Below are 284,099 nucleotides of genomic sequence, written 5' to 3'. Positions count from 1 at the left end.
GCCCTTCCTTGCCATGGTGGCCTTCACTTTCTGGAGAAAGCACAGGAGCTGCTCCGCCGCCCTTGGGCCCACGGAGAGCACCCCTTCCCAGGCTCGGGTCTCAGGGTAGCAGATGAGCCCCTTTCCTAACTGCAGTGCCTAGACGCTCAGTCACATCAGGACTGTGGTGAGGGCCCTCAGGGAGGATGGGCCCCCTGGGCCTGGACACCACCCAGGGGCCACCGCAAGGCCAGCTGTCCAGATGGACATGGGGAGGAAGTCAGGCCCTGCCATGGCCTCTGCTCCTGTGACTTCTGAGAACCTTCGGGTGCCCAGCTCTCTGCTAGTCTCCCATCCCCGCCCTGGAACATAGCTCCACTCTAGAGGCCAACACAGGGGGCTGCCTCCCCCTTCTGTGGCCTTTCAGCCCACACAAAGCAACCATCTCTTAGAGAAGGTGTCCCTAGAGACACATCGCAGGTGTGCACTGGGCGAGTGGCCCCGTCCTGGCTGGTCGAGCAAGGCTGGTAGTTTCCTGTGGTCCCTGGAAGTTATCAATGGCATTCCCCAGGGCTCTTGTCATGGGTTCCTTTTGGAGGATTCACATGATCCTCCTGCTGTTCCCGTGTTTGTTGATTGAACAGCCACTGGTGGGCCTCACCTGCTGAAGAGGGTCCTCAGGGACATTGGGAAGCTGGGCCAGTGGACATGGTGTCCAGGACGCAGGCCTCTGTACCGTGTGTGCCTGTCCTGAGGGGAGCTGAGCATGGATGGAGGGGGTCGTTTCCTACGCAGCTCGGCACCTCATGAAATCAAGGAGCAATCATTATGCTCCTAAGGCTGCTAAGATTGCCATGAAGGAGCACCTCCTTGACACTGGGAGTGACAGCAAGCAAGTCCTCTGAGGGGCTGGGAGTTGAGAAGGGGCGGCTGGCACGGTGGGGAGGTGGGAATGGTGTCCCCCTCCTCCAGGGGGGCTGCCAAGTATCCTTCAGAGGTCTGCGGGCACCGGGTCCCTACGTCACAGCTGCTTTCTGCTGCACTTTGCCGCCTCAGAGGCTGGCTCCGAGTCTCACCCCGCACCCCACACATGTGCTCTGCCTTCACGCAGGCTGGCCACCAGGTCCTGCTCTGTTAGTCAGCTTTTCACTGCTGTAACTGAAGACCTGGCAGGAACACTTTTAGAGGAGGAAAGGTTCATTGGAAGTCTTGTGGTTTGAGTCCACAGACAGCAGGCTCCGTTCCTCAGGCCCAAGGTGAGGCAGGACATCCTGGCAGAGGACTGAGGCAGAGGGAAGCAGCTCACATGATGATCAGGAAGCAGGGAGAGAGACGCCACTCACCAGATACAAACATGTACCCCAAAGGGGTACAGATCCTCCCCCGTGGCCTGCAGGAGGAAGCAGCCCAGCCAACACTCTGCCCCCAGAACGGTGAGATTGTGGGTTTCCACTGTCTGCGGTCTTGTTAGTGTGGCCCTAGGAAACTCATACCGTACGTACTGGAATGACTGTGTGGAAGAGCCCAGGCACTGAGCAGGAGCTCAGTATTGTCTGCTGAATGAACCTGGAGATCCAGGAAACGCAGCCGGGGCCCCAGCCCATCCCTGTGGCTGAGGTCGCCTGGGCAACTCGATGCAGATTTTCAATGTGGGAAGGAAGCCGTGAGACCTGTCTTCCTTGGGAGAAGGCTGCAGGATGCTGGATTTATCTAAATAAGCGAATGTCAAAGCTAACTTGAACCCCAGCGATTGCTTTCAAACCCAGAGATTGATGTGGAGGCAGGCATCCTGTCTCAGGATGATGCGTTGTCACTGAACGTCAAGCAGGTGCCTGGGTCTCCCAGGACCCAGGGTCACTGATGCGTCACTCTGCTCTGGTCTACAGCCACGCTCTTCCCTGGACCCACAAGCGGCCTCCTCTTCTCCCTTTGGGACTGTTGCTGTGGCCTTGGCCCACCCCTGGCCCCACCTTCTCGAATCCCTTCCTCCAAGAAGGCCACCTCCTCCCTGCTGCCTTCCCGGGTCCCCTAGAGCAGGCTCGGCAGGCTCTGGCATGTGCTTGTTTGCTGCAGCCTCGAGCAGACAGCCTCTATAGTCCCGCCTTCCCCTGCACCTGGAGGGTCAGTGCCCAATTCTGTGTCCTGGGCCTGTTGTTAAGGCCGGTGGAGAGGCACTGGGTGCAGCCCACGCTGACTCGCACTGGGAACAGGCCCACGTGGTGTGGACGCTGAGTGCAGGTGTGGCTGGTGTGTCGGGCTGGCCTCTGGCCTCCTGGTGGGCCGTGGGTCTCCTGCCTCTGTTGCCCACTGCCCATGCTGGGAGCCAACGCCTCTCTTCAGCCCCCATGGCCTGGACCACGCAGGGCTGGAACTCTCCGCTGCCATGGCTGCCAGGTCTGTGCTGTATTTTTTATTCCTTTTGATATTCTCTCATACACAGTTTTCACAAATTTATAAGATCTTCCTTGATACCGTGTTTAATGGCCTCGTAACTCCTTGCCTTTGGAGGCACAAGGATCAATTCCAGCTTTTTCTTTTTCCTTTTGGATGCCTGGTTTGTTTCAGTGGGTTTGACCTTTGAAAAACCTGCTGCATGTTGGCGGTACATTCTGCATGACCGTATTTAGCCTTGCCTCCTCAGAAGACAGTCACAGAAGTAAAATTACCAGGTTGAGGTGGTGGGTGGCTCTGAGGCTCTGGTCCTCAGGGCACAGTTGCCTTTGGAAGTGCAGGGCCAGACCCTTCCCAGGCTGCGAGGTGGCGCCTGACCTGGACCCCACTGCATTGCCCAGCTTTACCCTCCGCACCATGGCCTGGAGCTGAGATGGCTGTGGGCAGCTGCCACCTTTGCCCACTGGCTCAGCTCTTAGCTCTTTGTCTGGTGGGGTCATGGGATCTAGCAGAGGTCAAGCAGCAGGCCAGGTTCCTCATGGTGCAAATCAGAGTTTTATCTCTTCTTCAGAATGGCTGCTGTCCAGCCTGTGGGCTCTGGGGCTGGTCAGGCCTTTGTTCTCTGGATGGATAAACAAAGCAGGAGGCTTCCTGCTTGCAGGAGCTGGGCTCCCACCCTGGGCCACAACCCTCAGCCTGTCCACTTCCCGGGGCTTTGCATCTGGCCTCGTACGCGAGGGTCTGGAGGGCCGCAGTCCAGCCCCTCCAAGCCGGGGGCTTCCCAGGAGGGGCCTGGTCTCTGTGCTGGGTGAACAGGCATCTGGCTTGGTGTGTGCATGTGTGCAAATGTGATAGTGTAAGTGTGAGTGTGAGCCTGACAGCACAAGTGTGAACACAAGTGTACAAATACCAGCGTTTGAACACAAATGTGACTCTGTTCATGTGTGTGGAAATGCATGTGATGTGACTGTGTGAGTGTGGGCATGAGTGTACGAGTGTGAATTGAGTATGAGTGCATGAATGTGAAAATGGAGGTGAATGAGAGTGTGTGAGTGCAAAGGTCATGTGAGTGTGTTTCAGAGTGAGAGTGTGTAGGTGAGTGTGACAGCGTGTGGCTGTGAGTGGTGTGGGTTGTGCACTCATGGTGCTCCAAGGATGTCCTGGCTCTTTCTTGAACTTTTAACTGAGACTTCTCCCCTGTGCACCAGGACAGAGCCGGCTGGGGTTTGAGGCTCCTTGGTTCCTGGTGGCCCATGGGTGTCCAGGTTCTCATGCCACAGGAGTCTTTCCTGCAGCTCTGAAAGTAGACACCGAGAGCAGGAGAGGACCTGGTGCCCTGCTGGGGTGGGGCATGGAGGGCATGGAGGAGGGGAGGATGGAGAGCGAGGGCCTGGCTAGAAGAGGGCAGCCCAGGCCAGGGGGTTGACCTGGCTGGAGCCCTGCCCCTCCTGGGCTGGGCTGGCCACCCCTCAGAAACCCCTGTCCCATGGCAAGGACATCCTGGGACGCAGCTGGGGAGTGATGCTGGCGGCGTCAGAGGGAAGGCATGTTGGGGACGCTCTGCATCCCCCCTGGATGTCATAGGAAGGCTTGGGTTGAATGGGGACACATCTCCCTGGGTATTTCTACGGGGGAAGGCTCCTGGCTGCCACTGGGCCCGTCCACCTGTGAGGGGAGAGGATGAGTCCTGAGGGTGAGGCGTGGGTGGGGAGCCGGGGGCTGCCTTCCTGCCTGGGCGACCGGGAGCGGAGTCTTCCCGCAGGGCTCTGATGACAGGTTCTGCAGGGGATTTCCTGTCTGCCAGCAGGTCAGCCTAAATATAGAGCCTAGTCAGGCCCCCTCAGGAGCACCTGTCTCTGCACTGACTTGGCCAGAAGTCACCTTGCATCTTAATGACCCTTATTTTTTCAGGAAGGTGGTCTTATTGGTTAACTGAGTGTCACTGAAATTTTTCTGAAAAAATATATTTAAAAATATGATAGCATGTTTAGTTTTTCAACAAATTTAATTCTTTTTCAAAGTTGTATATTATTGTAGATAAATTTGAAAGTGTCTTATTGAATCATCACTTTTCTGTAGATCATACTGTCTTAACTAACCAGGTGCATTCAGAGGAGGTTTTCTGAATGGGGTTTGTACTATTCTTGCTCCAGGAGACGGCAGGGACTAGGAGAGAGGGGCATGCTGCTGCTGAGTCTTTCAGATCAAACCACACACTGTGTCCTCCAAGCCACGGGACAAGGCTGGGAGCAGAGATGGGTCCACCTGATACATCTGGACATACCTTGATACAGCCCTCAATAATACTACTTTATTAAAAATAAAAAATGCAGGGACAAATGCTGAACGGGGTGGGACAGCACGTAAGCAGGTGTGACTGGACTACCCTGGGCAGAGTGGGATGCAGGTGGGTTGTACAGGACTTGTACTTACAGGGTACTTGGGAGTCACCTCCCAGAGGCAGAGAGACAGAGACAGGAAGAGGCAGAGACAGAAATAGTCCCCAAGGTCACTCCCTCAGTGCCCCCATTTGCCTGTAGTTACCACACAGTGGTACATTTAAATTATTAATCCATCAAATGGATTAATCCACTGATGAGGTTGGAGCCCTCATGATCCAGTTGTTTCTTAAAAGCCTGTCCCTGAGCTCCCAAGCCATGCTGCACCAACCATGGTTCAACACAGGAGCTTTGGGGACACCTTCCAGACCCCCCGTGCTGTAACCAAGGGTCTGGCTGAAAATCATGACCACTGCCCAGGACTCTGCCTGTGTCCTCCAGCCACAGCTCCCTCAGGGCCTTTCCAGAGGCAGGGTCCAGGTCACCCCTTGCTTCCCAGGTAGCTCACCCTGGAGCCTGTGTTGGCTTCCCAGGGCTGGCATGCAAGTCCCCATGGGCCAGGTGGCTTATGACAGAAGCTCGTTCTCCCCGTTCTGGAGACTGAAAGTCCCCAGGTGTGGACGGGGCAGGTTCCTTCTGGGCCCGGGGAGGAGCTGTCCTTGGCTCTCCTGCTTCTTGCAGTCCCTCCAGACCCTGCGTCCACCCTCGCACAGCCTGTCCTCTGCTGGCCTGAGGGTCAGACCTCCCTCTCCTTGCCCTGTGAGGACATGAGTCGGAGTCAGGGCCCACCCCAAACCCAGGGCCACCTCTTCTGGAGATCCCTAATTTGGTTATATCTGCAAAGACCCAATTTTCAAGTCAAGTGAACTTCAAGGTCTGCATTAGTTCAAGGACATACTTTTGGGGCCCAGGCTTCGTTTGACACTACCCTTCATTCCCACGTTCTCCACATTCAGAGATGTGGGGTCACAGCATGTTCTGGGCTGGCCGTGAGCTTGGTTGACCGCTGATGCCCACTGTGGGCAGGGTGGTTGGCTGGCCCTGTCCTCCCAGGCTTAGGTGGTTCTTGCAGGTGGCCAGCTGAGGCTGGATCTAGGGCTGGATCTGGCTTTGGGTTGAGGGTGCGTTGGCCTCTGCTTGGAGTCCTGGCTCCCTTCCCTCCGTGCCCTGCTGACGGGGGCTGTGGTGCAGCCTATTTGCTGGAGTTCTCTCTGTGACTAGCTTCTTTCCCACCAGCTTTAGGAAGAGAAAACATAAACAACTGTTCGGGACATTTTTTCTCTTTCTAAATGTGACATTAAAAAAAAAAATGAAAAGAAAGTTAAACTAAACCTGAGTTGGGAGGAGAGTGGTGACAGTGCTTCCTCTGTCTCTGGGGTTGGGAATGATGGATGACTGCACTGGGGCTGAGGGAGGCCGAGCTGCTGGCGTCTGCAGAGTTCCATCCCCATCAGCAAGCGTGGGCCGGCCCCTCCCTCTAGGCCCTGGGTCCTTGGGAACCGGGGCCCCTCCCCCTAGGCCCTGGGTCCTTGGGAACCGGCTTGAGTGCAGTTTAAGCAGATGCTGTCTCCAGGGACTGCTCTGCTGCTGGCTCTGCACACACAGGGAGCCGAGGTGAAGGCTACCCTCCCGGTCGCCCTTGTTAAGTGCGCACAGAGTGGGCTCCTTATCCAGCCTGGGCAGCCATTTTCCAGGAGTGTTTCCCCTCTGAAACGTCTCCAGGTGGCTGTGACGCTGGGCCCAGCATTCGTGTTTGGCCATTGTGGGTCAATCGGTGATCACAGGCTCCACAATGAGATGGGGCTGACCAGGGGGTCCAGGAGAATGTGGTTTGTCCTCTGGGTGGTGTTCCTTGCAGGACTTTCTGTTCTGCCCCAACTCTGGGCCCTCTGGCTACAGGAGTGGAGTCCGGGGGAAGAGAAGTTGGACACAACGGGAGGCACGTGCCCTACGGGGGGCAAACCTCTGCCCATGGCCAGCCGGCAGCGTCCGTACCCCACAGCTAGCAGGGTGCACGAGGGACGGGTTGACTGGGGACTTTCTGCCCACTGCTTCTCTAGCAGGGAGGAGGGGGCAGGCGTCGTGATGGGCCCAGAAGCCACATGATGCGGGTCCAGGCTGGGGAGGGCAGTAGGGCGCCGTGGGGAGTATCTCTGTGGCCCCACGTGTACCTTTGGGTGCTGTCAAAACTGCACAGTGACCATAGCTCCCCCATGCCTTTTTGTTTTATTTTTTGAAAAGGCTTTTATTTCCTTCACAGGATATTTTATGATTGTCAGCGCAGAAGTTTTCCATTTTTGCTTTTTATGTAATAGCAGATTCACATGCAGTAATAAGACATAATGTAGAGAGGTCCAACTGCCTCCTACACAATGGCCACATCTTGTAAAACTTGTAAATCTTGTAAAATGCCACAACCAGGACACTGATATGACACAGCTGAGACACAGCAGCATGACCACCCCATGAGATCACTCATGAATACTTTTATACCCACACCTACATCCCCTCTCTCCTCACTCGGCTTTGTGCCTGGCAACCACTAATCTGTCCCTCACTGCATAATTTCATCGTATAAATAAAGTCACTTGCAAGGAATACAAGTGTGTAACTTTCTGGGACAGGCTCCTTTTCCTGAGCGCACTTCTCCGGAGATTATCCCAGGTCACTTCTGTTGGAGTGGCTGTCCTCCTCATTGCTGAGTAGTATTCCATGGCCTAGAGGCACCTGATTCCGGCACCATCTGCCTGGTGAAGGACCTCTGAGCGGCTTCTAGTTTTTGTCTGTTATGAACAAAGATGGTATAAATATCCACGTATGGGCTTCTGTCTGAAGACAAGTCTGCACTTCTCTGGGACAATGGCCAGGGGTTTGATTCCTGGGTTGTTTATTTTTTATTTTTCTTGGATGTTTAGTTTTTATGGAAATTGCCAAAATATTTGTCAGAGTAGCTGTTCTGTTCTGCATTCCAGCCAGCATTTGGTTTGCCATCAATTATAATTTTTGCCTTTCTAGTAGGTGTGCAGCGATATCTAACCAGGGTGTTCATTTGCATTCCCTGGTGGCTAAGGATGTTGAGCATCTTGTCATGGGTATTGTTGCCATCTGTCATATTCTCTTATGTTAATGTCTTTGGCTTGTTTTCTAATTCGTTTGCTTATTGTTGAATTTGACAGTTCTTTATATATTCTAGGTATCAGTACTTTGTCAGATACACGGCTTACAGATATGCTTTCCTGGTCTGTACTCACCTTTTCATCCTGTGAGCAGGGTCTTTTTTAGAGATGCAGTTTTAATTTGATAAGTACATCTTACCTATTTTCCCTCTTTTGGAGCATGGTTTGGTGTCAAGTTTAAGAACTCTGCCTAGATATTGAATATTTCCTCCCCTATTGTATGTCCTAAGTTTTGCAGCTTGCATTTAAGTCTTTAATCTCTCTCTCTCTCTCTCTCCCTCCCTCTCTCTTGCCTGTGGGTGCCCAGTTACTCCAGCATTTGTTGAAAATGCTCTTTCCTTCACGAAACTGTCTTTGCTTGTTTATCAAAAAATCAGTTGGGCATATTGTACACAACTATCTCTAAGCTCTTTTCTCTTATCTCTGGTCTATGCGTCTGACCCTCTGCCAATACCAGACAGTCTTGATTGCTGCAGCTAAGTAAGTCTTGAAATCAGACAAATTGCTTCATTCCCTTTTTTTTTTCAAAATTGCTTTTTAGATATTGTAGTCCCTTTGTCTTTCCACTTAAATTTTAGAGTAATCTTGTCAATGTTTATAAAAATATTTGATAGGATTACACTAAAACTGCATATCAATTTGGGAATTGAATTTGAGTCTTTTGATCCATGAACATGGTATATTATTATATTTATTTAGCTTTTTTTGATTTTTTTGATAAGCAGTGTATAGTTTTAGTGTGTGAGTTCTCTATGTGTTTTGTTAAATTGACAATCAATTATTTCAATTATTTGAGTAGTTGTAAGTGGCATTGTATTGTTAATTTTTGTGTCCACATGTTCACTGCTAGTATACAGAAACAAATTGAATTTTGAATGTTTGTCTTATAAACTGAAATCTTGCTAAACTCACTTATCAGTTCTAAAGGATTTCTTTGTAGATTCCTTAGGATTTTATATTTAAACAATCATGTCATCTGCAAATAGGGATAGTTAATAATTTTTTAAAATTCTAATTTGTTATGTATGACAGAATAATGCATTACAATTCATATTACACATAGAGAGTACAAACCTTCACATCTCTGGTTGTACACGTTAATAAATGTTTTTCCAGTTCAATTTGTAGGGCTTTTGGTTCATTTCCTGCATTATTGCACTAGTGAGCTTTCCAGCACTGTGCTGGGTAAGGGAGCAGACGTCCTTGTCTGTCTTGACCTGTGTGGGGGAAGGCCTTCACACTGCCATCGTTTGGTACAATGTTTACTGTAGGTTTTTGTAAGTGCTCTTTATCAAGATAGTCCCCTTTATTCCTACTTATCCAAGAGTGTCTTAAAATCATCAGTGGGTTTTTATTTGTTAGGTTCTTTTCCAGCATTGCTTGATATGGTTGTGGGAATTTTCTTCTTTAGCCTATTAACATGATCGATTTATTTCCAAATATTGAACCAGCCTTGCATCCTTGGAATAAATCCCATTTGGTCATGGTGAATACTTGTTTTTTAGACAAGTGATTTCTTCTGAAAATGCTTTTTGGGGACCTTGGAACCACTATTCACGAGGAGCACTGGTTGTAGGTTTCCTTTGTGTTATAGTTTTCATGTAGATCCTTAGCATCAGGGATAGTGCCAGCTTCGTGAAATGAAGTTTAAGATCTTTCTATTTCTCATTATAGTGAGAGATTTTCTATTGAAGCATAGACGTTTTCCCTGTCATTTTTCAGTTTTTGAACTTATTATCCCTTTATTTGAACTGCCATTTTTGTTAACCTTCTCCGCCAGGGTAAGGGGAGGGTGCTTCCTCATCAGTGCCTGGTGGAGCAGACATTGTGTCCCCACCTGGCACTGAGGAGTGAGGGCCGCCTACTGTGTCGTGGGCACAACCTTGTTTCTGCTTTGTGGTTGTGGTCATCCTGACTCTCCATCCTCCTGCGACCCCACCCAGGAGGGGGAGGGACACCTCCTCACTACCGCTGCTGGAGGAAGTCGGACCTCCACCTGATCGGGATTTTGTAGGGGAGGGCGATACCTTGCTTCCAGCTGTAGGACTGGAGGTTCTGGCTCCGACACCACCTGCAAGGAGTTGTTCTGCACCTTGTTACAGCATCACAGGCTCAGTCTAGGCTCTCCACCTGGCCTTTGCTGGTGTGGTGAGGGCAGGGCCACAAAGTCCATTCTCTGGTGTTTTGTTGCAGTAGAGTGGTCATTGCCTAAGTCTTTCTGCATTATTTTTTATCATAATGGATACAACCCAGGAACAGCAAAACAGAAGAGAGAAGTAGGACAGTGGTATGGTTCAGATGTGGTGTCCCCCAAAAGCTCACGTGTGAGTGCAAGAAGGTTTGGAGGAGAAATGACTGGCCACAGCATTAACCTAATCAGCGAATCGGTCCCTGATGGGATTAACTGGGGGGGGGTAACTGGAGGCAGGCGGGGTGTGCCTGGAGGAAGGGGTGTGACTTTGGGGTATATATTTGTATCTGGCAGGTGGAGACCCCTCTCTCTGCCCCTGATCACCCTGTGAGCTGCTTCTCTCTGCCATCCTCCTGTGCCCTGAGGTCCTGCCTCACCTTGAGCCCCAAGGAATGGAGCCAGCCACTCATGGACTGAGACCTGTGAAACTGTGAGCCCCTGAGTAGAACTTCCCTCCCCTACAGTTGTTCTGGTCGGGTCTTTTGGTCACAGAAGCAGAAAAGCTGACTAAAACAGGCAGCACGGGTTAGAGGGCAGATCTTCCTGTCCTTCCTGGACTCTGCCCCCAGCACCTTGATGTATCCACCAACATGGACGTCTCTGGATCAGGCTCTCTGTGATCACCATCATAGGGAGGTGACATTAGGGGGGCCTCATTGATCAGATCACATGACACTGGCTGTGGAATCTGGTCTCCAGCCCCTCTCCTCCCCTACAGGCTGAGGGTGGGGCAAAGTTCCGACCCTGTGGTCATGTCTTGGTCTCTCTGGCACCCAGTGTCCTTTGTCCTAAATCTGTCAAAGTCCCCAGAGAGTCATCTCCACAGCATGAATTCAAGTCTTGTTAGAAGGACTTGGAGGCTTGTAAAAAGTTCACTCTTGTCCGTCTTTTTAACCAGGGTTCACGTCAGTCTCTTCATCTAGTGAAGTTTCTCTGGTATGTCTTCTAGGTCACTGGGATTTTATTCCGTGCATCCCAATTCCCTGTTAATTCCATATAGTAAGTTTTTTTTTATTCCAGATGCTATAATTTTAGCCTAGAAATTTTAATTTTTTAAATTCTACTGCAGGACTGGGGATGGAACCCAGGGCCTTGCACATGCCAGGCAAGCTGTCTACCACGGAGCCACGCCCCCAGCCCATTTTTAAACTTTCTTCTAAATTGCGCAGGCTGGCCTCAAATTTGCCACCCTCCTGCCTCAACTCCCGCATAGTTCTTTACTTTTTTTCTCTTTGGCGTCTTTCCTAATTATGTGCCCAGTTCAGCCCCTGACAGCATGGGCAGTGGGTTTATGGCCAGCAGCTGGCTCTTTCTGACCTGTCACTTCTTGGTCCACTTCTCATGGCTGCCTTTCCCCTGGGTAAGGGCCACGTTTTTCTGCTTTTTCACATGTTCAGCCACTCTTTCACTGAAATCTCTGAAACTGGAATATCCTATTGTTGAGGATGAATTTTGATGTTCCCTTTAAGGAGTGTTGGACTCTCTCACAAGCCATTAAGGCACTTGTCAATCACTGATGTTCTTTCAAGTCTTCTCAAAAGCTTTGCTAGGGTGGGTCAGCCCTACCACTGAGGCTTGGCTTCTCTGGGGACCCTGCTGAACTCACCAGGTGTCTGAAGAGGGCTCTCCACTTACTGTTTTGGAGCTTAAGTGGCTGACCGCCCTGTGGGGGTTCTCAGCCTTGTCCATCTTTAGTGTGTCTGCTTCTCTTTCCCAGCCTGTGCACATGAAGTCTGATATTCTGCAGCAAATTGTGGTCCGTAAGTGAAAGCTGCTGTTTTACATATTTGTCCAGTTTTACAACTGTGCAATGGAAAGGCAATTTTTCATAAGTGTCTCCATCATTCTGGAAGGGGAAGTCTAAATCCACTGTTCCTAGTGCCTGATCCTCAGCCTGGCTGAATTTTATTCCTTCATATCTACAAATAATAAGATAAAGCATAAGATCCATAAGCCTTTTAAAAATTAAATTTTAAGAATATGAAAAAAATCCTATAAAATTAGAGATTTGGGGGATCCTGCAAGCACAATTTGTTGTTTTACTAAACCTATTGGTGTACTTGGAAGCCTATTTTGTGGCTTCATAATGAAAGACAATAATTCTTAACACCACTAGGGAAGGTTTGCTACTCCTGCTGAGGCAAAGTGGCTGAAATAATTCTCATAAAGCAATTTGGTGACAAACCAAAATGCATTCTTTATTAGCAAATGCTGTTGGAAGGTGCATAGAAAACATGGGTGGAGATTTGAACAAACAAGAATAGGAACAAATTGCACATTTTGAGGGAGTTGTCCTCTGCAGATGCATAAAAATACGACTGATTCCTAAAGATCTTTGCTTGTGGAATTTGCTATAATCTGTTTTAATTTAGAAATAGTTGAAATGAAAACCACTTTCTTGAGTTAACAAGATAAAGGTTTGGGTGAAAGTGTGTCTTCAATAAGTAGCTTTTCAACAAAACAAAACAAACCAGCGTTTAAGGAAAAGCAGTCCAAGGATAGCCCCAGGTGGCGAGCCAGTGTGGGCTAGAGATGACGAGCCTGGTCTCTGGGCAGCTGCAGAGATGAGCAGTCTGTGTGTTGTCCACCCTCGGCATCAGGTTAAGGTGGCACAGCAGGAGGGGAGACCAGAGGAAGGTGAATCTCCATAGAAAATCAGTTGTTACGGTTTAGATGTGAGGTGTCCCCCCAAAACTCACACGTGAAATAAGCAAGTTCAGAGGTGAAACATCTGGTTACGAAAGCCCAGACCTCAGCAGTGCATCAGTCCCCCGATAGGGATGAGCTGGGTGGGGCTGTGGGCAGGTGGGTAGGGTGTGGCTGGAGGAGGGGGCACTGGGGGTTATATTTTCTCCGTGGGGAGGGGAATGCTTGCGTGCTCATGCCTTCTCTCCCCTCTCTCCCTCCCTCTCTTTTTCCTTCCTGGTGCCCTTCCTGAGCTGCTTTCCTTCATCACACTCTTCCACCCTTTTGTCCTGCCTCACTCAGGCCCAGGGCAATGGAGCTGGCCGTCTATGGACTGAGGCTGCTGAAACCGTGAGCTCCAAATAAGCTTGTCCTCCTCAAAAATTGTTCTTATCAGGTCTTTGGGTCATAAGAACAAAAAGCCTGGCTAAAACATCAATTAAGTGATTAATATTATAAAAGTACAAATTTTAAAATACTGTAGAAGCTTCCTGATACTTTGCTATGGAACCGAATGTCATTATGAAAATATTCTGTGCTTAAAAGGTTTATCCAACTTGAACATAATTTTTCTTCTACAAAAGACTGTGTCTTAAAGTTGCAGTCTTTCCTAGGATGACAAGAAGTTCTTAGAATATGCTACCTGGGATGTATTTCTGAAAAAATCAATACATTTAATCTGAACCTTCAAAGTAAAGATGCTATTTAGCCAACAAGTGAAAAAGTACTTTTTGGGAAGAAACTGAGCTATAGAGAAAGCATTAAAAACCCCAAAGTTGATGTTTGGAAATGTTATTTGATTTAGTTCCTGACATCCATATACACTGCTCCCATATCTATGGCTGTTTGGAAGCAGAGTTTTCTAACATAATCCAGTTTTCCAAATGAAGAATCCATTTATAAGAATAGAAAATGGTGCACTTGGCATTTAGCTGGTGAGGAGAACGGGTTGATGCCCGGGAGGGCGAGCTCCATGCGTCCCTCCCCTGAAGGGAGGTGTTTCTGTGGGAGGTTGCTGGGACTCGGAAGCGGGGAGGGCCTGGCTTTGGGTTCTCCTGGACCAGGGAGAATGCATGCTGCCCCTCTGCTTAATGGCTGCCGAGCCCCAAGTGCGGTTCTAGCTAATGGTGCTTGAGGTTTACCGAGTGTGTGTTGAGCAGGGCCGACAAGGTCCTTCCCTGCAGCGAGCTGGCAGAGCAGTTAGGAGTTCATGCAGTCTGGTGGATGATGGCCCCGTAGAGAGGTTGGCTGGGCTGCTGGGCCAGCAAAGAGGTGGCTTCTACTCCAGCAGTGACCCTGGAGCCGAGAGGAAGGGGTTTGGGCCAGAGCAGGAGTGTGGGGGCCACAGTAGATGGCAGGTGCCTTGGGGACTGTGGCTGCAGGCCAGGATGGCTGGGGTGGGGTGGATGGGGAGGCACCTGGCACACAGAGCCCAAGGAGGCTGGCTTATTGCAAGGTGGGATTCCCTCAGGGCTGAGGCCGGGCTTGACAGAGGGAGCCAACCTGCGTCTGGTCTGAAGGCTTGCTGTGGAGGGTGGGGGCTGGGAGCCCAGGCCTGGTCAAATCTTCTTGTCCCCACTGTGAGTCACTGTAGTTCAAATCGACTCCTCTCTGTTCTCTGGGCCTGCCTCTTGTGACCGCAGGAGGCTCTGAACCTGGTCCACTCCCATAAGCTGATACATGGCTGTCCCTCAACCAGAGCCCGAGGGCCTGCGGCCTGCACTCCGGGTCCCCTGCCTCCATCTGTCCCAGTTTGGCCTGGGAACTGAGCAGGACCTCCCACGGGGATCAGCTGAGAGTGGGCCCTGGCTCCTCCGTGTGAGCCGCATGGTGTGAGCTGAGTGTGTGTGTGTGTGTGTGTGTGTGCGCGCGTGGGTAGCAGGGAGCCTGACCTGACAGCTGGGACACAGGGCTGGGTGTCCGCATGTGCCAGGTGAGGGCATGGGTGTCCTTAGCAGACACATCCATGGCCGTACCCAGTCCAGGCTGTGAATCCGGAAGCTTCCACAGCCGTGACCGGGACGCCCTTCCGGTCCTGGTGTGTGGTTGCTTCAGACCCTCTTGAGTGCCGCGAGCCCCTGTGCCTTCCCGAGGCCCCTGGCCTGGCTGTCCTCAGAGCAGCCGCCTGCGGGGTGGAGGCCTGTGTATGTGCCTGGGCAGCGACTCACTGCACAGTTCCTCCCCCTCCCCCTGCTGCAGCTTGGGCGCACCTGCGGCCCCAGGTGGGCTCCTCACAGCAGGGAAGCTTAGGTGGGCCTGTAGCGGGAGACCCCGTCTCAGAATAATAGTGCCCAAAAGACAGGAGCCTGGCGACAGGTGTCTGAGGGCCCTCTTGGGCATCTTGGAGGGGAGGGAAGGATGGGGTCAGGTGACAAGGCCGAGGCCAGCGGGCCTGTCGCTCAGGCACAGGATGGGCCTGTCGCTGGCGCCCAGAGGCGCGCAGTGAGGGGAAGCCAGCTTTCCTCCAGGGACCCAGGCCAGGCCCCTGCTCTCCAGGACCTGCTCCCCTGCTCCTGGCCGCCCGTGCAGGGTCCACAGATGGACCTCAGGCCCGCCCTGCCTCTGTGGGCTGCCGCTCCCCAGAAGCCCCTGTCGTGGTCATTGCTGGGTCCCTTGGGGATTTGTCATGGCCTTTCCCATCGTTAGGGGCTGCTTCCCTGGAGGGTCACTCAACCTTTCTCTAATATGAGGCAGAAAAACCCCAAGTGCTTTGAAGATGAATATTCTAATGTTTTCCTGTAAAAGTCGTGAAGGAAAAAACTTTTTGAAGTATTTAAAAGCCCCTCTCAGCTGGAGGCTAATTTCTAACTGAAGCCTTCTCAGCAAAGGCCTGGCCTGGGTGGTTCTACTCTACTCATAGGAGACAAAGGTAGGTGCAGAGGACAGGGACCCGGGTTCCTGAGAGGCATTATTATTTTGACTAAATGATTAATGTTATGAACTTTTAAAACCGACCTATGGGTCCCACCTTTTTCTGGAGTCAGCAGCTTAAAGAAAATCAACACATCGACAGAAACTTGAGAAGATTTTCACATTCCAATGGAGACTGTGACGTGTGGCTTCAGTTCCCTTCCTGTGTCCACTCTGGGATTTGGGGACAGCCATATTTAGGAGGGTGGTTCTGGTTGACTGAAGCCTCCACCCCTATATTTGCTCTAATTAATATTAATGAAGGCTGGTGGTTAATATGGACTTGGAATACAGAGGAGCGGGTGTTATTGAGACTGAGCATCTAATCAACTGTGAAATCAATGGCGTGGGTGGTAATTACAACCAGACAGCACATCGTGGACCGGGGCGGGTGGGCTCAGAGCCATCTCTGGGTGCTGCCGCTTCTCGCTCTTTCTTGCTGCTCCTCCCTCCGGGCTTGACGGACAGCCTGGTGATGAGCGGGCACTGGGTCTTCTTCCCTGGGAGCCCTTGTCCCGTCTCGAGTCAACGTCTTCCTTGGCTCAGATCTTCACTGTGGGGCCGCAGGGACACAGCAGCCGTGGTGGCAGGCTGTGTGGCCCCTGGCTCCCTTCTCGTCCCGGCCTCCTGCAGGTGCATTTTGACTCCTTCTTCAGAGGACCATCATTCCTCTCTCCACAGGGCAAGGCCCAGGAGTAAAACTGCAAGCCTCCTGGCCGTGGGCTCACCCTGAGCAACTGACACAGGCTTCCTCTGCGTTGGTAGAACTGACTCAGGTTTCATTAACCAATCCACGAATTAACCAATCTAACTCTGGAAAGCAGGCCAGTGTCCCGCAGGCCACTCCTGTCCTCCTTGCTGATGGCTCACCGACACCTTATTAACGCCTTTTATCACTCTGACAATGCCATTGGGGCGCCTCTGCTCTGTGCCCCTTTGATCCTTGGAATGAAGCTTTGATCCCGATTTTCACGAGTCCTTGGACCTTCACTGCTGAAAGGTGGACACCTTCAAAGGTCCTGATTTCAGGCAGGTTCCAGAGGTGTGCTTGAAGGAGGCCGGCTCTGAGGGAGCCCTTCTGGGGAGCAGGTGACCTGCGTGCTCGCCCGGCCTTTCTCCCTGCAGGGGCTTGGCCGCAGGTCGGCCTCACACTGGGTCCTACCACTCGGCTCAGCTGCCCCCTGGCCCTGGGGAGAGAGCAAGCTGCAAGACTGCTCTCCCTCGGCCCCTGCTGGACCGGCCCTGGGCTTCCTGCTCCTGTGCCCTTGGCTGTGAACACGGGGGCGCCAACACTCTCCGTGTGACAGTGCACTAGGATGACTCAGGAAACTCAGCAAACTGAGCTACCATGATGGCGTCACTGAGAGGGCACAGATGAAGAGGCCCGCAGGTGGGGTCTGGGGGGTTCTGGGGAATCGGGGTGCACCACCCTCCGGAACACTCACAAGTTCACAAGTCAGACAGCTCCCAGCCTCGCTGCCCAGGGACTTGGGGGATTTCCAGACACAAGCAGCAGCCAGGAATTCAGTCTGCACTCCCCGACTTTGAGCCGGAGGACTGGTGCCTGACTTGAAATCCGATCTCTGTCCTGTCCATGATGCGGTGGTGAAGGCCAGCTCCAGCAGGCTCCTGCACGGTTGCCTTGGTAACCGTTAGAGGAACAGGGAGCTGTCCAGGGTCCCGCCAGGCGGGGACACAGCAGACAGATGTCCCTTCGCAGCAGGAGCGAGGTGTGAAGAGGGCCAGGCCCGGCACTGCTCCTCCGGCCAGTGTCTGAAGGACTCGTGCTTCTCCTTCCTCAGAGGGCCTCTTCAGCTGTGCCCTGCGAGTGACGCCATCGTCATAGCTCCGATGGCTGGGCTCTCTGAGTCTTCCTAGTGAGGTGTTGACGTGGGAGGGTGTTGGCGGCCCTCGTGTTTACAGCCAAGAGCACACTTCCCTGGCCTTCCCAGGTTGTCCGCTACCCTATCTCCTAAGGTCCACACTCCACTCGGGAGCACACCTGTGCTTCCTGGGAGCTCCCAGTCCCCACTCGGCCGTCCCCCTCCCACCTTCACCTTGGAGGCACAGGCCTGCGTTTGCCCCGCCTCGCGGTGTAACTGCCCACGTCTGGGAGCAGGGGAGCCGTGCGCAGTGAGCACTGCTGGTCTACACTGGGGCTCTTGTGGCTGAGGGAGGGTCACAAGCCGGCCTGTGCCAGGTGTACTCAGGCTCATGGGCTCCCCGTCTCCCTCGTTATCCTACCCCAAGCCCTCCCCAGGTGTCTCAGAAGGGATTCCTCTCACTCCCTTCAGCCCCATCTCTCCCTGCTGGCCGCAGTGGGACAGATGCGTCCTTCTCTGTCACCTCCAGGCATCTTGCCTGCTCCTGTGGGGTCTCACTGCCAACTGAGAGATACTCCTTTACTCGACATTTCACTTTGCTTCACTTCTGCCTGAAGACCCAAACACAGCAGAGTCCAAGGGCACAGGGCCTCGCGGCATCTCCTGCGGGGTGCAGCAGGCCTGGGGGAGGATAAGCTTTCTCTGCTCAATACTACCCACCCACTGAGTTCAAATTCAGCCTCGCTGGAGCCAAACCTGGCCCACCCTAAGCAGAGCCCAGAGAGGCTGCTGGTCAGCGTGGGCAGTTCTCCTGCAGCCACAGGCTCTTACCTGCAGCGTGAAGGGTTTGTCTTTGTCTTGTCCTCAGCTGAAGGTGGGACAGGAGTAGAGCGGTCAGCCTCTGCAGACCGAGTTGTACCTGCTGGAGGCTGAGTGTTGGAGGAGGCCCATTGCCGTCTTGCTCTTCTCTCTTTTGGAACCTTCTTCTGGACACTGCTGGGAAGTGACCTGCTCTCGTGCTCTGCCCGGGAGTGTGGGAGCCGAGGCCTAGATCTGGGGTGGCCTGTGCTTTTCTCAAATAGTGTATAGTGACAGTGTCCTCTACTCCTGGGAGGAGTTTCTCCGTGCTGAGGGGCTCTGGGGCAGTCCAAGGGCTGCCGATGGCCAGGGCGGCCTTCTGTGGTGTCTGCTGGATTTCATGATGGCTCTGGTGGGAACACTGCTGTTGGGAGGGGACATTCTCTCTCTCTGTCTTCAAAGTCTTGCCAGCAGCTAGAAACGCAGGTCTCCCCTGTGAGAGTTCCTCTCCTGGAAAACTGCAGAACAGCTAGGCTCCCCAGTGGAAATCGTCCTCCTGCGGCTCAGTTGCCCACTCAAGGGCAGACATTTGGTGAAGCTGCAAGCTGGTCCCCCGCTGGGTGTGGGCTGTGGTCCGTTTTCAACGTGACCTCTGGTAAAGCGTCCCGCCCTCCCTGTCCCTCATGCCCTGCTTTGGCTTCTGTTTCTGTGATGGAGACTCACTGGCTTTGCCCTGGAGAGCCCACGCTCCCTGTGGACTAGCCCTGGGAAAGGTGGGGCCCGCCGAGGCAGTTGATAGGTGAGCGCTGTCTGGAGAGGTTGTGCAAACCTCCAGCCACCTGTGCCACATCTCGAGAAGACACTGAGGTGGCCCCAGGCGTCGCCAGGCTGACGTCCAGCTGCCCTGCGGAGGCCCATTGTCTAAATGAGTGCAGAGCCTCTGAGCCGACCCAAAGTCGCTCGTTTGTTAGTCTGGAGCTAGGCTGTGGCCGGACTGTCTGCCAGGCACTGTGCTTGGCACTGGGATCCAGAAACCAGAGAGCAGGGCCAGTGAGTCGGCTGCCGGCCCTGCAGGCGGTGTGTTGCCGAGAGAGGGAGAGATGGAGAGAGGGAGAGAGGGAGAGACAGAGAGCAAGTCAGGACAAAGTACGAGGATGAGGAGGAAGGTGAGGGAGCACCAGCCAGAAACATGCATTTCTAAGCAGCTCAGTTTTGCGAGAGCCAGGAGGGGTGGAGTGACTCGGAAACCCTGTCCATCACTGCCCGTGGGGACCTGTTTTTCGGGTGGCGCCCCTGCTCTGGTGTTGGTAATGATGCCTCTAACTTTTTCAAACAGCCTTTAGAGTCATGTGGCAAATTGATGATGTGGAGACACGAGATTGTTCCTGTTCAGGGTCAAGCCTGGCAAAGTGCGTGAGCCGCTGTCTGGGAACTGGCTCAGAGCACGTGGGATCAACGTCTACATACTTTGGGCATCAGTCCTTGAGAAAGCAAGCCTCAGGCCCAGCCGCATCTGGTGGCTATTCTCTTGAAGGCTCAGAGCAGGCGGCCTCTACACAATCAGTAAGGACAATAGTACATGAAGAGACAGACACGGTCCTGCCAGTGTCACCTGCAGTCCCATCCCGCTCTTGCCCTCCCCGGGCTCCGCTCCTCCAGGAGAGTGCTCCCTAGCAGAGCAGCTGCTACAGCTTCCCAGGAACATGGAGCCATTCGGAGGAGATGCTGCAGTTCTGGAGGCCCTGCGTGGAGCCCGGGCAAGCTCCGCAGGCGGTTCACGCAGGAGCACAGGGCTTGGTCCCGGGTGCTGCAGGAGGCTCCCAAAAGACACGTCTGCCTGGAACCTCAGACTGTGGCCTTATTTGAGTTGAAGGGTCATTAAGGTGAGGATCTCAAGTGAGATCACTCTGGATGGTGGGGTGGGGCTAAATCCAAAGGAGAACTGGTAAGACGACAGGTGCAAACTCCCAGAGGGAGAGCAATGCAGGCAGCGGCTGGAGGGGTAGCCACAAGCCAGGGACTGCCAGGACTGCCCACAGCCACCCACAGCAGGGCAAGGCAGGCCAGGACTCTTCCTGGGCCCCCAGAGGCGTGTGGTCCAGCACGTGGCCCTTGGACCTGGCGTCCAGACCTGTTGCAGGAGGCCCGTGTTTGTGGAGATGCGTCCAGCAGCCCGAGCAGCCCACACGCTACCAGCGAAGGAGGGGTCAGGGTTGTGCTTCTCCCCGGGGCCTTCCTTTTCCTTCTGCTAAGGCTGCAGCAGGGGCTGTGCTTCGCGATCCCCTCCCCTTCTCTTGTTTCTAGAAAGAGCTAAAGCCCAATGTCAGAGTCAAGCTGCTTCCAGAAGTGAGGAGGGAGAGAGGTGTGGAGCCTGGCCTGTGGGGAGGCGGGGCCCCGGCCAGCTGTGGAGGAGGTACCGTGGCCCAGAGAGGAAGAGGGAGGTGCTCATGTCAGGGGCCCAGCAGCCTGGGCTCCGGGCCCTCCTAGTTGCAGGTTTTCTGAGTTGGGGCCAATCCAGTGGATCTGGGTGAGGTCTGGGAAGTGCCACCAGCCACCTTCCCAAATTGAGGCTTAACAGTCTGCTTAGAACAGACTTATTTTGACCAGAAATTGGTATTACATTGATTCCAGTTGACCATGTGTCTAAAGGCCAAATATTAAGTAAAACCCAGAGAAAAGGGTCCTTTGGCCAATCCATGTGTCTGCTGACTGTTTGCCTGAGAACGTCAGGGCCAGCGCACTCACAGGGTCTACCAGCTTTACCTGAGAGGGGCAAATGCCCAAGGACAGAGTTGAGCTTAGACTGCTCTCGGGGCACTTATTCATTCAACAGGACCTACTGAGCACTGTGCAGGGCTGCTGCAAGGTCTGGAATGTGCCCGTGAAAGACAGTGGCCCCCACCCAGCCACCTGGCGCTCACCAGCCACCTGACATGCACACGCAACATGCAAGACTAGTGAAAGAGGGCGGGTCCTTGGAGTGGAGCTGAGGACCCGGGAGGAAGCGGGGCTCCCCAGAAGCACAGACCACAGGCTGGCCCTGGGCTTGTGGGGGCAGGCAGGGGTGGCCTCAGGAGGCCCGTTGTGCTGTGTCCTGGCCCTTTAGGGTGCCAGGGTGCTGGGTCTGGGCCGTCTCCCAGGCCAGGATGGACCACGCTTACCAGGCACAGATCCAGCAAGGCTGGCGTAATTCCCCCTGTAATTTGAACAGAGCCTTCCCGGCCCAAGGCAACCTGAACATACTGCGCAAATTTATGCATTTATGCAAATTGTAGCAGCATTTCTGGCAGTGGAGACCTCTGCTGCTTCCCTTTCTCTGGAGAGTCTTTTTTCCCTGCAGCCCAAGGAGATTTACAGACCTGCAGCCCCGCCCAGCTTGCTTCTCTGTCGGCCTCTTGGGCGCAGCTGGCCAGGACTCCCGAGGAGCAGGTTGCCTACAGCAGCAGATCCCTGCCTAGTGAGAGCCCAGCGGAAACCTGCCAACCTCTCTTTTGTTCCAAGGCCCTGCCAGGCTCTCAACAATGTGTGGCCATGCCTCGTCCTCTGTGTAGTCCTTCTCGGCACAAACTGCTGAAACAATGAGCGAGCAAGTTTTCGCCCAGCAAACAAAGCGGCTCCCCTGTGAGGCGTCTGTTTGATTAATAAGATCCATTCTTGGTCCTTGTATGAGGCTTCTCTGCAATGCTGTTGTCAAGCTGCTCATGAATCCCCTTGACACCCTGGAGACAGGCAGATGGGGCAGAGTTCTGGATTTCTATTTGCAGGTGGGCTTCTGTGCCCAGGGCCTGGCCTGTGCTCCTGCTGCGGCGACCTATAGCATCATGACAACTGCTGGGCCTCTTGGGCTGCTGGCTGTGGGCTCTGGGGCTGGGTCTGAACTGAGGGAGACCCTGCCCTGGTGGGGTGTCCTTCAGGGCAGAGAGATGCTTTCTGCCTGAGGTGCTTCCTCTCAGGTTTGAGAAAGAGCACACTCACCACTTGTCACTGCCACCCAGAGTTTGCTGTCTCCTCCCTCCTTGGACCCTGGTCGGTCCACATCTGAATCCAGCTCCTCCAGGATTTGTTCCATGTGCCTCTCCACAAGCCCCCAGGTGGTGAGGGCACACACCTCTGCCTCCTCTGGCAGCTCGGCGTGGTCATCCCCTCCTCTGTTTGCATTGAGCCATGAGCCCTGTGCTAGTCATTAATGTGCTAATGGAGACGGGAAATAGAAATTTCAAGGGTTTGATGAAATTAAGACTTTCCCATTAGCTGGCAAGGTGCGGAAGGGGTAGAAACACATCAGCCCCCGTGTTTGAAGAATAGGAAGCACAAAAGCCTGTGGTCTGTGCTAAGGGGACTTTGGGACAGAGTATAATTTAAAATCAGCCAGTTTATGTGATGTCTGTGCTGAAACATGCCCCTGCCAGGCTGATGGAGTCGGGGCTCTGAGCTGACTAATCTCTTGTCCTGATTAGAATATTCAAACTCACTCCTTGGAAGCAGGTCAACACACTGCTGTGACCGAGAACCCAAGCTGGATCAGCTAAGTGGATGCTTGGGGTCTTTCCAGACGATCCATATCAGCAGAGCTCCGAGTGATCAGAATGAAAGGCCCCTGTTTGGGCAGGGGCTGGGCAGAGCATCTCCCATCCCTGGAGGAGGCTGGCAGGGCTACAGGAGACAAATGTGCCACTCATTCTGAATCCTCCTCCTGGACTACAGAGTTTACAAGCTGTACAAGCCGTCCGGCATGGCCTGAGTCCAGCTCATTACCTGTGTAATTTATCTCAGGCGCTGCAGAGATGTCCAAGCCACAGGTGCACACGGCTTCTCTGACTTCTGCTGGAGATTTAAGTGAACAGACAGGCTCTGTCACAGAGAGGTCTAATCCAGAGATGAGATAATTAGCAAAGAAGAGAGGAGCCCAAATTAGGAAATGGCCCAGAGTAGGAACATTCATTTAGCCAACAGGCACCAGTGTCAACCTAAATAACAATCAGAGAGTCTCCAAAGAGAGTCGTTTTCTTGGGGACTGCAGTGTTTGCTTGGGAATGCGCATGCCACTGTACCCGAGGAGTCATGCCGGGGGGTCAAGGCTGTGGGGCTGTGGGCATTCTCAGAGGCGAAGTCAGGAGGGCTGTATCAGTTGCTCCAGGTATTTAGGGACAGAGGCCTCTGGCCACAGTGGTTCGTCACTGGCTGAGCAGGCAGCTGCTGGCAGACATTGCTGCAGAAGAGCGTCTGTGCGAAGCTGTGGGGGCATCTCAAGCCCCAGGTCCTGTGGTCTTCCTGGTGCTGTCATCAGGCAGTCGTGCATGACGACGCTTCCTTCATAGCCTCCTGGTCCTTGGAGGTGACAGAGTGACTCTGTTGTCATCTACGGCTCTCACACGGGAGTAGCCGTGTCCCATGTGCTTGACGTGCCACAGAGGCCAAGGATGAGCAGGGCGCTGGGGAAGCTGCCCGGTCTTGGGCAGAGGCGGGGCCTGCAGAGGGCCTGGTCAACACAGCTGTGGCATTACTGCGCACGGAGGAAGCCAGGTGCCAAGGTGGTGTGGGGCCAGCCCTCCTGAGCAGTCCTCCACACCCCTGGCCTCCCTGCCCGACTCATTAGCCAGGAAGCCTGAGAAACGCGGGAAGCCCACCTCTTCCTCTAGAGCCACACCGTGCTGGGCTCAGTCTCTGGCGCTGGAAGCCATCGTGCAGCAGAGACTGTTCCTCTAGACCCTGGCCCCGTGCTGTTGTGCAGATTGTGACTGAAGGGGTCGATGCAGCTTGGGACTTGCCTAAGCCTGCTCTGAATCCTGGCTCGGCCTCCTCCACATCACGCCTGTGGGCCCGGGGTGAGTCTCTGGCATCAGTGTTCCATGCACAGCATGGTTCATACACGACAGGGCTGGGGCCCCACGATCCCAGTGGTTGGTGTGATGCTGGTGGTTAGTTTTCTACTGAGCTAGTCACAAAGCACCCCAGCTTACCATCTCAGTTCCTCACCTCCTGGACACCAGCACCCTGAAGGTCAAGCCTCTAATACTGCATCCTGGGGACAAACCACCTCTGAACCAGAGCTCCCAGGTGACTGCCCCTGCCAACAAGAGGTGCAGAGCAGCCAGCAGGGAGCGCTGAGCACAGGGGCGCTCCGCCTCCTGGAAGAACCGGAGCTTACTGCTGTATTCCTCTGAGATTCGCAGGTGGTTTTTACACAGCAAACCCTGGCCGGTGAACCTGGTAACTAAATACTTGGCAGAGTAAGAGCTGAGCTGTGTAAGGGGCAGTGTGTTGGGCTTGTTAATTCTGAACATCACCAGTGCTGACCTGCAAGTGGGCCTGAGTGTGTCTGGGTTTTCTTAGGTGCCCTAGGGCAGGGGAAACCTACCAAATCCCAGCTGCCTGATGCTCTGGGAGTGAGATGCAGGGCCTGCCCTGCCCCTCGATGGCACCCGAGGCAACAGAGGGCCTGGACCCGGGGTTCAGCACTGGTGGCCATATCCCACTACCTGGAGGACCCTGGTCACCAAGACGCAGATTATTGCCATCTGGTCTCCCTGGGGTGTTCCCAAGGATGGAGGGGCAATATCTTCCCAGGGCCTCATTCTTTCCTTGATTCATTCACTCATTCAACAAAACTCACTGAGCCCCTTTCTGCACCCAAAGAAGTGACTGGGGACTTGTGAAGAAGACACAGGTGTCTTTGGCCTCAGGCTTTGGAGACCTCCTGGGGCAGATGTGCCATGTCCACCACCAGGCAGAAGTTTCCAGGCACTAGAGGAGACAAGGAGACACAGCAGAAGATCAGGTGAAGCCCGTCAGCAGTGGCCCTGGACAGGCTCCGTGCATGTGGTACCGTGGGAACTGGGTCCTTGGCTGGGAATGCTTGGGACAGCTGTGCATGCAGCCAGCACTTACCATGAGCGGAAGTCAAGGCTCAAGTTCACCCTGCCTCTGTGTACTTTTACCAATGCAACTGGTGGGTCCAGCAGCTCCCCAAATGGACATGCCCAAGTCCTAGCCGCCAGGACCTGTGAGTCCCTCATTTGCTCAAAGGGTCTCACATTTAGAATCTGAGGATGAGATCATCTGGTGACGGGTGTCCTTATAAGAGGACAGGAGGACCCAGGTGAAGGCGGAGGCAGAGAACATACACTTGCAAGCCAAGGGGCAGCAAGGGTTGCCAGCAGCTGCCAGAAGCTAACAGAATTGGGGACTGTCACTCCAAGTCCCCATAAGGCACCAACCTGATGTTTGACTCATGGACAACCTGATGTTTGACTCTGTGGCCATTTGCTATGGCAGCCCAGGAAGCACACCTGCAGGTAAGCAGACACAGGAGCACCTTGCGACCTGCCTTGGATCTCGCCTTCCCTGAAAGCTGTGCAGGGTCGAGGACCAGCCATCTGGATTCATCAGGACCTGGCCGGCCACCCGCCTGAGCCCTCTGGCACTGACACACACAGGAGCCTCTGAGGACGCAGGGTCTGTGTTGGCGCTTGCAGTCCTCGGAGGTTGTCTGCGCATGCTGCAGATTACTCATTCTTGCCAGCCTCTTCTTGCAAACCATTGTTAAATTTGACAATTGAAAGCAATCAGGGAATGAGCATTTCCTGGCAAGGTCATTGTTCAAGACGAAAGAAGAACGTGGAGGTTCCTGCCTAGGTGGGAGTCGTGGGTGATCGTCCTAACTGGAACAGCACAACCCAGGCCCGCGATCGATCCAGAAATGTCAACAACCAAACCCGCAGCAAAAGCTCTGGGTTGCTCCCTGCCACACAGCAAAATTGAACAAACGCTATTACTCATGGGGTTTCATGAACCAGGCGTGGCAACATGCCAGTGGCATCTATTTGCCTTTTGTAAAAGACACAGCCATCAAAGGCATGAGTCAGAGTCACTGACATATTCTTCCTGCTCCCTGTGGAGGAGCACAGCAGGAAGGGCTGCTCTGTGACAGCTTGGGCGGGGCCTGGCTGCTCCTTTCCAGGAGCCAAGATGTGGGCTTCTGCCCTGAGCCAGTCACCTGCCTGGGACCTCCTGCAGCCTGGTGTGGGGTTGCCTCAAGTATTGTGTTCCTTCCTCTTTGCTGTTTGAAAAGCCCACCTGCCTGCTGCATTCAACACTTCTGAGGGTATGGTGGGCGTCTGCCAGATGTCCTGTGAAGTGCGGAAGTCAGATGCAGTCTGAGGGGCGTCTGGAGTCCTGAGTCCACAGGGCGGGCAATCTGCACCCAGGAGCCCTACTTCCCCGGCCTCTGGACCCCAGAAAGTACGGCTGCTCAGACTGGTGCAGGCTCCCTGTGTGCTCCTGGCTGCAGAAGGAGCAGCCACGGTCCTTCCCACCCACCCTGGACAAAGACGGCTTCCCAAGAGAACCTACCAGCTCCTGGCAAGGCAGGGTCAATTTTATTTTTGTTTTCATTTAGGATACATTCCACCCTCCTCCTTTGCCCAAGGTAGACATGGTGTCTGGGTCACAGCCTCCTCATGCCATTCCGGAAACTTCTAGAGTCTCAGTACCTATCTTAGGTCAGTCAGGAGGATGAGTCCACACTGGCATTGGAACAGCATGTCCTCCTCCATCACCAGCCTCTGTGTCTGGGTGGAAGGCACTTGCTTTCTGGAAGGCTGCTGCGCACCCCGCCGGCCTGTGTCTCTGCCTCCTGTCCCCCGTCCCCTGAGGCCTCAGCCCACTCTGCAGCTTCCTGGTGGCACTCCCCCTGGCTCTCCTTTCCTGGGCAGGATGGGGGAGCTTTCCTTCCTGAAGCAGCCTCCCTATCTGATGCTCCTCTGGTGGCTGCTGCTCCCTTCTCTGAGAGTGGACAGCTGCTGCTCCCGGGCAGGGTCCTCCTCTGGGGACCAGAGTGTCCCCGTGTTAAGAGTCACCTTCCCTCAGATCTCGCCTCAAGTGAAGGGAGGTCATGGGGGCTGAAAGCCTCCTCAGAGTCTTCAACTGCAAATGTGCTTTGGAGGTCGCAGCGGAGTAAGACCTTTAGCCGTAGTTCCTCAACAGTCCCCCTTGGGGTGTGCCTGTGGGCAGTGCACAGACGTGTACAGAGCAGGGTCACCATCAGAGGCACAGGCGTGAATTTGAGTGATTCCTTTCCAAGGCTGTGAGGGGGCCAGGATGCACCCATGTCAGTGGGGGAGCTGTGTCCTGTTGGTACAAAGTCAGTTCAATGCCAAGTGTCTCCTGGGGAGCCCCTGTTGTCAAAGCCTGCCCTGGCTGTCCAGCCCCCTCCCCCATGGTCCAGTCTTAGGACCACAGCCGCTCCAGGCCCTGGGCGGGAGAAGGACAGTCACTGAACCCCCTGTCTAGACCTTCCATTGTGTAGGGAGCTTCCCTTCAACTCTGGCAGAGCCAAGCAGAAGGCTCTTTACCAGGAAGAGGGTAAAAAAAAAAGGCTCTTTTTCAGGAAGAGGGTGTGATCCAGGCTCTCATGTCCTGTCATGTCCTGCTTGGAATGGGCTTAGGCCCCTGCTCTTGCGAGGAACCATAAAGACCCCCGTCTTTCCATTTCTAGGGAGGTTTACACTCATTTCCAGGAAGGAACTGCTGACTTTTCTCTCTCTCTCTGCCCAAGAAAATTTTTTGAAAGAAAAACAAAGACCAGTGAGTTTTGACCTCTGGGGGCATGCAACTTCTGATTTGGGTCCCCAAACATAAAACCTTGAGATGCTGGAACCAGAACCTCAAGTATTAGAGTGAAGCTATAGAGTAGGAGTGGGGGAAGAGAGGGCCCATTTCTACAGCCTCTTATAGGGATCAAACACAGAATATTCACCACACACCAATGAATAGACTGACCAGTCTACCAACCAAGCAAGCTCTCTACCAAAGAAGCAACCTACAAATCCACCAACCAACCTACCAACTCTCCAACAAACAACTATTAACAGCCAACCAACCAACTCATCATCCAACCAACCAACCTACCAGCCAACCAACCCACCCACCCACCTACCAACCAACCAACCAACTGACCGACCAATCAACCAACGTACCAACAAAAATTCCAGCCACTTCCCAGAGCTAGCCATCATTGCTTCACAGGAAGTGTGGAGTGCAGTTTTCTTGTTCTGATGGTGTCGATTGACTAAACAAACTAGCAAGTTCCCAGAATCCTGTAGACCTCTCTGCCTCTGTCCTTCCTAGGGATGGCATTTCGTGGAAGCACTTCCATGACTCTGAGTCCCAAGTCCTGGCACTGAGTTTGACACTCCATCTTGGTGTGCTGTGGGACTTCGCTTCTGACATTCATGGTACTTAATGCAGTTTGTAAAAGTCAATTTAAGTTGAAAATGGGGTTTTATCCTCAGAGACAAATTTCAGTGAGAATCCATGTCTAATTCCCTGGCAATTGCAAGCTGTTGTCTTCTGACCTGGAATGAGGTCCACTTTCTCTGTGCTGTCCCCAGGCCTTGGCAAAGAGGTCTTTGCAAATGGGAGGTGACCCTCCTTTCCCTATTATCTCAACATTCCTTAATTTGCAGAGTTTCTGACTCCCTCGGGCCGCAACTAAACAATTTGGGTAAGTATCTCATTACTGCTCTCCTCCTCTGGGCTGGATGAGTTGGATGGTTTGTTGTTCCTCGTACCGGCCTCCAAAGCTTAATATTCTGCTGCACCGACATCTCACTGGCGGATTATCACCCCCCTCGAATCTTGTAATTCACCGAAACTCAAAATTCTTTCCTTCTGTATTCACATAACTTCTGCAAGGATCTCAGAAGAAATTGGAAATGGGCAGATGAGCTGTTCTCCCCTAATGAAATGTGTTACTTCTGTGACGATTTCTGTTTCATGGCATTCAATTTCTTGTCAGATGTGATAAACAACGGAACGAATGGGTTTTCTATTAGCCTTTCATCACTCAATGGACTATTTGACTCTCTCATAGCCTTGCTTATGGTCTCCTGATGCTTCATTTAGCTGAAATGGAACCACAGGAGAGCCTTGCTGTGACTGATCTGAACCGCGCGGTGCCATCGCAGAGACACGCTCACTCTAAATTACTTGTTGGGCTCTGTCAGGTACAGTTTCCTCGCTCGCTGGGTGCTTTAGTTAATTGCTATTTTAACTTTGTTTGTCTGGTTTCCAAGTTTATCCCATGCTTAGAATTTTCCCTCTGAACCTGGTTATTGTCTAGCTCTTCTCACAGACGCCATCTCTCCATCTCCCGGATCCTGAGCTGCTGTCTTGTTTTGTTTCGCCATTTGCTTCAGATTTATTCAATGTCTCTGCACTATGTATTTTTTGTAGTGCCTTTAAATCAAATTATTTGACCTATGGATGATATTTACATATTAAATTACTCACATTGACTCACAAATATCTGAAATATTTTCATATCTAGAAATAACCTTAGCAGGATTTTTTCAGGTCTTCTTTGTGAGTTTTCTTTTGATTTCTCTGGAAGTCTGTGACGGCTCCCTGGAGAGCTGAGTAAATTTGGCCCTCACCCTCGGGATGGGAGAATCTATGGAGGAACGCCTTGGGTCCACTCTGATCCAATTGCAGAGAATAGTTAAAAAGACAATTCAAAAATAACGACGTTCTTGTCGTTTTCGTCATCTTCTCTGGGACGCGTCTCTGGCGTCAGGAACTTTTAGGTATAATGTTTTCGACACTTTGATATTGCCTTTCTCTCCTGGAAATTGGTGTTGACATTTTTCTATAAAGACATTGAACTTTTAAGGTCTTTATATGAAACTCAATTGAACTCTTCAGAAAACTCATTCATTTTCTTTTGGTTTATAGGATGAAGCACAGAGGTGAGCTTATCAATCTCTCCGTGGAGAGTAGAAATTTGAGAGATTTAAGGAAAGTCAGGATTTGAAGATCTTTAATGTATTCCTTTGCCGGACCTCAGTAAAGAAGTGACTTGTTATTTCCTGGCTTATCCATTTGAAATAAATACACCAGTGCAGGGGCTAATGAGGGGCTTCAGGTGTGTAACAGTGCTCTGGGGACACGCTGTACCAAGGTTACTTTTTCAGGGATGTTTGGGAGGATTCACATCAACACAGAGTGTAAAATAAAGATCTCATAGGCATGTTAAAAGTAATTATAAGGTTTTGTTCTGAAAATGTGGTTCCTGGGGCTTTTAGGCAAAGCTTTTTCTCTAATCCTCTGTCTTAGTAGAAAATGTGTTAGAAAAGGTGGTCTCCTAAGTTCAACTCTTAGGGTGAGAGCTTGTCCAGCTCCCCAGACTTTCCCCAGGGATCAGGGTGAGGGTCAGACTTGGAGGCCAGGCAGAAGGACGGCCCCCGCACTTGGTAGTGTCCACCTCCCGTTGCTCACGTTCGTCCTGGAGAAGCTGCCCCTCACCCTACAGTCCTCCATGTTGGTTAAAGTGTTTCTCCCCAACAGGTACCTTGGTTCCTGTGAGCACAGCCTGATCTAGAAGTAAGGTCTCTGCAGATGGGATTTCCACATCAGTTAGGACCAGGCCATAGTGGACACTAATATGGCTGGGGCCCTTAGAAGAAAAGACCCACACAGGCAGGAGGACAGACACACAGGGGAGCACTGCTGAAGCCAGCAGAGGCTGGGGAGGCTGCAAAGCTGCGTGGCCAGGAAGCGCCCTGGTGGCACTGCAGAGGGACTGCGTGGCTAGGAAGGGCCCTGGTGGCACTGCAGAGGGACTGCGTGGCCAGGAAGGGCCCTGGTGGCACTGCAGAGGGACTGCGTGGCCAGGAAGAGCCCTGGTGGCACTGCAGAGGGACTGCGTGGCCAGGAAGAGTCCTGGTGGCACTGCAGAGGGACTGCGTGGCCAGGAAGGGCCCTGGTGGCACTGCAGAGGGACTGCGTGGCCAGGAAGAGTCCTGGTGGCACTGCAGAGGGACTGCGTGGCCAGGAAGGGCCCTGGAGGCACTGCAGAGGGACTGCGTGGCCAGGAAGAGCCCTGGTGGCACTGCAGAGGGACTGCGTGGCCAGGAAGAGCCCTGGTGGCACTGCAGAGGGACTGCGTGGCCAGGAAGAGCCCTGGTGGCACTGCAGAGGGACTGCGTGGCCAGGAAGGGCCCTGGTGGCACTGCAGAGGGACTGCGTGGCCAGGAAGAGCCCTGGTGGCACTGCAGAGGGACTGCGTGGCCAGGAAGAGCCCTGGTGGCACTGCAGAGGGACTGCGTGGCCAGGAAGGGCCCTGGTGGCACTGCAGAGGGACTGCGTGGCCAGGAAGGGCCCTGGTGGCACTGCAGAGGGACTGCGTGGCCAGGAAGGGCCCTGGTGGCACTGCAGAGGGACTGCGTGGCCAGGAAGGGCCCTGGTGGCACTGCAGAGGGACTGCGTGGCCAGGAAGAGTCCTGGTGGCACTGCAGAGGGACTGCGTGGCCAGGAAGAGCCCTGGTGGCACTGCAGAGGGGCTGAGTGGCCAGGAAGGGCCCTGGTGGCACTGCAGAGGGACAGGGCTCTGTGGACACTTGACTTCCAGGGTTTAGTCTCCAGAACTGTGAGAGAATAGTCATTGTTAAGCCACCGGGTTTGTGATATTTGTGATAGCAGCTGCGAGAATCTCCATCATACTTCCTTGCGTGTTTAAAGCCAGTAGAGCGGCTGGGAGTGGGTGCTCCTCTGAGAGACGCACCTGAATCAGGTTCATCCCTTGAGCTTAAAGGATGGGAAGCTATTGTCTTTCTTGTGCACGTGACCAAATTGCAGCTGCTGCCCTGGAGGGCTGTGCATAGACAAAGAGAATTCTCTCCATGGCAGATGCATAGAGCAAGTGGAACCTGATGGGGCCGGGAGCTGGCTGCTGGCTTCGAATCTGGGTGTCTGTGTCATTGGCCCAGCTGGCTCACAGCCCCTGCGTGGAGTGAAGACAGGTGTGAGTGGAGGCGATGGGGAGGATGCTAGTTTTTGGCCAGAACAGGGAAGGTCTGGGGCGCCCATGAGGGGCACGTGCAGGAGGACTGGCAGGCAGGGGGCAGAGTGTGTGTGGGGCCCATGAAGCCACACTGGACTTGCTCTGTGCTGTGCAGCTGCCCTTGCCCTGTCCATGGCCCTCTGCTCTGTTGGAGGTAGAGTCCAGCTCCCTGACTCTTGAGCCAGGCTGGCCTGTGACTTGCTGTGGCACAAGAGCTGTTGTGTGACCTCTGAGCCATGGCCTCACGAAGCTTCCAGGCTCTGTTCCTACTGTCTTAGGAAGTTGCCTGGAGACTGCCGTGAAGAGGCCTGAGGTAGCCCACACGGAGCAGGGACAAGCTGTCCAACAGGCAGCCCCCAGCCCCAGCCCGTGAGTGAAGCTCTGAGCTGCGCCATGGTGCACAGGGCAGCAGTCCCCAGGGCGAGGCTAGCCCACAGTTATTCCGTTTTGCAAAGCAGCAGTTTGCCATGAGCCACTCTGTTGACGACAAGGAGGTAGAACGACTCTACATCTTGCTTATGCAAGTGGACAACCACTCTCTGCCCAGCACAGCCATGAGGCACAAACTGACAAATAATGTAATCATGCTAAAGAAAATTAGCCACCTGTGAAGCTACCAAATTAAATCAGGAGCACCGGGACATGCGGACATGTCAGTCCTCCCAGAAACACCAGACACATGGACTTACCAATGACACCAGATGTGATCCCCCGCCCCGTGTCAGACTCATGAAAAGCGGGTGCCTCAAACTGGCGCAGCAGCATGCTGACCTGTCGCCTGGCCTGCGGTCATGAGCTCTGCCCGCAAAATTGCCACAGCGAAGGACTTCGGCTCTCTGTTCCCCGGCTTCGGCTCAGTGTGGTTTTTCTTGTCCCACTTCAAGCGGACACTTCAAGCTGACATTCTGAAATGGCCTGCCCCGTCCCTGACTCTGGGCCTCGGGCTCCTTAGCCCTTACCTGGCCCAGGAGGGAATTCTCACATTTGCTCTCGGGGTACCTCTTGACACCTTGGGCTGCCTTGCCCCCACGGCCTTTCTGTGACCTACAAACGTCTTGTGGAAGTGTGGCGAGCGGCTTGAGAGTTGCAGATGTTAGTGATGAAGGTTGGGGTGGAAGGGAGCCGTGGTGGCCATGGTCAGCACACCAAGTGAACCATGCGTACTTCGAGAGTTACAGCCCACGAGCATCTCTATGATGCCATGGCTACCTCATGCCAAGCCACTGAGGTCACCACCCTGGATGTGGGTGTCTGCATGATGGCCCCAGGGCAAACACGGGTCAGGGGAGTCCAGCTCCAGTCGCTGACCCACAGGATCAGAGCAAGGAGACTTTTTTAGGTCATTACAGCTTGGAGGGGCCACAGTGCAGCTGGAGTATTTAATGGCTGGTTTAGAATCACTGACACCTGCGCAGGCCCTCAACTGCTGTACATTCTCCTGTCCCCTGGAAGATTCCTGTGGTCTAGTTGATAACAACAGAAAAGACTGAGTGGCCGGAAGCAGCAGTAGGTACCTGACCGAGTGCCAGCCGACATCAAGGAAGGTGGTGTTAGAACACAGGTTTTGTTATGATCAGGAATGGTGAAGGCCGGAGTGGGAGGCCACAGCCTTGACAAGGTGGCTGCTCACTTGGTCCCCAGAGGAGGGGCACACCACACTGTGGTCCCCACGCGGAGGAGCAGGGCCAAGTGTGCTTCCATGGGGACGAGGGGGAGAGGCAGGTGAGCAGGCTTGTGTTGAGGCATCTCAGCGGGCTCTGGGCCTCGGGCTGCCCTAGCTGTTGCACCTGGTGCTGGGTCCGCAGAGCCAGGAGCCCTGAGTGAGACGGCCCCACTGAGGAGGTGAAGGAGGGCCTGGACCCTGAGGAGGTGATGGAGGGCGTGGCCTCTGGACTGGCCCTGGCTGGTCGCCCTCTCCAGGATGCATCTGGCTCTGGGGTGGCCTCCTTCCCAGGCCAGCAAGGCCCCAGAGGCCAGGGCATCAGATAAGAGGGCACTCTTAGTATGCAGAGGTCCCGGAACCTGCTGGCTCTAGGGCTCCGCAGACAGATTGCAGGATTGCCGGAGCCTGGACAGACACCAGGACGGGAGGGAGGAGGAGGAGTGGTCTCAGGCGGAGCCCTGAGGACAGCAGCTGCAGGGAGGAGCAGGAGCTGGCAGGGACTGCAAAGGAGCCGCCAGAGATGGAGGGAGGAGGCCAGAGAGAGTGGTGCCCTGGAGCCAAAGGGGAAGGAGTTTGAAGGTGGCCCAAGGAGGACTGTGTTCAGGGTCCTGCACTCGTCAGGGGGAGGAGCAAGAAGTGGCCGCTGGATCAGCTCCAGGGGCAGGGCCAGGGCCGATCCCCAGGGGTGTTCAAGAGGGAACCACCGACCTGGCCACAGTCCACTGCCCTCCCCTCCCACCTCTGTATTGTCACTCTCCCCGCCCCATTTGCCCTCGTGAGCATGCGGCACTGTCTGACGTGCCGCTTCCGGTGCCTGTTTCAAGGCTGTTGGTTCCCTCACTGCACAGGGGCCCCTTGGGGCTGTGAACCCTGCCTCTGGGGTGGCAGGGCAGCCTGAGGGGCAGGACACGGGGTGGACGGCCTGCCGGCTTCCTAGCTGCAGAGGAGTAAGGGAGGCCGGCGAAGGCCCTGCCAGGCGCCCCACCCTGAGCCACCAGGGCTGGAGCCAGAACTGCTCGGGTCCTCAGCTGCTGCTTCCTGTGGCCACTTTGTACCTGGGCTCAGGTTAAGGTCAGGTTTTCTTATGTGCATGGCACAGAGCAGGCATTTAATATTCATTCAACGACTCAATAAATAAAAACAAACCTACAAACACAGTATTCCAAGAGCTTGTGTCTGGTGTCGTTGCTAACCTGGAGCTGACATTCTCCCATTTACTCAAACATCCTATAAGGAAAGCATTTAGCACAGTTCTATCCCCCAGAACAGCGAGCTCCTGAAGGGAAAGCTCTCAGAGAAAACCTTGCAAGAGAGTGAAAATGGATTTTTTTTTTTTTTTTTTTTTGCTATTGTTTGCAGTTTAATTATGCGGCTCTCCTTTGGTGAGAAATGCAGGCCCAGCGCTCCGGCATTTCAGCTCAGGAACTGACTTCCTTAATAAGGCTTGTAAAGTGCAAGAAGCAAAATAAGAATCAGCAAGTGGTGTGGCATCAAATTAAGAAGCTTCTGCAGAGTGAAGGTGACAATCAAGAGCTTGAAGACAGCCTTCAGAAGGGAGAAGATCTTTGCCACCTGCTCCTGCGATAAGGCGTGGACCAGAATAGACAGAGCACTCAAAAACCTGAATGCTAAAAGACAAGCCAGGCAACAAATGGACAAAGGACTTAACAGCTACTTCTTAAAAGAAGAAATACAGATAGTCAACAAATATATGAAAGATTGTTTAACATCTCTAGCAATTAAAGAAATGCAAATTAAAAATATACTGAGTTTCATCTCCAGTCAGAATGGCAATTACCAAGAAAACAAGTAACAATAAATGTTGGCAAGGATGTGGGGAAAAAGGTTCACTCCTCTATTGCTGGTAGGACTGCAAATTGGTGCAATCACTCTGGAAACCAGTATGGAGATGGCTCAAAAACTAGGAATGGAACCACCATGTGACCCAGCTATCCTACTCCTCATCATATATCCAAAGGTTTTAGATCAACCTATGACAGGGACACAGCCACCTCAGTGTTTAGAGCACCACCATTCACAATAGCTAAGCTATGGAGCCAACCTACAGGCCCCTCAATAGATGAATGGATACAGAAAATGTGGTACCTATACACAACGAAGGATTACTCAGCCGTCAAGAAGGATGACCTGAGGCATTTGTCAGCAAACGGAAGGGGCTGAAAACCACCGTGAGAAACGGAATAAGCCAGACCCAGAAAGTCAAGAAGCCAAAAAGAATAGCAGAGAGATCAGCGGAGAACAGAGAAAGGGAGATGAAGGGGAGGGATGGGGAAAGACAGTGGAACAGACCCTCCCCAAGTTTCCTTTGTGCCTCTGTGAACACCCCACAGGGATCTCACAGTCACGTCGTCCACCAGACACCGATTAAAAAACACCCACAAGGAAATAGCAGAAAGATCAGTAGTGAAAGAAAATGGGGAGGGGGGAAGGAAAGGGAAGGACTAGGGGCTGAAGCAGAACAAGTTATGTCCGTGCTTCTATCATCACATCAAATGGTCCTAATGTCAGGTATCACTAAAAAGAACCAATAAAGAGAAATGATGTAAAGGTTAATAAGATCAATAATGCTTTTTCATGCATTTAAGATGTATACAATAAAATATTAAATATCTGTGATGTTTAGGACCCTTCACTTCATATTTCATTAATTTTTGAAAGTATTGCAATCAATTTATTTCAAAAAGTCAATATTTACCAAATACATAAATCACTTTCTTTGGCAGTATTTACATTTATGAAATATTTTAAGGTGATATGTGTAAGGAATTGCATAATTTTTCAAATTCCTTTTAAGTACCTTGGCTAACAAAATTTGGAAACTCCTGCTCTGATAAATTTGGTATTATTCAACTAAAAAAATGCTTCTGCCTGGGGCAGGTTAGGATTTGCAAATGTGTTCTCTAATGATTTTGGAAGAGATGTCCGATGCCGGCTGGATGATCAGCCTCCCGTCTTCAGCAGGAGGGAGGCCCCAACAGCGCAGCCCGGAATCCACCGCCCGAGGCTGCTGGAAGGAGAATTACGGACGGCCTCTCCTGGGAGACCGAGGCCTCCGCTTCTGGAGGCCTGGGAGAGACTATCGGCCTCGACCTGCCAAGTCAGGGTGCTCTGTGACCCTCAGCTGGCAGGGCCTTCCCGGAGCCCAGAGGCTCTGGGGAGTGGCAGGCTGGCCCTCTCTGGGAGAGCTGCCCGGCAGGTTGCAGCTGCCAACACACAGTGTCAGGCAGGTGGGGAGTCGATGGGGTCACAAGCAGCTTCCCAGTCTCAGGTGGACCCCAGGGATGTGTCTGCAGTGTGTCCACCTCACGGGGGCCAGGAGGGGAGCTTGCCTCTCACCACACAGGGTACCTGGGAGCGTTGAGGCTCCATGGTCCTTGAACCACCAACACAGGACTTTAAGACACGGGAGAGACCACGGAGAGAACTTGGGGGCCCACGCCGGCCCTGACATCGCTGTGTGGACTGGGTACATCGTCCTTGTGCTTGGAGCAGATTCCATAGCACCTGCTTCCCTGCCTGAGGAAGTGGGGAGACTCAGGGCCTGTCTGTTCGCAGTGCTGCTTGGTGGGCAGGGGCATCTTGACTTTGTAGCCCTATAGCCGGATCCTTGACTAGCTTTCTGGGTGTGAGACGGAGCAACGTGGTGGTCGCTTGCACAGACGCCTCACGGGTCCATGGAAGAGTGAGAGCAACCAGCTTTCCCTGTGGGAAGTTCTCAGGGGGACCTTGCGCTGGACTCCTCTGCAGGGCTGCTCAACTCCATGCCTGGCCTTCTCCAGACCAAATGGATCCGAACCTCGGGTTGACACCCCACATCCAGAGTGGGCAGAGCCCCCCCCCCCCAGGCAATTCTCAAGTGCAGCCAAGGGAGAGCCACTGGCTGGCTGAAGGGTAGTGACGGTGCCTGTCTCTCCACTCCCCGTGGGTGTAGGTACTGGTGCTGGGTGCTGATGCTAGGGCATGGTCAGTCTGACACTCTCAGGCCTCCTTCATATGGGAGAGCCCAGAACTTCATCTAGGAGAGCCATGCATGGCTGGCTGGGCTGGGCCCTGACAGAGGCTTTCTCAGACAGGTGACATGGATCTGCCCACCCTGGGGACAGCAGTACTGTTCTGACCCCCTCTGGAGAGCAGGAGGGCATCTTCACATGTGCAAGCACCCTCCAATCACTTTAAAAATCCTACTATGGAGTATGGAGATTCTTCAGAAAACTTGGAATGAAACTACCATTTGACCCAGTTACCCCACTCCTTATTATATACCCAAAGGACTTAAAATCAGCATATTATAGTCATGCAGCCACATCAATGTTTATAGCAGCACAATTCACAAAAACAACTATGGAACCAACCTAGGTGCCCCTCAATAGATGAATGGATAAAGAAAATGTGGTGCATATGTACAATGGAATGTTACTCAGCCATAAAGAAGAATGACCTTTTGGCATTTGTTGGTGAATGGGTGGAATTGGAGATTTTAATGGTAAGTAAAATAAGCCAAAGGCTGAAGTTCTCTCTGATATGTGGATACTAACTTAAAAGAAGGAGGGGAGGGAAGAATAGAAGTTCATGGGATTACACAAAGGGGAAGGAAGGGAAGGGAGTGTGGATGGAAATAGGAAAGACAGTAGAATGAACTGGACATAACTTTCCTATGTTCATAGGTGAATTCACAACCAGTGAAACTCCACAGCATGTACAACCACAAGAATGGGAAGCTATACTCATGTATGTAGGATACGTCCAAATACACTTTACTGTCACGTATAACTAAAAATAACAAAAAAATCCTCCTCTGGGTCGGCACAGACTTATCTATTAGTGTAAATGCTAAACCCAAAGGTCACATTGCTGTCAAGCGGCAGAGCAGGCGACACTGCAGGCTTCAGCCACCTCTTAGGGATCTGAGAAAGTGAACTCCGTCCAGAGCCAGGCTGCTGGGGTGGTTCCCAGGCTGACTTGCTGAGACTCGGCTTCTTACAGAAACAATCGGAGAGAGCTAACAGCTCGGGCTTCTTTCTACCTGGGCGTCTGGGCGGGTGCTTCCGAGAAGGCCTCTAAGTGGAGGAGGTCTGCCGTCTGCAGCATCCTAGGACCCTCTCCAGATGCTTCCAGGCAGGGACAGACTTGGTTCAGAGAGAGCTGGGATGTCTCCTTTGATTTGGGCTTTGAAGAATTGTTGTTCCAAAGAGTGAAAAGAACAGAAACCACACAATCAAAAGCCCCAGGAAAGCAAAGACAGTAGCCACAGAAGACCTCCCTGAAATGCAAACAGGAGGGGGCTCCCTGGGGAGCTAATTAAGGCTTCCTGCTGGCACCCAGGTGGGGGCCTGCAACCTCCCTTCTAGCTGCATGTCTTCCCTTCTCGACTAATTGCTGTTCAAGCTAAGTGTTGTCAGATAAATGGTTTCTGATTCATATAACCAAGTGCCTCCCAGGTGCCCAGAGGCCGCTCACCTTGGGCTGAGAGCTGGGTTCTGTTCAGTTTTCCCGTATCTGCTCAGGCAATTTAGCAACTGCTGGTGGGGAGATGCTAAATTAATTAAAAAGGTGATGGTAATGCAGAACAGGGCTGAACATCGAAATCGGCTTTTAATTGAAAAATGAAATGCATCTTCCTGACATCAGAGGTTCGATTTGGAATGCTGATGTTTCGTTAGCATTGTGCTGGTGTTTAAGACTAACAGAACACGCTGCCTTGGCGTGGGTGTGGGACCAAAGACAACCGGAGGCTTCCAGCGGGCGGGTCTGTGTCTCCACAGTGAGGCCAGGAGGCAGCAGCTCCCCTGTGGGGAGCACCCTCCTTCACGGGTGGGTGTCAGAGCTTGTGGGAGGGAGGGGCAAAGGCCCCAGGCGCAGGTGACCTGGGCGGCAGGAAGAAGGCCGAGGTGAGTGGTGTCTGAGCCTGAGTCAGAAGGGGCTTCAGAGGCCTTCCACTCTCCCCTTTCCAAGTGCGACAACCAAGGGTCAGAAACAAGACTGGCCAGGCTCAGGGATCTGCAGCCAGGTCTCCCGCCCAGCGCGTCCCCATCGAGTCCTCTCCTCTTCTGGGACCTCATCTTCCTGGTCTCTGGGCGGGACCAGCTCTCAGGGGTGGTCAGGCCGTCGATATCTGTGAACCGACGGGCTGATGGATGCTGGTGCCTGGTGCAGGAGGAAGCCTCTCCCCAGGTGCTCAGGTTGAGGGAGACGCAGGGCCCCTGTCCTTCCCTTCATCTCCCAGCCCTTCCTGGGGCTGGCTGAACACCGGCATAGAGCAGCAGGAGACCTGGGACACCAGGACTGGCCGTGGCAGGGCACTCAGAGGGACAGGAGCAGGGGTCAGAGACCCCCTGAAAAGTTTTAGGTCCAGAACCTCCTCATGCTGAGGATGGAAACCAAGTGCCCTGGCTCCGAGGGAGGTACACTGACCTGCGCTCAGCCCGCACCACCTGGATCTGTGCCTCTCTGGCTCTGCCCCTGTAAATCACAACTGCTTCTGCAGGACCAGGTGGAGAGACCACCTCGCTGCTTCTCCCCAGTTTGATCAAAGGGCAAACATTTGATATTTTCTTTTTGCATCATTTGCTTATCTCTTCTACAGATGAGCAGCAGAGTCCAGCCAGCCAGGAATTGAGGCTTCCTGGCTTGCTGCTGGCCGCAGGTGGGGATGTGCTCAGGGCCCAGAGTGGAGAGGGTACCTCGTTAACTGGACAGCTGCTCCAGCCCCAGATTCATGAACCAACGTGGAAGATTCTGGGTTGTGGCTGCTCTGTCTGCTGCTGACTTGGGGAATGGAACTGTCACATCCAGTTGGGCTCAGTGTCTGGGATTTCCTTGCTAGGTATTGATGGAGCCATGCCCACTGCTGCCTCTGGGATCTGCCATCCAGCGCTTCCCCAGACCCAGCCCTCTCCTCTTCTGGGACCCCATCTCTCTCTGCAAGGCTACATGTGGAAGCAACATGTTCACACCTAGTCCTAATCACCCTGTCCTGCCCAGATAATTTGCAAATGAAAATCCCCTTGTCTCCTCAGCTCTGCTAGCCAGTGACAACACAGACAAGCGGTCTAATTGCATTAGGGACAATTTTGCTGCCACTGGTTTTTGGTTAATGGGGTAAGTTATAATTTTACACTCTAAAATATCAGCATCCATCCAAACTGAGTATATTAAAAGCAATTAGTGTAGATTATGGATTTGAAATGAGGAAGGAAATGCATTAATATGTCTAATTACTATGTTAATTAGACACTGGTGCCATAATATTTCATACCTAAATGCTAATGTTGATGGAGTTGTATTATTATTATTATTATTATTATTTGGAGTGCAAAATGAATCCCTGCTATTCTGCTGAACAGGAAATTGCAGCCCAGTCCTAGTGGGTCTAAGTGTGTGCCCTGCCCTGCAAGGATTGAATGACCCAGAACTCGCCTGAGCAGCTGAATGAGGTAAAAAGGAAATTAGGGGACAGGTGAGCAGCCCTTCATGGTCAAGCCTGCCCTGTCTGTGAATGACCACTGCAGTAACGGGAAGGAGGGTGTGAGCTTAGGGAATCAAGGAATTTACCAGACTCAGACCTTTTGATGCCCGTTGCATTGAGGGTCTGCAACTGCTTGTTAATGCTTGCAGTTTTCCAAGGCTAAGTCCATCAATGGGCAGCAGAGACCCCAGGGTCACAGAGAGGAAGTGCTGATGCTGCTGTCGGAAGCTGAGTCTCAGTTGCTGCCCCTGCCACACTGACCCAGGTAGAGCGCCCCAGGTTTTCCAAGAACTTTCCTGATTTTAAAGTGGACAGTGCTGTGGGCTGGGAACCCATCCTGGCTTTAAAAGGGAACGTTCTATGCCCCCGGACCCCCTCAGCCCCAGGCAAGCCATTCCCAGGGACCCCCTTGGCCTGGGGCAAGCTCCCTGTACCACCATAGTGAGGGAGACCCTGCCAGTCCTGGTGCCAACTGTGGGACTCAGGCTTTCTGTGTAAGGGGCTCTGTGCTCTGCAGCCTCAAGAGCATGGGCTGAAGGAATCCCCCGTCTTACTTCAGTTCTGAGAAAAGGTGGTGTGCACCATCTGTTTAAACTGCCTCCAGGGGGGACATGACCTTCGAGGAGGACTGGAAGTGGGGCTAGGGAAACTCCAGAGGTCCTGGGCAGCATCTGGTCCTCGGAAGTGGGGCCCCCATGGTGACCTTTGCTGGCCTGCATTCCACTTCCCCCGGGCCGAGCTTTCCTGCAGAGGGGAAGGAAGAGACCTACCAGAGTCACCAGACATTTCATTCCCCGTAGAGTTGCATTCCGAGCAAGTGACAAAGCAGGTCACGTGGCTGGAGAGCTCACCAGGAGGAAGGGTCCTGTCGGTCGGCCTGCGGTCCCAGGTCCTTGTGCCTCCTGAGCTTGGCCTCGGCCCTTTGTTGATTCTGAGAGCTTCTGCTCCATCCTTCCAGGGAGCTTGGTACTGATCGGCGGTGGCAGCAAACAGCCAGCCCTGATGGACAGGAAGCTGCCGCCCAGCTTTGCAGAGAGCCAGGGTGGGCTGGTGTCCTTCACCCCTCTAGATGGCACCGTTGGGATCCCCGTGCCTTCCTTCCCCAACCTGGCAAGGCCGTGAGTTTAAAACTGTCACCATTCAGTGATTGACCACACTCCGAGTTTCGTTTCTGGCCAATCTCAGCCCCGTGGAGAGCGGAGATAAGAGGCTCTCTCAGCACGGTCACTGAAGGTTTCGGGTCTCAGTTGGTGGCTTCCGGTGGGAGCTGAGGGATTTGAGCTGACGTTGCTTCCAGCTGGCCAGAGCCCCCCAGCAGCCCGCTCCCCTCCCACTGCGATTTCCCTCCCTGCCTTTCTGCAGGCCTCAGGAGCACAGGACAAACCTGACTCACCAGGATTCTGATTTCAGGCACTGTGCTGCTCCTTCCCTCCCCACAATAGGAAGGATTTTATCTCTCCCTGCAGCTCAGCCAGATAACAGGTTAGAGTGCTCTCACTTCCCTGAGGTCTGTACCTGCCGCCTGTTTTCAGGTAACAAATAATGTTTAAAAAAAGAAGAAAAGAAAAAAAGCAAAAACTCATTCAGGTTGAATATAAGCAAAAAGACAGAGTGTTGGGGAACAGTATGGCCGAGAGGACAATAAAAACTGCCACACGAGGCTCAGGGCAGCCCTGGGGTAAGGCAGCAGCACTTCTGGTCAGTGAGTCTCGTCTGAGAGAGAGCCGCATCTGTCATGACCAGTGCTACCATGCAGATGGCCCCTTTGCTGTGACAACATGGGTCCTCACTGTACCATGGGAGCACAGGAACTTACCTCATTTTAAGGCATCTGTGGAATCCTGAGGGAGAGGGAGAGGACTTCTCAGATGGCTTAGAGGGTGACCTGGACAGGTCCCAGAGGGGTGTGTTGGATGATGGCACCATTGGGAAACCTGGGGATTGAAGTTTCAGCACAATATTGGGCAAAGGTCAGTCTGTGATTCTGAAGCGGTGCATTTGAGGGGCCTGGTCATTTTGTGGGAGACTTTCAGGGAGGTGGGCCATCTTCCTAAGGAGACTTTGTTTTGGGGGATCTTGTAGGCTCCAGGCGCTCTGCTAAGGCCAGTGTCCATTACTGAAGCTTCTCGCAGCTTCCTGATTGCACAGTGATCCTAGCAGCCATCAGAAGGAGCCTGCCCTTGCTGTTAATTGCACTGGGAACTGATCTCCCCTTGTCCTTGAGACTGTTAGTCATTCTTTGAATATCAGCTTCCCAGACGATGTGCATCTGGGCTCAGCTAAGTGACACCCAGAGCTGCACAGAGCGGTCCTGATGTGTACTCTCGGAGCCCCGCAGGCTTGGAGCAGGGCCACCGCTTTCCCTGGGGAGAGCAAGATGGGCTGTCTGGAGGCTGGGGTGAGGTCAGTCAGGTGCCCCCTGTGGACACAGGAAGAGGGGCAGGGGTGGGGTGGGGGACAGACTCAAGTCCAGCCTGCCACATGGAGGACCTGGTGAGGTGGACATGCAGCAGCGTGGGTTCTGCAGCCTTGGCCAGCTCTGGGGGCCTCATCCTGTCCCTCACTGTCCCTTTCCTGATGTGGACGTGGCCTGTCTGAGTCATGCCCTGTGAGGTGCACTGTGGGGTGCTGGCCACCAGGCTCCGTTCCCAGCACAGGCCTCTTCCTAAGTAGACAGTCACCTGGGAACTCTTGCTGGGCAAATCCAGGTTCCTCTGCATTGAACGTCATGGGGCGGCCCGAACAAACTTACCAGAAGTGTGACTAGCAAGCCAGGGGTGGGGACAAAGGCAGCATCAGAAAGAACAGCTCAAATAATAACCAAAGTAGCCAGGAAAGAGGGAAAACAGAAGAAGGAGTAGTTGGGGAGATAGGAAATGACCGGCGAGTGGCGGCCCTGCCTCCAGTCACACCAATAGCCGTCTTCAGGACCAGGCCCCAAACCCCTCCTCCTTCAAGACAATTCAAAGGCAGAGATGATCAGATCGATGCAGAAACAAGACCCAGCAATGCTGTTCCAGAAACCACACCAAGCACGAAGACTCGGGGTGAGACAGAGGGGGGGACAAGGGAGAGACCTGCAGGGCCACACTCCTGCCAGAGTGGACCTCAGCATGGGAACGTGGGGGGAGAGGGATGTCACATGAGAGAGCTCAGTCATCAATCCGGTATGTGATCGCAGCAGATGTGAGGCAAAAACTGAGTGGAGTGCTCAGAGAAGTGGACCAGGCTGCTCTCGGGGACAGCGGCTCCGCTCTGGGTGTAGTCAGGGGATGAGCTGAGTCAGCAAGGGCACAAGGACGAGCACAGCTCTGCCCACTCTGTGACACGCAGAACTCCCACTGTGGGCAGGAGCAGGTGCTGCGTCTCCTGGTGCCCGTGGAGCCCTGGCCAAGACCAGGGCGTGCTGGCCACAGACCCGGGGCAGGGTTTTTACGGAGGAGGCTGCTGATGCTTCCTGTCACTTGTAGAATCGGGGCCTTGGAGCAGTGCAGTGTCTGGCCTCTTGTCACACATGTGGACTCCTGCCGTCTGGAGGGACACCCAGGGCGCAGAGCCACGGGACGCTGCTTCCCCAGTCAGCTCAGAGTCCACACACGTCTGTACCCGAAGGGTGCCTGGAAAACGTCCCCAGGTCTGGACATGAAGGGCCGGTGTTCAAGGGAAGCTAGAAGGCACAGGGGAGGCTGTTTTCCACTGAATGAAAATGGAAACACCAAACTTGGGGGGTGAAGCCAAAGCAATGTTCACAGCATTAAATATTTATACTGAAAATTAAGGAAGGTTTCAAATCCAGAAACCTGAGAAAGAAACTTGAAAACTAGGAAAAAAGAGCTGATCAATTCCCAAACCACCAGAAGCAGAAAAAATAATAAAGATAAGAAAGAGCAGAGATCAATAAAATCAAAAACAGCAAAGTAGTGAGAGCACAATGAAGGCAGAAGCTCTCTCTGGAAAGAGCGATACACCTGATACACCTCGAGCCAGACTGGCCCAAGGAAAGGGCAGAGGTCAGAGACGCCAGCATCGGAGGAAGATGGTCCATGACACTCCCCAGACACGAGAGGAATCCAGGGGACACCAGAGCATCTGACGCTGAGGTGGCGGGACGTCTGCGCATGACCTTGGACTCACTGGCTACCCATGGGCTCTAGGCTCCCGCTTGATCACCTTTACAGGGAAGGAGTGCCCTGCGTCCTCGGAGGGAGGGGTGAGGCGTCTGTCTTTCTTTCGTTGGTGAGATGACCTGCTGCCAGGTCTGACGCTGCCCACGGGGCCTGGACCCGAGGCAGGGTATTTTCTGAGGCTGCTGATGCTTCCTGTCACTCACAGAATCGGGGCCTTGGAGCAGTGCAGTGGCTGGCCTCTGTCCCACATCTGGACTCCCACAGTCAGGAAGGACATCCAGGGTGCTTCCCAGTCATTCCAGAGACCACACCCGCTAGGTTCAAGCAGTGGAGCCTGAGGACCTGGGTTCAAGTCCAGCCTCCACCACATGGGAGCCTGGGCTGCTGCTGTGCCCACTTCATAGGTGGCACCCCCGTCCCCAGTGTGACGGCTTCAGGAGGCATGGCCTTAGCTGGGGTCCTGTGAGCGGGGTCCCTTGGTGGGGTCAGCATTCCGTGACAAGGGGATGCTGCTCCCTTTGCCGTCTTGGCCAGGGAGGGACCTGGAGGAGCGCTCCCACCAGCACAGCCTTGCTGGTGCTATGCCTCAGACTCCCGGTCCCGGTCACCAGGATTGGGTGAGGTGAGACTTCAGGGAGACCACCTGTGTGCAGTACGCTACAGCAGCCGGCACGAGGACGTGCCACGGAAGGCTGAAACAAGGTCAGCAAGAGGCGTGGGCAGGGTTAGAGAGGCCAGCGGGTGGTGGGCCACCCTCATGGTGTCACCGAAGGAGCCTTTGCCTCCCTCGACCCCAGGTGTACGTTGAGGGTGTGGGTCCCTGAGGCTGGCCGGAGCTGTAGCCAGGAGAGAGGCCCCTTGGTGGTGGATGTGATGCCCAGCAAAGCCCTCACCTGGGCTGCAGCAGAGCCTGCCCTTCCTCCTGCATCCTCTGCCTCCTGCCAATGCCCCCCAGGCCAGTGCCACCAGGAGTCAGAGGAAAGGGTGGAGGGGACCCCACTGGGGCAGGACCTGCTTGGGACACGGGCCAGCAGGTGGAGTGGGGAGAGCTGCCTGTTCTTTGGCCCAAGCACTGGGCTCTTTCCTGGCTGTCTCTGTGCCCACGTCACTCTGTTTCAAAGTCACTTCCTCACAGAGCACCCTGGCCACATGATCTGCAGGGTCTCCCCCATTCCTGCCATTCTCCACTCAGGCCGTAGGTCAGCTCCCGGGAGGCTCAGCCCGGCACGTGGCTCAGGTGGGATAGTTGGCTGGTGGACTCCATTCTGCATGTGCCACTTAGACTATGAAGGGACGCTGCGCCCTCTCTCCTGTCTCTGTGACCCACAGGCTCAGGTAGGGCAGCTGGTCCTCACTGAACTCACCAAGATGAGAAACACCTTCACCTCGTGAAGCCACGAGACCCAGGTTTACCAGTGGAGCTGGCTCTCTCCTGTCCAGCGCAGGCGGGCAGGTTGACCTGGCCCAGGAAACAGCAAGGGGACGGTGCTGGAGTTGGGGGACCAGGGTGGAGGCACAGGCTGGGACTTTTGTGGTGAGTGGGGGCTCACTGTCCTCAGAAGTCACACTCAGGCCATTCTCCCAGGGGAGGGTGGTCCAGTCGCTTTGGGCTGACTGCGGCTGTTGGCACCACCCGGGCGGGGTCTGTTGCAGGACACCATGGGGTGAGGGTGGGCACAGGGGAACCAGGTGGGTCCAGGGTGGGTTTTGGGGTGGAGATGATCCTACTTGGTAACCGTTCAAGATCGAGTGTAAAGAAAAAGAGGCGTCAAGGACTCCCCTGACTCCCTGGTGGCTCACCAGCCGGAGAGCTGCAGGTGGTCGCGGTGGCAGCCAGAGGCTTGAAGGAACCCGAGGCTCCGCTTGGGCGCCTTGAGTGGAGGAGCCCTGGGTTCCCGAGGGGGGTGGCTTCTCTTCCTGGAGCACACAGAAGGGGCCACTGCCTGTTTCGGGAGCGTGGAAACACCGTGGCCTGGATCCAGCTCAGGTCTGGGGATGTGTTGGGTCCACAGAGTCCGAAAATGACAGCAGATGGCCGTTCACATTGGGATCGGGCGCACCGTCCTAAGGCCTCCTGGAGGGCCCTGGGAGCAGAGAGGAGCCTCCCTCCCGTGGGCCGCAGGGCACCCCTCCCCCAGCGCTCTGCAGCTGTGGTCCTTGTTTAGAGCACTGCACCTGTTTTGCATAATTGTCTGATGCACACGTAATTAGTTTTATGTCAAGTCAGGTTTCCACACAGCGCCTCAGGAGCCAGAATTTCCATTTCCAGGGCCTGGTGGCGCGTGCCGGAACGTGTTGCGGTGGCCCCAGGGGGCTGAGGCTGGTGTTCTGCCTCCATCACTTCCCCACGTGAACAGCAGCTGAGGGCAGAGGCTGCAGTCCAGTCTTGGCTGACCTGCCAGAAGCCCCGGGCAGTGAAGTGTGCGTGACTGTGGTCCCCTAGCCCAGGATTCTGGCTGGGGACATGGCATGCCTTTGCATGCAAGGCCAGCTTTGGCAGTGGGGAGAGGGTAGTAGATACCCTTCTCTGGGCCACAGGCCAGGAGCTGTGTCACTCAAGGGTGGATCAGCACGCAGCCTGGACATGGCACAGGCCGGTCTGGGTGAGCCGCGGGCTCAGGAAGTGCCTTGGGGCGGTGGCCTAGGCGCTGTCCCTGCCCCCTGTGAACTTCAGCAATGGCCTCCTCTAATCCACAGGAAGGTGGTTTATCCCGTGTGCACCCGTCAGGGCTCTGCTGGCTGTTCCGGGAACCCGCTGGAGATCTCCGGAGTTCTCACGGCGAGCAGCTCCCTCCTCTCTGGCTCTGCCGGTGAGCTCCAGGCTCTTTGGCTTTGGGGACTGCTGCTGTGTCTCCTTAACTCAGGAGACTGCTGGGCTCTGCCTGCAGGGCAGCTCAGGGAATGCTTAGTTTTCAATAAAACACCTGCGAGGCCTTCCCTGAACAGCTTTCCATCTACAACCCCAAGTGACACCCTCCGGGGTGGCCTTCTCTACGTCAGACCTGCTGAGTGTCCCAAAGTACTGGCTTTGTATTTCCACTGCTGTGACGTGCAGGGGCACCTTGAGACCAGCCTCGCTCGCTGGCATCTCCAGGGCCTGGTTCAGCTCCTCTGCCATCTCGTTGTCTGGAATGTGATGGCCTGTCCTCGTCCCTGGGGTGTGGCTTCTGAGTCAAGCTGCAGCTCCGGGCACAGCCCTTGCCTCCCGCTCCGTGTTGCCTGGATTCTATTCCTGCAGCTCCAATTTCTTTGGCCATTGTGATGTCCTGTGCTGTCCTGTCGGCTGGCCCTGAGCTTATGGCCAAGAGAGACCCTCAAGCCTTTCCAAATGTGTGACTATAAATCTTCAGTAAACACGACAATTTATTGCTTCAGTATTGGCTTTTGAAAGACAAGTTTGGGTAAATGTGTGGAAAAATTGCGTCAGGAAAGAGCCAAACGACACATGCAGGAGCCGGTTCTCCAGGGGGAGGTCCTGACGTCCAGGTCCTACTTCCTGGGAGTGAGACCACATCACCGAGAGCTCGCCAGAGGAGGGCGGGCTTGAATACGCTGGGCATTTGGTACCTGGAGACTTTCATATTTCACAGAAGTCCTGAATTTGGCAGATTTCAGGATTTCCAGCGAGAGTATTTTTAACATTGGTTCTGATTCATTAAACCACTCTTTGGAGTGCATTTATTTAACCAATAACACTTATGGTATTGAAGTTTATGGAGTAACAAATGGCGTGAGCTATTGACTTGGGGATGACATGAAGATGAGCCATTGATAGCTGATTAGGATAACAGCTGTCCTGCGAGTGCTGTAGCCTAACGCAAAGAGTGCTGTGTCCTACAGCAGGATGAGACGGCTACTGCAAAACACCACGATTTAGAAAAATAAAGGTTATTCGTGAGCATGAAATTATTTCAAGTTAATTTTGCACTCTGCTCTTGAAGCTGATTAGTATAAAATGTAATGAAATGTAATTTTTGCTAACAGCTTAAGCCAGGAGTGTAGCACAGAAACCTGCAATTAGCCCTGATTGATACTGAACCTTTTATGTGTCAAAGAAAATCTGAGTGCGCGCGAGGCTGGGTGCCTGGCTCTGGGAAGTGGCTCATACCAGGCTGTTCTATTTTTGTGACTGTCTTTTGGGGCCATGGGGACATGGAGAGTCTCTGCCAGTCTTCTGGTCTCCTGGAGTGGGCCTAATGCCCACTCAGCTCCTGTCTACCTCCCTGCATCTTGAGCTAGGGCTGGTACAGTCCCATTGAGGAGCTAGCTACCTCATCATGTGGCCGTCAGGAAGGTGTGTCCCTCCCCAGGGTCCTTGCAGGGGGCTGTGTCCACATATCAGATGCAGTGTGTGGCTCACAAAGGAGCTTCTGACCCAGTCCCTACCCCGGGCGTGGCTTAAGAGAGGTGCTATGTGTGTGTGTGGGGGGTGGCTCACATGATCATGGAGGCTGGTAAGTCCTGAGGTCTGCCGGTGGCTGGCAGGCTGGAGACCAGGAGAGCTGGTGAGCAGCACTGGTGTGCCAAGTCCAGCAGGCAGCAAGAGGATGCTCCCTCAGTCAGCCTTTTGCGCTATTCAGATCTTCAACTGATTGGATGAGACCTACCCACACGGTGGAGGGTCGTTTTCTTGACTCAGTCGGCTGAGTCAAATGTCAGTCTCACCAGAGGCACCCTCAGAGGCTTGCCCAGGCCAAGGTCTGCCCAAATACCTGGGCAGCCATGGCCTAGTCAGCTGACAGGTCAGACTGACACCCCAGTGTGTGGTCTTCCCGCAGGTGAGCTGTCAGTCTTTTGGACCTCCAGACCACTCTGTTTGACTGGGAAATGGTGTGACTGTTGATGGAGATGCAGAGACTGGAGAGGTTTGGGGTAATAAATAGCATAGTTTACTTTGGGGTGTGACCGTGAGCATTTTAAGATTAACCGGGTATGAGTCTCTCCTCTCCCCAGAGGCGCCCATCTGACGGGGGCTCCCCCCAGTGCCCCAGCTAATTGCATTTTTAATGCTGGGTTCTGTACCTGTCAGAGTTACATAAAGCCAATAAGCTCAGGTTAGTGTCTAATGACATTTATGCCACTTCTGAAGACGAAAACAGTTCATTAGCTGTGCTTTGTTTTCAACGGAGGAAGCAGCAGGTGTGGCCTGAAGCCCCGCCCACAGGCCTGGCTGGCCAGCGGGAGGGGTGTGTCCGCAGGCCTGTGTTCTCTACCTGGCGTCCCTGCACCCACTCTCGTCCCTGAGTCCTCGTCCTCGTGCCCCTTAGGGCTGCCTGTGCCTCCTGCCTTCACTCCTCCTCCTGGAACAGTCTCCCTCTGCTTGAAGCCTGTTCCAGGCACCGTCTCGGACTGGGCCTCCAGGAGCTGAGAGTCACAGAGGTGCTCAGGGTCTTGCCGTTGAGATGAACAGCAGCGTGGACCGAGTTTGGCTGACGGGAGGCAAGGGGTGGGGCATGTAGCCTGTGGGGTCAGCTGCTGTGTCCCCACCAATGCTACCTGGAATGAGGGCCCCTTTCAGGGCTCCACCTCATCACAATGAGGCCATTCTGGCCTGTAAGGTCCAGTAGCTCTGTGGCTTCCCATAGAAACCCCTCAGTGGCATCGTGAAACAGTGGGGGAGTCTGTTTCAGGGGCTTCTGAGGGAGAGTCCAGGCCCCGATGTCACCTGGAGCAGGTGAGGGACTGTGCAGTTGCTGACAAGCGTGGGGTGTGCGTGGCTCTGACCTGTTCAGCTGCACCTTGGGTCTTCACTGCATGTTTCCCCAGGTTCATGCTCTCTAGAACCTCGGGTGCGCCTTATTTGGATATCGATGTGCGGAGCTGAGGTGAGATCTGCGGGTTAGGTGGGTCTAAGCCAATGGCCACGTCCTCATAAGGAAGTCATGGGAGGATAGGGACCCACGGGAAAGGCCGTGTGTTGATGGAGGGAGAGTGGCCTGGCCCGGCTGGGAGCCAAGGGACACCAAGGACTGCCGGCAGCCAGCGGGAGCTGGGAGAGGGCGGCCACCTGCTCTTCCCTAAGACCTCCAGGAGCCCGATGGCAGCTGGTGTTGGGCTTCTGGCCTCCAGGACCACGGAGAGTACCTTTCTGTAGCTGAAGCCCCAGGTGTATGCTAATGTGTTCCAGCAGCCCAGGAAACTAACCCACTGTGGCCACACAAGGGGAGCCTGCTCCCCTGGGCCTGCCGCCTCTCCCTGTCCCAGCCCCCTGCTTGCTCCCTCGAGTCCCCCATGGATGGGCATGGGAGGCCTCCTCAGGGCCTTAGGGACAACCTAGGGAGTCGGCTTGTCAGCCTGCAGCCCGGGAGGATTGATGGTAACCTACAGCCTCCAGATCTTTAGCCAGCAAGTGTTGGTGTTTGTGAGCCTTTGAATTGTTAATTAACTGGTTGGCACATAGCATGCTCTCTAACGCTTTCAATTACCACTGTAATTATTCAGATATAAATTTTAGAAATGTCAAGTGACGGGTTTCTTGGCAGAAGTTGCTTGAAAACCCTAAAACTGTCACACTTCATTCTCTGTACCCAAAATGCCGAGCTGCTCTGACCAGCATGGACGAGCGCCTGGTGGTCTGCAGAGGGCGAGGGCCGCGGCACCAGCGTCCGTGACAGATTTTGTTGGCAGGCTGTAACTTGGATCACGCTCACATCAAACCCCCTCGGACGCATCGTGGACAGGATGCAGAATTCCTGTGGATTCCAAAACATGTCTCCGTGTTCTCTGGGGGTGTGTTTTGGGGGATTGTAAGAAAGATATCTTTCCTGTCTGAGATAGGGGCACCCGTGTATTTGTCAGCCTCTGGGAGGCATGTTCCCAGGCTGGGCAGGGCTGGGGGCGAAGGCTGGGCTGTCTCTCCTGTCTCCGGCCCTTGCCAGCAGCAGGGGGGACTTCCTGGGTGGCCCATCAGTGCAGGAGATCGGGATGGAGACTGAACTCCACACGCCCCTCACCACCTGAGGACCAGCCGGTCAGAGCGGCACAGACCTTCCTCTCGAGGGTTCAACAGCGCTGCTCTTCAGAGGCCACAGACAGTGTCACAAGCACTGCACGTTCCCTCCCAGGGGACCTGAGCCAGGGGCAGCTGTGCCCAGTCCTGTGCCTGGCTGAGAGCCGAGGGGTGGCTCAGTGGGAGGTCTGCAAGTGCCAGCCCGGCTCCGAGGACTGGCTCGGCTCCTCCTGCTGAGCACTGGCTCACTAGTGTTCTCCTTTAAGACTTGACCAAACAGGGCTTGGGGGCTTCCTGAAGATGATCCAAGTTTGCCTTCAACCCTGGAAAGGTTGCCTGTGGGGAAGGGGTGGCAGCCCATGTGGCCCCATCCGGGGACCGGCCTTCAGGTAGCCGATGAGGTCAGGGTGAAGCTTGGTGACCTGTTCCTCTGCTCATGCACGAAGGGCCTTGGCCTGGCCTCGCCCAGGTCTCCCCCTGCAGAGGAGTCAGGAGTGAATGTCATTCTCCAAGATCCAAACCGCAAGCCCAAAGGCAGGGTCCCCTGCACCAACAGTTTTACAAGATTGAGCGTTGAAAAGTAGCTTTCTGATCACGCGTCACGTGTGGAGGCCTTTTTAGGTTGTGCAGGACAAGCTGTGCTTATTGGGTGACTCAGAATTGGATGGCCGTTTCTCCAGCCTCGGGAAGGGCCACACCAATATCCCAGCCATTGGGATACACAAAGCCATTCGCCTCCATGTCAAATGGCCCCAGGCGGGGGCTGGCTCTGGGCCTGTGCTTTCCTGGGGGCGTCCGGAACGGCAAGAAGGAGGGAGGAGAGGGGCTGGCTGTCCATGAAGAGGGGTCCCCCCAGAGACCATCCTGTGGGCAAGGACCGTGCAGCCCCAGTGCCTGGCCTGGGGTGTCCAGCAAACCTCAGGTGGACAAGCGGCAAGTGGACGGCACCAACACTGGCCCCCAGGGAGGAGAGCTGGGCACTCTACTCAGGTGTCTTCTCTGTTTCCACCTTTGTTTCTCTGTGAATTCTGTCATTCTTTAGCCTCCTCAATACAACACAAGTTGAGCACTATCTCATATCTCCTCTCTGTTGTCCAACGGCTTGTTCTGGGGTGTTCCAGGGCTGGGGAGTCTGCACATGCCCCTGGAGCCTGACTTGGATCCACTCGTGCAGTCAGGATGCATTCATCGAAGGCCTGCTTAGTTCAAGGGCCTGTGCTCTTTGTTAGTGGGTGGAGGTCAGAGGGCGGGCAAGGAGGGCACACAGATCAGATGGTGGCTCAGTGGGGAGTGGCCGAGGATGCAGCATACACTATGGTGGTCCACAGCTTACAAACAGCTGCCATGGAACTGGGACGTGCATGGAAACGTTCCCCAGCCAGAGGCAAAGGTCAGTGTGACTGAGCGCGAAAGCACTGACTGGAAGGAAGGGCAAGGTGGCGGCAATGTCCCTTGGCCCAGGGTGCCGCACCTGCAGCCCCCACAGAAACACACAAGGCAGCCAAGCTCCTGCAGGGACGGCTACAGGGGCCACTTGGCAGCAGTGCCTGGACCCAATGCCTAAGGTCATGTGACCCCCTGACCCCCCACCCCCAGTTCCCTTCCTATAGCGCTCCTGCCGTCCAAACAGGTGAGCGTCCGGAAGGCTGAGCTGTGGGTAGGCAATCCCGGGACGCCCGACCTGAATGCTTGAGGGACTCAGAGGGAAACTGGCTCGAGAGGCAAGAAGGCACGCACGGCCTTCCATAGCTTTGGAGGCCACGTCCGCCGGGCAGCCTGAGCGGCAGGTTCAGGAGGCGTGGAAAGAGCAGGCCCCTCTGATGGGTTAACACGGTTTAATCTTTGATTTTAAAGTTCAGTTCTGGGGCAGATTCTGAGCAGCTTGCTCTCTGGAGAGCTGCCCCAGAAGGCCTTCTCTGGCCTCGCTCCTCGAGAGTGCTTGCTGCTGGGGTGGCCTACGCAGCCTCTGCAGGTCACTATGTTGCTGGACTGTCCTTGCTGCCGTGGTCAAGTGCTCCAGGTGCCGTGGACAAGCGTGCAGACCCTGAGGACATCACGACCCACAGCAACTTTCCACTTGCCGTTGCTCTTGACTGTACCCACTATGGGGCTTGCACCAGCCTTTGACAAATGACTCTTTTGGGGGCCAAACTAAAACCTATCTCAGACTCTCAGGGAACTGCAAGGAGGTCAGAGTGCAGACTGGAGGCTCCGTGGGCACCCTCTTGCCTGGAACCTTGACTATGATGGACTGGTAAGTAGAGGTAATGCCCTCAGTTTGTCACCCGCACTTTCTAAAGCTGCACAGGTCCTTAAGATGCAGGGTCACGTGACTGCTCCCTGTAAGAGGAGTGCGTGTCCCCTGTGGCACATGGTCACTGAGGAGAGGAGAAGCAGCTGTCTGCCTCCTTGCCTAGGTGCACCAGTGGTTCTTCTGCAGGCCAGCTGCTGTGTGAGCTCTCCTTGCCCATCTGGACAGAGGTGGACGTGGCACAGGGAGGTGGAGATGGCAGTGCCAAGAGAGCTTGGTCTCCAGAGTCAGTGATCACTCTGCCCGGTCTCCTCCGTGGGTGAGTGGACGGGGAGGCTCCCTTATGCTGAGGTCTTCTTGTCCAGGAGTGAGAGCTGTTCCCCTGAACTTCTACACAGAGGAAGCCTGGCCAGGGCCTGCCTCACCCTGAGTGGAGCAGGAGTCAGGGCTGGAGATGGGCCACAGGGAGGCCTGCAGCCCCGCCCCACGAGCTCCTTGCTCAGCGCTGCATCCTGTCTCTGGGTCTGGCTGAACTTGGGGCACTGGCTCTCGCTCCCCTGGCCCTTCTGTCTCTATGCCATTGTCTGTGGGCAGGGAGGGTCGCCACTTCATGAAGCAGGAGTTCCAGGCACGATGAGGGGACTGAGTGGGATCAGACAGTCTCTGGAGCGTGGAGTGCTTTCCTGGAGCCTTGTGTTGGCCACCCTGTCCTAAAACTTGGGGGCCACGGGCATCTCCAGTGGTGCACTAGGGTGTTGTCCTCGCTTGCCCCGTCCAAGGTCAGGCTCCCCTTCCGGGCAGCCCCTGGGTGTGGACAGTTGGTCAAAGAGGGTGGTGGCTTCCCCAGACTCAGGGGCTCTTTCTCCCAACCAGGCTCTGCCATTCAGTGTTGCCACCGCTGATCCGAGCTGGTGCTGCCAGCAGTCACGTCCTTTGGTCTCTCCCAGGCCCTTTTAGCCACCGACGGTGCAGGTTTGGAAATGGGCCGAGACGGTGTGTTGGCTCTGCAGCACCTCCAGAAAAGGCAGTCCTGGGTGGTGTCCCCAGGGGGAGCCAGGCAGGAGATGCAGGTGGACAGGGACAAACCGACCCCACCGCAGCCCCTGCCCCTTCCTCTCTCTGCCCACTGCACAAACTTCTCCAGGAGGCCATTCTCCTCCGCCTTCACCTGGTCAGGCTTGCTCTGTGGTCTCTGCCCCACGCACCACCGTCCCTGTGCTCTCCAAGGTGCTGACGCACCCGCGGCACCTCCTCAGCAGCGGGCTTCTCTATGCTGATGCTCTGAGGCTGAGCTCAGTAAATCCTGCACTGGAGCAGAAGGACAGGCCTCCCAGGGAGGGGCACAATATCGGACCCTCACTAGAACGGGGACTCGGGGGCCTCAGACTGGCCTGTGGCTCTGCGCACTGCTGGCCACCTCTGCTCCTCCTCAGCCCCTCCCCACCCCCAGCAGCAAAGCCTCAGGACTTTGCATCTCAAAACAAACAAACAAACAACAACAACAAAAAACCCCTGTAACCCCGGGAAGTCCTGGGCTCTCAGGCAGACAAGGTCCCGCAGAGGTGAACACGAGGAGCCCCTTGCCCTCCTGTTAGCAGGGTCTTAGGATGTGGGGAGGCAGACCTGGGAGGAGGCTGGACAGGAAGTCACTGGGGAGGACCAGCCCAGAGGGAGGCAGGGCGTGCAGGGCTCAGCCAGCCCCAGCCATCCACACTGTGCGCCCTGGGGCCTGGTGGCTGAGGAAGCTCTTATGGGTTTTGGAAAACCCTCCATTGCCCTGTGTGGGAGCTGAGGGGCTAGACGGAAAGCTCTAGATGATTTCTAGGTTCCACAGAGAAATTGTTCTCTGCCTGGAACCGCCTGCCCTGTGCCCTCTCTACCCCTCCTGGTTGTCACCCTGCCCTGCTTGGAAGCCTGGCAAGGCCCCATCTCAAAGCCCTGCTGGTTCTCCTCTGTAGAGGGGTCCCCATGACACTCAGACCCCTGATGTGGCTTGTTCTACAGGAACCTGTCCTCCTCCTGTCCCTAGTGGACCCAGGTGGGCCAAACATCTGTGCTGTAGGAGAGCCCAGCCCTGTTCACAGCCTTGCTTTCCAAGGTGGCACTTCCCCGTGGGTGGGAAATAGTAATGCCTGTCTCGGCTTTTCAGAGAGGGAGGGAGGGAGGGAGGGAGAGAGCACGTTGTCATAACTTTTATTGCAGCATATGGTTATAATTGTTTTATTTAAATATTAGCTATTGTTGCTCATCTCTTACTGTGCCTAGCTCATAAGTTAATCTTGGTCCTAGGCACCCATGTAGAGGAAAGGTCACCACAGCGCACAGAGGGACAGGAACTATCTGTGCTTCAGGCAGGTCGTCTCGGGACATGTGCCCGGTGGAAAAAGGTGTCTACTGCGGTTGTGGTTGGAGAGGGGATGGTTGGCATCTGAACAGTTCTACAGAGGTCCCAGCTGCTGGAACATGCTCTGTTCTCTGGGGGACCTGAAGATTTTGTGTAAATAATTCTTTTTCTTGTTAATCCCTAGATGTTAGATGAGTAGAGATATGAAGCACAATACAAATAAAGCCAGAAGCATCTTTCTTAATTAAATTTGAAGTGCTAGTAATTATCCATATTATTAAAGCACATCTAATCTACCTCATGTGGCTGACGGGATCAGCTCTGGAGGTTGGCACTCCCTCCTTCACAGTGGCTTAAACTGCAGAAGACATTCAGCCCAGATGACAACAGCGAGGTCTCCTGGGTTCCACTGCCTGGCCTGTCGGTGTCCAGGGACACCGTGGGGGGGCGCTTTGCCCAGGAGTGCCGCCTCGCCTGGCTGCAGCGGCCCTGAGAGTCACGGGAGCTGTGAGCTGTGCTTCTGGTGGGACGGGGTGGGCTCTGCCTCTTGGGGTCTACATGGCACGAGTGTGTGCTGCCTCTTGTGTGCTGTCACCTCTGCCCTTGGCCCAGGTGCAGCCACCATCAGCCTACAAAGCAGGTGGCCTGGAGGTGCATTGTTTGGAGGTCTGGGGACTGGTGATCTGGGGACAGAATATGATTGAAAGGCATGGCCAGTGGAAGTCTGGGGCTCAGGAAGCCTGTGGACACCTACTCCTGGTCTACCCTTCACAAAGAGGCAGGTACCAATCCTGGGAAGCCTTAGACCCTGGGAGGCCAAGGCCCAGGGTAATCAAGCGATGGGTGTGTGGAAGGCAAGCCGGAGACAGATTGCTCTGACGACTCAGGACCGTGGGAAATAAAGATCCCAGAAGGCAGACAATTACTTACAAGAACTTTTAAAGTGAATCTTGAAACCTCAATTCCATGGTTCTCTGGATCATCTAAAATCTTTTCTGAAATCTTTTTGCTAGTTAATTGTATAAGTTTTAAATTCTACAATATTTTATGTACAAATGCCAGGAATATTTCAGGATTAAATTAAACTATTTATATATTACTATACTTCTAGTTTTTAGGAATTTTCTGAAGCTAAGCAAGATTTGGATGTGAAAACTTGGTATCTGACAAAATAAAAGGAAACCCGAGTTTGATGCAGCTTTGAGGAGCACACAGAGGGAGATGCCTCCCTTTAAGCCTGGCAGATGCATAGCGATGTGCCATAGCATTTGTGGCTTGTCCAGATAATGAACAAACGTCACCTTGCAGTTTAGGTCCAAGACCTCCAGGACCGTGCATGCTGGGAGCACAGCTGCGGCCAGGAGGAGGACGTCTGTGACCCCTGCCTCTGTGTCCGTGGGCCTCCTGGGGAACCAGGTGCTCCTGGGGCAGCGGGAGCCCTACACGCTCTGCACCGTGGACTGTTCTTGGCCAGCTCTTGCCCCTTCCTGCAAACACGCAGGTGTCTGGCTCTGGACTCAGTGCCTGTGGAGCACGTGGTGGGGAGCAGGCAGAGGGCGGTGGGCACCTTCTCATCTCTGGTCTAGCTTCATTCCAGGCTGGGGAGCAGCTGTAGGAGGAGGAAGGGGGCTCAGAGAGCAGGGGGTCAGTGGCACCCGAGATGCCCGCAGCGGGGCCTGGACTTGCTGTGGAGGAGCGGCTGTGGCTCCCAGAGACACCCGTGGAGGGGGAATGTGTCCAGGGTGTCCTCGGGTGCTACTGGAGGATGATGGATGGGCACTGGTGTCCCCTGCCTCCCAGAGGGTGCCTGTTCATGAAAGACAGGGGATGACGATGCCACTTGAGGACAGGAGGAGGGTCACCTGGTGACACTCTGAAGGGCTGAGCTGCTGTCCCATTGCTGCTGGGGTTGAATTCATTGCTTCAAGAAAGTTCGCTGGAGGCTGAACGTAGTGTGACCTCACTTGAAAACAGGGCTGACAAACCTAGTTGAGAAGAGGTCATTTTGGAATAGGGTGGGCTCAGATCTGTCACTGATGTCCTATGAGGAAAGGAGAAGACACCCCGCAAGCACGCTCAGGTGACAACGGAGGGAGCAGTTGCGGTGATGGGGCCACAAACCCAGGAACACCGGAGCCACCAGAAGCTCGCTGAGGCAGGAGGGCCCCCCTCGAGCTCTGGAGAGACAGAGGCCGGCTCACAACTTGACTTTGGATGGAAAGAACGGATTCTCCTTCAAGCACCCCAGTTTGGGGCACCTGGTTACAGCAGCCACAGGAGCGAACCCAGCCGCCACAGAGGTGCTGACGGAGCTCCTGAGATCCCACAGCAGGTGCTCGGTGGAGGGCACAAGGTCCCAGCAGGGACGCAGGTGGACTTTCAGCGTCTTGAGGTGGTGCTGGACCTGGCCGAGGCCTTTGACTCGTACGTCTTGTACATCCAGTCTGTACAGTCCGGTTGGTGGTGGTTGTGTCTTTCTCCTTTTCTTTTGTGTTCTTTCTATTTTTCTCAAAGATTTACGGTTTTTAGAACAGTTTTAGGTTCAGAGTAAAACCAAGAGGAAGGTAGAGAGATGTCCCATCACTCCTGCCCGTGCATGGGCACCTCCCCCACTGCCGAGCCCGCACTGGAGGGCACATTGGTTACAAAGGACGAACCTGCACGGGCACATCATCACCACCAGCTCACAGGTTCCACTGGGGTTCACTTTTGATGGTGTATGTTCCATGGGTTTTGAAAACGTTTAATGGCAGTATCCACCATTGAAATACCACACGGGAGTTTTGCCGTCCTAAAAATTCTCCGTGCTCTGCCGATTCGTCCCCCTCGGCTCCTCAACTCCTGGAAACCAAGATCTGTTTGTGGTCTTCGTAGTCGCCTTTCCCAGGACTTCCCAGTTAGAATCCTACGGCACCTGGCCTTTCCTGACCGGGTCTTGAATCGGGCCATCTGCATTTAAGATCCCTCCGTGTCTCTTCATGGCTGCTCGGCACATTTCTTTTCATCATGGAGTCACACTTCCACTGTCTGGATGTCCCTCAGCTTCTCTCTGCGTTCACCTACTGAGGGACAGTTGGTTGCTTCCAGGTTTTGACAGTTATGAATAAACTGCTATAGACCTCATGTGTAGGCTTCTGTGCGGACCTGAGCTGTCAACTCCTCGGGATAAATACCCAGAGTGCAATTGCTGGCTGCAGGAGAAGCGTGTGTTTACTTTTCTAAGAAGCTGCCAGGCTCTTGCAAAGCACCCCGGTCACTCTGCATTCCCACCAGTGACCACTGAGTTCTCATTGCTCATGTCCCGACTGTGCTTGCTGTTGACAGGATCCTGGACTTTGGCCACTGTCACAGGTGTGTAGTGCTGCCCATTGCTTTAGTTTGCAGGCTCTCCTGCCTTTTTCAAACTAGTGGGATTTTCCCTTCTTCTAAATATCCTCTAAGTCTCTGGGACTTTCTTCTGCTGCTTCTACTCACCCAGCTGCTGTCCACTTGGCAAATGATGCTGCAGGACAAGTCTGGTGCCCGGGTGGCCTTTTGGCCTACCCACCCCTCATCATGGCAGGGACCCTCAGAGAGCTAAGCCTCTTGCCTTTCCATCTGGGAAATGTGAGGATTCAGAATAAGATTCCGTATCGGCATCCTCTAGAGGCATGGCTGCTTCCTGGGGGTCTCTGCATGAGGAGTTGTCTTCTCCCTCCTGCTCCCTCCGCTTTCTGCCTCCCTGTGTGTCTGCAGCTGCAGCGGCATGACCAGGCAGCCCATGCACCTCCTGCCCTACCACTCCAGGGAGCCTGCTGGGGCCATAGTCTTAGAAGCATCTCCTTAAGTGCTCTAGAAGAAAGGTCAAATGGAAAGTAAAAAAAACAAAAAACAAGCAAGCTAAATTGCAACTCGTTTGTTCTCAGCTTGGAACGCCGACATCTGTGCTGGGCAATTAGGCTTAATGGGATTGCCCCTCACAGAGGGCAAATGGTCGACCGTGGATACTGGAGGTGCTTGGGTGAAGGGCACGGCAATACTTCTCCTCTTAGAAACACCTTGTTATCCCAAAACGTTAAAAAATCAGCCCTTGGGGGTGACCTCCTCCATAGGCTGTGGCCATCCTTCTGCAGTCACTGCAGTGCAGAGCCCATAGGTTGGAGGCACCTGTAGTGAGGGTGATGATGGGGAGCAGGACCCTGTGGTCTGCCCCACCTAAACACCACTTAGACCCAAGGCCTCAAAGCTCCTGGAATAGCTGGGGAGGGGTGGATCAGCAGCTTGCATCAGAGGCAGGGAGAGCCTGGTGAAAGGGGAAGAGGACCGCATCTCCTTGCCCTTTGAGGTTCAGTGTCATCCATGCGAGTCTCAGAAGGTGCTACCTCTGAATCTCATGAATGGAGTCTTCAAGCACAGACGGCCCTCGAGCTTGCAGAGAGTGACGGCAGAGACATCCTGGGGAGGTCTGCCTTTGGCGTCTCTCTGCGCCCAAGTTCCCACTCTGGAAATAGAAAGCTCAGCCAGGGTCTCCTCCTGTCCTGCCCACCCCTCCAACACACCCCACCCCTCTGTTTCTTCGGCGTTTCCTGGGATGGAGCACACCTGAGGCCAATGCTCTGTCGTGCCGCCCAGGCTGCCGATCAGGAGTATGCTCTCTGGAAGGAAGCTAGTCTCCCAGGCAAGCTCCCGGGACACTGTAGACCCACGTCTGCTAACTTGGCCAAGTGGGCTAGAGCTTTGGCTTGGAGCAAGGAGTGGGTGGGGGCTACAGTACCCCAGACTGCAGTGTGGACCCTGTGGGCACATGCAAGCCCTGGCCCTGGTACTTTCTGCTTTCTTAATTACAGTGACCAGGTGCAAAGAGCTGGGCTTGGAACAGGGGCCAGGTGGGAATGCTGCTTCTGTCCTGGCCCAGCTGCGGGTGGAGGTTCCCTTCTGGGTGTTGGGTCTTCGAGGGCCATGCCTCCTTCATGAGGTGAGCATGCACTAGTGGATGCACCTTTCAGAAGCTGAAGATGGGGAGCTCTCACGCTCGTCTGCAGTGATGGCACATACTGCCAGCAGTTCATGTCCAGCCCCTGCACGAGCCCTGAGTGGGTGTATTTCCCCAGAGAAGCTGGGGGGAGTGGTCCCTGGCCTGTGGCTCCTGCCCCTGGAGCTCCCTGCTCAGATTGGGGGCCCTTGGAGCCTGCTGCTCGCTCTTCCAATACCCTTATCTCCGCTCCATGAGTTCAGTTTTGGACAGGGATGAATTTGTCTGGCTCAGGCCTCTGTAGTTAACTACTCTGACAGTAGTTAATGAAGAGACATTTCAAGGCATCTTCTGAACTTGTGAGTTTTGAGACAAGAACAATAGCTTCATGAAATCCCTTCCTCAAACACATTTCTGAGCTGCCATTTACTTTACTTAATCAACAGGAGCCAATAAGCATGGCCTGGTCAGGTGCTATGTCACTGCAGCTTGTCTTGGCCCCTTTCCCCTGGTGAGTGAGCCCCAGCTCCACAAGCCCACACTCCTTCCAACAGCAGGAAATCCACCACTGTGCCGGTAGGGAAAACCCACTGGCTCTGGCTGGAATCCCAAGGTAGGAAGCCCAGCTCTGTACCTGTGGTCCCCGGGCCGTGAGGGCTCTTCAGCACAGGTTGAGCTTCTGTGATGTCAAGGTTCAGAGTGAGCCAAGAGAGTGTGGCTCAGTAACACACACGTGGAAGATGGCTGTTCTGCTGGGCCTGCGTCCATCACCACTTGGTGTCCCTGAAGGCGAGCTCCACCCTGACATGTGCCCCACTATTGGGGAGCTTTAGGGTCCTGGCATTGGCTCAGGGCACCTCCCTGAATGCAGCTTCCCGAGAGCCGGGGAAGGCTTTGCCTAGTATCCCAACGGTTCAGGCTGTTTCGTGTGGCCTTGTGTCAGGCGACCTCACTTCTCACGTCTGCGTCTCAGTTTCCCATGGACATGGTGGTGCAGCTACCTGCAGCCTGGGTGATGGATCCTGCATTCTGGTGGCAACGGTGCCGTCCTCACAGTGGGAAAGTGGGAAAGTGCTGCAGTCTGGCTGGGCACACAGCCTTGTAGGTTCAAAACAGGAACTCCTTTATTCTCCACACTCCCGCGAACTCCAGGCATGAGGCCTTTTCCCGGGACATACCACACACCAACCGGAAATCCCTCCTTTGGAAATCCCTCCTCCCACACTTCCCCAACCAATGGGAACTCTCCAGGAATCCCCACAAGAACTCCAAAGTGGCAGGCTGCTGAGGGCCATTACCAAGTAGGAATGATGCATCGAAATTTCCTTGCCAAGCGTACCCCATGCTGCTTAGAGGACATTCGATGGGACATTGCATGCATGCTTTAATAAGGTGACCTTGCTCAAGGACCAAGGCGGATCCGGGTTTAGAGCTGATCAGGTTTGAGGAAGTAACCGGCTCCTTGAGTTTAAGGTGTTGCCAGTTTAAGATAATGGGTTTTAGAGAAGTTGGAGGTTGAAGATTATTGCTGCTGCGATTAGGGTGTTCCTGCTGCTTGTTCCTGTTGAGTTCTCGTGAGATTAAAAATGGGATTTGGAGATAGCCTCGTGGAGTAGGTGAATTGGGCCGGCAGACGGCAGAACGCGATTGCCCCTGGACCTGTGTGGAGGCGGTGTGAGAGCGGGAATAAAGAATTGCTGTTTGAACCTACAAAGCTGTGTGGTGGCTCGTGATTCTGGTGCCAAGCCGAGACCTTGGCAGCAGGCTGAGACGGACAGCAGGGGTCTAATATGCAACTGAAGACACAGCTTAGCATAACCATTATCATCTCAATGGCTTGCTGGGGTCACCTCTCAACCACTCCGTTCTGGCAAAAATGCCATGCGCCATGCCCACTGGGCTAAGGCTCCCAGCAGGAAAGGTCCTGGGTTGGAGGACCTCTGGGTTTCCCTCTGTTGGCTGATGTTACTGTTAATTCTGAGAGTCCAGCAGGCTGCTTTGGAAATGAAAACACCTCCCCCTGATTTCCAGGCCCCCTGGATCCCGTGACACTTCCCCTTCGGTGGCCTCGAAGACACCCATGCCCTGGCCCTGAGGACTGAGCACACCTGACACGGGGTTTTAGTCAGCTTTGCCACCACCTCGTGCAGGGACCAAAAAACTGGACAAGAGCAATTTTAAAGGAGGAAAAGGTTTTGTTGGCTCATAGTTTTGGAGGTCTCAGGTGGGGGGGGGACCCCGTGACTCTAGGCCTGAGGTGAGGCAGCAGGAGGGTCAGGACTGAGCCCGAAGGCACCTGGGCTGGAGGGTGATGAGCTCGGGCACAATGGACTCCAGAGGTGGGAAGATGGCCATGGACGCTCCCCCAGAGCCTCAGAAGGAGCCGGCCCTGCCGACGCCTGGGCTTGGAGTTCGGCCTCCACCAGGGAGAGGACAAGTTCTTCAGCCACTGAGCCTGTGGTGCCCTGTCACAGCTGCTGTAGGGGACTGAAGCAGTGATCCCAACAGCTCTGGGCAGTCTGAGTGACGCGTGGCTGGGTGGAAGGGGGCCAGTGAGGTTTTGTGTGAAGTCAGTTTCAGAACGAGTGCTGATAAGTGGCTGCGGTCCCTTCTCCCCACTGTGGCCCCCAGCTCCTCAGCTGAACGCCCACAGGCACAGGCCATCGGCCAAGAGCCGTGGTGACCGACAACCTCAGTGTGGAGGAAAACAGGGTCCGGGGAAACTTCAGGGCTGCGCTCATGAGCCTCCAGGATGTGTTTAAAGTAACTTTGTAAGAAAACAGGAAAAAACTGTCAGTGTTTTCAAAGATACCCGGAAAGGCAGAGAGCCGTGGAGCCCGCAGATGCTGCGAGGTGGGAAGGGCCGCTCTCCTGGCTCTCAGACTTGCCTGTGCGTGAAAGGCTGTCCTGTGGTTCAGGTTCCTTCTGGATCTCGTGTCTCAGCATGTCCTTTATTCACTTCCCACTTGTGGCCTTCATGACAATGAGCTGGTGCCAAACACATCTTCGGAGCGGAGTGGGGCGAGGTCCTGGCCAAGCGGTGGGCAGCGCCTGACCCCTCTATCCCTTCCCTGCCTGGTCTTGGCTCTCCCTTCTGCAAAGGGCAGGGTCCAGTCAGACCACCCCAGGGTGGGCCACTCTGAATTCTGGTACTTCCTGTGCCATTTGAGCCCAAATTTAACAGGACACACATCGTCCTGTTAGCTAGAGATTTCCAAAGGAGAGTCTTAGAGGTACGCTGTCCTTCCAGGTCTTCTCTCCTGAGAAAAATAACAACAACAAATAAGATTCCAAACATGTTAATAAGCTACCCAAAGACCACCATTCATCATTCTGATTGAAACCTTTTAAACTGCATAATTGTGCTCTGTTTTTCTTGGTTCCCGTAATGAAGTCACTTTGGGGGCAGCAGTGATTAACTGCAGGCCTGATAGAGTATGATCCATTTGTCTTGTGTCTGCTTTTTTGGTTTTGCATTTATCTTAGCTCTCGATGTGGAGTGAATTGGATAGGGTGTCGGTGCTGCCAGTAGAATGACAATTACTGCCTCCTTAATTTCATCTGAAATTAGCAAGGAATGATGAAGCTCCTGTTTTCTCTTTAAATGTGTTGATTTCCCCGCTCACAACTTATGCGACAGCTCACTGTAGTGTGGGTCCTTATTGATCTGTGCTTCAAAATGAAATCTACCACCCTATAAATACTGTATTTAAAAAAAAGTCCTAATGTATGACTTCTTCAAAGATTTATGAGGTTTTGCAACTAGATTTTGTATAAGGAAAGTACAGACCCTAAATTTGATGCTTGTAATAAGATCAGAGGGACTGATTCATTGGATTTTTGGTGCTTTGTAGAGAGTCAATAAATACCGTTCTCTGACCCTTTGAGACTTGGGGGCGTGAGTTCTCTATCAAACTCAAACACACATTGCAGGGCAAGAATTCTTGTTGAAATGTTTCAATAAAATGCATAATTCAGCAACCTTAAATGGAAGTCCTCGGGATAATTCACCCTTTCTGATGTGAGCCATATGTCTCCCTCCTTGGAATTCCCAGCCTGAGAATATCATCTCCATCTCCGCAGGTCAAGGAGTGCTTTTGAGTCCCTTAATGGTAAGTCATAAAGGGAAAGGGGTAAAAATAATTGCTTGTGGCTTTGAGGGGACGTCTCTGAAATCATGCTGATCTAAATGGAATAAATAGAGTGTGAGATGGAGAATGACCTGCTCTAGTGAGCGGAGCTGGACCTGGCTCCCAGGTGAGAGCCTCCCGTGTGGGGAATAGACGGCAGAGCCAGACGGCAAGAGAGGCCAGGGAGAGGCCGCCCGCGGGTGGCCATAAAAAGGGCTCTCTTTGTTCGTTGACAGAAAACCAACACGACGAGACCTCAGAGCCTCCCGGTCACCCTGGGGTGGCTTCCGTTAGAGTGCAGATGGAGGGCGGGCTGGGGCTGCTCTGCTCTGCGTGTTCAGCCGGAGCTGACCCCACACACCACATGCTCCGTGGTCCCACGCCAGCCACAGCGGCACTCAGAGGAGCTCTGGTTTCACCTAGAATTTGGCACCGTGCTAGAGCTGATTTGCCTACTCTGGTGATGGAACGGGCTGGCCCCTGAACCTGGATGCCACGTTCTCCTCAAAGCTTGATCCAGTGAGACGCAGACTGAACAAGGTCTTTGAAAGGCCTCCTGGTAGGTTTTTCTAAGAATCATACGAGTGATTCAAATTTTTCATACAGTTGAAAACAAGAATATACAGATATTTTAAAAATGAATACCTCTCCCCCTCCATTCGCCCAGCACCTGTAGACAGATAAGTTTTCATCTTTCTCTGGGTGTCGTTTCAGGCTTCATTTTACATTGTGAAGATAAGGGGTTGACTTTACCTTGTTTTGCTTTTTTTAAAAAAAATTTTTGTAGTTGTAGATGGACAAAATGCCTTTATTTTACTTACTTTTATGTGGTGCTAAGGATGGAACCCAGTGCCTCACTTGCTAGGCAAGCGCTCTGCCACTGAGCCCCAGCCCCAGCCCCCCTGTTTTGCTTTTAACCAGGCTATAAGAGATATGCAGTCAACTTCACTGATCCTAGCAAACGGTTGGTGCACCCAGGCAGCTGCCACTCACACAAAGGTAGCAAGCACTCCCACCTCCTTGGAAGGTCCCGGAAGACTCCATCCAGGAGATAGGATGTGACGCTGTGCTGATGGCAGCCCTCGAGGTTCAGGAGGCTCAGTTTTCCTGTTCCAGGGCTTCCCATGATGGAGTCCCACATCACGCACTCTTGTGCCCCCCTGGCGTCAGCCAGATGCTTCTCCACTGTGTCCCACAGACACCACAGCCGACAGCCGGCTCAGTTCTGAGTCAGAGTTTTGTGAACGTTGCTGCACGCGTCTTGCACGTGTCTTTTGGGGTGTGTGCATTCCTTTTCTTGGGGACCTCCCCCAGGAGAAGCACTGCTTGGTCATAGAAGACATACAATCACCCCTCGATGTCCTCAGGGCAGTGGCTCCAGGGCTCTCCTGGACACCAAGGCCCACAGCCGTTCGTGCCCCTGGTGCGAGTTGCATGGTGTTCGCATGGAGCCTCACAGTCCTCTCCTTAACTCATCTCTAGATGGTTTATAGTTCCTGCTCTGACGCAAATGCTGCCAGCCCCCGTTTTACTGTATTGCTGAGGAAGTCATGATGGGAGACTAGTGACCTTTGAGATGGTGAACTATCTCCTAGGCCCGTTGTTTTTAAGTTCTGATCTGTTTATTTTCTTCATTGCCCTGGCATGGTCTTTCCAGCACAGTCTCTAATGGAACTGATGGCTGTGGTCTTCCCAAACCCACAGGAAGGGGCTCGCTGTTGTGCATCAGGCATGCTGTTAGCCGTAGGCTTTTCCAAGACAGGCTGTCCACGGGGTTTAGGAAGCTGCCTCCTGTCTGTCTCCCGAGCGTCTACGCTGTGGTGTGGACCGAACATGGATGAGGGCTCTCCTTCATCTGTAGTCCTTTCCTCTGTTGACGAGGTGAATGACGTCTTTGGTACCTGAATGTTAACTTGACCCTGGTTCTGGAGTGAGCCCCCTTTGGTGGTGATGTGGACCCCAGACTCACCTTGCCGATGCTCTTCTGAGGATTTCTGTGCATGTTTGTGAATGACATTGGTCTTGGTCTGTAGTTTCCTCTTTTTTTTTTTTTTTGGTAGTACCTTTGTCATATTTTAGTATCAGATTCATAAAATCAACAGGGAAGATTTCCCCTTTTTTCTCTAAAGGCACAATTTCAGTTGGTGTCACCCTTTGTAAAGGTCTGGAGAGATTCGCTGTGAGTTGCGGGCCTGGCTGGCCTCTGCCCCCCTCTCTCTGTCTCTCTCTCTCTTTCTGTCTCTTGGGCCTGGCTGGCCTCTGCCTCTCTCTCTCCCTCTCCCTCTCTCTCCCTCTCCTTCTCTCTCCCTTTCCCTCTCTCTACCTCTCCCTCTCCTTCCTCTCTCTCTCCCCCTCTCTCTCTCTCTCTCTCTCTCCCCCTATCTCTCCCCCCTCCCTCTCTCTCTCCCTCTCTCTCCCTCTCTCTCCCCTCTCTCTCCCCCTCCCTCTCTCTTTCCCTCTCTCCCCTTCTCTCTCCTCTCTCTCTCTCCCCCCCTCTCTCCCTCTCTCTCTCCCTCTGTCTCTCCCCCTCTCCTCTCTCTCTCCCTCTCTTTCCCTCTCCCCCCCTCTCTCCCCCTCCCTCTCTCTCTCTCCCTCTCTCTCTCTCCCTCTGTCTCTCTCCCTCTCCTCTCTCTCTCCCTCTCTCTCCCCCCTCTCTCCCTCTCTTTCCCTCTCTCTCCCTCTGTCTCTCCCCCTCCCTCCCCTCCCTCTCCCTCTCCCTCTCCCTCTCCCTCTCCCTCTCCCTCTCTCTCTCTCCCTCTCCCTCTCTCTCTCTCCCTCTCCCTCTGCCTCTCCTTCCCCTCCCTCCCTTTCTGCTGGAACCCACCAGCTCCTGGGTTGTCTTTATAGGAAAGCTTCTCATTACTGCTTCAGTTTTTGAAAACCAACCCAGAGCTATGTAAATCGTCTATTTTTCCCTCATGCCAGGTTTTGAAAGATTTTTCTGGAAAAATTTGTCCTTCTCATCTAAGTTTTCAAATTCCTTGGCATAAACATGTTCCTAGTATCCTTTGCTGTCTCTGGTGACACCCCGTCCCTTCAGGGTCCTGCTGACCCCTCGGCCTCTTTTGCTCACCGTGTGTAGGAGGGGTGACGCCAGGTTGTCACTGCTGTCTCATGCTGAACACATTAAAGCCACGCGGTGTGTCTTGACGTATATAGACGTAATTAGATGATTCCTACAGTCTCCTCACTTAGCTACTTTTTGTGGTAAAAGCCCCTGGAATCTGCTTCCATGGCAGGTTCCAGCTGTGATACGATATTATTAAGCAGAGTCCTCATGATGGACTGTCCATCTTTAGACTCGTCCTTCCTGCTAACTTGCGAGTTTGTTCCCTTTGGCCTCCTCCTCCCACCCCCTCCGGGGCCTGGTGATCCCTCTTTTGCTCTCTGTGTTTGGACTTTCACAGATTCCACAGAATCTCTTTCCTTTTGAAGGCTGGGTAGAATTCCCTCCTACCTGTGCATGTCTATCTATCCGCCATCTCCTCTAGCTGGCATTTCTCTGTGCATCCTCCTGGTGGAGAGTGGGTGGCTCATTTCTGTGTCTGGGCTGCTGTGGACAGTGCTTCTGTGAGCCCAGAGTTCAGGTATCCCAACAAGGTGCTGATTCCCGACACATTCCCAGGAGAGGGATCATTGGGAGCTTTATTTCTAATTTTTGAGGCCCCCAGACTGTTTTCCAGACCCGTTTACCTTCCCGCCGGTGCCCGTCTCTTTCCTCCACACCCTCTGACTTTGTTCTCCCTCGTCTTCTTGACAGTGGCCATCCTAAGGGGTCCTGGTGGCTTCCCGTGGCACCTTCTCATGGTCCGTGGTGCTGAGCCTCTTCAGCACCCCCTGGCCATTGGCGCGTCTTCTTAGGAAGACGCCTGTTCAGTTCCCGTGACGTTCCTAACGGCGCTCTTCCTGTTTGGCTTCAGAGTTGTGGCAGCTCCTTACCAGCTCTGGACGTGACCCTGAGCAAACAGATGGCTCGCCGACGTCCCCCCACCTGGAGGCTCCTTCCACTCCGCGGTCACCTCCTCTGCTGCACAGGTGCTCTGAGTTTCGTGCCGTCCTAGTGGTTGTGGCTCGTGCTGCCTGAGAGCCCAGCCTTCTTGGGAAGGCCCAGTCAAGGGTATTCCCGCCTTTCCCTCTGGACTCTGAGGTTCTGGACGCACGTTAGATCTTCTTCTCATCTGAGCTGACCTCTGCGTAGGTGCGAGGCGAGGCGCCACTCCTTCTGCACGTGGACGTCAGCTGCCCAGCACTGCTTGCTGGAGAGACCGTCCTTTCTCCACTCCGTCCCTGGTGCCCTTGTAGAGGGTCAGTTGACAGCTGTGCTGAAGCTCACTTTAGGCCTCTGCCAGGCCCCATGGTCTGTGTGTCTGATTTTTTCCCACTTCACGCCTTTTGACTGCCCTGATGTTGGAATTTACTTGGAAATGAGGAAGTCTGAGGCCTCCACTTTTGCTTTCCATGATTGCTTTGGTATTCAGGATCTTTTGTGGTACTGTGAAAGGTCTATAATTATTTTTTCTACTTCTGTGAAAAATACCATTGGAATTTTGATGGAGATTGTCTTGAATCTATATATTGCTTTGGGTAATATGGATATTGTCATAATATTAATTCTTTCAATCCATGATCTTTTGAAGGTAATCTGGCTGTTTTGTCTGTCCAATAATAAGATTTTCCTCCTCAGCAGCTGGGCAAGGTGGCACAGGCCTGTCATTCCAGTGGCTTGGGAGGCTGAAGCAGGAGAATCATGAGTTCAAAGCCAGCCTCAGCAACAGCGAGGCACTCAGCAACTCAGTGAGACTCTGTCTCTAAATAAAATGCCTTTTTTTTTTTTTTTTGGAACTGGAGGTCAAACCCAGGGCTTTGCGAATGCAAGGCAGACACTTTGCCGCTGAGCTACATCCCAGCCCTCTAAATAAAATGCAACATAGGACTGGGGATGTGGCTCAGTGGTCAAGTGCCCCTGAGTTCAATCCCCAGTACCCACCCCCAAATAAATAAAAATAAAATAAAAAGTAATAAAAAATGATTTTCCTCTTTATCTTTGGTTTTTAGTAGCTGGACTATGACATTTTAAAGTGTACTTTGGCTTGTATGGGCCTTTCTGATTCTTGCTTCCCTGGGGCTGTCAATCTGCATTAATGTCTTCCATCAGTCCTGAATGTTCTCGGCTCTTTTCAAACAGCGTTCCTGCCCCGTCATTTCTCTTCCACCCTTCGGGGCTCTAGTTCCGTGCATGTCAGACTTGTGGCACGTGATAGTCTTCCATGTCTCCCGTGACCTGGTCTATTTCTTCCGTTTCCTTCTGTATGTCATGTGGCCCTTTAAGTTGATGTTTCTGTGGGGTCCCCTACTGTCCTCCTGCGGGCAGTCTGTCTTTGAGACGCATGTCCAGCGCCTTTTGACTTTAAGAGCTTAATTTTCGGTTTGGGCCTTCGTCTTGCCAGCAGCAGGACAGTTAGCAGCTGGGCTGGCATTTCTTTCCCCCACTGGAGTCTTGGTCTTGGGGACCAACTCAGATCCTCAGACTGTGCCCCAAACCTTCTGGTGGCCTCATGGGAGCATGCTCTGGTGGTTGTCAGCTCCCGAGGACTCCTCCCGCGACGTCTGCTCATCTAGACCCCCTGCCACCTCGGCTCCCTCTTGTCTTCAGTCTGGCTTTTGGTGTTTTTGTCGGCCATTGGCTGGCTGCGATGTCGCATCCTACCCAGACCCCAGTCCCACATCCCACTTTGTAAGCTGTTTTTTTTTTTCCTGTTACTATAACAGGAAACATTTCCCCTGTAATGAATTCACGTCAGCGAGCGCACTTCTGTAACTGTTTTCTGAGGGGTGTAGATTTCAGCTGACCCTCTACTGTGGGTAGTTAGGTTGTGTCCTAACCCTGCCCATCCTGGGCCTCACAGTGGGCCTTAGAGCTGCAGGGGAAAGTCACTGCCTGGAGATGCTCCATCTCTGCTTCCTGGAGATGTTTCCGTCACTTGGGCCACCGCTACTGTCCTTTGTGCTGTCTCACAGATAAGACGGAGGTCACTGCCTGCCTTAAACAAGTTGGTTTCTCTGTCTGGGAAAATGTGGGATGGCTGCGGCCACTTGGATGGTGGCTGGCTCCTGTAGGTGGACGTGGCCAGCACACCTGGTGCTCACTACCCTCCCTTGTTCCTGGGAGCCGCTCTCAGAGCCACCAAGAAAGACCCGACTCACTGAACATCCTGTGCCTCTCACCCTTCCCCGACTCCTCATGGCCACTGCCGGCCTAGATGCCGTCTGCTGAGAGCGAGTGTGAGGGCAGGAGTCTGGAGCAGAGTGTCCGCAGGCCCCGCTGATGGCCGCGCTCCCTTGGACGCCTGCTCTGAGAGGCAGTGCTCAGTGTCTCCCGGGTCTTGGGGGAGAAGGGCCGGCAGTAGCACCTGCAGTGGAAGTCACTGTCCTCTGCAGGACCTCCTTTTCCTCCAAGGCGGAGGGGACGCTCTCAGGCAGGCACACCCAAGCAGACAGCAAGTTCCTGTTGCTGTCCCAGCGTCCAGAAAGCTCGGGGTTAAATGTCTAGCTCAAGGTTGCTTCTGTGGCTACACCTCTCTCCCCGCTGCTCCCTCCCGCCCCTTCCGATTCTCCTGTAAATTTCAGCTGAATTTGTGCCTCTCACTGTGAGCGGTTTCCATCTTTTATGGCAGTAGGTGGTGGTGTAAATAATAAATTCATTATGAATTCATGACTCTAACTGCAGCAGGGCCATCAGAGTCACCTAATGGCACATTACCGTTCTCCAGCCAGTTTACTCCCCCGACTCCCGGCAGTGGCTTTTTCAAATCTGTTTCATTCTCTCCAAATCTCCCCAACTCTCCAGCTCCCGCTCTGGCCAAACTGTCACCCCCGTTTGCTGCGGAAGACAGAAGCTGCCACCTGAATCCCCCTTCTCCCTGTCACGCCTGTCCTCTCTCTCCTTCCTGTGGGAGACAGGAGGCCACTCCCCTGTGGTTCTGGTGCCCTGCCTCGGTCCCCTCCTGTCCCCCAAGCCCTCTCGTGGTCTGCACTCCTCCTCAGTCTCCCCCCATCCCCGCTCCCCTTAGCACCTGCTTCTCTCCTGCCAAACGCCTGCTTCTTCGCCCCCTCTCCACCTGGGGAGCCCCTCCACCTGCTTCCATCTGCCCCTCCCAATGGTGGCCCTAGTGACTGTCACTTCCACCTAGGCTGAGCAGCCCCAGACCAGGGAGAACGTGCGAGTCTTGGGCTCAGTTCTGCCTTGCCGGTGGGAGCTGGCAACCTCAGCCAGCACCCTGCCAGCCTTGGCTCCCTTCGCGGTGGGCGGTGACCTCGCGAGGCTGACTCTAGCCCCGGGCCTGCTGGTCCTGGGTGCGTGGCCAGGCAGCAGGCCCGGGGCAGCTTCCTCTGTGGCGCAGGGCCGGCGTCTCTTCTCACTGGTGAGGGTGGTCATCCTTGGTTCACACTGTGGCCTCCCGAGCACTTCTCTGACCTCCTCCTCTGGCCTTGGCAGGAAGCTGCTCTCCTTCTCGCTGTGGTCCCTGTGCTCCTGCCCACACGCCCTGCTCCAAGGGTGGTGCGCACTGTGACCGGAGCTCCTGTGTCGGCCTGCTGCGTGCCCAGCTGGTGACCAGAGCCCCCTGATGTGTGTGGGCAGAGGGCTGCTGGGACCCTGGGGACCCGAGCCTCTCTACCTGCTGGAGGGGGGCCAGCATGGCCACAGCAGTGACCCGTGGCTGTCCCAGCCTTTCGGAGCTTGCCCACCTGCCCTGATTTCGTGCAGATGTCATGCCTTCCTACGGCCACGTGGTGGGACTCATCGTGTTGGCCAGGTCTGGTGGCCTCAGGACCAGGCGTGGGGGTCCTACGTCTTCCAGGGGAGCCCCCCCAGGCCCTCCCAGGCCCTTCCCCAGGTTCTCTGGTGTGGGGTCTGTCTGTCGCTTCCTTTATCACAGCACTGGGGAGGGGTCTGTAAGCCCACCAGGTGGGGGTGTGCGGTGTCCCCGTGCTCATGCCCAGGGGCTGGCGCCACACTGAGGAGGCACAGCAGACCTGTCTGGACTGGAGACCAGGGGGACTCCAGCCGCGCTGGCTCCTCCCGCTGACAGAGGCCCATGTGCTCATCACCTGGGGACCCGATGCAAGAAGGGTGAGGGCGGGGGTCCTCAGCTGCCCGGCACTGCTCTCTCCCTCAGGAGCACACCCTGCGGTGGCCAAGGGCGAGGCGCCTGCGGGATGGTGGGGACGCGTGCCACGTGTGCTCTCTGGGGTGCGGTGTGGTCTGTGTGGACTTGCAGGCCTTGTTCTGAAGGCCAAGGGGCCTTGCAGGCGTGAAAGGCCAGTCCTCTGCCAGTTGGGTGGCCAGTGACCTGGTTGTTCCTTAGCGTCATTAACGTCCTCCTGAACCCGCTGGCACATCGCATCAGCCAGCAGAGGCACTGCAGCCTTGAGCTGGACCAGGCGGAGGCCTCTGGGCTTGCACCAGCCCAGGGCAGCAGCTTCTTTGAAATCCCCTCCACGGCGGGTCTGCGGAGCTGCAGCGCCTGGGTGGGGAGGGAGGGTGCACTGCGTGGACGGCACTGGCCTGCTCTGTCCGAGCAGAGGGTCCTCAGCTGCCGCCCTGCCCTGGCCACTCCGGTACCTCTTCTCTGCTCTTTGCCAGGACCCAGTTTGGACTGCTTGGTGACCTCAGAGCTGGACAGTGCTGTTTGACCTTGACTGATGGTGGCTCTTTCAGTTGATGGTCTCGTTCCCCAGCTCCAGGGGCCTGTTCTGAGTGCTCTATTCAGGGTGTGCTTAGTTACCTGCGAATTGAGAAGTGAGAGAGCTGGGGTCACAGTGTGTGGATACTGGCCACGGCAGGTGCTGCTGTCTCCCCAGGCTGTCCCTAGCCATGGCGCTCTGTTCTGGGAGCACTCAGGCCTGGCTCCAACTGTGTCCCACCCTGACCATCACTGCGTAGTGTTCCATCCTCAACTTCTGGGACTTTCTCAACACTGTGGGAGCCAGCAAGCCTAGCCTAGCATCGTGGGGATGTCCCAGTGGGGGGCAGAAGAGGAAGATGAATACAGGGTTCCCTGTCCTCCAGGTGGGCCATTTCAGGAGGCTTTGGGGACTCTCCCTGCTGCCTGCTGTTGGGGCCTTGAGCACGACCCTTGTGGCCGGTCCTTGTCCCTGTCTCCTCCCCCTCCCCCTCCCCCATCCTGGGCTCAGCTCCCGAGGACCCGTCTCCATCTTTTTTCTGGAGGACTCCAGTGTCAGGTCCTGACCCATGAGAATGCCCCAAGTGAGAGTGCCCCATGGTGACCTTGGAAATGGGTGGCTTTTGGGGGAGTTCCCCGAAGGGCATGGGTGCTCCTGCTTCCAGAGGAGGGGGGATGTGGTGAAGCGGTGGGGTGTCCTCCCTGGGCGGCCAGGCTCCTGCCTGAGAGGACCAACTCCGAGGTTGCCTCACCCTCCTGGCCCTCCTTGCTGACCCTCCTGGGGCGAAGACACCTGCAGTTTCTACCTCTTTCTGGGCACACATAGCAGACCCAACTTTGGTTTCCTGAGCTTTGTCTGCTGGGGGCTCCGCTAGACAGGACCCTGCCTGGGGACAGATGGTCGTCCCCTCTCAACCTTCCAAGATCCCACTACACAGACCTTGCATGAAAAGAGACGTTATTCCCGGGACTTGTGTCCATGAAGGGCCTGGCAGAGGCAGGAGCTCTTGGGAAGTCACATACTTGACACATCTGACTGTGGCCCCCTGTGCCTGTCCAGGCCGGGGTTCTGAGGTGGGCTGCACCCTCTGACATCAGCTGCGGCTTCTGAAGTGCCCTGGGTTCCTGATGCTTGTGGTTTTCCCTCCTGCAGGAAGCTGAGGGCTTCTCCTAAGAAGCTGAGTAATGGAACACAGCGAGCTTCAGCGTCCTCCTTAATACTCACATCTCAGCAGGCCGCCTGAGCCCAGGCGGATATTTTTTATGCAGTGGCAAGAGAACAAAGCTACATTAAACTCAAAGATGTTTGCTAATGCACCGTGGGATTTGTTTTGTTGTTGTTGTTGCCTTAAAAGTCTTGCAGCAACCAAGTACTGGGTACTGATGTGGTAAAGAAAAGAGGAAAAACAGCCCAGCCAGGCCCAGCCACGCCACTCCGCCAGGGCAGCTGAGCTCCGGGGTGGGCTGTCCGTCCAAGGAGAATCACTGTCACTGATGGCACTTGATTTCAGCTGAGGGTGTGTCGGCGGCTCTGGACCCTCTTCCTGGGAGATACACATGTTACATAGCCTTTGGGGACTGCCGGGGGTCACACATGCAGCAACACCCCTGTTATTTCCCGATCCCCGTGAGAACTGGGTGGAGTGTCCTGGGAAAAACAGGGACAGAGTCCAGGCCATGCACAAGCCCCCAGGTCACTGGGGTCCAAGCAGGGTAGGAGCTCCATTTAAAACATCTGTGGAGGGGAGGGCGTTGGGTGTTCCCTGCAGCTCCGAGAGGCAGTCCTGCAAGGGAGGGCCGCATGTGCTCTCTGGCCAAACTGCTTTTTATAATTTTCTGTGCACATAAAATCAGGGCCATTCTATAGCATCAAGTGCTGCATTTTACAAAGACAAGTTAAAGATAATACCAGACTTCCTCTGTGTCTGAAACCAAGACTGAGTAGGTAACGGGGACGCGTGTGAGGCCTGTGCTCAGTGACCGCAGGATGAGAGGGACGTCACTGGGGTGGCCACTGAGGACAGCTGGGGCCCCCAGAGGGCTGGAGGTCCACAGGAGCAGGCCCAGTTCGGCAGCATGGCTGGGTGTCCTGGGGGGTGGGCACTGGCACTGCCCCCTGAGTCGACAGTATTCGGGTGGAGGGAACTTTCCAGATAGATGCTCAATGGTCCTGACACAAACCACAGAACTGCCAAATATCCAGAAATGGGAACTGACAGACGCTGCGGCTGAGGAAAGCGCAGACTGTCCCAGTTTCCTGGGAAAGCGAGGTGCCACTGTGGGGGACAGAGACGCACCAGCGTCAGTTGATCTCTGCTTTACAAAGAGCCTTCGTGTGGCAGCTCTGAGATTTGTACAAGCCAATTAACTCCGTGTTGCTTTTAATGGTGAACACAGAGCCTCACAAATGACTTTCTCTTTGGAGAAATTCCCTCATCAGGGAAAAGTTTAAAACATTCTATGAGACCGCACAACACTTTGATTTTGTTTTCTTTTGGAAGAGTATTGATTTTCTTTTTTCCATTTTGACACACTGTTTAGAAACTAAAGATGAGCATGTAGCTTGTCCATGCAGGGTTTCTGAATGTTGTCTAATTATGTGAGCTGTTAAGTTGTTATTTTGTTTTTCCTAAGGTAATACAGAGTCTCCCAAACACTGAATGGAATTGGTTCTAAGACAATTTGATAAGAATATTCACCTAGTGCACAGTTCAGAGCAATGCTGTTTACAGAAGCCACCCCGGGGTGCTGGAGCCCCGTGGGCTAAGGGAGCTGGCCATGCCAGATGGGCACAGGATGGTGAGGCAGGGCAGGGGTCACTCCTGGTACGCCTCACCTCCTGCTCTTGTTCACCTGGGGAACACAGCCTGCAGCTTCCACGGTGTCCTGGTTCCTGAATGAACAAGAGGGGTGCCCGACTCTTGTTTGTTTCCTATAATAAAAACATGTTGAAGACACTTGCACAGGCCAACTGAAAACAACTGCAAACGTGCAGAGGCAGCCTAAGGAGAGAGATGAAGTTCAATCCAAAAAAAAAAAAAAAAAACAGAGTTAAAAAACAGGGCCGAGACCTACAGATGAAGGGACAAGGAAAAGGCCACGTTCATGCATTAGAGTACCAGTCAGCCCTGAAGATGGAAACTACCACTCACAACCGCGCAGGGGAGCCTGGAGGTCACAGTACAGCGTGAAGCCAGTCAGTAGAAGGTCACACGCCATGTGAGAGCATCCACACGAGGGATCTAGAGTAGACTGGTAGAATTGGAAGGTGCCAGGGGTGGTGGCCAGGGCTCAGGGAGGGGAAGTACCCACCGAAGGTGCAAAGTTCAGTTGTGCAAGGTAAGTTTGCCAGGGATCTGCGGTGCAGCAGGGCTGCTCACTAAGAAGGTAGACCTACGTCAAGGGCTCCTGCTAGGGCTGGCAGGAAGAGGAAGTAAACACAGACACAGAGGGGAGTTTCGGAGATGACGTGTTCATGTCGTGGACTGCGGGGTGGCTTCATGGGTGCACGCTTACCTCCACACTCGCCAAGCTTCCCACCTTAAACAGGGACAGCAAATAAAATAAGTTCTGGATGAGAATTTATAAGGAACCACTCCAGTGCTGGGAGAGAGGGCTTGGTGTGGCTCCCCCATCCAAACGGGGCAGGACGGGGGCTCCGAGAGTGGCAGGAGAGGGTTCCCTCTGGGAGCTCTGCTGCTGGGCCAAGCCCAGGGACTCTGGCTGGTGCTTGTCCCCATGTCCCTAGGTACACTCCCACCTGGACACAGTCCAGCCCCAGCCAGACTGGGATGGGACAGTGTGGGCGAAGAGGCCATGCTCCCCAGTGTCCGTGGAGTGAGGGCACCGGCTGTGGGCAGCTGCTCTCTGGGGGCTGATCCTGGAAAGGGAGGTCTCTGATGGCTTCCCTGAGGCAGCCCAGAGCCTCCCAATCAGGTGATGCCTTTCCTGTCCAGAGCATCCTCGGGGAACATGATCAGGGAGTGGCGCTGCCCCCAGCCCCCCACAGCTGGCTTCACCCAATGCACAGGCTTCCCTTCACCAGCCCCACCGCAGCCAGCACGCGGCATTGGTGCCTGGAGAGCCTGGGAGGGCCGCAGTGCAGAACGCCATGAGCCAGGAGCACGCTGGGACCCTGTCCCTGTCCAAGAGGACGTCACCATGACCGGATGGCCAGGCTGGCTCTGGTGGAACTGTACCCACACTTGGGGTCATAGGGCATTCTATCCTCCAATTCAGCCAGGGGCTTTATTTCTGCCGTTGTTGAGTGATCATCAAAGAAGGTAAGATTCACGGGATAGAGCAACCTCGTCTTTTCCATTCAATTCTTTGGGTGTTTTGCACAATAATTTTCTAGGTCTGTAACATTCTGGAAGTTTCTATGCCAGTTTCTGTAAGAAAAATCAAGCTGTCTCCTAGTTGGGTTGGTGCCAGAGGCTCTGTGAATCTAGTATGCACAAGGGTAGAAACTGAAAAGTGTCACTATAAAAGTGGATTTGGGAACCTTTCATGAGCCAGTCTTCCAGACCCCAGTGCCACTGTGTAGATCATGTGGCCTTGCAGAGGTCACCTTGGATGTTCTCCTTAAAGTTCAAAAACCATTTGGTGGAGTCGTGAGCCACTGTGTTTCCTGATGGCGTTAGTCTTCAGCTGTGTGGGTGGGCTGGCACCCTGCAGGAGGTCATGGGAGTGCAGCCCCCGATCTGTGGTCAAAGGTGGGAAACAGCATCCACTCAAGACAGTGAGTAGTGGAAGGGAACTTCGGGTCCAGCTCTCTTTCTTGGCCACGGTGGTGGGGGCCTAACATGCACAACTGTCTGCCCGGAGAGGTTAGAATTTCATTTTCTTTTCATTCTGCTGCTTGAGATACAGCAGTGGGGGCTAGAGTCCAGGCAACCCGAAGTCCACTCTATGACTGACCATGGCCTACCATGCCTGAGCCACAGGGAAAGGAGTGTCTGTCTTTGTAGTAATGTGAGCCCTGCTGGACTGGAGACCTTAGCATCATGGACTCAGCCGAAGGACAAAGATGAGGTGTGCGGTGCACACGGAGGGAACAGGAAACATGGGTCACTGTGTACCTGGACCCTCCATCTGGGAAGCTTGTTCTGCTCTGAGATGGAGCAATGCCCCGTGCCCTCCCAGTGTTGGGCCCGGTGTCCCCGGGCACTCCTCATGGAGAAGCAGGGCCACTCTGAGAGCACTGGACTCCACATTTGGGGTCAGGAAACCCAGGGCGGCCTGGAACACCCATGTGAGAAGAACGGAGGCGCTCACGTGTCGGCAGAGGTGGCCACAGTGGAGGTGGATGAAGGGTTGTCACCAGCAAGCGTCAGTTTGAGCTTCAGGAACAACACGATGGTAACGGGCCCATGAATCTGCTGATGCCCATGAGTCTAAGAGGACGCTCCAAGGGGATGCCTGTGGGAGAAAGGCCACAGGCTGCTGAGCCCCAAATTCCAGGAGCTCCGTGTACGTGACCCCCAGCCCCGTTTCCTGACAAGTGGCATCTGCTGGGAGGATGCGGAGCAGAGGTTTGTGAGGCCCTCCGGGTACCAAGCAGAACCAGAGCCAGCTGCTGAGACAAGGCGGACCCCGGGGAGCCGGGCTCTCTGGGATGCTGGAGAGCGGGAGATGCTCCCGAGAGGGGCTCAGACCTGACTCTGCCCCGGGCTCTGAGAAAGGCTGTAGGCTCGGTGAGCTCTGAGAGCCACTGTGACTCCCGGGGTCGCGAGAATGTCTCATGAAGAGCGAAGACCATTTGCACAAGTCCTTCCTGGCTGGTGACTCTGACTCCCAGCTCAGAGGACCTCAGCATAAGAACATCAGTCCTCGGGTGCAGAGGCTCTTCATGTGGCCCTTTGTGGAGAGAGTACCAGCAAGCGATGTGCCCTCCCACCCCAGGGGGACCTCAGGGTTCCAGGGGCTCTGCACATCAGGATCTCGGTCTGACGTTAGTGTGTGGGAGTGAACAGAAATGTGAGTGTGTGAGTATGTGTGTAAGTGAGCATGTGTGTGCGATTCTGTGAGTATATGTGACTGTACACAAATGACTGTGAAAGTGTGAGTGTGTAATGTGCAAGTGTGTGAGCATGTAAGTGTGTGTTCACACAAGTGTGTTTGCCTCTGTGTGTGTGTGAGTGAGGGAGTGTTTCAACATATATATGAATGTGTGGCTGTGAGTGTGTGTACAAGACAGTGTGTGTGATAGCAAGCGTGTGAGACTGTGAATGTGAGAGTGTGCAAGGGTGCATGAGAGTGTGCAAATGAATTAGGGTGTGTGTGCATGAGTGAGTGTAAGTGGCATGTGTAAATGTGCTTGTGAGTGTGAGAGTTGTGGGTATGTGTGAATGTGTTACTATGTGTGTCTGTGTATATGAATGTGTGTATGTGAACTTACAAGTGTGTGAATATGTATGATTGTGTGATTGTGCAAGTGTATGTGTGAGCTTGCAAGTGTTTTCATGTATGAGAGTGTGTTTGTGTGTGTAAGTTTGTATTTGTACATGTTAGTATGTGAGCATTTGTGTGAGTGAGCAAGTGTGTTTGTGAGTGTGTGGTGTGTAATGTTTGAGTGTGAGAGTACGTGTGTGTGTGTGTGCACGTGTGTGGTCCTCTCTCACCACAGCAGACTCCCTGCAGGTTCACGAGGTCTGCCTGATGCAGTGAGGGTGGAGTGGGCACCGGGCGGAGGGCCCTGGAAGCTCCCTGTGGGGTGAAGCCGTGCAGCTGGGTCGGGGTGTTTCTGAGTGGCCTTGACAGCCCAGGGAGGGACGAGACATGGGCCCTCAGGAGCTGGGTGCCTGTGGGTCCTGCCCGGGAGGACTGGCGGATGGTGAGAGTGACATGCAGGTTTGGGACACGCTGTGGCTGCTTGAGGTGCCTGTGGAGCCCCTTGTGTGTGGTTGGCAAGGTGCGGCTGCGCAGTGGGAAAGGCTGGGGTCAGTGTGGCTACTTGGAAGTGATGGCTGAAGGGGTGGACGATCATCTGGGCAGCTGGGAGAAGAGGGCCAAGGCCAGATCTCTGTGCAGTCCCAAAGCCCTAGGGGGCCCTGAGAGAGGCCAGTTGTGTGCCTGTCACCCTCTGGACTGGGAGAGGTGCCAGGGGCCCCACTCCCTGTGTTACCCAGTCCCTTGGGACCTAGGTTAGCAGGAGCCCTGGAGTCATCTGGTCAGAACCTGGCCTCTGACGATGTTCTGACAGCTGCCAGCAGGGAGAAACGGTGAGGGGCGTGGGCAGGCGCAGTTCCTCACCAGTGACCTCACCAGACGCCGAGCGCCCTCCTCCCAGGTGCTAGATGTCCACGAGGTGACCGCAATGCTCTTCCCAGTGGCTGTCACATGGGGCCAGCTAGATGCGGTCCTGCTCCGAGTGCTCAACTCTTCCTCCCTCGGGTCCTGGGCATTCGGGACGGGTGGCCTGGCTTGGGCCGAGCTTCCCCTGACCCTCAGACACTCCATGTGCACTCAGACGCTGAGCCAGGTGGACTGTCGGGGCAGCCGCGGGCCAGTCTGCTCCTGGAGACGTGGCCCCCTCCCCAGGGCCTCCTGGGGCCAGGCTGGGTATGTGTGTGGAGGCCGTGGCCTTGCCTGGGGCGCAGTGGCAGGGAGGGCAGAGGAGAGGGTCTCCCCCACCTTGAAGGTCCTGTTGGCTCTCTGTCTGGGGGTCCCTGCACCCTGTGGGCCTCAGCCGCAGACACCCAGCCCCCCGGAATCCCCTGCCACGCTGCTGGAGACCTTCTTTCTGAACGACAGTCCTCAGGGAAAACCGGGTCTAGTCCCAGGCCAAGCTCAGTGGGGTCTGGTTTGAGTTATTTCGAGGACACACTGCGGGAGCATAGTGAAAGGGTGACAGAAGGGGGGCCCTGGTCCGGGGTGCAGAGGACGCGAGGACGAGGCAGCTCAGTGAGTATTTGTGGTAAGTGTGCTTTTGAAAAGCTGAATCTAATGGGTGTGAAAATCATCAGTCCCCTTGCTATCTCAGACCAGCTGGTGTTTCCTGGCTGTGAAGGTGGGTGCTGTCCCCTTTAGGTGACAGCCCTGATCATTATGACTTTAAAGCACACACTCTTTCTTTCTGAGCTCTTCTTTAAGAGCCATTCTCCCTGCACCCTGCTCCAGGCCGGGAGGAGCAGACGGCGGCTCTGGAATCCTTGCCAACTTGGGCAGCCAGCCCCTCCTGCCTCTGCTGAGGTGCCGGCAGGTCTGCGAGGGCAGCACCTGCCCCTCTTCTGCCCTCGCCCATGGATCCCGGAGCTCTGAGGTTGGAGCGGTGGGAGCCCCGTGTGTCCCCTCTGAGCCCTGTTGCAGGGTTTCCTGTGGAGCAGGAGAGTGGAGGCTCCGTGGGTGTGGGGGCTGTCCCTGTCACCCCAGGACTCCCAAACATCTCTCTTTTATTACAGGAAAAGCGTGATGCTGTGTGGAAAAGCTGATGTTCCTGGCAACACACAGGTTCCCACTGCGAAACTGCTCAGATAAGCTATTTTCCGTTTCCATTGTGATCCGGAGACTCCTGGGGATTCAGGAACTCTCTGCTTACATTTCTCTCTAAGCCTTAAAATGCGGCTTTAGCCCCTGGTGCTGCAGAATGTAGGTGAGACCATCTCTCCTCTAGGTCCAGCCCGGGGAGGCTGGAGAGGATGCGGCCCCACCTCCCTCTCCACGTGCGTCTGTGTCTCCCCAGGTGGGACCCCTCCCGTGCTGGCCTTGCTCCCGTGTGGCGGTCCTTGAGGTTGGATAGGATGAAGGCAGTGCCTGAGGCAGCGGAGCTTTGGGCCAAGCTGCTTGGTTTTCAGCCAACAGGTCTAGTAGGGGCAGCATCTGTGGACGAGCTCGCAGGAGGTGGGATGACCAGCTCCTGACCAAGCCAAGCTCTCTTCACATCCACAGGGTCCTTTCTGTGCCCTTCCTCTCTGAGCCTATGTTGGTTGTGGATAAATCAGATGGGGCTTTTGTTCTTGGGCCATGGGAGACCACGCGGGCCTCCTCAGGGTGCTGCGGGTCTGCATGCGCTTGGTTCCAGGGGCGCGGAGGGGACTGGCCGAGGTTTCTGCCTGTGCCTGGTGACCCTCAGAGCTGCACCAGCCCACCCCACTCAGGCTGAAATGACCAGTCGGTCAACCCTCACCACCAGACCAACTGAAGCCAGCTCAAAAAAACCTGGATTGACTGAGTTAATTACCATGTTTAACAGAGTTAAGAATGAAAACTGGGAAATTCCCCAAACTGTCTGCTCTGGTAGGAGGAGCTCACTGGTTCTGCAGGGGCCAGCCCTGCTCCCGCTGGCTGCAGCAACCCCTCACCAAGGCCCCTCCCAGCTCTGTGCTCGGGGTTCTGGACCGCCCGAGTTGGTGTTTTAAAACGGGATCCATGGGTGCTGCTTTTCTTTGACCCTGTTTTCCTTTACAGGAGGTGCTGACCCACGGCACCCCGTTCTCTCTGGGCCTGTAGGCATCCATGGTGTCCCTCAACTCAGTGGGAGGATGACTGCTGGGCCGCACCTTTCTTGCCCTGCTCTCTCCTGTCCTCCTCCAGTGTGATGGGACCTTGCCTGGTGTTTGCGCCACTGTCTGACGTTGCCCGTGTCATCCGTCTTGGCGCTGGGTGCCTGGCACGTGGTCACTTCTCAGACACGTCTGGCCAGCACCTCCGTCACTCAGCCTCCCAGCTTGCTAAGTAGCCGGTCTCACAGGGAAGGGCAGAAAGGCCAGTTTGCACTTCTGTTTCTGCCCCAGGTGACGCTGAGGGGTTGAGAGTGTCACCTGCCGACTGGGCTGTCTTTCGGCTTGCTGAGGGGGGCACATAGCTCCCCATCTTCCACAAGGCGGGCAAAGTCTGGAAAAGAAGGCAGAGCCACCCCAAGAGCAGGTGCTGCTGGGGCTCCTGGGGGCTGGTCTGTGAGCGCTCTGCCTTCATGCGGGGCTGGGAGCAGAGGGAGGAAGTTGGCCCCAGTGCCCACCGTGGGCCGCGGTGGCCTGGCCCCACACAGTCCTTTTGAAGCTGTTTCACTGCAGAGGCTGGTTTTCCGTGTGGAAGTGTCTCTGTCCCAGGACGGGTCTGTCTTGCCCTGTGGGTACGTACTTCCTGTGGCCTGGCTCAGGCGGGGAGTGCAGTCCCTCGCATGTGCCAGTAGCTGACTGGGGGAGAGAAGATGGCCCTGCCACATCCCATTAGCAGTGGTGGAGTGTTGGCCTGACGGTGGCTCAGTCCTGCCGCTGGGCTGACCCGGGTGCAGAAAATCAGCACTGACTTTCCAAAGTGCTCTTGATTTCTTGATTCTGCCATTTGTCAGGTTTCCACCATCTGCGCCCCTGAGGCGCCTGCTCTGGGGGTGAGCAGAGCTTTTAAGGGGATAGACCATTTATTCGTCTCTGGAAAACAGCCTTGTTAGATGGGGGTGGGGTGGAAACCTGTGAGGACGCTCCTGCAGGAAGTCCTGCCCTACCCGCTCTCAGCTTCCAGGGCTCCAGGGGACAGGCCAGCTCATCAGGAAAAGCACAGCAGATGGGACATGTTAAGAGAATCATGTGTTTTTGTGAATATTTAGATTCCAACCTCCGTTGAAATCTACTAATTCTGTAATAGATGTGAAATGTGTAACTAGTTTTTAAGTGAATAATGTAGAAAAAGAGACACATGTGTGTCTGGTTGTGCAGTGTGTGCCTGTTGCACATGGCTCAGGTCTCAGAGGGATCTAATGGCCATTCTTGTGTGGAAAGCCCACAGGTGGACGGCATTACTGTAGCTCTTCCTAGGATTGAATGTGCACGCATGGCAGGTGTGGGCAGGTGTGGGCAGGCTTGGGCAGGTGTGAGCAGGTGTGGGCACAAGTGGGCATGTGTGGGCATGTGTGCGCAGGTGTAGGCAGGCTTGGGCAGGTGTGAGCAGGTGTGGGCACATGAGGGCATGTGTGGGCAGGTGTGGACAGGCTTTGGCAGGTGTGACCAGGCATGGGAACATGTGGGCATGTGTGGGCAGGCTTGGGCAGGTATGGGCAGGCATGGGCATGTGAGGGCATGTGTGGGCATGTGTGGGCAGGCATGGGCACGTGTGGGCATGTGTGTGCAGGTGCGGGCATGTGTAGGCAGGTGTGGAAAGGTATGAACACATGTGGGCAGGTATGAGCAGCTGTGGGCAGCTGTGGGCACAGTAGGCAGGTGTGTGCAGGTATGGACACATGTGGGCAGGCTTCAGCACATGTGGGTAGGCTGTTGTGGGCTGTGTGGGCAGGTGTGGGCACATCTGGGCACATGTGGCTTGTGCACCTGTGGACTGGGGGTACCCAGTGGCCCACCTTTGAGAACTGATGGCCTTCAGAGTGCTTGGTGCTGGATGACCCCCAAGGCACGGAGCCGCCTCACTGACCTGCGGCAGGCCCCAAAGTCCAGCGGGGCTTGCTCCGCCCCAGGGCTCCTCGTCTGTTGGTGCTGCTCAGAGGAACCGCTGGTGGAAGAAGGAGCCGAGCCCTGCTGTGTGGCACCTGCAGCTTCTCGCTGGGTCCACTCATCAGCACCCAGGGAACGGCAGAAGCACAGGTTGAGTGGCGCTTCTCTTGGAAGCAGACTTTGTTCGGGTCTGTCCCCTTCTGGGGGCTTGACGGTGGTCTGTGGTTGCGAGGGCACCTGGTGGCTGCAATTGCCCCTAGTGCTGCTCATAGCATCTCTGGGAATTTGCAGATGTTGCCTGCTCTCCGTAAGAACCCAGGTAACTGGCAGCTGGAGTGACGGCTGTGAAGGGCTGGGTCTCCAGGGACAGTGCCAGAGCAGGCTGTTTCCAAGCGTGAAGCAGCCTCCCCAGAGGACAGTGACCTCAATGGGGGGAATTAGACTGGATTAAACGACTCATTAAACGCATCCTCTCTAGAAGCAGCAGAGTGAGCAGGGTGTGGAGCTGGGCAACAGCATGGGGTGTGGGGGCAGGGTGTGAGCTGGGCAACAGCATGGGGGTGTGTGAGCAGGGTGTGGAGCTGGGGATCAGCATGGGGGTGTGGGGGCAGGGTGTGGAGCTGGGGATCAGCATGGGGGTGTGGGGGCAGGGTGTGAGCTGGGGATCAGCATGGGGGTGCGGGGAGCAGGGTGTGGAGCTGGGCAACAGCATGGGGGTGTGGGGGCAGGGTGTGAGCTGGGGATCAGCATGGGGGTGTGGGGGCAGGGTGTGGAGCTGGGGATCAGCATGGGGGTGTGGGGGCAGGGTGTGGAGCTGGGGATCAGCATGGGGGTGTGGGGGAAGGGTGTGGAGCTGGGGATCAGCATGGGGGTGCGGGGAGCAGGGTGTGGAGCTGGGCAACAGCATGGGGGTGTGGGGGCAGGGTGTGAGCTGGGGATCAGCATGGGGGTGTGGGGGCAGGGTGTGAGCTGGGGATCAGCATGGGGGTGTGTGAGCAGGGTGTGAGCTGGGGATCAGCATGGGGGTGTGTGAGCAGGGTGTGAGCTGGGGATCAGCATGGGGGTGTGGGGGCAGGGTGTGAGCTGGGGATCAGCATGGGGGTGTGTGAGCAGGGTGTGGAGCTGGGGATCAGCATGGGGGTGTGGGGGCAGGGTGTGGAGCTGGGGATCAGCATGGGGGTGTGTGAGCAGGGTGTGAGCTGGGGATCAGCATGGGGGTGTGTGAGCAAGGTGTGGAGCTGGGGATCAGCATGGGGGTGTGTGAGCAAGGTGTGAGCTGGGGATCAGCATGGGGGTGTGTGAGCAGGGTGTGAGCTGGGGATCAGAATGGGGGTGCAGGGAGCAGGGTGTGGAGCTGGGGATCAGCATGGAGGTGTGGGGGCAGGGTGTGGAGCTGGGGATCAGCATGGGGGTGTGGGGGCAGGGTGTGGAGCTGGGCAACAGCATGGGGTGTGGGGGCAGGGTGTGAGCTGGGCAACAGCATGGGGGTGTGTGAGCAGGGTGTGGAGCTGGGGATCAGCATGGGGGTGTGGGGGCAGGGTGTGGAGCTGGGGATCAGCATGGGGGTGTGGGGAGCAGGGTGTGGAGCTGGGCAACAGCATGGGGGTGTGGGGGCAGGGTGTGGAGCTGGGGATCAGCATGGGGTGCGGGGAGCAGGGTGTGAGCTGGGGATCAGCATGGGGGTGTGGGGGCAGGGTATGAGCTGGGGATCAGCATGGGGGTGCGGGGAGCAGGGTGCCAGCTCCCCTTCCTGCCAGCCCGGCTGCTCCAAGTCCCCAGCCCTGGGGAATGTGGCCTGAAGAGCATGTCACTGGGAGCAAGCGCCCTTGGCAGTGCCTGCTGGGTAAAGTGAATGAGTGAGGAGCGCTACCAGGTGACAGTGGGTGACATGTGAGCCTGGTTTGCCTTCCAGGCCTGGGCTGACACCCTGTGAGCACCGCCTGCATCCCTCCAAAGGGCCCCAGGAACCGCGTTTCCACTTTTTTCATCCCGTCAGTGCAGCAAGGTCTTGGTCATCGGTGCCACCTTGCACTGTGTGAAGCGAGGGCCCCCACGGGCCACATTTGGAAGTTCAGACCTGCTTGGCTCCACGGTGGAACAGCGCCTGGCCCGTGTTGGCTCACCTCAAAGCCAGCACACTCCCTCCCCCAGATCCTGGCCCCCACCGCTGTTTTCTGACAAAGGTGGCCAGTACCCCCCCCCCCCCCCCCCCCCGGAGCACCTGATTTTATTTGCCATCTTGAAGAAAAAAAAGAAAAGGGAAGCCGTGGAACAGAGTTTCATCATCAGAAAGAGCCAATCCTTTCCTGAGTGGAGGGATGGTCAGAGGAGAAAGGACCACCCAGGAGGGGCACTGCTGCCCAGCAGGGCAACAGGAAGACGGGACACTCAGGGTTGACGGTACAAGACCAGCTGACAAAGGGCCACGCACTTGGTAGAGGCTCTCGAGAAAGAGAGAGTGTACCTGGAGCCTGTCCTCTTGGTGGACAAGGACAGTGTACCTGGAGCCTGTCCTCTTGGTGGACAAGGACAGTGTACCTGGAGCCTGTCCTCTTGGTGGACAAGGACGTGCCGGGACAGGCATGTGGTTAGCAGGGTCTCAGCTTCTTTCTGTTCCTCTCCTGTCTCTGGGTGTGGACCTGGGCTTGCTTTTGTGTAAACCGGAAAGGAGGATGGGGGAGGCCCCAGGCTGGTGGGAACAAGCCATCACCAGAGGACGTGGGGGGGAGCCTAAAACTTGGTGACCCGGGAGTCACACACACATGAAGAGGATTCATGGAGTTCCAGGAGGGAAACTCATGCCCACGCACTAGGGAAGTGACAGCCAAGTCCCCAGCCCAATGCCTTCCTTCCAGGCTGGAGTCTTCAAAGTTTTCTGACGGGATCTGTAGTGAACACCACATTTCTCTCTCTCTCTCCCTCCCTCCCTCCCCCCCCTCTCTCTCCCTCCCTCCCTCCCCCCTCTCTCCCCTTCCCTCCCTCTCTCTCTCTCTCTCTCTCTCTCTCTCCCCCTCCCTCTCTCTCTCCCTCTCTCCCTCTCCCTCTCTCTCTCTCTCTCCCTCCCTCCCTCCCCCTCTCTCCCCCTCCCTCTCTCTCTCCCTCTCTCCCTCTCCCTCTCTCTCTCTCCCTACCTCCCTCCCCCCTCTCTCCTCTTCCCTCTCTCTCTCTCTCTCTCCCCATCTCTCTCTCTCTCACACACAAACACACACCCCAGCAGTGGGCCAGCAGGACCTACTCTAGGTGGCAGATGCCTGGAGTGTGCACTCATCTCCTTGCCATCTGAGAAGACAAGTCACATCGAGGGCACAAGGCCCCCCAGATGGCACCCCCCTGGCTGAGTAGCCATCCAGCCCCTGGCAGGGACGGGATGGAGCCTCAGGGCCACCTCTGGCCCCAGCTCTGGGCACATAGCACCAGACTGCTGGGGACTGTGGAGGCAGGGCCTTGGGTGTTGGTGGGGTGGGTGGGGCCCAGGCCTGGGGTTCTTGCCACAGCACCGGACTGGCCAGCAGGTGCTCCTTCTGAGAAGCCTTCGAGGCCGACTCCGTCACGTTGGAAGACACAGCTTCTCAGTGGTGGATGCTAATAAAAGAAGAAAGGAGGCCACTCTCATCCCCAAGGGGAATTTTGACTGCAGCCCAGGGTCTCAAGTGAAGGGCTGCTGTTCTGTTTTAAAGAGGCGGTAACACCTCCCTTGTGATGAATGTGTACTCTGTGCTGGGCTCTACCTACCGCACATGCCACTCCAAGAGTCCCCAACAGCCCTGGGCTGTAGGGCCCTGAGGAGGGAGCACAGGTCAGCTTGGACAGGGGTATAGTCCCTAGAGAGTAGGGTCTGGATCCACATCTAAATGCAAACCCATTATTTCTTACAATGGCTCTTGTGTGGAATCCTTCTGCTTTTCTTACACAGCATGGTGGGGGGCACATTTCATCCCAGGGCAACAGGAGCCTGATTACTGTGTGCTCTGTAGTATTTATAAGTCCTTTCAATCTAACTTAGTGAAGTAACACGAGGGCCCCATACAGTTAGGGCTCAGCCATCTGTCTAGCCTCAGTTATGTATTTCAAAACACGTCAGTGCTTGCCCAGTACACACGCCACCCTGCCTCATTATGCTTCCACTCCACTGGGTGGACCTGTCTGACTCATGAATTACCAATTTTCAGATTCTGAAATAAACATAGAATACTCAGAGTGCGATAGTGAAATAAGCACCTAATAGAAAAATAGTCATTATTTCTCTATCATATCGTTCTAGCGGTTAGGGATTAAGTCCCCATTACTGGGGGAAGAGGGGACCCACCCATCACCCCCACCTCATTAGAGCTATTGATTTCCAGCTCCTCTTCTCAATTTCCACGGCAGGTGATCTGCTGGGGAGACTTTGCCTTCCACCTTTTCCTCCAGCTCCTTCCTCCTGTCCTGTTAACAAGCAGTGAAGGGCACAGGGAAGACTGCCGAGTGGGAAACAGCGGGTGGACATCCCATCGGGGGCTGCTGCCTGCCCACGTGGTCCCCACCCTTGTTATAACAGGCCACACCCGGCCTCAGCCTTCTGAAGGGCTGTCTGCCATCCTGCAGAGTGCGTCCCCGCTCTCGCCTGGAGATGGGGCTTCCACAGAGCACACCCAGCCTGGGTTCCTCTCCACCCAGGGACTTGTGCCCACGTTGTCCCTGTTGGAGCACTCCCACGGGGCTTCTCCTGGCTCAGCGCAGGACTGTCCTCAGAGGCCCAGGGGTTCAGGGAGCCCTAGGGACGCAGACCTCGCTGGGTTTGATTCCAGTTCTTGGGTGAGCTGGGTGTGGAAGCGGCCCCTGGCCCGTCCTGGCTTCAGCCCGCTTTGGAGGTCTTCATAAGGAGACTGCCGGTGTTGTCCTGTCGGGGGCCCAGCCTGTCCTCTGCTGTCTTTTGTAGTGACATGGGGCACTCTGGTGGGTACTTGCTCTCGGTAGACACTCTGGCTGTGGGCAGTGGAGGTGGCTAGTGCCTCTGGGAGTGGGGCCCGGGCTGTCTGTGTGCTTGTTTATGAATTTATTTAATAAACCACCTGATGTGGTTCTGGGTTTCAGGAATGTGGCAACACTGAATTCCACAAAATCCACCTCTGAAGGGTGTCTGGTGGGGATCCGCAAGCCCTGCTACCACATGTCGTCGAGGAGGAGCCTGTGGGTCAGGGTGCCACGTCAGCATGGTGTCCCATGGGCACTTGGAGCTGGGGCAGAGTCCGCTTCTGTCCATGTCTGGTGTTCTGGGACAACATCCAGGGAGATGTCCTCACCCTGGCCACAGAGAGGGGTCACGGTGGGCTCTGCAGGGTGAGTGGCTACTGTCTTTGGCAGGCCTCCATGGTGTTGACCTCATGCTGGTTCACCACCTGGTCACTCAGATCTTAAGGGGCAGCAGGAACTGGGCAACGGCACCCTCCTGTCTAGTGACCACACGCTGCCACTGGCTAGCAGACAAGAACCACCTGGTCACCCAGATCTTAAGGGGCAGCAGGAACTGGGCAACGGCACCCTCCTGTCTAGTGACCACACGCTGCCACTGGCTAGCAGACAAGAACCAAGTGTGGGCTTTGTTAGTGAGGTCTTCCTCCCTGCATCGTGTCCCAGATGGCCCTAGTGGCTCCTGCACCTTCAGGTCTCTTCTGCTCTGGGGTCCTCCAGGCCCTCCGCCTGCGTCCTCCTCTTGATGACCTCCCTGGGCTGCGTGGCCTCAGCCTCTCCGTTTTCCTCTTTGGGGAGAGCTTAGGGTCCTGTCACTAAGTACCAGGGCATGCCTCGTCTCGGTCCCTGCTGGCTGCTGGCCCAGATTGGGTGACCTGCGAACAGACCCCCACCTCTCCATTCCTGGTCGCTGCGGGTCTGGGATCAGATGCCAGCCGTGTCTGGTCCTGGTGAGGGCTCTTTTCTAGGTTCTGCCCTGTGTCCTCATGTGGGAGAAAGAGGGCAAGAGAGCTCTCTGGGGTCCCTTTTATAAGGGCACAGACCCCATGCATGAGGATGGCACCTCCCCACGGACCCACCGCCTGCCACTGTGACGCAGGGGGCGAGGGTCAACAGATGAGCTCTGGGCACACTGGCACCCTGTCCCCGCTAACTGCACAGAGCTCCTCCCTGCCTCTGCGGTCCCTGCCCTGATCTCTACAGTTTGCTCAAAGGCAGAAACAGTGGTTTAGCCCAGCACTGATTGCTGTGCTCAGAGCAAGGAGCAGCCCTCTGTCCCGGGAGGAAGGCGATGGGCAGAGCGGTCCTGGTCCGCCTCTGGGAGGGAGGGGCTCCCTTGGTGAGTGGCGGCCTCGGGAAGGCTGATCTTGCAGCCAAAACTGAACGGGTTTCCCGGGTGGCACAGGGGGCGCCTGCCCCAGGGCTGGAGCAGCCGTCCAAGCAGCTCCTCCCAGAGCCTCCTTGACCTTTAAACCCCCAAGGACACTGCAGAACAAAACCCTCAAGGGGTTGCTAGGGAGAGGATCTTCACCTGCGCAGAGTCGCGCCCAAGTTAGGTCCTGTGGGGCCCAGGACGTACCCTGTGCAGAGATCAGTGAGAACTGCCCGGGCTTTCCCTGTGGTGAGCTGGGGCCAGGGCTGACCAGCAGCAAGGGGAGGAATCACAGAAGAGGTGCCGGCAGGATCTGCAGGACCCGGGCGTCAGCTCCCTCTCCTCTCCCTCCCAGGACGGGTCCCACAGGCTCACTCCCCTTGCCCAAGCACGCATTGGCTGGCATGTGGGCCTTCTGCCTGCGGTTCTCACTGGGCCTGGTCACCCAGGCACCTCCGGACTCTCAGGTGGAAAGTGGGTCTCCAAAACCAACCCGAGGTTGGCACAGGAAGCCACCCTTCAGCTGGAGGAAGCTCCTAAATCCAGATGCCGGATGCCTCCCAGAGCCAGCCCTGCAGCAGACCTTCCCGACAGGACGGTCAGGCTCTGGCCACCGTGGGACATTGCCTGTCTCTCAAGAGCTGGATCTCCTGGGAGAACAGCCTCTTTCTAAAGCAGAGCCACCAGCATCTTAGGTGCTTGGCTCCAGCTATGCTCCAACGTCTAGCCCATCTCGACCTCTAACCCCATAAACACGGCAAGCAGGAAACACTGACTTACGAGAGTGGAGCTTCGTGAAATTCTGGGGGTGAGGTGCAGGCCGAGGTTTTATTCAAATGCACTGATAAAACCCCAGAGCCTTAAAAGTCGACCTTAATCCCTGAATCAATATCCTCACTGTGCAGTGGATGGTTTGCTTGGGGACTGAGTGGGCAGGTGCTGGCTGAGGTGGTGGCTGACAGGCATGGCTTCTGGCTGCCCCAGGACCCTGTGTGGGGTGCCCGTGACCCGCGCGTCCTCATGAAGGAAGCCAGCCGTGAGCAGTGTGCCACTGAGGGAAGAAGTAAACGGAACAATGAGATTACTTGGGACAGAGTGAGGTTGTTAGAACACATGAGTCTGGGGGCTTGTTGAACGCTTTAAGGAAAACTCAGGTTTCCAGGAACACTCGCTTTCCTTAGTACACACCCAGGTGTGGCCACACTTTTTCCGTGGTGTCTCTGCGGGCTGAGCTCACGCTGGTAGCCCTCAGGTACCAAAAGCTGTCCCTGTCCCTGGGGAGCCTGGTGGTGGTCTGGGCAGATGGCACTGCCTTTAAACTCATAATGTCTTCAGGGCCTCATCTGGCTGCTTTCCGTGAGGGACCCTGAGGGGACTCAGTGTCGGGTCAGCTGGTGTGGACTGAGGCAGCCTGGGAGAGGGAACTCCAGCCTGGCCTCCAGACAAGTGTCCCAGGCTCTGTCCCCTTTCCTGCCTGAGGCTCAAGCTCTAACAGTAGAGCGGTGCAGACTGCGATCCCAGAACGCACCTGCCCCGCTCCACGTGGCCTCTGTGTGCTCTGGGTCCCAGGCGGGTGGTTTGTAGCTGGGGTCAGCTGCTCCCCCAGTTTTCAGAGGACTTTCTCAAGGTGACTCCTGGTTTCCCCAAAGCATCGTCCCGATTAACAAGGGAGGTGATGGGTGTTTTTAAGTACAAGGGTGACTGGGTGCCCCTCTCCTGGCAGGTGCATCTGTTAAAGAGAGGGACAGAGGTGTTATCTGTGTGCAGCATGTGGAAATACCAGTGTTGGGTGGTGCCAGGCAGGGTGTGTAGGAAGGAGGAGGGGGTGTGACGTGGTGACCCTGGCTCAGGCTTAGGACACCATTTCCTGGTGTTGGAGGAGCATCTTGTCACTGGGTGATGCTGTTGGAGCTGCCACCTGTCATACAGCTCCTCCGGGTGATGTCTAGGAGTTCCTGATGTCCTGATCTAGCCTGGAGAGAAGAGCCTTCCCGATTTTAGCTGGAGGAAAATTGGGTGCTGAGCTGTATCAGAGAATCCACCAAATAGTTCAAAGATTAATTTTCATGATGACTGCTAATTAGTAAAGATGATCCTTTATGCCATCATGAAAAAAATATGTAATGGGAATGATTTAAGTTACTTTGGTTTAATTCTAAACCATTAGTTATAGCAGTTCTTTGCATCTTGATTACTGTTGTAAGAGAACTGGCTGACTTGTGGATGCTGGATCCCTGGACATGGGCGCAGCTGTGGGATACAGGGTCCCCTGCAGAGGAGCCAAGCTACCTGGGGATGCTAAGTGCCTGAGTTCAGGCGAAGTCTCCTTCCGGTTGGTGGCACCTTGACAAGGACACAGGCTTCTTCTGTTCATCCATTTATTCAGTGAATATTAATTGAGGCTGAATTTAGAGAGAAACTTTGCATTGTCAGCTCACACTGTCAGCCGTTGTCTCCTCCATTAGGATGAATCCATGCAGATTTCTCCTGAGAGCCAAAGAGCCATTTGGTCCTGGTGTGATGTGGACTTTGGTCCTGGCTCCAGTTCTGCTGTGTGGCCACCTGCGAGTCATGAAGCCTCTCTGAGCCTCATGGTGCTCAGCTCTCCAGTGTGGTAAGCGTCTACCTGCCTAAGGTCTGGCTGCAGGAAGGAAGCCCCCCAGGGGTGCATGTGGTTCCACAGGGGTTGGCTCATGGCAGACCCTTGGCGATGGCCCTCCCCTCCCCTGAGAGCTGGCCATCGTGACAGTCACCTGCTCCGTGCACAGCATGGTCCCTGCACACACAACTGGACATCTCGGTGGACAGGTGGGTCCTCTCTGCCTGTCAGGTTTCCTAACACACATCCCAGAGTCCCTGCAGGGCTGAGGACAAAGCAGGTCCTGCCTCACGTCTGGCGCTAGAAGACAATCTTGTCCTGCGTTTGTGGAACTGGAAGCCAGGGAGAAAAGCGACCTGCCCCCAGTGACCCCCAGTGGCCAAGGTCCTCGGACTCCGTGTCCAGCCATTTCCTGCCTGACTCCCCAGTTTGATCTAGAAAAATGCTTCGTGGCCTCCCACCCCCCTGAAGCTTTTCCCCACTCTCCTGGGGAATGCAGTGTCCCTGAGCTTTGGTCCCCATTGTCCTTGACAGGTGTGACTCCAACAGGGAGGAACTCTTGGCTCTTCACTTTCAGAACACTAAAGTTGCTTAATAGAATTAGGCATTTGCCATTAGAAACAGTGACCAAGGTGAAGAGAATACGTTGGGAGGAAAGGGGAAGCGATTCCAAACCCACCCACAGCGCACTGCTCGCCCAGGGCTCAGGAGGCTCCCGGTGACACATCTGTGTCCTGGAGCGACAGGGATGGATCAGCTTGAGCTCCAGCCCCGCGGGTGCCAGGCCAGAAGCTGAGGCTGGCACCTTCCTGGAGGATTGCTCTGCTGGTCTTGGGGGCCCTGCCGGGTGTTTCTGCCCTCAGCTCAGTCCTCAGTCGGTTTCTCCTGGGAGGATTTGCTGGTGCTCCTGTGACTGTTGGAATCTTTGCTTGAACACAGCAGGACCCCATGTCTTCCCAGGGTTGCTGAGTCACTGGGGACACTTGTCCCCAAGGCCACAGATTCAGGAGCCTGACCCGCATGAGGGAGAGTGCTTCGGAGCCATGTGCGATGTCTTGGAGAACACGCAGGCCAGGTTCTGTTTGTGGGAGGCACAGGCCAGGGTCTGCAGGGCCGTCTCTGGAAGCTGCTCTCCCCACTCAGGCCTGGGAGTGGTTGAGCAGCTTGTTTCCTGGATGGTGGTTGCAGGTGGCTGCACTGTCACCCATGACCTGGGGAGTGAGCCCTGAATGGAGGCCCCGCCTGCCTGGGGACTCGGGCACCATGCCTGTCTGTCCAGGCGGGCGTGGCTGCAGGTTAGCTGGCCTTGAAGGGATCATTTCCTCCCTCTTGATTCTGTGCTCAGACACCTGACCACCTCTGATTTAGTGCCTGCTCTGCGACAGCTGAAGAGCATGGACAGCACCTCCTCCTTCATGAAGGGTCATAAAGCTTGATGATGTTGCAGGAGCCATATGGAACCAGGTGCCAGGAATCACAGCCTGAGGGAGGGCTTGCTGAGGCTGGTTCTTGACCAGGAGTTATTTGGTTACAAGGTCAGAAACCCAGGAGAGGCAGCTCATGCAAAGAAGGCTTATTCCCAGGGTACAGACCTCATAGAATTGAGTAACAGCTAAGCCTGGGGCAGGGCCTGGCTTTGCTCAAAGGGAACCCCAGCAGCAGATCCAGGCTCTTTGCACTTCCCAAATCCAAACCCAGATGCCCCAGGAGGGAAGTCTGTGGCTGAGATACATCCAGGAATCCCTCAGTACCCCCGGATGAGCTGGACAGGACACAGCACACACCCACTGGGGCACGACTGTGGCTGCCCTAAACTGGCAGATAAGCAATATCGATTAAATGTCCTAGTGGATAAAACTTGAGACACAAACATATTTTAATGAGAGCTTGACACTCAGCTCGTGTCTTAAGATTGACTCAGGTCTGTGACCAAGTACTTGCTTCTAACAGGAGCCTGGGACCTGTGACACATAGTGCCCATGACACCATTCAGCATGGTGCAGGTCGGCAGGTGCAGACACTGGGCAGAGGGACGAAGGGCGGTGGAGGGCCTGGGTCTACTGTCATTTTGGAAAGACCTGGGGGTTGAGGAGTCGGTCTGGGAAGGGAGGCTTGGGGGCCAGGGAGTCCCAGGGAGGGAACTGGTTTTGACTCGGCCCAAGCCCTGCACTGTTCACTCTCACTGGGTCTGCATGGGTGGGTCGCACGCACCGTCAGTCACCGACCATGGTAATGCACTTTGTCACTGAGCCACTTTGCTCATGATGGACCGGGTTAGGTGACTCCCTGTGTAGCAGTGGAGCCATGCTGGTTGTGGTGACTGTGGCCACATGTGTGGCCAGAGCCTGAGCTCCATGGCCCTGCACTCGGGTTCAGCAGTCTCCCTGTGGTCCGATTGCTGGTGAGCTCGGGCCATGAGGCACCTTCTGCAAGCTGGGCCATGCAAGCTGCTCCTAGAGCCAGATTTATACTATTTCTATTTTCTTTTGTAAAACCAAACCCCTGTAAGGTACGATTTGTCTCCCTAAGAAAATGTCCCAACAACGACCCCCGCCCCCCCTCTGGGGGTGAGGAGACCTGCACAGCTGTGTGTGTTAGTGTTGCCTGCACAAGGCAGGGGCAGGGAGAGCCCACGGCTTGCCCTTCTTGTGTTGCTCCTTGATGGTGCTGGTCAGGAGCTGCTGCCCTGAGCTGCTGGGGCGGCGTGGTGTTCCGTTGGGTGGGGTGACCTGTGCGTGGGAGGTGGGGTCCCAGGCTGAGGGGCAGCAGTGTTCCCTGACAGCTGGTTAATAACTGTGAATTGGTAGCAGTGACTCCCCTGTCCCTCCTCGGGGAGCATTGCCGGCAGGGTGCCCGTGGCCTGAGAGCTGCCGGGGGCCACCTGCTCTGCAGTCGTCAGCTGTGACTTGAGCTTCCTGGCGGACGGACGCGTGGCGTGATGGGCGGGAAGGCAGGCGCTGGGTGGCTGCTGTGGACCCCGGGAGGGAGACCCTGGCTCTCAGCCTTTGACAGAGGCTTCCCCTTGCTTTTCTGTCACTCTACTCACCCACAGCAAGGAAGTGCCGCAGAACAGGAGCCCTGTTCACACAGGCGTCTTCTTGATGAGGGGCCAGGCACGGGTGGACTCTCCGCTGTAGGCACAGACCCTGTGCACCATTCTGTCCCTAGCCTGGCCAGGCCACATGAGGACCTGGAATCCTTTTCCCTGAGCTGAGAGACAGATGGGAAGAGGGGGCGTCTGCAGCTTGGGGGTGCTGACCTACAGCAGAAGCCCTGTCTGCCGGCTCATTTCCTGTGGGGTGGGGAGGTCTGGGGAGCAGGGTGAAGGAGAGGTGAGAGTCAGGGGTCCTCGGTCTTGTAGGGACCCACGGAGGGAGGGACTATCTTTCCCCTCCAGTGTGGGCGGGAGGGTGGGCTCCTAAGCCAAGGCCTCCCAGGGAAGGCCAGTGGGGCTGCTGCTCCTGAGGCTGGGTGGAGCTCACTGGCCGTACCTGGGCCGCCCTTGGGTTTGGTGTTTTCATACAGACCCAGAGCGCATGTCTGCAGCCCTGTGCCTGCCCCTTCCTGCTGATTTCCAAGGGCAGAGGCTGCACCCTGGGCAGGTTGGAATGGGCACTAGTGTGCTGGAAAAAGAGGGTGGGCACACGCACCCTGCAGGCTCAGAGGGCCAGGAGAGGACCTGGGACTCCTGAGCCTCCAGAGAGGAACAGGAGAGAAAAAGGGCGGCGAGAGCCACATGGGGGTGCCTGGGAGTGGAACTCGGCTCAAGACAGACTTTGCTCTTCTGAGACGGGGCTTGGAACACAGGTGTGCCCAGGACTGCCACAACAGTGCCGCAGGTTGGCTTAGGGTGGCAGAGGTGTGTTCTCCAAAGCTCTGCAGCCGAGATGCCTGGTCCAGGTGCTGGCAGGGCTGCGCCCCTCTGAGGGCTCTCGGAAGCAGCTTTCCCTCTGTTTCAGCTCCTGGTGTTGCTGGTGGCCCTGGGCACTTTTAGCCGCCTCACTCTGGTCTCCGTTTCTGTGGCCTCACTGTGTATCTCTGTTGTCATGGGCTTCGCTGTGTGTCCCAGTCACCTGTGGCCCCTGTCTCTGTCACCCTCCCCTGGGGGTTCCATGGTCCCATGGCCCCCGTCATCTCTGTCATCCCGTGTTCTTATCAGGACACCAGTCACTGGATTCAAGGCCCCTCGAGTCAGTGTGACCTCCTCTTCGCAAAATCCATCTGCTGAGACTCTACTTCTGACCTCTACTGTCGTCTGAGGTTTCAGTGAACACGAACTGTCGGGGATGATATTCAATCCAGGACAAGGACGTTTTCCAGACTGACAAATGGGACGGTGCCCCAGGTAGCGTCCTGGTCAGAGATGCTCCTCCTCAGCACCCCTTGACCCAGGTCTCCCCATTTCTGCCATCCTCAGCCATCTGAGCCACTTGAGCTGTCTTGGCCCCTCGTCCTGCTCTTGGAAGCCAGCCTTAGGTGTGCAGCCACGTGCGCATGGGGGTAAGGAGTGACACACTCAGGTGCCGATGGCTTCTGACCTTGATGGCCTGCCGGTGGAGCTCCCTAACACGCCCCTGACCTGGACTCTTGGTCTCAGGTGTCCTGCCTCCTGGTGCCTCTCTCAGCTTCAAGTCCTCCCAGAACCATGTCTGAGCCGCACTGGGGTCCAGACAGACCTGCCCAGGTGCTGCCACACTGTGACTGCCCCTCCCTGCTGTCTCTCCAGAGCCAGCTGGGGAGCAGGTGGATGGTGGGCTCTGCAGGCCTGAGCCAAGGTGGGATGGCCTGGGCCAGCGCTCCTGTGGCTGACTTGTACCACAGCCACCCTGTTCCTGCTCCCCGTGGTTCCTCTTTGCTGAGATGCTCTTACCTGGAGGTGCTTTCTGAGATGGCAGGCCCTGCGTGTTGAGTTGTTGTTTGTCTTTTGAAACTCTTCCATTTCAAGAAAATAGACTCTTACGGGGAGTGCTGGCACATACCTGTAATTCCAGTGGCTCAGGAGGGTGAGGAAGAAGGACGGTGAGTTCAAAGCCAGCCTCAGCAACTCAGCAAGCCCTAAGTGAGACCCTGTCACTAAATAAAATATAAAAAAAGGGCTGGGGATGTGGCTCAGTGGTTAAGTGTCCCTGGGTTCAATCCCTGGTACCAAAAAAAAAGGCACTCTTTTCAGGCATTTACCATATTGATTTTGTTTTATTTAATGACTTTTACTAAAAGAGAATCTCTGTGACACTATGCATGGACATAGTGTTTTCATGATGTCACTTTGCATTTTTTACTTTATTTATTTAGGCCTGGGGACTGAACTGAGGGCCTCTGCTCTCCCACTTAGCAACAGCCCAGCCCCACCTTGAACTTTTTAAATTGACTTTTAACGAAGCATTTTGTGCTTTATTCAGCTTTTTTTTTTTGTCACTGTGATTAAAATAATGGACAAGAAAAACTTTAGAGGAGAAAAAGCTTCTCTGGGGTCCATAGATGGCCAACTCCATTGCTCTGGGCTCCAGCTGAGGCAGAACCGTGGTGGAAAGGTGTGGGGTAGGAAAGCAGCTCAGGACATGGCAGCAGGAAGCAGAGAGCGCCTCACAAAATGTGAGCCCTGAGTCATGCCCCAGTGACCACCTCTGGCCACACCTGCCTGCCCACTGCTGCCGCCCGTTACCCATCCAAGTGGCTTGCTGTGTGATGGGGTTCAGGCTCTCCTGGCCCCATCGTCGCTCCTCTGAGCCCCCTGGTGCCGTCTCACACATCAGCTTTTGGGGGACTCCTCACGTGGAGGCCATAACACATGGTACTTGGTGCCAATTGCTTTCCTTGGCATTTGGCATTGAGATGACACTTCCATTCTCAGGGAGTGCAGGCAGTGAAGGGGCAGGGGCTAATGCCACCAACCAGCTTCGTTCGGCTCTGTCTGGACGCTGTTGGGATGACATAGTCCCTGTTCTCCAGGACTCATGGAGTGAGGCGGGCTGACCGGAGAGGCAGTGGTTCTCCCAAGGGGTCAGGAAGAGCAGGGAAGGCTTCAGCTTGAAGATAGATAGCAAGATACCTGGACAAGGTTTTGTCTAGCAAAAGAGTCTTGGTTTTTTTTTTTTTTTTTTTTTTTTTACTTCTCTGCTTTAGGAACAATGACATGTGTGCTCCTTAAATGGTACGCAGTGAGGACAGCTGTGTGTCAGAAGTTGTGAAGGGCACTCACCAGTGTACATCTTACCTGGAGGTGCTGGCTGGGCAAGGCTAACCCCAGGAAGGCCTCCTACCATGTGCTGCTAAAGCATGAAGCACGCGTGGGGCGGGGCGTTTCCTTCTGTTCCTCAGAGAGGTGCTCTTGATGGGGACCATTGGTCTGTCTTCTGAAGATAAGCTTCTCCCACCATCTCCTCCCCTCCTGCTCCTCAGCCCAGCTCTCCTCTGCTGCTTGCTGTCCCTTGGATTCCTTTAACACAGGATTCCCTGGCTGGAACCAGGCACACCCAGACCAACTGGAGACTGTGGGTGAGACGCAGGCATCTGCCTCTTCTCAGGCATCTGCCTGTTTAAGTCTCTCTGGCTGCTCCCAGCGTGCAGCAGGGTTGAGAGCTGCTTTAGCCTCTGCAACTATGTAGGAGGATAAGAAAATAATCGATTTCACCCGTTAACTCTTGCCACCGTAGGAGGATAAGAAAATAATCGATTGCACCCGTTAACTCTTGCCACCGTGAAGGGATGACCTGGTGCTGTCATGCTCTGACTTGGGCATTGATTGACGGGGGCTTGAAGTGTCTGTCTTTTGGTGCAGAGCCCAGCCCGGAGGCCAGGCCCAGCAGCACCACGGCCTGGGCTCTGCTCCCTCTCAGAGGCCTGGTGAGTGAGGCCTGTTTTCCTGCGGACCTTTCCCAGGGCTCCCCAGGGCCTCCCCGGGCCTGGTGGACCCAGGAGATGCTCCCTGCAGAGCTCTACTTCCCAACAGTCCTTCATCTGGAGAAGTCCTTTCTCAGGGTTGGCCCAGGCTGCATATTTTCTAGCTTCTGCCAAAGCCAGAGCCATCATTTTGAAACCAAGCTGTGAATTGCTCATTCCTCACTAATTCCCAAGTGGGAGTTGTGATTTTTGTTTACTTTCTTAAAAAATTCACATTTAGCCTGAGGCTTGGCGGGAGGAATTTTAAACATTCTTTGAAAGCTATAAAGAAGAGTTGGGAATGAAATGACCACTCAACTTCAACTAGAGCCATCATTTTTTAAAAGGCATGTCATTAAGTGGTGGGAGCATGGTGGTGACTGAGCAAAGATCTCCAGCCACCAGTGGAATGCTAATATCACTGGACGTGTCTCTTGAGATGAATTATGGCTTAGGAACAATTGCAGAGTCAGGTGAAACCCCATTACGACGGATGGCACTATGATTCAGTGCGCCCAGTATTTATAGAATATTAATTTGGTCAAGAATCATGCTCAGTGCCGGGCACTGGCTCTGCCTACAAACCTACTACTGCTGGGTGGGGAGACTGGAGCTGGGGGTGCGTCCTGGCCACTAGCCATTACCTGAGATCTATAAGCCCAGAGCAGTGAATGCTTCTGCTCAAGCTGAGAAACACCTGGCGGCTGGAAGTCCTGATTGTGATTTGCTTGTCCAGGAGTGTCCAGCTTCTTGCCTGGCTCTCACCTAGGCCCCAGCTGCTCGGTCATATTTTACAAACTGCCCACAGAACGGAAGATCATGGAAGCTTGTGCTGGGAGAAGGAAGAGCGGAAGCGCCATGGAGAAGGCCCAGATTGCTGTTCAGGGAGCCCCTGGGGCCAAGCGCTGCTGGCTCCGCTCTGCGTCCTGGCTAGTGGGGCTTGGACCCCGAGTGTGGATACTGGCACGGACACAGGGTGAGACCTGGAGCGTGGGGCTCTGAGTGTGCGACGCTGGGTGTGGGTGCCTGGCACAAGTCAGGGTCCCTCGTTGCCCTTCCTAGTGGCACTGTGTACTCACGGCTAGACTTGGATCCGTGAGATAAGAGGGTGCTCCCTGTCTCCCCACCACCACCCTGGGGTTTGGCCTCCATGCCAGGGTGCCAGGGTGCTGAGTTTTGTTTGGTTCCTCTGTGGAGGGCTTGGGACATAGCTCAGTGGTAGAGCCCTTGCTTTCATGAGCAAGGCCCTGGGTTCTAGGGATCCCTAGTCCTGAGTTGGATCCCTAGTACTGTGGAGAAGGAAAGAAAGAAAGAAAGAAGGGAGGGAGGGAGGGAGGGATGGAGGGAGAAAAGAGAGAGAAAAAAAGTCAGTCCCCGCTGCGGGTCTCTGTTGGGCTCCCCCTCCCATCTGCCAACGGGCAGCCCTCCCTAGTGGGCTCACCTGCTGCCCTTTCTGCCAGCCCACTCCACGTGGGAGGTGTGGCTGCCCGGTCTTCTACCTGCTCCCAGCTGAGCATCGTCCACTCTGTTAAGATGCAAAGAAGAGGGGAGGGGTGGGGGAAGTGACACCAAGGGGCCTTTCACCTGGGCCCTGGACCTGTGCTGAGCCTGGCACCTGCTCTCACCACACGCCTCTCCTTCTTCGCCAGCAGATGGCGGCAAGGCAAGCTCCGAAGGTAGGATGGGCTCCAGCTGCAGATGGAAGAGGGGCTGACTCCATGCAAACTCTGCCCAGGGAATTATCCCTGCAGCGCTGAAGTTCAGCGAGAAAAATAAGCTTGAGCACTGAGACCACAGAGGGTGCTCTTTGGGATCTGCTTGCTGAATTCACGAAAATGAGACCTCTCCGTCCTATGTAACCATTCAGAGTTCAAATGCAAATAGCCGTGTGCTTGGGCCTCTGCTGAGGCCAAGGGGTGTCAGGAGCCTCAGGGTGAAGCTGATCTTCCAGTTCAGGAGGACTGGGGCGCAGGCAAGAGCTCAGCCTGGCCTGTGTACCCACTGCTGGCTCTGTGACCTTGGCCAGCTCCTTCCCCAAGAGGGGACTGGTGTTTGGACATTCAACCGATAATAAAATTACTAATTGATAATTACTATTAATTACATGCTTTCAAGGCACCAGACACTGCATTAAGCATTATGTGCATTTTAAAACTGGAAACTCAAAATGGCCCTGTGAGTAGACATTGCCATTGACATTCACAGAAAGGAAGCAGATCCCAGCTTGGTGCCGGCTGGGGATCGAATCCTGGCTGGCCAGTGCCGCTGGCCAGTGCCACTCCCCACCTGCCTCGCCTGGTCCCAGGGAAGAAAATGGGAGCGCAGACTGGGGTGAGGCTGCGCCTGGTGATGGATGCGGGGCCAGGCAGATGACGTCTTCACTTTCATGCATGTTTGAACATTTCTGTAAGAAGCAAAGTTGAAAAATATTATCATATAGATGGGGAAATGCAAGCCTTGGCCTGAGGGTGACAAGCAAGAAGTATTTACTAGTTTGAACCAAACCTGTGGCCACATCCCTTTTCTGAGGACAGAGGGTAGAGTTGGAGGGCCTGGCTTGGGGACTCAGCAGGGGATAGGGCCAATATGTCCTTAGGGGTCTCATTTGTCAGGCTATGGGCACCAGGCTTCCCCTCTCCACCCCCACACACTATAAATCCAGACCTAGAGAAATATTAGCAATCATACCACAAGTAGCCACTGCTACAGAGTCTCAGGTACATGCATATATGGGTGTATGCATATGTTTGTGTGTGCATTTGCGAAGCACATACACACATGCATGTGTTTGCAATGCACATGTTTGTGCCTACTTGTGCACAACACATGAATTTACATAGGTATGCATTTGTGTACATGTGAACTACAAGGGTATAGTGTGCATACATGTATTTGTATATATGTGTCTGTGCATATGTATTAGTGTATGTATGTGTGTAGGAAAATAGTTGTTCTCCAGTGTTTAGCCAAGAACAAGCCAGGGCCAGGTGCCTGACGGAGCTCCATAGACCTGAACACCCACTCATAGCACTGCATGAAGGCGCTTTTCTGAAAAGCAGCGAGTGGGCCTTGGTTTGAGCCCCTTGGGGGTGGACATGGCCACCATTCTCTCTCCATTTCATTCTGTCTGTATGTGGAAGAATCACTGGGGTGGAGAATCACTCGAGAAGTAACATGCAGTGCAAGCCTGGCCCGACACCGCATGCCCTGTGGTGCTTAGGGCACAGAGCTTTGTGGGCACCTGCCCCAGGCCAAGTGCAGGACTGAGGCTCGGAACCCAGAGTGAACCAGGGCTTCCACCTGGGGAGTGTAAGCTGTGACAGGTGACCCCAAGCATCAAGCTGGTGGGGGGCCCAGAGTGAACCAGCCCAGGGCATTCACCTGGGGAGGGCACACTGTGACAGGTGACCCCAAGCACCAATCCCGTGGAGGCTGGACTTTCGGTGCTGGCACCGTTGGCTGCCATCGGGAAGGCTCGACTCCTGTGCACCCCAGGGGGTTCTGTGGAAAACCAACACCTCCCCCATGAGGACTGGGGAGAAGGGCCCAAGAGAGGCAGGCGAATGGCAGTGAACAGTGACTTGGAAAGCCAGCAGGCAGACATCAGACCTGCCCTCAAAGTGGCCATGCCCTGGGACCCCTCTGTTCCTGAGAGGGGCCTGGTACCTTCACTGGCCTCCAGGAAAAGTGACCACCTTGGCTGTGGTTTCCATGGGACTGAGGGTGGACCATTCCTTCACCTCCTGCTTCAGAGCCCAGGTCATCAGTGGCCAGGGGTCCAAGGGCCCAGGGTGGGAACTGGCCCGACTGCTCCCAGCTGGAGGGAGAAACGCACGTCTTGGGGGAAAGGCATGGCAGGGACAGGCAGCCTGACCCAGGCTGGGCATGGGAGTGCTTATGCCCTACGCTGAGGACCTGCCGGCCCAGGGTAGACCTGCTGGGCCCTGGGCCTGGGTCCCCGGGTGAGAAGGGCACATTGCTTAGGGCCAACCTGCCAGGCTCAGAAGAGCAGCCCTGAGGGCAGGTGGCCTGAGAGCAGCATGAGGTCCACTCTGACCAGACCCTTTGGAGGACGTCCCAGAGCCGAATGGAAATGAGACCCTCCTTCCCTTCCCCTCACTTGCATGCAGCGGCTGTGGGACCTGCCTGCGCCTGTCAGGCATGATTCGTGGGTGGTGAGATGTGTAAGTGCCACCAGCCACTTGCTTTCTCCTCTTCTCGCCTAACACCCAGTTTCTGAAGCGTGATCAGTGGGGACAGTGGTGGGGAGCAGCCTCTGGCTCAGTTCTCTAATAGCTCCCTGTTGACCATCATGGACAGGGCAGGACTGCCTGGGCTGGCCAGAGAGACCTCATCACCAGGACACTCTTGGGCCTGGGCCCCATCTCCAGGGGCCAGTTGCTTCTTTCAAGTCTGCCGATGATGTTGGACCCTCTCCGTCCACACAGTTTGCGGCAGAGGAGAGTGAAGACGGAGGAAAGGACCCGCGGCTGGTCCACACAGACGATGACCTTGGGAGTACTGGCCTTGTGAGTCCAGGAGATGGAAGAGGGGGATTTCCTAACAGTGACTTTGCCACCTGATGCCTGCTATGTCTGCAGGACTCTGGCATCTCCGTGCAAGAGGCACGTCCCCACAGGACCTCCCTCGGAGCGGCCTCAGATTTGGGCCTAGGAATTACGGCAATCACATTGTGTTCTACAATACTTTTTGTGGATTATTGATGGCATCTTATGAAAGTAAATTGCATCACTCCCACAGCCCCGCGAGCCGACAGTGTCAGTCTATTAGTGTCTTGTTGCCGGAGGGGACAGCTCACTGGTTGTTTGAGCTGTATGAGATCCCAGAGGGCAGAGAAGTGTGCTGAAAATGCAGAAAATTTAGCTTTCAATAAACATATCAAATCATTGCAATTTGTTTATGATGGTGGTTCACTCAGACTTAAAGTTATTTTCTTTCCCATTTTGCAAACGCTTTGATGTCGCCCAAGGATTTCACAGTGTGCTGCACAGTCAGGACAGACACATCACATGCAGCTCTGGGCTTTCTGGTCAGCAAGATAGAAGCGGGACCTTGTGCAGGGACGGAAGCGTCTGCGGTCTCTGAACAGCTGATCCAGACCTGTCTTCCCCTCCTGGCTGCTTGGTGGACCCTAGAGGCCCCAGAGCAGATGCCGGGACACAGGTGGCTCATGCCATTGGAAGGCAGGGCTGCAGTTCCTGAGCAGGCTGTCTAGGAGTGGGGCGTGGGCAGGGACCATGTCTGGCAGGATGTTTTCTGGAACCTGGGTTTCCTGAGTGGAAGCACAGGTAACATTCAGGGCTCTGCCATGGCTTGGAAGGATGACCTGTGGCCACAGGCCTGGAGGCTGTCGGGGAGAAGTCCTTAAGAAACCTGTCCAGGCAGGGTCTGTGGCCAGCTCAGGGCTGCCCCTGTATGAGCGCGGCTATAGCTGGGCTGGGCTCTTTCAAGAACAGGCCGATCTCCCTGGCTGTGCACCTTTCCCTCATTGTCATCGGCCCACACAGCAGTGGCGGACCCCCCCATGCCCCCCACCCCCCCGGCTGGCTGAATGTTACCTGTGCTTCCACTCAGAAAACCCAGAGGGATAGAGAATTTCCAGGACGGGGCCAGCCTGGGTCCTGGGGGAAATACCCACACCCTCGAGTTGAGGAACTGAGCATAGGACAGGTTGAAGGTAGGCAGGGCGGGGACAGCCCAGAGCTCAGCTCTGGAGAGCAACGGGGCTTTCACCATCCCTTAGAGTGAGCGACAGTGAGCGTTAGCGTTAGGAGGGGAGAGAGGGAGGGGCGGAGGCCTCCAGCCAGGAGGCACCCTGCAGGGAGAGGGTGAAGATGGGGTGGCGGGATGGGTTCCACGCTCCACCTCCTGACAGGCTCCCCTGGAAGGCTGGGGGGGGCCCAGGGACCAGGGTGGGGGCCAGCTCCATAGCTCTTGCAAGGCAGAAAGCTGGTGGGGCTGACCTTGGTCAAAGTCCACTCTTTCTCCTTCCCCCTGTTCTGCACTTCCCCTTCCCTCTCTCTTCCTCCCCCTCCTCTCCTTCCCCCTCCTCTTCTCTTCCCTGCCCCCTCACTCCAGCCCTCATTGCTGGCTCTGGGGGAGCCAGCTGCCCAGCCAGGAGGGAGGCCCGAGTGTTTTAAGCGTTTTCATAACTGCTCACTCCCTTTGAACGTGTGCTGTAAGAGTCACCTGAGGGACACTGCTCTGTGACTTTCCTTCTGGTCCCTGTCTGCTTTGGGTATCCAGTTACCTAGATCATTTTTTTGGATGTTTCTTCTAGTTGACTAATTTTCTCTCATCTACATCTAATGCACTGATTCATCAGCTCATTGGGTTGTGTGTCGTTAGATTTTTGAGATCACAGTAGGTACATGTACAGTTGGAGCAAAGTCCAGGGAGGTCCTGGGATCCTTTGCCTGGTTTCCCCACTGGTGGCCTCTTGGAAGACGGGACACGAAGCCACTGCACCGGAGCTCACCGACCTCCAGGCCCATGCCAGCCTGACCTCACCCCCCTGTTGCTGTTGCTGCAACCACTAGCCTGCTGCCTGGGTCCATCCTGCCACCTACAGGGTGCATGAGCAGGCTGTATGATGAGGCACATTTGGGGATTGGTTTCTGTCATTGCACACAATTCTCAGGATTCACCAGGCTGCTGTGTGCACCTCTGGGTCTTTCCTGTGCACTGAGATGGAGGCTGCTGCCTGCTCAGAGGGACCACAGTTTGATATCCATTCACCCACCAAGGTGTTATGGCTCAGATGTGGTGTCCCCAAAAGCTCAAGTGTGAGACAACACATGGAGGTCTGGAAGAGAGACCACGGGGTCATAGCCTTAACCTAATCACTGGATTAATCCCTGATGGGATCCACTGAGTGGGGACTGAGGCAGGTGGGGTGTGGCTGGAGGAGGTGGGCATTGGCGACTGGCTTCGGGTATATATTTGTATCTGGTGAGTGGCGTCTCTCTGTTTCCTGATCTCCATGTGAGCTGCTCCCCTCTGCCACACTCTTCTGCCATGTTCTGCCTCCTCGGGCCCTGAGCAAAGGAGCAGCCTCCTATAGACTGAACCTCTGAAACCATGAGCCTGGATAAACTTTTCCTCCTCTACAGCTGTTCTGGTCGGGTCCTTTAGTCACAGCAGCAATAAACACGGATTAAAACACAAAGACTCCTGGGTGTTTCCCGTTTGGGGCTGATAAAACACATTTTTATTTGAGCAGAAATGTTCATCTTTGATGTTATTCCTGAGCCTGGAGAAGACTTTTTGGAATTTTTAAAGTTACATTTTCAAATTCTAAAGAGCTTTTGGATTTTTTAAATCATCCAATTCATGTGGGGTGAGTATCTTCTCTTTTGAGTGCATTTTTTGGTAGAATTGGTCTGTTTTGTCTAAGACTGGAATTTCTCTTGTAAGGCATTCTGTGTGGTATTTCCTTATTATCCTTCTGAAATCACCCTGTGGTATTTTTGTCTTGTTCCTGATGTGGGAATTTGCGTATTCCCCCTTCTTTCTTTGTCTGTCTTTAGAGCCTGTCGATTGGCTAGACCTTTGCAAAGGACAAGTCATTTACCTCATTTTTCTCTATTGCTGTTCTGTGTTCAGTCTCATTGATTTCTGCTCTTATCTTTCACTCTCTTTCTTCTTTCTTTTTCCCTTTGCTTTACTCTGTTCTTCTTTTTTTCTGGGATTGGAGTGGGAGCCTGGATTGCAGATGTGAGACGCCAGTGTTTTTTTTTTTTTTTTTTTTAATTTGTTCTAATTAGTTAGTCAGACCTGGCAATAGAATGCATTTTGATCCACTGTACACACATGGAGCACCACTTCTCCTTCCTCTGGCTGAATGTGGTGTAGAATCACACTGATAGTGTGATCCTACATGTATATAGGGTAATAAAAAATATGGAATCAATTTGCATGTCGTCCTTGTGCAGGGCATGCTAATCTTCTCTGTATCGTTCCAGTTTTACTGTACTTGCTGCCGAAGCGATCACTGTTTTTTTTGTTTGTTTGTTTTGGATTTTTTTTAGTTATACATGACAGTAGAATCAATTTTAATATAATTATACAACCATGGTCTTATTCCAACTAGGACCCTATTCTGTGGATGTCCATGATGGTGGGATTCACCGTGGTGTATTCTATACGTACATAGGAAGATTATGTCAGATTCATTCCACTGTCTTTTCTTTTCCTATCCCCTCCCTTCCTTCACCCCCCTTTGCCTAATCTACTGAACTCTGTTCTCTCCAGTCCTCATTGTGGGTTAGCTTCCATATTCCAGCAAAAAAAAAAACTCAACCTTTGGTTTTCTGGGGATTGGCTAATTTCACTCAGCTTGATAGTCTACAAATCCATGCATTTACTGGAAAATGACATGAAGTCATTCTTCTTGATGGCTGAGTAGTACTCTATTGTGCATATACACCTCATTTTCTTTATCTGCTGGGGGGCACCTGGGTTGTCTCCATAGCTGTATGGTTGTGAATTTTGCTGCCATAAGACTCCATGTGGCTCTGGGGCTGTGCAATCCCCTCTCTGCCCTGCTCCAGCAGGGCTCTAAGCAGTTGGTGTGCTGTTTTTTCACCTCTGTTCAGTTCAGTGTATTTTTAATTTTGTTCAAGAGTGTGGTTGGTTTTGAACTGTGGATTTTTATTATTCAGTTCCACATGTTTGGGGCTTTTTGTGCTATCTCTTGTCCCTCCAGTGTGGCTACATTGTGGGTGGAAAAGGCAAACTTTTACATTTATTAAGTCTGGTTTGTGGTCTACTTGGTATGGTAACATGGGTGTTCTGCCACTGGGCAGAGTGTTCTAGAAATATTGATCACATGCCATTGGCTCTTAGTGTTTTGAGGTCTTTTATATTATTGTTGATTTTCTTCCTAGTGTTCCAATTGTTGTTGAGGGAAGGATATTGACGTTTCCAGCTATAATTGTGCATTTGTTTATTTCTCCTCTCAGTTCTCAGTTTTACTTCATGTATTTTGTAGTTCTAGTTTGACAAAGATGTATCGAGGGTTGCTACGTCTTAATGGTGACTGACTGTTTTATTATTATATAATTCTTTCTTTGTCTCTGGTAACTTTCATTGTTCCCAAGTCTGTAAGTCTATCCTATGTTAATATAGCCACCCCTTAACTTTGATTTTTCTGGTCTGATCTGTCTTTCCCTTCTGCTCACTTCCAGCTGCCTCTGTCATTATATCTAAAGGGAATTACCATTAGACAACACACAGTTGGGTCCCATTCTTAGATCTCCTTTGACAATTTCCCTGATTTAATTGACATTTCTTGACCATTTACATTTAGTGTAACTATTAAAATGTTAGAGTTAGAACTCTTCTTTCACATTTTGGGTTCCTGTTTGTTCTCTCTGGTTTTCGGGTCTTGTTTTCTTTTCCCTCTTTTTCCTCGGGGGTTTCTGGAATATTCAGAATTCTGTCTTGATCTGTTGTGTTTGAAAGCTGGGTATTGAACTGGACAGCGTAAGTTGTCACGTCTCCTTGTGTTTTTCATTCATCACTGTGAGTGGAAAGCAGAGATCTTTCCTCCCTTTACGTCCCTCTATCTTGCTCCACTTCTAATTGTCCAGGAGTTTTCTCTACATGCACTTAGAACCATGTCAGAGTTATAATTTCTGTTTCAACCTTTGACACAGTTTAGAAGACTCAGGAGAAGGAACTTGTGGTGTTCGCCTCTGTTTTTGTGAACTGTGTTCTTCTATCCTCAGGTTCCAAGTTTCCTTCTTTTACTGTTTCTTCCATGTTTGGAAAGATTACTTTGACCATCCTCTGGTAACCAGTTCTCATACTTTTCCTCTCCCTGAGAAGGACAGTTTTTGCTTAATTCCTGAAGGATATTTTCACTGGATGTAGAATTTCCAGGACTGAAAAATGTGTGGTGCTTCTTTCCTGACCTGCGTGGTTTCTACTGTTGTTCCAATTATTCTCCCTGCTAGGGAGTCTTTCCTCTGCTTCAAGACTTCTTTCTGGCTCTTAGTTTCTAGCTTGACTAGTGACAGGGTTTCGTGTGCCTTTCTTTGCACTCATCATTTTGGGGATTTACTAAGCCAAATATGGGGAGTTTTCCCATTGTTTTTCTGAGTTCTTTTCTGGTCAGTCTGCGCTGACACCACTGTGAGAGCATTAGCCACAGTCCTGTGGGCCTGAGGCTCTCTTCATCTTTAGTCTATTTATTTCTGTGTCCAGCCTGGGACATTTCTGTTTCCATCTTCCATTCCACTATTTTTTTCCTTTGTTCCCACCATTTTTTGGGTGAGTCTAACCACTGCACTTTTTAAATTTCAGTTATTACATTATTTTCAGTTCTAGAATTTCCATTTGGCTCTTTTTTTATATACTATAGCTTACGTTTGTTAAAGTTTTCTATTCCTCTCACAGGACTGCCCTTTTTCACTTATTTCAGTGTGTCTGAAGTCTGGTGGTGGCTCTGACGTTGTGTCAGGTAGCTGTGACATCTCTACCACCCAGTGTCAGCTGAGTATTGATCACCTCTTTACATTCACTCTGAGAGCTTCCAGGTCCTCCTGGCGGGGCCTGGCTTTCATTGAGTCCTGGACTCTCTGGGTGTTGTCTTGACACGGGGACCTACTAGGAGTGGCAGGTCTGGCTGGCTTACTCTGATCCTCTCTGGCTGGAGGGGGGTCTCATTAGTGCAGGTGAGTCAGGGCTGCAGGCCCTCCACTCCACTCACACCCACTCCCCACTCCTGAGGGTGGGGCATGGGAATTCCTGGGTACTCTTTCCATGTGACCAAGAGGAGAGATGGCCTTGGTATCACTGGATGCTGGTGAGATTCCTGACTTTATCTCAGGTGTCCTCTGTTCCCTTAGAGGGGAGGTGGGGGGACGTCCATGCTGCCTGTGCAGTACTTGCCATGTCAGTGGGTGAACCTGGTTCTTTCTGTGATACCTGCTGGAGTGGTGCTGCCCCCTGGACATCTCTGGCTTGCTGGCTAGGCTCCTTGTTTCTAGATCATTACTAGAGAAAGCGGCTCTTGTTGGGGCTTCTGTCTGCACCCGTTATTGTCTCTGGGTGGCTGGCTTGTTTGACTTCGTGTCTGAGAAACCCAGAGAGCTCACCAGAGTGCTGCTCTCAGACCTCAAGTCTGCTGCTCAGACGGCCTCTCCACACTCCCAGAATCTTCTCCTGTAGTGAATAAAAGACGTTTAGGGCCTTCGTTATTTTTAGCTGAAGGAATTGTATACTAGTTTTGTCTTCTGGACAAGGAGATCATTGAGATTTTTCTTTTAATTCTCATAGCTTTATTTCTAGAAATTCTTTTTTTAAAATCTGGAGTGCTCTTGTCTGTATGTTTCACTTTAAGATCTTTAAAACATCCATCACAACGAGTTTGCAGCCACCGAGTCCTCACTTGGAAGGCAGCTGCTCTGCGCCTTCTCTTTGCCCATGGCCTTCTGGACAGGCTGGGGGCTGGTTTCTTCCAAGAGGCTGCCCTCTCTCCCTTCTGATGCCCAGGGCCTTGACTGAAGGTGCAGGCAAATTTGGTGTCCAGCTTGAAGGTTTCTGGATCTGCAACAACGTGAATTCAGACTGCACACCTGCAAGAGGACAGCTGGGGGCTGCCAGGGACGTTTTTCTCCTCTCATGGTAGGGAGGAAACCAGTACATTGCTTTGCTACTTCCTGCATGGTGAGGACTATTTCTTACTTATACTTGAAGGCACACGTAGCCCTTTAGAGTCTTGACTTGGTGTGGGAAACTCCTTTTAGATTCTCATCCTTGGGTGTTCCTTGGGTTTTATCTCCTTCCCCTGTGTCTCTCCTATAGAGCCACCACACAAGCAGCTCTGGGCCACACTTTCTTGAACTTCCCTTCCTCCCAGAATTCCTGTTTACATTACAGTTTTGTCTTGATAGAAGACTTGTATGTTGCCAACACATTAAAATGACCAGAGCTTACGAATCACTCTCACCCTCGGCATTGACGGGGTGCTTGAGTGTCCATTTGAGGGCCGCTCTGGGGAATGAGAAGTGGGTAGGATTTCGTGTGCCAGGGACTTTTCAGCAGAGCCAAGGTTTAGAGGCTGTGCCCAGGAGACACTGTGTGTCCAGGGGAACTGGAGCACCTCCTTGGGGTGGTATAGACTGTGACACGGGTGAAGGTTAGGTCTGGAGATTTCCCCTGGGGAGGGACACCCACCATGACATCTGTAGGCACGGGGAAGCTAGGCCGTGTGGGTGGGATGGAGGTGGAAGGGAAATGCAGAGCCTGGGAATGTGACCTTGGCAGGAGCAGGTGAGCTGCTGAACTCAGCAACAAGGAATGCAGAGGTAGGAGGCATTTTGCAAGTGCTTAGCCAGAGACCCCACCTGTGAGTGAAGCTGAAGGCAGAGCTGGGCAGCCCAAAGGTCTGAGGGAACCACCGGGAAACGGGGGAGAGGGGGGAAACTGACGGAGACACGGCTGGGCAGAGGTGGGAGGCGCCCTCAGGTCGGCTCATGTCTGGAAACAGTGGGCCTTGCTGTTGGGTTAATGAGCTCGTGGGAACGTGCCCGAGCTGCAGGAGTGCCGGGGCTGAGGTCCTGGAAGTCATCGCAGGGCACCCCGCATCCTGGCAGAGTTCATGGAGGAGATGGGTCGCAGCCTGGTGTCCAGGGTGGAGCAGGGTCCTGGGTGTCCCTACAGCAACACATGTGCTGTAGGGTAGCTCCCTCTGCCTACACCTGCTTCTATGGGAGGTATTTGGGGCAGATGTTTGGTTCCTCTGTCTGTTTGTCTTCAAGGATTTCGGTTTGTGTCAGACTTGTGGGAGATTTGGGGAGGGATCCAGGACTGGACTCCTCCCTTCAATATCTTCATCAGTTCCCGGGGCCAGGTTTTTCCTGGCTTTCCTGACTGCCCCTTGGGAGAGCAGACTCCCCATGCAAACCCACATCTTCTACCTCTTCCCTCAGCAAGAGGTTAGGAGGCCAGAAGCTGGGTGGGTGTTGAAGGGGACCTGGTCACCACGTGGTGGGATTCACGGTGTCGCCGTTCCCTGTAGGGTGGAGAGAACCCTGACCAGGTGTGGGTGGTACCTTCCTTAGGGAGAGGCAGGGACTGCTGGGGTCCTGTCACTGTTGGAGCCTCCTCGGTGGCGGGATGGGGCCTCTTTCTGCTTCCTAGGTGCCCTTGCATTGGCAGCTGGGCAGATGCCCATGCATGCAGGGGGACAGACACATGGAAGCCGTTTGTCAAAGATGGTCTAGCCTCCCTGGACTGTCCAGTTCATCAGGTTCTCAACTGACCACATGTGCTTGTCCATCAGGGCCATGTGGGCGTCTGCCCCCTCCCTGCCTGGCCATCTGCCCCTCTGCAGGATGAGCAGCTGACTGTGACCTCAGCAGCTGCCTGAGCTGGGTCACTAGCCACACGGGCCCTGTTAACGGGCAACGGACCTCTCAATTTTGCTATGATCGCAGCAAATGAGGTGAGTGTTGGGAGGCATTTCCACTCAAGATTTTGCCCAGCATCTCACAGTAACAGGCAGTTTCCTAAGTCCTGGGTGAAGTAAGCTCCCAGGCCTCCAGGAGGTGGTGGCACCATTACTTGGTCCCTATGGCAGAAGCAGAACTTCTGCCCTGGAGCGGAGATTCCAGAGCATTGCTTCCAGGCCTCAGATTCGAGCCACTCCTTCCTGTCTTAGGAGAGAATGGGCAGCGTGAAGGTCATCATCTCCCAGCCCTGTTCGTGCTCAGAAGCATTTGCTGAGGGTAGGAGGAGAAGGTCCCAGCTGTGCTGCTGGGCCCAGCACCACGTTTGTGGGTTCCGTGCTTCTTGAGCCCCCTTCTCTTTCCTTGTGGGCTGTGAGCTGACCCGGCTGTAGGCAGGGTCTTATTGGCCCTTTTCTTTGTCAGACCCACCTCATCACTTTCAGCAGATATTCACTTGAGACCTAGGGCCCCAGGGAATGCTTGCTCTGAGGCTATTTGCCCGTGAGCTCTGCTACTAGCCTGTTCCCCCCTCGCACTGGTTTCCAGGACCCTGGGCATCTGGCTGGATTCACAGTCATGGCAGTGGACGGGCTCCCTGCTTGGATGCTGGTGTCTCCTCTTCTGTTCACCTCTGCATCTCCCTAGATACATCGTCTAGTGGGAACTGCTTCTGCTGTCTTGGGGAAGAAGAGGTGGAGGAGGAAGGAATGGGAAAGGAAATGACACCTGCACGTGAGCTGTCTCCACCCATGGGTGCCGAAGCAAGGGCAGTGGCCCCCAGCCAGGGGCAGATGGATGAGGCCTGTGGCCCAGACGGAAGCGAGGCTCAGACTCTGTCTTTGATGCTGCTGGACCAGTCCCTCACTCAGGGCAGCTTGAACAGTGGACAAGTATTTCTTGGAGTTCTGGAGGCTGGAAGTGTGAGCTCAGATGCCCCCAGCTCGGTTCTGTGAGGGCTCTACGGTGGCAGACAGCCCCATCTTTCTCAGGGACACTAATATCATTCTTTGGGGCTCCACCCCCGGGAGCTGATCTCCTCCCTGGGCCCTGTGACCCACATCTCTACATGGAAGGGCAGGGCTTCTACGTGTGAACTGTGGACACACATTCTGCCCGTAGCACCTGTTCCAGGGCAGGTGGACTGTGGGAGGAGGGGAGCTTTGGGTCAGTGTTGACGTTTGGCTCAGGTGTTGCTGAGCCGTGGGGCTCGGGGTGCAGCTGAGTCCTGGCCTACGTCCCCTGCACACCCTGGATGCCCCAGCAGAGCTGCTGTCAGCCCTAGAAGGTGGCGAGCTCAAGTGCACCCAGTGTGACCCCATAATGGGGTGGACTTCCTGGCCTGGCTGTTAGGCAGAGGCCCAGTGGATTTCCTAGAGCCTGTTTCTCAGAGGTTCCTGGTGGCAGATGAGCTCCAGGACACAAACCGTGGGCTCCCCATAGCTGCTGCCCCTGGCCAGGTCTCGCACAGCCTCAGGCCCTCCCAGGGGTAGTGCCGCCTTCCACACCATGGTCTCAGGAGCCGGTGACTGACAGCTCTCAGAGCAACTGGCCATCTGCTTTATGCCCATGGAAGTTTGTAGAACTCATTTCCCGATTGTTCACTTTGACACAATGTTGGATTTAGTCTCAGGCTAATCTGAAGCAGGGATTGCCAGGATGGCCGGGCTGGTGTCCTTGGCAGTGCCTGTGCTGGCTGACCTCACCAGCTCCTGGGGGCAGTCACCTCAGGAAAGTGCTGGCGTGGAGGCTGCGGGCCAGGTCTGCACTGCCGTGGGTTCCCACTGGTGCTGTGTGCAGCTGTTGGCTCTCAGGTTCATGTTTGTGGTGGAGGAGGAGGGACGTGCCCCCATGGCTGCTGCTGCTGCTGCTGCGGTGGTGGTGCAGGGGTTCAGGGACAGATAGCACCTGCCACCTGAGGCTGCCGGGCCTCTCGGTGGCTGACATGGGACAGCACAATAGGATGCCATGCAGGTCCAGTCCTGTTCTCCTTCCTTCCCGCATCCTCCTGGGAAGGAGCGGTTGCCTGCCCCACCCTGAGGGCACACAGCTCTGTCCTGGAGGGTTTGCTTTCTTCCTCTGGGGACCGCCCCAGGAGGTAAGCCCAGATCAACTGGGCTTTATGGATCTAGGCAGAAGGACTGTGGCCCGTCCGTGGCACCTTTTACTCGGAGCTCTGTGCTTAGTTGGCACTGTCCGCTCCTCTTGAAGGGCACTTTGAGCTGGGGGTGTGGGCTGCTGGCAGAGCGTCCCTCCCCACATGGCCTTTCTCTCTGGCAAGTGACCTGTCTGGGCTCCTCACTCCCCACGGCCACCTGCACCCTGGGCACTCTCAGCCTGTGGTTTCCAGAGCTGTAATCTCCTAGTGAACTCAGTGCAGCAGTCAGGAAGCCTCCCGCCACAGAGTGTGCTGGTCATTCCCATCGCCCCCAGCCCATGGCCCGCCTGGGCTCCTTGTTATCACTTCTTCCTGTTTCCCACCTGGGGAATTTCACTGTCCCAGATAAAGCGACACTTTGAAGCTCTGAGATAACGGGGAACCCAGCAGAACTTGATGAACCTCGGATCCTATTGTGCAGGTCCCAACTGCCCATGCTGCTGGATCTCTGCAGGCATTTGAAGACTCAAAAAATTGGAGATGAACCAAACAACAACCCAAATGGTAACTACCACGTTCCCACACCCGCCATTGCCAGACACGGTGGTTTGGACCAATCAATCCTCCACTGAGAACAAGTAGAAAAACTGGAGAAAGAGTGGAAAATTCTGTTGAAAGCCTTGGTGAGCTCTCCCGATCTGGGACAGGAGGGAAATGCAAATATCCAGGGTGGGTCTTACCCCAGGGGTGTTTGTGGGCTTTGAAAGTGGTAGCTCAGCGCCTAAGACACCAGACACCAAGTCAGTTTTCAGTCGGTACTGAGAACGGAAGAGCCCAAATCAAAGTGAAACAGGATCCTCAAAGGACGCAAGTTGTGATCTCTAGGAAAAAGGCAGAAGGAATTATAAAAAAATACAGCTATCGAGCTAACAATATCATAAAAAATAATACATCCAAAAGACAGCAAAGAGATAAGGAACAAGGGGGTGGCACAGAGAGAAAGCACCCAGATGACTGGCATCAGCTTCAGTGATCAGCAGCCCTCGGGCATTTGCTTGGGACCCTAGTCAATGCCGACTGCGTTGAAGCACCTCGGGCCCTGACTGGACTAGGGGTCGGCCATCACTGGTCCCTGTAGGAGGCAAGGACAACCACAGGCTTTCTGAAGGAAGATGCTTTATCAACATTCTCCAGTAATCTGTTTTATTTCTTATTATGTGAAGTCTTGCATTTCTTTAAAAACAAAGAGCTGGACGTGGGAGGAGGTGCATCTCACGTAACCCCACATGAAAAGCACAGAGGGAAAGAAAGCAGAGACACGTGGTGTCTAGAAAACGGAGAGATCAGACGTGAACTCAGACACAGCAGCTGGAATCGCCTCGTGTAACAGACTAACGTGGATGAGAGCTGACTCCTGACAAAGGACTTGGAACTGGGGGAAACCAGCACGCTGACTCCACAACTGGAGAGTCAATGACCAAATTCTAACCGCTCAGTGGCTGAGTGCAGCAGCAGATTGGGCAAGCTGGAGATCCCGTGACTCCTAGACACAGATTCTCCAAATCTCGCCATTGAGAGACACGATGAGAAAAACAACCTGCAGTCCCCGGAAAGTGGCCCAACGTCAGGAGGCGCTGTGTGGATTCTACGGTAAACAATGACTGAATAATTGAGTCCCGACAATTTCTCATGGCCCAACTCATATAACATGAGTTCTGAAAGGGAAAAGATAACATGAAAGTAAAAGAAGACACAAAACGGCCACTTCAAGGGGCACTTTAGGATAAACACCAAGAAAACCACTTCCTGGCAAGGGGTGATAAAACGGCTGGAATCCGCCACCAAGAGGAGATCTTAAAGGAGCCCGGGAGGAAACCACAAGACCAAGGCGCAGGTCGCCCCCAGAGCAGTGGGAGTAACAGCGGGCTTTTTGGCAAGACGACCACACCCCGTGGGCACGGAGGCTTGGGGACGAAGGAAGAGCTTCCTACCCAGGAGCCTGTGCGCGGCAGACCTGCTGCCCCAGGGAGGAGGCCTCGAAGGTTCTGAGGAAAATGGAGTCATCAGCACAGACAGCAGCCCTCACGCTTAAAGTAACACACACAGGACACACGGCAAAATTTGGTTACTATTAGGTCAAGAAGGATACGTCAGGGAGTCCGTGGGGTAGAAATGGCACTAAATGCTCCCCAGGCATTAGAAGCAGAAACCATGAGCCCTCTACTGCAGAATCACCACTGCTGCGAGAACTCCGTCAGGTTCTGGGTGTGCACCTGGCACGTTGTGGGGACAGGATTGACGCGTGTCACGCACTTGGCTTGCTTTGCCAGGGAGCTCTTGCTGAGAGATCCTGTGTTTAATTATTCAAGATCAAGTGCTGGGCTGGTGGTGGAGGACCTGCTCTGCACCGGCTGGACGTCGCACCCTGCTGGTCTGTGGCACACTGCTGCCCCGTGGGACCTGGGTGGGCCCTTCCAGGACTCTGGGAGAACTCGGCAGAGAGGTCTGCAAGGTCAGAGACTGTGCCTCCAGTTGATTGTGCTGTTGAAGGGGCACAATTCAATTTCCCCGAGGGCATCGATCTCTCACATGCCAAGTGAGAAGGCCGATGGGAGACTGCAGCCCGGGATAGCCTGACGCTCACTCTGGCAGCTGGCAAGGAAACTGTGGGAGTCTGAGCTACACCACAGAGAGGAGACCAGGTTGAAAGGAAGCAGCGGTGGCGCAGAGGGAGGCACAGGGACTGGTTCTGCGGCACAGTGGAGAACAAGGGCCATGGTTGCAGCACCAGGTGTGGCCCTCGGTGTTTCTAGCTTCAGCCCCCAGAGAGAGTGGACCACAGCGTGCAGAGCCCTGGCCCTGCGGGTGACAGACAGCGTCCCGCTCTGGTGAGGAGCAGGGGCAGGCCGCCTGGAGACAGGGCAGCAGCAGCCTGGGAGCATGTGGGGGGAGCGTCCCCATAGCCCCCATTCCCATAGAGCACTGTCTACATTTTCAGATAATTCAGTAAATTTTAAAATGAATCATGATGAATTATATAGAGCTGTTTTATTTTTCTTACATTTTTGTGTAAGAAAAATCATTATTTTTATGAGCAGATTTTATACGCTATTTAGATTTCTTATCTTGTAGCGTTTTATCGTGAGCATCTCACAATGCTACTGAGGAGTTTACAAGACCATTATTTTTTAAACGTTTATTATTTTCACACACGTCAGCCCTATTGAGGTGTAATTGGCGTATGGTAAACTCACACATTCAGAATGTATGATCTGGTAAGTTCTGACAGGTGTACACCTGTGAAGCCACTCCATCACTGTGCGCCAGCGGGGTCCAGCGCGTAAAGCTTCCACTGTCCCCAGCCCTCAGCCCACGTGCCCTAGGGCCTGTCCCTGACGACCCTTTCCTGCTTTCTTCCAGCATCTCAGGTAGATGGAACCAGGGCATGACACTCTGGCTCCTTTCATTCGGAATACTCACTTGGAGGTTCCTTCCCGCTGTTGGGAGCGCCCCTTTGTTCCTGCGGGGGTGCTTTGTGGTGTGGGTGTATTCTGCCTTTTTATCCACGCCAGGGCTCAAGGATATTCCAGTTGTTTCCGTTTTGGCTATTGCAAATAAAGCTGCTGTGAACATTCATGTGCAAATACTTCAAGAAAACACAAAGAACGACTTCATATCTTGAGAGAAAAGCCTGTGGGTGGAGGGGCTGGGTCCAGTGGTGTGTGAAAACTTGCCCAGGGCTTTCCCCCATACTGGGGCCATCTTGGATTCCCTCAGCAGTGGGAAGGGCCAGTTCCTCCGAGGCCCCCAGGCGAGGTGAGCCCCCTTCATTCCAGCCCTTGGAGTGGGTGTGGGTCATTCTTGATGTGGCTGTAATTTGTCCTTAATGACTGATGACGTGGAACATCTTTTTGTGTGCTAATTTGGCACCCGTGTCTATACTCTGTGCAAAGTGGCTTTATTCTGCCCACTCTTTTTCTGACTTTTGTTACTATTGAGTTTTAAGAGTCCGTGTATATTTTGGATATGAGTCCCAGGTTTATTTCTGGTATATGCTTTGCCACCATTTCCTCCAAGCTGTGCCTGCTTGAGTGTCTATTAAAGAGTAGAAGATTTGGGCTTTGATGAAGCCCCATTCACCAATTCATTCCTTGTGGACTGTACTTAGTGTCCTATGTGAGGAAATCTTGGTCTAACTCAAGGACAAAAGGTTCTTTTCTTGTGAAGCTCTGTGATTCTAGGTTTTCTGTTGAGGTCTGTTATCCATCGCCTGGGAAACATTCTCCATAGCATGAGTAGGGACTGAAGTCCTTGCTCTGGGATCATCTGTTGAGAACTCCACCCTTTCTCTACGTAACAACGTGGCCGTCTGTGATTTCTGGAATCTGTTTTGCACCTTCTGTCTGACTGTCTTTCTGCCAGCGCCACACTGTCTTGATGCGTGACGCTCCTCTGGCTGTGTTCTTGCTCGGGGTCTTGGTGGCTGTCCCCGGTCCCTTATTCCAGGTGGCTGAGAACCCAGCACATTTGTTTCTGCAGATAAGCCCACTGGGATTTTTATTAGGATTGGTTTGGGAAAGCATTGAGGTGCTAACCACATTAAGTTTCCCAGCCCATGTGCAGTTATTCAGGTATTTAAAAATATCAGAACATTTTTGAATTTTCAATGTGAAATTCTCTCACATCTTTTGTTAGATTTATTTCATATTTTATATAATTGTGAATTTTTAAAATTTCTGTTTTCTATTGCTTGTTGCTAGTACAGAGAAAAATATTTGAACTTTTATACCACAGTTTCTTTATCCATTCATCTATTGAAGGGCATCTAGGTTGGTCCCACAGTTTAGCTATCGTGAATTCAGCTGCTATAAACATTGATGTGGTTGCGTTACTATGGTATGCTGATTTTAAGTCCTTTGGGTATGGACTGAGGAGTGGGATAGCTGGATCAGATGGTGGTTCCATTCCAAGTCTTCTAAGTAATATCCATACTGTTTTCCAGACTGGTTGCACCAATTTGCAGTTCTACCAGCAATGTATGAGTGTGCCTTTTCCCCCACATTCTTACCAACACTTATTATTATTCTGACTGGAGTGAGATGAAATTTAGAGTAGTTTTGATTTGTGTTTCTCTAATTGCTGGAGATGTTGAACACTTTTTCATATATTTGTTAATCAATGGATATCTTCTTCTGAGAAGTAGCTATTCAGCTCTAGATCCCATTTATTGATTGGGTTGTTCTTTTGCTTTTTTGGTATTAAGTTTGTTGAATTCTCTATATATCCTGGAGATTAGTGCTTTATCTGATGTGCATGTGGTAAAGAGTTTGCTCCCGAAATGTAGACTGTCTCTTTACCTCATTGATTGTTTCTTTTGCTGAGAAGAAGCTTTTTAGTTTGAGTCCATCCCATTTATTAATCCTTCATTTTATTTAAGAATATGCCAGATTACCACTGGTCAGAACGGCTGGAGAGGTGATTTTACAGCAGAGTCTATGGCCAGAGATAAGGAAGACATGGGTCCCTCAGAAGCCACTAGAGAGGGGGATGGCTGCGGTGCCATCTTACACTGGACTTCACCCTTGCAGTGGGTCTCTCGCTCTCACCTTGTTTTATAAGTGCCACCCGTTGAAGTTTGCTTTCTGGTTAGGGACTTGGGCGCATGTGCTCCCTGTGATGCTTGCTGGGCTGAAGTCCATCCTGTCACCTTCTGTCCTGACATCATCTCCCTCTGGTGTGGGCTGTGGTGTTTTTGAGGTCCACTTCGTGTCCTCGCTGGCTTTTTGGCCAGAGCTCTTGGTCGTGTTGTGTGGTCGTGGCTGCCCAGGGTCTAGGCACGAGCCTTACCTCTTCACCTGGGCTCCAGGTGCAGCCGTGTGCCTCACGAATAGCACAGGGACCTCGGTCAGCACCCCGTAACCCTGCCTCCTGGCCTCTCTGCTCCTCTGTGATTCATGGTACTCATGCTTTTGAAAAAAGCGTTCATTTTTAAAAGAGATTTAAGTAACAGGAGAAACGTGAGCATTTGCCTGGGTGGTGGCCGTTCCTGGTGTTCTTTGTGCCTCTCTGCTGCCTCGTTCCTTTGGACCCAGGTCTGCTCTTGGGTCAGCTGGTGATTCTGCCATCCCTCAGTCCCCAGGGATTGGCCTGAAGGTTCTTTTGCCTTTGTTTTGAGAACCTCTTTCTGCCGGGCATGGGGTTCTCCCTTTGTGGCCTTTCTCTCTGCCTTGACCTGTCCAGAAGTTGGTGTCTCCTGGTGCTGCTCCTAGGACGCCATGTGTCTGTCTCCTCTGGCCACCGGGGGGTCTTCCCTTCTCTCTGCTCTCAGCCACTTTGATCACGCTGTATCTTCAGAGGACTCTTCTGCACATTCCCTGTGAATGTGGTTTGTCCAGCTTCTAGGATGTGTAGGCTGGTAGTTTTCATCAAATTTGAAAAAATTCACCCATTATTTCTTCAAATATCTTACTTATCATTAGTTCTTCAAATGTCTTACAGACATGGGGCTGTTTAAACGGCTCCTCGGCCCACTCATGCGTTGTTGCTGTTTTTAAACCAGCAGCCTTTCTAACGGGCACGCAGCACTTCATCTCATACAGGTTTTTTAATTTGGTCAGCCGGCTTCCCGTCAGATGGACATGGGGGTGGTTTTATGTTTATTGCTCTACTATTAATGTGACTGGGAAGAATGTTTTGGGGAGAAAATGCTCCAATTTACCAAAAGCACAGATCCCGAGATGACTGAAGTTGCGATTTTCCTTAGGAGCTCACAGATTTCCTAATGGAAGGGCTTACTGATTTACCCCCCATGCCAGGTGTGAGCATGTCCCTCCCAGGTGCCTGTTGTTCACATCACAGGTTTTCCCCTGGGAATAAGTGTGTGCCCACTTGTGTGCATGTGTGTGCCAATGTATGTAAGTGCTCACCAAAGGAATAATTCTTTGCTTATTTGAAAAAATGCACCATAGAAACACCAAAGTGCTTGAACAGGGTGGTGTTTTCTCACATCCTCTAAGTTTATCACTTGGCTTGGGTTGTTTGGCACTTGTACCTCTATCTAAATGACACTGGGTAGCATTGGTTTTAGAGATAAGTTAAATGTTTTAGATAAAATATCAGCAACTGCTGAGGTGATAACTGTACTTGCTCTGGCTTTGTTGCTGTCCCATGAGGGTCAGGTTTCGTTGACTTTTGGGGAGACATAGCACTCAGTATGTAGCACGGGCATCTTAATCCATTTCCAATGGCCCTGAGTGCTCCTGTGGTTTCTCGGCTTTGGAAATGGTTATTTGCTCTGTGGGGCAGTTGATGGCTCACACTGGACTGTTGACTTGATTTTTTTCATTTATAACATTTCTGCTATTAAAACATTTGATTTCCTGAGTGTAGCTTGCTTGGCTTTCCAAGATTATTTGCTAAATATTGTGGTGATATTTTTTGCTAGTGACTTTTATGTTAGCTATTTTTGTTGAGATCTTATTACTATTACTATTATTATTATTATTATTATTAAATGTCTGGGTTTTTGCTGACAAGTCTTAGTTTTATTTTCAAATGTGTGCTTTTCCTCCTCTTTGTTACCTCTTGACACTAGGATCGTGTTTGCTTTCTGCAATGGATCGAGCAGTTGTCTGTAGGTTGGGCGTTGGCTTCTGTGCCTTTAACATAATCTCTGCTTTGAAAGTTCGAAACTGACAGACCGCTGGTGTGTTTCCCGTGTTTCACTGTGGTTTTGGCTTCTTGGTCTACTCACGCTTTCCTCTCTTCAGCACGCTGGCTTTAATGGTTATTTATCTCAGTCTTTCTCTTCTTCCTGGGTGAGCGGTGGCCTCATGAGTGGCTGAGCAAACTTCCCTGCCCCACAGACTTGGGGCTTAGTTGTGAGCCTCGCCTTGGACAGTGGAATGGGGGGGGGCAGCCCTTGTCCACACTGAGGCTTTCTACATGCTTAGAACAACGTGGGTGGCCTGCTACTTCCAGGGAATCATCACTACTTCAGCCACAGGAGCTGTGGACACAGCCTGCATGCCCTGGGCCCACCCAGCTGTGCCTTGCCGAGCTGGCAGACCCACAGGCCCTGGTAAGAAATACCGACATGATAAGCTACTGAAATTTTTCAGTTATTTATTTTGCAGCTCTGGCATGAAACAGCTGATTAGAATACAGTTGATACGGGTACCTCAGCAGTTGATAATTTCACTGCATATCAGTTGATTCCCCTCCCTCCATCCCTTCTTGGAATCTTCAAAGCTGTGGATTCCATGTTGAAGACTTGGGCCCCAGTTGTTCTGGAACGTGACGTTTGTTGTGTGTTCTACACAATCTGTGTGGCATTTTACTTTCCTCTTTTTATTCTGATAATTACTAGTTATTTTTTCTCCTGAAAGCTTAGAGTTTTGCTCATTGTTGTTGGTGACACAAGCCTTATTATTAATTTTAAGTTTTAGTCTGTCCTCAGATACTATGATCCATGTGGTTTTTGTTTGTTAAATTTTGCCGATGTTTTTTTTGGCACTTGGACGTGTTAATATTTATACATATCACATGGACTTTTTCCTTGCTTGATCCTCTGACACACGCCATTCCTACACGGTGGGTCACGGAGTGATCATGGCGAGTTCAAGCTCCTGGTTCAGTTGTGGTTCTGTCTGCTCTGTCTGTGTTTAGGGTACTCCTCTCTTCCGTATTTCCACAACAAGGTTGCATTGTTTTAGGGTGACTTTCCGCAACATAAAGCAATCCTCTCAATGCAGTGCAAATTTTTCTAAATTTATTCTTTGTTAGTAGAATGATCATTTCTGCATCCATTTCCTCATTTGTCCTCAGATCCCTATCCATCTTTTTTATTTTGAACATTCTACTTCATTTGTTTTAGACATGTGGTTTGGAGCTTTTGGCTTTAACTTACCCTTTAAAGGCTGTGACATTTCTGCCACACACGGTGGCTTACACCTGTCCTTCTAGCGACTCAGGAGGCTAAAGCAGGAGGATTGCAAGTTCAAGGCCAACCTCAAAACCCTGTCTCCAAACAAAAAAATAAAAAGGGCTGGGGGTGCCGCTCAGTGTCGAGCACCCCTGGGTTCAATCCTCAGCACCAAAAAGCAAACACGAGAATCTTACAACAACTCAGTTACTCATTCCTACGTGATCACCTTTTTTTGTCATTTGTCATTTCTGCTCCTTAAGTGAGTTGGTTCCTGTTTTATTTTAAGGATGGAGAATAGACCTCATTTGCCTTCATCTCCTCAGATGCTGTGTCCAGCTTACACTGTGCTGGTTTTTACAGTGTGCGGAACCTAGTTTCATGATGTCGTTTCCTGCTGTGCTTCTTCATAGGACAATGAGCCTTTCTTGGAGGCTCATTGTTCGGTGCCTTCTTTTCTCCCGCTGTCCTTGCCGGTTCATTAACTTAGCAGGAGACTGGGAATCTTTAGAGAACAGCCTTCCTCCTTTGACAGACCCTCTCTGAATGTATGATGCTTTCCTAAGGTGCTTACGAACGCGACTCACCCTTTAGGCAGATCACCAGGAGCCAGTTGGTGATGGCCATGGGTGTTCATCAGCCTCTCCGTCTCTAGGTGCCGAGTTCGGGTTTGTTTTTTGGTCATCTGCATGGCAGAACAAGCTGCCGGTGGCCTCCAGTGCTGGCCTCTTGTTCTGTTGCTTCACCTGTTAATGAGCCATGGCCGCCCACCAGTGGGGTCATCGGGTTGGGGGAGCCAGAGACACGGGTTGTGCTGTTCTGAGGGCCTAGCTCTGGAGCCTTAACTGTGTCTCTTCCTTGCTGACCCCATTCTGAGGCCTTCTGCCCCTCCCTCCCTGCCCTGTGGAGTCGGCTCCACTCCAGCTTGTGGTCGGCATTTTCTTTCCTGCAGGTTGCCTCCCTCTTCTGCTGCTCTGGTTTCTTCCCTCTTGAATTTTATAGGAAGCCCAATGACATTTTATGGAACATTCTGGCTTTCGCTGTTGTAAACACGGCTTGGCAGAATCTTCCAACGCCCTAGGACAGTGTCCTCCATCTTTCAGGCTGCAGGATTTCGTCCCGGGCCACGTGTTAAATTCTGTTTGTTTCTCAGTCAGAGCCCGTGGGGTGTGGATGGGAAGTGTGGCCCAGCTCTCACGCTTCCCCAGGGAGGGCCGCGGGACCTTGCTGCCCCTAGATCGGGGCAGGCCCTGGTGTCCCCACTAGACTGCTCCCTGGAGGTGCTTCGGGGATGCGACAGGGTGAGCTGGGGGACCGCCTCCTCGGCACTCCTGGTGTACCCCCAGCAGGCCATGGCAAGCAGCAGGCTGAGGCGAAAACCTGAGACTCACTGCTTCATGGGGGACCTGGGGCTCCTGGCCTGCAGGGAGGGGTGTCTCCTTCCTTGGCGCCTGCCTTGGGGCTGCTCACTGCGAGGCAGGTGGCTCCAGCCTCTGCCTTTGTCCCTGGGTCAACCATGAGGCTGCCAGAGTCGGAGGGAAGGCAGCCAGAGTCCCCGGGGCCAGGCTTCTCAGGAGGGGCTTCGCCTCTGTGCCTGGTGGGTCTAGTTGCAGGGGAGCAGGGGCAGCCAAGGCCTCTTCCCGCTCTCCTGTGTGTGACACTGAGGTGGGTGGTTGGGGACAGAATGTCATTCCCGTGTGTGCCTTTTGTCACCTTGTTCTGAGAGACGCTGGGGAGTGGGTTGGCAGTGACAGTGATGACACCACATTAGCAGCCTCGGGAGCTGGCACCAGCTGAGTCTCAGGGTGCTGCTCCGCAAGCCCTCTGGGGGGGAGTCAGTTCCCAAGGGGCCCATTCTGCGCCCAGAGGGTGCTATCTGCTAGGTGCTTCCTGGGCTCTAGGGTACAAACACTTTCCTTTTTTTCCATTTGTGTGTTTTCTTGTTATTTAAGGAAGCTCAGAGATGGTGTTTCCGTGCCCTTACTTGGGTATCCGTCACACTGTGTGGTTTCCGTGAGGCTCTGAGGGTCTTTCTGGGAAGGGAGAGGCTGCCGGGTTGTGTCCACCTCTGGTTAGCTGTTCTCCAGGAGTGGCCCAGTGTCGATCTGGGTCACCATGTGCTTAGCTCTAGAGGGACAACAGACATGCCTGGGGCTTTTGGGGCACCTCTGTGGGAGGTGACAGGTGCTACTCAGCAAAGCCCCTGGGGAATGCCTGCTGGGGGTGTGGTTACGAAAGCTTTGGGATCTCTGGTCCTTATGGTGTCGGGAGTGTGTGGGATGCTCGGTAGATCGTGAGGGGCTCTGAGGATGCCGGGGGATGCAGTGGGGAGTCCATGGGGACTGCAAGGCACTGATGTCTGGCAATGTGCCTGGTGGTCCTTCCCGGATCTGCCTCCATGAAAAGCAGGTGACACTTCCTGTGTTCTGCAGATGGGTGTCCTCCTCTTTGAAGTAAAGACACTGCAGGTGCAGAGGTCATTGCCTCCCAGAGTCACACAGCCAGTCATCCACGGGCCTCCAGCCCCAGACTCCTGGGCATCACCATGGACACCAGGGAATGGGTTGGGTTAAGCGGCCACTTCCACTATTGAAAATGGGGGAGACCAAGGGATCATGCAAAGTGATGGGAAACACTTCTAATTCATGCATGAAAAGAGGCATAACTTTGTTCTGAGACAGCAGAGTCAGCAAGGCCGGGGGCTTTCCCACAGGCAGAATAACCTCCTCACTCCTTCAGAATGCGTCTCCCCCATTCGTCTCTAGATGTGCAGTTTTACGTCTATTAGACAATAGACAACAGTCTTTGAGTACTCCTCTAATTTCTCTCATGCTTTTCCTGTGAAAAGGATCTTGCTTTTTATTCAAAGTAAATGAGATGTCCACTTAGTTTTGAGAAGCTGGCCACCTAAGGTGAGAGCAGGCTCTTGGGATCCAGGCAAACAGCCCCTGTGATTTGGTTCTGTGAGGAAGGGTCCTCGGAAGGCCAGGGCTCTGCCTGTCTGCACAGTGGCGGTCCGCTTCATCGTATCCTAGTCACGGCCCCACTGCCTCCATTCAGGGCTGCAAGGTGACCTCACTGGGGGAGAGGTGGCCTTCCGTGTCTCCTGTGTGCTGGAGGAGACTCCTGCTTCTTTTCGTGCTGCAAGGGATGGTCACGGCCGCTCACGTGGAGATGCTCCCACTCGAGCTGTTTAGGATGCAGCTCTGTGAGGCCATTAAGATGTGTTGTGGGGAAACGCGCGCTGCGCGAATCACTTTGTCAAGGCTCCTGTTAAGTAATTGCTGCTATCAAGGTCAAATGAGATCTCACTTAAATTAATTACAACTACAAGACCAAGACTAGATGTGATAAAATTATTATTTTCTCACCTTTACAGTTCTCCATAGGCCTGGAGGGAGTCCAATTAGGACTTCAGGGAGGGGAGGGATTCATGTCTGTTAAAATTAAGCTTGCATAGAACCGGACAGAACATCTGTTAAATTGTGATTAGCCAAATTTCCCAAATTTCATTTGGACTGGTGCTAAAAAGACATGTTTGCCAAATAATGATCAAGACAGATGCTCCAATTACACAATCGTATTTGCAAAAATAGTTTACTTAAAGGCAAAATGTCGTTGGATGAAATGAAAGCTAAGTGACATGTAGCCCCATTTTTCACCTTCGTGAGTGGTGGGGAAGTGCCGCGACGTGCGTGGATCTCCATGGCATAGGGGGGTGTTTTTTGGTCTGAACACAATGTTTTCATGGCGAATCACATTTTTGACAAAAATCTCCCCAGAGACCGACTCAGACCAATAATATGAAATAAATGCATAGAAACAACGGCACATTCTGTGACATGAAATTAGTAGCTCCATGTCTAAGTCCCATGAAGTGACCTCAGGGAGCCCAGCAGCTCCTGTCAGAGATGCAGAATTTGAACTCTGAACTCAGAGCTGAGTGATGGTGTGCCAGGCGTGCCCACAGCTGATGGCTTCCTCCACAGTGGCACCTGCCGGGGGCTCAGAAAGGAGCTGTGCTGCAGGGTGGCTGGCTGGAAGCACTGGGCTCTCACCCTGCCCACTGCTGGAGGGGTGAGGTTGGAGAGCTGCGTATTGCACTTGGGCTCACAGCCGGCTCCTGCACCTGAGGGTGGCCCTGGGTCTTGCAGAGGGGCTGGGGAGACACCCTCTGCCTTGTGGGCTCTGGAGAGGGTGAAGAGCTCCCTGAGCCCCACCCCCCTCAGCCTGGGGATACTCCAGTGTTTCCTGAGGATCTGCGGTTCCTTTGTTGGGTCCAGTCTGGGAGGAACCTCCAGCAGGCCTTGGGCCTCCGGACAGCGCCCACGGGTGTGACTTTACTGGGAAGGTAAGAGCGGAGCGGGCATGTCACACCGTCTGCCCTCTTCCCCAGCTTTCGGGAACTTCTTTGGTCCCTAACAGGGCTGGAGGTAGTGGCTCCTGTGCTGGCAGGTCATGGCTGGTTCAGAAAGGGGGGCCTGCAGGCTTCTCCCCCACACACTCTGGCTGGCCACGCGGCCTCTTTCCTGCTGGGCTCTGATGCTGGTGCACGGGGAAGGAGACACCTGGAGGGACGGCATGCTGGGGTTGGAGAGCTGCCTGCCCCAGACACCAAGGGAAGGCAGGGGCCGTGGGCAGCCCAGGGTGAGCCTGAGAAGCTCCATTGTGTGACAGAGCCTGCTTTTCCCTGTGCTGATGGTGGCAGCACCCACGGTCCTGTCGTCCTTCAGGAAGTCACGGTTAATATATGCACAGCTTAAATTGAAGGCAGCATGGGGCTGCAGGTGCATATGCAGCCACCATGAGTGCAGTTCACTGGCTGCACTGCATTGTCTGAAGCTTTGTTCTGTGGGGTAGACACTGCCCTCTCAGAAGGACAGGTCTCTGGTGACACTGGGGAGCAGCAGAACAGCTGCCCCAGGGAGGTCAACCCTTCTGTGGCTTCCCTGTCTCCCCGAGCCAGTGACCGTGGCTTCTCCTTCCTCTGAGAGGTCAGAATTAGATCCTGGCTCAAGTTTGAGGCTTTTTTTAAAAATCACTTATTCTCAAATGCTTTAATTAAAGGCATTTGACAACTCTTCGGAGAAGGAGAATTCAAGTGAATTTCCAATCTTGAGCTCACTGGGCTGAGCTAACCAATTCTGGTTTCATGCACTATTTCCACAAAGTGCTTAAATTATGATTCAGCTTTACTTGGTGGGCTTTAGAGCCACCGTGTCAATGGGAACGAAGTCCCAGCTGCCGTCGAAGGTAATTAGATGGGGAGAAATCAGCCAGGCTATTTTGGGGTTGGCCAAATATTTTGAATATGTGTTAAACAGTGATAATCAACTTTATCTTAATTGCCTCTGCATTAAGTTAACAGGTGATTAATACCATGCATATAAAATCTTGCTCAGCAAAAGATCATAACAAGAAGAATTTGGGAAATTACTATGGAGGAGGGAAGGAGCCCAGGTTGTTGCCATTCAGTCCTCTGCAAAATCACATTCCTGATCTTGTACCTGACTCAGGAGGCCCCCTGACGTCTGTGCTGGGCTCTGGGCAGCATCTTCATGGAGGCTCCCTTTGCTCCCATGCCCCTGCCCTAGCCCAGATCTGCCTCTCCATTCCCCTGCTATAAAAACCGCCTGTGTGTCTCTGCTCGTTTAGGGGCTCCTCCATCCTGAGCAGTGTCGGGGGAGGGTCTTCCTGTGCCCTCACCAAATGCCTGGGGATGCCCTCAACATGGAATGAGAGCTAAGAGTGACCGAGAGGCTGTGGAGAGCTCCGACACTCACGCACGCAACTACGAGAGGAAGCGTGTCCCAGAGCCTGCTCCGCTGCCTCCCAGAGGAGAGGGCAGACTGCCCAGCCCGCCATGGCCACGCCAGTGCTGGCTCAGCCTGTCAGTGTCCTCAGTCCTACTGTGGGGTCCCACCACCGCGGTGCTTGGAGGGTTCCGACTGGAAGGAGAGCTCCCTGGAGCAGATTTCACACCACTGGCTGGGAGCTTCTCCATTGCTTTCCTGCAGTTGTCTGGGTTTCAGACGTAAAGACATGACATTTGTCAACTATGTATTTGTGGGCCTGCTACGGGTGGGGCAGAGCTCCTCCAGGCTAGGGTTGTTGGACCCCGAGGAGATAACTCACCTGGTCCCATTTGCTGTGGCCTGAGTGCTTGTCACTCCAAATTCATATTTGGAAATGCTCACAGCGGTGATGACACGAGGAGGTGGGGCCTCAGAGGTGACGGACCCTGCTGTGGCTTCCTGAGTGGGATTGACGCCCTTTGATGAACAGCCCCGGGAGCTCATCCTCTTCTTCTGCCCACGAGGGCACGGTGGTAAGAACAGGCCTGTGACCCAGAAAGGGGTCCTCACAGGACACTGAATCTGCGGGTGCCCTGGTCTTGGACTCCCTCACCACAGAGATGTGAGAAGTCAATTTCTGTTGCTTATAAGTTGCCCCTAGAACATGGGTGTTTGGGTATTTTGATATAGTCATTTGAACAAACTAAAACACCTTTTATCACGAGTGCTTAGAAATGGGAAAAGAATAGTTTTTTCAATAAATGTTGTGGGAAAACTTAACGATCACATGCAAAAGAACAAAATTGGACCCTGGGCTGGATTTGTGGCTCAGTGATGGAGCACTTGCCTAGCACATGTGAGGCACTGGGTTCCATCTTTAGCACCATATAAAATAAATAAATAAAGTTATTCTGTAAAAAAAAAATGGATCAAACATAAAACTCAACATAAAATGGATTACAGACCTAAACGTAAGACCCAGGTCTGTAAAACTCCTGGAAGAAAACAGGAAAGCTCTTTGAGGTGGGCCTGGGCCACGGTGCCACGGTGTTTGGTGTTCACACCAAAAACTCAGGCAACAAAAGAAGGGCAGGTGGGACCACATCAAACCCAGAAGCTTTGTCAAACAAACAGCCAACAAGTCCAGCGGCTTCCCATGGGCTGGAGAGGACGTGGGCTAGCCACGTTCTGATCGGGAGGTGACCCTGGATATGGAAGGAGCTCCCGCATCTCATGGCAGAAAACCCAGGTGGCCTGATTAGAAAATGGACGGAGGACCTGAAGAGGTGTTTTCCCAAAGGAGATGTGCAAATGCCCAACCCGTCCACGGAAAGGGGCTCCGCGCCACTGGTCATTAGGGAAAGGCAAGTTGAAACACTGCCAGGCCTCGCCTCACCCTGGAGAGGTAACACAGGTGGACAGGGTGTGGGGGAGGGGCCTTGTGCTGAGAGGGGGCAGCATGGAGGCTCCTCACAGAGCCCAGGGGAGCCACACATGGCCTCTACCGCACCCAGAGATGGGGGACCCAACCCCTCAGTGAGGTAGCTGAGCTCCGTGTTCACGGAAGCGCTTTTCACAGGCGCCAAGACATGGACACGACCAGGTGCCCGTAGGCAGGTGAGTGGATAGGGAAAGTGGGAGCTATGACAGTGTCCTTCAGCTTTAGAAGAGCAGACCCTGCCGTCCCCACAGGTGGGGATGTGGAGGCCGTCGGGGACACTGCGGCATTTGAAATGAGCCGGGTGTAGAAGACGACACCAGTGAACTCACTCCTCGCTGGAATCAAAAGAAAGTGGAGCTGGGCACGGTGGCGCACACCTGTAATCCCAGCAGCTCCGGAGGCTGAGGCAGGAGGATCTTGAGTTCAAAGCCAGCCTCAGGAACACAGTGAGGCCCCAAGCAACTCAGTGAGACCCTGTCTCTAAATAAAACACAAAATACGGCCAGGAAGCTGCCAGGGCACAAGGAGGAAAAGTGCTGACATACCAGGACCAGGACGGCCCTGTGGGCTGTCGCGGGGAGTCCTGCGGTTATGTTCTCAGCCGTGGCCAGGTCGGGGGAGAGAGACAAAGGCTTTCATGGGCAGCCCTGGGGCAGAGCCATACGCAGGCAGTGCTACTTCAGTGTCTCCCCTCTACCTTTCCAGTGGGCTTCAATAGAAGGAAGCTCTGGGCTCCTCTCGACCAAAAGACGAACACAACCTGTCTATCCACTTGTCTATCCTGTGCTCCTGCCCCGGCCTGTGGCTCTCGGGCTGCTCGCGCCCAGTGGCCATGTCAAGTACAAGTCTGACGGTCGAGCGGTCGAGGTCTTCTCCCTTCTCCCCGACTTCCGGGCAGACTAGGAGCAGAGTTAATTCATAATATGAAATGTTTGTTATGCAAATCTAATTTCGTAGCTGTCAGCTCTTGTTTGCCAACATGGCAAGTCTTATTTGTTTCTGTTATAAAACCAAATCCCTGAAACTCTGAGTTCTTAATATTTTGAAATTTCAATTTCTGTGCTGCGATCGTATCTGTGTCTGCAGTGGAGTCTGCGTGCGGAGACTTGCTGATGGAAGCAGAGAGCCTCCTCAAGCGGGGAGAGGTCCTTAAGCCTCCGCAGGAGTCTGATGCGGTTATTTCTTGAGAAGAGTCATTCCCTCACTATGCTGGAGGGCGTGGCTGCAGTGCAAAGGCCTTGGAGGAGCCCGCCTGCACTTCCCTGGGCCAGGCCAAGCTCCAAGGCGACCTGCGTGCGCTAGGTCTTGAGGTTCTGAAAGTCCTCCAGGTCCCTGATGGGTGAGCCGTGGAGGCCAGTGACCTCGAGGCACGTGTCTGATAATGTTTGTAAACTTTAAATCATACCTTGGGCCACATAAATGGGCCCATTCGACCTCATGGCAAAGCTGTAGGAATAATCGGGGGTTGCCTCCAGAGTCTTGGAGCGGGACTTTGGGCGCACTGTCTCCTCAGCCTCCCCTCTCAGGACTACAGCTGAGCAGCCCCTCCCCGGGCAGTGAGGGGGTTCACAAGGACGTCAGCACACAGGAGGACCTGACCACGATGGAAAGGCTGGACCCTGGGACCCGGTGGCCTGGCAGCTGTGTAGCCACCTGCAGGGTCCTAGGGCCAGTCTCCCTGCCCCATGGCTTCCAGCCCTTGGCTCCAGTGCTGCTTCAGCCGACTCATCTGGTGTCCTCACAGGCCGACGGGTCTGGGATTAGAGGGGAGGCAGGTGCAGGGTCCATGAAGAAGGTGTGGGTACCTGCAGGAGTGAGCCTCTAGGTTGCTTCCTGGTGGACATGCCATCTGTCCCCATCTCCCTCCAGGTGCCTCAGGGGTGGACCACGGCAGGGGCTCAGTCCTTGTGAGTGGCCACGGATGCATGTGGCTGGCTTCAGTCTCTGGCTGTCTCTCCACAGCGGAGCCCAGGACCTAATGGAGTGTTAACTACAAAAGTGGGAGTTCCTAGGAGGCCCTGCCGTGAGGTCTGTTCGACAGTCGAGTGTCCTCTTTGTGATTGTGCCTGTCACTCTTTAGCAACAGCAGAGCCAATCCCTACTCCCTTGCTGCTTAATCACCAGCAGGGTCAGGAGGCACCATGAGTTCAAGGCCCTCCATGGTAGGGGGGCAGTGAGTGGGGTGGCAGCCGAGAGAGTCACAAGACAGAGCCAAGCTGACGGAGCCACAGCACACAGCTCAAGGAGACTGGCCCGTGAGGCCAGGTGGGCGCCTGAGGCACTCACTGCCGAGACCAGTGTGGCCAAACTAGCAGGTTCAGGCAAGGGGCAATGGGAGATTAGAAAAATAGAGACTCATGTACTCAGATTTTGAAGATAACTTCTGGGATTGGGTGGAGTGCTGCTCTGATGGAGAAGAAGGTCTAAAGAATTACGCCAGCAATCTTTATTTATAGGCCTCATTAATCAGATTATAGACTATGCAAGCATAATCCTTTGTATTCATGAAAGTCACAGAGTTAGCAACATCATGCAGCTTATTCCTCAGTTACATTCTACAATTGCAATGTGCAATGTTGGGAGCTTCGTGTAGCTCCCAGGAAAGTCCATTGTTTAAAGTTAGTTATGCAGGCAGGTTCAGGAGCAGCAGAGTGGGTGAAACATTGCGGCTGTCTAGCAAGAGAGTTCCTCTATGCCCAGGAGCTGAGTGCCTGAGATCAAGGTGGAGGCTGATAAGACTCTAGCTCACAGCCTCCTCATGCAGGGCATTGCCATAGCAACTAGGCATCCTGCACCTTTGCACAGAAACTTTCCCAGGCCCAAGCATCATGCCACAGCCATGAGGTCATCAGGGGCCCCAGTGTCAGACACTGCTCCCCCATTCGCTGTCACTGCTTTCCACAACTCACTGCCCAGCTGTGCATCCGCCTGCTTTGCATGTGTCCTGAGGGTCCTTTTGTCTTGCTCTGTCCCACCCCCGTGAGGCAGGCCACGATATTTTCTCCTTTTGATCCAGTGGAGACACACAGATAGATGAGCCCTGCTAGAGGTCATTCAGCTGACGGTGGGAGAGGCAGGACTCCAGTGGGGTCCCCCCTGCCCACGCCCCACTTCTCCATTCCTAAGCCAGAGAAAGGTGGGGTCTAGATTCAGGAGGATCTGGCCTCCTCTTGTGAGGTGAGGATGCCTAGGCCCCTCACCATTGTGAGTGTCTCCTCGAGATGGGTGGGGACCAGGCCAGGACAAAGGCCTGGAGCCCTGGGCTCCCGCTGGGTGGTGGGTAGTGGGTGACTCTCAGCTCTCACTCAGTCATGGATGGGAGCTTTAGCCTCTGGCCTCTGTGTTGTTACCAACGGAAGAGTAATGTGTTGGTGGGAGGGAACATGGGCTAGACATGGTGACCTCAGGGCACATTGGCATCCACTCTGCGTCCGTCGCTAGCCTGCACATCTGCCCCTGTTATCACGTAAGTAGGGTCCCCCTGCTAACATTTAGCAGTGGCTTTTGGAGGATTTCACACAAAGCAGACACGGATCATGGGCTCTGCTTTGTGGCCTGGGAGCAGGGGCCCAGGGCCAGGGTGCGGCAGCTGGTAGAGGTTGCTGCTGCTTCTCTCCTGCCCCTGATTTCCCATGGTGGCCGCCTGATGCACCCTGTGGCCAGCCCTGAGGAGGCCAGGGAAAATGGGCAGCAGTGAGGAGTGGTGTTCCTCCCACCAAGAGGGCAGGGATTCTGAAGACACAGCTTGGGGAGGGAGGGTCCTCCGTCCAGTGTGGGGTGGGTGCTTCCTTCTCCTACCACCCGTCTGCAGAGCCTGGCCCGCAGGCTCCTGAAGGGCAGGCACAGAACTCACAGTAGACCTAGGATGCTGGTGGCCACCTGCTCAGCCCACGGCAGAGCAGCCCTCAGCGGCAACACATGTTGGTCTTTGGAGCAGGACAAGGGAGGGACGGACGAGATTCTAGTTTTTGGGCTCCTGGTCTAGTTTGGAAGACTGATTACCTTAGGCTGAGCTTGTCTGGGCTTGGAGTAGCTTCCTTGGTAGCAAGTGACCTAGAGGGAGGAGGGACCCTAGGATCCAGCACCCTTCCTCTGAGACCCTGCATGAGCTCCTGACCTGTCTCTTGTCCCTTTGCAGACACTCACTCTGCCTCCCTTTGAGCAGGAGCCATTGACCTGCAGGCTCAGGCCTGTGTGGAGGGACAGACAGGGAAGCCAGGGCCGGGGGTGTCTCTGGCTCCACAGAGCCAGGTGAGACAGGCCGACTTTCAGCAGGCCAGTGTCCGCGTCCTTGCGGGCCTGGGAGGGCTCATCTGGCTTGTGCTCAGCACACCAGCAGGTCCCTCGTTCAATACATGGTGCCAGCTCTTCCTCTGACTAGGCACGGGTCCAGGCCTTGAGGACAGACCAACCAGCAAGGCAGGCCACCGAGGCCTCCCAAGAGCTGGGCAGCAGATGGCATTCCGGTCCAGACGGTGACCCCAGCTGCTCCTACAGATAAACCACCAAGCCTCACCCTGCCACTGCCCTGTGTATTGGGGGGCTGCTCCATGTGGTCATCCAGGGCCCCAGGCACTGTCCATTGTGGAGGTAGTCAGTGTAACTCATCAGAGAAGGAGTGGAAGGGAGTGGGGATCACTGGGGGGTTAGGGTAGAGCTTGGAAGTAGAGGCCCCCCGAGAACGGGCGGAACAGACCACAGGGCCCACTCCATCCAGGCCTCAGGATGCAGAGAGCTCAGGGATGGCATAGAGCAGTCAGCACTGCCCTGTGACCCTCACTGCCCCATGAGAGGTGACTGACTCGTAGCTGCTCCGTGACTGCCTATTGTTGAATGGCAGGAGAGAGAACACCAGGCCTCAGATTCCTCCAGAATGTGGATGGAGGCTTGGCAAGGTCTCGGGGCTCTCAGGACAAACAAGCCACTGCAGGGAGAGAGCAGGCAGGGCCCGCGGTGACACCCCGCCAGACAGGACAGAGCCGGGCACGGGGGGAAGGGCCAGTCTCTGTCCTGGGCGAGGCATCTTCTATTCCATCTCTGGAACGGCTCTGTACCACTGTTCTTTTTTCTGTGTTTGTTTTATTATTTGAAATTTTCTTTAGAAATTTAACAGGCTTGGTATGTTTCTTTGTTTCACTGTTTTCCTCTGTGCATAGATTACATGCTTTCAGCAGCATCTGCTGTGAATTTTAATTACGATGCTCAACTCAAAGGGAGCCTCACAAAGCAGCCTGTGTCGTTAGCAGTCCAGGGCCATGTTGACGGCACAGACGGAGGTTGCAAAGTGCGTCAGGAGACTTGGAAGCCAGACAAAGGAAATACAATCCAACAGTCCTCCCCTTGTCTCACCGCCTCCTTGTTAAGAGGACTCTGTAGCAAAGGACCACTATGCATAAAATCACATTTGGTTTATGTTTTTAGCCAATAGTCGTCTTTTGGTTCTTTAAGGCAGCATCACAGAACCTCAGCACCTTTTAACGTAGCAGTTGTGGGATTTGTAGTTGGACAGAATGAAAAGCGCCTTTCTGTGTTTGGCTTCTTCAAGCTGCAAAATTATAAAATGTCACAAAACTGGGCTGCTGCTACTTCTGAAGACTTCTGGTTTGGTGCACAGGGTCCCTTGTGTTTTGCCCTGCCATTGCCAGGGGCAGATCTGTGCATAGGCTGGAGCATCCTGCTCCTCTGGCTGAGTCAGGCCAGGCTGCTGGTCCACCAGGCCTGGGTCCAGTTCTGCTGGTCATTGGCGGCCCACCATGGAGCCCGTTCTCGACAGAGCAGATGTGTCTCCTATCCTTGTCATATGAGCAGCACCATGCCTACATTCTATTTCAGAAGCAAATTGTACTGATCGTAAACTGTAATTATGTGGTAATTATTTGGCTGCCACTGTAAGTATCTGGGAGCTGCAATTTACACAGTGGAAACCGTATCTCCTGGAGCCCTCTCGCCAGGCTGGCCCTGGGTACCTGGGCTTCCAGCAGGAGGCCACAGGTCCTGCCACCTGATGCTCTGTGAATGCGTCCAGGAGGGCAGGAGCAAACCACAGCACTGTCTGAGCTTGGGCACCCCATCTGTGCAGGGGTGCAGCTGATCCTGATGCTGCGGTCTGGTGTTTGCCTCTGGGGGTTGGTACTGTACTGGCACTGCTACCAGCCTGGCTAGAGCAAGTGTTAGGGAATATTTATCAAATGGCATTTGACTTTCTGCTGGGCACATCTTAGCCAGGGCACCAATGCCCAGTTCCAGCTCTGGATAAAAATATACCTGACACAGGCACTGTCCAGCCCTGGGGTCATAAAGGACAATGCCCCCAGGCAGGGCTGGGTGGGTGCCAGTCATCTTTACTGATCCTGCAACCTCCTGTGGGGCTGTGCCTCCTTTACCTAATGAGATTGGATACCTGCCAGGTCTTTTACACAGAGACTTGTCATAGTAAGGAGGCTCAGTGCAGGTTAGTGTCCTACATGCCTGGCCTGAGACAGGGCAGGGGTTGGCATCCATGGCCGTCTACCTCAGGGCCCAAGTGGTTGGTGACCTTGCCTCTCTGCCTTCTAGTGATCGGGACTCTGATCTTTGGGACCATCCATCTCCAGGGACAGCAAGCCCTCACTGCATTGTCCCTGGCTCTTTTCTGTGGCCCCTTTGCTGCTCTGGGCCTTAGTGTTTCTGCCTTGCTGATGCTGGAGGGCAGCGGGAGGACCGCTGGAGCTGAGGGGTGCTGTGTTATTTCCGTCCTGACTTTTGCCCCTGGAATTGTTCCTGGGACTCCAGGCATGTGATCCGTTAGGAAGACCTGGTCTCTGTCCTCCCTAGGTGTCCTGCCTCCCCCTTGTAAGTCCTGCTTTGTGACCACAGCCTTATTCCCTGAAGACACAGCTCTCTCTCTGACCCAGAGGAAGAGCCTGGTGGAGGGAGGCCCGCGTGTGATGGTCGTCCTGCTTCGAGGAGGGCACTTTATAGGTTTGGTGAGTAAGCTTCGACATTTACCTCTCAGGCTGCTCCTCAGGATGGGAAGGAATGAGGCAGGGGGGATTTGGTTGGTCTATGCCCAAAAGCCAGGGAACCATTGAGCGATTGATTGGTCCCCTGACACCGCAGAGAGGGGTCCGGTCCTCAGGTTTGCTGAGCTGCAGTGCACGGGGGCTTGGTCTTCCCTGTGGAGATGGCAGCCCTGTGCCTCTTTCAGAGTGGGACACCTCCCGGGGGACCATTCCAGCAGGGTGGGCAAGGACAGGCCAGCCCCCACCAGGCATGGGCCTCCATGGAGCTGGCTGAGTTGCTGGGGAGGGTGTGCAGGTTGCACACTGACCGGGTGCTGGCACTGACCTGTGCTGTGCTGCCAGCCTGGCTTCCTTCATGCTTAGTCTCTGGGCCTGTTTCCACCCCGGGCTGGCCTGTGGCTGCCAGACCTTGCCCAGGAGAGCCAGCACTCAGAGGCACGCAGCTGCTCCCGAGCAGGCACCCAGGTTGGAGGGCCCGGCTGGCCTCTTCCTCTCCCTGCTTGCAGGGCTCCCTGGCCAGTGTCCCGGGGGAATCTATGTAGGCAGCCGCTCCGACGTTTCAGGGTGGAGTAAAGGAGACCTGGTCTGGCTGTTGAGCTGCCTGATAGCCCCCTGTGGTTGTGAGGCAGGCCCTTGGAGGACCCTTCCCCACGATGCCGTGCACAGGCCTTCCCGGCTCAGGCATCTGCAGCACCATGGCAACAAAGCAGGAGTTGCACCAGTGCTTGACCCCAGGCCCCGCGGCTCACCGTGAGCGTCCATCAAGGACAAGGGTCATTTGGAAAAATGACTCCATCCACTGAAGTGTAGATGGCATGCTCACATTGTCTCGATCAATAACACACTAGACCTGGTGTGGAACGTCATATCCCGAGAAACTGTCTTAGCAATTAGAGTTATGGTCACTGGAAATTGAAAGTGTGTGTGTGTGTGTGTGTGTGTGTGTGTGTGTGTGTGTGGTATATGGTGTTTGTGATGTGAGTGTGGTTGTATGTTGTGTGTAGTTTGTGGGTGCATGTGTGGTGTGTATGGTGTGTGCAGTGTGTGTGTGTGTGTGGTGTGCATGGTGTGTGCAGTGTGTGTGTGTGTGTGTGTGTGTGGTGTGTGTGTACAGTATGTGTGTATGGTGTGTGGAATGTTGTGTGGTGTGTCTAGTTGTATGTGTGGTGGTGTGCAGTGTGTGTGTGTGTGTGTGTGGCCTGTGTGTGTGTGTGTGTGTGGTTCATATACACAGGATCAATATCCTGTGCGGAGGAGTGTGGTGGGTGAGGAAGAGCACAGTTTCCAGCATTGCTCTTACCCTGGGGTAAACCCCGGGAGAAGCGCAGGATGCAGCTCTGGGAAGAGGGCAGACACAGGAGCACCTTTCCTGGTTGTTAGAGAAGAGCCAGCATCTGCAGGTGGAGCATGGCAGTGGGGGCAGAAGGCCTGGTTGCCTGGATCCATCTAGTGCATGGACATCTGAGGCACCAGTTTCACTTTAAAAATGCTAGTGTCACTGGGTACAGTTGCACACGCCTGCAATCTCATAGCTTGGGAGGTGGAGGCAGGAGGATCAAGGGTTCATAGCCAACCTCAGCCAGGCCCTAAGCAACCCAGCGGGACCCTGTCTCAAAATAAAATAAGAAAAGGGCTGGAGTGTGGCTCAGTGGTTAGGTGCCCCTGGGTTCAATCTCTGGTACCTAAATAAATAAATAGATGCTGGTGTCGACAATGTGCCAAAATCTATACCCCATTCCAGTCTTTGAGAACCAACACCTGACACCTGGGATTAGGTGGCTCACGAGGACAGAGACGTCGTGCCTGCAGGCAGGGTCCAGGTGCTGGCACCCGGCCAGGCCTCCTTGCAGGTCATCCCATGGTGGAAGGCGAGGCTGTGTGTGGGAACAGGGGTGGGTACTGGCCCTTTGGTCAGGAGGTATGGCCCTCAAAGCCTCATTACCTCTCGAAGGTCCCGCCTCTTGATACTGTTAGACAGGAACTGAATTTCAGCGCTGGCTATGGAGGGAGCAAGTGTCCCAGTCATATCAGGGTCAGTGTGCAGACTCTAAGGGCTCTGGGTCCCACAGTCCCCACTGCTTCAGCCTGACCGGGAGGTGCAGAAGGTGGGAGTAGGACCAGAATGCACCACGGTGAACTTGATGTGGTTAATTTTTTATTTTAAAATTTTAATCCTCAGCACCACATAAAATAAAAAATAAAGATGTCGTGTCCAACAAAACCTGAAAAATAAATATTAAAAAATTCTCTCTCTCTCTCTCTCCTCTCTCTCTCTCTCACTCTTTAAAAAAAATTTAGACTGGTTTCAAGTTTACAGAAAGTTTACAAAGATGTAGAGTGTTCCAGAGACCCTCAGTCCCGTTCCCTGTTGACATATTACACTTCTGTACTCCTACCTTGTCGTTAATTAAGTCCGCACTTGGTTCACGGGTCCTTAGTTCTTGTGCTAAGGACCCGTGAACAAAGGAGCCCACGTGCATTCGGCCACCATGCTCCTCGGCTCCCTGGGCTGTGGAGATCCTTGGACCTCCTTGCTCTTGAAGACTGTGATGGCTCAGGGGTTTGGAGCAGGGATTTTGCAGTGTCTCTCAGCTGAGATTTTTCTGAGGCTTTTCTCATGTGGGACTGGGGTTGTGGGTTTGGGGAGGAAGACCACAGAGGTAGAGTGACAGTACTTCACATGGAGGTAAGGGTTGACCCTGTCAGCTTGACTGACCATTGCTGCTGCTGACCTTGATTGATCACCTGGCCAAGGTAGTGCTTGCCAGGTTCTCCAACCTGTGCTCCTTCATGGGCTGCATATCTAATGGAGGAGATAGAGGTGCCAGTTCTGCAGCCTTCTAGGGCTCTGGACTCACAGGGTGGCCAGATGCCCAGCATCACCAGGAGGGACCCTGTGTCCTCCTGTGCTGGGCTGAGGAACTGACAAAAAAAATCCAGGGGAAATAACCTTCTTGTAAGAATGTGTCTGGCACAGTGAGGAGCGTCCCTGAAGCCTCCTGTATCTCTGCTTTGGTCACTGCTGATGGACCAGCAGGACCCCTCGTCCTGCCTGGCTGGGCCCATGGATCTACCTCCACCCTTAGGAGCAGTGACTTCCAGTATAGCAAAGAGATGCCAAGTGGGGAACTGTTGGTAACATTCCCAGTGAAACTCAGAGTATTTTGGGATTCCGCTTGGGAAACATCTTCCATTCAGGTTTCTACTTGAAGAGTGTGTGTTTGCAAAGAAAATGTGCAAGGAACCATTTCCTTGTGACTGAGTACAAAGCAAGACTATTTTTATCAAACTATTTTCACACCACGCCCTTACAGCTAAGAGGGCCTAAATTTTGAAGGAGGCTCTTATGCTACAAACGTCTTCCTGCAGGAGCCTGGGGCAATGGGGACCCCTTCTTGCTAGCCCCAATAACTCGCCCAACATTTTGTGGACAGGAGACCCACTCACCTTTATGTCCACGCTCTTCCATCTGGAGCACTACGCCACCTTCAAGGGCCAACATCCGTCCGCCAGCAGGGAAGGTGGGCCGTGGCTCCTCAGGCCTCCCAGGTAATGTGGACATTCTGGCAGGTTTGTGAAAGATCAGTTGCTTCTTTGTTGCTATATTTCATGTTAATTGTATTTTTCCCCCAAAGTGTGTGGGGGAGGCAAGCAGACTTGAGGTGAGAGGGTTTGAAAAAATAACTCATATAAAGAAGGCCAACCTCCCAGCCTCCTGGAGGCGGGTGTGCACTGGTTACAGCTGTGAATGCTGGGAGCCCAGGCCCGTGGAAGACTGAGGATCCTAGAAACCACCGGACTTCACACCAACTCCTTTTTCCCCCATGGTGCTGGGGAGTGAACCCAGGGCTTTGTGCATGCGAGGTAAGCACACAAGCTCATTGTTGACATGGACTTCATTAGGACTGATTCCCATTGAGATGGCTTAACTTTACAGGCTTTGTAATGTAACAAAGTAGCATTGTCATCCTGCAGCCTGTCCCGTGTCACATTTGTTTCCCAGGGTTGTAACCTAAACGCTATTTGAAAACCTCCCCCTGCCCCCATAGTTCTGCGGCTGCGCAGTCATGTGCCTGGGTGCTCTGCTCCATCCGAGTCTCTTCCCGGAGCAGGCAATTGCTTGTGACAGCTGGAATTTTCCTCAGTCCCGTGGGAGAAAGGATCCAGTATTTTATTGTTATTAACCTCCTGTTATTAAGTTCTCAACACTGTTGTGCAGCTCATCTGAGATTTCTCACTTGTGAATATTAAGTGGTGTTCTTACTGAGGACATATTTCCCTCTTTATGTGCATTATGAAATCCCACATCCTGAGCAGCTGGGGGAGTGACAGTGGCAGTCGGGGTCCTCAGAGGAGACCAGAGTGTGATCCGTACCATCTGCAAGGGTGTGGGTGTCTCCAAGATCGGTTGGGCTAAGGGCTGCCTTGTCCCCCAGAGCCCCATGGATAGGGCAGCGGGGACTCCTTTGGGTGGTGCAAGTGGAGGGAGCAGAGGGAGACAGTGACGGCCACAGCAAGATCAGGTGTGTGTGTGAAGCTGAAGTGCAGTGACAGGACAGTCACTGTGTGGGCTTTTCCCCCGTGTGCTCTGTGGGCCTGGGATTCTGCTTCTGAGCCCCTCCTGCCAGCAAGGAGCATGGGCACTCAGGACGGCCATGCAGGAGGGAGCGTGCTTCCCGGCCCCTCCACCTGCCGCAGTGGAAAGCACTTCCTCACGTTCCGTCGGGACTGGGATGGGAGGACACTGCTAATCCTCATCCAAAGGGGACCTGGGAAGGACGTGGTAAAGGTCATTCCCATTAGCATATCTTTTTCTATTTTGGTAACAGAAGGCGTCTTACATTTTTCAGTTGCTAAGCTATAAATCTTGTAATCCCCACAAAACCCAAGTCTCCACTGCTCTCTTAAGTACAAGGCTGCAAGAGGTGTATAGGGCCTGGGTACCGGTGTGCATGCTACCAGGATGGGGCATCAGGGAGCTGGTGCAATTCAGAGTACATCTGCAACTGCTGGTCTGGGTCAGCAGCAGAACCCCTGCCTTAGGATGACCACCCAGCTGGGTCTGCCTGGGCTGTGGATCCTTCCTCTGATTAACCTAGGAAACCATGATTGCAAAGCCTTGGAGGGAACAATTGCTATAGGGTCCCAAACACATTGGGGTTGTAAGAAGAATTCATTGTAACCTCACTCTGATGTGGATGAATAATATGAGAGAGAGAGAGAGAGAGAGAGAGAGAGAGAGAGACAGACAGAGAGACAGAGAGACAGACAGAGAGATCCTATCATTTTCTGTTCTCTCTGAGAACACCAGCAACTTGATTATAAAAAATCAAGCAAAGAGAAACAGGTATCATTGTAAACATCAATTGATTGATTGGTCAATTTGTTTGTTCATTTGTTCTCCAAATGTTCGTCACATCTCTCCTATAGGTCAGGCTCTGTGCTTACACAAGGATAACGAGATTAGCACGACAGATGTGGTCCCTGCCATATCCGAGCTCTATCCACTGGGGGAAGCTAGACATTAATCAAGTAATTGTATAAATCACAGTTTAATTATAGTTGGAATAAGTGTGACAGAGGAAAGTACCATGAAGATGGAATGGGGAGCTGTAACGTCATTCTGACCACTAGGCACCCTGAGGAGCACGTTGGACAAGGCCCACAACACCTGAGAGCAGCTGAATGCAGGGTGCTGGGGACAGTTTTTACCTGGTCATCAGGCACAGTAGCTGAGGACAGGTGCTCTGAGGGTCTGTCTTAGGGTACTGTGGTTTTGCCTGGATGTGTCCCTGGGGTTGCATGACAATCTGCCTGCTTGCCAACATGGCCCTTGGGCATCTCCTGAGTAAGTGGGGCATGGAGTTGTGCTGAGCGAGTGGGCTCTTCTAGACCATCTCATCACCTAGATGCTGAACGTGTGTCCCTGGAGAGCACCACATACTCCGGAAATAACACTGAGTCCAAGATTCTCTCTAAAAATAAATACTAGCTGATTGCCACCTGCTTCAAAATCATAGTTATAGAGTTAGAGCAGTGAGAACATTTATTTCCATAGCAATTTCTTTCGGAAAATAATCTGAGAAGGTTCTCATCCTATGAAAAGCGGGGCTCTGTGAAAAGTGGGGCTGTACTTGAATTTGCCAGAGGAAGGAAGCCTGGGGGCTCCAAGCCAGGGGCTGGTGGCCGACAGGTAGAGAGCCCCTGGGGCGGGGAGGCCTCGGGGTCCTCACCTGATGAGGAGCAGAGCCTCTTGGGTTGGGAAGATGGCCCTTGGCTACCAGCCCTCCCCCAAAGTGATGGGGGAAGCATTTTAAAGCACATTCTAACCAACAGATGAGTTGAATTTTCACTTTAGAGAACAGTGCAGTAGTGGGGAGCGTTCAGAAGTTGGAAGGACTGAGGTCCTTGCCTGCACTTCTCTCCTCTCATGAGAGAGCTGAGAGAAAGTGCTGGGGAGTGGTCCAGATGTTTCCTTGCAGGCCCCGCCGGCGTCCCTTTCCACTGTGCACAAAGATTTTGTCACTTCCTTCTAAAAAGCCCCTCTCTTTTCTATTTTTAAGTGAAGTTTAAATCTGACTTTTCTGCAGGGAAAAGCACAGCAGATTGACACGCCTGGTGGCGGGTAGAGGACCTCTAAGGAAGTCCCTCCGAGCTGCTCTGTCCAGCCAGGCCCCAGCAGCGTGTCTCCCCTCCTGGAGGCCTGGGCTGGTCACTGCATGCTTGCTGGGGCACTAGGGGCACAGGTACATGCTGGGCCTTGGTGGCCACCTCGTTGGCTATGTGGAGAGAGACACTTGCAGAACCAGCAGATGAGTGCATGGCACACAGGCCTGGCATGCTCTGCTGGTCTGGCTGCCCACTTCTTCAGATGCCTCCTGCTCCGTCTCAGTGACACACCTGTGGGAGGTTGGAAAGGGAGTCTAGGGTCACATGCTTAAAAATGTGTGTTTTTTTGCCTTGACAATAGAAGGAGATCTTGAGTCTAACCCAAGTGTAAATAGAGCTTTGGGTGCAGGACAGTTAAGCAGTCAATGCCACCATCCCTGCCTCCTAGGGCCATGGCCAGCGTTCCTTGCCCATCCTTCTCTGCAGCCATTTCAGCACAGGGTGACAGGGAGCCAAATGCTGACACCAGGAGCCTCTGCCCACAGCTGGTCCGTGTGTTAGCCCTGGCAGCCATTATCCACCACCAAGTGCAGCCCACGCTTCCTGCCTGCTGTCTCCTATCAACCCTGGCCCTGCGGCACTCTAAAACAGGCTCTGGACATGGTGACCAGACCTGGGCACTGTCCTGCTGGAACCATTAGTGTCTGGGACTGCTCTGGTGGACTGCAGACACGGCCTCCCTCCCCAGCCCTCTGCCTGCTGGATGCCCCTGGCCTCTCACTTTCCTCCTCCTCTGTCTGCATCAGACTCCAGTCCCAGCAGTTCTTCCTGCTCGACTTCACTTGGGAAACTTCCTGTTCACTTTGCCCTCTGCTTGGAAGGCCTGGGGTTCAACCTGCCTGGCTCTGGCATGTCTGAAGGCACAGTGGGCTGCCTCTAGGATGCACTCACTCAGACAGAATTTGCTGCTTTTGGTAGCTGCACATCACCACTGAAGTCACGTTGCCTCAGGAGCAAGCGTTGGTCCCTCTCTGCCTCATTTGGTAGGTCGTAAACGCACATGAAGGAGTGTGGGGCTTGTTTGCTGGTGTGTTCCCAGCCCAGGGCTACTCTGGACACAAGAGCTGCCCAATTGTGGGCTGCGTGGTGGAAAGGCTCAAGAGCTGGAGGAGGTGCTGGCCAAGGCGGCCCTGCACACAAACGCCTGTGTCCAGCACCCTCCTGCCACGCTCTCCTTCACTGTCTCACCCCTGGGGAGTGGTCCTGCTCACTCAGGAGGCCACGGGGCGAGCTGGTGGCTGGCAGTTAGTGTGGCTTTGAGGACTTGGGGACACCCGTGGTGTGTGAGGTCTCTGACACGTGCTGTTCCCTCCCTCCTCTCCTGGTGACCATCAGGAGGAGAGTTTTCTTTTTAAAGTTTATGGCCTCAGTGGTTCGATCGCAGTTATAGTGCCCCTAACAGCTGTTACTCCTTGCAACAGTGGATCAGAAATGAAGCTGAGCTCAGGCTTAATGGAAATTGTCCCTTGAAAGGTTTGAATTCAGAGCATTTATTCTCCATTAATTTCAAGCAGACTCTAAATTGAGCAAAACAGTTCCTGTCTTTCCTTTTAGTTGCAGGTTTTAGCTGACAAATGGATGCCAGGGCTGCCCAGCTTGATTGCAGCCATTGAGACATGCCAATTTCAGGAAATGTGCTCATCTCTGCGACTCACGTCCTTCCAGTTGGAGTCTGGGCTCCGCTGAGCTTGGTCGGTGTGGGAGTGCGGCGTTCACGGCGAAGCCCTCCCTGCTGAGGCAGACGGTGCACCTCAGTGGCTGAGCAGCATCGGGAGAGACCCAGGGACGGCCAAGGAAGGGGTCAAGGGGCTCTGTGCCGAACGGAGGAGGCCATTTGGGCCAAAGAGCCCCACCCTGCACCCTGCTCCCACCCACAAAGGGCTCTCTCTCTTGCTGCACAGGGTAGTGTTGGGGCCATTGGCAGCAGCAAGACTTCTCCACAGCATGGTCTAGGTGGTCCATCTCCCCCAACTCCAGTCTCTTCCTCTTCCCTGCCCTGGGAGACTTCCGAGACTCACAGTGAGGAAGGTGGGGTTCAGCTTTCATGGCCTCCCCTCCCTCCCGGGGTCTTTGTCTCCCTTGTGTGACCAGGTGGGGAGGCCAGGTATGAAAAGGGACACAAGTCTCTCAGGCACCTGGCTGCTGTTAAGGACCCTTGGTGGTGTGGAACGCAGAGGGAAACCAGGACAAAGGCCACCTGGCCGGCATTTCAGAATAGACCGCAGCCATCGGGACCAGGACTTAGGCATAGGTCAGGTGGCTGACGGGGAACCACCCCCTGGGCTGGGCACATTTGAACTGTGAACGTGAACGTCTGAACTGGGCCAAGCCTGCAAACCCTGTGGCCGTGCCTCAGTGGGCTCTGCTGTCGGTCACGTCCCAGCCCCCGGAGCCCAGCGGGCGGCTCCTCCACACCCCATGCCTGTGCGGGGAGCTCCTGGAACCTCTTCTGGGCCTGCGTCTCCTTCCCTGTGAAAACCCTGTGCAATCCCAGCTTCCTGGAGCCAGCGCTCGGGCAGACCTGTCTAAACTGGTGTGTCCCCTGCTGCAGTTCCCGTGAGCCCGAATCTCTCTGCCTTTCAGCTCCTGAGTTTGAACTGGAGACGGCTGTGGCTGCTGGCACGTGCCCTCTCGCGGCAGACACCCAGTGCTGGCTTCTGGTCAGGGCCCCCCTGAGCTGCCTGGAGGGCCACGCCAGGGCCTCTCCACACCCCTGATGTGGGAGACACTTCAGCTCAGCCTGGTCCCCACCATCTCACTCTGCCCTGGCAGTCCCTTGTGCCTTGGGTCCCCTTGCCCACGGGCCTCCCCTTGGCTGGGCACCAGCAAGATCACTCAAGCCCATTCCTGGAGCCGTGTCCACAGGACCTGGGGCAGGCCTTGGGCAGAGGCAGACTCTCCTGACCACCACCTACTCTGCCATCTTCTCCCCAGGGCTCAAAAGAGCTGGAGGCTGGACTGGCCCTTAGGAGAGCCCACACCTAGACTTATTTGCATTTCCAACCCCAGGCCACGTGTTCTAAGTCCCTTCACCCTGGGGCAGCAGGGACAGAGCTTGAAGTCCCCTCCCCATAATTGTGGCTGCGGCTGTGGAGCTGGGCGGGGAGCTCTGGGCTGGCAGTGGAGGTTGGTGGTTGCTGCCCTCCTGTGGTCGGCGGCTCTTGGAGATGGGGGAGGGCTCGGGGGCTTCCTTGCCTCAGTCCTCAGCCTTGGGTTCCGACAGATGTACACTCAGCAGGCGGCATCCACCCCTGGCACAGACCTGTGCTCTCTCCCCGCCCCTTTCTCCCAGTCCTCGCCCCACCCTGGTCCTGCCCCAGGGCTGCTGTCCACACCTCTGTCCGCCACCCTCTTCCCATGGCCCCAGCTGCCTCCCCTCTGTGTCCTGTGAGGGGACACTCTGCCTGTGACACTCTGTCCTGTGACCCACTCTGTCTCTGTCCCTCTGATTGTCACCAAGGTTCATCAGACATTGCTGCTGGCAGCTACTTTAATGACGGGAAAGGAGTCAGTCTCCCAGCCGTGGAAAGGTGCGCATCTCGGCAGCTGAAAAGGTAGCTTTCAGTGAGCCTGTGAGACTGCAGATTACTGAAGGACGATTCACGGAGAACCTGGACCTGCTCATTTACTAGTTATGAGACTATTGGATTTTCATTTTTATTGGGATTGATTTTGTTCTCCTGTGGATTCTGATTAGAGTTCTCCATGGCTATTGCTGGTACCATGTTGGGCTCCCTGGGCACAGGACTTAGCCAGGCTGTTGCCAGCCTCCTGTGCCACCCACGGCCCAGGTGTAGGATTGGACTTCTGTCCTGTGGCGGGTTGTAAAGGGCCAGCTTTCTGTTCGACCACGTGCTTCAGTGAACTGAACTCCGTCCGGTGCCTTCAGAACTACAGGAAGAAGCAGGGCATTGTAGGAAGAGAGAAAACCTCCACTAACTCTCTGAGTTCTTAGAATGACTGGCTTTTCATTGCTTCTTCTGAAAAATAAAAAAGTCACCATGTCTGTATATTATATAAAGTAGGAATATATTTAAATGATTATAAACCAGATGCATTTGCAAACCTTTCAAGAGCAATAGCTCCATCAAGAAAGTGCTTAAATAAAAAATAAATTATTGCAATTTTCAGGTTGAGAAATAAAGTGTGTCTAATTGCAGTGGCGAACAGGAGCATTGAATGAAGCGTATCTGTCTTCTCCAGGAACTCCACCAATCAGTCTGTGATGAAGAAATGTAATGAAGAAATAAACACTATTGGCGAGGTTGAAACCGGGCATCCCAGAGTGCCTGCGCTCACCAGCAAGCAGTCAGTCACCCGCTGGCCCACCCCCTGGCTCAGACCAGGCCCAGGCCCAGCTGCACCCCAAGGCGCCTCTTCTCTCACCCATTCCTCTTACATGCTCCTTGCTTTAGGAGCCCTCCCGACTGGTCCTGGCAGATCTCCTCCCTGCAGCCTGCTGGGCACCTCTCATGCTCTTGCTCTCCCTCCAGTGTGACGTGGCTTCAAGACTCCAGCTAGAAAGGCAGGGGGCGGGGGGTGCGAAGCCGAGGGTGCCGGCAGTTCTCTGTGGCTGGCGAGGGGAGGCAAACCAGGCTGACCCTAGTGTGTGCGTGTGGAAGTCTGTGCATGGGACATGGGCACACGTGGTACAATGGGACAACCTGACCATGACAAGACAGCCTTCCAGCCTTCCAGGAGAAGGATGTCTAGGCCTAGCCATGGCTGCTGGGGTCAGTACCATTGTCTGGTCCGCTGGACACTCCCCTCCTGCCACAGTGTTGTGCAGAGGTGGAGAGCTGTCAGCGAGACAGCTCAGTGCCCTCAGGGTCAAGTGCCCTGCGAGCCATCTCAGTCACAGGACACACCTGCCCTGCTTCCCCAGCCTCCTTCCTGAGCAGGAATCCCACAGTAGCTAAGCCCTTCCTTGGCCTTGATCTTGCTGTACCTGTCCTGGTCCCAACAGGCGCTGTCATCTCCATCTCTCCCTGCTGTTTCCCTGACATCGTCTCATTCAGTAACGAGAACGGAGGGCTTAGTTTTGCCTCCTGCCTGGGACATACGTACACTCTTTGGAAATTTGACTAATTTTTTTTTTTCTCAAGAGGTGTTGCTCTCTGTGATTCACAGAAGTCCCAGGCCCTGAGGCTCTCCCTGTGCTCTGTGGAGAAGTGAGTGACTTCTGATTCTCTCTGTAGACATTTCTGACGTCAGCGAAGGAAGGGATGAGCTCTGTGTGAGTCGGAGCCTGAGTGGGAGGGAAGGTCCTGCAGAACTCAAGGTTCATTGTCCAGCACCAATGAGGAGGCCATTCTAGGCGTCCAGTATTGCTGTCAGCGAGCGAGGGCCGAGGAGAAATAAATGCCGCCACCCAGAGAGTACCACGAACTAGCGCTTCCTTGGTCTTCTCCGCGCCTCTGACATTTCCCTCCTGTGGGCCTCAGCAGGGTGTGAGCACAGCACAACCTGGAAGGCCCTGGTGGGTCTCCACTGGCCTAAGTCAGCCGTGAGGTGCCCAGACGTCAGCGGGAAAGACAGGGGTGACCCTGAGAGCTGAGTGTGGACACACACGCCAGTGTCGGAGGCTCCTCGTGGAAGAAGGGAGCCAAGGAGTGATGGAGAGAGCGAGAGGAGGGGCATGTTTTGCAAATACTGCCTCTGAAATGAAAATGTGTGTGACTATGACAGAGATCAGGCAATCCCAGAGAGCCAGACCCTCGAGGGCACAGCACCCAGGCTGAGGAAGAGAACTCGCGATTCTCTCTCTGGTCACTCTCTTGTCCTATTGGAGATCAGCACTGAGTTAAGTTTTGCCACTACCAATGCTTATGCCTCTTTATTTTCTTTATTGTACACATGCTAGTCCCCAAACAATGTTTTATTTAGCTTTGCAGAAATTCTGGACTTCATGTAACCACGACCACATGTACCTGTTCTTCTGTGGTTCTCCATCTTGTTTAATGTTGAGTTTGTGAGATTCACCCATGGTGACAAGTGAATGGAAGGAACCATAGTTCATCCATCTTTATTGCTTTATAACATTCTGCTAAATGGAGATGGGATGATAAAGCCATCTACCTGTCAATAGATTATGTTCAGGCTTTTGCTGTTACAAAATGCTTCTATAAATATTCTTGAACTTGTCTCCTGGTGAATTAAAGTGATGGATAACACACACATGCACACACACACACACACACACACACACACACACACACTTCAGGGTGTGGGATGTGCAGATCTTTCAGTTTCATGAGATAATGTCCTTTTTTCTGTAAATGGACTGTACCATTTTACTCTCCCTCCCAGAATTCAGTTGCTCCTCCTTCCCACCAGAGCTGCTCCTTTGTTCTGATGCTCCTCACTTGGCAGGTGTGAGGCAGCATCTGCCTGGCTCTGGCCACTCACTTCCACAGGCATTGCAGAGGCTGAGCCTCTTGTCTTAGGGTTACTGGCCACTGAGCTCCACTTCCTTTTTGGGGAAAGGTTTGAGATTTTTATCTATTTTTAAATTGGGGGCTCTTTACATATTCTGAATACATTTTGTGATTTTTAAAATTGTTTTTAGTTTTTAGTGTTAGTTATACATAGAAGTGGGGCTTATTTTGACATATTCATAAATGCTTGTTATGGGTTAGATACAAGGTATCCCCCAAAGCTGCAAGATAGTTTAGAAATGAACTAATTGGATTATGAGAGCCCAAAACTCACCAATGCATTAATCCAGTTGAATGGATTCACTGGGTGGTGACTGTAGGCAGTGGGGAGTGGTTGGAGGAGGTGTGCCGCAGTCTGGCTGGGCACAAATCATGAGCCACAGGAACAAACTTTATTTCTGAACTCCCATTGCACACTCCACACCAGCTCCCGGGGAACCTCTCCCAAACACCACCCACGCGGCTCCTCCAGGAACACACCACACACCAACTGGAACTCCCTCCCTGGAGGGGGAGTGTTCAGACTACATACCCTTATTTTGCATTTCGGATATAACATTCTAATACCTGAAGGTTTTTGAATCTGGGTCTGTGGTTTGTTGCTTCTGTTCCCCGTCTTGTTCACTTATTGATTTGTTTCCTTATATGTAGGACCGTTTGGATGTGCTCCTGCCAGGACCCCGATGGCTTCCTTCAGTCTCAACCCGGAGCTCTTCTTGCATCCTGCGGGTAGAGGGTGGCTCCCAGCCTGTGTGGGGCTCAGGATTCCCAGTTATTTTTGCTTGGAAGGTAACTTTTCTTTCTGTGAGGTCAGCTGGCTCTCCCCCAACTGCCTCTGACTTTGTGAGCAGCTCATCCACAATGAGTGGTCCCCACCCAGGACCCTGGACCAAGGGATCACTTCCTCATTTCACCTTGACCATGCGCTGCACAGAGACTGGCCATGTTTCAGACAAGGTGAGGTAAAGACCCCCTGAGTGCAGTGGACCACAGCAGCGAGAGTCCTGGCATGTGGATGTGAGGTGTTCCCCAAAAGCTCATGTGTGGGCCATGCAACAAGGTTTGAAGGAGGGTTGTGAGAACCTTAACCCAATCAGTGAGTTGATCCTCCGATGGGGACCAACTGATCTGTGGCTGGGGAGGTGGGCATTGGGGTGTGGCTTTGGGGTATATGTTTGTATCTGGTGAGTGGAGTCTCTCTCTGATTCCTGATCATCATGGGAGCTGCTCCCTCCACTGCACTCTTCCTCCATGACTTCCTGCCTCACCTTGTGCCCTGAGGAATGGAGCTGGCTGTCTATGGGCTGAGACTTCTGAAACCGGGAGCCCCCAAATAAACTTTCCCTCCTATAATTGTTCTTGTCAGGCCTTTCAGTCACAGAGGTGGAAAGATGACTCAAACCATCTGGTTCTACCTGGCGGTGATAAACCACTTCCAACCCACTGCCGCTCAGTGGAAACGAGGAACTCCAGCTCCATTTGAGTACGGAGAAGGATTGCGTGAGGGAAGGGGGTATTCGGAGGGACGGAACCAGAACCGATTTAGAAATGAAGCTCAAGTGGCAATTCTGTTTAGACGTCCAGGTGAGAACTCACAGGAGGGCGATTCCCTTCATCCAGGCTGGTACTGGTTTTGATGCTGCAAACATTCCACCTTTGGCTCCGATGAGGGGTTAGAAGGAGACATCGCCTCCGTCAGAGGTTGGACTGGCACATGCATCCCCTTGCTCTGCCTCCTCCCTGCATCTGGCAGATGGCTGCCGCCTCAGCCAGGAGGGCAGATCAGTCACCTGCTGAATGGCTTTGGCAGGGAACATCAGCACTGTCATATCCCCAACCTGTTACACAGGAAGGCTATGCCGTGACAGGAAACAGACTCTGCTGCAGAGGGAGGGCGGTGGTGGAGCCTCCAAGGACAGAGAGGAGATGGCCCCGGGGGAGGCCATTGCACAACAGCCCAGCTTCCTTCAACCCCACTGGTTTGGGGGGACTTTGGGAGGATTCAGGAGCAGGGAGAGCCTTGTGTCAGCGCCAGCACACAGGCCTCTGAAGAGGACCCGCCGCCCCTCAGACTCCATTCCACACTACCCTCCTCCGGGAGGTGGCATGGTCTGTAGCTCCATTGCCTCAAAATGCCCTTCTCATGTGTCCAGCCTGTCCTTTGTATGTCTGTTCAGAGTTATCTTCTTCAAGTTCAGGTTGGGTGATGTCCAAAATCCTCAAATCTCTCAGAGACCTCTTAAACACTTTCTAAAACCATTTCTTTTCTTTGTTTTTAAGTATCTTGACTGAGGTGTATTTTGAGTACTGTGAATTTTACCTTTTCAAATGAACAATTCAATGAGTCTTTGTAAGTCGGGTTCCTGTGCACACCTCTTTCTTTCTTTCTTTCTTTCTTTCTTTCTTTCTTTCTTTCTTTCTTTCTTTCTTTCTTTCTTTCTTTCTTTCTATCTCTGTGTTTTTGGAGTATTTCTTACAGGTTGGACCACGCGCTGGGCAGATTCTGCTGTCTGGCTTCCTCCCTGTCCACTGTGTCCTGGGCCCCCCCATGCTACCTCAAGTGTGTGCGGCTCTTCTCTTTATGGCTGGGTAGTATCCACCAGTCTCCCCACTCACCGGTTGATGAACTCAGGTTCTTGCTGATTTAGAGGTATCATGAATAACACACCAAAGAATTGTGCAAATGCTTGTGTGCAGAAGCATATTTTCACTTTCTTTGTGTGGACATCTAAGGGTGGGACGGCCGGGTCATCTGGTAAATTTGCATTTCACTTTTTAAGAACTGGACAAACTGTTCCACAGCAGCCGCCATTTTGCTTTCCTCCCTTCCCACACCCCCAGGGATCCCTGTTCTGCTTCCTATTACTATAATTCTAGAACTTTCTGGAAATGGAATCACAGAGTACACCTCTTGGCTTGCCTGCCTTCGCAGAGCACACTTAGCTTGAGATTCACTGCCACGGCTGCATGTGTCCATGGTTCCTCACTCTGTGTCACACTGGGTGCTTATCCACTTGCCTCTGGGTGGAAATCCCCCACCTAGGCTTTGCCTGTTACAAACGGGCTGCTGTGAGCATCACGCACAAGTCTTTGCAGGGTCTCCTGCTGTTCACACTCAAGCAAACACCTCCTGGTGGGGTTGCAAGGGCAGATGTTAAGTGCTGGCTTAAATGTGGGGAAGCTGTCAAAAAGGCCACTGCACAGTGTGACAGGCAGGGAGCCCCCATTCCCCATACCCTCGACAGCCCTGGTGCAGGTGACCGCAGTGACTCTGCAGCGGCAGCAGGCTGTGGGTCAACTTGTCCTTTCCTGATGACTGACGCTATCAAGGACACTTTTTCTGTGATTACTTGATGTCCATATGCCTTCTTTAGTGAAGAATCTTTGATGAAGTATTTTCTTCTAAAAGATTTAGCTTTTAGGTTCCACACTTATGTCTATGCAACATTTTTAGCTGAATTTTGTGCATGGTGTGAAATAACATCTAACTTTCCTTTTCATATAGAAAATTGGTTGTTTTAGGACCATGTGTTGGAGACTATTCTTTCCCCACTGAATGTCAGAGGCCATGTCTATGTTTACTTCTGTTTTGTTCGTTTGACATATCTGTCTGTTTGGAAACTCTACATTTTTTTGTGGTTAGGCTTTAAGTTAATTAGCGTTATCTTCCAATGTGGCTCTTCTTTTTCAACGTGGTTGTGCATTATTCTAGGTCTTTTTGATTCCGCATGCACTTTAGGACCTGTTCATCAGTATCAACAACAAGCCTTGATGAGGCTTTACTTGATGTACATCAGATCCCCAAGACAACTGGGGAGAAGCTGACTTGTTAATAGGATTGTGTTTTGGAGTATTTCTGACAGGTTGGACCAGCGCTGGGCAGATTCCTCTGTCTGCTTCCTCCCTGCCCACTATGTCCTGGGCCCGTCCCTGTTATCTCAAGTGTGTGCGGCTCTTCTCTTTATGGCTGGGTAGTATCCTCTGGTCTTCCCATTCACGGGTTGGTGAACTCAGGTTCTTGCTGATTCATGGCTTTGAACGCAGCGTCTGTCTCCATTTAAGTCTAATTTCTTCTTGCAGTATTTGCTAGTTTGGGTTCACTCACATCTTTGGTTGGATTTCTCTTTCTCATGTTTTTACGCTATCTTAAGTGGCATTGCTCTAGGTTTCTGAGGTTTGCTGGGACACAGCAATAGCTTCCTGAACACCGACACTGCACCTGTCCTGGTCAGTCCTGGTGGCCTCAGGGTTTCACGGCAGGTGGCACTACTGCCACCGGCAGTCCTGCCGTTGGAGGATCAAGTCACCTCACTTTGCAGCCTCACATCTTCTCTCTCTCTCTCTCTAGCCTGGGTGTCCTGGTGGGAGGTCCAGGGTGAGGCTGAGCACAAAGGGTGGGTGTCCGTCCTCGTGTTGCTCCTGTCTCCGCTCTTTCACTGGGAAGTGTGGTGTCAGGGCTGGGCCTCTCAGGGTGAGGATCTGTACTTTCTTCCTGTTTGCTGAGAGTTGTCAAGGGGAGCACAGACTGGATTTTGTAGATGCTTTATCCGCTCAGTTGAGATGATCATGTAGCTGTTGATTTTTTTACTTTGTTGGTAAGGTAAATGATGCTGATTGATTTTCAAATGTTGGATGAGCCCTGCGTTTCTGAAATCAGCCAGATGTAGTTGTGATCTGATATTCTTTCAATAAAAGAAAATCTAAAGCAGAGAAATATGGGCCCATTTCACACAGGAAAGTAAAGCTAAGGGCAACAGCTCATTACTCATAGAAACAATTGGAGCACACAGTAGGGCAACATCTTCAAACCACTGACAGAAAAAACATCAACCTGCAGTTCTGTGCCCAGAGTGTCCTTCAAACCAAAGGCAAGATCAAGACCTCTGCAGAAACGCTGGGGCTGAAGAGGTTTACGTGAGAGGAGGGAGAGAGGAGCGACACGGGCAGACACCCTCATACAATCGTGGTTTTGACAAAATAAAATCAAATTACATTTTAAAAAACCCATGTATTTGGAAACAAAATAACATACTTTAAAATAACCTGTGGGTCAAAGGAGAAGCCAAGGGGGAAATGAGGAAGCCGTTTGAGCAGAAGTGAAAGCACCTGGTCTCAGGCGTGGGTCCAGCTAAAACAGAGACTGGAGTGGGAGGTAGAGCACTGGAGGACCTGCTCAGAGAGGAAGGGGCCTCCGATCTAGGACCACGGCATTTGCTTAAGAAACTAGGAAAGGAGCAGTAATGGAACCTGAAGCCAGCAGGAGATGGGAATCATAAAGATGAAAATAGAAAGTCATGAAAAAGGACACAGAGTGAGTAAGACAAAAGCCAGTTCTTCCAGAAGAGAGCGTCGTTGATGAACTCATCCAGAAACCCAGAGGCACAATGGCCAACGTCGGAATGAGACTCAGCGAGTATCCCAAGGACAGCAGGACGATGCTGTGGGCAGCCTCCGTCTGCACCTTCAGAACCACGGGGGACACGGGCAAGCTCCTGAAGTGTGGAAGAGCTCCCGACACCTCCACAGCCCGGATCCATGCACACCCTGAAACCTCTGCACGTGAACCCGCACACCCCCCGGACACTCTAGAGCAGTGGCTCACTAGTGAACCATCCAAACAGTCGAGGAAGATGTGAATCAAGTCACCACGAACACATTCATGAACTGGAGAGAGTTGGACCCCAATGTCATCTTTGAAGCCAGCATCGTCCTGATTTCGCACGCTTCACCAGAGCCAAACACTGTAGCCCACGTCTCCCATAAAGCAGATAAGCAAAAATGTGGGGGCAAAATGTCAGGGCTTCTCCTTCCAACCTCGCTGTGCCCTGGGATGTAGCTTCATTGACCACAGGCCAGTTTAGCAGACTGCAGGGCTCTGAGCCACTGCTCCCTGCTGCTCCCTCCCACTCGGTAGGGTGGGCTGTGCCTCTTGATGCTGACTCTCCCCTCCGGATCTGGTGGTTTCTGTTGCTGTGTCTGGGGTTCCTCCTCCTCCTCGGCACCCTCCGCCTGTCCATGCAGCCTGGACCCAGGAGTGTTTGGCTTTAGAATCTGTTTTATTCTTTACTTTGCATCTTTCACATCCCTGAGCGGCGCTGGAGCCCCTGGGACGCATCCGGGTGACTTTTGGAGTCCTGTCTGCTGATGCTGATGCCTCGTGGGACCCGTGCTGGTTTCGAGAGTCACCATGTCACCATCTGCTGGTCTTTGATTGGATGCAGGCGTTGGGTGTAGGTGCTGGGTATTTTTATGTTCCCCTAAGTATTACTGATTTTTTTCCTGGGGAACAGATAATAGGGAGGCCATTTGATTCCTTCAGTCTTGCCTCTGACTTGGGAGGTGTGTGTGGAGCAGTACCCTCTGGCACTCATTATGCCACCCTTGGGACGAGGCCTTCCTGAGCACCTCCCCAGTGCCCGTGAACCAGGAGATTCCCAGTCTGGATGGGGAGGGCAAGCTCCATCTGTGATCCCAGGTGAAGCTGTTTCCAGTCTTCTTGGAGAGTTTTTCCTGTGTCAGGAAAGGGCCCCGTGGACTCCCCTAATGTGCTCAATAATCCTGGAATCGTGGGCAGAGCGTCGGGCTTCCCCCTGTGCCTCCTTGGTGCCCTGCTTCCAATGCTCGCTGCCTTGGCTCCCCAGAGCCCCTCTGTCTCCATGACTCAGGCTCCACCAGGCCCTGCCCCACCTGGGTCCCCGTCCCCATGTCCTGGCTGGGAGCTCTCACGGCAGCAGGGGCAATCTCAGGGAGGCTCACCCTCTCAGACCCTGGTCTTCCTCGCCCCATGTCTGGTGCCTTGGAAACAGCCCCTCTGGTTTGTCTGGTCCCCTCTTAGTCTCAGCTGGCACCAGGTATCCTGTCCCTGCCACAACTCCTGGTGGTAGCAGACCTCCCCTCTCCTGACTCCAAGGCCCTCTGTGGTCGGCTCACTGGGCCTTCCAGTGACTTGACTTCTCATCATCTGCTGCCTTTCTGCTTCTGAGCTTCTATGCACATTGAATTTCCTTCCCAATATCTTCCCGGAACCAGTTAGTGATGCTTCATGGCCCATGTCAACATCTCCATCACAGTCAAAGCTTTCCCATGCAGCAAGTCCCTACCATGGGTCAGACATGTCCAGGTGCTTGAGGTACACATGGTGACCCTTCCCTCCATGTCTCTGACTCCTGGAACTGGCTTAGTTGACAGTGATTGTAACACAGTGTAGGAATCCTGGATTGGTTAATAGGTGATGGTAACACAGTGTAGGGATCCTGGTCTAGTTAATAGGCAACTATAACACAGTGTGGGGATCCTGGTAAAGTCGATAGGTAATAGTGACATCGTATAGGGATCCTGGTCTGGTTAATAAGTGATGGTAACACCGCAGGGATACTGATCTAGTTAACAGACAACGATAACACAGTGTGGGGATCCTGATAAAGTCAATAGGTTATGGTAACACAGTGTAGGGATCCTGGTCTAGTTAATAGGTAACTGTAACACAGTGTGGGGATCCTGGTCTGGTTAATAGGTGATGGTAACACAGTGGGGATCTGGGTCTAGTTAAGAGGAGACTGTGACACATTGTGGGAGGCACACACTAAGTCTAGAGCCAGTGGTCACGGCAACAATGATCAGGCAGCCACACTGTGCTGATTTAGGTCATGCATCAGGCACTTTCCATGGTGAGACGTAAAGGACAAGTAGATGTCACGAGAATTAGGGATCTGGGAACTCTGGCACAGAGCAATGTGGCCACATGCCAGGAGCTGGCTGGTCCTGAGGATCAGATGTGAGCAGGAAGGGGGAGTCCTCTAGCCTCCTGTGAGCCTATTGGTCCTGGGCAGCATGGAGGGCCCAGTGGTTTCAGTCCAGGGCTGATGTGGTCCAACCTTGGTGTGGTTGGGGGGGTGACACTGTGGGGCCTGGTCCGTGTGGGAGACCACGGAAGCAGGAGCAGTTCTGTGCAATGACTAGAGAAGGGCCTGCACAGTGCCACTGTGAGGAGGCTTTGTGGGACTGGAGGGGACAGCAGCCCTCCAGGATGATGCCCAGGATCTGGAGGGCCAAGGGTGGACACTGGGCCTGCCTTAGACACAGGGAGCCGGGATGTGTGGCTTTGGAGGTAAACTGCTGCTTTGCCGTCTCGGCCATGAACTCCCTCCCTGTCTGTCATTGCTCACTTCCTTGGTTTCCACCAGTTTCCACTTCACCCCAGTCATCTCACCTTGCATCGGTTTGGGGGTTGGGTTACTCACCTGCCTCTGTTGGCCTGTGGCTGCCATAGGGGGTGGATCCCGTGTGTCCTTCCTGCATTCCAGGGTGACTGCCGTCCCCAGAACAATGCCTTGTGCACAGTGAATGATTAATAAATTCCAGAGGCTCGAATTAACAAAGGGCTTGCTTTAGTGCGACGTGCTGTATTCATGATTGAATGCTCTTCTGTCGTGAGAGGCAGCACTGTGGTGTCCTTTGCTATATTCTTGAGGACTTTGTGGCATGCAATTTTAATTTTGAGATCTAAATAGATGTGTCAATGGCACAGGGTCAGACAAGAAATTCTCAGCTTGACTTTTTTCCCCACTGTCATAACATTTACGATCCTGTGGAGCCATAAATATCTCCCTCAGTAAAGAAAGCGGCCAAGGAGCAGAGCGTGTGGTGGAGCAATGCTGTGGCCCAACATGCACAGCCCAGCCAGCTTCCCTTCAGCCTGATGCTAACGAGAACCGGAGAGCAAGAGGCAGGTCTGCTGTGCACAGTGGAGCTGTGTCCTCCACAGGCCTGCAGCCCAGCCCAGCTGCCCTGCAGACGCTCGGCTGAGCGCTGACTGGAATCTCAATCTGGGGCCGGGCTGGGAGGTGGTTTCACTAGCCAGGAATGTGCCTGCAGTTTATTGCTCTTGATAGAAGCAGTGCCCAGTGAGACACCTGTTGATCTGCCTGTCAGAACATCAGAGTGGAAATGCCAGCCCAGGAGGAGAGTCCTCAGCCAGGCCGTGAGCGGCTCTGGAAATCAATGCCTCGCACACACAGGTGCGTCTGGAGGGGCTGCTTGTAGCAGGAGAGACGTGGGCTCTGGCCCAAACTTCAGATCTCAGAAGCAACATTTCTTTTTAAATAACTGGATCTAAAACACAGTGTGACTTAAAAAACTACAAATAAAACCATTTGCTTCTTGTTGTGCCAGCTCCTGGGGCACTTGCAGGTCCAAGCCTTACCCCAGGGACAGAGCTTCCCAGGTTCCCTCTCAGGCTCTCCCCAGACTCCCCTACCATGCTGTTGGATGCCACCCAGGCAAGACTGGTGTACGCTCAGCAGGCGTGGTGGCCCCTGTCTCAAAATTTTAAAAATATATATTAAAAAGGTGGATAGGGGCATAGCTCAGTGGTAAAGTGCCTCTGGGTTCAATCCCTGGTACCAAAAAAAAAAAAAAAAAAAAAAGAAAAAGAAAGAAAGGGAAAAAAAAAAAGACCTTCATACCCCCGACAGTGCTGTTTGCAGCCTGCTGTAGTTTGAAGCCCACATGTACTAAGGCTGGGTCCCCATTGGGAGGTGGCAGGACCTCTAAGAGGTGGGGCCTGGTGGGAGGACTTTGGTTTCTGGGGACATGGCCTTGAAGGGGACCTGGGGCCTGGTCCCCTCTTCCTGGCATGAAGTGGGGATTCCTGTTGCCCCCACTCCCACACCATGCTGTGCCTCGTCGCCGTGGGCCCAGAGCAGCAGGGCCCCTGACCTGGGGGGGGGGGCCTCTGAAACGGAGCTTGCAGACCTCTCTCTACAAGCTGCTTCTCCACATGCTCATGGTAGTGCCAGAAAGCTGACCATGCCCAAACCTGAGGGAAGCCGAGCCTTTCCCTGATCTCCAGAATGTCCCCTGCCCGCCCCCATCTTTGATCCCCGTAACTTCACCGACACAGACATCAAGACACTGAGATTTTTGGCCAAGGGAGAAGTTACCCTGCTAAGACTCATGTTGATTTCCTTTCTGCCCCCCACTGCCTCTCCACTGGTGGGCTCCCCTTGTTACTTCCTCCTCCTCCGAGTTTCTCCTCTCCGGTTTCGGAAGACTTCCTTCCTTGAACTCAGTAGCCATCTGCAGTTGTGTGCTGGGCCTGCAGCTGGCTGCTGCCTCCACCACTCATCACACCCTCTGGGGTGCGTCTCTGCCCTGGGGGGACCTTCTCTCTCTGGAACGGTGGAACTCCAGCACCTTTCGGAAGCTCTCTTGGGCACTAGAATCTTTACCCCAAGTGGTTTAGATTGTGTGATGCTCAAGGAAATCTGCTTGGTTTGTCCAATTGCCAGTGGATGTCCCTAGCTCTCCTAACCAGAGGCCTGTCTGCCACATACTTTGAAAAGCCACGCCTGTCAGGCTTGAGAGTCTCCCACGTCGTGAGCTCTGGATCTGGGTCCGGGCTGCCTGCTCTTTGTGGCATGATGTGTGCTGTGAGGCCGTCCAGGTCCCAGTCTGCAGCTGCTCCTCTGGAAAGCCTCCCGGGCAGCCCAGCCAGGACAGCCCTGTTCTCTCCACCTTGCCTGACTTTCCTCACAGCATGAGCCACACTTGGGACTCTCCTGCCTTTCATGGATTTTGTATTTATTACTGATCATCCTTCTGCTCTCTGAAGATAAGCTCCAGGCTTCATCCCAGTATCACAACAGTGCTTGCATATGGCGGCCACCAAATGATGACGTGTTTCGTGAATGAGTTTGAATGGCTTTAACTACTGTGCTTTTAGAACATACACACACACACAGAAACACACACACATGTGCACACACATGTGCACACACATGTGTGCATATGTATGTGTATCTATTTTCAGGGCTGGGTTTGAACCCAAGACCTCGTATATGCCACAGAGCTCAGCTCTACCACTGAGCTACACTCCAACCAGAATATGTCCTTAATATCTTTACGGTTGAATATCTCAGAGTATTGAAAATCTATTCTATTCTCCCTGAGCTATGGAAGGAGGGAGCTGGCTCTCACAAAGCCTCCACGCTCCACCCTCTGCTTCCTTGCTGGGCACCAGTGCTGCCCTCTGCCCTGGCGCCCTCAGCTCTGGCTGGGTATGCTCGCCACCCTGGCCCCTGCTCTGGGTCTCCAGCACACAGGTCCTTCCTACCTCTGAGCTTGATGGTGTCCCTTCTGTGCTCTTTTCTTTCTTTAAACTTGAAGGATGTACTGACACAGGGTGGCAGCTGCTCTCCTTCACTGGGAAATGAGTAAGGTGATTCTGCTATCACCTCCACCTGGGCTCAGGCTGGTCCCAAGTCCCTGCTGCACCCGTGCCCATAATTTTTAAAGAGAGAGTGAGAGAGAGAGAGAGGGAGAGAGAGAGAATTTTTAATATTTATTTTTTAGTTCTCGGCGGGCACAACATCTTTGTTTGTATGTGGTGCTGAGGATCAAACCCGGGCCACACGCATGCCAGGCGAGCGCGCTACCGCTTGAGCAACAGCCCCAGCCCCCCCGGGCCACCCTCTTGAGCTTTGCTCTCCTCCTGCCCTGGTTTTCTTTACAGATTTACCATTCAGACTTGCATCTGGTCAACAGAAGTCAGTCGGGCCTGCTCTGAAGGCCATTTCAGTGGAACGATGGGTGTTCACTTGGGTCTGGTGTCTTTTGCTCAGAATGATGTTTTTGAGACTCATCTGTGCTGTGTGCAGCTGTAGTTTGTCCGTTTTTATTGTGAGACCGTAGAATATTGTGGAAGGACACACAGTCGCAGGGTTAGTGATAGACGCCGTGGCTTGCAGGTTGGGGAATTGCCAACAGCACTACTCACATCCTGCGGTGCGTCTGGGTTGGACGTGCAGGTGCGTCTTCTTCAGAGCACACGTCTCTGTATGTCTGCCGGCTCACAGGGCACGGGCCTCTCTGCCTCACTCAGGTCCACAGAGCTCTGTTGGGCAGCTCGGGCCATCTGTGTGTCCTCAGCCATGATGGAGATCCAGCTGCTCTGCATCCTCACTCGCACTGGGCATTGTTGGTACTTTTAGTCTTGATCACACTATTGGTCTGTAGTGAGCCGATCCCTGGCTCCCAGTGAGGTGGCCCCACTTGTCCAGTGATGGTGGTCACTCCCTGGTGTGGAGTGCCTGCTCGGGTCCTATGCATTTTTTAGGACTTTCCTTGGTGACTCACAGGAACCCTCTGCACACACACTATCCTCCCTCCAGTCACCGTAGGCACTGCCTTTTCTCTTAATTAGTGTGATTTTAGATGCAATAGCTGCTGTTGATTTCAGTAACATCAAGTTCATCAGTGTTTCTCATTATGGTGAGGTTTTTAAGACTGTTTATGAAATCTTCTCCTACCCAAATGCTTGAAAATATTTCCTGTAATTCTAATAATACTTTTATTGCTCTTCTTTTTGTATTCGTGTCTCAAACTCCCAGAGACTGAGGTCTGGGTGTTGTAGGGGGGTGCCGGTCCAGCCTGGGCTGCTCCACAGAGGTTCCCCATTGCCCCAGCACAAGCTGTGTAAGAGTCAAGTCAGCTGGCTGCGGTGGCCATGCCTGTCATCCCAGTGGCCTGGAGGCTAAGACAGGAGGATGGAAAGTTCAAGGCCAGCCTCAGCAACTTAGGAAGGCCCTGACTCAATACAGAAATAAAAAGGTCCAGGGATGTAGCTCAGTGGTAGAGCACCCCTGGAATAAATCCCCCACCAACATGAGGCAGCCTCAGGCCCCTGCACTGTGTTGTAATTCAAGGGTTCGTAACCCGTGAGTCTGTTGGGCTCTTTATTCTACAACACCAGGCTCCCTGGACTACGATCGCTTACTAATAAGACTTCCAATCTGGGAAGCCTTCAGCTCCTTCTTCCTGTCCTTGAGTCTCAGCCGTGGACTCTGCCCTCCTAACTTCCCTTTGTATTAGCGTGCGACTCCTCAGGTCGCGGTGTGGATGGGCATGCACCGCGTCAGTAGAGACGTGTGGGGAGAATTCTCACCTTCACGTTTCCATTGATTTAAGGCTTACTCGTATTCCTCCACCAGCGTCTCATAAATATTTTGTTGTTTATTTGAAGTCAATGGACCTGACTATTTTTGATGTTATAAATATTGTTTTGAAGTATTTGTGTTCTATATTTATGTGATGGAGATAGAGAAATTCATTTAATCCTGACACATTGACCTTGAGGAGCCTGAGTCCCCATTCATCCTGGGCTTCTTCAGTGGAATGTTCTGTGTCCCATACACATAATCGCATTTCCTCCAGACCGTCTTCTCCACTGTTCACCTTCTAGACGCCGTTTGTCTCTTTCCCCCGCACTCTGCCTGGCTGAACTCTGCGTGTTCTTCAGGTTGGAGCCTGTTTTTCACTTCCGTGGAATCATGTCCTGACCCCCAGATGTCAATCATTCTCACCGTTCCCTCCTTGATCCTCTTCTTTAATGTTAAACCTGAGGCTGGGGTATTTGGGGGGGGGGGTGTACATCTATCTGCTTTGCAGGAGAGAACCACATGAATGGTGTCCATACATGCATCCCAAACCCAGCAGCGCCCCGCACGGGGCAGAGACAGTGACCCGTCTCTGAATACATAAACCAGTGAGTTACTGTCAAACAATGTTTGAAATTCTTTGAAAATTCTCTTTAATAGTCTGTTTAGTCCTTTGATTTGAACCTCATTATATTTTTAATTTTGAGGAGCTATAATACAAGAAGAAACCAATGAAGAGATGTAATAATTATGAAATTATATGCACTTAAACAGCATAGACTTAAAATGCAGAGGGCAAACAGTGAGGAGATTGTGAGGAAGAGTCTCAAGTCTCCCTCGAGTCACCAGAGTATGGAGGGGACCTCTTCCTAAGAACCTGACCATCAGGCAAACACTTATAAGATTTTGGTAATATAGACACCCAAAGTGAGAAATCTGATTGCTAGTACAACTTTCACTCATCACTCAGGAACTAGGAAATAAGAGACTTACGTATATTCCAAAGAACAGATATTATACACAGCTTGTTCTCTGTTCCTAGGACAATAAATGAAAGTTGCTCATTTGATTGGACACTAAGCTCTAATTCATGGAAATTATAAGGCATTTACAAACTTTTATCCTGGACATCCAGAATGAAGCCCAGTGGGCCGTGGGCCCTCAGCGGGGATGGGTCAACGAGATCAGCACTAACAGAAACACCGTACAAGGACCTGAGGATGCAGCCAGGTCACTGCTCAGAGGAAGATGTTAGTACTAACTCCTTCTAGAAACCAGAGAGGAAGAGTCCTGGTAAAACATGTGGATTAGAGACCTGCATTTTCTCTCTTCCCTTCATAAATACCACTAAACTCATTCGTGCTAATCCTGCAGCCTTGAGCCAGTAGCCACGAGATGCCATTCGAGCTGATGAGGGTGTGGCGGGGCAGGACACTGCTGATGGGTCACAAATAGCCAAACCGCTTTCAGCGGAGTGTGGCATGGACAGTGGAGCCAGAGGGCGTTCCCGGCAGCTCTGCTCCTCGGCATGTGGAGGCCTAGGAAGACGTGTCCAGCACAGCCGATGGCAGTCTTGTGGGTACTGAATCACCATGGGGACCACTCCCACGTCCTCAGACAGCAGTCAGCATCTATGCTGGGGCCATCTATGGCACAGACGTATGGCAGTTAGAATGACTGGACCAGCCAACAGCGCACCACCGGAGGCTGATACCAGACCGCACACCAGTGTGAACAGAAAACACAGTGGTAGGAAGAAACGTCATTGGTGTGCATTTTATGAAAACCCCCAGACTGTTGTCTGCAGGTTTGAAGCTATATGTAGTTAAGATATTAAACCCCAACACAAAGAATCAACTCGAAATTCATGAGAAAGACAAGGAAGGGAATGGGTCAGGGAGGCTTCGCGGGAGCTGAGCAGTTTTTGTCTTCAGGCTTTTCTAGGCCGCAGGAACTCACAGGCCCCTGTGTCCACCCAGATGGAGGTCCATGTGCAGACTCCAGGGAGGCTGGCCTCGGGCTGGGCCAAGGCAGCCGAGCTGTGAGGCTGCCAGCAGGGACCCAGCACCTCTGCAGGAAGAGCAGAGCAGTCCCGGGATGGGGACTTGGGGCTCTTCCCTTTGTGATGCCAGGAAGGAGACATGACCAGCAGGGGCCGTTTTCTTCAGGCGAGGTGGTCCCCAAGCTGCCGGCAGCTGAGTGGCCTCCTGGTGACTCTGCCAGCATGTGGGGGACTGCCAGCGTCTACGCAGGCTGCTCTGGTGAAGTCCCACCAGCTGCGTGGCTTAGGAACAGACGTGTGTGGCTCATGTTCTGGGCCTGGGAAGGGCAAGGGCAAGGCCCTGGCTATTCCTGCTCAGGGGGCACCATCTCCTCTTCTCCTGTCCACACAAGTAGCAGGACAGCTCTCAAGTCCTTCCTCGGGTCCCTGAGCCTAGTGCTTCGCCAGGGCACCTACCCACTCATGGGGTGTTCTTTCAAGTTCTCTTTTTCCATATATGATTGTTTTTCCAAATATTTTAAAATATTAATAAGCATTTACTGAAGGGGGTTGGGGAGGAGGAGAGACGGGGAGGGAGGGGGATAAAGAGAGAGGGAAAGGGAGAGGAGAGAGAGAGGGAGGGAGGGAAGGGAGAGGGGGGAGGGAAAGAGGGGAGGGGGAGGGGGAGGGGGAGGGGGAGAGAGAGGACACACTCTGACACTCTTGGTCCCGGGAGCCGCAGGTGCTGGGACCCTGGTTCCGCCGCACAGGGCAGTGGTCCTCCAGCCTTCTCACCCAGTGGTCAGGGCTGGAACCTGCTTGGTCCTGAGGAAGGGTCAGGGTGGGCTTTCCCTGGTAGAGTCCCCTTCACCCAAGGAGCCAGAAAATCCCGACGCCCCGCAGCTTCGTCCTGGTGCTTCCTGGTGGCCCAGGAGTCCCGTCTCTTTGGCTTCACGGTGACTCCAGAGATGAGCTAGCTGCCCGGGCGGCTTCTCCCCAGACAGGCTCAGGGCAAGGGCAGGGAAGACGGGCTCAGGGCAGGCGGAGCAGGGGGTGTCCTGCTGCTGTCCTCGGGCTGCAGCCTGAGGCTGCGTGGGGAGAGAGGCTCCGAGTTGGGAAGGACTCCCTGGAGGACCCAGTGCTCCCAGTGGCCCCCTTCCTCGGGTCCCTGAGCCTGAGCTCACCTTTGGCAGAATTTTGGAAGGGCCCACACATCTCTGTGCTCTTTGTCAAACTATTCATTCCGGGAAACTGAATTCAAGATGAAAGATCCAGCAGGTCCACGGGGCTCTTCAGCGACACCCTGCCCCTCTCTCCCACCCAGTGTCTCTGTAACCCCCTAAAGAGCCTTGAATGTCACCTGAACAGATGTGGCCTTTGTCCCTGAGAAGTAGAGCACAGGGCCTGGGTGGGAGCGCAGTTGAGTGCCACCAGCAGGTACTGGAGGAGGGACGCGGGGCCCAGAGTGGCCAGGGGCAGGAGGCTGAGGGTGGCCAGGCAGGCTCCTCTGTGATCTGCCTGGGGTGAGGGGTGGGGGCCCTGGCCAGGGGCAGCGGGTGGGGATGACTTGACACTGGAGGGGAGAAGCCCGCCGCCGCCGGCTGCCGCCCGTGAAGCCCGCTCTCCCCAGCTACCCAGCAGCACGACAGGCGCCCGACCTCGCCCTGGCCCTTGGCATCTGCAGCACTGAGAACACCTGTGGGGGGCGCTTTCCAGGCCTTCCTTCAGGCGTTCTGACCCCAGAGCTGCTGGGAGCCAACGGGCCCGCTGCTTCCTCGGGGAAGACCTGGGTGCAAACGGCCGAGGGAATCCACGGTGTAAGCACAGGGAGGCAAGCTCAGAAGTAGCGGAGGAGACGTCCTTGTAAATGAGGTTCTTCAGCGAAGAACAGGGAGGACATCATCCTTTTTCGCAGTCATCACAATTATGGCTGAATAATCACACGTGTAATTATCTAGTTAATACCTGCCTTCTTTTCTGGGCTGCAAATTCCCTGGAACAGGAACCCAGGTTTGTCTTGTCCAACATTTCATCCCTGACTCGGCCCACTGCCAACACGGAAGACAAATTGAAAATAATAGCAAGTTGTGTTCAGTGAAAGGGAAGGTCCGTGCTGGATGGTGAGAACTTCGCGGCCACTGAAGTGTCAGGAAGACGTGCTGGAGGGGCCAGCCCTCTTAGTCGGCCTTAAACACACGCAGCCAGGCGTGCACACGGGCTTCCTTGGGGGGCGGGCGAGTGTGTGAGTGTATGGCTGAGAGCGTGGGGGTCCAGCAGGGGCACAGGGTGCGGGTGAGTGCCAACAGCAGGTACCAGGAGGTTGTGTCCAAAGTCACCCTAAGAGAAGCCAGGGACTCCCAGCCGCCCGCGATGGGTCTGAACTGCCTGGGAACATGACTCTGGGGTCCCCGGGACAGAGGCCAATTTATGTCCAAGAGGATGTAGCCAAGAGCATCGGGTCTAGAAGTGCTGGAGATGTCACCAGAGAGGCTGCAGCTGCTCCGGAGACGGGCTGGGTGAGCCCGTGACCTAATGTGAGCTCTGGTTCTGCAAATTTGGGTTTCTTGTTCACGTTCTGGTCCAACTTGGGAAGAAAGGATGGTGGTGAGTTTTGGGGGAAATGGTGTGAGGAAGGGGGCCCAGACACACTCAGGGCAGGTGGGGACAAGCCCAACCAGCAGGGTGCTCCACCTGGGGTCCAGCAGTGCAGCCGCCTCCTGCTGGCTGACCTCAGGGGGAAGAGCCATCCTAAGGAGCGCAGGGCCCTGGGGGAAGGTGCGGGTGTTGTGGGCGTCCCTGGGGGAAGCAGGGAGAGTCTGAGGTCAGGTGTGGAGGACTGAGCCCGTGCAGGGCAGCACCCAGCAGGTCAGGACGCACAAGAAGGGGAGGTGGGAACAGGAGCCCACTCTGCTGGAAGGGCTTGTCCTCAGAGCTGCGTGTTCACAGGCCCAGCCAGAGGTCTGTGGGGCTTGAGCCCTTTGTAGCCTGTGCCCCAGGACCCTTGGGCTGTTGCCCACAGTGGCCCCATTTCTGCTGGGGGCACCCTTCAGGACTGCCGCATCCCTGGAGCTGTGTTCTTGCTTAGGGGGTGTTCCCTCGTGTTCTGGTGGTCAGGGGTGGGAAGGGACCACCCTGCTGGGGGAAGTTACTAAAGGCCCTGGACCATTTGCTTGCATTTCCGCGGAGCACAGAGGACATCCTGGAAGAGCAGCAGGTGCCTTCCTGCATGGCAGGCCCTGTGGCTGTGCACCCGGCTAGAGACCGCTCAGTCCAACCAGTGAGCTCCAGTAAGAGCAAGTCGCCAATGAGCACAGAGGGAGGCAAGGGCGCTTCACCCCGACCCCCTAACCCAGGCTACAGTACAGGTGTCTCCCCTGTGCTTGGGTCTTGTTCTGTGATGTGCAGACAGACAGACAGCCCACTGTGAGCCCCTGAGGCCTTCCATGCCCTGCAGAAAAGTCAACGGCTTTCAGAGACCAAGCTTTGCAGGGCCTTGGCTACAGGACCCCAGTGTGGCCTAGCAATGATAGGGCCCACCCGTCTCCACATCCCTGACACAGCACCCTGGGCACTAGGTGAGGCCGGGAGAGCCGTGTGGCTCTCACCTGGTGGCTGGAGAGACCCAGCAGGAGCCACCTCCGTTCCCAGGCCATGCTCTGAAGTGGGGACTCAGAGTGAATGGCAGGCACATGTAGACTCACAGAAGAGGCCATGGGGTTCCTGGGGACTGGGCCCTGGGCTCGTCCTGCTCCAGCAACAGAACGCCTGTGCCTTGTCATTCTTCCTGGGTCCACTTGCTCATCAGACCCTCAGCACAGGCCGAGGGCCAGTACTAGAGTCCAAGGAACATGTGGGCAGTCACCATGGTTCCCCTAGAAGAAGGTCCCATTGGAGCAGTGGCCTTGGGTGTCACAGATGCTCTTCCTCCAGTCACAAGCACCTCCGAGGCTGCTTGCTGCTCCATTTCCTCACGTCCGCCCTGTCTCAGCTGCCAACAGAGTGCTGAGATGTGGCCCAGCCACGCCTGGTCCTCTCACGGCGGTGGTGGGGGTGACACTCAGTCCTGACTGGAGACACCCTGGCACCTGCTCCTGCGTGTCATCCTCGCGTGGGCACCAGTAGGGGAGCTCTGGCTGTCCCTTGCAGGTGGCTGTCACCTCAGTGGGATCAGGGCTCTCCTTGGTGGATTTGTGTTGGGAGATTTGCTCTTGGAAGGTGGTGGACACTCGGGACAGCCTTAGTAAAGGGATAAGTCTTTTTGGTCTTCCCTGTGGCATGATTCTAGGCAGGGGGAACACAAGTTTGGGAGAGGCCTCCCCAAATCTTCAGGCTTTGGCTGCCACCCCAGCTCCCAAGCCCCTGGGTCTCCTCCCTGGGAGATTTCTCACATCTAACAAGGGCACGAGCGTCACCCCCATGGGTCCTGAGCTGCTTGCCTGGCAGGGCCTCTGGCCACCCCCAATCTCACCTTGCTCTGAGATCCTGAGGAAGGTGGGAAGCCACAGCCCCCCGGCTGGCTCTCCTGGGGCCCACACTGGCCAGTCCTCTGCCCAGCACTCAACACGGTGTGGAAGACGAGGCTTCCCATTAGACATTCTGCCCTTTTGCCATGATTTAGGCCTAGAATCCTGAGCAGAACAGCAGATAAGACATAGTCTGCAGGGGCGAAGGGACAAGTGGCATGGTGATGTCTCTGTCATCAGCCAGCTGGTCCTGGGTGCTGCTCTGGGCCTGCCCTCGCCTCAGGCTCCTCCTTCCACCACGGCTCCTCTCACTCCCCGTTGCTTCTCCTAGAGCCTCAGCCCAGCCTTCCCCAGGACGGCCTTCCCCACCCCTAGGCAGGTGCTGGACAGAGAAGGGAGGTCCTTGCACCTGGCAGGCCAGCTACCAAGGCCTGGACACCTAGATGTTCATGTCTGGATGCCCCACGGCCACTCTAAACTCATTTCCACCGTGAGGGAAAGGTGGGTACAGCAACAATGCACTTGTGACTACAGGAGGAACGGGGCTTTCCTACAAAGAACAGCATATCTCACTGCAAAAAAAAAAAAATACAGAGAATAGAGGACAATTGGTGGAATTTACAACAACGCCCCCACTCGAGGTGAGAACTGCTGACACTGGGCGCTTCCCTTCCCTCCCTTCCTGTGTGCAGGTCAAAGGATGCGATTCTGGAATGTTTTGCAGGACTTCAGAAGGATTGTCACACGTTGCTATCACACTCACCAGAGCCACTGTCCCAGGATGTGTGTGTGTTACTGGGCCACGCTCCAGGGCCACACACTCATGCTGTCCTGGCTTTCCCAGGAGAGACCTTGTCTTGTGTGTCTCGTGTCTTGTCTGTCTGTCTGCCCTGGGATGCTGGCAGGGCCAGGCCTGGAAACAGGAAGTGTGCACCTGGAGTCCAGGGCCTCAGCGGGAGTCCCAGCTTCCCACCACGGGAAGTCACCAACGCCACTTTCCAGCTCAGCAAGGTGCAGACGTCTGTGGTGAGGCCCTATCAGGGGGAGGCCTCCCCTAGGCTGGGACAGTGAGGAGCTCAGCCCCCAGACCACATGCCCAGCGCATTGGCTGGTGTCAGGCTGTGGTGGCAATAGAGTCCTTGTCCATGTGACTACTGGCTTCCGGGCGAGGCCTAGAGCCAAAGGTGCTCCTGAGGGCTCCCAACAGAGTTCTCTTTGCTTTCCAAGGACTGTGCCGGCCGCCCCTCCCAGCAAGCCCAGCCCACCCTCCCTGCTGTGGGCCAGAGTGGTGCTCCCATCCCTCCCTGCTCTGCTCTGGCCTCTCGCCTCTTGCTCTCCCTGTCCTACCCCCATGTGGGTGGGGATCAAGTTGAAGGCAAGCCTGTCTCTTCCAGAAGGGGGTCACTCTGTGACTCAGGGGGTGTTCTGCTGGCAGGACACTGTCAGGCCCTGGCCTGGGGGGCTTGTGTGTCTGGGAACTTCTTATTCGTCGATATGCGTTGGCTGTGCAGGGGCCTGTGGGGCCTGCCAGTCCAGGAGCAGGTCTCACCATCCTCTCCCCTGCGCCACAGCAGGTGCCTCCCCGTTCCCTGTGACAAAGGCTCTGCCCTGCACGCTGGGTGGAGGCAGAGTTTCTTGTGTGTTCTCTTTCGAGGCTCATGGTGGAAAGACCCTGCCTGTGCTCTGGGCTCGAAAGCAAGGAGGATGAAATGCCACTCCCTCCCTCTGTCCCAGGAGCGCCCCGCCCAGCGTCCGATGCCGTGTTTCCTCGCCCGGCTGCTCTCCTCACCCCGTGTTCGGGCTGCTTCTATATCAGCACCCCCTGGAGGATAAGTCAGCAGATTAGGGTTAATTTGGGATATGACACTTTTTAATTTTGGTATTAGAATATATTTTAGAACTACACAGGGCTGCGCTTCTTATTGAATATTATCTTGTCATTATTGTCTGTTTTTCTCCCAGTCATTAGAATGATTTTAAGGTTAAAGAAAAATCATGTGGATTCTGCCTGCACTTGGTGTTGGTGGCTTTGACTTGAGGAAGCACCTGGCAGTTATAAGAGGCTGGGAGCCACACAGCCCGGGCCGGAATCCCAAGTCTGCTACCTGAAGGAGGTGAGCTGAGCACCTGGGGTGTGAACTGGGCACCCTGGGGTGTGAGCTGGGCGTCCTGGGGTGGAATCTGGGCACCTGGGTATAAGCTGAGCACCTGGGGTGTGAGCTGTGCACTGGAGTGTGAGTGAAGTACCTGGGGTATAGGCTGGGTACCTGGGTGTGAACTGGGCATCCTGGGGTGTGAGCTGGGCATCCTGGAGTGTGAGCTGGGCACCTGGGTGTGAGCTGGGCATCCTAGGATGTGAGCTGGGCATCCTAGGATGTGAGCTGGGCACCCTGAGGTGTGAGTTTGGCATCTGGGTGTGAGCTGGGTGTACTGGGGTGTGAGCTGGGCCCCTGGCGTGGGAGCTGAGCACCCTAGTGGGTGAGCTGGGCCCCTGGGGTGTGAGCTGGGCACCTGGGTGTGAACTGCATACCTTCACATTTGCACAGGGATGGCATGGCTGCATGGCTGCATGCTTCATGTCTTGTTACAAACACTATGTATTTCTGTCTTTTCTGAGAAATCTGTCACCACCACCACCAGATGGCAAAGATGTTTCTCTAGGTTTCCTTCTGGAAATTATTTTACCTCCTGTTTTTTAGGTCTATGAACCATGTCAGAATACTTTTGGTGTATCTCACTCTCTTCCATGTTGTCATCCAACGCCACCTGTGGACTTCGGTCCCTTTTTCCAGTGAGTAGCAGTGGCCCCTTTGTCAAAAACCAGGAAGGGCAGGCACCTGGGTGCCTCTCTGGGCTCTGGTCTGTGTCCATCCTTATGTGGGATCCCACACTGTCTTGGTCACATTGCTCATGGGCGGTCCTGAGGACGCAGTGTCCTTGTGGTGGCCTGGGTGGCTGCATGGCCTGGCAGGGAACAGACCCTCCCCTGCCTGCAGGGCGTGGCCCTGCGGCCTTCCCTGGACTGCTCCCTGCCTTCCTCTGCACTTTCTCTGTGTGTCCCTGTGTCAGCCGGGGGTTTGTGTCTCTCAGTCTCAGGACAGGTTCACTGCTGGGACACTGGTTAGTCGTGCCTCACTGCCACTTCAGCCTCTGTCCAGCCTGAGATTTTACCCCGATGCTTGTCGGCTGTGGCCAGTCTGTTTTGTCCCCTTGGGCAGGTTTTCAATTTAACACAACTTTTCACAGAGCCGACTTCCCTTCATTTTTCCATGTTTGATTCCATTGATCTCCACTCTCATCCTTGTTTTCCCTCTCTCCACACATCCTTGGGTTTAATAGCTCTTCGTTCCTGCCGACCTCAGGTAGAAAGTTGTGTCATTAAATTTTAATCTTTCCTTGTTTTCTGATACTGACATTTAAAGCTCTGAGTTTTCTTTTAAGCACTTCCTTAGCTGCCTCCTCAAATTTTGATACGTTGACTTTTTAATTTTCATTTCATTCAAAATTTTTCTTCTCAACTGATTTGTAATTTCTTCTTTTGTTTGTGAATGATTTTTGTTTAGTGCCAACGTCTGGAGGCAAAGATGCTTCAATGCTGCAGACGTCCAGCCTGGTTCTGCTGAGGTCAGTGTTTTCTCTATGATTTCAACCTTTTGAAGTTGATAAAGACTTTTTTTTTTTTGGTACCAGGGATTGAACCAGGGGCACTCAACCACTGAGTCACATCTCCAGCCCTTTTAATATTTTATTTAGGGACAAGGTCTTGCTGAGTTGTTTATGACCTCATTAACTTGCTGAGGTTGGCTTTGACCTTGAGATCCTCCTGACCCTGAGATCAACCTCCCAAGCTGCTGGGATTACAGGTGTGCGCCACACACCTGGCACTAAAGATGTGTTTCACTCTGAGGTCCTTCCACCTGTGTTACACATGGGGAAAACGTATTCTATACTCGCTGGGGTAGGCCTATACAAAAAGGATGTGTTTTAGTACCGATGTCAGATCCTCTATATATCATTTTTAGGAGGAAGCCTCCAGTTTTGATTGTGAATTCATTTCTCCTACTGTTTTCTCAGGTTTGGACCAGGGCGTTTTGAGGTGTGGTTATAACTGTTTCTCCTGGTCTGTCAGCTCTGTCACCTGGTGCGACACCTCTGTGTCACTGGTACACCACGTCCACCAGTACTTCCACAGTGGCTGCAGCTTGTTGGGCTTCCTGGTTACGTGCTATGTCTCTCCCGTGCTGTCCCTCTCCTGTGCTTTCACTCCCAATCTCTTTGCGTCTTTGCATTTAAAGCTCAACTTTTATCAATATCAGTTAGTTGGTTCCTGCTCCCCTCCCTCCAGAAAGCCGAGGTGTGCCTTTGGGTGGAAATGTTTAGTGAGTTCATTCACGTTCAGTGCAGTGATGGACAGTTTACTTGGTCTGCCACCATGCCACTTTTCTGTATCATCTGTTTATCTCTCCTTTAAAAAAAAAAATGGGCCGTATTTTGTGTTAATGAAGAACTTTGGCATTTCCATTTGAATCGCCTGCTGCTTCCGAGCTGTATCTTGTTGCGCTGGTGGTAGGGGCAAGCTCTCAGATCAGAACATACATCTTTAACTGGCCGTGGTCCACCTGGAGCTGGCTCTGGACCACTGAGGTCAAATGTAGAAACCTGGCAAGACCCACCTGCGTTCCCCGCGTCGTCGCCATGTCATGTAGAGTCCACCCGTGTATGTGATGACCCCGTCCAGGGTGGTGATTCCTGCTCAGTCATGTGTCCTTTAGAGAAAATAAGAAAGAAGAAAAGCAGCTCCGTTCCCTCACTGCACTGCCACCGTCTCTGGGCCCTGTGCTCCTCCCTCCAGCAGGTCCTCCCGTGAACCCGGGGACGGGGTCCTCGTGCCACCTGCACTTGAGGAGCACAGTTTTGCTAGCAACACACAATGCTCCTCTACCAGCCTGTGACAAAACAGCATCTCATCTCCTGACCTTGGGTTTCTAGTGAGGTCAGCTGTCACCGTGTCATGGTCTCCTGGTGTGTGACAAGCACTTCTTCTCTCAGCGTCACTGTTCTGGTGCCCACCTGCAGAGGCTTGTGCTCAGCTTCTTGCAGTGCACCAAGATTTTGGGGTCTGTAGGTTAATATTCTCCACTGACTTGGGGACACTCCTGCCAATGTTTCTTCACATGGTACTTTTCCTGCCCATTTCTTCCCTTTGCAAAGGGACTGTGGTGCTGTGTGTTAGGGACTGCTGGGCACCGTCTCTGAGGCCCTCTTTTTCCTGCCGTTCTTCAGGTTCACCAGGTGCGTGGATTTCTTTTAATCTACTAGCAAGTTAACTACTCCTTTTTTTTTTTTTTTTTAAACATCACCAACCAAGGTGCTGTTGAATCCTTATGGTGAATTTAAAAATTTTTAGTTATCATAGTTTTCTGTTCCAGAATTTCCATTTTTATAGTTTTGATTTCTCAGTTGAGATCTCCTATGCCTTCCGTCATTCAGGCCATTCATCCTTTTATTCTTTAATTATATGTACAATTCTTGCTTTGAAATCCTTGTTGATTAAATCCAACATCTAGGTCACTTTCACTGACTTCCTTTTTCCTGTGTGTTCCGCACACTTCCCTGATTATTTGCATGTCTAAACCTTGGGTTTTAAATTCGTTGTCACAGATGCCTTCGTTTGGAGAGCTGGAGCTGGCTGTGTCCTCAGCGTTTATTTTTGTTGTGACTCACAGTAAACTTGCTCAGCCTCAGATTACAAGGCTGACTTTTTAATGTTCTGCAGCTGCTGAGAGCTCTGCTGTTTGGGGTATTCCCGCTGCTGCTGGGTACTCTACTGTTGTGAGTTACGCTTGCTGATATTTATATTCCATTGCAAACCAACCTGTAAGAGCTCTTTATATATTTGGTACTTAACCTGTGACTGAATGATTTATCAATCCATCCAAGATCCAGGCTGAGATTATGTTCAGATTAGTGGCTCAGCTTCTTTGGGGTTTTCTATTTCCCGGGATTTTTCCCATCTTCCTGCAGCTCTGGCAGTCTGGGGCTCTGTCTCTGGCCAGTCAGGCTCTTGAGGCCTTAACTTCCTGCCGTCCGAGTTTGTCTGGGGAGTGTGCTCCCTAAGCAGAGCAGAACAGCCAGGCCTCACCTGTGCGGTGCTACTTTCCCAACAGAACACCACAAACCAGTGCACAGCTTAGCCCGCAAGCAGCCATCCGGGTGCTGTTCATGCTCCATGTTCTTGACCCGCTCCTTCTGCAGGACCCTGGCTCCCAGGATGTTCCCTGACAGTCCTGACTTCCGGCCCCCCGCACCATCAGGGAGAAAGGCCCTGGCCAGGTCTGCTGCTGTGAACGGTGTAGGAGGCTCGCCAGGGCCAGATGCCACAGGTAACATTCTCACACGGTTTGGCTGCATTCAAAAAAATAGTATGGATTCTCCCCTGGTGTTTGTCCATGGTGAGCAGATTTCTAAATGTCTTTGAGTAGCTCCTTTTAAGATTTTATATAGGTTTTATCATTTTAATCATAAAGAGAGGCAAAATTACCCCAAATTGAAGTGTTTTATTAGTAGTTTATTTTGTTGTGATGTTTGCCTTCTTAAAAAAATTGTTTAAAGTAAAGGCCTCATTTTTTTTTTCTTTTCATTTCATGATTTACTACATTTGGTCACACTTTTGAAAGAATCGGTGTAATTGCGAGAGTGACTATATTGTTTTTCCTTATTTCACAGGAGTTAGTTTTCCATCATCGCTTTGGACTCTGTATATCACAGAACTGCTTTAACACTCCAGGTTTTCTTGTAAATCGGAAATGGGTGAACAACGGCATCAACGGAGTTATTAGTTTTCGTTTTCTTTTTTAAGTGGCTGTTATTTATCTTTTATTATTGTCTTCATTAGCAGAGGAGAAACGAAACCCACCTGCCTTATTTAGAGCCTGAAGCCCGCGGCGGGGCAGCTGGGTCTCTATGCTCGAGCTGCAGTGGGCGGTTCTCTGGCGGCCTTGAGGCTGAAGCTGCCCTGAGCCTTGCGCCCGCTCCCTGTGCCTTGGCTTCGCATGCCTTTCTCTTCCGTCCTGGCCTCTATGTGGGTTTGGTGAACTCTGTGCTGGGGAACGGAGCCCAGGTCCCCCGTGGCTTCAGTGCTCCCCGCCATCTCACTTCCTGTTCCTGGTGCTCTGGGCTTTCGCCTGATCCAGTGGTGCGCTTGCCTTTGGTCTGCTACTCTGCACAGCACTCTCCTCCCTCTGCACGCTGTGGGTGGGAGTGCTTCCTGCAAGGTAGTCTGGCCAGCTCTTATCTCGGCCTTTAGTCCACCAGTGATGGGTGTTGCTGTGGGCTGAGAAGGGGGCTCGGCCTCATCCCCCTGGCTTCCCACCATTAAAACACTAAGTCGTCTTTCCCTGCTTACGTGAAACCCCAGTGTCGCAGTGTAGGTAGTGGTGAGTACTTGATTTGTTTCTTCACCTTTTCCATTCCAGTGCTCTGTGCCCCTTTCCCTGCTCCACTTGTGCCGTCTTCATGACTGACCCCGTGACAGGTCATTTCTATTTTATGGGTGACTTTATTACTATTTATTTTTTCTCTAATATTCTTACACATTATTTTTTTTAAATAATTTTCGAAAATTTTTGTCAAGTTGAACCATCTCCTTGTGATTTCTATTGGAATGGTGCAGAATTGTGGAGGTAACAAGCAAGGGAAGTGTGACATCGTCCAGAGCGAGATGTCCCGTCTGGAAACACAAGAAACCTTCTTTTTCCAATAATTTTCATGATTTTCATAATATGCAGTTACTTTTAGGCAGATTTTGCCCAGTTCAGAACATTTTAGTTCCTAGGAATCTTGTGTAAGTGCAAATGGACTCTTTTGGGCTCTTACATTTTATTTGGATGATATTGGCCTAGAGGAAAGTCACTAGGTTTACTGTCATTAAAATTAGGAACATTAAATCAATTGGTTCTAATACATTTTATTTATTCTCTAAGGTAAAAATCACACCACCCACAAAAAAATCACAACAAAGCCAAGTGTGGTGGCACGTGCCATAATTCCAGGGACTCAGGAGGCTAAAGCATGCGGACCATGTAGCCCAGCAGTTCAAGGTCAGCCTGGGGAACAGAATGAGACCACAACTCAAGAATCAGTGTGGGAGGAATTCTTTTTATTTACAAGGTTTTCATTGACTTCAGAAATAGGGAAAATGAGCAATAGTGTGTTTTGTAATAAGTGCATATTTTGGTCTTTGTCTCTCCTCCTGTCACAGAAATGCTGAACTAAAGCCCCAGAGATTTCCTAAGCCAAAGGGGATCTGGCATCTTTAGTCCTAATGTTTGGTCTTTGACTCTGGTGTGTGACCCAGAGCTCCCAAGCCCCTTGGAGCTTCCAAGGTTGCAGGAACATCTTTTGGTCTCATAAGGTGACCCCTCAGAAGCTCCTGGGTAGGGCCTGATCACCAGGAGACCAAGCCAGGATTAGAAAATAGGAAATCCCGGCTCCACTCCATCCTTTGGGCAGGGCTGAGACTGAGTTAATGATGGATGATGTTTACGTGGCGAAACCTCCATCCAAGCCCGGGAGAGCTTCCAGGGTGAGGAGTATGGGGAAGTGTTGGGGGTGGTGCCCCCAGAGAGGCCATGGGTGCTGGGTGCCCCTTACCCACCCTGTGCATCTCTCCCTTCTGGCTGCCCATCAGCATTCTTCAGAATATCCCTTATAATAAGCTTCCCCAGGTTCTGGGGCTGCGAAGGAGGGAGCCTCTGTGAGCCTGCCTGGCCTACAGCTGGGTGTTAGCCCTGGGTGGGAGTTCCAAGTGGGGAGACTGGCAGAAGCGGCCCTGGACCAGGGGTCTGCACTCTGCAGGGTCAGGATGGAGTCCAGTGGCAGAGCCAGCTGGAACCCACTGTGGACAGCTTGGTGAAGAGTGCGGAGAGGGAGAGAGCTCTGCTTTCTCCTGCTGTATACAAAAAGGAAGGGCAGGTGGTTTGACATGACTCCACATTCATCTTACTTTAACACATTCTTAGCAATAGTTTCCTATTATTGTAAAAATAATCCTTAAAAATAAGGAATCAATGTTGAATTTGGCTAAATGACTTTTTAGCATTTATGCCAATAATCGTATAATTTGTTTTTCTTGGACTTTACTATGACAAGTAATACTAACAAAGTTACTATATTTTTCTAGAATAAAACATTTTGGTCATTTCCTGTTATTTTAGATATTCTGATAGATTATAAAGAAATTTTATTGTGGAATACTCATTGAAATTTTAAAATATTTATTCTAAGCTAAAATTATTATCTAGTTTTATTTTTTGTGCTTTTAATTTTTTTTCTTTGCTATCAGGGTCATGTATAATGAAATGAACTGGGAAATTTTCCAAATTTCTATGTGATAAAATGATTTAAATAACAAAAGGGTGATCTCTTTTTGAGATTTGAAATTACCTGCTCATAAAAATGCCTGGATTTGCCTTATCTTATGAAATTAGTTCATTTCATATTTTAAATTATTTTTTACCACAAGCTATATATGAATATACTTTCCTTACAGAAGTTTAAAAACATAGATAGAGCAAATTCTCTTCTGATTATCTCACGCTTCGTTTCCCATTTCTCAGCAGACACAAACAAGTTTTTTTCTTTGTCTCTGAAAGCATACATAAGCACTTCAGAAATATGAAGCATTTTCTCTGCACATTATTTTTAATGAAATTGGATAATTCTGAATGTGTACTGTGAATCTTGCCTTCTCTTTAATAATAAAGCTTAGAAATCTTTCCTCCTGAGTGTATGTGACCTTCACTCTATCACTTGCTGCTTCATGCTTTATTATAGGATGGAAATAAGCTTAGTTCACTTATTCTTTGGTGCTGTTTCCTTCAGGGTTATTGGTTCATTTATATTTTCTGGCATTTTCCTGAACAGGATGGAAACACTGGCCTCATCCCGACTTCCCTCTCCATTCCCTCCGTCCCTCCTCGCTTGCTCGCTCGCCTGACAGCCACGGATGGTGGCAGCGGGCCATGCACTTTCTGAGGGACTTCGCAACGTCTTTGAGAATAGCCCAGGCCCCGACCTCATGCTGCTCACAGCAGAGACCTTCTCAGGTCCAGGCGTGGAGCCTCCACCCGGACCGTGAGCAGGAGGAGATCTGGTCCTGATTCGCGGTGTTTTCTTATGACTCTCCACCTTTGCAAATGCGGTGCCCCTCTGATCAGCTCTGTCTTCATTTCCAGTGTTTTGTAAATCTGTGTCCTCTTCTGTGCTGGACTTGGAGCCCTCCTTTTTACTAATTCACTTATCTTTCTTTATTATCAGGTTTTTTTTTTGCCATGATTAAAATCCCACAAACAAAATTTATGAATTCTGCTACTTTAAGTAGGTTTATCTCTTCATTTCTCTCTTTAACTGTGTTGCTTTCTCTTTGCAATTTTATTTTGCTGTTCTTTTTCTCTTTTATCAGTTGCCCTGTACATTTACTTTTTCTTTTTATCTTTTAAAGGGTCCAAGTGTCAGGCTTTGGCATGGATGATGGCAGTCCACCGTCAAGGGCAGATGTGTTCATGTGTTACCAAGCCTTCTTCACACTCACCTTCCTCCACTGTGCTTAGGAATTTAAGGAACTCGTGGGCACCATGGTGGGCTTTCTCCGTGTTGGTCTCTGCACGGAGAAAGGAAGTAGAGTGCAGCCCAAGGCAGCAGCAGGTCACAGCCCAGGGAGGTGGGCTGCTCATCCATCCCGGGATGCAGGCTGAGCCAATGTGGCTCAAGTACCTCAGCAAGGGAGGTGCAGGAAAGGGAGTGGAGAGGTCACAGCCCACTCTTGCTCTGCCAAACTGTTTTTGTGGGTTGGGGAGTTTAGAGCAGCTTTCTGGGAGGTTCCCGCTGCAGATCTTCCTGCTTTAGGTTCAGATGGGCATCTGTTCCTAAGTTTCCCATGTACTCTTGGTGTTTTTATGACATTAATAAAAGCATTATTTATCACGTGCTTCATATGTGCAGGGCAATGTGCTGAGGACTGCATTACCTCCTTCAATCCTCAGCAAGCAGCTCTGTGTTTTGCCTGTGAGAGTGAGGCTTTAAGGGTGAACTTGGCTGAACTCATGGCGTTGGTGACTGGTGAGCCTGGGCTTGAACTCCAGGGACTGCCATTCCAAAGCCTGCACTGCCTACCATTTGGTTTTAAGAGGGCATAGACATTTTATTTTGTTTTATATTTTACTTTTATTTCTCTCTTTATCCCTTTCTCTGTAGTCTAGGGAGAAATTCTCCAGCTGGTCATCTAATTCGCTGATGAAATTTTTCCTGGGTTCATTTCTGTTCTCTCCCTCCATTGTCCTTTTCAATCTAGCAATCCTGTTTTTCAAATGAAAGCAATATTCCTGATCGCAGATGCACTGTCATCTGAAATTTTCTTTAAAAATCTCAAAATAGGGAATTTAAGATTTTTCTTTGGGTACTGGAATAAGTCGGATTCATCGGAGAACGTTTCTGACTGTGCAGATTATTGCTTTTCTCTTAGTTACTAAATCATTGTGCACGTCGGGAGACTTTCTCTGCTAATTCATCTCTGTGGAGAGCTGCAGACAGTGGCTGCTCGTTATTGGATTTGAGATGGGTTCTGTCCTAGATTTTGTGGGTTGTGTTTCAAGTCTTTCAGGATGAGGAAATGGTTGGCTCTGCTCTGACTTTATTTTGCCAAGCCCGGCCAACTGTTAAGGGGAAATCAGGATGCGATGCTCACAGGACAGGCAGGGAGTGGACAGTGGGCAGGCAGGGAGCTTCCTCACTGTGCAGAGGATTCCTGCTGCTTGTGGCTTCTTGTCTTGGATCTGTCTTGCCTCAGCCACCAGCTCTCCCCCTATGTCACTGACCGCAGGATGTCTCAAGACGCATCAGCACTCTGTGCCGACCTGGCTGCGCTTTCTCCCTTCCTGCTGGCCCACGCCCCCTCCCTGGCGGCCTGCATTCCAGATACTGCCTCTGCCCAGCTCCTGACACAGAAACGCTCCAGAATCCCACGGAGGCCTGAGCCCTGGGCCAGATGCATTTCCTTTCAGGGTGGCAGGGTCTGCGTGTGGCAGCTTTCTGCAGTCTGCCCCTCAGCCCTCACCCTCCTGCTCTGGACTATGGCTAGGAGACCCTCCCGAAGGTCCCCACAGCCATGATGTTGCCTCTGGGATTTATCCCACAATGTATCTCTCTGGAACAATCCATGGAAACAGATTAGAGATGTTGGGAATATAGAAAGAAAATTTGGAAATGAAACTAAATAGTTAAAGATGCCTAAAGGCTTTCGGAACACCACTGGTAGCTCAGGACTTCCAATTCTCCAAAGTGGTAAGATACACACACTGACATTTAATCAAAAATTGTTTTGACCACATGACCTTGTTGTGGCGTTGTCCTGGGTCAGAGGGCATCCTCCTCCCCACCACCTTGGTGACTCATGCTCATTCCCCTCAGCACAGAGCTCACATGCTGCTCCTTCCAGAAGGGTCTCTGGCCTCCCAGGGAGGGGCAGGTGCTCTTGTGTGTGCACAAGCGGCTTGTGATGTGCTCTTAGAGCTCCATGCAGAGTGGCTGCTGCACCCTGGGGTCCATAAAGAGTGCAGCAGCCCCAGCATGGGCTAGGTGGGTGATGCTAAGCATAACACACCACCCAACTCCCACTGTGGCTTGAAAGTGAGTCACATTGTCACACAGTCATGGTTTGGCTGCAAGAGCAGACACCACCACACATTCTGCTAAATATTTAAAGAAAAAGTTTAGCAATGCACACATACTGTGGGAGCTCAGGGGTGAGTGGATGACTCCCAGGTCATGGTAAGCCTAGCACAGCTCTAAAGTCAAACAGAAGATCATGGAAGTAAAAAAATATAGCCTGATATGTGAATCAAGGCATTTCAGCAATAGAGTAGCATCACATGCTCATGTATGTGTATACACACACAACTGCACACACACATCTTACATTCCCTAAATACGTATCTATAAACACGCCCAGACACATACTTAAACACACGACATAAATCCACGCCTGCAGGCCCACATCAAACACACCATCTACATACCCATTGATGCAGGCCTACACATACCTGTCATGGCTAAGAGGGGTGTATCCTAGCAGTGCAAATTGATGATTGCTTGTAAATTACTCAGTGTTATTCACCACATATAAAGAAAATTGGAGAAATTGAATGTATTGTCTCCACTGGTGCAAAGAAAGCATCTGACGAAATCAACTCTGAGGATACAAACTCTCAGCAAATTCAGAATAGAGAGGAACTTGCTCGGCCTGATGGAAGCACCTGCAGAAAGAACCGCAGCTGCCTCCACTTACATTTGTTACGGGAAGCGTGGAAGTTAGGCTCAGGGAGTGAAGCACAGCACAGTGGGGACACAGACAGGGACGAGCAGACTGCTAATACTCACAGATCATCACAGTCACAGAGAGGATGTGGCCATCAGGACGTGTGTGCCCAAGCAGAAGGAGGGGGGCCTGTCGGCTGAAGCACTTTGGGATAGGGTGCTACCTAGTGGGTTTCCCAAAACAGGGTTTGATTGTTTCATGTGAGGGAGTGCAAAGCTAAGCACAGGGATTTGAAAGTCACATCGTTGGGTTCACCAGACTAAGCAGAAGAAAGGGGTCCAGCAGCTCAGGGCACAGACATTTGTCTACCTAGGACAAAGGTGAGAACTGAGTCGAGACCAACTCAGAACATGGTTGTCAAGGGGGATGAGGCAACCCTGATGGGAATAGAGTCGTGAAAACCTCATGGTGAAAGTTAACATTTTCCCAAAGATCAAGAACACAAGAAGGATGTCTGCCCTAATCTGTCTACTCAACCTAGCCAGAGCAATAAGGCAAGAAAAGTGGGTATGGCATCATAAAGACAAGTGGGATGAAGAGATAAGGATGAGTAGGTGTGAGGATAGACCAGGAGGTGTGAGGAGATGAAGACCAGGAGGTGAGAAGTGTCAAGGAAAAGCACGTATTTAGTAATCAAGATAGGAAAGTAAGTATTCATGAAGATGATGCCATCATTTACATAAATAATCCCAAGAAAATTAAAATTAACCAGAAATATCATACACCAATTTCAAAATTTCTGTACTAGTTTGTTCAAAACAATAAAGATAAAATTTCCAAAACAGAGAGAGCTGGTGTTTTAATCAGCTTTTTTGCTGCTAGGACTAAAAGACCTGAAAAGAACGATTTTAAGAAGGAAAAGTTTATTTGGGGGCTCCCATTTCAGAGGTCTCAGTTCTTAGCTGGACAACTCCATTTCTTGGGACACAAGGTGCAGAAGGACATCATGGCAGGAGGGTGTGGTCGAGGAAAGCACAGAACCCAGCATGCAGAAAGAAGGTAAGCGCAGGGAGGACACGGCCTTCTGACCTGATGCCCGCCAACCGCAGGCCCGGGAGGCCCTACACGCCTGGCTTTGCCCACTCCCGTCAGAATGAGGCCAAAGCAAAATTTTACAATTTTCCAAAATACTGTGGCATGAATTTACAAACTTCAAACACGACACATAAATAGACGGGCCTTGATACGTTTTTAGGGGACTTGAGAGAGAATCTCTTAAAAGCCCATGAAAAGCAGCCAGCCTCTCAAACAGCTGACAAAAAACAAAAGAAAGGGGCTGAAAACTCAAGGGAACAGCCACCGCCCAGCATAACTGTCTTCCAGTGAGGTGGCACGGCTTCGCCCTTGGAAGGATAGCCAATGTGACTGCAGCGTACGAGGCTCCTGGGGCAGGGGCGCGGTGGGTACAGTGGCCGGGCTCACTGTGCTATGGGCTGTGGCGGCAGGGGTTGGAACAAGATGGTAGCTCTCAGTGGGACCCTGGGAGGGGGCTGTCCTCACCTCCTGTGTCCGCGAGGTCCTAGGCCTCTGTCCCCTATTCTGCAGTGTCCAAATATTAAGCTCGGGTAATTGAGGCAGAGTGTTTCTGGCATAAAGATCGACCTATGGACGATGCTACAGAATAGGGAGCCCCTAAATGTTGACCCCGTGCTGTGGCTTGATGTACAACCAAGTCATCCTTCAGCGTGGGCACTGAAAAGGGAGGCGGGTTCCGCCTTCAAAAAACGAGCTGTCGTGCCAAATGGGAAGCAGAGGAGACAGGAAGGAGTGGATGATAAAGTTAACTCGCTTGACCTCATTAAGGACCAGGGAAATACAGATCGAAATCACATGGGACACCAATGCCCAGGGGCAGGGCTTTAAAAGATGAAACACGCCTGCGTTGGAGTGGACGCCTAGCTGCAGGAACTCAATCTCCATTGGAAGTGAGCGCATGCATGGGTGGGACCTGGCCTCCAAGATCCAGCAGCTCCGCCTACAGGTGTGTTCCCAGGGACTGCCCGTGCACACCTGCTCTTGGAAACACAGGTAAGAATGCCCAGCACGTCCTCATTCGCAATAGCTACAGCCTGTAAACGTGGATGTAGAGTGGGTCAGTACACCAAGGAACCACAGCCTGGACTCGACGTGTGTGCATCTCACAGCGTAAAGTCCTGTGAGAAGCCAGACACAAAAGCTCACGTGGAGGACAGGTGCGCTCACACAAGTGAAAGATGAATGTGCCCCTGAGCTTCCATGCTCGGTGGTGAGCGCGCTCTTGGCGGTGAGCGCGCTCTTGGTGGCTTGGTGCTACAGACAAGGCAAGCGCCCAAGACCTGGAGAGCCAGCATAGATGCACAGTGTTAGGGCAGAGGTCGGGGGTTGATAGGGAGGCCAGCCCTGCCTTTGTGGGTGCTGGCCATGGTGCTAACTAGATGCTGGCACAAGCTTGCTTTACCATGATTCTTTGAGTCGAGCTGTATTAAAGTACATTTTAAAAAGTAATGAAATGGTTAACAATAAAACACAGGCAGATGAGTGACTGATCAGGACATTTCACATGGAATTCCTGCTAAGACCCTCACGCAGAACCTGTCGGAGATGCTGAGTGGAGTTTGGGGCCACACTGAATGGGGTGCATCAAAGCCACTGTCCTGGGATCTGTGAAACTCTGAATGTGGGAAGTCCCCAAGAGCAGCCCACCCCAGGCCAGGCCACTGTCCACTGTCACCTTGTAAAGGAACCTACTTATGTGCCAGGCTGGAAGTGACTGGGTCAGGTCTCGCCAATTCCAGCTCTTGAATTGGATCTGAAGAGCCCTGGGCCGTGGCTCCTCTTGGCCTACATCTCCATCTGCCAGCTCTTGCACGGTTCTAGCCCCTGCTGTCCCTCTGGCCACCTCTCTTCTTCCTCCATTATTGATAGAAAAGGGAAAATGAACTTTGGATACAAAGTTGTTCACTGCTTTAAGAATTAAATCAAGCCCAAAATCAGAACTAATGAGCAGCACATGTGGGCTGTGATTAGTGAACCGTGGGCTCCCTGGGGTGTGGGCTGTCCATGTGGGGGCCAGCATGTGCTCCCCCAAACTTCCCTGCCTTGGGAAGACCTTTGGACAACCTGGACTGGCCATGGAGCCATTTTAGAATAAGTGCAATTTTCATGGGTAATTTTATTTCAAAAAGGAAGCATTTTTCTAGCATGGATCCGAATGCAGAAAGCCGTAGTAAGTTGGGCCTAATGACAAGAAATGTGAATAAAATATATAAATGTTTAATTTGGGCTCAGATGAGCCAGATGCAAATTTCCTGTGTCCCCAGGCAGTGCAAATACTGATCGCTTATACGATTGCTTTGAATAAGGGTCAATTTTTGGTTTAAGAAAACATAGCTGAACTGTTAAATATTTATGGAACACAGTCACTGCAGCAGAGGCGAGGGCTGCCCCAAGCAGCTGGCTGCTGAGTCACCGCCGTGGCTTCCACGCTGCACACCCCTTCCTCAGGGTCTCTCTTCTGGCCACTGGAGGGTCGAGGGCTGGACACTGTCGTTTATTATCTCGGGACAAATAGCACCAAATGTGGATTTTCCAGGAATAATGGAGGCTGAACTAAAGGCTCTTGATAACCGAGCTTTTGAATGTACATAGTGCTAATGGCTTCAATTTGTTTGTACAAACTTAGGCTGTGGCCCGTCCTTCCTTTGGCTACAAAGGGGAGATAATGACATTCTCTGCTGGTTCACTCATTAAAACACCATAAATCTGGTAACAGAGGAGAGTCAACCACGGGCTGTAAAAGTATTAGGAGGTCTGTCTGCTTGCAGACTGTGAACCAAAGGACAACTCTGCGGTTCTGTGCAGCGGACAAGAGAGTTTGTCCCCCTTCCTGATGGATCTTGGGAGTCATTTATGTCAGTCTGAAATGTGCATTAGGGGATCTGATAGTGTATACCTATGTCAGTGTACACAGCATGCACACACGTGTGTCCTTCCAATTATATATGCATAATCATCTCTCTGAATAGGTATGTTATAGCCATAAGTACAAGGCATGCATTTCAACACATTGTTACACATACACACGTGCACATCTGATTCTACAGGGATGGAGGCGTGTGCGTGTACACACCTGCACACACACATATGCACTTTTGACTTGGGGCAATAGGGACAGGTGGGGAGATCACCCTACACAGTGATGCCCAGTGACACCTGCTGTGGAGCGCCCCATCTTCAGGAGAGCTCAGATCCAAGCCCCACGTAGACTTGCTCAGAATGTGCTCTCCTGGTCCCTGGTGTCCCTTGGCCCTCTGAGCAATCCGTCCTCCTGAGCTGCAGGCACCCCTGCTTTTCTTGCTGGGGCTGACAGTTGTGAGGACAGTGTTCATGATACTTGTTCTTCCTAAAGCAAGACTGTCCTCTCAAATTTAGTGACCTGTTGGGTGAAGACCCACCATTTTTCAGCCCACCATGTTTCAGCATGGACAGTGCTGCGTGTCCACGGTGTGCAGTGGGCAGTGCTACATGTCTGCCCTTCCAGGAAGACCGTGAGGGGCAGCACTGCATGGCCCCCCAGAGGAGGTTCCTAGCCTGCCGGGTGGGTTTGGACCTCACTGTACCCAGCCTGTGAGGGCCTCGGGCTTTATGTCCTGGGCATCACACTGGTGCTGATCCTCTGCCCTTTCTACAGAGGTTGGCGAGGCCTGGTCTGAGGTGGCCATGGTGGCGCTCTGCCCTGGTGAACACTGACGACAAGCTGCTCAAGGCCCAGGCTGCCCTGCAGCTCTCGACACAGCCGGGCCTTCTCACGAGTAGCTCGGGGGCCTCCTTGCCTCGGCAGGTGCTTTTAGCCTCCAGGAGTGTCCCCAGTAAGAGCCACAGTTGACTAACCTGCTCCATCTGTGTCCATGCAAGGCCACTCCAAAGAGCCTTTGTCACTCCACAGTTTTATGTGTGGTTGGCCCAAGTTCTGGCATGCTTGGTGACCTGGGAATCGGGGTGTTCCTGAGGCCCACCATGAGATTGCAGCTCCATCCTTCCTTAGTTCTCAGAGCTCATGGGCCCAGAGTGGTACACAGGGCTGTCCCTGGGCCACAGATGGGCTCTGTGTCATGGTGAAGGTCCCCTAACTCTCACGGTGCCCCATCTGTATTCTTGGTGCACGTGGTCTGGATGCCTCAGTGCAAGTCTGCCCAGGACTCTTCAACAGAACACTAGGCCAGCGTCCTCGGGAGGCCTGGCCTACTGTCCTAGCTCAGGAGCAGCAGGCAGGAAAGGAGCCCCCACCCAGAATGACCACGGGAGCTTTAGCACCTAAGGGAGGGAAGCATCTGGTTTGGATGGCGGGTAGGAATGTCACCGCCATTGCAACTGCTCATGAGCTGTGGGTCTGTCTGCCCAGACACACTCTCCACAGGTGGGGACCAAGTGGGTCTTTCTGTTGCCACATAACTGGGGACACTGCTTTTGGAGATGGAGGCGGGGTGGGGGTGAAGTGCTCTTCAGTGCAGCAGGTCAGTCACCTAGGACGTGGAGGCTTCTACCCCAGAGAGCTGGGGCTGCTCCACTGGGCCCTGGCCTCTGCGTCCCTCCCGTCACGTGTGCTCATCGTGAAACCTGGGCTCTGAGCATTGGAACCACCCACGATGCTAGGCCCCCTGTGGTTCTGCCCTCCTTTCATCCTGCTCCCTCCATGTTCTTTCCAGAAGGTTCAGGTTTTCTCTGCACAGCTACAAAGAATCTGTTTCCCTGGGGTGCAGTGAGTTGTGGTTCCTGAGTCCCTGCACCTCTCCCCTGCTCCCAGGCCATGCAGCTCCATGCCCCAGGACACAGGTGGCCTCTCCCCAGAGCGCCCCACCCCTTGGCCTGACTGAGCATGAAAAGTCTGAGTTTTCGGCAGGACCCAGGATCAAAGCTGACTTCCTTCAGGGACACCACGCTCAGCTGGAGGTTGGCAGTATCAAAGAGCTGTATTTATAAGTCCTGCAGCAACTGGCAAAGTGAGTCCTGTGTTAAAAAGAGTCAGAAAGAGGGGAGGTGCTGCCGGGTGCTGAGTGACCACAGGTCTGCTTGTGACACGTGCCAAGTGCTCTCAGGAGCCTGTGGAGGCAGAAGGTGGAGCCAGACGCACAGATAGACCAAGAGCCAGTGGGGGCACCTGCAATGTCCAAGCCTCCCTCCAGAGCCTGGAGAAGCACGCTCCATGCTCATCATGAACACTTTTAGAAATCTCGGTGAATTTCAAAGCAGGGATCGATCTTAGGTGATAGCCACATCATGATGCTGCACAGGGGGTCCTCCTGTGAACTCCTGGTCAGGTCCCTCTCCAGGCAGGCCACGTCATAAGTGGCCAAGCCCCCACCCGATACCAGCTCTGTGGAGACCAGGTGCTGCCCATCTGGGGAAGGTACTGAGTCAATGGAAGACAGGAGAGTGTCAGGCCCACAGGCACACTGTGTCCCAGAGCCTGGAAGCCAAATGTGACTCCCTTTGGTGAGTTTAGTCACTGGGACTTGGTTTCAGTGCCCTACATGTTTTTAATGCTTTGTTTTGAGATAACTTCAAATTTAAAAAGTTTTGCAGAAAAATACAGAGTGTTCCTGTCTACTCTTTCCCCAGATTCACCAATTTTTACTATTTTGCCTTGTTAATTTTATTGCCATCTCTCCTTATTTTCTTAAGAATCTATAAATCTCTTCTAATGTAAACTCCTGATATGATGTTAACAGATTATTTTTATAATCCAATCTATTTTTATTGGGTGGGCTAAATTGCTTTAATATTACCATTGACTATGATGCTCATATTGTTTCATCTCTGATCATTAAGAGCCTGTTATATTGTAGACCTAGAATGTCCCCAAAGGCTCATGTGTTGAAGCCTTGGTCCCCAGGACAGCAGGGTTCAGAGATGGGGGTTTTTGGTAAAGAGATTGAATCACAAAAGCTCTGCCCTCATCAGTGGATTAATCCATTGCATGTTCATAATTTTCTGGTTTTACTGGGAGGAGGTGGAGACTGTAGGAGGTGGGGCCTAATTGGAGGAAGTAGGGTATTGGAGTGTGCTGTTGGGGACCCTGTGTTGTCCCCAGTCCCTTCCCCTCTCTCTCTGCTTCTGGCTTCCATGAGCTGAGCAGCTCTCCTCTTCAACACCCCTCTGCCAGGTGCTCTGCCTCACCGTTAGGCCCAGAACAATGGAGTTAGCCTACCATGACTGAAACCTTGGAAACTATGATTTTTCTCAGGTATTGTAGCCATGGGAAGATAACCGATAGAGTCCCTTGAACCTCTTTTCTCTGCACTTTGGCATGCTCCCCACTTTTTTAGTCATACCATTTTTATTTTCTTGCACAAAAAATATGTTGCAGTCTCAACGTGTACTTTCCCTGACTCAGCCAGGACTCAGTCACTGTCTGTGCCACTTACTGTTTGTTTAAAAGCCAAGGTCTGTGTACTGCATCACTCATTAATAACACAGTGCCTTTGGTTCCAGTTCTCTCAGCACACCAAACAAGGAAGCATGCACAGCTGTGTGTCTGCCTTTCTGCTTTTGTCCATGTCTGTATCTAAAGCCATGAGTTCATGCTCATAACTCCAACTCCATCCAACATGACGATGCCTAACACCCAGCACCATCATGGCACTTAGGATGCCGCCTAGCACACCAACACAGAAGGTGCTTTCAGACTTGCTGCCCTGCCTTGCTCCACTGTGAAAGCCACCTCCTGGGGACTGCTGCACCCATTCAGGAGCTTCCCACCCTCAGTGACTGGAAAGAGAAGCAAGGTGGGTGAAACAACCACATCTAACCTGAACAATAGTCAGCACAGGACAAAACACTGCCTGGACGGATGGGGACGCACTAGGCTAGCGCAAGGTTACATAGCTCATGGCCATTCTGGTGAGTTGAGAACACAGACCACAGCTTTGAGGGGCCGAGGCAACTAGGACTTGCAATGCAGACTATTGGAGAGTCCAGAGATCTACAGGGGCCACTCAAACCCGTGACTCAATATTATATTGTTATGTTAATCTGTGAGTGTGGGTGAATCGCCACAGGGTTGAAAAAGAACCACCGGAAAACAAGGGCAGATATCCCCAGAGCTCACATAGCATTGTAGATCTTATGTTCCCACCAGTATGATGGCACAGACTAGCAAAACATGGGGTACTGTGAAGAGCCCTCAGAAACATGCAGCCTTAGAAGTAAGAATAAGCCTTCCCCAGATGAAAGTGAGTTCTGGACCCTCTGCAAAAATGCCTCCAAGCATACTTCAAAAGAACCAGCCAGACTGCCAGTAAGTCGACACAGCACCCGAAGACTCATTCCTAATGCCGGCATCTAGCTAAAGTACCAGTGACACAAATAGGCTTGAAAACAAAGCCCTCAGATAATCATGTCCAGAAGTGGCAGAGATTATGGGATTGTGGGATTGTGGGTATAAACTTTGAAACAGTCCCCCCCTCAACACACTAAAAGAATAGTGAATCTGAAAATGTGGTCAGCCCTCTGTATCCACAGGTGCATCCATGGATTCAACCAACTGTGAATCAAAAATATTTTTTTAAAAATGCATGAGTACTGAGCATGTACATTTTTCTTGTCATTATTTTCTGAAAAATTCAGCATGACAACTATTTGCACAGCATTTGCATTGTGTTAGACATTACAAGTAATCTAGAGATAGTTTAAAGTGTATGGGAGGATATGGGTAGGTTATATGCTGATGAGATGATATTTTATTCAGGGAACTTGAGCAACCACAGATTTTAATATCTGTGGGGAGTCCTGGAACCAATTCCCTGAAGATACTGAGGGATGCCTCTGTAACAACAGAAGTCAAACAAAATTAATCACAGAGGGAAAAATAAACAGAGTATCAAACGCATGAAAGAATATCAGCTGGTCTAAAGTAAGTGCAATCATTCTCTGCAGATAAGAGGGAAGGGTTTCAGAAAAATCACGTGAAGAAATGATAGCAGAATTTTTTTTGAAGTTTGATGAAAGTTATAACTTACAGGTTCAAGAGATCAACACATCTTTAGTAGAAAAAATAATAATAAATAAAACTATGCCAGGTCACGTATTAATCAAATGGTAGAAAGAAGAGTGTAACAAGCATTTTATATAAGAGGAGAATAGAAGCCCATCACATAATTGCATGAGAGGAAAAAAGATGAGAGATTGACAGCTCACCTTGTCTCAGAAACCCTGTGAGCTGGAGGAAAGTGGAAGGCCCTATAAAACACACACGGGAAATATCTCCACAGAGAATGTGCCCAAGGAAAACATCTTTCAAATGAGGGGTCCTCTGTTTCTGAGTATGAGGGAGTAGGGCCCCAGAAGTAGCATCCTTTCCAGGAAACCACTATAATTTTGGTGCCCATCACAGGAAGCTCTATCCATGGAAGGAGATTGCTCTGTGGGGGTGGGCAGCGTTGCTAAAGGAGCAAAGGTTGATTATGCAAGCAAGTCCCCATCCTCCCACCCCCTAGGATCATCCTGGACCCTATATAGTGATGAATCATGCACAGGGCAGTGCATCTCCCTTGGATAAACCCTAAACTCACTGACCCAGGGGACCAGAGAAGTCAAGCTGAGATGCAGCACATGCTTCAGAGAGTGCAGGAATTTTGGAGGAAGGGTCAGAAAGGGGTCTCCTATACCTCTGACTGAACCAAAATACAGCCAACTATATAAGCTCAGCTTGAAGCAATGTAGCTGAATCGACCCATCTCTGAAGAAAGAGTTTAAAGTTCAAAACCAGCAAGGAAATTACCTGGTAAGATCAAAAAAAAATTGGGGGGGGGTGGAGGGGAGAGGAATTAACAGAATCCAGAAAGTCAACATTTTATACTCATAATTTCCAAAATACAGTCCAAAATTTTATCACATGGAAAAAAAAATGGAATGCATTCTCAAGAAAGAGGAAAAGACAAGAAACTTAGCTAGAACCCAGCATGCACAAAACTGTATTTTAGAGTGTATCTTGACTATTCTCAATAGTAAAGCAGATACATTTAACCTTCATTTATCCTTTCTCTGATTTTCTATGTGTGGATCTGATTTTCTGTTTGTGGATCTGCTTTTCTGGATGTGGATCTGATTTTTTGGTCTATTTCATTGTGTTTCTCTTTGAAGAACTTCTTTGAATATTTCCTGCAAAGCAGGCCACTGGCCGTGAATCCCTGGGTTGTTACTTGTCTGGTGAGTCCATTTCTTCCTCCCTTTGGGAGGCTGGTCTCAGTGGATGCAGCCATCCCTGCTGAGGTTCTGCTTATTTGCACTGGACAGTCCCTCCATGCCCTCCTTGCCCTCCTTGCCCACATGGGGTTGGAGGAGAGGTCGGTGTGTTCTTGTCCTTGTTCCCCTGGAGGGAGGTTCTCCTGCTGACGTCTTCCTAGACTTCTTCTGTATGAGTGATTCTCTGGAGTTTGAATGTAATGCAGCAAAGTATACTTTTTGACATTTATCTTGACTGATATTCCTGAGCTTCCTGGATCTGTGGTTGGTGTCTGTTATTATTTTAGAAAATTATCAGTTCTTCTTATTTAAATATTTCTCCTGTTTTTTTCTTACCTTCTCATACTCTCAAGCTACAGACTTTCCACATTTTGTTGTTATTCCAGTTTCTGGCCATTTTAGTCCATCTTTTTCACTGTTTCTTTTCTTTGTCTTTCAGCTGATGCAGTGGAGCTTCCCTTGGCTCTGCCCAGGCTGTGGATGGCCCCTCAAAGTCTTCTTCTCTGTGATCTGTTGCTTTTGATTTCCAGAATGTCCTTTAGGTCCATTCCACCGCTCTGCTCCCGTGGTTCATCTGCTCTCACCCACGTTGCGTTCCCCCTTAAAGCCCTGAATGTATCACTCACAGTTCTTAGGTTCCCTGCCTTCTCATTCACATCTCAGCCATATTGGAGTCTGACTCGGAAGTTTGGTTTGTCTCTTTGGCCTGTGCTTTTGGCCCGTCAGTAAGCCTTGCCATTTTCTGGATGAAACTCAGGGAGCCCTGGTGAAGGGAACTGGGGAGAGAAGCCTGCAGCGTGAGGTCCTGTCCATCTGGCCAGAGTCAGGTGGTTTGCTGTCTGCTGCAGCCGTCAGTGTCAGAGGCTGAAGTGTCCTCTGGTGTTTCCCTAAGATTTCCTAAACGGGTCTCAGTCTTGCAGTGCTGTGAGCCGGTATCCAGGGGTCCCGCAGGAGCCCGCTGAAGTGGTAGTGAAGCTCAGATCCTGCAGCCTGAGCTGAGGATCGTTCCTCCCTGGGTTGTTCAGTGCTGGACTCCGGCAGGGGCCTCCCCTGAGAGGAGACCTTGTCACTCGGGGTTCTGGGCAGGTTTTACAAGGGATGCTCTCTTCCCCGAGGAAGGCAGCTGGGAGCTGTGACCTTCAGTGGACAGCAGTGGAGCTGCTGGAAGAAGTGCTCACAACGGTGCCCCTTCCAGACGCCTCCTGGGATCTCGACTTTCAAACTGGCCCTGTTTTTAATTAAAGAAAATCTCTGAGACAAACATAAAGTCTGGATGGAGAAAATAAAAAATGAAAATTCCTGTACTAAATTATTAAAATTGTGTGAAAATATTAATGAAATAGTGTGACAACTAAGTGGAAACGAGTGAGAGAATTTGAAGGTATTAGTGGAAATTATGCTAGAGAAATGCAGAGAAATCAGGGCTTTGTGTCTTTTTAAAAGATGAAGCCTAAGTGGTTGGTCAGATTCTCTCAAAAGGTTCAATATACATGTAATTGGATTGCCAGAGGGAAGGAACAGAGAGAGCGGCCCAGAAACATGTTTGCAGATACAATGTCTAAACACATTCTACCTCTGACATAAAACAGAAACACGCTAAATGGACATCCGGAAATAAAACACAGAAGGAAGCCCAGGCTGGAACACATCATCATCTCCCTGCTGAAAACCAGATGTAACAAGCAAATCTTGACAGCAGCAAGAAAAAAACGACATATCACTTTCCAGGTAACTGCGATGCAATTAATGGCTGGCTTCTCGTCAGAGACCATGTGGGGACAAAGAGGAGAGAGCATCTATGAAGTGCTGGAAAACAAAGTGCAGTTTATGCAGTGTTCTGAAAATTAGCTGTTTCCAGGATTCGGTATCCAGTGAAAACATCAAATAAAGACATTTTTGGAAAAGGAAAGCTAAACGAATCTGCTGCCAGGCAACCTTTGCTTTAAGAAATGCTGACGTGAATTATTTGGTCTGAAGGGAACTGCCACTAGATAGAAAGCTGGAGACTCTGTAAAGAATGAAGAACATAAAAATGGTAAATATCCTATGAGCAATGCAAAACCCACAGCACCGAGGACTGCGAACAGTGAACTTTACCATAGGCAAAACAGAAAAATTAAATTGAAAGTGAGGGTTCCAGGATGGAAAGCTCACGGTGACAGGTGCATGGGACTGCATTGTAGGTGTGAGGCACGTCCACACTGAGGGGAGAAGACAGTTCACCTTCTGAATCGATGCCACAAACAGTGAGGCTATGCTGCACTCCAGGGTCAGCCCACTTCTCATGGGGGCCGTCCACCTTCTAGACTAGTTTACATGCACACCAGGGTCCATAAGGAAGTGAATGAATTGTAGGCAACCGGAGCCACATTCTCAAAGTGAGAAAAGAATGAGCAAGAGGGAAAACTGGGATCGATACTGTGGGGCTGGAGGAGAGGCAGAGACAGGCCATGAACCAGCTCATTTTAATGTGTGTGCAGAGAAACACAGAACTAGTCAAGGGACACGGAGCCCTCAAAGCATCACTCATGTGTGGAGAACCATTTAGCTGCTGGCTGTTGGGACAACTGGCCATCCAAGGCTCCCGTGGGTGCTCTTGGCCCATTTCTGCGCTGCAAGTATTTCTGCAGTGGCTGATTTCAAGGGACGAATGTGGTGCTGCTCCACACGCAGTTGGAACAGATGCGAGCGATTGGCATTTGTGAGCCAGTATGTGTCCCCTCCAGCATATTAGGAAGACAAACCATATTCTGGGCCATAAATGTCTCAATAAATTTGAGAGGATGAAAAAAGCAAAGAGCATATTTTCTGAGTATGAGCAAATTATACACAAAATCAATGGCTGAAATCTCTTGAAAGATAGCCAAATTTTTAGAAATTAGACATTGCTCATGAGTGTGTATGTCAAAGAAGGAAGTTCAAGAAAAATTAAAAAAAAAGGGGAAGGAATATATTTCAAGTCAATCTGTGAGACTGACATTATCCTAACACCAAAATCAGAATAATACATTATAAATAAAGCCACTAGCCAGTGTTCCTCATGAACATACACGTCAAAATTATCAAGAAAATAGCAAGTTGAATCTAGCACTGTTTCAAAAGGACAGCTCAGCATGATCAAGTGAACTTTTATCCACTTCTGTAGGAATGGCCAAATGTGGAAAAATCAATCAAGGCAATTCACTAGAACAACAGAGCAAACATGAAAACCATGTGAGTATGTCAATAGATGGAGAATAGGTACTTGACAATGTTCAATATCTGTTTTTGACAGACCAAAAAAAGAAATTCTCAGAAACTTAGAATGGAACTTCCTTGACCTGCTTAACAGTATCTATAAACATCCATAGAAAATATTGTAATATATCGAATAATGAAAGACTGCTTCCCACCCCACATCTTCAGTGCAATAACACATGACAAAGAAATAAAAAACTAATAGTATTGTTTGGAAACCAAGGAGTAAAGTCTTTCTAACAATGTAGTATATGATTATTTTTAATATCTTAATGCATCTACCAAAAAAGGTGATAGCATTAATGATTGATTCTAACAAAGTCACAGGGTACTAGGGCAGGCTAAACAAAATAAGTCAATCCAAAAAAAAACAAAGGCCAAATGTTTTCTCTGATATGTGGATGCTAACTCACAATGGGGGTGGGGCTGGGGAAGAATAAAGTTACTTTGAATTAGGCAGAGGGGAGTAAAGGGAGGGGTGGGGCAGCGGGTAGGAAGGATAGTAGAATGAATCAGACAGTATTACCCTATGCACATATATGACTACACAGCCAGTGTGATTCCACATCATGTACAACCAGAAGAATGAGAAGTTATACTCCATTTATGTATGATGTGTCAAAGTGCATTCTACTGTCATGTGTAACTAATCAGAACAAACAAATAAGTCAAGCTTATACACACACAAAAAATAGCTGTGCTTTTGATATTTTATATATAAATAATTCAAAGTTAAACTTTAGAGATTCTATTTAGTAGAGGATACAGAAATGAAATAAAAAGATGTTTACATTAAACATTCACATACCCACCCACCTACTACCCCAAATATGAAATATTTAAGAATGTCTCTAGCAACATATATACAAGAATTAGGCTGAAAATGATAAATGCTCTTTAAAAAAATCACAAGACCTAAATAAGTAGAATAAACCCAACATATGCCTATCACAGGAGGCTGATTATTGCTAAGAGGCTAGTTCTTCCCACATTGATCTGCAGATCCACAGAAGCCAGTTAGGCTTCATTTCCTACAGCTTCTGAGGAAATGCAAAGGATTTACACAGTTTTTAAAAACCGTAGGATGAAATTAGAGGACTCATCCCACCTGGTTTCCAGATGGATACATGAAGCCACTAGAGTATGTGCTGGTGTGGGATGGGCGGGCTCGGAAGGGCCGAAGCCGGCACAGAGATGCACACACACACAGCGGGGCTGACTGACCCTCACCAGAGGTGGCCACGCAACTGCCCGGGAGAGTGGGGTCTGACAGCACATGGCGGCACAGTGAGTGCGTATGGAGTCATGGGGTGTATGAACCACAAGCAGACTAGGTACAGCCTGGGAATCATCTTCAGCCCAAGATGAGCAAGCTGGGGCCATACCCCACATAGGGAGTCCTAGGAATGTCATGCTCGGTGGCCAAAATCCATAAGCACAATGATGACCCCCTGAAGTATCCCAGTTACACGGAGAAGGACAGTCACGGGGGCAGAAAGCAGGGCTGCCTGGGATGGGGCAGGGGAGCAAGTGCTCCACTGCAAAGGTGGTGGGGAGAGAAGTGTCGGGAACGAGCTCTTCTGCATCTTGAGTGTGGTGCTGAGTGAACAACTACGTGCTTGTCAAAACTCCTTGAATTTCACACTTAAAATGAGTGAATTTAGTTGAATGTAAATCATGCCTCAATATAAGCAATTAAAACATTAAGCAAAAAAAATCCAAACAAAAACCTGGGGAGGTGGTCATCCTAATCTCCTGGGGCATCAGCCAGAGAGCTGGGTCGTGGCAGGGAGTCTCTGCATGAGGTCACATTTGCTTGTCATTCTCCTCCTTGGCCTGAACTGGAGAATGTGAGGGCTCAGAGCTCCGGCTCCCTGGGGTTGGCTGGTGCAAAGATGGTGCATTCTCCACCTGTTGGCCCTGGGATCCTGTTAAGGACCACAGCTCTGCTTTTCTATGGGTTCTCTGAATCAGCTGGGCACGCTCCTGTTCAGTGCCCGCCACTGTTCTCAGGGACACTGCAGACAGGGCCCGGGCAGTGCAGGTGGATGTTTGGGTTGCCTGGTGAGGAACAGCATCTCTTCCCTCTCTGCTGCCTGTGGCCCATGTCCGTGCCCTTCTTGACAGCAGCACCAGGCTAATTGCTCTTTTCCCTCTTGACCACAGTGCTCCATTGTCATCGATCCCTTGTGCTGTCTTTTCTCATTAATTGGACAATTAGTTCTCTATGCCCGGACCTCCAGCTGCAAGAGCCATGGTGGCTGCAGTCAGGTGAGCTGCGCACAGAGGCTTCTGGATGGCCAGTCTGGGCTCCTGTGGACTCTGAATTTGTCAAGAATATGTTTTGTGTGTGTGTGTGTGGTGTGTGTGTGTGTGTGTGTGTGTGTGTTGTGTGTATGTGTGTGTGTGGTGTGTGGGTGTGAGTGTGTCTGTATAGACACATGTGTATGCACATAAAAACGAACCTTCTGAGACCTACTGCAGGTTCTTCCAAGTCTTTCTCTCTTTTAAGTCCATAATAACTCTTTCTGCAGGATGGTACCAGTGTCTGCATATACCTGCAAACTGAGGACTGGCAGGGTCTAGCACCTGGCCTGAAGCCGCTCACCTGGCCAGATCTCCGTGTCGAGGCTCCAGGGCCTGCGTGCTTCCTCACAGCTTGTCTGGTGTGTGCGAGTGTGCCCCTGGCTGACCTCACTCCCATTGAGTGGCTCCCCTCCCGCCAGCCCCCTGCCCTCCTGTTGTTCTGGGAGTGCCCCCCTGGGGTTGCATGCTCCCAGCCATGCTCCCGCAGTGTCTGCACCCACCCTCACAAAGCCTCCCTCAGACCTGTGTAGGGTCCCGGTGGAGGCCACTTCCTCAATCAGCGCCTCCACCCCACTCCCCACCTGCCACCTTCTTACATTCCCACGCTGACGTCCTGTTTGCTGTCTGTTTCATCACTTGGAAGGTAGGCTTCCAGAGGACGGGGACTCTGCTCTCTGTGGCAGGTTCTCCAGTTCCCTCCTGGAGTCAGCATGGTGGGAAGAGGTGCCTCCTGAAGGTGTCCGTGGTCAGCCTCCTGTCCCTGGTCCTGACACGTGCTCCTGAGTGGTGTTCTGAAGACTGGGATTTCAGATGGGCTGGGTTCTGAAAGAACCTGTTATACAGGGAAAATCCCATGTGGGGCTTCAACGAGTAGTCCCTGAAATAGTTAGGCATGGGAGGTCCTTCAGCTGAAAGGGGCTGTTCCTTCCCTGATGCATGTCCCCTTCTTAGCACCCTGAGCAGGGTCTGAGATCACCAGGCTGTGTCTCTCTTACTAAAGTCAGCCAGGCTGATGACCACGTGGGTGCTGTGACTAGCTGGAGCTGGGTCCTCCTGGAGGCCAGCGGGGAAGCCTGGCTGGAGGGTCTGGGGCAGCCTGAAGGAGGCCAGCTGGCCTGCCCTCAGTCCTGGGGAGGGTCTGGGTGTTTCCTGTGCCACCAGAGGGAGGCAAAGGGGCCTAGATCCGCTGGAGAGACCCACAGACCCTCGGGGCTTGAGGAAGAGGTACATGGTGAACCCTGCAGCTGGGGATCACCTGCCCAGGGAGGGAAGGAGCTGCAACCCGGGGCCAGCAAGGGCAGGTACTGAGGACTCCACACTGTGGCACGGGGTGGAGCTGGGACCCAGGTACCTCCAGGAAAAGGCAGCAGTCTCGAGTCAGATCAAGTAGAATCTTGAGTCGGTTCTGCAGATCAGCTGAAGAGACTGAACTTTACGTGGAAAAGGAGAAAGTTCACCTTGAATGGCAGGATGCAGGTACGTCCTGGGACATGAAGGCATGCGCTGCAGCACATTCAGGTGGTGAGAAACACAAGTATATCCTGCACACTAGCCGTCCGTGGCTCTGGACCCCCAACTAGAGCTGCTGATTCCACAGGTGCTTCCTGCAGCTACCGAGAGGCATAGCTGTGGCCTGAGTTGAGAGTCAGATTCCAGCACATTCAGTGGCCCTACCTCCAGAGGAAGTTCCCACACTGCCCTCCAGCTGCTCCCAGTCTGCAGATGGAGCCCAGCCTGAGCAGATGGGCCGCAGAGGTCTGCTTCTTCTCATCAAAAGTTAGGCTGCTTTGAAAGGAGAGGAGGGTTTAATTGAACAACTCAGCCCGGCAGGTGAGCTATCGATTTTATGTAATGCAGAGAAGCAGGGCAGCGGCATCAGAGAGATGCTCCTCCCGCAGGCCAAAGGAGGTGCATCCCAACGGTGGGTCTGGGCAGAAAAGCCGGCTATTCCAGAATCTGCTTCAGTCACTTCATGTGATGTTAGTCAATTAATAGTTCTTGGATCCCTCCTGTGGGTCAGGGCAACAGGGTTGCAAGTGAGAGGGGGCGGGGGGTGGACTGGGGATGTGTGGGGAGCAGGCGGGAGCTGGGGCCCGAGGACACTGGGATGGTGCTTTGAGAGGCTCTGCCCTGAAGAAGGCACAGCCCACAGAGTGTGCAATTCCTTTATGAATCAATGAACTCGAGGGCTTCTTGCGCATCTCTGGATGATGGGGAAGGAGGAGTAAGGGGCTTTGGGACATGGGTGGGGACCCTCTGCAGAGGCTGAGCTGGATGCCACCCGACTTTGTGAGAGTTTGGCAAGTGGTTAGAGGAGACACGCGCTCTTTGTTGACTGTTAAAACCTGGCTTTACTAACAATGGGCTCAGTGTTTCCGATGTCCAGAACCTAGCTCCTGGGGATGGTTGATGGCAAGCGTTCCCAGGTGTGCTGCAGAATTGCAGGGAGCCTGCTTTACAAGTTCCTGGGACTCCCTGCCAGAGGACACCTCTGCAAGCAGAGTTCACTGTCACCCACCCACGTGGCTGTGGGCTTTATTTCTTCATGAACAGCCATCTGTGTCCTTCAAAGTGAAAGGGGCCTCCTGAGGTAGGTTCTTTGGGCTCAGTGAGTTTCCCTCCCGTTGTGCTATCCAGCCTGGAGGGAGGTGTTGGGCCTCCTGGGATGCCAGCAGCATACTCAGGCAGGTGATAAGGTGAGCTCCCCAAGTGCTGTGAGCAGCAGGGCTGTGTGAACAGCCATTGTGGCGGGTGGCACCTGTGGTTAACTCTCAGGAAAGGGTGGGGAGTGCGGATCCCAGCATTTGCTCCACCTGAGACACAGACGCAGGATTCAAACCCCAGCATCTTGGGGAATTTTTAGAACCTACAGGTGTTGGTTGCGATTTGTTGTCCAGGTACAACTGGGAGAGTGGTCACAACCAGCTCCTGACTCCGGCCCCCAAGGGCCAGGAAGAGTACCCTCTGACATCAGGCCTTTCTTCCTGACCAGGGCACAAACAGGTCACTCGTGTCTGCTGAGCCCTGAAGGGGACCTCCCCAGAGCCACTGCAGGGTGCAGCACAGAGTCCAGAAGAACAACCCAAAAGGAGTCGCCCAGCCCGCAGCGGGGCTCCCCAATGAGGAGCAACCAGGTACAGATGGCGGCTGCGTCCCGCAGGTGCACTGCCCCTCGTGTCCTGATGACCAGGCCCACTGGTGTTAAGAGCAACAGAACTGCCTCTCTGAAGGTCGTCTCTGCATCCTGCTAGGTCAAGGACAGGGTCGAAAACTTATTAAAAGGAGAAAGCGTCCCAGTGTCTATCATATGGCCATGGATTAGTTTTTGCAGTGACTTGGAAGAAAATACAGAGGAAACCCAGACACAAAGCATCCTAATGGGCCCTCTCTGGTCTTCCTTTCAAGTCACAGACACTGCCAGGACCCTAAGCATGTTTGCAGTGAGGTCTTTTTTTTTTTTTTTTTTTTTTTTAGAAAGAGAGAGGAGAGAAACAGAGAGAGAGAGAGAGAGAGAGAAGTTTTTTTATATTTATTTTTTAGTTTTGGGTGGACACGACATCTTTATTTTATTTTATGGGGTGCTGAGGATCAAACCCAGCGCCCTGCACATGCCAGGCGAGCGCGTTACTGTTTGAGCCACATCCCCAGCCCAGCAGTGAGGTCTTACCAAGAAAGCCCGGGTGCTGCCAAACCAAAGGTGGCCTGCTGGATGCAGACTGGACGCTGGACCACCCAAGCCTCTTCTCCCAGCCCTGCCCAACCAGTCCAGAGCAGAGAGTGGACACACACCCTGTCATCTCCCCAGGAGGGTTGCTAGGTCAGAGTTTATCTCGGGAAAGGGACGCGTGTACCACACCTGAGAGTCCATCACACCAGAGAGCCCATCATCAGATCAGAGCTTATCTGCTAATGTCACTTTCACTGAAGCAGATTGATATCCATCACCTGAGGAATTACAAAAACCTCAAAGGACAGATGCTCAGAGGACCCTCCGTGGGGGGTGTGAGGGAGAAATGAGAACTGACCGCCGAGGCCGGGGAACGCTGGTTTGAACCTTAGGTGAAGCAGTCTGTGGTCACATGGCAGTGCTCCCCCGAGCTGTCTGCCCCTGAGCTGTGCAGGTGTGGCACGCAGGAGAGACGGCGCCCGCTGATTCCTCTCTATAAGCCCGTGCCTGGTGCTGGGACACTCGGCCTCTCCCGGGAGTTCTGCTTGAGGTCTCCCTGCTTTGTCAACCTGGTGAAGGCGTTCCCCCTCCCACTGGCTTGACAAGGTCACAGTGAGGACAAAAGTGTTTGGCAAGGCTGCACTTGAGGGAAACTGAAATCAGGAGACTCTTTTTATGTAATTGGGACTTTTTATTTTATACTCGTAAATCTAACAGAAGGCATGGGTATACTTATTGCTAAACCAAATTAAATTCTAGATGGCCAAGGATATAACAGGTGGTTCATGACTTAAAAGGCTGTTTTACTATCTCCCAGGACATTGAGGACAAAACAGAACGTCAGCCATCATTCTGGGAAATGTTACAGGAACTCTGGGCACCACAATTGATCACATCAACTAAGAATCCAAATTCATATCCTCAGTCTCTCAAAGAGCCTAAGCAGAGAGTTATCATGCCTGTTGCACGAAGCTCACCATAGTAGCCTATTTGATTAAGGATGGGTTGTGGTAGTCATCTAGGGGGAAAAGGCTAATAAAAATACATTTCCCTTCTAACCGACCCTCCTCTACTTTACCCAGGGATTTATGGTAAGCATAGTTAATGTTAGCAGCAGGAGGACTGACGTGCAGAGCTGCCCTGAGTCTAAGATTAGTGAGGAACTGGTGTACTTTGACAAGGAACAGGGGAACTCTCCGAGAAGGCAGCTCAACCAGTTTTATGAGAACAAATGTAGGCATTTTTAGATGCTTTTAGAATATGAGATTGTTATAAGGGGACTTCTAGATGGCATCCGAGATTAGAAATAAAGTACAGGTGTGCTTTAAACTTAAAGGTGAATGACAGGTGGTTACCTAGTTTGCATCTGTTAAACCAGGAAATGCTACATCCTGGGAGAATCTGGAGATTGTAAATTGATGACGCATTTTACTAATGATCTGTATCCATAATGATGAGGAAAAGCAGAAAAAAAGGAGACAGAGAGAAAGCAGTTTAGAGCTCGCTCTCTGGAGATTGCTCCAACGGACAACTCCTCATCTCATCCCTTTCGTCGACGCCACTCATCCTTCAAGACCCCCTGGGTCCCTCTGGGGCAGGACCCTGGCATCAACCGTGTTCTGTTTGCACAGTAAAACCTAAATAATTTCCAGCTTGACCTGAGTTTATTTATTTTTAAATTAAGTTTATTTTCCACTGATACATGTGAACCTAAAACGTTTGAATGGCACGCCACGTGACTGGTTTGCTTGAGAAACTGGGAGGCACGACTGTCTTTCCTGGTGACAGGGGACATTGGTGAACCTGGAGTGAGGACATTATGAAGTCCCCTGGGAGCAGCGCCAGGCTCTCCTGTGGCCTCTCTCCTCCCGAGGGGTCAGACCCCACAGGGGCGTGGAGGAAGGAAGCAGGGCAGAGGAGGCGGTTTCCTCCAGCCCGCCCCTCACTCCTCTAGCCACAGGCTTTCTCTCGGCACCCTGCTGCTCCCCGCCAAGGGCAGGTGGAAGCGGGCAGCCCTGGAGGGGATTCAGCTTCCTGTAGCTGCAGAGTGGTTGCCCTGGGAGGCAGACAGCCAGCGGTGTCTCGGGGAGCCCTGAGCCCTGGAACTCTGGGAACCCTGGGAGCCCCGGGAGCGCCGGGAGCCCTCTCCACTCGGTTCAGATGTACTTGTTCCCGGACGGTCTCCAATTCAGGAAAATGACAAGTTGTGAATCTGATGTCATCTAATGTCAAAGACCCACAAGGAAAAAGATCCTTTCAAAAATTCTGAAATTGTATTATTGTTGAAAATAAAGCCGCTCCTTATCACTCAGCATTGAAAAAATGATCCAATTTTACAGAATTAGTGATGGAAGCCAGGTGACTTCCTGGAATCCCGCTGTGCCTGTGCGAGTGGACGGCCGTCGGGGCACGTGAGAGCTGATGGAGAGAAGAGGAAACTCTCGGACTCCGTCCTCGATGCCAGGGAGGGGCAGTCGCAGGCCTGGGATGGGCCAGTGGCCTTTCCCACCTGTGACTTGAAGAGCTGTGGAACAGCGGGCAGTGGCCAGGACCCGCGGGAAGGGCGCCTTCTTGGGAGGGAGGATGGCTCTTCAGACAGTGAGACAGGAGGATGCCTCAGGGGAGGAGAACTTTCCCCGTGGAGACCCAGTGACCTCCAACATGGGCAGGCACGTGGACCGCCTCTGCTGTGCTGCTCAGTCTCCACCACCTTCCCATGCCCACACCCAGCCCCACCTTCCTGCAGCCCACCTGGATGCAAATGCAGGGGGAAGAGCTGTGGGTCTGAAGACTGGAGTAGCACCGCTGGCAGACCTGGGCACCCAGTTTAATCTGGATTTCACACAGACAACAAACAATTGTTTAGCATCAGCACGTCTCAAATGGTGTGCTAGTCAGCTTTCCATTGCTGTCACAAAACACCTGAAGAAATCATGTCAAAAGGAGGAGAGGTTAATTTGGCCCACAGGTTCAGTTTCAATCCATGGTGTCTTGGTTCTGTTGCTCTGGGCCTATGGAGAGGCAGCACATCAGGTGGGAGGGCCTCAGGGCGTGTGAGAAAGAGAGGGAGAGGAATGCCGGGGTCTCGACATCCCCTGCTGGGGTGCATCCCGTCAGCCTGCCTTCCCTCCTTGGCCCTGCCTCCTTAGGGCTCCAACACTTCCCAACAGTCCCCAGGCCACTGGGGGACCTTTAAGATCCAAACCATGACACTCAGGGCACACTCACACGAAAAAATAACAAACACCCCCCCAACTGCTTCCTCACCTAAAGTCCAACCCTGACTCAAGGCCCTGCGTGCTACCCACCAACCTGGCAGCAGAGGGTGGTTTGGCGGGGGTGGGGGTGGGGGGACTCCAGGGCTTCTCCAGGAGTGGGTGGGGGCAGTGGTCAGCTGGGCCTGAGGGCATCCGTGCTCAGGGTCTGGGCACCCAGCTGCAATCTGCATCCTGCTCTGAGTGGACAGTACTAGCCTCACCCTCGAGGCCAGGCACAGCAGAAGTCAGCTCCTGGGAGCACCGCCATGCTGGCCGGCCACTGCTGGCCACACGCAGCTGTTCTGGCCAAGGCTTGCCGCCACGGAACTTTATTCAGAAAATAAAACAATAGTGGCTGATGCTAATCTTTGCTCCCTGCGCTCAGGCGTTGTGCCAAGGTTCACGCTCTCCTCACCTCTCCGTTCTCACAGGTGCCCTCCTTCGTCCCCTTACTAGCTGCTCCCTGAGTGGGTCCCAGGCCTGGGGAGGAGCTAGTGACAGCAGCACGGTCCACAGAGGTCCACCAGGAGCTAAGCTGCTGGACTCCCTTGATTGCAAAGCAACTGGCACTACTTGAATTTCAAGCAAACACTGAACGATTGTTCAGTGTAAGTATATCCCATAAAATATTTGGGACATACTTACACTAAATATTTGTTACTTTATCTAAAATTCAAGTTCAACTGGATGCTATTATTAGCCCTTCAGGAACTAAAGCACAGAGAGGTTTACTAACTAGACTAGTTACACAGCCAGGAAGTAGGTGAGGTAGAATCTGAGCCTGGTCTGCTGTCTCCCACGCCTTCTCCTTTTTCATTTCCACCTCACTGCCTGGCTACAGGGAGCACATGCAGCAAGACACCGCCAGCACTTGCAGGAGTGATGAGGGCCGCAGAGAGGTTCAGGGCTCTGGAGGCCTGGGACAGAGGAGGTTTTCTGGGGACCAGTATTTATCCCAAGACCAGAAGGCAGTTCAGGAGGAACACAGCAGTGGGGAGAATATTCTAGAGAAGCTGGCTTGGACACAGTCCAGAGTGGGGAGAAGCTTGGTAATTTGGGGGACACAGAGAAAAGTGAAAAGGCATAGCACCCCCATTCAGAAGTCATTGAGAAGCTTTTTTTCTTTTTAAATTTTTAATTTGTTTTATTAGTTACACACGACAGTAGAATGCATTTATGCACTTTGATATATCTATCATACTTAGATGGGATAGATAAGTGCACATGTTCTGAGTGCACATGTTGCAGAATCACATTGGTCATGCAGTCTTGTAGACACATACAGAAATAATGTCTGTTTCATTCCACTATCTTTCCTATCCCACATCCCCTCCCCTCCCATCACTTCCCTCTACCTAATCTAAGGTAACACTATTCTTCCCTAGTGCCCCCTGCCTTATTGTGAATTAGCAGCTGCATATTAGGGAAAACATTTAGCCTTTGGTTTTGTGGGATTGGCTTATTTTACTTAGCATGATAATCTTCAACTCCAAACATTTACTGGCAAATGCCATGATTTCATTCTAATTTAAAGCTGAATAATATTCCATGGAGTATATATACCACATTTTCTTTATCCATTCATCTATTGAGGAGTACCTAGGTTGGTTCCATAGTCTAGCTATTGTGAATCGAGCTGCTATAATCATTCATGTGGTGTCACTATAATATGCTGATTTTAAGTCCTTTGGGTATAGACCAAGGAGTGGGATAGCTGGGTCAAATGGTGGTTCCATTCCCAGTTTTCTGAGGAATCTCCACACTGCTTTCCATAGTGGTTGCACCAATCTGCAGTCCCACCAGCAACATATGAGTGTGCCTTTTCCCCCACATCCTCACCATCACTTACTGTTGCCTGTGTCCTTGATGACTGCCATTCTGACAGGAGTGAGATGGGATCTAAGAGTAGTTTTGATTTGCATTTCTCTAATTGCTAGAGATGTTGAACACTTTTTCATATATTTGTTGATCAATCGTATTTCTCCTTCTGTGAAGTGTCTGTTCACTTCCTTAGTCCATTTATGGATTGGGTTATTTGGGTCTTTGGTGTTAAGTTTTTTGTGTTATTTATGTATCTTAGAGATTAATGCCTTATTGGAGGTGCACGTGGTGAAGATTTTCTCCCAATCTGTAGGCTCTCTCCTCACGTTATTTATTGTTTCCTTTGCTGAGAAGGAACTTTTTAATTTGAATCCATCCCATTTATCGATTCTTGATTTTACTTCTTGCGCTTTAGGAGTCTTGTTAAGAAAGTCAGATTCTAGGCCGATGTGGTGAAGATTTGGGCCTATTTTTTCTTCTATTAGGTGCAGGGTCTCAGTTCTAGTGCCTGAGTCTTTGATCCACTGTGAGTTGTTTTTTGTGCAGGGTGAGAGATAGAGGTTTAATTTCATTTTGCTACATACGGATTTCCAGTTTTTCCAGCACCATTTGTTGAGTGTGCTATATTTTTTCCAGTGAATGTTTTGGCACACTTGTCTAGTGTAAGATAACCACATTTTTGTGGGTTTGTCTCTGTGTCCTCTATTCTGTACCATTGGTCTATTGGTGCCAATACCATGCCATTTTTGTTACTATAGCTCTGTAGTGTAGTTTAAGACCTAGTACAGTGATGCCTCCTGCTTCACTTTTCTTGCTAAGGATTGCTATTAGCTATAGCTATTACTTACACTAAATATTTATTATTTTATCTAAAATTCAGCTATTCTGGTTCTCTTATTTTTCTAAATAAATTTTATGATTGCTTTTTCTATTTTTATGAAGAATGTCATTGGGATTTTATTAGGAATTGCATTAAATCTGTATCATGATTTTGGCAGTATGGCCATTTTGACAATGTTAATTCTGCCCATCCAGGAGCATGGGAGGTCTTTCCCTCTTCTGAGGTTTTCTTCAGTTGTCTAAGATGGTAAAGGCAAAGCACAGGCCTGAGTGCCCACCACAGCCCCCGCCCCAGTGAAAGCAGGCAGGGCTGGGGCGAGGCGAGGAGAGCTAGGCGGGAGGCAGCAGGGGCAGCCGAGCCCCTCAGGCAGAGCGGGTTTCAGCCTCATCCCAAGGGTACCCGGCAGTCATGGGATTCCAGCTGGGTGCGGCATGGTCAGACTGGCATTGAAGGAAATCTCTCTGGCTGGGCGTGGAGCACAGTCAGATCCAATCCTGGTGATTGATTGGCAGCTGTCACAGCAGTTTGGGCAAAGCGCTTCGGTGGCCCTTCTGAGGAGGGACAGAGTTGCAAGTGGAGAGACGTGGGTGATTCCAGAGCTCCGAAGGGCTTGTTAGGAGTGTCTCAGGTAGCTCACGAGTACTGCAGAGCTGGGGTGCAACCCAGGGTGGATGTGGGGGCCGTGGGCCTTCTATGTCCAGCTGTAGAGGATGCAGCCACAGGTGTGGGTCTTGGCTCCGACTGTGGTCTGGGCTGGGGATCGGCAGTTGGGAATGTGAGCACAGAGGTGACAATCAGAGCCCTCTGGAGAGAAGCCAGGTGGAGAAGGGACTGGGAAGAGACTCTGGTGACCTACTGGCTGACGGAGACAGGCTGAGGAGGGGTCAGAGAGGCTTGGGTGGGAGAAAGGAACAGGCCAGGGAGCTCTCCGCTCCTTAGGGACTGTGAAGCCAGATGCTGACACAGGAAGGGGGCCATGCACCGAGAGCAGCAGGATGGAGAGGGAGCAAAGCAGCACGAGGCTGTGGAGGCAGCCAGTTCATGCAGAGTGGACCAGTGAGGGCTGACCGCTCAGCTTGCCACGAGAGCTCTGGGGAGCAGAAGAGCTGCCCTCCGACATCTCCCCTCCTGCTGGGCACAGGGATGGGGAAGGAAGGGCACATCAGTGACATTACTTACTAGGAGCACTTAGCTAGAGTGACGTAAAAGGACAGAGCCAGGTGGCCCAGAAGGGCAGATGAAGGGAAGAGAGGACCAGGACAGGCAGGTGGTCACAGGAACTGGTGGAGTTGGAAGAGACAGCAGCAGAATCCAAAGGCAAAGGCAGGAATGAGAGCACACTTGACGTGGAAGGACATGGAACCCTGGGGCAGAGACTCCTACCAGGAATGTCAAAGGGAAGCCGAGCAGCCCTTCCGGAGCCCAGGAGAAGCCATATATTTAAAGAGTAATGGACTACCGCCAAGCAGTTTATTTCTGAAATAAAAGCTTGATTGATTCAATAATGGGAAATTCACAAATATAATTCATTATATCAGTAGGGTGAAATTCATCATATCAGAATAAAAATTGTGAAATTAGATTGCTGGAGCTGAAAGGGCATTTGATAACATCATCTCTCCATTTATAAAAGCAGTGAGAACCAGAGACACAGAAAGAACTCAGCTGTGATCAGACGCACCCTGTCAGAACGAGGAGGAGCGTTCGACTCCAGCAAAGCCATGAAGATCACGTAGCCCCAGTGCCAGCCTGCAGTGGGCACTGCCACGCCAGTCACACCTGCCTGCCTGCCCTTCACGAAGCAGGCCACAGCCTTGTCACTCACTGTGGTCCTGTGGAAGGAGGCAGGGGACGTGCCCGGTGCTGCTGAGGCAGGAGGCTGCAGGGCTGGCCCCTCCCGCAACACCCCCCAGAAACTCTCCCTGCCCCCGTGCTTCCCAGAGTCCTTCTTATTTATATTTTCTTGGTCAGAACCTCAGAGGTATTAGGACAAGTGTGAGACTCAGGGAACCTCCCCACTTCAGTGCCCATCATGGTGCCAGGACACAGTCCCTCAGGTCCCTTCTGCGCAGTGGGCAGGGGCTCTTGGTGTGGCTGGAAGTGCCCCTGGATAGTGACTGATTTTCCATCTTCGCTGAGTGCAAGGTCTTCCCTCAGGGGCTGGGGTGGGGAAGGAGTGGCGGGCGATGGTGGCACTGCACAGAGGCTCAGCCTCAGGGACACGGAGCACAGGGGAGGTGAACCAGCGCCGGGCAGAATGGACACTGCAGCAGGCCGGCATTTGGGGGAGGTGGCAGGTGGGAAGTCCCAGAGACACAGCACAGGCGTCAGAGGTCACCGGGTCTGTGGGGAAGACATGACACTCCATCAAACACGTGGTGCTGATTTCTGCAGGTGAGTGGAAGTTCACAGGCCGTGACCTCCAGACAGGAAGCACACCTGGCGGGGGTTTAGGGGAGCCCGACCTGGCGATTAGTTCCTCTTTTTTCTCGCTGCTCCTGTCTGCCTGCCTCCCCTCCTACCATGCCGGCAGCCCCAACGCCATGTGCATACGGAGGTCCGGGTGCAGGTCTGCTAGACGGCTGTCGGAGGAGCGAGGCCTGGTCATCTTCTCATCATTCACGCGAAGGAGGGTTTGGCTCAGGAAGAACCAGAGACCTTTCACGTGTCTCCACAAGGGCCAGCACTTGGGAGCGCTACTAGGGAGGAAAAGGTCACTTCAGAGTCAAACTGCATCAGACCTTAATCCACCAGGGAGAGACCTTCAGTTTTCAGAATTTCATGATGGAAGAGAATTTACAAACTGGGAATGTGCTAATTAACATTATTATTCTATATTAACACGTTTCCAGGTGTTTAAATTCTGTCCCTTAGTCTCTTTATCTAATTGCTAAAGAGCTATGAATAACACCGCTGGGTACAATTCGAGATGCAGAGTTAAGTAGGCCACACAGGCTTGTCTTGGGGGCTGAGGTGTGAACTTGGAGTTAATTATCTGGACCCTCTTCCAACGTTTCAGAAGCTCCTGGAGGCAAGAGCGAAATTGTCACCACCAGCGCAGTGAGAGAGCTCCGAGCCCACACTGCTGGTTGTCATGCAGTCACCACAGTGCAATGGCATCAGTGGGGACTTTGGCAAGTAGAGAGTAGAGCGTTCACAATGCGATGGATGCCTTAGAAGAGGAGGAGGAGACACTAACTCTGTCTCCCCACCACATGAGCATACAGCCAGAAGGTGGCCGCCAGCAACCAGGAAGAGGACCACCAGCAGGAAGCCAGCCTGCAGGCATCCTGACTCTGGACCTCCCAGGCTCAGAACCATGCATGAAAGCCCCGTCATCTAAACCATCCAGTGTATGGGATTCCGCTATGCCATCGGAGCTGACGCATGGAGTCCCTTCAGGAGCGGCCACCACCAGTTTGACAGTAGACCAAGGAGTCCACCCCAAGGCCCCAGGGACAGCCAGCCTTGGCTTCTGGGTGGGTGCTCCAGGGCTTCGCGCTTTTATGAGGGGATTTCTCTGTCGCTGTCTCTGAAGGAGCAAAGTGAGCGACACACTCCAGTCCCTCCCCCCTCCACCTCTCTCACCCCTGAGAGAAGGGCACAGTTTTCCAAGGGGGAGATTGGAGAGTCTGTGGTCTCTCCGGCTGTGAGTAACATCAGACTCCTTTGATCATCCCTGTGTCTAGGGGTGACACTGAGCATTTTATCTTCAAAGGTGTTGGCCTGCTGCTAGACCAAAGGACCCAGTCATTTTCCATGCTTTGCAATTTGCCCACCGGAGGTTTTTGCAGAGTGTTGACTTGTCCTGTCACTGAGGAGTCACATTCTGGGTGCGGTCATCCCACCAGACTTTGCTAATGGGGCAGGCATAGGCTGTCTTCATTTGTTGCTAGACATGTGCTCTGGGATCAGAGAACATTCCAGCATGTGTTTTGTGTGTGGCAAATGTTTTTGAATAAAAGAATGAGAAGCCAGTTGAGGAAGGAGGTTGTGCCTTTTGCACAGGGTGCTGACAAATACCAGAGAACCAGCTCTTGCCTCAGACTGCACAGACGCCAGCTGCGGATGTCTGCTAGACACCGAGACACGTTACACTGTCCAAGGTGCGCGGCAAGCTCAGTGGGATGACCAATGCAGTGGCGTCCCCGTGGCCCTGGCCAGTGGCTTCTGGGGTGCTCTGCGAGGAGAGAACTCGGCATAAATGCCTTTCAGGTCCACTTTGATTCACCTCCGTTCCCACTTCCTCTCCAGCTCAGCCGAACTGTGACATTCCTGATCCCTCTAAGTCTGGGCAGGTGTGAACCTGCAAACCATGACCTCGCTTTCGGACATCACACAGAAGGACCCAGGCACAGGCCCTGGGCAGTTGCTGCTGTTCTCAGCGGCCCCTGGCCCCTATTGTAGTGGACTTGGGGTGGGTTTTGACAACCAACAGAGTTCCCACCCAGAATAGTTTTACTACCTTGGTACAGTAAGTTGCTGACTTTAGTGTTTTGTCCATGTTTTTTGATGGCCAATAAGGTCCCCAGGTCTAATTTTATCACATCTAATTCTGTATGTTTTCCTAGATTCATAGTTTACATTTTATCTAGCTTCTTTGGCTAGATTTATGGGTGTGTAAGCCATATGCATTTGACAATAATTCTTAGTTTTAATTTTAAAAAGTTGGATCTTATAAAAGTTGAATGCCTATTTCTCTTGCTAACCCATCAATGTCTATTTCAAAGAAACCTCCTGGGGACCCGACTCGGAGGGTCCTAATAGACACTGGGAATGTGGAGAGCCTGCCTGGCAGTCAGAGGGAACGCTGCCTGCCTCCACCCCGGGAGGCCTGGTCCGCGGCTGGGAGACAGTCCCCCTCCCCTGTACTTGTAATGGCAGTCGGGGGCTGGTGCACAGAGGTCACAGTTTTAGAGGCATTCTACAGTGGTGGGAAGCTTGATCTTCAGTTGTTCAACGTGTGGATAAGGGCTTTTGCCTTAAACACACACACACACACACACACACAACACAGTTGTGGAGTTTTGATGCTGAGACGTCATCTGTAGCGAGTTCTCTAGCCAAGGCCACGCCCAGTCCCACCCCTTCTCTCAGGTGGTGCCGTCACCTGTGAGGGTCCTAACAGACACTGGGAATGTGGAGAGCCCACCCCTCAGGCGTGAACGTGCACATGGCCACAGACCTGCGTGTCTTCTAGGGCTTTGTCTGTGTCCCTGCATGTTCTGTCAGACGCCATGTGACCTCATTCTGCTCAGAGGGAAGATGTCATCATCAAGTTAATGACCAAACTCTCATGAAATCCCAGTGGCATGGACCCAACTCCGGCCCACAGAAGGAGCCACATTGTTAGCTAGCCCAAGAACCGTCCTGCTGGGGACGAGCTGGGGACGTGTGCAGCCAGCCTCACTCTCGGGAACCTTGTGGACTTGTGTCCACCCTGACGGTGTGCAAACGGGTCTGAGCTGGTGCTCTGTGGAGATGTGGGAAGCTGAGACACAGACCAGCCCTGGGCAGTCGGCCGAGACCCTGGTCTCCTTAAAATGCGGCTTACCTTTATATGAGCCTTCTACAAACGACGAGGGACAAGAGACCTTATAAATAAGAGGTCCAAGTGAGCAGGCTATGAAATGTCCTCATCGAACCAAGACAACCTTCCAGCACAAAGCAGAATCCTCTCTCCTTTGGTCACGTAAAGGGGACATAAGAAAGGGGGACTCTGAAGCTTTAGAGAGTGCTGGATCAGGATGATGAACTGCTGATGCCGTCGGGGACCACTCTGGGGACGGCAGTTCGAGGGGGGGAGACCTCCCTGCCCTGGACGCCCTCTTCTCTTCTGTGGTTCTGTGGCAGCTGTTGCATGGCCCTCTGTGCCCTGCCCAGGCTGCAGGCAGGAAGGCCCCCAGGCCTCTCTGTGAGGGCTGGACAGGGCCGCCGGAGGCCTGGAGCAGGCACTGCACACACGGCCTCGCGACTCAGTGCACATAGCCCAGGAGCTTCACTCCCAAGCACTGTGTCCACTTAATCTTTTTCCAATCTGTTTCCCTTGTGCAATTCATTACTTTTCTTGGAAAAAAATATCTGTCAAAATATAATATCAGGATGACATCTGAAGATCTGTACGTCCTTCGCAATAATGACTTCACATCCTTTTTCTCTTCAAAGGAGAGCTGATGAGTCTCCCGGGGATGCCCGGGTCTCAGGGCAGTTTTCTTGTCATTGGATGGTAAACACCCTTAATTGGCTGAGGATGGCCTCCCGCTGGGCGCTTACCATGCGTGTACAGCCGGGGAGCCTTTGCGAGAGAATCTGAACAAGCCTGACTGCACATTTCAGGGCAAATAAAGTCTTCAGGGGAGAGGCAGTGTCCGATTACCACTCATAAAGACTGCCAGGTCTTTAATATATGGTGGTTCTGACATGTTCATTAGGAGAACTGGCTGGAGCCGAGCAGCACAGGCTGCGCACAGGCATTTGCCTCTGCCACGTTACTTGTCTCACATTTCATTAGTAAGAAAGTGAAGAGGAAATACAGATGACAGTCCAAAATTTGGAGATGACCTCCATGACCCTGAGCAGCCTCTGCTCTCTGCAGAGGCCCTGGTCAGGGTGGGGTGCGGGGACCTCTTCTACCCTCTCTTCCCAGCACACCTGCTGTGGAGCGGAGAGGATGGGCCACGTGGCATCCTGCATTGTTCTCATGGCACCTGCTCCCGGGAAGGCCTGGTGCTGCAGGAAAGCATTCAGCCATTTAGGAGGACAGACAGGACCAGCCTCCCCTCCTCGTCGGAGCTGACACAGGGTGAGTGCTGCAGGTCCTCAGGCGCAAGGCCTGGAGGTTGGTGGAGCAGGGCAACATCCCGGTGTCCCAAGGACGGGATTCCTGGACTCCACCCTCTTCTCCATTCACACCCAACAATTCAATCTTCCGCTGCTCCAGGCCCCCTCTAGACCCCAGATCACTCACGGAAGGGCAGCAGCTTGAGGCTAGCCTTGCTGCTCCTGCGAAAGCAGTTTGGGGCTTGGTTTAACCGGCCGATGCTGACGCCAGATTCACAGAGCAACTGTTCTCTGTCCTCCTCGTAAACACATTTCAAGTGAAAAGCCCAATTTCAGACTCGAGGTGAGGCGAACCACCAGCTGGACTTAAATGGAAATAAAGAGAAGCAGAGCATATCGCACACTGGGCCTGACAGAACAGCGGCGTTCACTGGGGACCAGGCAAGGGGAGTGATTCACAATCGCTCAAGGACAAGCAGGCACGTTTCAGGCCTAAGCTGGGGCCGGGTGGCCTGGTGACAGAGGGATTGCACGTGTGGCCCTCCAGGGTCCTCTGGAGGGAGCAGCTGCTTTCCTGGCCACTGGGCACAGCTGAGGTGTGTGTTCACGGAGCCATCGCCAGCCCTGACTTCTGGGGACCTTGGGTGAGGATGGAGTTTTCAGTCCAAGGTGCTTTTGTTTGGGAGTTTCCAGAACAGTGAGAACGGTGAAATGTCTAATATGATTTAATTGATTTATTCATAAGTATTGTCTGAACATGAATTTTGGACCAGGCAAAATGCTAGATGCAGGAATAAAATACAAGAAAACCAATGTCGTGAGGAAGAGAATTGACCAAGTCCTCAAAGGCAGTGCTGCAGGCTGCGTCCTTCATGTCACGTGCTTGTGTCCCCAGGCCATGGGGCCTCTCTCCAGGGAGGCTGCGGATGTGTGGGAAGAGCAGCGTCCATGTAGGCTCTGATGGCCATGAGAGACGTGTGGTCTTTACACTAAGAACATTGGGAAGTCAATGTCAATCCCCTAAAAGCAGGAAGAACTCTAAGCAGGGAGGCAGCAGGGTAAGTTTTCATTTAAAAAAAAAAATCAGCTCTCTGTTGCATAGATGGGGCAAGAGTGGAGAGAGACACGGCAGCCACGGCAGGTTTGATGGCAGCATGGCAAAGGCTGCAAAGGTGAAGGGCTGGGAGAGAGGCTGGGGTGGGGAGCCCGGAGTGCGGTGCAGGGGCTTGGTTTGTGGGTGGATACAGGAGAGAGAGGAGCTTGATGGAGTTCAGAGCCCTGTTTTGTCCACCTGAGGGGGTGACGGAGGTGTTTCCTGGAGGGGATCTGGGGAGGAGCACTGGGAGAGGCCTGGTGTTCAGATACGTGGAGTTTAAACATCTATGCCTCATCTAGGCACGATGCCCAGCAGGCCACGGGGTGGCTGTGGGACTGGGGCACAGAGAAGTCTGAGATAGGAATTTATGATTGAATTATAGGCAGCAATTAAGGTCATGGTTGGAGACAGAATTTCAGGATGCCAGTGGGTGGAGGGGCCTTGACGGTCTCCAAGGTCTGGTGGCCTGAAGGAGGAGAGTGTGTGGATGGGGGATGCGCAGCAGAGGTGCACAGAAGATGGGCGACAATCTGACCCCAGGGACCCTCTTACAGGGGCAGCTGCTGGAGAGCAAGGACCTTGGACTCCAAAGAAGACCCAGCGGAGTGTCACGGTGGTGTGACTGCTTCCATGGCATGGTGAGGGCACAGGGCTGGTGGGCCCAGTTAGGGATGCACCAAGTGGAGGTGGAGCTGGGACAACAGATCTGCTGGGGTCCATAAATCAGGCCATCTCCGCCACCTGGCTTCAGGCCATCTCCACCACCTGACTTTTTGCGCTCATTCCAGTCAAGATCTGCTGCACAGACCCATCTTCAGAGACCTGCTCTGCACTAGGCTCCTGGGGCACCGCTCGGGGACCCTCGGTGGAGAACTGCTAGACAGAGGTGGCAGGCACAGCAAATTTCCAAGCACCTGGCTCTGAGCCACTGGGGTTCTCCCTCAAGATTTAAAACTTCTCCAGCTCCTCTAAGGTGCACACTCTATGTGGGCAGAGGGGCCTGAGAACTTGTCCCTGGTCCCCCGAAGCCCATCCCAGAGTGACGGAGAAGAACGTGTAGTGGTGTACAATAGACCCCCTAACTGCTGGTGGTGGTCCACCAGAAAGGTATTGGGTTGAGTAGACTTTAAATGGCTCGGCAGTGTGCTGTTTAATTGTGTGAGATGCACACAGATCCACCGGGGAAGGGGTCTTAGAGGATGGAGAAGATGGGGTCTCAGGTGCCAGGCTCTGGGCATGGAGAATTATGAGAGGTCACTTTGGTCAATGTCTATGGAAAGAAGAAACAGCTCTGAATCTGGGAAGGTGGGTGTGGTTGTTCAGGTCAGCTGGCCTTGGCCTCTAGGCTGAGGGCCATGGTGAGACAGGGACAGGGCTCGGCTACTCCTGGAAGCTGCTGAGACCTTGCTCCCACCAGTGCCAGTGTGACTGCAGATAAGGATGGTATCTTTGATGAGCCTGTGACCCCCTGTAAGATGGCAAGGTCACTATCATGTGTGGGGGGGGACTGAACAGCAGATCTGGTATTAACACTTCCCCCAGGACACAGATGAGCCCATCCTAGGAAGCGGGGGCACGAAGCCTTCTCATCGACACTCACCACCTCATCTTCTCCTCTCTCCACCTGAGCCCCGAGGAGCTGGGGTGGGGCACCCACTGCGCCTGCTCTCCCTGTGATTTTTTCTAGTGTTCCATGGCTGCAACCTTCCACACCAGAGCAGCCAACATCTCTAAAGGCGCTAGGTTTAATGCAGCTTTCCATAGAAGCCCTGGGCCGCCCATGGACAAGCCCCTCAAGGAATTGTGAAGTGAACAGGCTCAGCTCGGAGCCAGAACGTCTGTCGATACTTGGCCTCAAATCTCGGGCCAGTCCCTGGAACTTGCACGATTTATGAAGCTGTTATTATTCCATTTCTTCAGAGTTCCAAGTCCTGCCGCTCGATAGCATGTCACATAGCTGGCGCCACTCTGCATAACAGGCAGTGGCAGCTCTTGAACACACTCTGGAAGTTGACTTGGTGTGACGAGAATGAATATAAAGTCATTTGCAATAGATACACCAATAAAAGAGAACAGCCTCATTTCTGTGATGAAATTCTCTCCTGTGCTCCTGCTGCCACTCAGCAGCTGGAGATGGTCCAGGCAGGATGGATTCTGCCCCAGCATGAGCTGCCCAGGGTGACGCCTGCGAGAGCAGGTGGACAAGGACACCTGGGCACTCTCCTGAGAGGTGGGTCCGCAGCCCTCCCCGCCTCTGGGTGGGCTCTGGCGCGGTGGTGACCAGAGTACCTGGGAGGGACCAGCCCACACCTTAAGAAGTGCGGCTTTTCCTGCTGTGCCTTGCAGTGCACCCTGTGGGGAGGGGTCCCTGGCGCAGGTTGACGGCGCTGAGCGGCCATGCTCTGAGGAAGCCATCTCCTCAGGAGAGCCCTTGTGGAGAGAGCGCAAGCACCTTAGTTTATTTTGCTTTAGCTTATGAAAGGCCTCTGCCTGTGACTTAGAAACCCTCCTCTGTGTGTGTGTGGCCTACGCTGCTGGCCCCCGTGGCCGGAGAGTGTTCCTTTGTTCCTTCAGTGGTGATTTGAGGGGAGGCCGTTGCTGTGTATGAGCATTCCCTTAGGCCAAGTCTCCTTTACCAAATCCGGGATGTGTTGACATTCTAATGGCCTGGTGGCCCTCGGGGACAAGGCAGTCTCTTCACATTGTGAAGGCCCTGATTCTTAGATTTCTCCCATTTATCCTTTCATTAATCTATCAAGTTATCTGTCCATCTCTATCCTTTTGCCTGTCTTTTCCTCCTTCAGCTTCCACTCACTTCCTTCTCTCTCCTTCCCTCTGATCTCTGACTCTATCTATCCTTTCCCTCAGCTCTCCATCTCACCATTTATATATATTTTTCTTTTTGTGCCAGCTGAGTAGTGGGCCGTGGGGGGAGCGGCCTCCAGTGACTGCATCACAGATGTGACTGGGTGGATGGGCGCGGTCCTTCTGTCCCACAGTCCTTCTGGTTAGCTGTGGATGCGTTACAGAAACGAGTCGAGTGGTAGGGAATGGCAAGTCTTCTTCTAGGCTCACAGTTCTGAGGCTCCAGGGTTGAGGTGCAGTGTGTCTGGAGCCTCAGCTGCGGGGTGACAGGCAGGAGCTGGCTGGGTCTGCTCTGCCGGCTCCTGTGCTGTGGCTTCCCTTCTTCCCCAAGGGGTATGGCTAGAGGTGGGACACCCAAGATGGTGCTTGGGACATCCCAGAACAGCTGGACTGCTGGCTCTGCGCTCTTGCTAGGAGGATTCTCCCGAGGCTAAGGGCTTCCTCAGGGCACAGTGCCTCAGGGCAGTCAGACCTTGGCCCTGGAAGCAGGCCTCCCAGGAAAGAGCACTCCGAGCGACAGCAGGTTAAAGCTGCATCTCTTTGGTGTGGGTGGTCCTTCTTGGGTATTCTGGTGACTGCACACCAGGTCCACCTAGAGTCAGGGGAGGGGCTGAGAGCTCGCTCTGGGGAGCGAGTGTCAAGGAGAAAGCCATCTGCTGCAGCAATGCCCACTGGGTGCCTTGAGACTCATTGGCTCGTGCAGAGGCTACACAAAGTGGTCTGGGGAAAGACTGGACCAAAGGAAAGAGAGAGAGGTCCAGATTATCTGCAGGGAAGACTCGCGAGAAAGCTCGAGGGAACGGTAGTGGTGACACACACATTAACCAGCAGCCCCACATGCAGCCTGACTGAAGACGGGGTTTTTAGGATGCCATTTTTATTTCTTTACATCAAGGACTGTAAAAAGTGGTATTTTGGACCACCTCTGCATTATAAAACGAGTGGATGAACACGCAGGCAAACCCCCCACCTTACCTCAAAGAAGGTGGTCACCTCTGCCTCTCTTCATCAGCCGGAGAGCCCCCTGGCTCAGCATGGGTTCCCTGTCCCCTGGTGGTCAAGAAACTCAGGGTTAAGTGCCGGGCAGGGCTTGCAGCAGCAGGACTGGACCCAGGAATCCCATCAGGCTAAATAGCTGCTCACCTCCCCACTCACAGCCACCAAGGCTAAAAATGGACTTTCCTCTTGTTATTTCATTTTCATTTTATAACATCAGTGGTGCCAAAATCCTCTGGAAGAAGAATAAGCTTGAATAAACAGCTAATAATTCAGAATTTAAAAATCCTAAGTAGAGGGAATGAGCTGGCACCCAGGCCACCTTCCATTTCCAGAGGGAAGATGGTGATGATCGCCGCAGCACACAAGGCCTCTCCAGCCCAAGAACTGGCTTCTGCCACTCCCCTGTTCCACGCAGCACAGGTGTCCCTTCGGTGTCTCTCTTCCCTCCACTGGGAGGCATGAAAACACACTGGGAAGGTGGTCAGAAGTGCCTCCCTCAAAATCTGCCCACGGGGAAGGGCTTCTGTGACCTGCTGGAATTCCTCACCAGTGACTGTCCAAGGCACCAGAGAAACCCTACAGTGGTCACAAAGGCAGCAGCACAGGCAAGACTGAGTCTAAACAGCCTTCCAAGTTCATGGTCCATTCAAGTTCATAGTTCAATGGAGACCACCATATGGAGGTTTTCAGACATATTCCCCAAATTTGCATCTCACTATTCTTAAATATTTACATGCTACACCACCATCTTCAATAAGACTGAGGATGCCTGTCCAGGGGGAAGTGACCAGTGACAACCGGAGCCAAGTGAGTCTCAGGGTATGTGAAGGAAAACCACCAGCAGGTGCCCTGGTGGAGCTGGAGTGGCAAGTGGGCAGCCTCCTGGCCTTCAGAGGGGGGCTGGAGAGGTGGGCCGTAGAGGGGGGTCTAGGAGTGGCTGGAGTGGAGAGCTGGGAGGCTGTGCCCCGCACAGAGGAAACTGGGACAGAGAAGAGAGAGGTGGAAATGACTGGGAGGCCCTTCCACGTGCTCCTGATGCTGCCCCCTCCCTTCTGTCCCTCCCTGCTCCTCAATCCTTGCTCCACACCCAGAAATAGCTTCCTTCAAAACAGGACATGAGAGCACACACATCAAAACCCTCTTCTCCAGCAGAGCCCTGCATTCAAAAGCAGTCGCTTGACCCTTCATCTCACCTGTGACGGAACGTTCCCCAGCTTCCTCGGCACGGCGTGGGCCCGACCTCCGGCTGCTCAAAGTGCAGACTGCTCATTTCCTCTCAGCCCTGCAGCTCACGTGCTCCACTCTGGTCTCGGGCTGTCTCTGCCACAGAGGACCAAGCTCCAAACATGGATCCAGGGGAGATGCACACAAATCACAGCCCTGTTCACCGCTGTGAAATGACCACCTCAGGATTTGGTGCTTTAAAGCCATAAGCCTTCCCTGCCTCGTGGTCTGGGGGTTCAGGAGTCAGGGTGCAGCTGAGCCGGTGCCTGCAGCTCGAGGTCTCTCGATGGGCCGCTCAGGTGTTGGCTGGAGCTCTGGAGTCACGGGACGGCTCCACAGGGAGTCTGTTTTCCTGTGTGCTCCCATAACTATCGGCAGGATTCGTCCCTCGCAGGGGTCTGGGCCGAGGGTCCCATTTCTCCCTGCCTGTGGGCAAGAGGCTTTCCTTGGCCCCTTCCCCTGGGCTTGCACAGGGCAGTTTAGGATATGGCTGGCTTCCCTCAGAGGGGACGAGTGTGACTCTGGCTGGTCTGGCTGGATTTGCCATCATCTGTGCAGAGGCTGCTCCTCCGTCCGTGGCTCAGCTGGGCCTCTGCTCCAGGCAGGGCTTGGCTGGAGGAGCTTGGATCCGTGTGTCTGTCATCATCTCCCCTGGGTCCAGAGGCCAGCCCGGGCACGTGCTTCTCATGGTGACGCAGAGGCACCAAGCGGAATCAGTTGAGGCCTCTTGAGGCTCAGGCTCAGATTAGCAGGGCCACTTCTGCCTCCCTCTTTAGGACAAAGCCAGTCACATGTGTGGGCCCAGATTCACGGTGGGGAGACTGCAGCTTCTTCATGAAGAGTCATCTCAGGCCCCAAGGTGAGGCACGTGGGTGCAGGGAGCGGCTCTGCACACCCTCTGCGCCCCCTGCGGGAACTCATCTCCCAGGCCCTGCCTTCTTGCCTCTGGCCACTTAGGGGAGGACTGGTGGGTGCCAGGGACAACTCAGGCAGGGCCCCGCTCTCTGTTCCTCTGGTAGGCATTCTGGAATCACTGCCTCTACCTGGGGCTGCACTTCTTCTTGCTGTGGTCCCAGCAGGTCCCCGTGCCCAGGCCATGGTTTCCACCTGAGGCCCCCGCTGGTAGTGTCTGTAACACAGGTCTTCCCAAGGCCCGTGGAGTGCTGTTCTCTGCTCGGCCTCCTGGTCCCCTTTCAACCGTCTCATCTCCTAGCAGACCCAGCCTCCTTCCAGGGGCACCCAACCAGTCTGGTGTCCCACAGGTGCCCCGCCCCCTGCTGGTCTCTATGGGACACAGCTGCCTCGGGTCCTATCCGGTCGTGCAGGTAGAGGAGAGGATGAGATGCCCGTCATACACATCTCTTAATAAAAGCACCACACTTTCTTTTCTCCTCCAGGAGAGAGTGTTTTGAGGAAAACAAAAGACAAATGCTCTTTGACTTACAATGAGGCTGCTTCTAGATGAACCAGTCAGAAGTTGAAAACATAAATTGGAAATTCGCTGCAGACATCAGGCCTCTGGACCTCCCAGCTCAGCGGCGTGCGTGTGTGTGGAGGTGGAGTGCCTGCTGCGTCCTCAGGTGGCCCGGCCCACTCTGCCGCCCATCCCAGCACCCTGAGTCCAGGGAGAGAGTGACATTCAAAATGCACATGGTTTGCAGTGAATGGCTCTCACTTTTGTATCTTCATAAAGTTGAAAATCGTCACGTCAAGACATCTACAGACACGATGAGGTGACGGACACTTGTCTCTCTCTCTCTTTTTCTCTTGGTCTTTCTTCTTTTTCTTTTCTTTCTTGGGCAGCCAAACCATCCCCTACGTTGGAAGGGGGCTTCTTGGCTGTGAGGTTCCCACGGAGGGTAAGACTTGGTAGTTTGCTGGCTTGGCTGTGGAAGTCCCTTGTACTAATAAAATTTAATTTAGACTAGTAAACCCGCAACCTTCTTGTGACACATATATAGGTATTACTTAATTACAGAACAAATGGCTTTTCTGGGGACGTCGTGAATGCCAATGATTCAGCACACGTGCAGCTGATGACGCACGGTGCTGTCTGCTCCTCATTAGAGCCTGGTAGTCCCCACAAATCACGCCTCGGTGCAGGCTGCCACCCTGGCCTCCAGTGCCCATCATCAGAACAGCTGGGAAAGGCTCCGGCCTCATCGGCCTGACAGATGAGAGATTCTGTTGGACAGGTTTCCACTGTGATAGACAGAAGCAATATCTCTCGCTACAGGAGGGCAGAGCCATTTAAGTCTTTATAAAGACAACGCTCGGGAAGCAAAAGGATTCATGCCTCAAAAGGCACCTGGTGAATATTTACCCGTCTCCTGCAGCCCACACGCAGTCTTCATCAGCAGTCAAGCAGGGCCTGAAGTCCTTTCAAGACTTCTGTTAGTTTTCGTTCTATTTCCCTATCTCTGTTGTTCCATCACACACACACACACACACACACACACACACACACACACACACACACACACCTCTCATTCCCTGGGCAAGTAGGACCCAAAAGCTCTGTCGCATCTCTTGTCCATGTCGAGTGGACAACTGTCCCATTCTGCATGTGTTCCCCAGGGTCACTGGCTCTGCTACAACCTTGCTGTCCCTGGCCCCGAGCATCCCACCAACAGCAACCTTCACATGTGCAGAGCTAACCCCAGGGCTCTCCTCTGCCCCTGGCCTCTCACCCAGCCACTCAAGCTGGTGTTCTTGAGGCAGTTTTCAATTTCCTCCTCTGCTTCCATACCCTGATTCCAACCATCCACTCGTCTCAGGGTTCCACCTCCTGAAATCAGTCTTTCCTCTCCAGCCCCGATCAACACGCACGTGCATGGACAGCCTTGTGCTGCTCAGCCGGTGGGGTGGTGAGTCCTGATCAGTCCCCTCCCGTCTCTCAGTGGTACTCAAACCTGCCACCAGTGTCCCCTTAGAGACCTGATGACCTTCAGGAGGGAATGGCCGTGCACCACACCTTAGCTTGGACTTCCGGTCATTCACAGGGTGGCCTGACTACTGGGAAACTCATCTCAGGCTACATTTCAGTTTCCGTTTGTTTCGTTAAGTGTTCATTTTCTGCCCTCGGGTGCACTAGTGAATCACACCTCGGCTCACACCGTCATCAATGGAAGTCAAAGGACCACTTCTGTTTCATTTTTATTTCACAATGTTTTAGCTTTTCCTCTTCCATCCTCCAGTGTCACCCCCAAATTCTCTCCCCAACAGGCAAACGCTCTCATGCGTTTGTATCTATCCCTTAGATCAGTATGGGTTTTCAAGTTGGTCTGAGTTTGGTACATGTGCATAAACTGGGTTTACCGTGCGATATTGCCTAATAGGCCTACATAGTTCACTCTTTCCAATATTGTGTTTTCAAGGAAGATCATTTTTCCATTTGTACATCTAGTTTATGTTCCTGAGTGTCCTTGAAGGAGATATTTTCTGCACCCTACCTTTATAGCTCCTCTGGGTGGGAGATTTGGTGTGGATCACCTCATCAGCGTGGCTGGAAGTGGACTTGTATCCATTATTTGTTAGAGTAGATCGTCCCTATTTGCTTTTCTTTCCCAGAGTTTTCTCAGGTATTCTTGAACTGTGATTATTTCATGTCAATTATAAATGTTAGTTGAATTCTTTAAAACGTGATTGCAAACTTCCTTGGCCTGGCTTACTGGGACACAGTTGATCCCAGTCTTTTTGTGGTCGTTGTTTTCTCTGATTCTGTGTTTTGTTTGGATCCTGCCTTTGTGTCAGAGGCTGGTCTACATTATTATTGAAAATAAACAGCTGCCTTTAACTTTATATTACTCAGGTTTTCAAATGTATACAAACATAGACAGGATACTATGTGGGACCCATGTCCTTTGGGGTTATCGAGAGTCCTGGTGAGTCATCTAACTCCAACCAAACTCCGACACTTGATTCCTTTGAAGCAAATAAAAACACTAAAAGTTTTACTCATTAATATGTCAAAGAAACAGCAATTGGTTATGCTTACATTCATTACTATGGGTCCTAGATTTTACTAACTTCTCTTCTCGGGTTGAAGATCACTCTTTTTCTCTTGGGTTCATCAAGACAGCCCTGATTCCTGTCACCGCGCTCAGCCGTCGGCCTCTCAGGGCCGAGCAGGCTGGTCCTCGGCATGGCCGTGGGTCTTCACTGTGCGTGTGCTCAGGACTGCGTGTCCGCCAGGCCTCCTTCTCTTTTTAGGTACGTATGACTTTCCTTGCCAATTATTACGCTCTTGTCTTACGTTACATTCTGTTTAATACTAGAAGGCCATCTGAGTTCCACTGTATTCACATTTTCAAAGATATTTTCCCATGTGTGCTATAACCTTGACTCCCTTTTGTCTTAAATTTGCTTCTGCCAGCTCCTTCCTCCTGACGTGACCTGGGCTACCCTGCCTGGTGGAGAGATTCAGCGTATTTGTAGTTGATGTGGACATTGTGAAGCCTGATTTCTTGCCCCCTGTTTCATATACTTTGTTTACCATGTTACCCATGTTTTACTACTTGCCATCCATTGAATGAATTGAATTTTTGTGCTGATTTAGACGTGCACATTTCATTTTTATATATGGGTGGCTTCCCAATTTTCCTGACTTCTTCTCACTCAGCCCTGAGTGTCACGGTTTTCATACTTTACCTCAGCTTAGTGGCACACTCATGGCTTCCTCACTTCCTGCTGTGTTTGCCATCCAAAATGCAATTGAGACTTGGTGCTCAGTGCCACTGCCCTGAGAGGTGGCTCCTCAGCAGGCGAGCAGGCCAGGCGTGCTCTGCCTCATGGACGGGATAGGATAGTAAAGGTCTTGAGGGACTGAGCTTTCCTTGCCTCCCGTTTCCCCTTCTGTCTCTTGGGCTGTGTGAAGACACACCACTCATAAGCACCTTCTCAGAAGCAGAAACAGGGCCTTTGCCTGACACGGAATCTTCTGGCACCTAGATCTTGGATTTCCCAGCCTTCCACACTGGGAGAAAATTAATTTCTGTTTTTTTTTTCAAATAAATTATCCATCATCTGGTATTTTGTTATGGCAGCAGGAATGCACTGAGGCACACTCATGTATCTCTAGATGTGCTTTCCGTGACACTGCAGAGAATTCCTCTCTAATGACTTCGATGAAGAAGAAAGCTTTCCACACTCTGTCCCTGGGTCTGTTGTGAGGTCCTCAAGGTCAGACACCTGCTGCCATGTCTCTTTGTAGGGTCGTCATCTTGCGTCACAGGCACAGAAGGACAGGTGTTTTCAGGGGGCTGCTGGATCAGGCGAGTACCAGCTCATGAGAATCAACTCCACGCATCTGTCCCCAGCTCTGTGTCCATAACCACATGTTGGGAAACTGAAATTGTCCATCTTAGAAATATTTAAACAACAAAATTGACAGTCTTTCTTTTGTTTCTTATGCTTTTTACTTATTTTCTAAGTGAAAAGACAAAAGACCATTTAATCTCAAGAGGTTGAAGCAAGATTCCCTGAACGGGGATATTTAAAGGAATTTATTTTCTGCAAATAGCAGAGGGCACAGTTCGGGCTGTGGAGGAGAGGGGTGCAGAGAGCTATGCCAGCGCAGGCCACAGACCTGCAGAACCATCGGGTGGACCTTCTCAGCCTCCAGAGACACCTACTGGGTCAGAGGGAACGGAAACTGCAAGGCCTGTGACCCTCAGGGAGTCCTCCAAGCTGAGCATGTATGGGCGTCCTGTGGGGGTGTGCAATGGAGTTGGGGAGTGCACGGTTCTGGCTTCTCACACTCTTGTGTTAATTGACCATGATTCACACCCATTATGTTTTCCCAAAATGTGTTGGATGGAGTGAGTCTAAATAATAACAACTATTGCCCACATGAGGATCTTTAAGAAATTCTACCTCTATGCTGTCAGGAAGTGTTGATTAAAGATCTGTGAAGGTCACAATAAGAGAAAAGTGGAGGTGATTCTTGGGGCTTCACAGTGCCAATGGATCTTCATGCAGTTCCATTCTGTGGTGATTTCATGGTAAGACAGGTGTCTTCTTCCGGAACTGCTGTCCGATCTGTTAAAGCTTCTCAGGAAAGAGAAAGAGTTAATGATCTCCTGCCCATATTTACACATCTCTTGGCATTATTTTGGTCACAGAAAGTTTTCAGGTAAATATATTGAAAGTAAAATTATGCTTTTCTGATGTCCAACGGCTCAGAAAGTGGTTTACTTTTTAAGGGCTATTGAAAACACTGGCAATGCTGAGACGGTCCTCTCTTTGGCATGTGAAATACAAATATTTTATGTCTCACTAAAAGAGCAGAAGTAAAATCCCAATCCAGTGGGTGATTCCACACTGCCATCTTGGTAAAAGAAAGTTGGAGAGATAATAAGTGAAACTGACAGCCTGCTACATATAATTAATATTCTATGAATCTAAGAGAGACAAAATTCCAGCAGTTGGAGCCAGATGAATAAGAACACTCCTTAGATCAACTTAAAGGAAACCATTTGAGATGAGGTATATTTGATGAATCTGAATCCCCAGGCTTAATTCCCACGATCCTATGGGTCTTCCCGGAAGGGATCAATACATTTTATTCAGCCTCATGTGGTGCCTGTCTTATCTGGAAGATGTGGGATTGCTAATTGATGAACTGATCTGCTGTCCGGCTGTCTCCTCTAATTGTTTTATCAAGGAGCTAATGTGTTCCTGGCTCTCCCCACCATGCTCTTGCTTGACCCTGGATTCCAGGAGAGTAATTCAGACCACAGCCCTCACTGTGACTACAAGGCCATCGGCTCTAGCACTGGGTGCCACTTCCCTGGGCGTTTCCAAGCTGCTGGTGTGGCCTGATGAGTGGCACTGCCTGGATGCTCCCGGGGACCTGGCTGAGCAGTGCTCTCCAGGGCACAGAGTGCAGCCTCTGTTTTATGGGAGCTGGGACATGCTCCCTGGAACAACTGTGAGGCTTCCAGAACAGCCCTTCTGCTCCTGGCGTCCACTAGAACCTCTGACGTAACCCTTGCCAAGTGAGGCCTTAAAGATTGACCGAGTTCCAAAGAGAGGGATGACCCAATCTGCCAGCAAGCACGATCCTGCCAGGTTTCTGGCCCAAGGTCCTTGAGCCATATGTCCCTGCTGTTTTCCCGAGCCTCACAGATAGCCATGGTGCACCCGGATGCAGAGAAAACTGCTGCTGTGCTCCAGAAGTGAGTCACAATTGGGGGAGAAACAGCTTCCCAGCCTAGGCACAGAGTTAGCTGCTCATACACATTTTTAAGAGACTGCCCACAGGTGTGCAGAGCCCTCGGCCATTCACAAACTGAACCCTTGGATCCTCATAACAAAGCAGCCTTGTTAGGTAGCTACTACTATTCCATTTTATAGGCCAGGAAATTGGGATCCCATGTTTGCACTCAGCATTATTAGACTATGTTCCCCTAAAAGAGAGTAACAAGGTTATACAGAGAGTGGCTGCCTCTGGGGAGGGACCATGGGGTTGGGCACCAGGAGAAGGGTGGGGTTGTCACTGCAAGCATGTATCTTGGCCTGAGTTCTCCAGAAAGACCCCCTGAGAAGGGTTCATGTGAAAGTGGCACCCCAGATGTCCTCAGGTAGAGGGGGAGCTGGGGAGGGAGAGTCGACAGGGGCAGCGTCCAGCCCAGTTCCATGGAGTGGACTCTGGCGGATCCAGGGAGGGATCACAGTGCTGGAGCCGCCGTCTTGGGCTCTTCAGGAGCCCCTTGGCTCCCCTGAGGCGCATTCCAGGCACTTTGGGAGCCCAAGCAGAGGTCTGACCAAGGATGCAGCTGGGGCCCTGGTGGTGGAAGACATGGACGCCCAAGGTGGCCAGGGCATGGGAGGGCGAGGCACCAACAGCACCCACTGCTGGGTGCTGCTTTCATGAATGATTTCTCAGAAGACTTGTGGGCACTCACCTCTCCCTGCTCATCGAGGAGAGCAGGGCCAAGAGCACCAGAAGGCACAGCGGAGAAGAAGGCAGTCTAGGGCACAAGTCGGGGCCAAGTCACACCCACAGGCACACACTGATCACACCACCCACGTGAGACCCGACCTCTGGGAGGGTGTCTTCTTCAGCTTGCTGGTACTGACCCCGTCCCAGACCCCGTGCCCCAGAGGAGGGGGAGGCAGGCAGAGAACCGTAGGGACATCGGAGCGACTGCTGGGGAAGGGGAGGTGAAGAAAGGGAATAAATGAGACCAAGACCTAGCAAGACCCTGGGAGACCATGGACCTGGGCTACTGCAGGAGCAAAGTGCCTGTCCCTCAGCTCATCCTCTCTCCTGGGGAAGACGGGCTTGAGAACATGGAGCAGGAGACCTGCAGAGAGGCCGCTCTCAGTGGCACCTACAGGCCGGGGCTGTCCTCAGGGAAGCCCCAGCTCCTCCCTTCCTGGCCCTCAGCAACGCTGGAGCCTCTGAGGGTTCCCCTGGAGACCTGCACTTCCGGGGGGAGTCCTGGAGGGGGCTTTGCCAGCACTTGGGGAACCTCGACTGGGAGAGAGCCACCTTGGTCTAAGGAGGTCATGGGAACACAAGGGCTGGCGGTGGCAGGCAGAAAGTGTTTTCCTCCAGAGCACCCTCAGAGGCTCCAGTCCCCAGAGGCCCCTCAGCACTAGATGTCTAACTGGCCAGCACCCCATCTGTCCCATACTGCCCCTGACGTGCAGTCCAAGGAGTCAGCAGGAGGGGCAGGGAGCCTCCCTCTCGGGATGCTTGTCCTGCACCCTCCAAAGCCTTCTCACGGTTTCCGGCGAGTCTCCACTCTCTTACTTGTTTTCTCAGGTAACAAGAATGGAGAATGAAAAACCTTTTGGAAAAAGGAGAGCAGGCAGAGGGCAATCCTAAATGGGATGAAAGCGGCTCAGGCAGGGAGCATGTTTCTTTTGAAAGCAGATTTGCAAGTACCATTACAGAGCTGGGATGCTTTAAGATGGATCGGATCAAACTCGCGTTTGTTTTCTCGAGAATCAGGGAGTTCAGTGAGATGAAGGCTGCCGCCTTCCGTGCAGCCCCCGACTGCCCTGGGCCCTGGGCTACACACTGGGGGCTCAGTCCAGCCACAGAAACTGCAGTTGAAATCTGCCAGGCAAATCCAGGCCATTTTCTATGTAAACAACATGGCGGAGATGGATTTTCAGGAGCCGGGCCATGCATTCATCACATGCACAGATGTATAACACAGCGCGTCTCTCTAGATGCTTTTTATATTAATGAAAACAATTTATAAAATTAAATCCCATTAGCTCCAGGTCAGCACTTGACATCTGTCAGACTAATGACTCTGGCTGCCAGGGGAATGTCCCCAGTTCCAAGCGCGCTCAGTGGCTTTTGTGACGAGGCGGGCTCTCACGAGAAGGACCCCTGCTTTTCCTTATAGAGGTGGTGTGTTCTGGGGAAGAGCATTTCTATCTGCCTTCCTAACTCAGACCTTCCATTTCTGGTGCAAATGGACCCTTTGCTCAGTGGCATATTTGTCAACCATGGAACCCTTCTGCCTCCTCAGACCGTCGTCAGCTTTGAATACACCATGTGCTGATTGTCCTCAGAGCTGATCCGATGGCCAACTCCGTGGAGGGGAGCTCGTGTGCTGGTGAGTACGAGGGGTGACTGGAGAGCACCCCCTGGCTGGGGTCGCTTTCCCTACTCACGGCCTGAGGAGTCTTTTCACTAGCTCCTGTGCCCACCGTTAGGAGGTGCAGATGTCTCTCCTGTGAGGTATCCTAAGCAGACATATCCTAGGAAGCAGAGCTCAAAGAGGGTGGAGGAGATGGTGGCACATGTTTTAATACCTTCAGGACTATAAGTATGTGCCTTTTAAGGTCACCATATTTGGGATATCATTTTAATGGCAAGCAGTACGGCTCAGGATTAGACCCTGTTCCTACAGGTGTGAATGCTGGGGAAGGTCTCCACCCAAGATGCTCTCGGTCTCCAGGCACCTTGGTGTCTGAAATGTCATCAGGAGAGATTCATTTCTTGATGCTACAGACTCTCGCGTTTGTTCTTAAGCATGAACTCCACAGATTTTCATATTTCAATATGGACCTCCTTGATGCAAATGCCATGCCTGCCACGCGGCAGGTGGCACTATTGAGGGAGAAAACTCATTTATCACAGGGTGGCATTTGCTGCCTGCTGGGATTGAAGCTTCATGACCTGCACCTTAACCGAGTCAGGAGAGAGGTCAAGACCACAGAGACACTGGGGGTCTCTGGTGTAGGTGTGACATGGAAACTTGAGGGTCACCTGCTAGAACAGGACGGAGTCCAGAGGGCCGTCACCTGCAGAAAAGCCAATTGGAGGAAGAACAGATGATCAGGGACACAGGCCAACAGGATGGGAGGGTAGAGTAGCCTTAATCTTCGAGCTTGATGTGTTCTGTAGTGCCCACCATGCTGCTGGACACTGGACGTGTGCCCAGGAGTGGCTGAGGAGGCCCAGGAAACTGGGCTCATGAAGCCCAGGTGGCACAGCAGAGGGACAGGAGGACTTCGCATGTGTGTTTCCAAGGTGTCTCCTGGATCCTGAGCAAACTGCAGGCACAGATACCGTTCTGAGGCACACTGTGCATGGAGGTTCTGCAGAGGCTGAGCTTGCGGCTTCTTGGCACCTGGTTCCACACCCACATCCCCCACCGCTCCAGGGAGAAGCCTCGGGGAGGTCAAGAGGAAGACATTTGTGCAAAATCAGGGATGAAGGGAAACCCAGGGCCGCTGGCTGCCCCTCGTCCACACTGCCCTGCTCACAGATCTGTTTTGGGAGAAGGCCCATCCCTGTGGTGGCCACTGGCCATGGTCCTGAGGGTTCATCTGCCTGCCCCAGGGCCTCTCCCTGTGCCAGCCTTCATGAGGGCACGTGCCTGTCCCCAAACTCCACGGCCACGGGATTCCTTAAACATCTCTCCAATGAGATAATGGCTCCAATGAAATATTCATTGATTTTTCGGGGCTGCCATCTGTTTTGAAGCAGCACCTTTTCCATGACATACATTTAGTCCTGCTTTTGTGTTCTTGGAGGCTGGCGCCTGTAAGTGCTTGCAGGGTTTTCTGCTGGAGGCGTCCTCTCCCTGCAGGCATCGTCATTAGGCCCATTTGTGTTTATCAGGTTTCCAAGAAATGTTAACAATAGTCACCTCTTGGGGAAACCAGGAGCTTCTGAGTCAAAACAGCCTGGAGGAGTTTGGAGAACAGGATCTCTGTCTGCTTCCCCAGCCCTTCATAACGGACTTCCACCAGGCTCCAGCGCCAAGTTCCAGCCAGCTGGCAGCGAGTGCTGGACCTTCCAGCTCCCACACTCAAGGATCAAGGTGACAGTCCCCTGTGTGTCCAGGCAGCTCTGTCTCCGCTGGCTGCAAAGGGGAGTGAGACAAGACTAAAGCCACATCATCCCCACGGAAGTGGTCGGACTTAAGGTGCCATCTGGAGCCAATGCCGCTTCCAACTTGTGCCCTGGGAAGTGTCTGCAGTACACTCTAGGGACGGAAAAGTGTCAGTGGCAAGGACTTGGGGTTTGTTTGTTTGTTTGTTTGTAGCAGAGTAAAAAAGCTTATTTGGGGAGTAGAATAAAGAGGAGCAACCCACGGTGAGCTCACTGTGTGTCTTGGTCTGCAGGCGCCTCGGCGTGCCCCTCCCAGCTCAGCCTCCCTGCACCAGCTGTGCAAACTGCCCATCAGTTCTCACCCTTTCCTGACTTTCTTCTCTGCCTCCAGTTGCTTTTGAGGCAACTGGAGACAGTTGGCTCCATTTGGCTGGTGGCGGCTTCCCTCTTGGTAACTGAAAACAACGTCAGCACCCAGGGCCTCCCCCCTCCCCCTGCGTTCGGGCTGGATGCTGGGCTGCTCTGTTGAGTTGCTAACCGGGGCTCAGGGAGGTTGATACTCATCGCCCTCCTGTGTGCTGTGATCACTGTCACCCCCCACAGCTGAGGTGAGTGCAGGGTAAGTGGCTTCACGACTTCCTGGAGACCCTGGAAGGCAGTGCAGAGATCTGACCCTGCAACAGGAAGCCTGAGCCAGCAGCTCTGAAGCAGACACACCTGCCAGGGGCCCTCAGGCTGGTCCCCGTCACTGTCTCTGTCCTCCGGCCTTTGCTCCCCTCTTTCTCCGGGGAGGGGCGATGGTCCAGACAACAATGGCTGGGGGCTGCCCAGGGCCCCAGCGGCATTTGTTACCCGCCTGGCTTTCCTCATGCTCAGCTATGCAGTAACGTCCTCAATGTAGCCAGAGCTCCCTGCGGGCCAGGCTGATGGAGAAGGAGGCTCGGTACTGGAAGGACCACGTCACTTCCCACGAGCCTCCAGAGATCTAGCACATTGGAAACGCCTCCACTCCCTGCCAGCCTGGCTTTCAGCACCCCTGCTTTGGGGTCGGTCTTGGGCACCAGAGCTTCCGTCTTTCCCCCAATCAGAAGCCTGGTACCTGGTGTAGATGCAGCTTCCCACAGCACCTGAGAGTCACTCCCCGTGTTTTAGGCCTGGCCACTCCTCCCCAACCCAGAACCAGGGTGTCCCCAAGATAAGCCCAGTACAGCCCAGCACTCCTCTCCTCTCTTCCCCAACAGTACTCTGAGCACTTCCCGGGGAAACCGCCTCTCTCTTCGCCCGCCCATGCACACCCACCTCTCTTCCCAGGTGGGGTCCAGCCTATTCCTCTCCAGTGAGCCTCAGCTTGTGACCACAGATCCAGCCTATTCCTCTCCAGTGAGCCTCAGCTTGTGACCACAGATCCAGCCTATTCCTCTCTAGTGAGCCTAAGCTTGTGACCAAAGTGGGGACACAGGACTGGGGCGGGGTGAGGCAGAAAATGGCAAAGTCTGACTGCCCCTCTGCATGGATTCATGTGTTCTTCCTAGAACTCTTGAGGGCATAGGGTACGCAGCCTATGCAGGGTTATGCTGACTGCAGCTGCAGCCAATTTCCTCAGTAGGAAGAGGCTCAAGGGCGTTAGCAGTTGATTTCCAACTCAGCCAAGAGCAGTGGGCAGCTGAGCTGGTGTCTGGCAGGCTCCCCGTGCAGCCGCTGAGAGACGTGGGTTGACTGAGGCTCGTTTCCATGGGAACCCTCATTTCCACTGCATGGAGGGGTGCCACCAGAGGGTTTGTGGGTCACCCCAGAAGAATGCACGGCTTCCTCTAAGGGTGGGCTGGAGCTTGGTCACATGACCTCGCGGAACCACAGGGGTCTGGGCAATGTGGCTCCCCCCAGGAAGCCCCTCCTCAGTGGACAGGGAAGGGACAGCATCAGCAGCCATTTCTGTGGACATGTGATTGGCCCATTCACAGCCCAGGGCACAGAGGCACAAAGGGGTGAAGTCCCAGGCCACACAGCTGGTTCCTGCCACCCACGGGCCCACCTGCTTAAGTCACTCTATGTCCCTGCATGACACATGTGGCCATGGCTGGGAAGGCACTCAGCTCCCCAGAGGGAGGCAGGAAGGAACGTGCCACTGGGTGTACCCTCCATTCTCTGGGACCCTCTGGCCCAGGGGCAGTTTTAGAGGAAGGGGTCCATTTGGCAGGTGTGGGCATTGCACCCTGGGCTCCTCTCCTCACAGCCACTGCCCCAGAGCCCGTGGGCACCCTCCCACTCTGCTCAGCCCCTGGGATTCCAGGGAGATCGAGTCTGAGAAAGCAAAGAGTGATGCTGTCCAGGCTGGGCGCCACGGCCAGCGCCCAAGGTCCTCCTGGGCCTTAGATGGGGTGACCTTGTGGGAACCAGCCATCACCCCGGAATGCTCTCTGACTTCTAGAAGGATGCGAGCTGGGGTGATCTCCAGAGGCTCCTTGGGCCGATGGGGCTGCAGGCAGGGCAGAGGGCCAGCACAGGGGAGGGATCTGAGTGCAGTGAGGGGGTCTCGCCTGCCACCACCGCACTTCCTGGCTGAGGGGCTTTTGCGGATGCTGCCATCTGGGCCTCCACGCCCCCTGTTCTTGTGTTCTGTAAAATTTGGGAAGTGCATCTGTTTCTCCTCCCACCCCAAGGCCGGGAGAGTTGCCTTTGGCTCATGGCTGATCAGAAATGCTTTCGAATTATTGTGGAAATTTAAATAATTCCCCTGAGAAGGAGTTTCCCATCTGGCCCTGAGAGCATTCTGCTGTTTAGCTAAAAAGACAGCTGAGCTGAAAACCGTGCCTCCTTGGGGAGGAAGAGCCACAGGTGGCTCACAGGGTCTGCTGTGGAGACACCAAGCCCTCCCCAAGCCATTTCTCCCAGAGAAGAGAAGTTAGTGAGAGCAAAGTGAGGGCCACCCTCGGGCCCAGCCACCCAGCCCAGGGGCCTGGGACCTGCTTTGTCCCCCTAAGGCTTTCTGGGGCTCCACCACAGGGGGGATGTTTCCTGCAAACCAGTGGAGGCTGGGCTGTCCCTGCCAGTGACAGCAGCTGGCATTTATTGGGGCTCTTCTGTTGTATCCAAAATCCTGCTGATTCTCATATCACACCCAGAGGAAAGAGTTGATTTCCCAAATTTTAAGCTATTAAAATCAGCCAAAGTTGTATTCTTCAAGCTGCAATTACAAAAGTTGCATGACTTAGAGTGATCCCAAGGACTTGTGGGCCCAGTCTGCCAGGTACAGGCTGACGAAGGTCTTTCTGCTGCAGGACCACACACCTGGACACTCTCTGCCCTGAGCCACCATCCCAGGTACCTGCCACCTGCACATTCACAAGATTACAGCAGCATGAATTCTTCCAAGTATGACATTGATTAGCTTTTATTTTTGCAGATAAAATTCTCTCAGACAAGCCTGGGGCACAGGTGGAAGCAAATGTATTGTGTTTGGAAACACAGAAAGGCACGGTGTTTGGGGACTTCAAAGGCAGCAGGGATTGTGACTTCTGCCTCACTCCATGCACCCCCAGGAGGGAGGGCAGCAGTCCTGAGAGACGGTCGCAGTGCAGAGAAGCCAAGCCCTTGCTGCTGGAGCAGCCAGGGGCTCCCGGGTCTCAGCCTTGGAGAGTGTCAGCCCATTGGGGTTTGCACGGGAAAGGCCAAGGAGCTGTGGCCTGAGCCGATAACTCCTGAAGTCCAAGCTCAACAGCACCTCGGCTAGAGCAGGGCTGGTGGCATCATGGATGTGGACAAAGGGAGCTGAAGTTCCATCCGCTGCCTGGTGAGTGACAGCTATCTGCTGGGCCTTAGCTAATGGCTGATCAGAAATGCCAGATCAGAGGGCCTTGGAGTCCTCCTGGATAAACTGAGACGCTGACACCAACACTGCACAGTTAGAGGGTTAGATGAGATAATCTAGCAATGTGCTGTGGGCACTGTGCCACATAAATGTACAGTGTCAATACCCGTGGTCAGGATCATTGTCCACCAAGTGCTCAGAGAGAAGCTGTGATGGCTCCAGGGGCTGAGCCATGACCTGCCCTGCAGTGTGCGCAAGCTTCTGGCCCCCATTCCTGTGGGTACCCTGCAGGTTGGGCTCTTCCTTCACAACTCCGCCATCCAAAAGTGGAAAAGGGAATGATGCTCTAATACAGGCTGAGAATTAGGTATTACAGGAATAAAATCACAACCCAACTGCGTAGGCACCAGAAGAAAACAGGAGCAGCAGCCAAAGCAGGGGGGATGGTAAGGGGCAAAAGCCGAGCGTTCAGCAAGAGCGCCAAGAAGGAGCGGAGAGCTGATACGCACAGAGGAAAGAGGAAGGAATCACGTGAAAACACATGAAGGGGCTGTAAAGTACGCAGTGTCAAGTATGGGGGTGACCCATCAACTCGACTCAGGAGGAAGCACCAGTGCAGTGAAAACCTAGCAGTTAAGAGTACTAACGACCCGTTATGCGATATTTGAAATGGAGGAATCTTTTCTGGGCTTCCAGACTTGGATTCCGCCAGGTTTGGGGGGAGTAGTCATTGCCACCCTCCCCCATTGTCTGCTAGGCTTCTCTCTGTGGAGGTGGCAACCACACGGCTGTCCCGTGCTGCGCTGGGGGGCTGCAGACTTAGTCCCCCTCCTTCTCCTGCAGCTTTCTGCTTCATGTCCACACAGAAGCCAGGTCATGGCTCCTATGCTCACGGACCTCACCCTCCCCTCTTCTGGTGCCAATCAGGTGGCTCCTGCCTTTCTTGGGATGTCCAGGACCTGGTAGGTTTCCAGAGGAACAGAGGAAACCTCTCCTGATCTGTTGGATATCTCCCTGGTCAGGACCTCTGCAGGAGGGCTGTGCCTGCCCATAGGGACTTTGGTGTGCCTGGGGCATCACAGCCCATGCACAGAGGGGTGGCAGCCCAGAGGTAGAGGGCTTGTGGCTGTGGCAGAAGTGCAGGGCAGCCTGCCTCAGAAGTGCTTTGCCCCTGGGCCGCCCTCCTGGCAGCCTCTGCTCTCTGTTCTCTGCCCACTCCCACGGTCAGCAGCAGGAGGAAGGAGAGGGCTCAGCAGCCTTTCTTGGTGTGATCCCCCAACACACCCAGGTTACTTAGTCCATAACAAGACACCCCTGTGGCTGTATTTGTGGTGTCTCTAGGAGGGTGAAGCTGTAGGGGTTCAGTTCCTCCGAGGCTGCAGGAATGGGTGTGGTCTTTACAAAATGGCGCCCCCAGAGTCCTCTTAGACACTCCCATCCCCTGCCCGTCCCCCAGCTCCTTGGCTGCGAATCCCCTTGCCCTTGCTGTACTCAGACTGGAGCCCTGTTCTCTGCCAAGTTCCTCGCCCCATTGAGCTGGTTCCTGAATGGAATCTGTTTTTCTGCTTGAGATGCTTCCTCCCTTCAATATAGATTGTTGGCCATGGGTCTGCTAAGCCCTGAGCAGGCCAGTGGGCTCAATCTGCATCTTCACTGACTGGCGGGGAGACAACTAGACAGGACAGTGTGAGGGGGAAGTCAGTCTTCACTGATTATTATTATTATCATTATCATTATTATTATTTACTGTCAGGAAGAGGGGGAGAGGAAGGGCTGAAAACATGCTGACCAAGCTCCAGGTCATGCTCTTTCCACTAGACCGTGCTGAGTCCTCTCAACTGCTCTTTCTCTAACCACGTCTGGGCCACGCTCTGGCCAAGCCACGTGTCTGCATCGTGGCTGGGAGGATGGGGGTGAAGGGCAGCGTGGCTGGCCAGGGAGCATGCTGCGGCAGTGGAGCTGTGCCAGTACAGGGGCTGTGGCTCTCACGTGGCGAGGTGGCAGGCATCCTGGTCCTCCTCCTGTCCCTGACCTTGGCCACCCAACGGGACAGGACAGACATGGACGTGGGCAGTGTGTTGGCCTTTTTCTCTGTGACCAGAACACCTGACAAGAACAGCTTGAAGGACTGAGGGTTTGTTCTGAGCTCACAGTTTCGGAGTTTCAGTCCGTGGTGGGCTGACCCCGCTGCTCTGGGCTGAGCAGGACAGCCCTGCAGGAAGGTGTGGCAGGCGCTGCCTGGCTCAGAGCAGCCAGCAGGCAGAGAGCACGCAGGGTGCTAGGGATGAAATAGGAACCCCAAAGGCACCCTTCCAGCACCCACTTTCTCCAGCCATATCCTCCTGCCCAGAGTTACTACCCAGTTCAGTAGTTCTTTCAAATGATTAATCTATCAGATGGATTAATCCACTTTTAGGCTATAGTGCTCACAGTCTAATCATTTCACCTCTAAATTTTCCTGCATTGTCTCACATATGAGCTTCTGGGGGCACCTCCTAGCTAAACCATGCGAGGGTCCGTTATGCAGGACCCCAGGCCATGGCTGTACTCACACACATCGGTGATGCCAAGCCCAGAGGTCCTGTTAGCCTCTGAGGCATGTTCTGTGACCCCAGGGGCTCTGCTGGGACTCTCCTGCCATTGAGAACAGGCCTAGGCCACAAAGGCTGGGGTCCTCCCGGGGTGAGGAAATGGAGCTGCAGAGAAGTGACCTCATGGACAGTTAATGGACTCGGTGTCCTCAGCAGGTGAGAACTGGAAATGGGATCTGCCCTGTGCCCCAGATCAGTCACGCTCTCCTGCCATTCCAGGTCTCACGAAATGCAAGGGAGAACGGAAGGTAGAGGAAGGGGCTGGGGGGCCAATGGAGGGGACCCTGGGGAAGGCCTTGGGTCGAGTTGTGCAGTGTGCGCTACAGACACGCCACAGTGACACACAGTGAGCCCCGCCATTCTGTGTAATGATCATACACCAATCAAAACTTATAGAAAGGTTAAAAGTATTTTGAAAATAGTGCCTGTTCACCAGGTTACTGGGCGGATTGTGTGAGATACTACCTTGTACCACCCTTGAGGCACATCTTGGCACATAGTAAGCCATACATAATAAGACCTGTTAACTTTTTTTTTAAAGACCCCAGGACTCCCTGCAGGTGACAAGCACCACGCTCCCCTCTTCACCTGTGGAAGCCACGGAGGCACTTGGCAGTTATCCGCTCTTTGTAAGCAAGCTTCACTTCTGTGCAGTTTTGGATTTACAGAATATCCAGCAGACAGCACTTAGGGGTGAGTGTGCCGGCCCACACACTTCTCCCTGTGGATGGCGTCGAGGATCGGGGGCACAGTGTCCCCACTGAGGAGCAGCACTCACTTCTGGAAAGCTCTTCACCCCCCCCCCCCAGGGCACCAAATTCCTTCTCAGTTCAACTGTCCCCTGGCCCGGGAGCCTCAGCCACCACCCACGTCGGGTGCCACTGCCCATGGCCACCCAACACAGAGCTTGTGTCCCCAGGAGGGACGTCTTCCTGGTTTGTCTACCCTACCTCACTGTCCTGTGGGAAGGCAGATCACCAGCACCAGAACAGGGCCCCCAGCAGCGGGTGCTCAATAAACACCAGCGGACGGGTAAGGACGGTGACGACTCCGTGCACAACTGTGAAGTGTCTTTCTCTGCTTGAGTATCCACAAGCACCAACCCTCCGTTCTCACAGCAGCCCTGGAAGGAGACGCCTTAGTATTCCCACTTTATACCAGACAGTGAAGCCCCAAAGGCGGGTGGTTTGTCCGTGGCTTTGGGAGCCCAGGTGCTGCTGTCACTAGAACCCAGACATTCTTAATAGGTTTCGTCCGAGAGTAAGAGAGCTGGCAAATGATGGGGCTTAACTTTGATTTTATTTCCTCCCTGAAGCATGGAAAATAGAGGACAGTTAAATGATCCAGGAACCAAAAGTGGAATGAGACAAAACTTACAATGGGAAGGTAATTGGAGTTTTTCTCCGAAGGGTTTCCCGCGTAGCTACCAGGACGAGTGCTCAGAGGATGCAGAGCCAAGGGAAGCAAGCGCATTTGGTATAAAAGGTGGAATGTTCTTTTTGAAAAAGTTCATATTTAGGAGTGCTCCTTAAACTTCATCCTCAATGCTGCGTGGCACTGGGTCAGGGGAGAATGGCAAATCCATGTCCCTCTCTTCATCATGGCCTAGAAAAATAGTGTGAGCTCCAGCTATACCCCCAGGTACTGTGCAGTCACCTCCCAGGAGGGCGTGTGCTGAGAGCTGTAAATCTTGCCCTGTGTTTATCCTGCTCATCAAGCCAGGCTTGCCGAGAGCAAGGGCCACTCAATATTTACTCCAACTTGCAAAGCATTAAGAACGCATACCAGTGAAAACTCACTGCACAGTGCAACAATGTCCAAGGAGCTCAGCGATCGTGCCGAAACGCATCCTCCCTCTCTTCCCTTTCAGTATTTTGCACAAGTCACAGCATCTGTGACCTGGGAGTGAATGTGTCTCAGCCCCCTGGGCCACAGGGGCAGAGGCTCAGCTTCCTCGCATGTTTCCCTGTGCCTTTCAGTTGCCAGCGCTGCCCTGAAAATTCTGAAGGCACAGCTCACCACTGTCTGTAAACAGGTGTGTCCCCCTGACCCCCCATCTGACGTGGCCAGGCAGGACGGCCCGAGAATGGCTCACTCAGCTGATCTCACCCAGGAGCCGTGCAGGCACTTTAGTTGGGTCTCGTGCTATCAGAGCAGATCTGCAAAGCTTGACCAAGACAAATGCACCATGCTAGACACTGAGTGTGGTGCAGGGGCCATGGAGGGGACGCGGTGACAGGCTGTCCCCTCCTGAATGGATGGGCCGCTCTTCCCAGGCAGTGCCCCTCCCTACCCTCCTTTGTGAGTTTCCGTTCTTCCCTCAGGATACATTAGGTCAAGTTCGGGGAGATGGCAGTCAGTGGCTTCAAAATACATCAACACAAATCCCCTTGTAACCAATTTTTCTTTTTCTTATCAGAGAAAGTCAAGGTAAGCGGTCATGCGGAAAGAGCGTTGAACTCCGAGCAGGGCGCCTGCAAGAGCTCGGGTGCTCTCTGGTCACCACCGTGCCAGAAGCTGCCCATGCGCCTCCACTTTCCTGACGTGGTTTTATAAGCAGGACAATTTTCTCTGAAGGCGCTCACAGCCTTGATTGCGAGGAGCTTGCGATTTCTGTTCCTAATTACTAAATTAATTACTTCTCAATGTAGCAGCTTGTTTCCTCAGAAGATAAGCACTGTTGTTTTAAATAAGGTAATGGCAGGCACACCTCCCTCCCCTTCACCCGACAAGGAGTGCTGTCTGCAATTGGGAATATTATTTATTTAAATTACCACTCAATTTCCTTTACTCAGCAGTGCTTTTTTCTCTTTTCTTTTGCCCCAATTTGATGTTCCTTTTATTCTGCTTCTCAACATGAAGAGAACGTCCTGCATCTCATTGCAGTTGTTAAAGAGCTCAGTGATTTACTAGCTTTTTCCCTCAGCTCCACGGCTTTATGTGGTATAAAAGCTTCCAACTCTCAACTGAGGAGTCTTCGGAACACATTGCCCAGTGATGGGCTTCCCTTGGTGCTGAGCACAGCCCTCAGGCCTGTGCAAATGGAGGGCTGGTACGGGCTGCGAGGCCCCACCTTGCACCTGAGCTACTTCTCCTGAAATCCACCTGGAAAGCCAGAGGGGCTGTGGCAGCCTCCACGGCCCCCGGGGTGCCCAGAGGCAGGCGGAGGTGAGCACGCCTGGTGACAACTTTGCAGCCACTCTGAGCAGAGTCAGCACCCTGGTCCACCTCTGCAGACACAGGTGGCAGCGTGGAGGTTGTTTGGCCTCTGCAGCTCACGCACATTCCCATGGAAACCCAGGAAGGCACTGCAGAGTCCTCTGACCACATGTAGCATGGCCCAGGAGAGGACCAGGGGGCCAAAGTCGAAACCAGGGACCCAGGAAGAGTGTCCAGGGAGAGGGCCAGCACAGGCTTTCTCCCCAGCCTTCTCCAGAGAGTGGCCAAGGAACATTCCTGGGAGGAACCTTCCGGGAGCCAGCCTGCCTCCCCGGGGCAGGCCCACGGGGCTGAGGGCGGTGGCAGGCACTGCAGCTGAAAGGGGGCTCTGCCACCCTGGGGGCTTCCGGGCAGCCAGCTACCTCCAGACCCTCTTTCCCATCTGCCCAAAGCGTGGAGTGAGGACCTGCAGACCCTGGCAGACCCTGTGCTGGACACCAGGGCAAGAACATCCCAGGAGCCTGTCGCTGGCCTTGGGAGAGTGTGCCCGGTGCCCACCACACTGCCCTGCTCTGCGTGCCAACTGCCTGAACCGGGAGGGAGTGAGGGCTGCGTCCAGGCCTGCAGCGTGTTTTAATCTCACCCATTTCCCCCGGAAAACCTAAGGAGCAGCTCTGGGGCTTCCCTGGAGTGGGCTCTTCTGCTCCCTGGACTGGAGGACGTCTCAGAGAGGAACTTCCGACCACTGCAAGTGGTCAGCCTCTGAGGACAGGGCCCAGCCCTGGAAGCCCACAGCAGCCAACCCCACACTGTGCCCACTGCGCTCCAACAGGACGCTGGTCCTCAGAGAGGCCCTGAGGCCGCTGTTAGAGCCAAGTAATTATCACACAAAATCTTCCATGAACGTGGCCCTGCTGCCCCACCCCCACCTGCCTTGTTCTTCCAGTGGCTCAGGACCCCGTGGGCACCCCTGCCTGTGTTCCCCTGGCCTCAGGTGGCCTGTAGGAGCCTCAGCATGATGCACGCCCTTCTCATCGGCAAAGCGCAGGTGCCCTGTCTGCACGGGGCATGGCGGGAGGAGCGCAGCTCTGTGTGGAGCTGACCCTGTCTGTCCGGGGTGCAGCAGGAGGCTGGCGGCACAGACAGACACACAAGACACAGACAGCATGCTGAGCAGCCCTGCCAGCCGGACTCCCTGAGCCTGATTAGACACTGGGGTTTGTCACCCACCCCCCAGAAGTGGGCAGCAGGCCGGGCCACTCTGAGTGGAAGGAGCTAGCTGACTCAGAGCCACCCGCCCTCCAGCAGGGTCCCTCCAGTGCTGCTGCTGAGAGCCGGACTGCCAGCCTCCACCTGGGAAAATCACCTCTGCTGGCAGACACACGTGGCCCTGAACTGTCCTCCTGAGGCTCCCTGCTCTGCTCCCTGGGCGACTCCGAGTGCTTCCTTCAACTGGGACCAGGGTGGCCTCTCTCTACCCTGGGCTACTCCCTGGGTCAGCTGATGCCCAGGGACAGCACCCTGCCCCCCAGGAAGCTTCATGGGGTCTTAGCCACAGCCCTTCCTGGAGGATCTCTATCTGGTGCCTGCTGTAGGCCAGACTCAGCCACTGCCCCGAGGAGGGCCCTCTGAAGGACACTCAGATCCATCCTTGGAGACCTCTGAGGTCCCATAACTGCTCAGGTGTGGGATGCAGGGACAAAACGAAGCATCCCACCCTGGATCCGACTCCAGGTCAGATGCCTGTGCTGTCCCTGTCTGTGCCAGCTCCTGCTCTCCCAGCCCATCGGCTCCACTGGACTGCTTCTTGATGCTGCCCTTCCCTGTCACACCTGGCCCCGAGATTCTGTGGTCTCCTGGGCTGTGCCTGCTTTGGGTGCAATAAGGATTGTGACTCTGCCTGTGGCAGAAATCACGTGGGCAGTGAGCAGCCACAACTTGTCCTCTGGAGGCTCAGAGACAAGCCAGGAGGTGCATGTGGTGTGGCATCGGCCACCTGGCCTGAAAGCCGCCTTGTTAACATTGTTTGCATTTCATCCTCGGGAGTGCCAAAGGAGGAGGTATCGCCTCCACTTCCCAGTGGACGCAGTGGGTCTGAGAGCCGCAGCACCTTGTTCCACGTCCCCCCATCACTGAGGGATGAGCAGGGGCTGAACCAGGGCCCAGAGGCAAGGTGCTGTGGTGCCCTTCTGACCACCAGGACCCTGTCTACCACAAGCCTGCTCTGCAGTGGCCAGTGTGTGCACTGAGGGCACAAAGCTGATCCCTTGCTAAGTCCCTTTTCCAGCAGGGCATGGCTGAAGGTGACCACTTCTGAACACATAAGGTAATTTTGATGGGATTTTGCCCTTTTTGTTATTGAAAGTTACTCCCTAAAAATCCTTGCAGACCAGCCTTCTTCAGCTCAGGCCCCCACGGTGCAGACAGAAACTGTCACTCAGGCACCATCTGGGCCCTTCCTGGCTCTCTCAGAAGAAGGCGCCTGCAGGCAGCACTTGCCACCCAGAGCCCGGGCTCAGAGCAGAGTGGCTGGGAGCCTCCGCCCTCCAGCTGGGACGTCCACTGGGGGGAAGCGTCAGGACAAGACCCAGTGCCACTCAGCTCTCCAGATAGACCTGCCGGCAGTCGGGAAGTGCCTGATGAGACGGCAAGCTGGAGCCTGACTCTCCCACCTGCCTTGGGAGCCGACATAAAAATGAGGAACGGCCGTGAGGCTGCTCTGCTCTACTCCATTTTAATTGAAAATTATGTCTAAGATTGCTGCCTGTCTGGACTCTGCCCGTCCTCCTCCTTTCAGAGTGCATGGATTTATGCACCTGCTCATATTAAAAGCCCTGCTATTTCCAGTAAATATGCATAGGTTTCTGTTTGTTTGTACAATAAATATTACAAAGATCATAAGGAAATTAAAATGGAGCTTGACGGCGCTGTCCGCTGATGATCTACTGCACGTGAATCATGTCCTCGAGAACTATTATCCCCAAACATCACGGTTCCTGTATAAATATTTTTACTCCTTGGTTCTAAATTGCAGACGAGAGGATCTTCTAATGGATTTATAGCTTATCAGTGAGTTTCAGGGAAGCTGGAGATGAATGGGTTCTCTCCGATAGAGTATTCATTTAAAACGATCGACCACGGTTCAATTGTGGAGTCTATTTGTTTTGGTAAACTGGAGCGCTCACTATAATTCACTTTATTTTTAAGGGAAACGTATTACCTGCGTGCACAGGAGCGGCTTTCCTGGAGCGCGAGTCGAGTGGGATGTATTTGCAGAGGTGTTTTTAGGTAAAGGTGTCAATCTCATTTCTTAAGCCTTCAATTCCTCCCTTGAGGATAGGGACATTGGTCTAAAGATTCAGATTTGAATAAAGTTGGTTTATATTTAAAATTAAGTGGCTTTACTGCAGAAGCATGATCTCAGGATTTCTTTCAAGTTGGACAGTAAAACGGCCAGTCCTCTCGGAACAACCCCAACCCGTGTAGCTGTGACAGGGACAGTTTAGCCAGTACCAAGGCACCAGGAGCAAGACCTCAGTAGGGGCAGCACACGTAACCTGTGTCTCCTGTCCCACACGGGGTCTGGAACGTCAGCCCCACACCAGCAAGACTTTCTGCCCTCTACCTCCCTGGTCCCTGAGCCTGGATGCATCATGGCCTTCAGAAGTCGCTCCATGAATAGACTGGCTGCTCTGCTCCCCTAATAGGACCTGGGCACTGTCTTCTCTCCACACTGCAGAGGAGACTCAGGAATACAGGCCCAGGAGGTCCTGAGAGACTCTGACCCAGACCAGGCCTGGTCAAAAGATGCAGGGTCAAGATCAGACAGGACAGGAAAGTACTTCATCTTATTTAAGTTTTGACTTAAATACCCCTATGTGCCAAAGAGTCATTATTTGATTACTTTTCCCAAAACTGATACATATGTGGAGTGATCGGCACACACACCCATGCACCAAACACACACTTGTAGGTACATAGCTCCATGTGAAGGAGACCCAGAGCCACCCACAAACGATATTCCCCCAAAACATCACCAGGGACTGGGGCTGTAGCTCAGCATGCAGAGCACTTGCCTGGCACGCATGAGGCACCTGGCTCCATCCTCAGCACCACATAAAATAAAGACATCCTGTTCACCTACAACTACAAAAAATAAATTAAAAATCTAAAAAAAATCACCCAGTGTCAGGGAACAGGGATGCCAGCATCAGGGATGCCAAGCTTCTGAGGGCCAACGTCCCCACAGGACAGTTCTCATGTGACATGGAGTCTGTGTGTGACCTTGCCCTGAGCTGCAGGTCATGCTGGCCAGCAACAAGCACATCAGTGACCCCAGGCACTCTCAGTCACTCCCGAGGGAGAGGCAAGGGCAGTCTCAGAAGAGACCCTGGCCCAGGCTTGGACGGGGTTGGCACTGTGGTCTCATGAAATGAAAGTAGCAATGACCATTTGAAAGTGTGTGTGTGTGTGTGTGTGTGTGTGTGTGTGTGTCAGTTGGGTTAAATAGTGTCCTCCTCCCACTCTGCTGTCCAGAAAACACGTGTGCAGGTGTCTGTGCGGGTGTCGGGTTCCCCACAGTGAGGACGTCAATGTAGCCGAGCACATGGCTGAAACCCTTGTGTGTCAGGAGAATGGCACTCAAAATCGTCTCATTTTTAAATCAAATAATGTGATCAATGAACAAATGAAAGAAAGACACCACTGCAAACCAGTGACCCCAGAGAATAAAGTTTTCCAGGGTTCGCCCCAAGCTCATATTTAGCTTCGGGTGGTTATTTCATTTGGGAAAAAAAAACAACAACAAAAAACCAGGCCTCTCCCTGAGCAGCTCCCCTTGCCTGGGAGAGTTCCTCAGTGCTGGCTCAGCGGGCGGGAAGCGCAGCTGGCCATCAGCGGCATTGGCGGGAGCGGCAGGTAGTAAGAGCCCACTTTGGTGTCTTGCGCTCAATTCCTATGTTGTTCCCACGGAGAAGGGTTTCCTCTGCGTACACTGGAGAGCTGCCTGGACCAGCCTCTCAGGGAGCTTCCTGGGAAAGCAGCGGAGACACTTTCCTTTCCAGAGCAAGGCCACAGCCAGCAAGGACGACTGGGCGGGGCGGAAAGCCACTCGAGAAAGGGAAGTGGCTCAAATGCACAAGGAAGCGAAGGGCGTTGCCCCTGAGGCTGACGCCCACGGCAGGGCTAATGGCAGTGTCCGCAGCACAGGAGGATGGACGTGTGTGATCTTCAACAGGAGGGGAAGCGCCTCCTCTGGCTCTGACCCCCTCCCCGGGAGAGAAGCCGCCCCACATCCCAGAACCAGAGAAGGAGCTGGGGGTGCGAGGAGTCTCAGCAGGAGCATCGACCATCCAGGCTCTTGGGTGAAGGTCATTAGCACTAAGAGCTCCTGAGTGCCGGTCCCGGTGGGGCATCCCTGTGGATGAGGAGAAGACAGAGCCTGAGAGGCAGCCTACAGGCTGCTGGCTACCACACCCCCTGCTGGGGTCATGTGCTCTGGGGGCCGCTCCCTGTGACCTCTGGGGGCCTCTTCCTCTGTCCCTGCCCCTTGGAGGGAGGGAGCATCACATGTAATTTCACGGAACTGCTTTAATCCAATTGGAAATTAATGCTCTGGAGAGATTAACTCCAGACCTGTGGTTGGAGCGGGAATCGCATCTCAAGGGAAGAGAAGTAGAAGGAATCAGCCTATTCAGCAACTCCAGCCAGGGCACATTCGCTGGTCTCCTTTGGCCCCTGTGAAAAGCTCACTCTGTGTCGGACTTTCTTGCCAGATGGATTTCCTCAGTCTGGCGTTGGCCTAGCTTTGTCAGCACAGCTTCCTGTTGGGACCACGTGAGGTGACTCTCACACACACACACCCTTTCCATCCCCCTCACGTCTCCCTCTCTCCTCCCACCATTGCTCCCACAGCCATGGCTGACACCAGTCCCCAAGAACTGCCCTGCCTGCCCTCCCTGTCAGGTTCCCGGATGTGCTACCCCCGGGTGGGGAAATGGAAGGAAGACATCGCTACCTGAGTGTCCATCAAGCCTGGGATCACATTGGTCTGCCATTCGCCTACATTCCAGAGCATTTTTCCTGATGTGCTGCAAGCAGGGACTCGCACGCTGGTTTCTGTAGAATTTTATGCATACACTGGATTTTTAAGATGCAACCTTGTGGAGGTGAAAGCCACATAACAAAATCCACCCAAGTTGTGGAACACTGCCAGGACCCCTCAGAGCCCTCAGGGGTGTCCACAGGGACTCTCCAGGCCACCCCGCCCAAGCACTGATCTAGCTCTGGATCTGCCCACTGCCTGTCCTGGCCACTTCCACTGCAGGGAGTCCTGCAGTGCAGGGTCCCATGTCTGGCTTCCTTCCCTGGGCGTCGTGTTACCCAAATTCACCCTGCTGAAGCCGGTCGGCGCTCAGCTCTTCACAGAGCCCCGACTCTCCACCTTTTTCCTGGCAGGTGAGGACTTCGTCCAGTGGGCATTGCACATGCATTGAGACCTCAGGGAAATGGATGTCAGCCTCCTCCGAGGTGGACCGTGCCTCCCGCAGGTTTGCTTTGAGGTCTTACCCTCGCGTCTCCGCCATCTTCAGGGCCACATGCTGGCATCCACACTGGGTTTTTAGAGAGTTTCTAACTGCCCCTCAAGCCTGCTCCAAGTCAGTGGTGATGGTGAGCTTCCCACTGGGACCGCAGCCCACAGTAACGACTCCCGCTCTCCCTGCTCCCCAGGGGACCGACTGCAGGTGAAGTGGGACCCAGATTTATGATGTCAAACACTGCTGTGTCAATCAGAGTCAGGGAAGGGGAGGACCAGGGCAAAGAGAGGTGCATGCTCGTGGGGGTACACGTGAGTGCTCACACGTACGTACATCCACACGTGTCTCCCATGGGGACCGCCACTTGTTGAATGGAAGAAATGCAGTGCCTGGAGCCAGATCCCCTGCAGCCATAGCTGTGGCCCCTTGGACACTCTGCACCTCATGGAAAGGAGAGACAGAGCAGGCACAGGTGGATGGCCTGGAGTCAAGCCCTGATGATGAGCTGGAGTCCTCTGCTAGATGGTGGCCATCTGTCTCGTTGGGACATGTGCCCTCAGGTGGTACTGATGAAGGACCTGTCCTGCCACGGCAGGTCCACGGGGGGCCTCTGACTGGGTCCCAGCAGCCATGCTGGGCAGTGGTCAGGAGAGCCACTGACTACGGGTTTCTGTCTTCAGGTCTTGGGGGCCTCAGGGCGGCTCCCAGTGTAGCTGGGCAAGAAGCACTGCCCCCTCAGTGTGCCTGGTGAGGAAGGCTGTGGAGCACGAGGCTTGGATGCAGGGCCTACAGGGCAGCGGACACTGTCCTGGAGCCGGGCCAACATGCCCTTCCTCCCCCAGCCCACGTTTCCAGGGCCTGAGGCAGCTCCCCGGATTTCACTCCAGCAAGGAGTGGCTTTAGCGGGAGGGCCTGAGAGCTTGGAGGAGAGGCCAAGGAAAGGACAGCGGGACCTGAGGCCCAGGAGTGAAGCCTCGGGAGAAAGCTGCCCTGGGAGGAGTCAGGACGCTGAGGCCAGGTCAGAAGACCCGGAGACACGGCAGGCTTGCTGCTGCCCCCTGGGTGGCCTCAGTACCCTCAGGGTCACTCCATGGAAGGCAGCGTCCACCTCCTGCGGGGACCTGAAGGGGTGGGGGCCTGCAGCACTGAGCACAAGCCCCTCCTCTCTCCTGGCAGCTGGTGACTGGGCTTGACTCAGAGCAAGGAGGACCCTCCCTGTGGAGCTGCACTCCCAGGCCCCGTGACGTTCCCTGAAGGTGCCCGTGCACACCAGGGATCTGCAGTGCAGGGAAAGTGTCCTGAACCGCCTGGTGGGAGGGGGCAGGGCGCTGGGCGATAGTGAAGCCTGCAGAGCCGGAAGCACAAAGTGCAGCCCCGCGGCAAGCTGCAGCCGTGGTGAGCCAGCGTGCGTGAGTGCTGCTCCTCAGTGGGGACACTGTGCCCCCTGATCCTCGACGCCATCCACAGGGAGAAGTGTGTGGGCCGGCACACTCACCCCTAAGTGCTGTCTGCTGGATATTCTGTAAATCCAAAACTGCACAGAAGTGAAGCTTGCTTACAAAGAGCGGATAACTGCCAAGTGCCTCCGTGGCTTCCACAGGTGAAGAAGACTGGGCACCCCTGGGCTGGGAGTGGGCCTGCTGTGCCTCAGGGGAGGGAGGAGACGGGCGGTGCAGTGTGCAGTGCAGTTGCAGAGGTGGGCAGAGGCCATGGTCGTGGGCCTCCTGGGCGAGGGGAGGGGCCAGGGCAGGGGTGATGGGAGGGCTGTGGGCCTGGGACCAGAGACTCATGCTCAGAATTTTAATTCGCAGAATCATCTTGGGTGCTCTGTGGAAAGGGAGGAGTGGAAGGCCAGTGGTGGGAGACTGGCCTGGGAGTCTAGTGAGGAGAGATTCTGGGGTCCCGGTGGGGGGGACATCCCCAGGAAGCCCTGAGGCCTTGGTGCAGAACCGGTGGGAAGGGGGATCCCTTGGGTTCAGTCAACTGGGTGATGGGACCCCGTACCCAGATGGCCACCTGCTTCTCATTTCTTTGCCCTCAGGATGAAGGTAGCACCAGGGCAACAGCCACTTCCTGCACGGCCAGAGCTCCCCAGAAACCCAGGGCAGAGCCCGCTGTCCTGCAGTTGTGCGGCCAGGAGAGGAGACGATGCAGCAGGTGCAGGGAGGAGGGGTGGAGAGACGCTGTCCCCCACGCAGGCCCCAGGCCCCGCGGTCCTGCCCTGGCTGGAGAGGGCCGGTGACTGCTGGGGGGGGGTTGCTGGGGTGACGTCCTTTGCAGGAGGAGGGTGTGGGCCTGTGAAAGAGGAGGGCAGGGGTCCTCGTGAGCAGCTGCAGCACTTTCTGTGGCTTTTCTGTGATGAACCAGGGACTGGATTGGGCAGATGCCCCATGGGGACAGTGGAAACTCTGTTTCCCTTCGCAGGTGAAGCATGGATCCAGGGCAGCTGGGTGTCACAGGGTGAAGGAGGTGACAGGAGGGCAGGAGGCAGGAGGGGTTTGGAAGGAGGCTCCGGGAAGGCCGGAGTGAGCGAGGCTGAGCTCACAGTACAGTGAGCAGGGTGCCTTCATCAGATGCCCACGGTCAGCACAAGACAGGCAGAGCTGGATTTCTCCTGTGTGGAAATCTAGCTGAAGAGTGTCACAGAAAAAGGGAATCCAGGGTATACACTGCAGGGATCACAAAATCCACTAAAAAACTACAGGAAATTGAGTTCCAGAAGGGAGAAATGCAGATGAGAGTTGGGAGCGGCGGAGGCCGTGGTAAGAGCAGAGGACTGAATCGAATTGTCTGAAGTAGGTGCTGGAGGGACGGGCCCCAGGCACTGGCCAGAGAGGAGAGGCCCAAGTCTGAAATCACGGAGGGTCTGCAAAATGACTGGCATGAAGGCCCCAGGGGGTGGCCTTAAGAGAGTGGCAAAGGCCGAGTAGAAGGCAAGTTTGCTGAAGAGAGAACCATGCAGGGGAGCCAGAGGGAGCTGAGTCCCGGGACCTGGGGAAGATCAGGCCTGGTCCCTGTTGGCAGGATCACCACCGGACCTGTGTCCCCACTAACCCCCAGCCCCACCCCTCCAGCCCTCTAGCAGTCCCAGAGTGTTGGCCACATGCCTGCAGGTTGTTCTGGAACTTTCCTCTGTGTCTATGTGCAAAGGCAGCCCGCCCAGTCGCACTGTGCACTCCTTTCTTCTGTGGGTGAAGGCACCGCTGTGCTGCAGGCTCCTGAGTAATCCCGGATAGGCCGACCCCGGGGTGTCTACATGGCCAAGAGTTTGGCTTCTGCCCACTGCAGCTGGCCCTCCTCCACCTTGCCTCTTCTTAGGCAACTGCCCCCCACAGGTTTCTGCTTCCCAAGACCCAGTGCAGCACAGCAGAGCTGGGCTAATCTGCTGATCATAGCACGTCCCGGGGGGTGTTCAAATCACCTGGAGCAGAAAATATGTACCCCCTGAAATCTAGGCTGTTCCCAAAGTCCTGCAGCCCCTTCACTCCCTAGCACCCCCTTCAAGTGAGGGGCCTGGAGCTCAGTGGGGCCCCTGGGGCTTAACTTGGACCCCACAGTGAGTATGTGATCTTAGAACTTTATTACTTGAAATTTGAACCCCAAAGTTTGTATCTTCTTGGTTGATGGAGGATCGGATGTCTCCCAGGGCATCGGGTGTAGATCCTGAGGGGCAGCAGTGGTACTTTCCGTGGCTTCTCTGTGGCAACTCAGATGTCACCAATGGCATCTGGCTCTCAGCATCTCACACTTTGAGTGAAAACAGACAGGGCTGTGGTTTTTGCTCATGGGTTATATTAGCAAAATAATATTATATTATTCAATTTACATATATTTACTAATCATTTCATTCACAGGAAAACCATTGCTCCAACTCAACGGCACGAGGCTTGCCTGGTTTGCAGAGCCATCTGGGCAGCTGGTGAGTTGGCACCACCACTCCGGGCTGGTAAGCCTGCCAGGTGGGGGCACGTCCACTGTCTGCCCCTGAAGCACTAGGGCACCTCCATGTCCCCACTGCACTCACAGGACCCGGTTTCCAGCAGGGAGGGGCTGCTCCTTCCAGGCTGGTGCCTCAGGTACGCAGCTTGGGTGGCCTGAGCCGTCTGGAGGGAGGACGGCACGTGGGGACTGTTGATGTCCCTCCTGCTCAGGGTCCAGGACGATGATCTCAAAGAGCCGAGGGTCTGATGTGCCCTCAGGAAGCATCACTGCCTGGGTGAAAGGCCTCACTTCCCAGGTTGGAAAGCCTTGGGGGCAAACCCAGCAGACAGGAGGCAGAAGCCGGATCACGCCTGGGCGCTGGGATCACCTTCTAAGACACGTTCCCGACCTGACGTGGAGAAGCGTTTCAGGACCAAGGACAGCGCCGCCCCGGGCCTTGTCCCTTCCTAGTGAAGGAGGAAGTGAGACTCTGACGAGGTGTGTGATAAGGTCCACAACTGTCCAGACAAAACTGAAGCAGGGCAGGCAGATGCAGGGGCTGTCGTGAGCAGGTTGGTGCATCCTCCTGCGCCCCAGTGGAATGGAGAGCATGGCCTCCGAGAGCCGGCCGGGGATCCTGCACACAGCTGGGTGAAGACCTCTCAGAGCCCAGGGGGATGGGGGGCTCCCCAGAGGGGGAACGGCATCCAGCAGTTTACATCCCTAAGCTCAGGAGGCCAGGGAAAGGGCAGTGTGTCCAGGACCTGTGAAGAGCTGGCATGTGGACCAAGGGGTTGCCCAGAGCAGCTGCAGTCACAGGCAGAAGCACAGATTCATCGCCAGAATCTAAGACAGGCATGAAAGGCCAGGGGTGCAGAGACCTAACCTCCCAAGAATCCCTCCATCTTATCTCATGTTGTTGCCCCTTATGGGCCAGGCCCAGAAACCAGAGGATCAGGGAGTTTGGCTATGGGGTCTGGCCACTCTGGCTCTGGGATTGGATAGGGCAGAGGAGAGGCCATCTGACCACAGGACTGTCCTTGTCTTGCCTAAGGGATGCCACTGGAGACTGGTGCTTAGGGTCCACCCCATGGTCAGTGGGACAGTGGGGCAGTGGGGCTAGTGGTTGCAGACCCACGCTGGGGCTCCGGATGACAGTGCCCTGGACACAGAGCACAAGTGGCCGGCTGCTGCACAGCTGTGGGCCTCCTTCTGGTGTGTTTTCCAGGACTCCAGCCTTCAGCCCCCCACACCCATCCCCCAGCCTCCTTGCCCACGTCACTGCAGGTGGCTCAGTGACGGATGGTACATCACGAGCACCGTCCGGTATTGCAGAGGCCAGTTCCATGTTTATCAGGCTTCATCCTCTGTGGTGCCTGAGAGCTGAACGGAGGGACAGCCTGCTTTGGGGTGCCGCGGGGCTTCTCGAGACGCCGGATGAGCTGGCTGCTGCCCCAGACCCATGGCAGAAAGCAGAGCCTGCACTTAGCCTGGCCCCTCCTGATGGCCCTGTGTGCTTAGCTCCCTCTTCCCAGCCTTCCAGCCCCAGCGCTCAGCTTCCCCACCCTCGGAATTGCACGTGGAGTCTGGTTCCTCCACCCTGTCCCCCTACATCCAGCAAGGCACAGACATTAGCCCGCCTTTCAGGGGAACAACCCTCTGATTTTAAGCTCTAGGCCCTGAAGAACTTCCCGGGATAGGAGAGGTTCCCCCACCCATGGCTTCTGAGGAGCTGAGACAACCATAGACCCTCAGGCTCCAGCCTGCCAGCCCGGCCCACCATGTTCCTCCATCAGGGAATCGAAGCCCAAGGGCAGAGCAGGTCCTGAGGCCAACCAGAGAAGGGGCCAGGAACCAGAAGACAGTGGGAGGGGAAAGAAGAACTGGGAAATGCGTGCTTCTGGCCACCCTGGAGGCCAAACCCGCAAAGCAGGTCAGACTCAACCAAGAGCGGCTGCAGGACAGGTGGGCCTTGGAGACTCTGGCAACAGACTTGTGAAGTATGGTGAGCTTCTGGCCCTCGACCTGGCTGCTCCCCTGGCCCGTCCCCTGGCCTGCCCCTGGCTTTCACACCATGGCTGAGGTCAGCGGGAGAGCAGAAGCAGGCAGGCACAAGTGACAACAGCACAGGGCAGTCTCGGAACCCTGAGGGCAGGAAGAAAACTGCACCATTCCGTGGTTTTAAAGGGTGTGTCTTTGGGGGACTGACAGCCCCTCTAGGGCTAGCAAGGCCCTGGGGGACAAGGAGATTCAGAACCAGAAAACCAAACACCCAAAAGGTTGAGAAAGAATCCTGGCAGAATCCCCTAGGCCTCCCAGGATGACCTGTCCCTGGAGGGTCTTAGGGCAGCCCACCGGCAGGGGTCACTCAAGCTTCCCAGCACTGACCTTATAAATGACCTGTGTATTAACTGTCACTGGCCATTTGAGGCCTCGCAACCCAACCCAGTTCCCCCCACCCAGGGTATCCTCAGGGATTCCCCAGTGCCCTGGACGAACTGCACCCCAGTCTGGGCTCCTGCCTGGCTGGGCTCCTGCTGCGTGGTCAGTCCTCCTGCTACCCCAGCTTGCTCTCTATTTTATCGTCAGCAACCGTCTCTACCTGGCTGAGCTGGGGCAGAAGCTCCTGCCCCTCTGTCACTGTGGGGGAAACACAAAGTTGCTCCACGAGGCAGGGGTCACTGTGGTGTGCACTGGTCATGCTCTGGGGCTAGCTGAGGTTTGCCTGCCCAGCCCCTGGGTGAGGACGGTAGGGCTCCTGGCCTCTGGGTCAGTCCCAGCACGTCTCCTGCCTCCCCTTTCTGCCTCGTCTCCCTGGCTTTTCTCCCATAGCCTTCTGGCTGCTTCCATGACTACCAAAGCTCTCCCTGCCCCTGGCCCTGGGGGCCATGGTGGAGGGACCAAGACCAAGCAGCCAGGGCTTCTGGGTTCCTGTCCTGCCTAGTATGGCCCCTCCAGCCAGCTCAGCAGTCTGAAGGTGGAAAACTCAAGCCCCTTGTGCCCAGTGGTGATTTCTTCTGAGCCTTGCAACAGAAAATTTTCCCAAATCAATTTTTAGTGCTTGGTGGAGATGAAAGTTGTTTGTGCTTCATTCCTGCAATCCAATCTTTCTTCCTTGCTTCTTCTTCTTCCCTGATATCTAGTCTGGATTTGCAATCAAGGTCAATCGGTCAAGTCAAAAGTGTGGACCCACATGGGGGGTCCGGTGGAGTGGATGCCTGGGCTTTGCAATCCCTGATCCATGTGTAACTCGATGCAATAATAACCCAGTGTTTGCTATTGCCACTGCCAACCCCAGGGAGTGACCAGTGCCAACCTGCTCAGCTAAAGCTCCTGGTGGAAAACGTCCAATCAGCAAGGCGAGTTCCAGCTCATGTTCCGTGGCCCCCAAGGTGACGCACTTGGGCCCAATGACTTCATTGCTTTTCTTAGGGCATTGTGGTAATTACTTGAGAACATAAACCAACAATTACCAATTTCTGATCTGCTTAAAAGGCCCTCATTAGAGGACTCAGCAGCCTGCTAAAGACAGGAGCCCTGTGGTGACATTAGGCAGCACAGCAGATCTTTGGCAGCCAAGGGGAATGTATTGGAAATGTGCCAAGAACAGGGCCACCTGCAAGTCCCACTACAGACACATCCAACAGAGGCCGGGACATGTCTCTGGTCTTCGCCTTGGCTCCCAGCCCTTCCTTTTCTTCTTATCTCCTCGGCTCTGACCTACCGGGGCTGGCCTGGTGGGGCTGTAGCCTCCATGTGGTCTGTAGATGCCTCTGGCTTGGCTTGCTTGAGGGCTACCAGATTCTTGGGCAATATCTGACTCTGCTCAGACCTTCTTCTCTGTCTTAATCTTTCTTATCCTCCGACCCTCGGTCAACCAATCCTGGCCAGTCTGTTGCAGCTGCCCAGTGCCTAGGTACTGCTTTCCTAGAGCCACCACTTTTCCCAAGATTGTGTCCACATGTCTCCCTCATCCCCTTTGATGTCCCCTTGGTGCCAAAGCATCTCTAGTCATATAGCTTGGCAGAACAGTCTCTGGAAGTGCGTCTTGGGCACTTACCTGTCAGAGGAAAGCAGTGAGTCTGCCCTGCCTACAGGTCTGGGTGCTGGAGTGGTGGGTAGGAGCACTGCCCTGAGCCTTGCAGTCCCCATGTCCACTGGTGGTGTCTGCCCAGCATGATCCCCATGTCCACTGGTGGTGTCTGCCCAGCACGATCCCCATGTCCACTGGTGGTGTCTGCCCAGCACGATCCCCATGTCCACTGGTGGTGTCTGCCCAGCATGATCCCCATGTCCACTGGTGGTGTCTGCCCAGCACGATCCCCATGTCCACTGGTGGTGTCTGCCCAGCGCGAGGGCAGGGAGTATGAATAGCCCAGGTGTCTTGATCCTGCCCGGGGAAGTCGTAAGAGCCAAGCTCCTCCTGTCAGACCGTGTTTCCTGGGGGAGCTGGGGCTACAAGTCCTGGGTTGCTTTTCTTCTACCTTCTTAAAGTTAATTCTCATCAGACGCCTGACCTGAAGGGCACTTTCTAAGGGGGCTCCTCCTCTTTGAGCAACATCTAGACTTGGATGTGGCTCTCGGGGGACATGGGGACATTTGACCCAGGTAGTGGACAGGTTGCTGCCTGCGGAGACCTGAACAAAGGCTCTGGCTCGCCTGGGAACCTGCAGACCTTTGTCACCTGGGGGTCTCTGTGCTGACCACACGTGGTTGTTAAGGCAGCCCAAGTGACACTGGCAATGCTGGGCTGAACGGCTCTGTGGCCCTGGGAAATAGCAGCAGCCAGTTCTCCCGTTTAGTGTCCTGGTGTGGCTCACTGCCGAGAACCAGCTTTGCCGTGACTGAGGGGAGACTCAGAAGGCCCGTCTGCCTGGGCAGGCCACAGCCAGGGCCGCCCAAGCGTGAGGGTGAAGACCACCTTTGAGGGTCAACAGAGGCCTAGATGCCTCCTTGGAGCCAGCCTCCTTTGCCTGACTGGGAGCAGGAGCTCCTGGGGAATGTGACTGCCACAAGCCTCCTCTTCCTGGAGAGAGGCCAGGGGCTGACGTGCCTTAAGAACTCATCAGGGGCCTCTCAGGTCCACCCCTGCCCAGACGTCACTGCACCTGGAAACCTGTCAGTCCTTCCCATCAATGCCTTTCCTGCCCTGCCCTACCCCTACTGAGTTAGGGATGTGATCCCGGTTCTAACCACAGCCCCTGGGGTGGCTCACCCACGACTCCTGCATTTCTGTGCATTGCACATGAGAATAGAAGTTTTCTCCAGTTGATCTGTTTTCTTTCAATTTAATTTGCAATTTCCAGACCCTGAACTTTAAAGTGTGGAGGAAAAGGATTTCCTCCTTGTCACAGCTTTATTTTCTCCCCAGGCCCTGAGCTTGGGCCAAACCTTGAACATGAGAACGCGGAAAGACGTCTCCTTACCAGCTGCTCCAGAGAACTCCCTGACCAGTGGGCCACCCCACCGTCCTCCTCCACTTCCCCCTCCGTATATGGAACCCTGCTCTGCCCGGCCTTCGCGACTCCTGCGCATCTCCTGGCCTGAGGCTCTCTCCTGTAGTGACCCTCTGTGGCCGCGGCCCCTCTTTGTATTACAATGATCCATTGAATAAACTCTCTCCTTACCTAACTGTGGACTTGGTATCCTGGACGATGACCATATGCGCAGTGCCCCGCCTGGCCTGATGGCCACGTGGCATCCCATCTGCTCTGGCCGTGTGGATGTTCCCAAGCTCTGCAGGCAACTTGGCGGCAGTGGGCCAATCACACTGTGTTTAGAAGAGCCGGAGAAACTCGCGCTGTCCCTGAGTTCCGTAAGACAAGGCTCGTGTCCCTTTCGACTATGTCCTGCACACGGCACACCCTTATGACTGAAATCTGCAAACCTCCCCTGTTAATGTGTCCTTGCTGGGACAGCCGCCGGCATCTCTACGGGGAGACAGCAAGGTGGGCGAGGCCTGACTGGGGACGAGCCCAGCAGCTCTGCCTTCCCTGAGCTCCACCCTGCACCCCTCAGAAGGCCCCCAAGAAGCCAGCCGGTTCCCAGGAACCCAGCCTCCTGGATTTATCGCTCTTTGTGGCCTCCTTGTGCCTTCCAGGCTGCGCTGGGAGACTCTCTGAGGGTTGGACAGAGGTCATCTGAACACACAGAGTGGCTCTGTGGACACATTTTCCCAATCGACATTTCCAAGTCGTGAAGGGCCTCGTGATTCCAGCCCCCAAGCAAGTAGCACAAGATTAATGAAAAGACGGAGCCCGCCAACCGTGAGGATGCTCTCCTTGTCCCGCCATGGGTGGCCTGGACCTGGGGCCCTGGCTGCCCCCCGGGGGCCTGCAGTGCACCTGGCCTGTGAGTGTATCCAGCTGCCCCGTTCCCCATCAGGGGGTGGGTAGACTTCTGTAAGCAGCAGACCTCAGTGGGCTGTAAATCCTGGAGCACAGCACAGTCAGTTAATCACCCCGGACCCACTGAGGGTCCTGCTGGCCCCGTCGCTGACCAGAGGAAGATGGGGAGCCCTGATGTGGACCTTGGGCAGGTCCTCCCTCCAGGCCCTGGTGGCTGGGCCTCCTGCCCCATCAATCCTCAGCAGCCCCCAGTGCCCTCTGCTGCCCTTGAAGTATTGACAGTGTGACCTAGAGGACAGATCCAATTAACCAAAGTGATAGAATCTGACCTGTGAGATTGTTGCTTAGTCTTGATTTGCTTGGGGGAGAAATTTTTCTTAGTTTAAACATTAAGCAGCTTATAATGTCTGACATATTTGAAGTTTCAAAATAAAAATGTTTTAACATATGGATCTGGTCAACCTCGTGTTTGGAAAAATGTCACACACACACACACACACACTTTTCTACAACTCGGAAGCAAATTCTTTTTTTTTAATCATCTACTGTGACTCTCTGTAACGATTCTCTGGGCCTGTTTTAAATGCTCACAGGTAAAGACAAGAACCCAGGTGAACTACCTGAGAGGCTGGTCATGGGTCAGCTCAAAGGCAGGGCTAAGGCCCGGCTGGTTCCCCTAGCCAAGCCGTTCTCCCCACAGTCCTGCGTGATGATGGCGCGTGGGTTCTTGCTTCTCTTAGTCCCCCCAGGTTGACTGTTGAGAGGCCGCAGGTGCCTGAGGGCTCAGGGCCTGTGTGTTCTGAACACACTGCCCAGGTGCCGACCACAAAAGCTGGGCCAGGCCTTCTGCTGCCCAGGAAATCAGAGGGGCACAGGTGGCCCTGCAGCACAGTGGGGACTGCTGGGCCCGGCTCTGACCAGGCAGCAGGTCCACGGTGGAAGCAGTGCTGGATCTGAAGGAGGAAGGGAGGGCGGGTGGAGCTCGGGCAGCTGAGAAGGTGGGGATGGCTTCCTGGCCTCGGGACACCAGTCCCAGGAGCCCCTGGGTGACAGGCCAAGTGGCTCCTAAAGACCCTTAGAGCAGAGAAGCCAGGCTCACCTGGGTCATTAGCCCCTGCTCTGCCGTGCTGCCCACCGTGCTGAGGCCCACCCATCCTGAGGTCCTTTCCTATGCTGTGGTGCCCATCTGCACTCAGGTCACCCTTGTCCTGAGGTGCCCACAGTGCAGAGGTCCCTATTTATGCTGAGGTCCCCATGGATCCTGAAGTGCCTCTTGTCCCTCCTTTGTGTTGCTCTTGCTGAATGCTCTGCCCACAGTGCTGAGGCCCCCTGGGCTGAGGTTCCAGCCGTGTTGTGAGGCCCCTGTGCTGCAGGAACGTCATTGTCCTTCCTGTGTGACAGAGCCCTCAGGTTCTCCCTTCCTTTAGACTGTCACCTGCCCTCCAGTTTGTCAAACATACGGACACCTCTCAGTCTGTACCTGACGGACATGACCTGGATAAGCAGGCTGTGCGTCACTTTGTCACCATTGCTTAGGTGCGCTGTGTTCAGCTGCTGCCCATCTTCCCTCTCTGTCACCCCTTCCTGGCTCCTCTTTGGCTACCCTTTTTCTGCCTTCCTCCAGTTTCTGTCTTGGGGACCTGGGTGCGAGGGGTGGAATATGGCAGGTGCGAGTGTGTCTGCTGGACCAAAGCCGGCCCTCCTGCCTCCCGGGCTCCGTCCTCTGCTGGCTGTGCTGGCTCTCTGTGCCTGCCCCAGGGCCCCGGGACTCGGAAGGGATGAGCCTAGTCCATGCAGGACTGGTGACCTCTAGTTCTTCTCCCTCCCCCTCCCCAGGTGTCACTAGGAGCAGCAGTAGGTGGGTGGGGTGCTGCCCCAGGCAAGTGTCTTCAGCCCGGCCTCTGTCCTTGCCCAGACCGTCTGTTTCCTACCTGAAGATGAAGGCTTTTCAGAATCACGCACTTGAGCACCAAATGTGGCTCTGGGGAATTTTTCTGCAGATTTAATCGTTGTCATGCTCCCTCTTACAGACCTGTCCACAGTGCTGCACACTAGCTTCCCTGGGTCTCCAGTGTCTTTATGCCTAGACAGCAGCAAGCACACGCAGGAGCCCATCGATCAGGATCAGTGGCACCTCAGCCTCCCACCCCTGCCCTCACCCGAAGCCCAGGACCTCGGGGAAGGAGTGACGGTGCCAGGTGTGCTTCCATTTGCTCCCATTTGCAAACGTGCAGGCACACGATATGTATCTGCCAAACCAGATCGGCAGCCTCAGTGCATAGAGCAGCTGCTGTGCTGATTCACCCCCAGTCGGCCCGGCGGTGGGCTTGGATGGGCTGAGCCCCGTGGCCCTGCTTCTGTATCGGCTGATCTACGTTGCTGGGTTGGTGGCCTTGGACTGACCCCTGGGTACACGGGGAGTCCACACAGCCGCAACTCAAAGCCCGTGCCTGGGGCAGGGGTATTGTCTGTGTGGTCAGCACAAAGCCATGGAGGGTCCCGCCTACCCAGCTGTCCCCATTTGTCATCTCAGCAGCAGAAACTCCCAGAAGTCTGCCACAGGGCAGCCAAGCTGTGCAGACTACAGAGGGAAAAGGTGAAGGGTCTGGGAAAGCAGGCCAGGCCTCTCCTGCCAGCAGGCACAAGGCCCAGCACAGAGCCGGGGAGGGGCCATCTGCAGGAAGCTGAGCCTCGCTCTCGCCCTTGCAGAGCGACAGGAGCAGTGACATGCTTCCCAAGGAGCAGCTGTGAGGAGGCCTTGCAGCAGCTCCAGGTGCAGGAACCTGATGGCTCCCCTCCCCGCCCAGGCAGTGATGGAGGCTGAGTCACCTGGACATGGGGCCCTGACGTGACATTGCTCCTCTTTGCCAATCAGTGTAATTAGCAAAAATAGAACCAGACAAAGCAGATGAAGGGACATTGTACAAATGTCAGCCCAGTCCTTGTCAAACCCACTGAGGCCCAAGGGCAAGAGCAAGAGCTGGGAATCTGCCCCCGGGCTGGAGACTAAGGAGACCTGATAGATAGCTAAATGCAATGTGGGGTCCGGGGCTGGGGACCAAGGAGACCCGATAGATAGCTAAATGCAATGTGGGGTCCAGGGCTGGGGACTAAGGAGACCTGATAGATAGCTAAATGCAATGTGGGGTCCGGGGCTGGGGACCAAGGGACCTGATAGATAGCTAAATGCAATGTGGGGTCCAGGGCTGGGGACTAAGGAGACCTGATAGATAGCTAAATGCAATGTAGGGTCCGGGGCTGGGGACTAAGGAGACCTGATAGATAGCTAAATGCAATGTGGGGTCCGGGGCTGGGGACCAAGGAGACCTGATAGATAGCTAAATGCAATGTGGGGTCCGGGGCTGGGGACTAAGGAGACCTGATAGATAGCTAAATGCAATGTGGGGTCCGGGGCTGGGGACTAAGGAGACCTGATAGATAGCTAAATGCAATGTGGGGTCCGGGGCTGGGGACCAAGGAGACCTGATAGCTAAATGCAATGTGGGGTCCGGGGCTGGGTCCTGGGGCAGGAAAAGGACATTCATGGACAACCAGACACTGGGATCAGCCTTCAGTTGAGCTAGCTGTGTTGCACCAATGTCCTTCCTAGCTTTGGTGAACATATTGCTACGCGGAAGAAGCTGTGAGGGTCAGTTTCATGTGTGAGCTTGACTGGGCATGGGGAGCTCAGATGCTGGGACGGATGTGTCCGAGGGTGCTCCTGGGTGAGACTGACATTTGACGCTGTCCTCTGGCTCGAGTGCATGGCCCTCCCTGACATGGTGGGCCCCACATGGTTAGTTGAAGATGTGAATAGAACCAAAGGCTGAGTGAGGGGGTTTCTCGCTCCTGACCTTCTTTGCCCGGGGCATGTTTTTGTCCCACCTCTGCTCTCCCTGGTCTCCAGCTGTCGGACTGCAGGGCTTGGGTCCCGTCGCCTGCCTGATGCGTGAGCAGCACCTTGCTGTCCCTCTCTCCCATCTCTCAGCACACACACCTCTGGCTGCTCCCCGGAGAGCCCGACTCTCCACAGAGGCCCAAAGAGCGAGGAGGGTGAGGGGGCCCTCTTCACTCTCATGAGAAATCTGATTCCTCAATAAAAGCTTCCAGTCTACAGAACTGGAGCCGAGAGAGTGGATCCCCAGAGGGAGAGGGCATCACACACGGCAGCGCATGCGGGTGTGGATGGGTGCGTGCTACCGAGTCCTGCTTGGATGTGGGATCTGCAGTGTAAGCTTTAATGCTCACTAATCAATACCTGCAATTATCATCTTCAATACGTATCGATTATCATGGAATTCTTCCTCTAAATATCAGCAGTGGCAGCCTTGCCGATCGAACCTGGGAAAGGTTTGTGTATTGTCTGGCACAAAGGACGAGGGGCCATGCCTCAGCCCAGGGTTGAGATCAATAGCGACACACAGGCTGACTCGCAGGGTTTTCCCAGCTGCTCATCATGACGAGGGGCGGCTGGGGCGGGGGGGACAGCCTGCCTGGGGTACCCTGGTCCCTGCTCCAAGAGAAGGAGCTCACACTTCTGGACAGACAGAGAAGTCATATCTCTCGCTATTCCACCTCCCAAGCAAACGGAAGACCTTGGACCTCACGTAGGAAACGAGAAGCAGAGACCATGTGGAGAGAAGAGGAGGGGGCCCAGCAGGGACCCCTGAGACCAGGACTTCAGACTGTGAGCACCTTGGCTTATTTTCTTTTTTGGTCTTTTGTGTTCAAGACTGGACACTGGAGAAGCCAGAAACCCCAAAATGCTGATATGCACAAACAAAAGAAGCCCCCAAAGCCTGCTCCCTGCAGCCAACGGAGCAGGCAAGAGGCTGCCTCCAAGATGGGAAGCATTTGACAGCAAATGCTCGCCCCTGCCCAGCACAGAAAGATGGCGCCCTTCAAGCGGGTCCTCGCTTTATCTTCCCTCAAAAAATACTCGACATATATCTCTGTGTGTGTGTTCTCACAGGTTGAATCATGCCCCCCACCCAATTATTCTGTTGAAGTCCCAACATTGAATGCCTCAGATTGTGACTTCCTTTGGAAATCGGGCCGCTGCATTGTAGTTAGTTAAGATGGCACCAATTGGAATAAGGTGGGACTCTAGGGTAATATGAATGACACTATCCCAAAAGGAGAAATTTGAAAATATACACACAGAGGGGAAATGCCAGATGAACATTAAAGGAAAGATTGAAGTGCTGTGTCCACAAGCCAAAGGACACCAAAAGTTTCTCCCTAGTCCTCAGAGGAACCAACCCTGCTGGCACACCAGTCTCTGGCTTCTGGCCTCCATAACTGTGACATTATAGAAAGCTTTTGCTTAAAAGCAAAACAAAACAAAACAACGGGGCCATCCCCACCACTGAAGACTGTGCAGGGAGTTGAGATGTCCAAGGTGCCCTGGTTCCCACACAAGGCCCTTCAGAGCAGGTCAGGTGCAGATGCCCCTGGCTGCCAGCGGCTCCGAGGGGTTGGAGATGCTGGTGGAAAGCACGCCCTGGGCCTCTCTGCCTTCAGTTCGGGATTCAGCAACTCCCCGGGGCTCTGTGCTTCACCATGAAGCAGGCTTCAGGGCTGGGTGCTCCACCCAGCTGGAGAACCTTGCAAGTGCTCTGAGCATGTCACTTTAAGGAAAGTTGGTGAGCTCTGGTGTGCGGGAGGTCAGGCCCACTAAGTGCATGAGTGACTCATGATGCTTTTGGCTCACAGTAGGCTCATCAATGCTCCCCTTGTGACTGGAGGAGTGCTGCTGGGCTGGGCCCTGACACTGCCTGGGGAGACCTGGTCCACCCTGAGGAGGTGGGACTTGGCCATCACTCCACCAGAAGCATGAGGTGGACTTGCTGCTCCCAGCCTGGATCCAGGGACTGCACTGTGTCCATGGGACGAGGCCAGCCCAGCCAGTGAGCTGGCACAGGGCCTGGGGAAGCAGTGCCCCGGCCGCAGGTAACAGCAGACTCGGGATCACTCCCTGAGCAGTGGGGACAGGGTGCTTCCCCTCGTCACAGCAGCACGAGAGTCTTACCAAACACAGATCTAGGCACACACCGGGCTGTAAAATGAAGCCCAGGAAGGCCCCACCTCATGAGTGAGCCAGGCTTTGTCGGTAGGGAGCTTGGCCCTTCACCATGTGAGGACACTGTCCTCTCTCCAGAGGAGGCAGCAGCAGGGTGCCATCCTGAGGGGGTCAGGCCTCCCCAGACACGGATCCCGCCAGGGCCCTGTGCTGCACCCAGACACAGAACCCGCTAGGGCCCTGTGCTGGCCTTCCCAGCCTCCAGCAGCACAGGAAGAAAGTTTATGTTCCTTATGAATCAGCCAGTCTCAGGTGTTTTTGTTTTTTAATATCCTTCTTTTATTTTATTTAGTTTTATGTGGTGCTGAGGATCCAACCCTGTGCCTCACGCATGTGAGACAGTGCTCTACACTGAGCCCCGCCCAGCCTCCTCAGGTTTTTGTCCCAAACAACTAGAGGAGTCAGGACAGAGAAGGGGCAGACACTGTAACAAACACCTGCAAACACCCAGGGGCCGTGGGACAGGTTGGGAGAGGTGGGGCAGCTCTGCGGTGGGGCAGGAACACCTGGATGAGCACAGGGAGTGAGGAGAGCTGTGCGGAGCCTCAGCCTAGAGCTCACCTAACTGTTGTGACCAGGATGTCCCTGGAATGTGACCAATGAGGACCCTGAGAGGCCTGAGCAGAAGAGAGGAGTATCTTACTGGGCCCCTGGGTCACAGCTGGCTGTCTCCTTAGCCTCCCTGGCCACCTGTTTCCTCCTATGTCTCCAGACCAGGTGCACCGGCAGACCCTGCTGCGCCCTGCTCCAAGCACCTGCTCCCACCCTCAGAGCCTGCAGGGCCAGGCGGGGGCTGTGCACAGCCTGCTGCAGCTGACATGGGAGGTGGCCAGGTTTTGTTCCATGATGCACAGTTTGCTCCTTGCCAGCCCCTGAGGCATGGGGGGTCAGGCCAGGTCTTCTTGGGGACAGGGTGGGAGCCCTCTACCTCTGGAGTGGCCACTGCTCTTGACAGGGCCTTGCAGGCTCTGCTAGTCAGGGTCTCTTGCTGAGCCACCCAGGGCCAACAGGGATCGCTGGCTGAGAACCTGTGAGCAGGAGTCTGGTGTCATGGCTGCGTTTCTGAGTGTGACTGTGAGGATGAGGAAGAAGGGGCTGCATTGCAGAAGATCCTGAACCCTGCAGCCTGAGTGTCCCCAGCTCAGTGGTGGGCCAAGTTCATGCCCTCTCTGAGCTGGGGTTTGCTCTTCCACCAAGTGGAGATGATAATAGAAATAGCAGGTGAATTATTAGGGTCGACAGGAAAGTGAAGGCCCTCGGAGCCCAGCCAGGCACACAGTGAGCTCTGTGGTGCTCCCTGAAGGACGAGAAACTGGTCCACCCCATGGCCCATCTGGAGCAGTTTCTTGGCAAGGCCTGAGTGGTCCTGCAGGTGGCCTCTAGGAGCTAGAGAAGATAAGGAGATGGCCCCTCTTCCAGTGTCCCCAGAAGGAGCCCTCCCGACACTGGGGTTCCAGGTCCTCATTGTGCCTGAGGCATGAACTTGTGTCAGAACACCTCAAACGCAATGCCACCCAGCCTGTGGCCTGGACACTTGCTGTGGTGGCCACAGGAAGCACGTTCAAGAGCTGGTGGAGCTGCTCACCGCAGGCGGTACCTCCACACGGGAGCCGAGTTCGGGACTCTCTCAATTCCAAGGACACAGCTGCAGGTGAGCCTCAGCCCAGATCTTAACCAGGCCTTGTCCAAGCTCCAAAGGGCATGTGCCTGCGGCCACACTAGCCCTGGTCTCAGTTACGCCTGCTGTGGACAAAGGTCCCTTTTGTACTGGCTGGAACTTCCCAGGTTATGTTGAACAGCTTGTCCAGCGGACACGGGGCTTTGCTGACCATCTTGGGGGAAGCGGTCCATTCTACCACTGTGTACGATGTTAGCTCTAGACTTCTACAGATGTATTTATCAGGCTGAGAAAGCTCACCTCTATGCCCAGCTTTTTGAAAGTGTTCATTATCAGTGAGTGTGAATTTGTCCAATGATTTTTCTACATCTTTTATGATTATGTTAATTTTGAATATTGAGACAGGCTGGCAGCCATGGAACAAGCCCCACTTGGTAACAATGTATAATCACTTTTGTTTATTGCTGAATTCTATTTGCAAATATTTTGTGAAGGATTTTTGCATTTATATTCATGAGATTATGACCTGCAGCTGTACTTTCTGTGTTGTCTAGTGTAGTTTGGAATTAAGGTGACCTTGGCTTCAGAGAGGGTGTGGGGAAGCTTTTCTGCTTATGTTCTGGAGGATTCTATGGAACTGGCGTCAGTTCTACTTGCAGATTTATAGAATTCTGCTGTGAAGCCATCTGGGTCTAGAGAGTTCTCCTTGTGAAATTATATGTTGCAAATATAATGCTGGAATAGTTACAAGGCTCTTCAAATGATCTGTTGTGTATTGGGTGAGTTACAGTTGTTAGCGATTTGCAAAGAATTGAAGCACTTCGAGGAAGCTGTCACATTTTCCGTGGCTGTGTCTTCTGGGCCTTCTGCTGCTGGGCTTTGGTGTCTGCAGGACGGTATGGTGCTCTGGCTTCATTTCTGAGAGCCACCAGTTGTACCTTCTCTGGCCTTGGTCCTGGTAGAGGTCTGTTCGTTTTATCAGTCTTTTTTGGTTCATTGGTGTTCTCTGTTAGGCATGAGTTTGTTTCAATTTCTCTGATTTCTGCTCCTTGCCTTCTGCCTAGCTTCTTGAGCTGTGGGCTTAGATTGCTGTTACCTTTCATCTTATGAAAGCATTTTGTGCTATACATTTCCCTCCCAGCACTGCCTTATCTATCACCCACAAATTCTGCATGTGCTTTTCCATATTAATTCGGTTCAGGGTACTGATTCTCCAGCAGAATCCTTGTGGGCCCAGCTTCACTAGAGGGTGGCAGAAGTGAGACAAGACATCACCTCCATTCCTGCAGGCAAGGGAGGCTTTGGGGGCAACATGCCCTGCAGAACAGAGTAGGATCGGCTCACATGGGCCTCTGAATCCTCTGCTCACATCCACCAGCCTGCTGAGCTCCCCTGAGGTCCCACTGGAGTGGGCGTGGCTGGAGTCTGGCCCACTCTGTCCCTTCTTCCCAGGGGCCTAAATGACTGGTGGAATGGATTTGGGTTGTGAAGTAGGATAGCTCTGATGGTGGGTGGGTCCCGTCTTGTGGATGGCAGAGGGGCAGGACTCTTCTCACCCATCCTGGAGGTGGTCTAGAGGAGCTCACCACCCAGCCATGACTTCCACAAAGGCAGGCGGACGTGGCTGCAGGAGGACACACCTGGGAGACAGGCACTCCTTCCTCTTCCCACCAAGCAGACTGTTTCACTGCCACGTCATCCCCTGGTGTAGGCCTGGCCAGAGCCATGAACGTCCCTGACCCCAGCACTGCACACCAGGATCTGGAAGCTTCTTCCACCTGCTTGAACAGCAGTGCAGAGATGAGTACCGGAAGCACTGGACTTGGCCCCTGGCTGCCTCCCTCAGGACCTGGCCAGGCCTGCATGTGGACATGGCACCCTGAGACCCTCCCAGGTACTGAATCCAGGGAGAGTGGATGATTGGACCAGGTGGGGGGTTACCACTCACTGAGAGTCCAAGATGGCATGCTGGCCCGTGGTTATGCATGTCCATGTAATTCAGTCCCTGGGGCATCCAGGCCACAAAATGGCACCATTGGGAGGTGTCATCACTGACAGGTGATTACAGAAGCCAGTCACCGCTGCGGTGCTTCCCCGTTGGGCTTCTTCTCACAAAAGTCTGACAAACCATGTGTCATTTATGACTCTAGCTCCGAATTTCACAGAAACCCTCAAGTTGGCCTGGATGGCTGGATTCTGATGAGAAGGACGTACTTTCAGGCCTTTTGAGGGGGCAGCCTGAACCTCTTTGTGTTCAGCTGCCCCCCACCCCCGCCGCCCAGCTGGAAGACCTGCTCACCCCAGTTCCCAGGAGAAAACAGCCAACAGGTTCTGAATGCCAAAGGGCACTGCTATCCCCCGCCTGGGCTTTCCTGTTGGAACCTCACTGAACAGTTACTCCAGACTTAATAAAAAGACGTATGGGGAAAGGGGGACACGGTTTTGCCTCATTAAAGCATAATGTGGTTCCACTTTAAAACCTCTACTCAGGGTTGTGGGAATAAGAGAATCAGAGAGAAGAGCCCAGGAATCCTGACCCTTCTCATTAATGGCACAATCAAAGCGAATGTAGTTCTAATTAGACCAGTCGTTTCCTTACATGATGTGCAATTTTAGGTCACGTAACATCGCCTTGCCTTTGGGAGGGTCTTGCCAATTCTCAATGCAGCTTACCCAGGGTGGGTCTGAGAGCAGAGTGCTCTTCTTCCCCAGGGGTGCTTGGGAGCAGGAGGGTTCCTGCAACTGATCTGCTTAAGTTCTCCTATGTAATTGGACCGAGGATGGCCCCGCAGGACCTGAGCGTGGAGGTGGCCCTTGCCTCCTGTGGCCTGTGTTCATTAGTGTCTGCTGCTGAAAGTCAGTGGCCCTGCACAGGCAGGTGTCCAGCACGTTACGAAACAGACCTACTTTCCTGCGTGGAATTCACAGTTTTACATTCGTTCATTGAAAGTCAGATTCCCAGCAGTGTCTGGTGGATTCTGGGGTGAGTGCTGGTGGCTGTTCCTACCCTGAAGCCAACAAAGCTGGAGTCAGCCCCCTCCCTGCCAAGGCCCTGGGCAGTCCCTGGCAACACATCCGCGTGGGTCCCAGAGCCATGTAGCTGTCATGGCAAGGCCGGCCTGGCAGGCTTGGGGCCAGCGCTCAGTGCACCGTCTGCACTGCTGCTGCAGGTCAGTGCTGTCCCCCAGCCCCTGGCCCCTGGTCCACAGTCATGGCCACGGTGTCAGTGCATTTTCCTTCCACTGCCCCCTCTGGCCCTGGCCTGTGCTGTGGCCAGCCCACAGCACATCTGTGTGAGTTTCCTGCCGCTGTTGACTCGCAGTCTGGGCAGTACAAAGGGTGCACGTTTATTTTCTCAACAGCTCTCGCACAAGAAAGTCTAAAAAGCCCCATTCATTCCCAGGGGTGCAGGGGAGGTGTGGCAGGGCCAGGCCCTGTGAGGACCACAGAGGAGAAGCTGTCCTCCCTCTTCAGCCCCAGTAGTGCTGGCATTGCTGTGTCCATGGCCACGTGGCCGCCTCCTTTGTCTCTGCCAGATCCCTCTGCCTCCCTTTTTATGGACACATAGGATTTAGTACCCATCTGTGGTGTCCAGTACCATCTCTCCATCTCCAGATCCTGAATGTGGCCACCTTGGTTGCCAGGCAAAGTGACATAGGCTCCAGGGGTTAGAGCTAGTCTCTTTGGGGACATGGTTCAGCTGGCTACACTGCCTCTTAGGTTCCCTGCCTGGCAGGACCCTCCCCCTCCTCCTTCACCTTGGCCTGGACAGTCTTGCCTATCACCTCTGCCAGGTCTCACGGAGTCTTCCTGATGCGAGTCACAGAGACTACAATACCACCCCAGGCTCCATGGTGGCAGCCACTTGGTCCAAGGGAACCACTCGCTTGAGGGTTTTATGTTCATGATAAAGAGAAAGCAAGCTTCCAAGTGCCTGGAAATCTTAGGAAACACAGACTTCACAGTCCTTTGGTGTTTCGTTCTGCAGTATTGCCCACGAGGGGAGGTGGAGCAGAAAGCAGGCTTCTTCACAAGACCTTGCCAAGTAGCTGCAAGACGTGCTAGAGGGAATCTGAATTATCTCTCCATGTGTAAAAATCACACAGTTGCCTTCTGACTCAGCATCTCCAGCTGCAGTAAGGAAACACCGCAGACCAAGTGGCTGAAGCATGGGGTGTCCCCAAGGTCTGGAGGCCGGAAGCCCAGCCTTGAGGTGTGGACAGGGCATTTCTGGAGAGGCCTTTCTGCTCCGCTTGCAGGTGGTGCTTTCTGTTGGAAGCTGGGCTGGAGGTGGCTGGGCAACAGTGGAGGTGTGGACTCAGCAGGGGACAGTTGGGGCAGGGGCCAGGGCCAAGGCCAGGTCCAGGAGGAGGCCCCAGGTCAGACTGTAAGAGGGCCTGGGTAAGCAGGGGAGCCGAGAAGTGGACAGAGCTGAGGGTGGTGGGAGCTGGGGGGTCCCTGATCTCAAGGGTCCTCCACTGGGAGGATGATGCCATGTCACTCAGATGGTGACTTGGGACCTGGACCTGGGACCTCTGGCCTTCACCTCTCCCCAGGCATTTACAAGCCTTGTGACTTCGACCTCCACAGTTGCATCATGAGGCTGGCCTCACCTGGACACCACTTCCCACCTGGTCCCAGCCTGGGAGAGGATCCTGGGGAGGGGCCGGGGTGAGGTGGGAGAGAGGAACAGGTGGTTGGGAGGAAAGGGCAGCTTTGGATCTGAGCAGCTCCGTGGCACCGCCTCTCCTCCCCAGGCCAGTTTCCTCCAGGCACAAACTCTTAAAAGGCCATGAGTCTGAGAACGTGAGCCGTGGTTAACATCTGCACCCGGAGCTAGCTCACGCATGTGTTTTCTGTAGATCAAATAAAGCCAAGGGGAAGCTTTGTCAGAGGCTTAAGATGTATATTTCTAAACATTATCGATTGCCAGGGTGACGGCAGGGTGACGTCAACCCAGAGACCCTGGAAGAGTCAGACGGTTGTGACCCCTGCGCTCCTGATCACCAGAGCTGCATCACTCCCCACCTTCCCGTGTGGCTGTCTCCAGTTTCCCTTAGAAGCCGAGCCCACGACCCAGGAGTGTGGCTCACCCTCCTGCACCTGTGCCCTCCCTGCTCCATGGCTGCTTTCCGGAGGACATGCCCTCGCTGTCCTACGTGAACCTTGGTGCCTGTTTTGAGGCCTCCTGAAAATCCCACTGGGTATAAGAACCTGCCAGGCTGAGCTGAGGCCCCTTTCAGCCTTCTGGGACCTCTTTGGACCCCTGGCCTGTGATGGGGGTGCTGAGATTGCAGAGGAGGGCTAGACACCTCAGGGTCCCCACAGTGTGCACACAGACTCGGCCATGCTGGTGAGCAAGGTGGTGGGGTGGGCTCAGACAGGGTCTGTGGATTCCCCAGGCCAGCGGGCTCAGGTGGTTCTGGAGGACCGGCCAGGACCTGTTAACATCCATGCTGGTGATTTGGGGATGCCCCGGGGAGGGGACATGTGGCCCCACATGGCCCCACAGGGCATCCCCTTGGCCCTGTCTTCTCTCAAGACTTCAGGAGCCTTAACCATCCGCCCCAACTGCCCTTTATCCCCCATGGTCCCACCAGTGGAGGGACAGCCGTGGGTGGGCCTGGCAGTTGTGGGCCCGTGGCTACTGGATGGCGCCCTGCCCTGGCCTCTGAACTGCGTTTTGACCCTTGTTGACGTGCTGTCTCTCTGACCCTGGTTCTGCAGAGGCTCCATGCGGAGGCAGGATGCCTGGGGAGGCCACTCGGCTCACAGAAACCCTTCTGAGGACCTGGAAGAGCCAGGCCCACCTCTGCTAGGTGTCCACGTCACTTAGGGCCTGGCCCTCCCCAGATCCTGCAGTGGAAGAAAGGCTAATGGTTGCTGCTGAGCTCGGGACGCTCTGAGTGCTGAGGTCAGTGTCCAGGGAAGGTGAGAGCTTGGCAATCCTGTGGAAAGTCCCTGGGTATTGGGAGGGCAGTGCCAGGCCTTGTACCTGGCAGGAGCCCTGGGCCTTGTCCATGGATGGGGAGCTGGTTTCAGGGCACAAAGGGGAATAGGAGGCTTTAACTCTTCCTCTTCCAGCCCTTTCCCCTTGTCCACCTCAGAGGCCTGCCAAGTCCAGGGTCCCTCCTTGGGCAGTTGCCCTCTGGCCTCACACCTGCCCAGGCTCACAGGACCTTGGTTGGGAGGGTCCCTCAGCCTCCCTCGGCTGTGGGTCTTTGGCCCTGGCCTTCCCCTTGGAGAGGTCACGGGGCTTGGAGCCACCTCCTGGAACTTGGTGGAGTATCTCAGAGCCTCACACCGGGCACTGAGACCCTCAGAAGGCTCTGCCCACAGAGGGACCAACCTGCCCTGTGCGGCCTGGGGTCCACACTGCCCGTGGTCCTTGTGACGTGGTGCCCTCCCTTGTCTCCCAGCCTGTGGGGCTGTTGGGCCTGGGGCCCACAGCGCCTGCCCTAGCCCATGGTCAGTGGCCTTCTCCTTGGTTGTCCTCTCTCAGTGCTCAGCTGTGGCTCCGGAGGCCAGGAGTGACCCTGGGCTGCCAGGACTCCAGGTGGGCGGGGGCTCTGGGTTGTTACCGGGATGTCCTGTGAGGCAGGCTTGGGGGCTGGTGCACACCTTCTGCCCCTCCTGGTGTTCCTGGGGTGTCCCCTTGGCAGGACAAGTGGAGGTCCTCTGTGACTGCTGACCGCAGGACACCAACAGTTCCCAGGTCTCTCCACCTGTGTGGGGGCTGCCCAGACAACCCTGGAGAGAAATCCATCAATTTCAAGTAAACCCTGGGGAAGGCTAAAAGCAGCTTTCAGAAATTGGGCTTATTCAACCAAAAGTAAAAGGAAAATGGAGCGATTTTAAAACTGACGTACATCTTTTGCCCACCCGCAGAAATCCCCACGAAAAGTAAAGTCTCCTCCTGACTCTGCCTCAGGGGAGGCTGCTTGAGGGGCGGGGGTGGGGGCAGGGAGGGGGTGCCTCTTCCAGCCTCACCTGCTGTGGCCCCCTGCCTCTGGCTGCCCTGCCCTCTCTGTATCTTCCCGGGGGAGCACCCTGCAGCCCCTTCCTCCCATGTGCTGTGGACTTGCTTGGGCCCTGGTGATGTCCCCTGCGCTGTGCTCTGGGGTCCTCCATTCTCCGCCTGGAGGCAGCCCCTACCTGAGAGGTGAGGGCACTGTAATCTGTGCCCTGTGCGGGCCGTGGCCGAGGGTGGAGATGCCTTGATGACCAGCTGTGAGTGGAGCAGCAGCCTGTGGCAGTGAGGGAGGCCGGGCGTGGGGACCGGCACCCTGCTTGGGCTGAGCCGGGGTAGAGGCAGCTGTGGAGGACACGGTGGCCCTTTGCCCCAGGCCCTGGTGAGGGCCCCGGTCTGGGATGGTGGAGCTGGAGAGGGGCACCACTTCCTCCTCGTCTTAAGGATGAGAAGATCCAGGACAGAGTGCTGAGCAGAGAGGGCAGAGGGCGAGGCGGGGAGTGGGGGGGAAGGAGGGAACCAGAGGACCCAGGGGGGCACCAGGTCCCCCACCAGAGAAGGCAGCCTGAGGTCCTCTGCCTGGCCAACAGCCTGGGTGGCCTCTAACCCCAGATGTCCAGTGGGGACGGGGCTCCCACCTTCCTGGGCTCCAGCGGCACCTGCCGACTCCCTGCCCTGCACTCTGCTGCAGCTCTGCGCTGCCCGGCCACGCCTGGAGGCCCTGGCCTCTCACAGCTGCACTTCTATGCTGGGCTCAATGACGCAAGCCTGTGATCCCAGCAGCTCAGGAGGCTGAGGCAGGAGGATCGCCAGTTCAAAGCCAGCCTCAGCAGCTTAGCAAGGCCCTAGGCCACTCAGGAGACCCTGTTAAATATAAAAGAAGGGCTGGGGTGTGGGTCAGGGGCTAAGCTGCCCGGGGTTCAATCCCTGGTACAACACCCAAACCGCACCTTTATGCCACCCCTTCCATTCCCCCGCCCTCGTCCCTGGCTCTCCTGGGCCTTGTCCCTGCCCTGGGCTTTCTGCACTGGTGGACAGGTCAAAGTGCAGCTTTGGCAAAGCCCCTGCAGCAAGGAGGACTCTGCTGACGGCAGCTCTGGGCAGAGGCCGGCCAGGGGCTGGAGGCAAGGCCAAGTCTGTTCCCGTGGAGGCTGGGCCGGGGGTGCCTGCTGTGGCACAGCCTCCTGCAGAGGCTGGGGACGTGCAGGACTCGCAGCTGGCACAGTGTGGCCTGGAGACCGCCTGTGATTCAAGTGACCCGAGTGCTCCTAAACGAGGTCTGCGCAGACGAGGAATGTGTCTGAAAGGTGACACCAGCTCCCCTGGGCAGCCTGGGTCTGGGTGCTGGGTTGTGAGGGCTTCCGTTGGTCAGAGTTGTTTCTAAAATGGTAGAATTTCCAAATTCAGATTTATTTAAACGTTTTTCAATTAAAATTTGGCTATTCCTTAATTATCATTTCTATTCAAATTTAATAGTTACTTGAATATTCTAGAAAAAAATAATGTTATAAAAATTGTTCTATTTTTTTCAGATTTTGTATTTTTAAAATTTGGGTAGAACATTCTTTTTCTTTTGCATTTCAAATGTCCTTCAATTTTATTTTTAATTATACTTAACAGTACTAACAAAAATACAAGTTCTAAAAAAAAAAGTAAGCTTTAAAACCCTCCTTAGTTGCAGCATAGACAATTTTTGTTTAAACAAAGGCCAACGATACAGTGTGATGGCTTTGGCTTATGTGATGTGTATCTCTATGACTGAGCCCTCAGTGGGCAGTCCTCACAGAATTCAGGTGCAATACTGATTAATTCCTTTTTGGTTGATGTTTTCAGAGCTGTCAGTAACAGCCAAAGGACAGGTTCACACCTACTTTTATTTGTCGGGGTCGGAAGGCTGTGTCACTTCCACAGTCTGTTCCTCTGATGCTATACCCTGTTAGCCCTTGGAACCCAGGTGGCCTCTGTCGCTGGGCTGGCTGCACTGGACGGGAGCTTGGTCAGTGATGGCCATCCTCTCTGCCCCTCTGCCCCGAGAACCCGGGAACCTGTAGGACAGAGTGTGCATCTACTGTGCCAGCCATGTGGCCCGATGGAGCCCAGTGCAGAAGGGTGCTCTGGGACAGGTGGGACAAGCCATGACCTCTGAACCTTTGCATGGTCTGCTTGGTCTCTCCACAGCCTTGCCCTGGCTCCAGGTGACCCTGGGAGCTGCCTGAGTGGGGAGGTCCTGCTGCAACTGCACCTCTGCACCGGGAGCCTGGCACCCCTCCCACCCCTCACCCCACCCCTGCTACGGGCATTTTCTTCCTCGGTGACTGACAGTGAGGAGCCGTGCACAGGAACGATCAAACGCATAGCTCGCGGCCAAGCTGAATGGTGACGAATGACGAGTCAAACGGAGGGTGAAGCTGAGACGGGAGAGGGAAGTCCCTGCATTTCAAAATGGGGCTTATGAACTTCAAGGGGTTTTCGGAGTCATCGTCCTCGTCACGGGAAAGGGCACCAGGCTCATCTCACGTGGAGCCGTGAGGAGGCGCCAGGCCGCGGGAGCCACGTCCAGGCAGGCCCGACAGTGTGGGCTTTCCTGAGTGCCCCGCCCTGGTCCTTCGTCCTCACCTCCAGCCCCAGCCTTGCGCAGGTGGCCAGGTGCTGGGGTCCTTCTGCCACTCAGCCTCCTCGGACTCCAGGCCCAGGAGGGGCAGAGCAGCTTCAGCAGAGCCCTGAGGCTGGCTGGATGTGCAGGCGTCCTCCTGTGAATCTGTCCACCTGTCAGCAGGCCGGGGTCTCGGCATAGAACAGGAAGCTCAGAGCAGCCCTTGGGGACCCTCCTGAGCCAGGGCAGAGTGTGTCCACAGCCTTTGTGCTCAGTGAGGCTGACGGAAGCTCTGGGTATCTGCTGGGACACGTGATCTTGTAAGGGTCCGGCGAAGCGTCGGAGGAAGAGACCACCAAGAGACCACTCATGCAATTTGCAGAAGGGGATTTATTGATCCAGCATGCTGGGGCTCCGTGCCCACTCAAGAAAGGAGAGCAGCCCAGAGCTCCGGGCAGGGGTTGAACAATGCTTTAAGTACACTTTTTGAGGAGGGCAGGGGCTTTGCATTCATCACAGTCTCTTTTAACAAATCACCATACACCGCGGGAAAATCAAACAACAAATTTTAGACATGATTAGTACATTCATTGGCGGGAACAGGCTGGGCGGGGTGATTGGTCACTTCTAAGCGGGGTACACATTCAAACCGATTGGTTTTGGGGCCTGGATACCTACGTGCCGGGCTACACAGAGCCCTTAGTTATTAAACAACCAAATGGCCAGTAGGGCATTGTCTTAACTGCCTCAGGAATTTAACCCAGGCTTTGCAGTTTAGAAGCAGGTTTACAATGCCTGGTCCTTTACACTTTAACTTTAATTTCTTTTACTCTTACAATCTGATAAGCAGCTTCCCGCGGAATGGCTCAGGGGCCACAGAAACGGTTCACAGAGAGGCGCTTCGTGGCTGCTCCCTTCACCTTCCAGATCTGGACCCTCCTCTCTGGCCCTCAGCTCAGGCCTGGGCTCCTTCGCCCTCCAGCCTCCAGGAGGTTTGCTCAATGGGGCGAGGGTCAGGAGGTTGCAGGGGCGGCCGAGAGGCCCATCCAGAGCCTCCGTGCTTGCTTCAGTCCTGCTCCAGAGCCACAGGGGAAGTCGGGAGGGTCCCACTGAGGGGCTGGGGGAGACCAGGCTGGGGGGCTCGGCCTCTTGACGCCCACCGCCACAGAGGTGGCCGCTGCGCCTGGGCAGCAGGTTCTCCTGTGGGGAAGGGGGGCAGCACACCCTGTAGCTCCTCTCCTGACTGCGTTTTCCGTACTTCTGTGGGTGTCTGTGCCATTTCCTGGGTAACTGAGCTTCTCCATGAGTGTGATGATGGGATTTGTATGTGTGCATTGTAAATATTATAACTTTAGAACTGGATGCATAAAATATGAGGAATATATTTATAGCAAGGCCAGTGCATTACCATACAAGTTTCATCTAGGGAAATAGGTTTAAGCATTATCATCATGAAAAAAAAAGAATTTCATTTCTCCTTATTTACAGTGCACAGTTCATTGGGTTTTTAAAAAAAGAGAAATAAAAGGAATCCATGCTGCAAATGCGGATGAATTCAGATCTGTTTACCTCTAGAGACATTTCTTGGACCAAAGAAAAAACAAAGTTATTGAATTGTTGCAAGATGTCACCCAAGGAGCTGCTGTTATTTAAATCAGAGCTAAGTAAATAAGGAGTTGAGTGTTTTCCTGTTTATTTACAGCACCTAGGATCAGTTCATATTCTGTAGTTTAAAAATGCTCTTTAGCGATATTTCCGATGTGCTGGGGCACAGCAGTTGGGCTGGTGAGGGAGTGGGCAGCGGAACAGGGAAGGCGAATCCACGGGCATCTCCATGATCGTGGCTTGCTGAATGATGGTCTTCTCTCCTCCCAGAGCTGCAGGGAAAGACGGAGCGTCCGTGGTGGCTACACCACCTGGACCACAGCTCCTCTGCCTTTCTCTGCAGCTGCGGAGAGCAAGATGTGGGGCAGGATGGGCCCTGGCACTCTCCGCTGCCCTGCCCAGCAGCCCCGAGGAGCCTGGGGAGAAATGCCTCATATTTGGTGATGTGGACATCTTACGCTAGTAAAATTGATGGGCCTTCAGAGCCTTGCGACTACCCTCCGTGACAGGGTGGTGAGGACAACATCCCCAACACTGCTGAGAGCAGGCACAGGAGGGCTATGTTCATATCTTGCAAGGTCTGCTGTCCTTGAACCTGGCTGGCCTGATCAGGAACATCTCTTCTCCCAGGACACTTCTTGGTGGCCTGTACTGGGAGCTTGGGAGACACTGACTTTGTCTTCCAGATCACAAGTCCATGTTAAGTGGACAGCAACAGAAAAATCCAACCCATCCCCACAGCTGAGACCCGAGTCTCTCCATCTCCTTCAGATCCTTCAGGATGGGACTTTTCATCTCTGACTGAGCAGGGTCATCACGCCTTGCCAGTCTGAAGCAGCCATAAAAAAAATGGATCATTGCCCCCACCAACCCATAAGATTAAGGGATTAAAGTCTGGTGCAGAGTTGGAGTTGGGGACTGAAATTTGAATTCAGAACTAAAGGAAGAGATACTGAGTCTCAAAGGAAGTGCCCATAAACCATTAAGATGCAGGAAACATCAGGAACCATTAAAACAGAAAAGCACCGTGAAGGATGGCAACTCTGAGCAACAAGCCTGGGCCACGCCCTGTCTCCAGGCCAGCCTCAGGGTCAGCCCCTCTGTAAACACTGACCCCCACCAGAGGCTGCCACCTGCCCCCCCATGGCTGCATCCTCCCTTAACTGCAGCCCTTGCTCTACCCAAAGCCTCTCTTGAGATTGTGCCCATTCTCCCTTGAAGACATATGTATTCCTAGTGTCTATGACTTTGGCTGGAGTGTGCTGAAATTCTTTTCCAGAACATCTGCCAATAATCCCGCTGGTCCTGATCAAATTCCCTCATCTCCAGAAACTCCCTGGAACCTTCTTCTCTGGTCAGTGTGTTTGCATAGTGCAGCGATTAGTGGGAACCCTCTGTGCTTGGGTCAATGCTGAGAGTCAGGGCTCAAGTCTCCTCTGCAGTGTTTGAAGATTGCCGAAGGCAGGCGGCTGCCTTTGCTTGAGCTTGCAATTTGTCCACAGGACTTGACCTGTCCTTGAGCGACCTTGAGGCAGAGAATGCCATGCTGAGATTTCACTCTCGTGGGACAAGCAAGCTGGGTGCAATTCTGGGTCGCTCTGTAACTAATTCCACTCCAGCATTTATTTCCAAATCCCCTTGGCTGACAGGAGCGAAGGGAAGCACCAAGCCTTTCATTATTCACACACTGCGGATGACATGCTGGCCAGACTCCCCAGCCCAGGAATTCCCGGGAGCCGGAAAGAGACCCCCTCCTCTCTACACGAAGACTGCGCTTGCCGGCAGGGGTCGCCCACCAGCATCTTCAGAGATGACAGAAAATAGTCTACAGCCCCCATCAGGAGGGAGTCCTACCGCACTATGAGAAGATAATGGAAGATCCGAATCTCAGGAAGATAAAAAGGCACCATTGTGGGGAAAGCACTTCAGTATCAAAAAGCCAGTGGTGGCCGAGTGCACGGAAACTGTGCTGGATGGAGTCCATCTGGGAGCTGAAAGCGGGTCGGTCTGCAGGCGAGAGACCTGAGACACACCGGGGCCCCCAGACTTCTCCAGGGAGCCACTTCCCACCACCCGGGTCCCACAGTGATGGCAAGCCTATCTGACGTGGATTATGACCCAGGTAATACCTGGTGTCTGGAAGTAGATGAGGAGGAGATGGCCAGGTACCTGCCACCCAGGCTGCAGGTGCCAAGTGAAGCCTTGCACCTGAGGCTGGGCCTCACCACGCCCCACAGATTCTTCTGCTTTCCCTCTCCCCCCCAAAGAAGGGTGCCAGTGAGCCCGCCTCACCCCTCCCCTTCTCGCCCTGTGAGCGTCACCTGCCTGTGCGGGGACCCCAAGAATAGCCCCCTGACATGTCCTTGTGTCCCCCACACCCAGCTCCTGGCTGATCATTAGTGGGGGGGACAGGGAGAAGTCAAGACCTCCCAGGGCCCATGGTCAGAACACTGCCTCTCCATAGGGAACCCCATGGTGGGCCCACAGCCCACATCCATGACCAGAGCAAGGGCTGGACGGGGTGGCTGGGGGACACCACAGCAGTCAGCAGCTTTGGACTGCAGGCCCCGCACTCAGAACCAAGGTGGCTCTGGAGAAACGGACAGCCAGGGGACCCTAGCTGTGTGGGTCCCGACGTCATGGCCTGGCCATCAGTCAGGCACAAACTCAAATAGCTGCAGGAGTGAGGTGGGCAGACTGGCACAGGTGCCAGCCAGGAGCAATTGGAAGCCAGCTGGAGGCCAGCGTCCCCGGC

At 53.5% G+C, this 284,099-nt stretch overlaps 1 pseudogene; it reads right to left on the bottom strand.

Annotated features, from left to right (window-relative positions):
* Window positions 1–109,818: 109,818 nt before the first annotated feature.
* On the bottom strand, window positions 109,819–109,912 carry LOC120885931 (U6 spliceosomal RNA; annotated as a pseudogene).
* Between the last annotated feature and the right edge of the window lie 174,187 nt (window positions 109,913–284,099).

Source organism: Ictidomys tridecemlineatus, chromosome 1 (genome assembly GCF_052094955.1).
Source record: "Ictidomys tridecemlineatus isolate mIctTri1 chromosome 1, mIctTri1.hap1, whole genome shotgun sequence".
NCBI classification, from domain to species: domain Eukaryota; kingdom Metazoa; phylum Chordata; class Mammalia; order Rodentia; family Sciuridae; genus Ictidomys; species Ictidomys tridecemlineatus.
This window is presented reverse-complemented; position numbering and strand designations above follow the sequence as displayed.